Source organism: Oryctolagus cuniculus, chromosome 5, assembly GCF_964237555.1.
Source record: "Oryctolagus cuniculus chromosome 5, mOryCun1.1, whole genome shotgun sequence".
NCBI classification, from domain to species: domain Eukaryota; kingdom Metazoa; phylum Chordata; class Mammalia; order Lagomorpha; family Leporidae; genus Oryctolagus; species Oryctolagus cuniculus.
Genome location: NC_091436.1, coordinates 133,719,709 through 134,001,795, shown reverse-complemented (window position 1 = coordinate 134,001,795; position 282,087 = coordinate 133,719,709). Strand labels below are relative to the sequence as shown.

Below are 282,087 nucleotides of genomic sequence, written 5' to 3'. Positions count from 1 at the left end.
TCCCGGGTGCATTAGCAGGGAGCTGGATAGGAAGCAGAGCAGGTAGCCGTCACACCAGCGCTCATGTGGGATGCTAGCATCGCAAGTGGCGGCTTAACCAGCTGCCTTTGGAGGCGACCCTGGTACCAGAATTTGAACCCAGAATTCTGACTCTAGAACCCTGGAGGAAGTCATCACTGTGCCTAACCGAGCGCCTGGGAGGAGCGGACGTGGCTGCTTCCTGTCTAAGGGAGGAAACCAAGCATCAGACGAGTTACTCACGCAGGTTCCCCAGGGCCAAGTCGGGAGCCTGCTTCCTCTCACTGATCACACAAGCTGTCTCTCGAGAGAACACAAAGGCAGGAACTGAAACAGGGCTCCGAATGACCCAGACACTGTCTTGGCCACTTGGTCTTCGGGGCCCGCCAGCGGGCTATTGAGCCGCCACTTTGCCACCGGGGATCTTCCCCGAGTCCCTTCTCCCCGCTCGGCTCCGAGTCCCAGGTGAGCTGGCTCTGAGCCCTGTGCCTCACTCTCCTCTTTCCCCTGCCACTATCAACATCCATGGCCTGGAGGCCCCCTGCGGTGGGACCACCTGTCACCCTGCAAGGGCCCCAGTTGGAACTGACCTCCACCCAGGGTCTTGGGCTTCTGAAACACGGCCACAGAGGCACGGAGAGTCTCTCTCCTCTGGGAATCTGCAGGAGGTAGCAGGTGGAAGGGACAGACACCCTGCTCAGAGGCCCTGCAGGAACCCTGGTCTTGCAGCCCGCTGCTGCCCACCCCCGGTGCTCGTGCCCGTGCCCATGATGCAGACAGGGACAGCCAGGAACGGCCGCCAACCTCCTTGCTGGCCAGCACCACCAGGCCAGGCTCCAGGCCCCGGCAAGGCCCCTACCCTCCCTCTTTGATGCTATGGCTAAAGTTGAGTCGAGGGCAGACATTTGGCGGTGTTTAAGATACCTCTTGGGGACACATACACACATTCTGGAGTGCCCAGGTTAGAATCCTGGCTCCACTTTTATTTTTTTAAAACATTTATTAATTTATTTGAAAGTCAGGGTTAACAACAGCCAGGGCTGGCTAAGATGAAGCCAGGAGCCAGGAACTTCTTCTGGGTCTCCCATGTGTGTGCGGGGGCTCAAGGACTTGGGCCATCTTCCAGTGCTTTCCTAGGTCATTAGCAAGGAGCTGGATCAGAAGAAGAGCAACTGGAACATGGACCAGAGCCTATATGGGATACCGGTGCTGCAGCCAGAGGTTTTACCTGCTACGCCACAATGCTGGCCCCTTGGCTCCACTTCTGATTCCAGCTTCCTGCTAAGGTGCACTTTTGGAGCTATCAGGTGATGGTAGACCTGGACTGAATTTCTGGCTCCTGGCTTTGGCCTGGCCCAGCCCTGTGGGCATTGGGGAGCAAACCTGATCGTTCTCTGTTTATATATCTCTCTGTCTTTCAAATAAAATGAAAAATTTTTTTTATTTTTTTTATTTTTGACAGGCAGAGTGGACAGTGAGAGAGAGAGACAGAGAGAGAAAGGTCTTCCTTTGCCGTTGGTTCACCCTCCAATGGCCGCCGCTGCAGCCGGCGCACAGCGCTGATCCGATGGCAGGAGCCAGGATCCAGGTGCTTTTCCTGGTCTCCCATGGGGTGCAGGGCCCAAGCACCTGGGCCATCCTCCACTGCACTCCCTGGCCATAGCAGAGAGCTGGCCTGGAAGAGGGGCAACCGGGACAGAATCCGGCGCCCCAACCGGGACTAGAACCCGGTGTGCCGGCGCCACAAGGTGGAGGATTAGCCTATTGAGCCACGGCGCTGGCCCAAATAAAATGAAAATTAACACAAAATTTTTTTTAATTAGTTAAAAAGAGGAAAAGAGGTCCCCTGGACCACTGCTGGCCCATATGGAGACTGCAAGAATTGTAGCAGGGTTTCCTTAAGACACTTTACTGCCATCTGCTGGAAGACAGTGGAAACAAACGGGGCATCTACACTGTGAGGCTAGCGGCGCCTGCCTAGATACGGTGCACTGGTGCTATGTGCAACCTGCCCTGCCTTATGTGTGAGCCTCAGGTGCTCCTCGTTCCCGGGGAAACCAGGCTTTTAGGAGTGGTCTCCTCTTCCGCGCTCTCACAGCCGGATCTGCTGTGGGTTCTTCACGCAGAGGAGCGGCTGTGCCCCTCAAATCTGACTGCATCCGCCTGCGCCTGCATCCTGTTAAGGCCCTGACCTCTGGTCCTCCCCAGCCTGGGAGAACACAGCTGGCCTCTGGGAGCGAGGGGTCACAGCAGGGACATGGGGCAGAGGAGGCCGCGGGCCACAGCTTCTAATAAATGTCTGTGACAAACGTGACCCCTGTGTCTGGTGTCTGTGACGTCAGCAGTGTGTGTGTAGCTGCAGCACCTCTGTGTTAGCTGCAGCCGCCCGCCTGGTGTGCGAGCCCTCAGTTCCCCTGCTCCTGGGCAGCTGGGGTTGCGGCCGATGGGCTTCCACTGCTTCCCCTCCCCCTCCCAGGTGCAGGGCTCAGCGTCTTCCCCAGGGAGCACCCAGAGGCCCGTGTGTTCTTTGGGGACTACGCCCTGAGCAGGACCTTCTGGGGCTCAGAACTCAGCAGGATGCTGTGGCAGCCAAGATCAAGGTGAGGAAGAGGGGCTGGGGGTGTATGTGATAGATCTTTCTCTTCAGGGGCTTGACGGGGACAAGAGTACAAGTCCTCCACCCCCGGGAAGTGCCCCAGGGACACAGCGGGGGACACAGGTGGGATGGAGGACTCCCAGGAAGGAAATGTTCCTGCCCTCTTGCCAGGGCCTTGTTTTTTTTTTTTTTAATATTTATTTAGTTATTGAAAAGTAGAATTACAGACAGAGCGGGAGGGGGAGGGGGAGAGAGAGATCTTCCATCTGCTGGTTCATTTTCCATATGTCCACAACAGTCAGGGGTGGGCCAAGCCAAAGCCAGGAGCTTCTTCTGGGTTTCCCACATGGGTGGCAGCGGCCCAGAGCTTCGGTCATCTGCTGCTACTTTCCCAGGTGCACTGGCAGGGAGTTGGGCTGAAGTGGAGCAGCTGAGACTCCAAAAGGCGCCATTATGGGATGTTGGCACTGCAGACTGCAGTTTAACCTGCTATGCCACAGCACCAGCCCCAGGTGTTTTTTTTTTTTTTTTTGAGATTTATTTACTTATTTATTTGAAAGACAGTTATAGAGAGAGGAGAGACACAGACAGACAGACAGACACACACACACACACATACACTGATCTTCCATTTGCTTGTTTACTCCCCAAATGGCTGCAATGACAGGGGCTGGACCAGGCTGAAGCCAGGAGCCAGGCACTTCTTCCGAGTTCCCACGTGAGTGCAGGGTCCCAAAAACTTGGGCCATCTTCCACTGCTTTCCCAGTCCCGTTAGCAGGGAGCAGGATCGGAAGTGGAACAGCCAATACAGGAACCTGTGCCCATATGGGATGCTGGCATTGCAGGCGGCAGCTTTACCTGCTATGCCCCGACACCAGCCCCTCAAATTATTTTTAATTAAATGGCTTCGGTTATACCGATGGCATTGACTTTTACTGCAACCCCATTCTCAGGGATATGTGGACATCCAATAATATTTCTGGTGAGGATGGAAACTCAAACGATGACGGTCTTTGGCCTATGGAAAAGGTGAAGCTAAGTGGGCTGTTAAGTTGTGGTCAAGCCTTATCGCAAAGCCTATGATTTACAAGCAACACGGGCATCAGCTAAAAGATAGGACATTTTTGACCCCTGGCATCCATTCTGTCCACTACTTCGGAAGTGATGGAGGTGGCGGCTTTGGGTCAGTTCCCGAGGACCCGCCCCTCCACGAAGCCCCGCCCCACTCAGGGCTAACCCCGCCCAGGGAACGCCCATCCTGGCCCCGCCCCACTTTCTGCCCGGGACCGTTCTCGACCCCGCCCTTTCCGGCCTCGCACCCCGCCTCCCACTCCGAACCCGCTCCCCGCTTCCACTCTTCCCCTCAGGACCGCGCGCCGGGGGCTTCAGCCGGGTGTGGCGGGCGCTAGAGGGGTTCACCGCGGGGTCCTCGGTTTTCCCAACCCAGAGCGGAGGCGGCGCGGCGCCCGAGCCTGGGCATGGCGGCCCCAGACGCGGCGGCCGCTGCGGCGGCTGAGGGCGCGGGGTCGGCCCCCTGGGCGCGGCTGGAGGCCCCCGCCCGCCTGCTGCTGCAGGCGCTGCAGGCGGGGCCCGAGGGCGCGCGGCGCGGCCTCGGGGTGCTGCGGGCGCTGCGCCGCCGCGGCGGGGAGCCCTTCTGCTGGGGCGGCTTCCTCGAGGCGCTGTGCCGGGAGGAGCCGGTCGTGCAGGGGCCTGACGGCCGCCTGGAACTGTAAGTCCCCCACGGTCACGGGAGGCGGGGACCGTGTAGGTATGCTTATGTATAAAAGGTACACGTGTGTTAACATATGCACATCATAGGGGCTGGCGCTGTGGCGCAGCGGGTTAAAGCACTGGCCTGAAGCGCAGGCATTCCATATGGGTTCCAGTTCTGGTCCGGCTGCTCCACTTCTGATCCAGCTCCCTGCTATGGCCTGGGAAAGCAGTGAAAGATGGCCCAAGCCCTTGGACCCCTGCACCCGCGTGGGAGACCCGGAAGAAGCTCCTGGCTCCTGGCTTTGAATCGGCCCAGTTTCGGTCATTGTGGCCATCTGGGGAGTGAACCAGCGGATGGAAGACCTGTCTCTGCCTCTCTCTGTGGCTCCGTCTTTCAAGTAAATGGAATAAATCTTTAAAAAAAATGTACATCATATAATGCACAAAAATGGTTAGAACATTTAAAAGGTGGGATAAACCGCTAAGCCTGGTGGCTTCATCCAGTTCCTTTTTGAAACATAAGAACTTTAAGGCAAGATCACTTTTTTTATTTTTAAGATTTATTATATTACTTGAAAGGTAGAAAGAGAGCCAGCAGGAAAGACACAGGTCTTTCGTCCACTGGCTCACTCCCCAGATGGCTGCAGTGGCAAAGCCAGGAGCTTCATCCGGTCTCCCACCTGCGTGTTGGGGCCCAGGTACTTGGGCCGTCTTCTGCTGTTTTCCCAGGCGCATTAGTAGGGAGCTAATTGGAAGTGGAACAGCCAGGAGCAGCCAGACTGGAATCCACAGCCATAAGGGATGCAGTGGGCACAGGCGGGGGCTTAACCTTTTCTGCCACAACACTGGCACGACACGTCAGTTTCCTTAATACTCACGGGATTGTTGACTGTGAGACTGTATGTCAGCGTTCTTTATAATTTAGTTTTCTGAATGACTTTGAGTTTATTCATTTGTTTTTAAAGATTTACTTATTTCTTTGAGAGGCAGAGTTACAGAGAGAGAGGGAGAGTTAGAGAGAGAGAGAGAGAGAGAGATCTTCCATCGGCTGGTTCACTCCCCAGATGGCCACAACCACCAGGGTGAGCCAGGTGGAAGCCAGGAGCTTCATCCAGTCTCCCACACGGATAACAGGGCTCCAAATTCTCGGGCCATCTCCTCTGCTTTTTGAGTTTGGTGTTTTAAATACCTCTGCAGGCAGACAGCGTCTGCCAGGAGCAGAAGTGCTATTGGGTTGTGCTCCCATTACTAGTGTTATCTTCAGTTTTTTTGCAGGCTCCTTTGAAGTGACACGTCCACTTCGTTAGAACAGATGACGGGGCATCCATACATGCCCTTGGCTAGCATAGCTGATCTAAATACACAGAAAGTGGCCAAGGAGCGAGGGAGGTGCGCCTGCAGCCCCTCGTGGTGCAGGCCTTCCTGCTCTTTTTGGATACCCCTCCCCAAGCACTGAGCTGGAGACTGGTGTAGGAAGGCCAGTCTGTACGGGAAACATTAGTAATGCTTAATTTCTCAGCTTTTAGACAAATAAGTGGAAGTAGATGTTCTGTTATGTTCTTCACATACTGTATTTTGAATTTCTTTCTTTCAGCAGATGGGTCAGGAGAACATGTCCAAATCCCCAAATTGAAGGCTTTGGAAATGTTTGTTTAGGGGACTGGCTTCGTGGTGTAGTGGTTTAAGCCACCACTTGTGATGCCAGCATCCCATATGGGTGCTGGTTTGAGTCCCAGTTGCTCCACTTCCCATCCAGCTCCCTGCTAATGTGCCTGGGAAAGCAGTGAAAGTCCTTGGGCCCCTGCGACCCATGTGGGAGACCAGGATGAAGCTCCTGGTGCCTGGCTTCCACCTGGCTCAGCCCTGACTGTTGGGGCCATTTGAGGAGTGAACCAGTGGACGAAAGATCTCTCTCTCTCTGTAACTCTTTCAAATAAATAAGTCTTTAAAAAAAATGTTTATCCAGTTGTCTGCTTTATCTAAATAGAGTAAGGGTAAGAAGGGTTGCTTAAACTGGGGCCCTTGAATAGAACATGGATTTCCTTTGTAATCCTAGGTATTTTATTTAATTCACTTGCTGTGATTAGGGGCCCTAAAAAAGGTTAAGAACCCTTGTTGCAGGGTGGGTCTTCCCTTTCAGCCATCAAATACCCTCCCATCTCCCTCACATAGTATCTGTTTTGCATAAAGAAGTAGAGTTTGTGTGTTTCTCTCACATCCCAAGTGTCTGGGTGATGCACAGTCACGTTGGCAGGAGCTGAGGCATGATGGGTGCTGGGCTTGATGGCGCCATGACTTGCTGCGCACGGAACCTCAGGTCACACAGGCTCTGGGTTCTTGCTAGCAAAATTCCGGACGGCCATGTGTTGCATCGTGGGCCTCTGCAGCACCAGGAGGTAGTGCTGAGTAGAGAATGCTGGGTGCTTGTAGGAGGGTGTCTTCATTCTCTTCTTACTTCTGAGGCTCCGAAACAGCCTCTGTCCCCTCTGCCTCCCCCTTGGCTGCTGGGAAGCCGGAAGTGACAGTGAAAGGTTATTCTCTGGTCTCCTGCTTCCAGCTCCACTGCCTCTGGGAGGCTTGCTCACAGGGAGTTCATTCACTGAGGGTGTGCCCTGGGCCTCTGCTGAGTACTGGGACGCAGAGGAAGGAGACACTGCCTCTGCCTTCCGGGAGCCCATGGTTCAGTGAAAGGATCCTCAGAGCTGACCAGATGAGGAACCCTGAGAATTCTGGGGCATTGACTGCTAAGGGGTGGCCGCAGGGCCACCTGCTAAACATTACTACTCAGTATCCTGGGTATTATTTTTACTTAAAATCTGGAAATAACTTTTACATAAAATAACTTGAAAAGGGGCCAGCATTGTGGTGTACAGTGCCAGCATCCCTTATGGGCACTGGTTCAAGTCCCGGCTGCTCCACTTCTGATCCAGCTCTCTGCTATGGCCTGGGAAAGCAGTAAAAGATAGCCCAGGTCCTTGGACCCCTGCACCCATGTGGGAGACCCGGAAGAAGCTCCTGGCTCCTGGCTTCGGATTGGTGCAGCTCCAGCCATTGTGGCCAACTGGGGAGTGAACCAGCAGATGGAATACCTCTCTCTCTGCCTCTGCCTCTCTGTGACTCTGCCTTTCAAGTAAATAAATGTCTTTAAAAAAAGATGAAAAGAGCCGGCGCCGTGGCTCAATAGGCTAATCCTCCACCTTGCGGCGCCGGCACACCGGGTTCTAGACCCGGTGGGGGCGCCGGATTCTGTCCCGGTCGCCCCTCTTCCAGGCCAGCTCTCTGCTATGGCCAGGGAGTGCAGTGGAGGATGGCCCAGGTGCTTGGGCCCTGCACCCCATGGGAGACCAGGAAAAGCACCTGGCTCCTGGCTCCTGCCAGGATCAGCGCGGTGCGCCGGCTGCAGCGGCGGCCATTGGAGGGTGAACCAACGGCAAAGGAAGACCTTTCTCTCTCTGTCTCTCTCTCACTGTCCACTCTGCCTGTCAAAAAAAAAAAAAAAAAAAAAAAAAAAAAAAAAGATGAAAAAGCATAGATTTATTATACAGTAGGTTCCAATATGAATTCTTTTATATATATATATATATATATTTGAAAGAATGACAGAGAGAGACAGAAAGATAGCTTCCATCCACTGGTTCACTTAGCAGATGGCTGTCACGGCTGGGGCTGTATTGGGAGCTCAGCAGCCAGGATTTGAACTATTGCTCTGAAATGAGATGCTGTCATTGCAAGCGGGAGCTTAACCCACCCGTGGCACAGCACGACACCGGGCCACCTAACAGGAATTCTGGAGCTAAATTGCGTCAGAGAGGTCAAAGAGCAGGGCCTGGTGTTTAATAGATGCTCAGTACTCTCTCGTGCTGGCCCCAGCTCCATCCACACTGACTCTCGCGGGTCCTGCCTCCCGGCTCTACCCAGTCTGGTCTGATACGAAGTTGTTCTCCCTCTGCTACCCAGGAAACCGCTGTTGCTACGATTGCCTCAGTTATGCCAGAGGAACCTGATGACCCTGCTGATGGCTGTCCGGCCGTCGCTGCCCGAAAGCGGGCTCCTCTCTGTGCTGCAGATTGCCCGGCAGGACTGTGTCTCGGACCCTGACGCCTGGCTCCAGGCCCTGGGAGAACTGCTGCGGAGGGATGTGGGGGTCGGGGCCTCTGGCCAGGCACCCTCCCCACTGTCTGACAGTTGCCAGAAACAGCTCCAAGGCCTGTGTGGGCGGCTGGGACACGGGGGCAGGAGGTTGACATTGCCCCAGGCACCAGACCCCAAGGAGAAAGAGGAGGAAGAGGACAGGGACTCCCAGCAGCGTGGGAAACGCAGGAAGGAGCCCGAGGAAGAGCCTGCCACTTCTGATGGGGAGAAGGCCCCCAAAAGGTTGCGGTATTCAGAAAGGGAAGAAGAGGAAGACAAGGAAGAAGAGGAGGAGGAGGGGGGATCTGAGCACGAGTCACTGGAATCCCTGGCAGATGGAGGAGTCGTGGCACTGGTGGAGAGCCACCCTGTTGTGGGAGCGGAGAGCGGTGAGGCTGGCCGGAGCACGGAAGACGCGCGGGGCCCTGCTCTGAGTTTGGAGTTGCCCAAAGCTGTCCAGGTACTGTGGTGGGGAGGCTAGAGTGATCCTGCAGGACTGGGGAAGACTGGTTGGGGTGCTGTTTCCCAGTGGGGTGATTCGTCCGTGGAGCTGGGGGATGGGTGGAGGGTGTTCAGCTTCTACTCCACACGCTAGGGGTAGGGAGGGAGCCGTTAGAGGTGGAAATGCTCTAGTGTGGGCTCAGAGGGTAAAGTGTAAGGGGAGAGGCCCTGGAACTGCCCCCGACCACCCCTCCTGTGGGAGGAGAATCATGGCAGCATCTGCCTGCCCTCCCAGCCCAAAGCCTGGCTCTACCCCATTAGGCTTGGATACACAGAAGACAGCTTCAGACAGCTGGTCGCACATGGTCTTGCCTACTTTGGATTCTTAGATGCTTTTTAACACACAGGCTTCATGTTCTTGCTCTTTGCCCACCCCCTCCCACTGATCAGGGGCCAGGGGAGGGTTGCATCTCAGGAGAAGGAGCCAGGCCAGGGCTGGGGGCGTCATGGCTGGGGTGAGGACTTGGCATTGACTGGGCTCTCCCCAACAGGACCAGGTTCCCAGGCTGCAGCAGCTGCTGAAGACTTCTGGGAAGGTGCCTGGCCCTACCCTGCTCACCACAGCTTCCTTTTGCTTCTGCCCAGCCCTCAGCCATGCCCAGGGAGGCCCAGTGCAGTGAGCATGGGCAGGTGGGGGAGGCAGGGTTGGAGTGATGGCATGCTTGCGTGAGCATCCCAGAGCGTACCTCACAAATGGAGACGGCTCCAGCTTCCGCAGGCCCAGGCCGCGCGTGATGCCTTGAGCCCGCTGTCACACACGTGGCCCATCGCTGAAGCTGCCTTACGTGGTACATGCCTGTGCAGACCCCTCTCCTCCAATGGCCCCTTCCAGGATCTCTGCCACTGCCCTTGCCAATGGAAGGGTGGCCTCGGTGACTTGTCACTAAGCCCCCTGCCAGCCCTGACGTAGGATTTGCCTCCCTAGGGATTGGAGGGGTTCGAGGACGCCCCCCCAGTGGAGCTGCAGCTACTCCACGAATGTAGTCCTGACCAGGTGAGTCCAGAAAGGGATCCTGGCCTCGAGGTTACCACTGCGCTTCCCTGCGTTTTCTCGTTTAAGTTAGTTTCCATACCTCGTGGGAGTTTTCTGGGGTCAGGGTGGTTTCTTTCAGCTCCCAGTCCCCTCTCCCAGGGCAGCTGTCGGCCTTTGCCTTGGAACGTCGGTGCCCTGCCCCTTCTGTTGCCCAGCTGGCTAGTGACAGCCTGGCCGGGACAGACTGAGCGTCCCTGCGCCTTCCTGCTGCTGTTGCAGGTGGACCTGCTGTGTGCCCAGCTGCAGCTCCCCCAGCTCTCCGACACGGGCGTCCTGCAGCTCTGCACCTGGCTGCTGGCCCTCTCCCCAGATCTTAGCCTCAGCAATGCGACTGTGCTGACCAGGAGCCTCTTTCTTGGACGGGTAGGTACATCGCAAGGCACTGGGAGCACCAGGGACCCTGGGGAGAGCGTCTGAAGAGCCCTCTGCAGGGGGTGCCTGGGAGAAGGGCTTCCTGAGCAGTCTAGGGTAAAGGATGCTCAGGGCTGGCATTGTGGCGTAACGGGTAAGCCGTCGCCTGCAATGCCGGTAATCCATGTGGGTGCTGGTTCAAGTCCTGGCTGTTCCATTTCCAATCCAGCTCCCTGCTGATGCACCTGGGAGGGCAATAGAAGATAGCCCAAGTCCCCAACTGGGAGACCTGGATGAACCTTCTGTCCTGGCTTCGGCCTGGCCCTGTCCTAGCCATTGAGGCCATTTGGAGATCTCTCTCTTTCTATGTAACTCTGCCTTTCAAAAAAAAAAAAAAAAAAAAAAAGGATCCTGTCTCCAGCAGCAGGTCACGGTCCCCTGGACATCTGTCCACCCACGTGGCATCTGACCTTTCCCCAGGACCCTCCCAACAGCTGACCCAGGAGCCTTCTGGAGTTGGAAGCTGGGGAGGGTGGTGCATGTCTTTCCCACTGGGTGGGTCCACGTGCGTCCTGCAGGGAGAGCCTGGGCATTTCCCCTTCCCTGTCGGCTGCAGATCCTCTCCCTGACCTCCTCGGCCTCCCGCCTGCTCACGGCTGCCCTGACCGCCTTCTGTGCCAAGTATACCTACCCGTTCTGCAGAGCCCTCCTCGGCCCCGTGCTCCAGGCCTCAGGCACAGGTAATTCTGGAACTCTGCGGCCTTCACCCCAGGGCAGCCCTGGGAGGAGTTCGGTGGTAAAGGTGCCCGAGGCTTCCCTGCTGATGCCCCTACACCAGGCTGGTGTTCTGCCCCCAACCTCATCTTTTCCTGCCATATCTCCCCCAGACTTATCCCCTCTGCCCTCCCCCACCAGGTCTAGCTCAAACCGAGTTGCTGTGTTGCCTTGTGAAGGACAAGTCCCTGGAGCCGGCCACACGGGTTCTAATGCTAGAGTGAGTGTGCAGCCCCCATGCTGCCCCCATTGCCACCTTCTCCACTGGCCAGGCCTGCTCCTGGCACTCTGAGGTTGGAGATGGGCACCAGACCCCATGCCTCAAAGACAGGCCACGGCACGGCCCGTGTCCCCCTCCCTGTCACCAGAACCCAGCCCGTGCCTTCCACCTGTGGGCCGTGCAGTTGCCATCCCATGCTCCTTCCAGAGCCCAGGGCCCCATTCTTCCTAGCTCTGGCTCTGCAGAGTGTGGGACTCGTCCCGGGCTGGGTGCCTTGAGGACTACAAGGCAGGGGCCAATGGGCCCTGCTGTGGGCTGCCACAGCACAGCTGTTGACTGACATGGTCTCAGATCCCAGCCTTGCTGTCCATTTCAATGTATGAGCTCAGACAGTGGACTCGATTCCCTGGGCCTCAGTTTTCTCATGGCAAAGGAGGGTGATACTCACTTAATAGGGTTCTGTCAGACATTAAGTTTGATAATACGTGTAACGTAGGCACACTCTTTGGCATCCAGTAAGTGCTCAGAATCAGTATGAAATTGGTGTTAAACTGTTAAAATTGGGGAGTCAAGGCACAGACATGTGAGACAATCAACTCTGTTGAACACAGACGTGCAATGCATCATGGGAAGTGTGAGCGGGGGACAGCCCCCGAATCATGCCAGCCCCCAGTGGTCAAGCACTTCCTCTGCTTTGGATTCTCAGTCTTCATGCGGGGTTGTGATGCAGGTGGAAAAACCCCTCAGAGAGGTGCAGGGACTTGGCCAAGGGTCACACAGCCAGCCAGTGGTATCACACCTGGCGTCAAACCCAGGCCTGCGCACCCAAGGAGCGTGACTGGGCACACTGTCATTTCCGCCAAGGGGAGGGCCGTGCAGCTGAGCGGCAGGTGGGGTCCTGCAGGGAAGGCTCCCCTTGCCTCACCTGCTCTCCTGAGTCGCCTTTGCCGTTGCCCGTCAGGATGCACTCTCGCCTCCTGGTTGTGTTTAGGGACCTTTGTACCTCTCACTACCAAATCCTTCCTTGTCAGCCCCTGGGGATCTTGGGGTTGCCATCTTCCTCGCACACCCTTGGGCTCTGCAGCCAGAGCCCCTGCTGCTGGGGGTGGGCTTCCCAGGGAATGGGAGCAGTAGATCCCCAGGCTTGGGTGCGAGTCCAGGCCTCACTCAGCCTGCCTCTGCTTTGCAGGCAAATCTTGGATCTGCCCTGGAAGGAGGAGACTTTCTTGGTGTTGCAGTCACTCTTGGAGCAACAGGTGAGCCGGCTGCCTTGGGGTAGAGTGGACCAAGAACGGCTGCAGGGCTGTGGAGGGCCGCAGGGCTCCTGGGTTGAGTCCCTCAGGGATGGAGGGGCAGGCTGGACAGCTGCCCTGCAGCGGGCACCCTGTAGCAGTGGCAAGGCAGGTAGCCGGGGCTTGACTGTAGGGTCCATCCGGTTCCACCTCCCCCATCTGTAGGGCTTGGACATGGGTGTTTTGGTGTGTGTCAGCTTTCTTTTTGAATAGGTAATCATGTGTTCACAACTTTGTGTTTTAAGTTTATTTATTTATGGTCATCTACTTGAAAGGCAGAGAGACAGAGAGAGATGTCTTCCATCCACTGGTTCACTCCTCAAATGACTGCAAGAGCCAGGGTCAGGCCAGACTGAAGCCAAGAGCTCAGAACTCCATTCAGGTCTCCCATGTGGGTGGCAGGGGCCTAAGCACTTGAGCTGTCCTCTACTGACTCCCAGGATGCACTAGCAGGAAACTGGATCGGAAGCAGAGTACCAGGGCCTGAACTAGTGCTCTTCTAGGGGATGTGGTGTCCTAAGCGATGGTGTAACCCACTGCACCACCATGCCCACCCCCATGTGTTCATAATATTTATTTATTTATTTTAAAGATTTATTTTAAAGAGAGAGAGAGAGAGAAGGACAGACAGAAAGGTCTTCCATCTGCTGGTTCACTCTCCAAATGGCCACAGTGACTGGGGCTGGGTCAGACCAAAGCCATAAGCCAGGAGCTTCTTCCCAGTCTCCCACATGGATGGCAGGGGCCCAAGGACTCAGGCCATCTCCTGCTGCTCTCCCAGGCCATTAGCAGGGAGCTGGATTAGAAGTGGAGCAGCCGGGACTTGAACCAGGATGCTGGTGCTGTAGGTGGCAGCTTAACCTGCTGCACCACAGCACCGGCCCTGTGTGTTCATAATTTTAAAAGCTCAAAAGGAGGCCGGCGCCACGGCTCACTAGGCTAATCCTCCGCCTTGTGGCGCCGGCACACCGGGTTCTAGTCCCAGTCGGGGTGCCGGATTCTGTCCCGGTTGCCCCTCTTCCAGGCCAGCTCTCTGCTGTGGCCCGGGAGTGCAGTGGAGGATGGCCCAGGTGCTTGGGCCCTGCACCCCATGGGAGACCAGGATAAGTACCTGGCTCCTGCGGTGCGCTGGCCACAGCGGCCATTGGAGGGTGAACCAACGGCAAAGGAAGACCTTTCTCTCTGTCTCTCTCTCTCAACTGTCCACTCTGCCAGTCAAAAAAATAAAAAATAAATAAATAAAATTAAAAAAAAAAGCTCAAAAGGATGCAGTGAGGAAGAGTCCCCGTTTCTCCCCAGCCGTGCAGGTTCCCTTCCCCGGGCTAGCCAGTGCCAGAGCTGCAGAGGAGCCCTCTCGGAGCTGCTGTGTCCACCGGGGTTGGGGTGCCCCAGGGCCAGGGCTCTGCACCCCACTGCTCTTGCTTAGCAAGGGATTTGCCTCCCTTGTGTCTGTCTTAGGTGAGCGGCCTCACTGCTCTACGTCTCAGTTTTCTCACCCAAACAAGGGGGGGTTCTGCCAGCACCTCCCCCAGACACCAGGCAAAGCCTAAGTGAGCTCGTTGGTGTAAAGTGCCCGGGGTGCCTGCTGCGCCGTGGTTACACACTGCTGTTAGGAGGGTGCAGGTGATCACACAGGCCCCTCGCTCCTGTGTGTCTCTAACCACGGTTTCCTCTGGGTCCTGGTCTGAGCCTGAGCAACAGTAGCCGCCGTCCCCTGAGGCCCGCGTGTCAGCTCCTATGTGCGTGACCTCAACCTTTTTGCAGGGTTAGGTATCACGAGTCCCACTTTACCCATGTGGAAGCCGGGGCTCAGTCTGGAAGTGGGGGAGTTGGGAATTGAGTCCGGGGTCGGCAGGATGCGGAGCCAGGGCCTTCTCCTAACAATGCTCCACCTCCCAATGCTGCAGGTGGCGATGACCCCCGAAAAGTTCAGTGTCCTGATGGAGAAGCTCTGTAAAGAGGGGCTGGCGGCCCCTGCCTCCATGGCCTGCGCCAAACTCATGCTGACGGTGATGACCAAGTACCAGGCCAGCGTGAGTGCTGACAGGGGCTGCTCTGGGCCTGCCCCGAGGGGCTGCAAATACATTTGCCAGGGAGAAAACCCCGAGCTGTTAATCTGGGAAGACACACGCTCAGACGCAGGACTGGGGAAAGAGCGTGCTTGTGAGTTCCTTCATGCAGCCAACACCTCTTTGAGCCCCGTGCTGTGCAGGCTGTCGGGAAATCAACAGTGACCATAATACAGTCCACTGCCCTTGAGACAACCCTGTCCCTCAACCCGCGGCCAGTGAGAGGGGAAAGGGGTGGTAAGCAGATTTCTGTGATGTGTGCAAGAGCCAGGTAAGAGGTGTGCATGCGTGTTTCTGGCAAAGGAGGACGGGCTTCTTGTTTCTGGGTGGGAATTGGGACAGGCTTCCTGATGCTTATAGGGCGCGTGGTCGCCAAGGGTCCTATAATTATAGGGTGCATGGTTGCCAAGGGTCAGAGGTGGTGGAAGGGGCATTCCAGGGAAAGCGTCCCTGTGAGCAGTGGGTGACCTGCAAGGCGTTACTGCGGGAGGGGAGGGCCTAAAACAGAGAGTGGAGGGGTAAGGTCAGACCTCCACAGTTCTCATAGCTCGTGCTTCCGTAGCTCCTGCTGGGGCTCAGGCTTGCTTCCAAACCCCTCACGTACATGAACTGGCAGGCTTATTCTGTGTGTCAGCGCTAGGAGAGATGCTGTTATTAGCTCCGTTTGATGGATTAGGAAATTGGGATTCAGAGAGGTAAAAGCAACTTCCTTGGCACCCCAGGGCTGGGACTGGGAGCACTTTACGGAGGGCTCTGTAGGCTGTGTGTTGGCGCTTTACCTTGAAGTCCAGGTGATCTTACCTGTTGGCTTCTTACCCTTTTATGTATTTATTTATTTTTAAGATTTATTTATTTAGTTGAAAGGCAGAGTTACAGAGAGGTAGAGAGAGAGAGGTCTTCCATCTGGCTGGAAGCCCCTCTGGGTCTCTCACACGGATGCAGGGCCCAAGGACTTGGGTCATCTTCCACTGCTTTCCCAGGCCACAGCAGAGAGCTGGATCACAAGTGGAGCAGCTGAGAGCCGGCGCCGTGGCTCAATAGGCTAATCCTCCACCATGCGGCGCCGGCACACCAGGTTCTAGTCCCGGTTGGGGCGCCGGATTCTGTCCCGGTTGCCCCTCTTCCAGGCCAGCCCTCTGCTGTGGCCAGGGAGTGCAGTGGAGGATGGCCCAGGTGCTTGGGCCCTGCACCCCATGGGAGACCAGGAAAAGCACCTGGCTCCTGGCTCCTGCCATTGGATCAGCGCGGTGCGCCGGCTGCAGCGGCGGCCATTGGAGGGTGATCCAACGGCAAAGGAAGACCTTTCTCTCTCTGTCTCTCTCTCACTGTCCACTCTGCCTGTCAAAAAAAAAAAAAAAAAAAAACACAAGTGGAGCAGCTGAGACTCCAACCAGTGCTCAAATGGGATGCTAGTACTTCAGGTGGCAACTTTACCTGCTATGCCATGGTGCTGGCCCCATTTTCTTTTCTTTTTTAAAAAGATTTATTCGTTTATCTGAAAGGTGTAGATACAGAGAGAAGGAGATATCTTCCATCTGCTTGTTCACTCCCCAGATGGCTGCAATGGCTGAGGATGGGCCAGGCCAAAGCCAGGAGCTGGGAACTTCTGGATCTCCCATGTGGGTGCAGGGGCCCAAAGACTTGGGCCATCTTCTACTACTTTCCTAGGCCATAGCAGAGAGATAGATTGGAAGTGGAGCAGCTGGGACTTGAACTGTTTGCACCATCTTCTGCTGCTTTCCCAGGCGCATTAGCAGGGAGCTGGATTGGAAGTGGAGCAGCAGGGACCCAGCTAGTGCACATAGGGGATGTCAGCACTGCAGGTGGAGGCTTAACCTTCTCCACCACAGTGCCAAACCCTTGCCATTTTCTCTTAAAATTGTTCTTTAAGCTGGCGCTGTGGCTCACTTGGCTAATCCTCTGCCTGCGGTGCCGGCACCCCGGGTTCTAGTCCTGGTTGGGGCGCCGGATTCTGTCCCGGTTGCTCCTCTTCCAGTCCAGCTCTCTGCTGTGGCCTGGGAAGGCAGTGGAGGATGGCCCAAGTGCTTGGGCCCTGCACCCGCATGGGAGACCAGGAGGAAGCACCTGGCTCCTGGCTTCGGATCGGCGCAGCGTGCCGGCCACAGCACACCAACCATAGCAGCCATTTTTGGGGGGGTGTACCAACAGAAAAAGGAAGACCTTCCTCTCTGACTCTCTCTCACTATCTAACTCTGCCTGTCAAAAAAAAAAAATTGTTCTTTATAAATAGATTTGAGGGGCCAGTGCCATGGTGCAGTAGGTTAATCCTCTGCCTGTGGTGCCAGCATCCCATATGGGTGCCAGTTCTAGTCCCGGCTGCTCTTCTTCCAATCCAGCTCTTTGCTATGGTCTGGAAAGCAGTAAAAGATGGCCCAAGTGCTTGGACCCCTGCACCTGCATGGGAGACTGGGAAGCAGCTCCTGGTTCCTGGCTTTGGATCGGCCCAGCTCTAGGCTGTTGTGGCCATTTGGGGAGTGAACCAGCAGATAGAAGACCTCCCTCTCTGCCTCTCCCCTTCACTCTCTGTAACTCTACCTGTCAAATAAACAAACCTTCTAAAAAAATATATTTGAAAAGTAGACAGAAATCTTCCATCTGGTGGTTCACCATCTCAAGTGTCCACGGCAGCTAAGGCTGGACTGGGCCTAAGCCAGGAGTCGGGGCTCTTCTGTGTCTCCCATGTGGGCGGTGGGGACCCAGAGTAGTTGAGGCTCCACCTGCTGCTTCCAAGGATGCGTAGCAGCGGAAAGATGGAGTTGGAAGTGGAGCTGGGACTTGAGCCCAGGAACTGTGATGCGAGACGTAGAGCCTTAACCACTGCACCAACGGCTCACCCCCTGTACTCCCCCTGGAGGCCGGGAGGAATCCCAGGCCCGTGTGATGTTTTGGATCCAGAAAAGTCGACGTGTGAACATGCATCTGGTGCGTAGTTTCAGGGGACTCCTGGACCCCTGGAGACCCTCTGGAGGCCCTAGAAGAAAGACGTCTGATGTGAGAGGCATCAGAAGTGGCCTTAGATCCTCAGCCTGCCTGGTGACCGGCACATTTGCATTAAAAGAGGCCTTGAGCTCTGTCAGAAGGCAGCCTGTACAGTGTGGCTTTGAACCTATTTTCTCGTCTGTAGAATGGGAGCCTTGTAAGGTTTACATGAATTAATGCACATACGAGTGAGGTGTGTGTGTGTGTATATGTGTGTGTGGTGCTGTCTCACAGGGAGCGCCCGGGAATTGTTGACCCTGATTGGTGCGGCTGGCTTAGTGGGCCGTGTGCCTTCTGTTCGACTCCTGGTCTGTGGTTGGTTCATTGTGGTGAAGCGATGAGGTTGGATGGCCCGGAGCTTCCTCTTCCTTTTGTCCCAAGCAGAGCCCTCGGGGTAGTGGGAGAGGGGAAGGAGTTCTGACATTCTTCTCCCTCCTCAGATCACAGAGACCCAGAAGCTGGGCCTGGCCACGGCCCTGGAATCCAACACCACCTTCCTGAGGAAGTCCCTGCAGGCTGCCCTGCGACATCTGGCCTCCTGACCGCCCACCAGGGGACCCCTGGCCTGGAGCCCCTCACCTGACTCCTGCAGGACGTGGCTGCGCTGCCCCTAGCCTTGGAAGAGGGCTGAGCCCAGCTGTCCTGGGGACCAGCTGCCTCCCTGCTGCAGGCTGCAGAGAGGCTGCCGGGAGAGCAGGGCCCTCCTCCTGGGCTGGGGCCGGATGAGCACTGTTTGCAAAGGCTGCTGGCTCGCTTCTCATCACTTCTTGCTATGGCCACAGAGACCGGGCCGCTGGCTTAGGTCGGCCCAAAGCAGACCCAGGGTGGACACAAGGCGCTCCAGGAGATCAGCGTCCTGTGTGACAGCACACGTCTCCTGCTCAGGTGTGTGTCTGACCATCAGTGTTTCATGTGACTTGATAATAATTTATCGATGGTATTTAATAAAAAGGATGGTATTTAATAAAATGTCTTATTAGAAGCTGTGCTGCCTTCCCATTATCCCTGGGTGTGTACTGAACCTCCTGCCGCCCACCCTCACCCCCTGCCCAGTGACATGGGGCATCTTCTTGGTGGAAGCGACAGTTGTCGAGTTTCCTGAGTTCACCCAGATAGGGTGTGTCGGCCAGACTGTGTGTGATGTCGCCCACCCCAGCTGCCTGTGGATGGGGTGGGAGAGGTTCTGGAGTTGGGGGAGGCTGAGGGCTCTCTGGGCTCTTGAGGTTTCCTGCGGGCTGAGAAGAGAAAGGGGGACCCACTTGGCAGATGACACTTCATGAGTGTGCAGCACTGGGGGTTTCTTTCACATCTGTTTACTTATTTTTTAAAGATTTATTTATTTGAAAGAATTAGAGAGGTAGAGAGAGAGAGGCCTTCCATCCACTGGTTCACTCCCCAGATGACGGCAATGGCCAGAGCTGAGCTGATCAGGAGCCAGGAGCTTCTTCTGGGTCTCCCACGTGGGTGCAGGGGCCCAAGGCCTTGGACCATCTTTCTGGGCTCTTTCCAGGCCATTAGCGGGGATCTGGATCAGTAGTGGAGCAGCTGGGACTCGAGCTGGCCCCGCATGGACTGGCGGCGGCTTGACCGCGACGCCACAGCTCGGGCCCGTCTTTATTTTCGTAGACTCAACCCGTAGATGTTATTGTAGCAACCAAAAATTGAAAGCGCTCAGCCCTGACCCCCTGCAGGCGCTGAGGGATGAGGAACAGACAGCTTCCTTGGAAGCCATGAATCCCCGTGGGAGCAAGTTGACGGGGGAGGGAGGGCAGTGTGCGGAGAGCGCCGGGACCGCACGCCGTCCGCGGCCAGCACCGGGCTGTGCCCAGCCAATGTGACTGCTGAAGTTGGCCCCTGGACGCAGCGGCTGCGGATACTGCCGGGGTAGCAGATCTGCAGCCCCGCGGGTCCTAGCGCGGGTCCGGCGGCGAAGAGCGCGGCTGCGCCCTCCCGTGGCCGCAGGCGGCAGCGCTCCGCCGGGCTCGGGCTCTGGGGGGAGTAGGCTGTGGCACAAGGCAGTTCTCGCGAGAGCGGGAGCACTATTTGAGCGCATGCGCGAAGCCGGCTACTCTCTTTTCCGGTTACCGCGGCGCGAGGAGCCATGAGGTAAGCGGGGATGGGGGATATCCGTAGCCATCTGCGTTATTCGGGTAACCCCGCTGGGGGTACTCGCGCCGCCTCTCCCGGCGTTGCGTCTCTTGTTGGGCGCCGGCCTGCGGTCTCCTCTGCTCCCGGGTGCGGTGCCCAGGGAAGGACGGATTCCTCTAGGCCCTAGGAACCCGGCTCGGCGACCGGAACCCCGGAGGTGTCCCGGCGCTGAGCGCGCTCTGGCTTGTGTCCCGCAGCAGCAAAGTCTCTCGCGACACCCTGTACGAGGCGGTGCGGGAAGTCCTGCACGGGAACCAGCGCAAGCGCCGGAAGTAAGCGCGGCCCCGGGAAGGGCGGGCCGGGCCCCGGGAGGGGGTCAGGGCCGCCGCTGCTGACCTCGCGTCCTCTCTGCCCAAGGTTTCTGGAGACGGTGGAGCTGCAGATCAGCTTGAAGAATTATGACCCCCAGAAAGACAAACGCTTCTCGGGCACCGTCAGGTTGGCACCATCTCGCCCCACCCAGCCCTCAGGGCCCGCGCGCCCGCCTCCTCCCTTTGAGGCTCGCGCCGAGCCGAGGCGGGCGCGTGCGCGGCTGATGCGCTCGGGTAGTTCAGACCCCCTGCTCCGGGCAGGCGGGGCTGGACGGACCCCCACCCTGGGTCTTAAAACATGAGGGGAGGCGTGGGGAGGCCTCGGCCGAGCCCGCCGGCTAGTCTGAGAAGACAGGCTAGCTGCTGGTGACTGCACGCTCTGGGTAAGGCTCGGTGTCCGCTCTGGCCCCAGACCTCCCCTCCCCCGCTTCACCTGCCTTTGGGAGTCCCGGGCAGGGCATGACCTGGCTGTCCCCGGAAACACAGGCTGAAGTCCACCCCCCGCCCCAAGTTCTCCGTGTGTGTCCTGGGCGACCAGCAGCACTGCGACGAGGCCAAGGCTGTGGACATCCCCCACATGGACATCGAGGCGCTCAAGAAGCTCAACAAGAACAAGAAGCTAGTCAAGAAGCTGGGTGAGGGTGCCGCGGGGGCTGATGGGAACGTGTTCCTTGGGGTGCGAGGTCCGGCAAAGCAGGCGGGAGTTAGATAGGAGAGGGGCTGTCGTGGCTGGCAGGCTAGCCTGAGGGTGGGTTTTCTTAGTTTGCTGAGGCTTAAATTTTAAAAAGAGATGGACCAGGCATTGGTTTTCGTGTCAAGTCGAGGACCCAGGTGCTGGGGTGAGCCGTGAATTCAAGTTGGACCAACGTTGTGTTTCTTCCCTGGTCTTGAGCCCGTGTCGGGCAGGCAGTGATGTCAGACTTGTACAGATAGGAAATGTACCCTTGGTTGTAAAATGCCCAAACCCCACAGCCAGGACTACTGCAGCCCTCAGCCTAGAGTGGGGGCCACAGCACCCATCGCGCCTGCAGCATGTGGATCTGGGTCAGATCTCGGAGCAGTAAAAGTGCCGACGTTGCAGTTTACCCCGGGGACTGAGCCCACAGGTGTGGGGCGGTGCATGAGAACACCTGGTCTGGATGGGGCGCAGAGGCTCGGAGTGGATTTCTGTGATCTCTGTCCTGACTGGTTAGGAGGTCTGCCTCAGTGGACAGGCCCTAATCATCCAATGGCTTCTCGTTACCAGCCAAGAAGTATGACGCCTTTTTGGCCTCAGAGTCTCTGATTAAGCAGATCCCACGAATCCTGGGCCCAGGCCTAAATAAGGCTGGCAAGTTCCCCTCCCTGCTGACACACAATGAGAACATGGTGGCCAAAGTCGATGAGGTGAAGTCCACAATCAAGTTCCAGATGAAGAAGGTAAGAACTGTCGGGTGAAGGTGCAGAGGGTTCAGGTTTTACCCAGTCGCTCAGTGTGGCAGCCGTTAGGTTCCCTGGCCTGTACTTCAGTGGATGCATTGACAAGGTCTGGAATAACCTTGGTCAGCTCTCTCCCTGGGCCCAAGCACAGCTGGTCACCGAGGGTGGGGTGGGCTGGCCTGGCCGGCTGCCATGTGGACCAATCCTCCCCTCTCCCCCAGGTGCTGTGTCTGGCCGTGGCAGTTGGCCACGTGAAGATGACAGACGATGAGCTTGTGTACAACATCCACCTGGCTGTCAACTTCCTGGTGTCACTGCTGAAGAAGAATTGGCAGAATGTCCGGGCTTTGTACATCAAGAGCACCATGGGCAAGCCCCAGCGCCTGTACTAAAGCACACCCTAATAAACCCTGGTGCCACCGTCCCGTCTGCCTGTGATTGGGGCTGAAGGGCCTCGTGAGCTCACGGGGTGTCAGGGCTTTCTGTTCCTTGGTGAGGGGTGGTCGGGCACTGCTAGTGGTGGGTGAACCCTGTCCCGCTGCCATCAGTGTGGAGTCCTGTTCCATCTGTAGGGTGTGTGGCTCTCAAGCTAAGCCCTGAAACTCCTCATACACACCATCCATCAGTCATGGGTCCTTGGGTGGGTTTGTGGGCCCTCTGTTGAATGTTGCAAATCTTGTTCTGGTTTGGTCAGTAGCAGCAGGTAAATTATTCAGGAACATGGGCAACAGAGCTCAGAATTGGGGTTGATGGGACCCAGCATCAGAACAGCCCTGTCCCAGGCAAACCCAGGACTGGAAAGGTGGCTTATGGTGTGGAAAATGCCCATTAACTGGTCTTGCAAACTAACAGGTTAATCCAGGATTGATGCTTTCAGATGCATCAGCTTTGTGAATACTGAAGTCAAGGTCAGATCATTGTAGCTTTTAGATTGGAACTTGGCTTTAAGTAAGAGCTGCAGGCTGGGCCCAGTCCCGTGGCATAGGTGATTAAGCCTCCACCTTCAGTACGGGGTCCAGCTCATGCACTTGGGAGAGCCCACGTGTTTGGGAGACCAGGATGAGCCATTTGGGGAGTGAACCAGCCCATGAGAGATTCCGCTTTCTGCCTTAAAAAGCTGCAATCTGCAGGGAGGAGCTGTGAATTTCAGTAGCTAAGGAGGGCAAGTGGGGCTAAAAGATGTGTATTTGCTGCACTTTAAAGGACCCTTGTGCAGCTGCAAGTTTACATACTGAAGCTAAAATTGGGTGTAGGTGATTCCCCTCCCCTTGGACTAAACACTGATATTTGCACTCCAGATGGTTACTGGGTGCTGTCTGCTAATGCACCCCCGCACAGTACAGACTGAGTACAGACTGACTAGCCCTGGGCCTAGTGGGTCCTCCAGGACTCAGACCCTGGGCAGTTGGAACTTGAGACCTGGACTTGATGAGCACATTTTATCTCAATGTGATGGTTGGGTCAGCAGTCTCCTGGGAAAACTAGGTCGTGAGACTTCTCAACCCCTTATAGGTGGCTCAGCTATCCACTGAGGGAGAGCCATCACCCCTCAGGGCCAGGATGACCAGCAGTAGCCATGGCACCCATGAAGTGGACTGCTTCAGGAGGCTAGCGCAGGTCACCACCTGGAGGCGCTCAGGCCAGTGCTGGGAGAAACGTGAGGAAACGGGGCTGAGATTCCTTAGGAAGGAGCATGGTGGGGGTGACACCAGGGCCTCGAGGGGCACCGTGGCCACCTAAGGTGTTCTAACCAAGGATCTGGTGCGTAACCGGTCACGTGGCAGACCCACAAACATAACTTTAATTCTGTTTTTGAGCAGGAGCTGGGCCTTGAGGACCAGTGCCCTAGCCCAGAGCCACATTTATGACAACCCATCACAGCTGGATTTAAAAAATACACAAAAATATATATAATATACATTATAAAACCTAGGTGGGGGTTGGGGGTGGCCTGAGCGGTATGCAAACTGTGAGGACCTTCAGGAAGCTCGGGCGGGGTGGGGCAAGGAAGGAAGGGGCACAGTACTTCATATGAAACTCATAAATACCCAGAGGGCTGGTGGGCAGGCAAAGGGTTGACCCTCAGCCCCAGAACAAGGTCTGGGCAGCTGCTGGCCCAGGGCAGGGGGACTGAGGTGGGAAAGACCAGAAGGCAGCAGGACCCTTCCAGGGTTTGGCGACCCCAGGTCTCAGGCAAGGGGGAATATCCAGGCCTCCTGCTACCTCTCCTGGGGCCTGTGCGGAGGCTGGGACTCCGCCTTCCTCTACCAGGTCCTGGACAGTGGAGGGGAGGGGCTGCTTGGAGGCTCCTGGGACCCTGGCGGCTTTCGGGCAGAGAGGGTGCCTAACAGGCCTAGTAGCTGTTGCAGAGCCCTCTGGCCCTTCTGCCTGGGGTGCTCTGTCCAGGCCCCCAGAGAGGCCCCCTCACTCCCTGGGCAGACACTGCCCCACTCTCCCCATGCGGCCAGCCCTGCTCCAGGGAGGTAGTGTAAGCCTGGGCTCCAGGATGAGCAGCCCTGGCGAGAACTCGCTCATCCTGGGGCCCTACGTTGGCACCTCGCCTGAAACTGAGTTCATGCCCGCTTTGCAGGCTCTGTGGACAGTATAAGGCATGCAAGGGGCCTGACACCCAGCGGATGTGAGGAAGTGGGAGCCCTTTCCAACCCAACCCCAACTTGCCACTCCTCTCCTAGGGCCTCTGCGCCCACCACACGCCCCTGAGGGGACAGCCAGTGGCCACACCTGCTGGAGCCCGAAGGTGTCCTGCAGCCCCAGCTCTCTGAGGTCACTCAAGCCACACAGCTGCGCGAGAGTGGGTCACCGCTGCAGCCTGGCTGCCCCACAACCCAGCCCTCCTCTCTTCTCCCACATTTAAAGCGCAGAACAGTGGCAGGGAGTGTGTGTGCTGGGGGTGGGCGGGGTGGCCTCCTGGGTCCCGGGCCAGATGCCTGGTGGGTGGATGAGTCCTTGATCCTGGACCCCCCAGAGGCGCCAGTTCTGCAGCCTTGTGGCGGCTCCGAGGGCCCCTAGTCTTTGACAAGCTTGTAGACGTGGTGCTGGGCCCCGTGCTCGCTCGTGGAGACTTCGAAGACAAAAGCAATGACCAGCAGGGTCTCCTGCGAGTCTCGGCTGGTGACCACCTGGGGGCGGGCAGGAGAGTCACAGGGTCAGGCAGGCAGGGGCAGGGGCCCAGTCTCCGCTCACCTGAGGCCGCTGGCCCTCGCCGGGCTCCGCCCCAGCCCTGCCGCCCGCGCACCTGCAGGATGGTGAAGTTCTCCAGCACGCTGTTCATCATGTACTTCTCGGGCAGGTGCTTCAGCTTGTGGATGAAGTTGATCATGTACTCGCACATGGGCGAGCGGTGGATGCGGTACACGAAGCGCCCGTTCTCCAGCCTGGCGTACTCGGTCTGCGCAGAGCGGCCGAGAAGCCGTCATCAGCCTGCCTGCTCCCGGCCCCGCCACGCCCCTCCCCCCCATCCCGGCCCCCACTCACCTCCACCTTCTCCACCACCTGCTTGCCAAAGGAGCACACCTTGGTGGAGACGCTGATGGTCATGCTGTCGGCAGAGCTGTACTGGGAGCTGACCCCATAGAAGGCGCCCGGGCCCTCCTGGATGGTGCTGTTCAGGTCCGCCTGTGGGCGGGGCGGGCGCATGAGGGGCTGGCAGAGGCTGAGGGAGGCCTGCGCCACAGCACTTGGGCACCCTGCCCAGGGCCCATATCCAGCACACTCCACAGTCCACGGGCAGGAGGCAGGGCGGGGTGGCACGGGTGCTGGGGGTGCTGCCCATGTTGGATGGGGGAGGGGCTGGCAGCAGAGAGGGGGTAGCGGGTAGCTCACCCAGAACTTGACGAGGAAGAAGGCGTTGGGGGGCCCCTTCTCATAGAGCTCCTTCAGGCCTCCCTTTTTCTCGGGGAACTTGTCGTAAATCTGCCGCACGTCCACGGCCTCCAGGGGCGGGTCTGAGAAGGCGGGGTTCGTCTGGCCGATGTGCACAAACAGGTGTTTGCTGTACTGTGGGGGGGGCCCAGACAGGGTCAGGGGAGCAGGCCAGACTCCCGCCCCACGGTGGCAGGGTCTCCAGGCTGGCAGGGAGCCTCACCCCCACCCGCACACGTTACCGTGTCAGGGTCTCGCTGCACCTCCATGAAGGCCGAGTACTCCAGGAGCCGCAGCCGGGAGGAGGCGATGGTGCGGTCCTGCCACACGGGCACGGAGGCAGCGGCTGGGGGCAGCGGGGCCAGGGGCTCGTAGCCTGGGAGGGAGACGGAGCCGCGTCTGCACATGCACGGTTATGTATGAAGCTGCCCCTGCCCCGCCCACAGCCCCTGTGCAAACTGGAAAACGGTGCCCTTTGGGAAGGAACCTGGTTGGCTTTTGACTCCCCTACAGGTGTCCTAGTACAGTCTACAACCTGCACTACTGAATGTGGTAGCCCCAAGGGCTTCCATCAAGGACATTTTCCCAGGGTGAGCGCTGTGGTGCAGCTGGTTAAGCCACTGCCTGGGACATCCATAACCATACTGGAGTCCCTGGTATCTAGTCCCAGCTCCTCTGTGCTGCTGCTTCCTGCTAATATGCCCGGGAAGCAGTGGGTGATGGCCCAAGTACTCGGGCTCCTGGCTCCTGGCTTCAGCTTGGCCTGGCTGTTCTGGACGTTTAGGGAGTGAATCAGCAGATGGGGGTTCTCTTGCTGTCTGTCTCTCTATAGGCTCTGCCTTTCAAATAAATAATAAATAAATAAATAAATAAATAAATCTTAAAAAAAATACATTTTCCCTGTGTCACACGCATTAATAGAAACACAAAACACAAGAAGTAAAAAGGGAAAATAACAATTTTCAGAATCCCGCCACCCAGAGAGAGTACAGCCCTGTGAAGACTTCAGAGCACTTTCCTAGACCAAGGGACTTTGTGACTCACAGAGCAATCACTATAAATGTGCTACTTCTGACGGTGGGCGCCCACAGCTGCACGTCGGCCATGCAGTGGTGTGCCAGGGTTCCGGAAGCCACGTCGTACAAGGCAGAGGCAATTCCTGGCCAGTCCCACCCCCCTACAGATGCCACACCCCTTCCCTCCCTGTACACACACATACACACACACACACACACAGCTGGGCCCTGGCTCTCCCAGACGGAGGCGCAGGCGCCAGACAGAGGACAGCCTCCCGTGGGGCACTTACTGCTGAGTGTCGGTGGCAGGGGCGGCTGGATGGGGTAGGCTGGTTGTGCAAAGGGCTTAATGCTGCGAACAGGAGCAGAGGGTGGTCAGAGGGGACCCCTCTTCCTTCCCTCCCACCTGCCCCAGCCTCATCCAGGACCCCCCTGGGGGCCCCTCCCAGACACAAGCTGACAGCCTTCTGCCGTCTGCTCATCTTAACTTCTGTGAATGCCTGCATCTCACAACAGGTGCACCTGCAATGCCATTTCAACCCCTCCCCACGCCCTCACTGCACAGAGGCTGTGCCTTGTCTTGGAGCCAAAGAAACCCAGCATCCTGGACCGCCTGACCTGTCAACTGAGAGACTGGCTCAGAGCTGAACTGAGAGAGAAATGACAGGATGAGCGGCTGGTGAACAAGTGCACAGATAGATGCATTATCGCTCCCGGCTGCTCCCCCTGTCTCTCTACCTCTGAAGGGCAACCTGGCTCAGCTGTTGCTAGAACCCAGCTGGGCGGGCAGGCCACGGGCGTGGCGAGAATGAGCGCCATACTCACTCCTGAGAGGGTCCAGGCTGCTGTCCCAGGAGAGGGGGGCTGCTCCAGAACTGCAAGACGGGACAAGCCAAGGGAGCTCAGTGTCCAGGGGCCCCGGGAGCCCACGCTTCAGGGCACGCCCCCGCCAGTGCTCCCCCTCCCGGGACCCCGGGGACCCCGTACCCGTGAGGAAGTGGAGAAGACGGCCTGGGGCAGAGGGGAGGGCGGGCTGAACTTGTTCTGCAGGACACTGGCGGAGACGATCTGGGCAGAGGACATGGACGCCATGCTCTGGAGGGCTTTGTCCTTGGACACCTGGTCCTGGGGAGGGAGGGCTCGCATGAGGCCTGGGCTCTGGGAGTCCCAGTCTGGTCTCCAGCCCCAGCTCTGCACTTCCGGAAGTCTTTATCCTTCCCTGGGTGTCAGCCTCCGAAGGGGGCATCGCCCCACTGACCATGGCCACAGTGAGAGGGAACATGAACTGGGACACATCAAAACAGCAATCCTTATCAGGGCCCCTACACAGTCCTGTTTTCTGTTCTGTTCTATTTCTATTCTGTTCATTGGTGGTTCTCAAAGCAGGGGCCCTGGACCAGCTGCTCCAGCATCCCCTGGGAGCCTGGTAGACAGGTACATCCGAAGCCCCAGCCCAGACTCCTGGACCAGGCTGAGGGTGAGGCCCAGGCATTTGCTCTGGCAAAGCCCCCCAGGTGATTCGATGCACACTCAAGTGTGAGCGCTGCTGATTTTCCTTTATTAACAAAACACTGGGTGGCGGCAGGGCTGTGGCACAGCGGACTAAGCCGCCCCTTGTGATGCCAGTACCCCATATCAGAGCGCCGGTTCAGGTCTCTGAATTTCTCCCGCTGATCCAGCTCCCTGCTCATACATCTGGGAGGCACGGGATGACGGCTCAAGTGCTTGGGTTCCTTGCACCGCCATGGGAGACCTGGAGTTTCTGGCTCCTGGTTTCAGCTATCTTTCTCTGGGCATTTGAGGAGTGAATCAGTGGATGGAGGCTCTGTCCCTGTCTCTTCCTCTCTCTGTCACTCTGCCTTTCAAATAAATAAAGACGGTTTTAAAATAAATAAAATTAAAAACGGTGCTTGCAAACCCGTTACGCTGATCTCACAATCCCCGATTTGCAAGCCCGTGTGATGTGCCGAGGCCCTCCCCACCGCCTCCGCTCCCGAGGGGCAGTGCCACTCACCAGGTTCATGGCCTGTGAAAGAGAGGGGGGAAGGATGCGTCAGTGTAGTGGGGGACATGGCTTCCGGCCTCCCGCCACCCAGCACCCACCTGCTTTCAGCTCCCAGGGAACCCAAGCAAGCTGAGAGGCAGCCATGAGCCACCCCCTGCCCCACCGAGGACTGCCTGCCAGCTGGGGGGTACCCTGGGAAGGGGGCAGCAAGCTGGAGACCTGGAGGGTGGGCCACGCTGGCGCCCCGGGGTCTGTGTCCTCTGGCCCTGTGCCCTAGGCATAGGGGAGCAGGGGCAGGGGGATGGCACTCAGCCAATGTGGGCCCAGAGAAGGGTGTGGGCTGTAAACCCTGAACCTAGGTCCTCGGCTGCACAGCTGGCAGGGGACAGGGAGCTGCTGCGCCGGCTCTGCAGCCCGTCGCCCTGTGCACCCGAAGTCCCTGTGCAACCGGCAAGCAGCACTCAGGAGAAGAAAAAGGAAAATGAAGACAAGGAGAGGCGGGCCCGAGAGGCTCCCAGACGTCCACCGTCTGCCCCACTGCAGGGCTGGCTGTCCCCTCGGGCTCCCGCTCAGTCTCCCTGGACTGTGGCCCTCTGCCGGCTTCCTGCCGCTGCCTGTGTTTCTGAGACCCCCTCGCATTTTTGTGGGCCCCTGCCCTGCCCCAGGCCTCGGTCCGGGAGGGGGGCTGGCCTAGGACCAGGCTAAGTGGCAGGAGGCCCCCTACCTTCAGCTTGGACTGAATCTCCCGAGATTTCCGCCTGGCTAGAACCTGCAAGTGGCTAGAGACCTGCAGAGAAAGAGAGAGAGAGAAAGAGAGAACAGAAAGAGTGGAAGGAGAGGCCAGGACAGAGCTTCAGCCGGAGAAGAGGCAGAGGCCGGGCCGTGCAGAGACAGCAGCAGGGGCGCCGTGGGGAAGGGCCCGAGGCAGGGGCTGCAGGCCCCGGGCGGGCGCCCAACGTACCTTGATGCCAACCTGGTACTCCCGCACCTTCTTCCGAGCTAGAACCTGTATGTGGCTGGACACCTAGGGGCCGCCCCGCGCCCGCCAGAGAGGAAAACACAGACAGTGAGGAGGCGGGGCGCGGGCGCCACAGGCGAGGAGCACCCCAGCCCCCATCTGCACACAGGACCTGGCCAGGAGGGCACCTGTGAGAGCTGAAACCGGCCAAGCTGCGCGCCCTGGCACGGGGCTGCCCCCTCTCCCCCCCCAGCAAAACAGGGCCACTTTTTCCTCCTGGCGACTTCAGGGGAGCTGATTCTAACTGGTCAGTGGCAGCCACAACGCTCCTGTTGCCCATTGGATCACCGACCAAGGAAGGCCATACCCTCCAGCGAGGATGCCCCCCACAACACACTGCCTAAGTCCCACCCAACAGCCTCCTGCTCCTCCTGCTTCGGGGCTCACAGCATCTCCCCCCACGCCACAAGCACGCGTGCCCTCTCCCTGTACTGACGTGAGTGCTCACGGACGGACACGGGAGCTGCTTTCCCAGAAGGCTTCTCCCCAAGCGGCTACTGGCAGACCTGGGCTAATCCCGGTCTTCACAGGCACCCCTGGGCTGGCGCACCGGCTCACACATGGACACATGGGCTTGCACACAGACCTTTGCCACTGAGGGCCCGGACGCTGAGCCTTGGAGAGAGACCCAGGGGCACCTGCTTTCCCCAGCAGCCCAGGCACCCCCGTCACACTGGCTTCCCTCGGAAGCTGCTTGCATCCACACAAGGAAGAGTTTTTTTCTTTTTCATCGCAGCCTGAAAACCACCAGGTGCATGACCCCGGGGGCTTAGGGAGACCCCTGGTTGGGACGCAGGCAGGCGCTCCACACACAGGAGTGAGCCTCAGGTCCCACGAAATGACTGACAGTTTCACGCAATGACAACGCAGATGCTTCTGAGCATGCGTGCTGCACACGTAAGGGCTCAAGCGATCTCTACAGCAACATTAAGAAGGTTCTACTACTACGTCCATTATCCCTGACTTGCAGATGATGAAACCCAAGCACAGAGAGGTAAGGCAACTTGCCCCAGGTCACACAGCTGGGTGCCGGAGCTGGGATGGGCACCCAGGCAGTCCGACCCCAGGGACCCCCGTTGCTTCACCACCAGCTACACTAGCGGGAAGCGTCAGACCCGAGCCCAGAGGGTGGATTCTGTGACACCGGTGGCCATTTATTGAGCTGCTCTGTCAGTACAGAGGCACGGTACTTGCTCTGCACTGCGGCAGGGGTCTGAAGACAGCCACACTGTGTTTCTTTGCAAGAGTAAAATAAAAACAACCCCAAACCTGGGCTGTTGGCTGCTCTCTCTAACACATGATGACGCGCCTTTCCTCACAGCCACAGTATGGAGCGCATTTGAACTGGGTATTAGAAAACCCAGAGTTTGAGGGAAGAATAAAGTCAGGGGCTGGCACCATGGCGTAGTGGGCTAAGCCTCCGCCTGCAGTGCCGGCATCCCATATGGGTGCCAGTTCGAGTCCCGGCTGCTCCTCTTCCCATCTGCTCTCTGCTATGGCCTGGGAAAGAGGTAGAAGATGGCCCGAGTGCTTGGGCCCCTGCACCCATGTGGGAGACCTGGAAGAAGCGTCAGGTTCCTGGCTTTGGATTTGCTCAGCTCTGGCCACTGCAACCATTTGGGGAGCTGGGAGACTTTTCTCTCTGTCTGTCCCTCTCTCTGCAACTCTACCTCTCAAAAAAGAAATTAAAAAATCTTAAAAAAAAACAAGTTTAAAAACAAAACCAAAAAGAATAAGTCAGGAGGACCCTACACTGGCAACATGGTTAAGACCAGTAGTTTTTAAAATTCTAAGCCTGCCGACAGCTGGCCTGGAAAACCCCATCGTAAGGGATGCCTGTACAGTGAGTTATAATGCTGCACCCAGAATTAAGAGGCTGGCAAGGGCTGGCACTGCGGCACACTGGCATCTAGTGTCAGAGTCAGTGCCAGTCCTGGCTGCTCTACTTACAATCCAGCGTCCTGCTAATGCTCCTGGGAAGGCAGTGGAAGCCAGCCAAAGTCCTTGGGCCCTCACCACCCATGTGGGAGACCTGGATGGAGTTCCTGGCTCCTGGCTTCAGCCTAGCCCAGCCCCAGCCATTGCGGCATTTTGGGGAGTGAACCAGCAGGTGGAAGATCTTCCCAGCCTCCTCTCTCTCTCTTATTCTTCCTTTGAAATAAATGCATAAATAAATCTTTAAAAAAAAAAAAAAGGGAAAAGGGGCTAGTGCTGTGGCACAGTAACCTAAGCCTCTGTCTGAGGCATGGGCATCCCACATGGGCACTGGTTCGAATCCTGGCTGCTTCTCTTCTGATCCAGCTCTCTGCTGTGGCCTGGGAAAGCAGTAGAAGATGGCCCGAGTCTTTGGGCCCCTGCACCCACATGGAAGACCCAGAAGAAGCTCCTGGCTCCTGGCTTCATATTGGCCCAGCTCCGGTCGTTGCGGCCATTTGGGGAGTGAACCAGTGGATGGAAGACCTCTCTCTCTGTCTCTCCCTGTCTCTGTCTGTAACTCTGCCTCTCAAATAAAGAAATACAATCTTTAAAAAAAAGAAGAAGAAAAAAAGGTTGGGTGTGTGCCCTAGGCTCTGCCGCTGCGCTGGGCCTCGGTTCAGGGTGACTGAGTTTCTGATCACTTTGACAATCAGGGTCCCTGTGACCACGTGGACAGCGCTCTGTCTACAGGAACAGCAGTGACAGGAACAGCAGCGGCGGCCTCTCTGTCCTGAGTGTCTTCACGCATTAATTCACGGGGTGGGGGTGGGGGTGGGGGTGGGAGGGGCATGGAATCAAGGCTGGAAGGCAAATGGTACAGAGTCTTCAAAAAGTTCACGGAAGATGTGTATCATGAAAAAACTCTGCATGGATCTGTCGCACTGGAATAAGCTTATTGTCTCGCTCCACTTCTCCAGACTTTCTGAAGTCCCCTCCTGTGAGAGCCCAAAGGTCTGATGTCTGAGCCACCAAGGTCCAGGGAACGGAACGGGGGCCCTTGCTGCTGCCGCCCCCTGCCGTATCCCTGGTGCTAGGACGTAGCGGTAGCTGAGCCATTTACCGAGTGTGGGCTACAAGCACAGACAGCAGCCAGGGAGGGAGGGGCTTCAGAGAAGGGGACATGGGGCAGGCCACCTTTGTCCTGTGCGCACCCGGATGGGGAGGCTGCGAGGGCGGAGGGCGAGCGCTGACCGCCATTCCTCCAGCCTGGCCGCCCTCCCAGGAACCCTAAGGCCCGATGGACGCCCCTTTGGGCTTCGCGTGACCACACGGCCACCTTCCCTGCACAGGAGCCATCATCACTCTCCCCACCCACACCGTCCCCACTCTGCCGAGTGAGGCTCAGCCTCCGTCCACCTGGCCCTCTCCAGTCCCCCGCCCAGCTGCTCTGTTACTCCCAGGGACCCTGATGCCCTGGGGGGAGCCAGTCCCCCAGGCCTCCCCAGCCCTGCCCCATCTCCTGGATATCAGGGCTCCTTCCTGCCCTGTGGGTTGAATCCTGGATCACCACCTGCCAGCGTCTCTTTCCTCATCTGGAAAACGGAAACAATTGCTCTATCTACCTCCCGACTCCCTCCCCTCTGCCTGGCTGACTCCCAATTCCTTCTTAAAGATGTCACCTCCTCTGAGAAGCCTTCCCAGCCTCCCTGCCTGGTCTGGATGAGGCTCTGGTCCCTTCTGGCCACGCCCTGCAGATAGCCCCTCAGCCACGCCCCCCTACTCTGTACTTGTCCTCTGTCTTGCTGACTGGCAGGTGAGCCACCCGGGGTGGGATGAGGCAGCTGCCCTGGGGCTTATCTGGTCCCTGAAGCAAAGGCTGAGGGGGGCGGGTGGGGGGTCTCCATGAGAAGTGGGGAAAGTGGATGGAGCTGCCTGGGCGAGGGAGGGGGCTGGGATGAGAAAGGGGGCAGGTGTCGAGCTGGGCACGGGCGGCTCTGAGGAGGGGAGCAGGACGGAGCCGGCCATGGAGGCTGGGTGGGCTAGGGGCTGCTCCACGAACCGTCTCCCTACCTGCTTTCTCGTCCGTGTCTTCCCTGTCCGCAGCTTAATGTAGCGCGCGATCAGCTCGTTTCGACCTAGATTGGGGTGAGAGAAAAAAAATGAGGAGTGGGCAAAGGGAGGCGCTGGGGCTGAAGATGCCCCATCCCCGCAGGAAACCCCACGGGGGACCTCCCCAAGCGCTGCTCTTCTGCCCTCCCTGCCCGAGGCCCCAGACCAAGCCGCACGAGCATGCGGGAGGCCAGAGAGTCTGGGACCATAGCGGGGCTGCTCACGATGGGAGGGGTCGGGGGGCCACCGAGGAGGGGGAGGAAGGGGCTGCACCCGTTACGTAGCCCTGACAGGCTGACCCTGCAGACACACTGGGCAGGTGGACACAGGGCAGCAGCACCCCCGGCACTCCCAGTCCCCACACCGCTTCCTCCCGAGCCAGCAGCCACGGAAAAGGGGCAGGGGTGCCCATGTGTGAGAATGCGCCACGCCACGGGCATGTGTCCCCCATGCACGAATGAGACATCCGGACTGGGTTCCTGCCAAGTGGGCAAGACCCTGGACCGGTCCCTTCCCTTCCGTGGAGAAGGACAACCAGGAAGGAAGGAGTGGGTGGCCTCCCACAAGCCCCCTCCGACACTGACAGCCTGTGCAGGACGTCTCACTGTGACCTTGTGCCCGGCCCCCTGTGTCACGGATGCCAGTGTCTCTCCCGCCCTGTGCGCGCGTGCCCAGCTGCCTGCGAGCCCCAGCACCACAGATGTCTGCTGGCCCCTGGCTGAGCTGATGCCAGCATCCGCACCCCAAATTCAGGTTCCCTGTCCCCGCACCCCATGGGCTCCCCCAGAACAGCCACATTCCCCTAATTCCTCTCTGCTGATAGAACCAGCCCCGCTGCTCCTCCCTCCCCAGCTGGGCCCCTCTCCACCCCACTCCCTCCACCCTGTCTAAAAATACTCTGTGGGGCTGCCCCAGCCATCTGTGATGTAGCAATGGGGGCAGGCGCCCCTGCCCTACAGAAGGCGCCCAGAACATCTGCCTGCCCCATGAGTGGGCTCTGGTGCACAGGGGCTGTCGGGCCAGCACCCCCCACCCCGCCCCTCGGGGCCAAGCCTCCACACCCACCTGGCACTGTTGGGGAGGCCTCGGAGGGGTCAAGTTAGCCTACAATGGCAGCCCTGGGTCAGCCTGTCTGGAGGCGGGGCGCCTCCTCTGTGCGGCTCCTGGCTCCCCTCCCCACACAGGCGTCTGTGACAGCCTCACCCCAGGTTGCCCTCCCCCCACCCCTCCCAGGGCAGGGACCCTCTCCCAGGTCTGGGGCAGACCAGACTGACCCAGTTTCCTGGGCCCACTGAGTCACCGAACACTCCAGGCCCAGGCCAGCAGGGGGAGGAGCAGCGGGCGGGCGGGGGCGGGGGTGCGGGCCGCGCTGTGGGGGCTGCCTTGTTTATGAGGAGGATCCGGACACACAGGCTCGCACGCCCAGACTCGCCCCGTGGCGGGCTGGCGGCCTCCAGGACTTTGCCAAACCGGTTGGGTGAGGGGCCAGAGAGCAGGGGGAGGGGCCGGGGAGTCCAGTCCAGTGTCCCCGGGCCGCCCGCACGCACCGTACATCTTGCCCTCATCCGACAGGATGATCTTGCGCCTGCCGCAGGGCGGGTAGATGGCCAGGGCCTCCTGGAAGCTCTGCTCGATGTCAGGGCTCCACACGCCCTCCGCATCGTTGTCCAGGCCCTTGTCCAGGCCTTCGGGCCCATCCTCCCGGGCCTCGCCGGGGCTGCTGCTGGCGTTCCAGCTGTTGGACGCTATTGTGCTGGTTGCTCCGGGCTCTGGGCCTGAGCCCACGGGGCTGCCTGAGCCTGGGGGAAGACAAGGAGGGGTTAGGGCGGGGTGGGGGTCCCCCTGAGCACAGCCATTCCCCTCCCACCCCCAGCCACTGGTCCCCGGGGCAGGTGCTTCAGGTGGGGGTGGAGGGAACCAGAGCGTGTCAAATTGAGAATCGTGTCACCTTGGATGAGCTCCTACCCCTCCCAGGGTCCCCGCTCTGTAAAATAAGGAGGGGGGCTCCTTGAGGTTGCCAGGGCCGAGATTTAAATGACCCGAGCCTCAGTGCCTGGCTCAGAGCCGGAGGTGATGACAAGCATGACAGAGCGCCTCTGTGGGGAGCTCTTCCCCACATAGGCAGGGAGCTGGAGCGGCACCCACTACCCAGTGAGCCAGGAAGGGATGAACAGCAGTGGCAGGGGCTCTCCATCCCTGGCTGTGGGCTTCTCCTTCCTGCCGTCTGGATCCCCAGCGGGAAACCACCCCCACCCCCCAACACACACCTCCAGCCTCAATGCAGCATGGAGGACCCTTGTGGGAGGAAGAGGGTTTCCTGATCCAGGAAGGGCGAGGCCTCACCCTCCCGGGATAAACCACTGCAGGGAACCCTGGCTGGCGGGGCAGGAGTCGCAAGAAGGGTGATGGCAGCTGAGCAAGTGCCCAGCCAACAGCCTCAACCCACCGGCTCCTCCATCCCACTTCCTGTCCCTGCACCTCCAGGCCCCACAGCAGCCCATAAACCACCCACACACCCGCCCCTACCCTGGCCCACATCGCAGACAGCCCTGGTTCTGTAAACTGGAGTTCCCCCGCACTCGCTGAGCAGGGTTATCAATCTAGACCACACCCAGACGGTGCCCCCAACACACACCACCTCCCTGCAGCCCCCAAACCCACCTTCTCAGAGTATGTCAGGGCTCTGGGGATAGTGGGGGGCAGGGGGACAGGCAGGGCCTGTCAGCAGCCCGGTAGGGGAACATGAACCCCAGGTGCTGCTGAGTGGGAGGGGGTGGGCTTCTTCCCGTGGATGGGCAAGGGCCTGGGAGGCGGGAGTGTCAGCTAGGTGTGGAGTGTGGACCTCACATCACCGCCAGCAACACCTGTCCCATGGCACGCAGTGTTCTGAGAGTCCACCTGCACTGCCTCATTTAGCCTTACAAGAACCCTATGGGCAGACACCCATTACGTCTACTCGATGAACAGAGTTGTTACACAACTTGCCAAGGACACACAGCACGTAAGGCTAGAGCTGAATCCTGGAGCCAGGGAATCTGGCTTCAGTCTGTGAACTAAGCGGGATGAGGGGAGGGGCAGAAACCCTCCACCGTGGGGTGGGCCAGGAGGCCTGGCTGTCCCAGCAACTGCCTCCAGTCTGCAGTGGGGTCCAGGCGTGCCAGCCCTGCTCGGACCCCACGCTGCGAGGCCCCCGGAGTCCCGGAGGGTCCCTGCTCTCCCCGGCCAGTCCCTCAGCCTTGGGCAGAACGCTGGGCCTGGGAAGCACAAGGGGCAGAGGCTGAGGGGCAGACCAAGGGCAGACCAGCAGCTGTGAAGAGCTGAGACCTCTCCCAGCCTGCTCCTCAGCCCGCTCCCCTCCAGCTCCAGCCCTGCGGCTTCCCTCAGAGCAGCGCGGGGCGCATGGGGGGCCTGGCAGCTCTGAAAGCAACTTGCCCGCCTCCCCCTAAGCAGCGCCCCCCCTCCGGGTGATGTCAGCCCCGCCCCGCCCCCCGCGGGAGCACTGTGGCCAAATATGGCTAACGCAGCGCTTGGGAGCTGGGACAGCCTGGGGGGGCGGGGCGGGCAGCCCCAGGCTGGGACGGCTGGCAGCTGCTGAGGGGGAGGGGAGGCGGGGGCGGCCCACAGGTCGGGTCAGTAGACTAGCGGGACCACCACCGTGCCTGCCCCGAGACACACCCAGGATCCACTTTCTAGGAACGCTCTGGGGCAAAGGCAGTCGCCAGGGGCAGCAGGCAGGTGGTGCCCCAGTACACAGCCACGCATGGGCACACACGTGGGCATGGGTCACACTTGCACCCTCAAGTGAGGCACACAGGTGGGCATTGGCAGGCAGAGGCCGAACGGGGGTCTCATGTGAAGCCTCCACTCAGGAGCGGTGGGAGGAAGTCTGCTTGGGCAAGGAAGTTGGGGCTGCTGTGCTGGGGGTGAGAGCAGAGGCAAAGCATGTGCCCACCCCCACCCCCCACCCCCGCTAAACCCCAGCACCACGGGGATCCAGCCTGCCAGCATGGGCTCCCTGACAGACGTGGGCTCATGACAGGCAGAAGGCGAGACATCCTGCTGGGGGCAGGAGGGCAGCCCCACAGGCAGAGAGGGGCAGGTGTCCAGAGCCTGGGAGAGGAGTGCGGACAGAGGCCTGCAGGGCCAGGGGCAGAGAGAGCAGGGCCCACCAGGACTGGCAGGGGAGTCACCAGGAGGCCTGCAGGGTGAACTGTGCAGAGAGGCAGAGGCAGAACAGGCTGGAGGGGCAGTGAGACCCACAGACAGACAGCTGGCCAGAGAGGGACACGAAAGGGAGCAGAGTCCGTGATCGCCCCCACGAAGACCCAGAGAGAGATCAGAGCGGGAGTCGGGGGCGTGAAGGGAAAGGCCAATGCACTCCCATGGACAGGTGCTAGCAAGGGAGGCACAAGACAGAAAGCCAGAGGGAGGGAGTGATGGGGGGTGCATTGCTGGGGCTGCAGTCAGGACATCTCCAGCCCTGTCCCTCCCCACACAGCCAGCCCGCATCTCCCCCTGCAGAAGGCAGCTCACTCCACCTTCACCCTCCACCGGACCAGCCACGCCCCGCTGTCCCTGGCCCGTGGCCCTCAGCCTTCCGGGGTCAGAAGGTGCCTCTGGGTGGTGGCAGGGATGGGGGCTAGGAGGCTGGGCGAGCAGGCTTTGGGGCCCCCAGGGAGATAAGGGGCACACTGCTGCCCACTCCCCACCCTGGGGCCAGACCTGCTGGAAGAACTGGCTGGACAGCTCCAGGGAGGAGGCCAGAGCCAGGGCAGCTACAGAGGCCCTGGACCCCCACCCCCATCAGCCCTGCAGCGTGCAGACCACCTAGCCTCTCTCTAGGGGGAAGGAGGGACAGGTCTGAAGTGTGGGCTCAGAGCGCTGCCCTGGTAGAGGGGCAGACCAGGCAAGTTGGGGCAGGTGGGCTCCTCTGCACCCCGCCCCCACCCCCACATGCATCCCGCAGGGAGGACAGACTGAGCCATGGCCTTGCTGGGTCTAGCAGACAGCAGCTCTCCGCCCTGGCAGGGACCCCAGCCCCCAAATGCTCTCCCCCTGGGTGATGCCCTCGCTCAGAGTGTGGGAAGATCAGCAAAATCAGCAGTTTCCTCCCGGAGCCCCTGCCCTCAACTCCGGGTGGGCCAGGCTGCCCAGCCGGGGGCTGGGGACACGGAAGGGCAGCTGAGGAAGGCTCCAGGAGCTCCCCACCCCCTCTGCCTCCCCACCCCGCCCCCACGGCAGGCCAGCTGTTCTCCAGCTGCCAGAGGCTTCCACCCCAGAAGTGGCTGTGCTCTGCTTGGGACCAGGCTGGGGTAGCGGAGGGGGAGGGACAGCGTTTGCCTCCCCCACCTCCAGCCCAAGGACCCCAGAGAGACCCTGCCAAGTGGCCACACCCTGCCAGGCTGGGGAGGGAGGACCCTCCTCCCTGGAGCAGGGGCTTGATTTCTCCAGGAGGAAGCAATTTGCAGAGGCCACGAGGAACGAGTGGGGGCCTCCTCCCCCCACCCCTGCTTATTAATATGCTTCTAATTTGGGAATCCAGACTCCGCACCCCTCCTCCCCCAGAACATGGGGCAGGGGCTCTCTGGGGGCGGTGGACCCCTGGGCTCCCTTCTCATCCATGGGCAGGCTCCCTGCCCAGAGAGGAGGGGCTCGGTTCCCCGACTTCCCCTAGCCCCTCCCGGGGACTGCCCTGTCCCCTCATCTGGCCCCCCTTCCAGGGAGGGGATCCTCCCAGGTGTCCAGTGGGGGACAGACTGCAGGGAGGGGGGTGGCTCCAGGCTTCACAGTTTTCAGTCACCTCCTGAGTGAGTGTCCCTGCCTCCCAGCCCTGACCCTGGTCATCCAGTGAGCTGCCACCAGACACCGGGTCAGCTCCCCACCAGAAGAGCCGCTTCTGCGAAGACCAGCTTCTTAGAGCCCTTGCTTTCCCTCTCACAGTCTGCCTGCAGCCAGCCACATTCTCCTACCTGCACTCTGCTCTTTACTGGCTTAAAAACATTTTTTTTAAATTTTGGTAAAAACACTTAAGATGTACCATTTCAGCCACGTCATCCCTTCTTCCAGTCTTAGCACCTTTTCCAGAATTTTCCACATAGTCACACGTATGGGCGTCCCACAGGGTGCCCAGGCCCTGCCTGGCACAGCCACCGAGGACGTCACCCACACACGCTCTGTGACCACCCACACGGCTGTCTCAGTCCCACCCCCCATGGCGCCCGCACACGAGTTCATGCTGCACCCCGCTTCACACACGGGGATGTGGCCTGCCCGCGGGTCGTGCCGTGGCGGACTGGTCACACAGAGACAAACCGGAGCCCTCTCACGCACAGGCCTGCAGCACCCAGGTCCCAGGCAGTGACACCACAGGACTAAGTCTGTGCTTCCCACACACACACACACACCTGTGTCACCGGCAGTCACATGCAGCGGCACACCCAGACCCACCGGTCTTCTGGTGCACACCACCAGTCACACACTCGGTGTGGCACAGCGGCTCGCACCCAGTCTCAGCCCACCACACACGCAGCCCCGCACGCAGCCTTCCCCGCTCCCAGCTCCTCTCACACTCTCGGCGTCACACACAGTTGCACTCCCATTTCCCTCTATCACTTCCTGTCCTCTCGGGCCTGGCAGGGAGCACAGGAAACAATCGGGCAGTCGAGGAAACACCAAGGCCAGGCTCTGGGGATGTGCAGGGGGGCCCGGCTGCAGCCACGCGGGCAGGTAGGGTCCGTGCTCCTCTGCCATCCTCCCCAGAGCGGACAGCAGCTTCTCCTGCACACAGATGCTCCTCAGCTGGCCCAGCACCAGGAGGGGTGGGAGGGGCGGGCAAGGCCATGGGGCCAGGGTCTGGTGGGACCCACGAATCTTCCCAGCTTTGGCTGGGGAAGCGGCCGCTCAAAGGCCTGGATTCTCCGGGCCGCCCCTGAGACCCAGTTTCTGCCATCTCATGTGGGAAAAGGAGGCTGGGACCTCCCCGCTACCTCCACACAGGAAGCTGGCCCCCCCCTCCCTGGGGCCTGGCACCACCAGCTCCCTTCACTCTGCTCACCGTGTGCTGACCCCTCTGCTCCTCCCCCTCCTGAGCCAGGAGGTGGGCAGCTGGACTGCTTCTCCTCTGGGCCTGCAGCTACACTGAACCTCCAGGGGGTCCCAGAGGGGGCTGGGAGTGGGAGAGAGGGGCAGATCCCACTGCCTCTTGAACAGATGAGCTCCCCCAACTCCCCCAGGCCTGCCTGTCCCTGGCCTCTTCAGCTGGGCCCACCTGCTCCGGCCCCTCCTCAGCGGCCCCCTGGCTGGTTCCTGCCTCCTTCCTTGGGTCACTTTCTGGCTGCTTCACCCACTCACCTCTCTGGAACCCACAGGGTTCAGGCGGAGGAAGAAGGCAGATGGAGAAAGAGTCTCTGGGAGGAGATCAGAGATCAGGGACCTGAGAAGTTACGTATTCCAAGCAGGGAGACCGAGGCCCAAAGGGCCTGCTAAGGTGACCCGGCCTGTTGGAGGTCCAGCTGGGACCACAGTCCTGGTTCTCGACCTTCTCTGTCGACAGCAGGATGCACCAGGGTCTGCACACCCGAGGGCGAGGGTGGGAGCAGGACTCAGCGTGCAAAGTGCGCGCGCACACAGCTCCCTCCTGCTAACCACTGACCACTCTGCTCAGCCTTTCCCCAGCCCAAGTGCGCTAATTAGCATTAATTACGGTTCCCTCCCTAGGAGAGCTGAGGAAGGCTCCAGCCCCTCCCTGAGGAAGGCACCCCTGAAGATAACCTAGTCCTGAAAGACACATCTGCCCCGTCCTGGCTGGGCAGGCAGGGGCCCAGAAGAACACATGACCACGTCCTCCGGGGGGGTGCCTCTAGGGGAGGGGTCTTGGGACAGGAGGGGCACATAGTAGCCCCAGACGGGCAGTTTCTGGGGAGCTCTGCCGTCCCTCTTTGCCCCAGGCTGCCCCCAGTGTCCTGGGCCGGCAATGAGGTGGAACATGTGTTCACGGAGCCGGAGGCAGCAGGCCCTACAGGCGGCAGCCCCGGGCACCAGCCCCTCTGTGCTGTGTCCGGCCCCCACCCTCATCCCCTGTTCTCCTGGGCTGCAAGTCCAGGCCTGAGCAGACTCTGCCCTTACCTGGAGAGAGGTGAGACCCTGAGAAGCCCTTCCCCAAGGCCTCTTTTCTCCAGACCCTGAAACAATCTCAGCCGGGCATCAGACTCGTCTCCAGGAAAGGTGGCAGAGTGGGGTCTCCACGACCCTGCCCCAGGGCCTGGCTGGGAAGGCCCAGCACCAGGCAGGAATACACCAGGCCCGGTAGGGCAGACGATGTAGGGGACTCGCCTCCCTCTAACCCTCTGAAGTCTATAAACAAGGGCCCTCAGGACGTGCGGGCGAAAAGGCCCCACTGCGGGCCTCTCCACAGCCAGGCGCACTGAGCTCCGAGCTCGGAGCCCCCACGCCGACGCAGACGGTGGAGCTGGAGGGTAGCTGAGCCTCTGCCTCTCGGGGTTGGGGAGGCACACGCCCAGAGCGCGCAACTTCGCTCCCTGGCAAACCCAGCGCAGCCGCGGACACCGCGCGCAGGAACCGGCCTGGGCGCCAGGAGCCGGGCCCGAGGCCTGCGCGGAGCTGGGGCCCGGCGGGCTCCAGGAGAGCGCGGGCCGGGAGTCCAAAGGGCGGCGGGGCCCGGGATTGGGCGCCCCGGATGCCAGCTCCCGGGTGGCAGGCCCGGCAAGCCGTAAGGCCCCCAGTCCCGCAGCCCGCACTCCCAGCGCGGCCGGCGGCGCCGCGGACCGCACGGGGGACACAATCGCCCGGCTTCCCCACCTCCCCCGACCAACTCGCCCCGGGCGCGGGGGGGTGGCGGGGGGGCGGGGCTTCCCGGAGAGAGATCGTCTCCCCCTTCCCTCTAAACTTCCCGGCACCCACATCTGGGGCTCCGGCTCCGGCTGGACAATAGCTTGGGGACCCAGCCCCTCTCAAGGGCCCCCCATCCAAACCAACCAACCAACTCCTTCTCCCGAGCGAGGCCTCCTGCCGGCGTCCGCCCGGCTTACCTGGTCCGAGCTCGGGGGGGCGCTCCGGCCGGGCCGCTCCGCCGGGCCCGAGGGGGCCGAGAGGGGGGCCGGGGAAGGGGGGTCGTGGGGAGGGGGCTGGCCGGAATGTGCGGAATGAGCCGGGCTGGAGCGGGAGGCGCCGGGAGCGGAGGAGGGAGCGAGCGGGACGGAAAGTTTGTGTTGAGAAGCCGGGGCGGGGGGTGGGGGCTGCGGCAGAGGGGGCGGGGCGCGCGGGGGGCGGACCCTGGCTGGGGGCGGGGCCGCTCGGGGCCGCCCCCCGTCGGCGCTCCGGCCGCCCAGCCGGCGACCGCGGGACCCCGGGTCCCAGTGGCCAGCCCGCCGGGCTTGGGCGCCCCTGGGCCGCCCGCCGGAGCGACGCGCCCCACCTGCCTCGGTGCGCTGGGCCTTACCACTCCCTAGCACTCTGCAGAATTTGGGGCTCCGGCCTGGGGCGGGGCGGAGGGCGGAGCTCCCGCCTCGCAGGCCGGGCTCCCCTCGGTGAGGGGGCCTTGGGTGCCGCGTCACGAGCAGCCCTGTGGAGCCGCAGCACACGGGCCTAGGGGCTGCCTATCCCCCCCGCCCCCGGCCCCCAACCCCCGGCCCGAGCCGCCCGGGCAGGGCGCCCCCTCCCGCCCGCGAGCTGCCCCCCCCCCCCCCCCCCCGCTCCCGGGGCCCCAAGCCCAGCTCCGCCCTGACGGCTGCGCCCGCCCTGCCCGGACCCGGTTTGTCTGGTTCTCCCCGAGAGGCTTGTTTCTCGAATTTCTCCCTTTCTCCCTCTTCCCGGACCTCCGGGGCCCTCCCTCTCAGCCCAGCTTCCCCGGGCCCCCAGTGCGCGGGGGGTGGGGGGGTGGGGGGGAACGTCTGGACGCCGCTCGCCCTCCGAGTCTCGGTAGGACCCGCGACGGGCACGCCCGGGCCTGGGCAGGAGGCGGCGCGGAGCCGCTCTCGGATCTCCGCGCGCCGGCGCCCCGGTCTCCATGCGCGCCAAGGAACCCCCGATGCCCTTAGCCAGGAACAAGGCTTTATTGGAGATGTGGGCGTCTGGTCCTAGTCCCCGTCACCCACGCGCCCCGGCTCCCCGGCCTCGCGCTGCCCCAGTGTAGGGGGAGGAGGTTAAGACAACACCAACTACTGCTCCCGACAGGAAGTGACTGGGGCGCGGGGCGGGCGCGGCGCGGGCCGACTCCGCTGCAGATGTGCCGCTCCGAACCCAGATGTTCTTCCTCTTGGTCCACCGGCCGCCGGAGCCCCTCCTGCCGGGGCTGTGCCAGATTGGGGAGAGGACGGAAGTCACCGAGAGGCAGTGAGGAGTCAGCCTCCAACTGGGTGTGTGTGTGGGGAAGGGGGGAGTCGCCCGCTGGGGCTTCCGTGGAGGGACCCTGCGGGAGTCTCTGGCCGCCGGCTGGGGGTCACTCGCAAGCCAGCTTGCCGTCGAAACTGGAGAGGGCGATGGCGAAGGCCTGCAGGGCGCACAGTGGGTACCGGTAGTCTAAGGTGAAGGCGTCCTCCGCCACGCGGCCGAACTGCAGCACGATGTAGTCGGCTGAAGACAACAAGCGGAGAGCGACTGAGACTCCCTTGACCGGGATCCTGGCAGACAGCGCCCTCAAGGTGTGTGTGTGGGGGGGGAGATCTCCCCTCTTTGCATTGGACCCCCAAGCCTCAGTCTCCATCTCCCTACTGCCCCTCCACCCATCCCCCCTTCTTATCTCACCCAACCAGCCCCACCTGTAGCTTTAGGGCTTGTTACGCTGTACACCCCCAAGGGCAGGGACCTTATCGGTGACGGCCCAGGGCCATGTCTCTAGCAGCCACTTCATCGAGTACTGAAGTACCTTGTCAAGCTCAGCCAAGCCCAGAACCCTGCCTTTCCAACCTTTTTCCATCCCAGCCCCCAAGCCCCACTTGAGATGCTGGGCTCACCCCCTGCCCCCTTCCTGACCTCGGCCAGTGACCCCACTCACCCTCATCCTTTCTCGGGGCCAGGCCAGGTTCCCAGCCCCAATCTCAACACCTCCCCCAGCTTCCATCAGGTTCAGAAGCTGCTGACAATACAACAACCCCAAACCGGAAAAGTGATCTAGAGCGGTCAGCCCCCAGCTCACTGGGCAGGTGACAGTAGGGGCACGTCCCTGGGGTGCAGTGGCGGAGGGGCTGTGTGGGCCCAACCCTGAGAAGGTGGAGTCCCAAACTCTCACCCCAGAGGGGACCTCTCCTCTAGAATTGCAACAGGGACATTTTTACTTAGCGGTGTTCCCAGTACATCTTGTTTTCCAAACTCCTTGAGGGTAGGCCTTTGACCTCATTTGGGAAAAGACTTAGAGTAAACCCTCAGAAATGCTGGATTAATATTCTTTGTTACAGGGCCAGCCTTGTGGTACAGCGGGTTAAGCTGCAGCTTGGGACACCCCTTTCCCACGTCAGAGTGCAGGTTTGAGTCCCGGCCACTCCACTTTGGGTCCAGCTTCCTGCCAATGCAGCTGGCAAGGCAGAGATGATGACCCAAGTATCTGAGTGCCTGTCACCCACGTGGGAGACCCAGATGGGGTTCCAGACTCCCGGCTTCAGCCCGGCCCAGTGATGCCCATTGTGGTCATTTGGGGCATGAACCAGCAGATGGAAGATTTCTCTGTCTCTCTCTCCTCTCTCATTGTGTCACGCTTCCTTTCAAATAAATAAGTCTTTTTTTTTTTTTAAAGACTTATTTATTTATTTGAAAATCAGAGTTACAGAGAGGAGGAGAGACAGAGATCTTCCATCAGCTGGTTCACTTTCCAAATAGCCACAATGGCCAGTGCTGGGCCAGCCTGAAGCCAGGAGCTTTGTCCAGGTCTCCCATGTGGGTGCAAGGGCCCAAGTACTCGGGCCATCTTCTGCTGCTTTTCCCAGACCGTTATTAGGGATCTGGAAAGCAGTGGAGCAGCCAGGCATCCATAGGGGACGCCAGCATTGCAGGCAGCAGCTTTACCTGCTACACCACAACACCAATCCCTCGGATAAATACATCTTTTAAAAAAAATTCCTGCTACAGCCATTTAAAAAAAAAAAAAAAAGATTTATTTATTTATTTATTTGAAAACCAGAGTTACAGAGAGAAAAGGAGAGGGAAAGAGATCTTCCATCCACTGGTTCACTCTATAAGAGGCCACAACGGCCAGGGCTGGGCCAGGCCAAAGCCAGGAGCTAAGCAGAGGGCAGGATGGAAGTGAAGTAATAGTAACCTCTCACAGAGTTGTTGAATTAAGATTCAGTATCTGTGAAATCCTGAGAACAGTGCCTGGCATGCCGAAAGCACTCTGCGTGTTCAGTAAATGACATTTTGAGGGCCAGGGTAAGTGCCTGGGGGAGCTGAGATTTTGGGCATAGGGTACCCCCTGGGAGCCTCAGCTCCTTCTATGACCACAAAGGGCCTGGGCTCTCTGGCTTGCAAACTCCAGCCGCTCAACACATTTCGACACAGTCTCACCCAGAGTGTTCCAGTGTGCAGCCACGGCTCTGACCAGTGGCAGAACCAGAACCTGGAACCATGAGTCCCAGGACGTCTGCTTGGGATATCTGAGGCTCCTGGGAGCAGTGTCACAGCCAGGGAGGAGGAAGTGACCCGGAGGCTAGGGCCAAGCTATGGGACGTGAAAGAGAAAGGAGGTAGGCAGCATTGTGGCTTAGGCTAAGCCTCCACCTGCGGTGCCGCATGGGCGCCGGTTCGAGACCCAGCTGTTCCTCCTCCCATCCAACTCTCTGGGATGGCCTGGGAAAGCAATGGAGGGTAGCCCAAGTGCTTGGGCCCCTGCACCCACGTGGGAAACCTGAAGGAAGCTTCTGGCTCCTGGCTTCGGATCAGTTCAGCTCTGGCCATTGTGGCCATTCTGGGGAGTGAACCAGCAGATGGAAGACCTTTCTCTCTGTCTCCCTCTGTCTATAACTCTACTTCTCAAATAAATAAATAAAAATCTTTTAAAAAAAATAATAAGGGGAAAGAAAGAACGGGGAAAGGCCTGGGCTGGGCCCTCAGGTACTTACGGTCATCGGCGTGGACAATTTGGAAGTTCTTGACCGAGGCCTGGGTGACCCGGCCTTGGAAGTTGAGGGTATAGGAGCCACTGTCTTCATTCCAGATAGGTGGCTTGTTGTGGAGCTCAATGAGGCTCTCCAATGTCTTGTTCTGCCAACGCACCAGCAGCCCATCACTGGCCTGCAGCCCCCGGAGATAAAGAGGGAGAAGACAGTTAGAAGTGGCCTGGATGGCTCAGGACTGAACACAGAAGAGGACTGGGCACCCGTGCACACCCTGGCATGTGTAAGCAGCCATACAGCCTGGGTCTGGATGTCCATCAAGGGTACCCTGAGAGCAGGCTTGGGCATTGGCAGGAGGCAGGGCGCACGTCTATGAGAAGGGGGCTTTGTGGGATGCCAAGGTGGAAGGCTGGAAAATGGAAAGGGGCATCGGACACAATCTCTCTACTATCTCTTCCACTAAAATGCCAGCTTCCGGAGGCCAAACCTTCGGGGCTGGTGTCATGCTGCAGCGGGTTAAGCTGCTGCCTGCAACACCAGCATCCCATATCGGAGCTATGGCTCAGCTCCCTGCTAATGTACCTGGGAAGGCAGCAGCAGATGGGCCAAGTCCTTGACACCCTGCCACCCACATGGGGGACCCGGATAGAGTTCCTGACTCCTGGCTCAGTCTGGCCCAGCCCTGGCTGTTGCTGGCATTTGGGAAATGAGCCAGCAGATGGAAAATCTGTCTCTGTTTCTCCACCTTTCAAATCAATAAATACACCTTTAAATTTTTTTTAAGAAGAGGGCAGATCTTTGTTTTGTTCACTGATATCTTCCAGGTGCTAGAGTAATACTTGGTGCTTAATATTTATCTGTTCAAACCCATTGCGCCATAGGTACCCATGAGTACAGGAAGCAGCCACTGGCTGGCGTCTGGTTTCAAGAATGTGCCAGGCATTCTAGAGCTAGGAGGCACTCACAGGTGAGCTTGGGGAGACGGACAGGTAAGCAATCATTAAAAGAAAATGTCCACGGGGAAGAGCTTCTAAAAGACAGGGGCCGCGTCTGGAGCTATTTCCCTGCCGACTTTCCTGTTCCCTGTTCACATTCATGGCTGAGCGGGAAGCTCTCAAGGTCACCTCCTCCAAGGCTTCCTGACCCATCAGCCTTGAGCTTCCAGAAGGCTCGGGCTTCCCACTCCTCCCACTGCACTGCAATGGACAGGATGAGACACTCTGAGAGCAGGAATGGTATTTTACTCATGTATCTATGCCTCAGTTTCCCTCACAGTGGAGTGTTGTGAGGACCGTGTAAGTGAACAGCGTGTGGCGTGTTTTTTGGACCAGTTCCTGGTGCGTGGTGCCTATCAGACATTATTTTGCTAACTGCTCTGTTGCTCTCCGGTGCCTGACACAGAGTCCGTGGAATGAACGCACCACAGGCTGATGACAAGACCCAAAGCAGCACTGCACACTTCTTACCGTGCCCAAATAGGCAGGCAGCACTGGGTCCAGGAGGGTTGTGTGTTTATTTCAGGCGTGGAAGGAGCAACTGAGGGACCCACAGGCTAAGTAAACCCTCCCAGGGCCGGCGCCCCACAGGTCAGCCTGGCCTCTGACTGCCGATGGTGTGACTTTCCAGTGGGAAAGATGTGCAGTCAGCTGACAGGCGTATTATTTTTCATTTTAAATGAGTAAAGTGACATCAGTCTCCTGTGAGCACGTTACCCCACTCTGAACTCCTGGGCCTGCTGGAGAGCAGGGTGCAGGACTGGCATTGGGGGAGGCCACGGCACGGTGGGGCCACTCCCCGTCTCCCCCTGCACCTGACACGCGCAACCTTTGCCTTTACAAACACTTCACGCCACTCCCTCACTCAAAATCCTGCTCCCATTGCTCTGCAAGTGACAGCCAGTTGGGCACGAGGCCGTGTCTGCCCCCGGCCTCCCCTGTCCACGTGTACCTCCCTCCAGCCGCCCTGGCCACCTAGTTCCTCAAGCCCACCAGCCACTCTGTCTCAGGGCCTTTGCAGTGGCTGGACCCTGTCTGAACGCTCAGCCCCCAGATACCTCCAGGCTCACTCCCTCCCCTCCAAGACCCTGTGCAACCCCCGCCTTGTCTGCGAGACCCACCCGACCGCCCTGTTTGATACTGGGCACACACCTGCCACTGTCCTCCTGTTCACCTTTTTCTTCCTTTCTAACCTGCTCCCTACCTGCCTCAGTCATCGCGGTATCTGCCTGCTCTGTCATCTGCTACTAGAATTCCAGCTGCAATGGGGCAGGTCTCAGGTGCCTGGCATAATACTTGCAGGGGGTGGGGGTGCTGGGGGTGGGACGGGGGTGAGCGAAGCCCCCATCCTTCTGCCTCCCCGCTCCCCCACCAGTGGGTCTCACAGCAGACAGGGCCCTCGGGTGCGGGGCTCACATTTCGGGGCCGGATGGGGACCCTCTCGTTGTCCGCGCTCATGCCTGGAATGATGACGGTCATGCGCCGGGGACCGCGGAATCCCAGCACGTTGGTTTCCTGGAAGGGAGGTGTGTGTTAGGTCAGCCCTCCCCTCCCAGTGTGGGGAGCAGCGTGGTGGGGGTGGGAGCAGGCAGGGTTCTCACATAGATCACGGCCGCCAGCTCCTGCCGAAGGCTGCCCACGTCCGTGCCGCTGCCTCCACGCTGCGGGTTCTGCCCGTTGTCAAAGACGGTAAAGCGGTTCCCCAGGAGGTTGGACCTGCAAGCAGAGGCAGGGAGCTGGGGGCCCCAAGACCCTGCAAGCTAGGCAGCTCTGACAGCTCCTGTGTCCACGGTGTCTTAGACCTGAGCGATTAATGTCTCCTACCCCAGGCTGCCCGCTATGGGGAGGTCTGTTTAGAAGCTACAGCTGCCAGACCAGGCAGCATTCACATCCCAGCTCCATCTTTTACTAGCTGTGTAACCTTCAACAGGTCACTCAAACTCCAAGCCTCGACTGCCCCATCCGTAAATTGGGCGCAGCAACAGTATTTCCCTCATTCGGCTGCTAAGAGGATTGCGTGGGCTAACATTTGGAAGTAGGGGTGGGCATTGTGGTGCAGCGGTTAAGCCGCTGCTTCGGGGCGCCCACATGCCACATCAGAGTGCCAGTAAGAATCCCAGCCACTCCGTTTCTGATCCAGCTCCCTGCTAATGTGCACCCTGGGAGACAGCAGCAGATGGCCCAAGTGCTTGGCCCCTGTCGGCCATGTGGGAGACCAGATGCAGTTCTTGGGCTCCTGGCTTCAGCCTGGCCCAGCCCCCAGCTGTTTCGGGCATTTGAGAAGTGCACCAGCAGATGGAAGATATCTGTCTCTCTCCCTCTGTCTGTCTCTCTCTTTCTCTGGGCCACTCAGCCTTTCAAACTAAAAAAAAGTTGTTCTGCAAGTTCCCTGACACAGTCATGCCCCGACTTTTGTTAAACACAAGCGTGAAATAAGGACCTGGCTGGGAGCCAGCTCTGTCTGCACCTCTGAGGCCTGGGTGACAAGCAGAGCAGACACAGCACAATCGTGCCTCATTTACTGAGTACCTACTGTGTGCTAGGTGCTAGGAATTCAACCACAAAGGAGACAGGTGTGGCCCCTGCCCTCATGGATGGAGCTTAAGCCCCGCCCCACAGCAGGTGAGCCTCCCGGAGGTGCTCACTAGAGACGAAAGCCCTCAGGCCGCCCCAGACCCACTGAGCCATTTGCATATCAAAGCGTGAGAACCCTGGACCTGGGACAGGTGCAGGGCATCCCATGAGGTGGGCGGGCTTGGCGGCACAGAGCACGCGAGGCGGCGAGTCATGGCCCCCTTGCTGACGCGCGCCCCATGCCCGGCCCCACCTCAGCTTCCCGATGAAATTCTCCCCTCCTCGAGACAGATTGGTGGGGTCGCTGGAGATGAGGTAGTTAGCCGTCTTGCTCCGTTTCCGCTTCCGGCCAGCCAAGAGGAACACCTGGAGAGAGGGGAGGCAGGTGGGAGACGGGGTGGGGGGAGGGGCCAGGCAATGGGGCAGAGGGCAGGGTGGCCCTCGCTCAGCCTGGCCTGGCAGCCGCACTGCCCTGTTTGCCTCTCTGCCTACCTTCTTCTCGGCGTCCAGGTGCAGGAAGTAGGAGGGGTACATGCCCCGGTCCATGCCCTTCTTGTCTCGGGTCAGCCGGCAGCGCACCGTCCGGCCCTGGGGGGCAGGCCGCAGCACGAACTCCTGGGGGTCGTCCACCTCCACGGGGGGAGACGGGGCCCTCTCCTCCTTCTGCGTGGGACAGAGGGTGCCTCAGCCTGCAGCTCCGCCCCCAACCCCAACCCCAGCAGGCCTTGGGCAAGCGCGAGGGGTGTGTGTGCATGTGTGTGTGTGTGTGTGTGTGTGTGCAGGGGTGGGGAAGTGGGATGGGCCCAAGTTGGGCCAGACCACCAGCTGCTTTATGTACGCAGGGAAACACATTTACAGCAGGGCCCCCTGCCCCCTACTTTTCCCAGCAGCCCAGCAGGCCCGCTCCTGGGGGCTCCCTGAAACTTTGCTTTGTTATTTTGTTTAGCTCATGGGCAAGGGTCCAAGCTCTGGAGCCAGTCTGGATTCCAGTCCAGGGCCCGCCACAGAGGGTCCTGTTTCTGTCTTAACCATGCTGTGACTCGCTTTTCTCATCTGAGAAGTGGATATGGGGAGGGTGGACACCTGGGACAGGCCCCCGTGGATTTCCGCGCCCCGTAAACGCCAGCAGTGCGCCGTATAGTTCTAAGCCCTTTCCAAATCCGAACTCATTTCATCCTCTCAAGAACCCACAGGGGCGGTTGTCTCCACTGCTCAGACGGGGAAGCTGAGGTTCAGAGAAGTGAAGCAGCTTGGGGAGAGGTGCAGCCCAGCCTGAGACTGCCTCCCTCCCGAGGACACGGCTGTGTCCCAGCGCAGGGCAAGCCCATGCAAGTATCGCCTACTAGGATTCTTGACACAGCACGCCCTCCTGAACGTGGTGGCCAGCCTCCCTCCCAGATGGCCCCAGTGGCCCCTGAGAGGCGCCCGCCTGCACAGGCTATCAGGGTTGGAAGAAGCAGTGTGGGGGAGGGTCACTTCCAAGGCTGGGTGGCAAAAGATACTTCGGCTCCTCTGGCTCTGTCTCTTGGGTTCCAGGAGACGTTGGCTGTCATGCCCAGCGGTGGGAGGGAGTCATAGCCAGCAACCGAGACAGCGAAGCGCCCCCTTCATTTCCAGTCATGCCCAGAGCCACTGTAGCCCTGCTGACCCCTCTGCCACCACCTCCCGGGACCACTGGGGCCGAGCTGCCCTGCTAAGCTGCTGAGTCTGGGGGTGCTTTGTTATACAGCAGTGCCTGGCCGATACATGGCTGAGTAAAGAGACTTGGCTCAGAAAGAGACTTCCGGCTAACCACATTTATGCCCCATGGATTCTCAGCCTAGCTCTCCCCACAGGGGACGGCACGCACTGCAACCTGGGCTGGGTCTTTTGAGAATCAGATGCTATTTGCGAAACACAGACAGCCCTGGGGTGCGGGCAGGAGCCCTGGGGGCGAGTGACCATCTATTCTCCACCCCGGCCTGTTCCAGAAGAAACTTGGGAAACACACAGATATGTTTGGAATGTGACCTGAAGACAGCCGGGACTTATCCCAGAGCTCCGGCAGCTGTGAGTTTCAGGGCCTGTGGGTCTGGAGGCGGCCCTGCAGTCACATTCTCCCTCTGGGGAGGTCATAAACTGGACTTTCCTTTTATACATCGGCACCTGGTGATCTTGGTTACTGTGAATCAGTCCCCGAAGACCTGGCCACTCCTGCACAGACTAATAAACCCATGGAGCCGAGACCTGGGCCCTGCACCTTGGAGACGTGTGGATATCTCTTCTCAGATGGGCCTCCCTTTCCTGCACAGCTTCTGTGGGCTGGGGCCATATTCCCAAGCTTTAAGTCTCCTCTGACCCTCGGGATTGCCCAGTGGGCTCTCAGGTGGAGGCTGGAGGGCCCTGACAGTCCTTGTTGGATTGTTTGGTTGCTGGGTGGGTGGGCGGTCTTGGGTGGGGAGCTCAGGGCAGTAGCATAGAAAGGTTTTCCTGGGCAGAGCTGACCACCAGTCATTGTGTCCAGAGCTGTGCACACCTGTGCCACCACCTGCCTGTGCCACTGCCCTATCTCTTCACGTGGGACTGGTAGGGACCTCTCCGGCTATGTCTGATGGTTATGCCGCAGAGGGGAGACCTCAGATACCAGATGAGCGGGCCAGACCTAGCCTGGTGATCCCACCAGTGCCTCTCCTGTTCTCCTAAGGCTGGGGCTTTGTCCTTGTAACCTGCTGCAGAGGGGAGCTAAGGTGACCCCAGGCCCCTGCCACTGCTCCCTGCGGGACCTCAGGCCTTGCCCTGGGACCTAACCTTTTTGCCCTTTCCCTTCGCTTTGCCCTTCTGGTTGCTGTTCTTGGTTGCTACAGCTGCCGCCGCCTCCTCCTCACTGTCTTCCTCCTTCTTCTCCTCTTCTGGGCCCTTGGGTGTACCTGGGCATGGAGGGGAAACAAGGCCGTGAGCCCCAAATCTCACGTAGACCCTTGCTGTACCCTCCGTTACTCCGGTCAGGGCCTTAGGACGGCTGCACACCTGCCAGGGTCACACAGCTGTCGACGTGGGGGTCAGGAGGCCCTGTGCATCTCCTGTAGGGCACCCCAGGGTGGAGGCAGGGGTGCCCAGCACCCCAGGATCCCAGCCCCCTCTCCGGATGCCACAGCACTCACCTTTCTTCTTTGAAGCTTTCTCGGCGGGGCTGCCTTCCCCAACGAGAAACAAGGCCGCCGGGCTCTTCTTCCTCACTGCGGACGGGCTCTCGGGGGGGTCCTGCTCGGCCTCACTGGGCCCTGCAGGTGTAGGCGAGAAAGGTCACAGTCCCCGCCACGTCCCAGGGCCCTGCTCCTCCAGGCGCAGCTCACCTTTCTTCTTTGCCTTCCTCACCCTGGTCCCCTCCCCAGCTGCGGCCTCCTTCTTCTTAGTGCGGAGAGGTTTCTTCTTTGTTGCCAGCTCTGGGCTGCCCAGGTCCCCTGGACATGGAAGATGGGGTGGGGGGAGACAAGAAGCCTATGCAGGCTGTTTTCCAATGCACCCCCACCCCCACCCCAAGGGAGCCAGAATGCCTGACAAGGGCCCGCGGCCTTCTTTCTGCTCATGTCCACTTTTTCCCAAGGAAAAAAAAAAAAAAAAGCACTGGGCCAACCAGGAGCTTAACCAGGAGCAACTGAATGAGCAAATGAGGATGAAAGAATGCCAGGCCTACCTCTGGGTCCTGCTTCCCACCCTACCTCCTACAAGATGCCTGCTACAGACTGCTCTCCCTCCACCAGAGGCCCAAGGTTCTGGGGGTCTGTGCACATTCAGACCAGACTGGGGGGGCCTGGCGGGTGAAGTGCTGGCTGGGGGAAGCCTCATTGTAGTTATCCACTGATTTCTTTTTACTGTAATCACTTTGATACTTTTATTAAAATCATAACCATCATTCACATTGAGTTAACCAGGGACAGGCACTGTAGCACGGTTGGGTGGGCTGCTGCTTGGGGCGTCCTCATCCCATTTTGGAGTGCCTGGGATTCAGTCCTGCCTCTCTTCCCATCCAGCTCCCTGAAAACGCACCTGGGAGACAGTGGATGGCGGCCCAAGCACGTGGGTCCCTGCCGCTCCATGTAGGAGCTCTGGACGGAGTTTGTGCTTACAGAGCACAAGGGCAGGGATGGGATAGAGCACACACTGGCCTTTGTCTTCAAGGACTGCCAGGGGTTAGGGACCTCCTGGTTGGGGGCCGGTATTTGGCATGGTGGTTAAGCCACCGCTTGGGGGTGCCTGCATCCCAAATCAGAGCGCCTGCTTGAATCTGGGATACTCCACCTCCTGGGAGGCAGCAGGTGGCGGCGGCTCAAGTACTTGGGTCCCTACCACCCATGTGGGAGACCAGGATACAGTTCTGGGTTCCTGGCTTTGGCCTGCCCCTGCCCCAGCTGTTGTGGGCATCTGGGGAGTGAAAAAGTGGATGGAGGGTAGAACTCAGTCTCTCTGCCTCTGTCCCTGTCTCTCCACCTTTCAAAATCAGCACGTCCCCTGCTGGAGGCCCTCAGGAGGCCACAGCTCCCGTGCATCCATGATGCACCAAAGTCAGGGGCTGCGTCCCCACCGTGCCGCACCCACACCCAGCCCGCCTACCCTGGGCCTTGGCTCTCCTCTCCTTGGTGGCCGCAGAAGGCTTCTCTTTCGGAGGCTTCTTGGGAGGCCCAAGGATTTGCTCTTTCTCCTCCTCATCCTCATCCTCCTCCTCCTTATCTTCCTCCTCCTCCTCTTCTGTAGGTAGAAACCTCTCACAGCAGGCGCTAGGGTGGTCCCCTTCTCCGGGGAGCCCAGTCCCTGCAGATTGCTACCGGGGAAGGAGCCTGCCTGCTGGAGCCAGGTGGGGGAATACTGGAACCTTCCTGGAACCACACGGTTAGGGGCTGGGCTTGTGGGGAGAGGGGGTCGCAGCCGAGGAAACCTGTTATCTAGTCCCCACCCCTCTACCTGCCGCGTCCCCCCTTACACTCTGCACCTCTCGCTGCCCCCACTCCCGTTTCCCCTGCCCTCCTCCGTCCCGAACGCTCCGTGCCTCAGTTTCCCTATCTGTAAAACGGAGGAAAGTGGACATCTTAGAGCATCGATCTCCTAACCGTGGTGCTTAGCACAGGCCCTGGCTCCAAGGCTAGGCCGGAGGCTGGCAGTTCGCGTAGGGGTCCGCCTCTCTGCCAGCCCTGAGCCCCTCCTCTCCACTCAGCCCCTTTCCCCGGTGGCGGCGCTGCGTCTCTCACCATCGGCGGCGGCGCCTGGGGCGCGGGCTACCAGGAAGGTTTCCCGGGGGTCCGGCTTCTTGGCCTCAGGGTCCCGGAGGAACTTGGCGTAGACGCTCGGCTGCGGCGCGCTGGCCTGGGCCGGGTCGGGGGCGCTCTCCTCCCGTGGCCGCCCCCTCCGCCCCGCTGAGCCGAAACGTGGGGTTCAGGAGGGCCCCCCAGCTTCCCGGGGCCCGGGACGCAGCGCCCCGCCCCTCCCGCAGCCTCGGGGCGCGCCCTAGGCTCCTCCCTCGGGGTCCCCATCCCACTCTGGGCACCCTCGCTCCCGCCCACCTCCGAGTCGACGGGGCTTGGATCCCGGGGCGCTGGGGGACCCGGGCACCTCGGTCCTCTTCTTCCTCAACTTCTGCCCCGGGGCGGGTCGCTGCGGAGTGGAGGGGGCGGTCAAGGAGGAAAGCGGGGGCGGCTCCGAGGGCGGCCGGACACCCTCTAATCCCTTGAGCCGCCAGAAATAACCGTGGATTATCCGGAGGGGACCTGCAGCCCCTTCTCGGGGAGGGGAAGGATGACGCCTCCCAGGCACCGCCGCTCCCCCCACCGTGTCCCAACGCCCCCAGACCCCATGCCTCCGAACACAGCCTCCCCCCAGAACCTTCCGACGTGCAACTCCCGCTCCACCTGGGACCTCCGCCCTGCGCGACCCGACAGCGGCGGGGACTCCTTCTGCCCCTCCCAAAGGGTGGCGAACCTGCTGGGGACGCCGCTCAGCCTCGGGACCGGGACCTTCCTCCTCGTGCCCGCTGCGGGGAGAAAGGAAGCGGCCTGTCTTGCTCCCGGCTCCCCCCACCCCAGCCCCGCACCCGTGCTCCGCGGGGCCGGGGGTCGGGGGGCTCCTACCTGTCCGAGGCCCACACCTCCCGCAGGGTCTCGTCCTGCAGCGGCATCGTGCCCGCCTGTGGCACCGCGGCTCTAGCCACTCCGCGGCACCGAGCTAATCCCGGCTCAGCGCCTGCCCCCCACCCCCCACCTCCGCTCTGCCCCTGCGGGGCGAGGCTGAACTGCCGCGTACTCAGACCCTGGCAGCCGATGGGAGGGTGGGACCAGCTCCAGCCGCCTTCCAAAGCCTGGGGTCGCACGCAAGGGCCCACTCCTAATCCATCAGCGGTCAACGAGGCCTGGGAGAAAAAAAATAGGAGACCGGATCTTTTATTTATTTCTCACAAAATAAATAAATAAATAAATAAATAAGGAGGATAGACTAATACCGCGGGAGACTTAAAAGAGTTCGAGGAAGTGCATCTAACGGACAACCTATGCTTCAGTTATTCTAATTCCACAATCTTTTTGAAGTTCCCTGGTGTTTGTGATTGGCAGGTGCCTGTGCATATGGCCTATTTAGAGTGTCTGCTTAAATGTGTTTCGCTGCAGGGGCACTCACTTTTGCAAAGGCTTGGAGCCCAGCGAGAGCATCCTGGTGCCATAGGGGTTGTGGGGAGCAGGGGCTCAATCAGGGATCCTGGGAGCTTCCCGAAGCCTGAGCTGGAATTAGAGCTGAGCGAGAGCTCCCAGGGCAGGACACCAGGGACAGGCCACCAGGAAAAGGAGCTACCAGACGAAGGACGGGTGGGAGCTGTCAGCCTTGAGCCCTGGGGAGCTGAATGGCGGTGGGTGAGGTGCCTAGCCTCTGCTCTCATGTTAAAAACAGGTCTGGCCAGCGCCGCGGCTCACTAGGCTAATCCTCCACCTTGCGGCGCCAGCACACCGGGTTCTAGTCCCGGTCGGGGCGCCGGATTTTGTACCGGTTGCCCCTCTTCTAGGCCAGCTCTCTGCTGTGGCCAGGGAGTGCAGTGGAGGATGGCCCAAGTGCTTGGGCCCTGCACCCCATGGGAGACCAGGAGAAGTACCTGGCTCCTGCCATCGGATCAGTGTGGTGTGCCAGCCGCGGCGGCCATTGGAGGGTGAACCAACGGCAAAAAGGAAGACCTTTCTCTGTCTCTCTCTCTCTCACTGTCCACTCTGCCTGTCCAAAAAAAAAAAAAAAAAAAAAGTCTGATACTAGGTCCGAGCTGGCAATGGTGTGCTGCGGACTGAATTCAATGACAGGTGGAAAGAGCTTGTCTACAGTAAGCTCTCAATAACTGGTCACCACGTGTCCCCTTTCCGGACACTTGTGCTGCATGTCTGTCTCCCCAGCATCAAGAACTTGACACTTGGTTGGTGCTCAGTTTGTGCATGAGTGCGTTCTTTATTTCTTCTGATTCTCACAGGCGTCTGATGAGGTAGGCTGGGTAGAGATCCGCTCATCTCCATTCCACGGGGGCAGAAGCTGAGGCTCAGAGAGCCGGAGGGACCTGCTCAGTGACAGTGGGAAGCTGCTGGGCCCAGGCTCAGATCCAGATCTCTCTCCTGTCTTGCTGCTAATCTCCTTGCACACAGGATCAGAGAGATAGAAGCTGAATGAAATGGTCATACTTAAAATATATATATTTTTATTTTGTTTGAAAGGTAGACAAATACAGAGACAGAAAGATCTTCCATCTGCTGGTTCACTCCCCAAACTCCTAAAACAGCTGGAGCTGGGCCAGGCTGATGCCAGGAGCCTGGAACGCATCCAGGTCTCCTACGGTGTGGCAAGGACCCAGGCACTGGAGCCGTCTGCTTCCTCTCCTTTACCCCTTGGTCTATCTGATATATATTGTGGGGAGCAACCCGGACTAGACTAAGTTACTGGAATTAAGACTTATTCTATGCATCTGCTCTCCCACAATATGGCGCTGGGAAGGGAGAAACAGCTTCTACGCAGCTGCCTCCAGTTCAACCAATAAACTGTAGGACCTGCTCCTGATTGGAGGAGAGCAGCGTACTCGGCGTGTGGGTAGCAGAGTTGGGATTGGTGGAAGAGGACTATAAAGGAGGAGAGAGACAACATGCACCAGGAACATCTAAGGGGAACATCTATCTGAGGGAACACCTGTGCAGCCCCCGAGAGAGCCGGCCGGCGGTGTGCCGCTCCCCCGCGGAAGTGGGGAATGTGGCAGGGGGAACCGCCCTTCCACGGAGGTGGAAGGGACGGTAGCCAACCCGGGAAGAACCAGCAGCAAACCCGGGGAGGGCCGAGCAGACGAAAGAACAACACAGGGTCCTGTGTTGTTCCTCCACGAAGAGGGGGAGCGACATATATATATATATATATATATATATATATAGAGAGAGAGAGAGAGAGAGAGAGAGAGAGATTTTCCTTCGGCTGATTCTCTCCCCAGAAGGCTAAAACAGCCAACACTGGGCCAGGCAGAAGTCAGGAGCCAAGAGCTTTTCCCAGGTATCCCACATGGGTTCAGGGCCCCAAGCACTTGGACCATCCTCTGCTGCTTTCCCAGGCACATTAGCAAGGAGCTGAATCAAAAGTGGAGCAGCCAGGACACAAACCAGCAACCGTTTGGGATGTCAGCACTGCAGGTGGTGGCTTTACCTGCTACGCCACAGCTCCGGCCTCCATAATCAATCTTTCCAAAACACTACTGCAGGTGCCTTCTTTGCTCAAAAACATTCATTAGCTCTCTACACTGCCTAAGGGTCAAATTTAAATAGGTTAGGTTGAAATTCAAGGCCGTCTCTGAGTTGGCCCCAATCTTCCTCTGTTTAATTCTTTATTACATTAAATTTATTAATGTATGAGAAAGAGACAGACAGACAGACAGACAGAGACAGAGAGAGAGATCTCCTACCCACCTTGATGGCTGGGGCTGAATTGGGCATAAGGAAGGATCCAGAAGCCCAGCGGCCTCCTAGAGCCCACGTCAGCAGGAAGCTGGGGTCAGGAGCCAGTGCAAGTATGGAGCCCAGGCACTCGGATGAGGGGCGTGGGCATCCCACCCGTGTCCTCACCCCTGAGCTATAGGCCCGCCTTCCCGCCCCTACTCTTCACCCAGTCACACAGGTTTCCCCACCGCCTTTACACGATGCCTGCTCCACGCCTCTGCTCAAGCTGGTTCCTCCCGGCCGGCGCTCCGGGTTCCAGGACACCTGCTCCACTCTGAGCTGCCCCGCAGTCCCTGCCTCCAGCAGGCCTCGGTCCTCACCTGCTCTGCATGTATAACCACAGCAGCATCCATTCCTTTTCTGTTTGTTTATTATCTCCATCTCCTTGAAAGGTGGAGCAACAGAGAGAGAGAGAGAGAGAGAGAGAGAGAGAGAGATCTTCCATCCAGTGCTCACACCCTGGATTTCCGTAACAGCTAAAGCTGGGCCAGGTGAAGTCAGGAGCCAGGACTCCCACCAGGTGTCCCACGTAGGTGACAGGGCCATCACTTGAGCCATCACCTGCTGCCGCCTGGATGCATTCGCAGGATGTGCAGTAGCCAGGACTCGAGCTGGCTCTCTGGCACGGGACGTGGGTGTCCACCCGCTGCTCCACAATGCTTGCTCCAGTAATAGCATTTGTTGACCACTTGCTGCATCTCAGACCCCTTGCTCCTGGACGGCAATGCCCCAGTGTGAAAGGTAAGGGAACTGGCAGCCGAGAGCAGTCAGTGGGTACTTCTGAACACCTGCCATGTGCTAAGCACTAGGGCAATCTGAGGAGGGAAGATTTAATTGGAGCTTGTAGGGAAAACAGTTAAAGACACCCTTGCAGGCACAGCAGAGAGCTCCCGAGGACCCGGAACTGCAAACGCCCAGGCCACCCGATGTCCCCTCTTGTCTTCTGCTTCACTTTCCATAGTTTCCATCACCCGCAGGCAGGAACGTTCCAGGAGCAAGCAACTTCCAGGCTTTAAATTGCACATCTGTCTGCGTTTTTTTTTTTAACATCTATGATCTTTTTTATTTATTTATTTTTTTTATTTTTTGACAGGCAGAGTGGACAGTGAGAGAGAGAGACAGAGAGAAAGGTCTTCCTTTGCCATTGGTTCACCCTCCAATGGCCGCCGCGGCCGGCGCGCTGCGGCCGGCGCACCGCGCTGATCCGATGGCAGGAGCCAGGAGCCAGGTGCTTCTCCTGGTCTCCCATGGGGTGCAGGGCCCAAGCACCTGGGCCATCCTCCACTGCACTCCCGGGCCACAGCAGAGAGCTGGCCTGGAAGAGGGGCAACCGGGACAGAATCCGGCGCCCCAACCGGGACTAGAACCCGGTGTGCTGGCGCTGCTAGGCGGAGGATTAGCCTAGTGAGCCGCGGCGCCGGCAACCTGTCTGCATTGTGTGATGAGATCTTGTGCCATCCAGCCTGCGATGTGAACCACCTCTGTGTCCGGTGTGCCATGCCTTGTCCCCTCCCTGTCTACTGCTCGCCGAGGAATCTGGAACTCCGTCTGCATCTTCCACGTGAATGGCAGGGACTCAGGTACTTGAGCTGTGTCTGGTGCCTCCCAGGGGGCGCATAAGCAGGCAGCAGGAGTTGGAGGCAGAGTAGGACTTGAACTCAGGCACTCAGTATGGGGTGGGAGGGTCCCTAGGAGCATCCTCCTGCCTTTTAATTTTAATACAGAATTTGGAAGAAATTTGAAGAAAGTCACTTTTGACAGCATAGGTGAAAAAAAATTCTATCAAATCTATTTATATCACTTTTTGAAGAGAACGTGTGCAAATTTTGCACTTGGAATGCAATCACATTTGTTTTCGTCCCTTGGGGGTTAATACAGGTCCAGATCTTGATAGATGGAGAAAGTATCAAAGTGGAACTCAGAAAAAAGTAAGAAGGAACTCCATGAGTTTTTGGTTTTGGTGAGGCTGCAGCGCCGAATCCAGGGGGCAGTACACAAGTTCAGATTTGGGTCAGGAGTTAGGACTGCACGTCAAGATTTCAGCTAAAATGAGGGGCAGGCCTTTGGCCTGGAGGTGAAGTTGCTGATTGTGATGCCCGCATCTGATATCAGAGTGCCTGGGGTCATGCTCCGATCGAGTCCCGTGCACCCCTGGTGAAGGCAGCAGGTGATGGGTGCGTAGCTGGGTCCCTGCCAGCTACGTGGGAGGCTTGGCCTGAGTTCCTGGCTTCTGACCTTGGCCTGGGCCAGCCCTTGCAGACCTCTGGGGAGTGAAGCAGGGAATGGGAACCCTCACCGTCTGCCTGGTTGTCTGTTCACCCAGGGCAGAGTGGAAGCGACTCAGGCTGCGGACAGACAAGTCCTGTGACTTTTAGTGAGTCTTGGGCGGTATCCCGCAGGCATCCCACTGCAGTCCTAATCCGTGGGCCCCGGCACAGTCAGTTTCCACTTGCACGGTGAACATACCCTGGCGTGGCCCCACGAGGCGCGCTGTAGGTAAGTGGGGGTTGGAGATGGCTACTTCCTTTAGAACATGATTGGTTAAAGACACTGTCTCTGAAAAGAGGCCACCAAAAAGCAGGCTCCAGGTGAGTGTTGAGAAGGACATTTCTGGGAACAGATAAGGGATGTGCAGATAAAGAACAAAGGATTGCGCAGTCTCTCCGGAGGCTGAGATGAAACTGACCCTGCCTGCGCAGGGCTCCTGCCGCGCTCACCTGCGGGTGCGGGCTTTCTCTCCAAGGCTTTGCAGGCTGTGGGGGCAGTTTGCTCCCAGTCTCCCACATGAATAACAACAGCATCCCAAGGATTGTGCTAGTTCAGTTTAGGGAGCCTCTGTGGTCCTCTGTGAGGGGGGTGTCCTCCAGGACTGGAGGTTTTGTTTTTTTGTTTTTTGTTTTTTGTTTTTTTTTTTTTTTTTTTTTTTTTTTTTGACAGGCAGAGTGGACAGTGAGAGAGAGAGACAGAGAGAAAGGTCTTCCTTTGCCGTTGGTTCACCCTCCAATGGCCGCCACGGCTGGCATGCTGCGGCCGGCGCACCGCGCTGATCCGAAGCCAGGAGCCAGGTGCTTCTCCTGGTCTCCCATGTGGGTGCAAGGCCCAAGCACTTGGGCCATCCTCCACTGCACTCCCTGGCCACAGCAGAGAGCTGGCCTGGAAGAGGGGCAACCGGGACAGAATCCGGCGCCCCGACCGGGACTAGAACCCGGTGTTCTAGTGAGCTGCAGCGCCAGCCGATGGACTGGAGTTCTAGAAGCACACCGGTTCCGGTCTACAGACGACATTTCTCATCTTGATCCCTGGCGTTGGTGACCACACTCAGTGCCACATGTGTGTCAGCTGTTCTCTCAAATGTGCCTGTGGCCTGCGTTGTGGCGTAGCAGGTTGAGCCGCCTCCCGTGATGCCCAAGAACTCGGATCCCTGCCTCCCACATGGGAGACCCGGAAGGAGTTGCAGGTTCCTGGCTTCTGCCCGGAACTTCCTGGCCCAGTCCTGGCTGTTTTGGCCACTTGGAGAGTGAACCAGCTGATGGAAGAATTTTTTTCCTCTGTCCCTCTGCTTTTCAAATAAAAAGAAATGAAAAAAAATTCAAATGTACTTTCAGAAGAGAAAGACTCGCCGCCATCAACAGTGGTGCTTGTAAACTATGAAGCTCAGAGGCGTTCGGTAACTTGCTCAGACTGGGGAGGGGTGGCCTTCTGGTGGCCGAGCACCTGCTGCGTGCCTGGGGTTTTCTTGTGCTAACTGCAGACTCTGCAAGGCAAGCGGGCACGTGGCTTCATCTCTGCGGGCCGGCCTCGGTTCCTCCAGCTGGTGAAGTGGTGACAGTAACTGCACGAAGCTCCCGGAAGTCATCCTGACAGTCAGGCAGCGGGAGCCTCTTCCGCGCTCTCTGGTTCAGCTCCTGCGGCTTGCAGGTGAGAGGAGGGGCTCTAGGGAACGTGGGCGTGGAAAACTGCTGGTTCTGCCCTAGAAGCTGCCGGCCAGGCCCCTGCCAGGGCGCCTGAGACGGCTGCCTTCATACTGCCCAGAGTCCAGCTCTCCATCTGGCCCTGGCCAAGGGCACTTGGGTCTCCAAAGGACCTATTTGGGGGAGGCTCCTGCAGAAGAGAGAGCGGGTCTGGGGTCCGCTCGGGCTTTACCTGGTGGTGCACGTGGGGCCACATCACACCCCTTTGGCAGATGGGGCTCACAGGAAGCCTCTCTTGGTGAACCCCAGGCCTTGGCCTTGCCACCCAGAGAGCAGCTGGGCAGGGAGGGAGTGGGATTCAGAGCTGGGGCAGAGCCCCACAGAGGCCCACAGAGGAGAGAGCTGGCAGGTGAGAGCCAGTTGTGGCGGCTGGAGGAGGGGACAGGGAATGAGGTGTGACACTCACATTGGGAAAGGTACATGGGAGTGGGCATTTGGCACAGTGGGTAACACCCTGCTTGGGACGCCCCCATCCCGTGTTGGAGTTCCTGGGGTTGGATCCTGGCTCTGTTTTTGTGATCCCAGCTTCCTGCTAATGTAGAGGGTGGCAGATGGTGGCCCAAGTATTTGGATCCCTGCACCCACGTGGGATGGAGACCTGGATGGAGTTGCCAGCTCCTGGGCTTGGCCCGGCCCAGCCCTGGCCTTGGCTGTTGCAGGAGTTTAGGGAGTGAGGTAGATGGGAGATCTCTCTCTCTCTCTCTATCTCTCTCTCTATTTATTTACTTGAAAGTTGGAGTTATATATAGGATATACATATACATATATATATATATATATATATATATATATATATAAAGGGGGAGAGGGAGAGAGGGAGAGAGAGAATGAGAGGGAAAGAGATACTTTTTTTTTCTTTGACAGGCAGAGTGGACAGTGAGAGAGAGAGACAGAGAGAGAGAAAGGTCTTTCTTTGCCGTTGGTTCACCCTCCAATGGCCACCGCGGCCGGCACACCGCGCTGATCCGATGGCAGGAGCCAGGAGCTAGGTGCTTTTCCTGGTCTCCCATGGGGTGCAGGGCCCAAGCACTTGGGCCATCCTCCACTGCACTCCCTGGCCACAGCAGAGAGCTGGCCTGGAAGAGGGGCAACCGGGACAGAATCCGGCGCCCCGACCGGGACTAGAACCCGGTGTGCCAGCGCTGCTAGGCGGAGGATTAGCCTAGTGAGCCGCGGCGCCGGCCAAGAGATACTTTCATTAACTGTTTCATTCCCCCAAATGGTTACAGTGGCCAGAGCTGAGCCAGGCTGAAGTCAGGAGCCAGGCGTTTCATCTGGGTCTCCCACATGGATGGCAGGGGCCCAAGCACTTGGGCATCTTCCACTGCTCTCTCTCTATTAAAGATTTATTTTGGCTGGTGCCGTGGCTTACTAGGCTAATCCTCTGCCTGCGGCGCCTGTACTCCAGGTTCTAGTTCCGGTTGGGGTGCCAATTCTGTCCCTGTTGCTCCTCTTCCAGGCCAGCTCTTTGCTGTGGCCCGGGAGTACAGTGGAGGATGGCCCAAGTGCTTGGGCCCTGCACCCGCATGGGAGACCAGGAGGAAGCACCTGGCTCCTGGCTTCTGATCAGCGCAGTGCGTCGGCCATAGCAGCCATTTGGGGGGTGAACCAACAGAAGGAAGACCTTTCTCTCTGCCTCTGTCTCTCACTTTCTAACTCTGCCTGTCAAAAAAAAAAAAAGATTTATTTTATTTATTTAAAAGGCAGAGCTAAACACACACACACACACACACACACACACACGCATGCACACAGACGGAGAGAAAGAAAGGTCTTCCATCTGCTGGTTCACTCCCCAAATGGTGCAATGGCTAAGGCTGCAAAGGCCAAAGCCAAGAGCCAAGAACTTCTTCTGGGTCTCCCATATGGGTGCAGGGGCCCAAGCACTTGGTCCATCCTCTGGTGCTTTCTCAGGCACATTAGCAGGGAATGAGATCAGAAATGGAGCAGCTGGGACTCGAACTCACACCCATACGGGATGCTGACGGTGGCGGCTTTTCCCGCTATGCCACAACGCCAGCACGTCTTTCTCTGCATGCTTCTCTTTCAAGTAAAATGAATAAATACACAAATCAATGCAAGTTAAATGTGACAGATGACACTACTGGGAGATTTCATGGCTTTTCACAGAAGTCAGTGGATGGGGCTGAGCCGGCCTGCTGCAGGGTCAGGAGTCCCCGTGCAAGCTTGTGCACACACACGCACACACACATTCCCCTATGCTCACGCCTCCCAGAGCCCTCACGCCGGGCCAGGCATGGTTGGGAGAACTCCTGGTGGGCTGAGCCCCCCCAGAGAAGGGCTTCCACCTCTCAAGGTCCCAGGGACCCAGGCTGCAAAGAGAGCATCAGCCACTGGCCACCAGCTTCGGAGCCCACGTGAGTGGGGACCATTCCTGTTGCTGGGGTGGGGGCAGGGGCGAGGCGGAGGAGCTGCAGGGAAGGGCAGGCTGCCCCCGCACAGAACGAGGCTCCCTGTGGGCCAGGCACTTCCAGGCGGGCAGCACTCCGCAGGCCCTGCCCCCGCCCCGCCCTTGTTCTGAGTGACTGCGTGGTGTGTCGGGCGACACCGGAAAAGGAGAAGCAGTAAGGGTGTGGGGGTGCACTGAGAAGGAGACCCCTGAAGCAGTCGGGATGAGCTGCCTCAGAATCCTGGCAGCTGGGCCAGCAAGGGCAAAGGCCCTGAGGCAGGCACCGGCTTGGCCACAGTGGAGGAAGAGCAAGGACCAGTGGGGCTGGAGCAGAGTGAGGGGGCACAGAGCGGGAGACAAGGTCGGAGGGGTAGCGGGGAGGAGAGGGCACTGGGCAGCAAGGCTGAGGGTCCTGGAGGAAGGCAGATGTGGGGGAGGGGGCAGGGAGGGGGCTCTTGCTGATTGGCAGGTTGTGCCCTGGTGAGGAGGGGTGGAGGAAGCGGCCTATGCTGGCCCACAGGGAAGCCAGGGGTGACCCTGAGGCTTGGGCCCAAGCAGCTCTGAGGACTGAGAGTCCCTTAACTGGGACGAGGAGGGCTGTGGGGAGTTGGGGAGGGACATGGTCAGTTTTTAAAATTTATTTGGGCCGGCGCCGCGGCTCACTAGGCTAATCCTCTGCCTTGCGGCGCAGGCACACCGGGTTCTAGTCCCGGTAGGGGTGCCGGATTCTGTCCTGGTTGCCCCTCTTCCAGGCCAGCTCTCTGCTGTGGCCCGGGAGTGCAGTGGAGGATGGCCCAAGTGCTTGGGCCCTGCACCCCATGGGAGACCAGGAGAAGTACCTGGCTCCTGCCATCGGATCAGTGCGGTGCGCCAGCCGCAGCATGCCAGCTGCGGTGGCCATTGGAGGGTGAACCAACGGCAAAAGGAAGACCTTTCTCTCTGTCTCTCTCACTGTCCACTCCGCCTGTCAAAAAAAAAAATTTATTTGAGGGACAGTGCTGTGGCATAGCGGGTGAAGCCACCGCCTGCAGTGCCGGCATCCCATATGGACACCGGTTCGAGACCCGGCTGCTCCACTTCCAATCCAGCTCTCTGCTATGGCTTGGGAAAGCAGTGGAAGATGGCCCAAGTCCTTGGGCCCTGCTTCCCAGGTGCAGGATCAGGGAGCTGGATCCAAAGTGGAGGAGGCAGGACTCGAACCAGGTGCTCTGATGCGGGATGCAGGCCTTGCAGGCGGCTGCTCAACCCTCTGTGCCGGAACACCTGCTCCGGCTGCAGGAGTCTCAGCCAGAGCTGTACTGTGGGGCCACATGGCCACGTAGGACATGGGGCCAGTTTGGTGAGCCACGGGGCATCCATGTGGAGGTGCCACACAAGCAGTTAGACACAAGGAGAGAGGAAGTTGGGCATTGCCAGCCAAGTCCCTGCTGGGATGGCCGAGGGAAGGCAGAGGTGGGGGTGGGGAAGAGGACCCAGGGCTGAGGCTGCACTGCAGAGTGTGGAGGTCCTGGGGGGGGGGGGGCGCAGGGGGAGCTGCAAAGGATTCTGGGAAGGAGCTCGGGGGAGGAAGGGGCAGACCCTGGCAGGTGGGAGGAGGCGAGCCACTGTGTCAGATGCTGCTGAGGGGGACTGCGGCCGTGTGGCTTCCTGTCCTGGCCACTTGAAAGAGCAAGAGGGGTACTATTTGTCATCAGGGGAGCTACAGCCACGCTTCAGGGCCGGCCCGGGGCCCTACGCATGCATACCTCGGAGTGCCCTGAACCCTGCAGACGGCCCAGCACGGGGCTGGCCGAGGGGTGGGCGAGCAGGTGGGATGACCTTGGAGCTCGGGCCAGGAGAAGAACCACCCAGGGGAAGCTGGAGTTCAGTCTGATGCTGAGCTGGTTTAGGGCAGTGGTGCCAGCCGTGGTGGTTCATGGGATGTGGTGGGCCAGGTACAGGGAGCTTGGCAAGCCCTTGGAGCAACGAGGGCCTTCTGGGTCTGCAACTCTCACTTTTCATTCTTAATTTTTATTTTTTATTTTTTGACAGGCAGAGTGGACAGTGTGAGAGAGAGAGAGACAGAGAGAAAGGTCTTCCTTTTTGCCGTTGGTTCACCCTCCAATGGCCGCCGCGGCCGGCATGCTGCGGCCGGCATGCTGCGGCTGGCGCACCGCGCTGATCCGATGGCAGGAGCCAGGAGCCAGGTGCTTTTCCTGGTCTCCCATGGGGTGCAGGGCCCAAGTACTTGGGCCATCCTCCACTGCACTCCCTGGCCACAGCAGAGAGCTGGCCTGGAAGAGGGGCAACCGGGACAGAATCCGGTGCCCCGACCGGGACTAGAACCCGGTGTGCCGGCGCCGCAAGGCAGAGGATTAGCCTAATGAGCCGCCGGCCCATTCTTAATTTTTAAAAATAATTTATTTGAGTGAGAGAAACAGAAAGAGGCAGAGAGAACTGCCATCTGCTTGGTCCCTCCCCCAAATGGGCCAGGCCAATGCAATCCGGGTCTCCCATGTGAGTGGCATTGACCCAACTACAAGAGCCATCAGTGCTGCTTCCCAGGGGGCCCAACAGCAGACAGGGAGTCTTGGAAGCTGGAACATGAACTTGACCGAACACAGGTGCTCCAAGAGGGATGTGGATGTCTCAACCAGGTCTAAACGCCCGCCCCGCTCACTCTTTAAGTGACTCTGCTTAGTAAAGCAGTGGTTCTCGGAGTGAGGTCCCGGGACCAGCAGCACGGGGGGCATGGAAGGGGCTGCCCAACCTCGAGGAGCCCGGGTGGGCCCAGCCACCCCATTTAGCCCAGCAGGGTGGGACACACTAGAAGCGCAGCCACAGGGGCCCTCCAGGGAAGGCTGGACCAGCTCTGAGAAGCCCTGGGGGGACTTTGTTCACACGGCTCACAGCTGCAGCGGGGCTATGTGGAGTGACGGGGCAGGGGAGAGAGCGTGGCACGCTGGAGGACCCCGACTCTACCCTCGCAGCGGGAGGCAAGGGGCGGGCTCCGCCAGGCCCTGTCCAGAGAGTGCACCTCCCTGGACAGCCTTAGGTGGGTCCCAGGGGATGGGAAACAGGGTGGGTGCATTTAACGCTCATCCTGGCTGCCCGTCAGATCCGGACGGAGCCTGGGTCGTCAGACCCTCCGGGGTGCGGCCCAGGCATTGGCATTCTTCGATGTCCAGCCAAAGTGCAGGCTACTGGTTTAGAGCTCTTGTGGCTTCATGGGCACAGCTGTGGGCTGAGAGCCACCTGGTCTGACACTCGCCTCCATCAGTACAGGCTGTGTGCCTGTGCCACTCGCTTAACGTCTGTGAACCCACGTCCTCCTGTGGAAAAGGCACAGCTGTCTCTACCTTATGACGGGGCTGGGAGGGCCGCTGAGCTCATGTTTGTGGCCCCTAGCACAGAGCTGGCTCACAGTCCCTTCCTCACTGATGAGGGGCCTGGCGGCGGGGTCAGGGCTGGGCAGAGCCACCCCGGGGGGACAGAGAAGCGCCCAGCGCCAACCGCTCATAGACACTGCAATGGGGCTGCGTCTGCAATTCTTGGGCTGTTGGGTCCCCTGAGCTCTGAGCCTCCCACCCTGGGCTTCTACCTTCACCCAGGGGTCGCAGTCTGCGGTGTGGCTGGGAAGGGGTGAGGGCGGGAAGGCTGTGTGAGTGCAGTGACCCATCCTCGCCACCAGGTGGCGACACAAACCCGCCCTCGGGGAGGACGGCCGCGGCGAAACCGAGGGCTGCTGGGAGCGAGGCTCGGGAGGTGGAGGTTTGTGGAGGGCTGGGTGTGTGCTAGGGCCTGAGTTTTCTTTCCTTTCCATTTACTCCGGGCAGCCGCCCTGCAGCAACATCATCACCCTCCAGGAGGGGCTGAGGAAGCTGCCGTGTGGGGGCACCCCAGGTCCTGCTCAACCTGAGGTTGCAGGGGCCTTGGGGCTGGGACAGGTTCTGTGGTCCCTGAGTCTAAGAATCACCTGGTGCTCTTTTGGGAAAAAGCTGTGTTAATTAATCAATTAATGTGAGAGGCAGAGTGACAAAGAGAGCGAGCGAGAGTTCTCCCATCGCTTGTTCACTGCCCCAATGGCTGCAACAGCCTAGGCTGGGCCAGGCTGAAACCAGGAGCCTGGAACTCCATCCGAGTCTCCCACGTGGGTGGCAGGGGACCATGACTTGGGCCATCTTCCTTTGCTTTTCCAGGTGCCTTAGCAGGGAGCTGGATGGGAAGTGGAACCGCCAGGACTCAAATTGGTGCTCCGATATGCGATGCCGGCGTTGCAAGCAGCTGCTTAACCCATTGCACCACAACGCCAGCCCCAGGAGGCATTTAAAAAAAAATATCCCGGGCCAGGCACTGCATTAGAATCTCCCAGGAAAGTGGATCTGGGGATGTGAGTGGTTAACAGGAGTCGCCACCCCACCCCACTCCACCTGGAGCCAAAACCGTGCATGAGTGCCCACAGGGGAACGCTCTGCCCAAGGTCATGGCTCCAGGTGCCTAAAGCCCTCGGAGCCGGAAGCCAGGCTGCCCTTCCTGTCTGCCCTACGTGCGTTGGGTACAGCGCTTCTGCTGCTGGAGGTAGATCCACGAGAGCTGGAGACAGGGGCTTGGAGAGACCAGGGCACCCACACGGGTAGCCGCCTTAGAGACGCGAAGCAGCCCAGACAGGTGAGTGCACGAGCCAAATGGGGCACCCGTAGACAGTGGGTGATGGTTTGGTTGTACAGAGGAAGTTCTGGCACGCCCTGCCGTGTAGACGAGCTGGGGACAGTGTGCCATGTGCAGGAGGCTGCCTGCGTCCACTTGTACGAGGAGCCCCGGGGAGTCACGCTCACAGGGAGACAAGGGGAGCGGGGGCTTCGGGGCAGGGGCTGCTATTTAATGGCTGCAAGATGAGCAGACAGGCTGCGTGGTGAGCAGGACAGTGCCACGGAGCTGGAGGCTGAGAAATGGCTGGGGGCGGGGGTGGGGCATCATGGGTAGGACGCCAGCCTCCCACATCAGAGTGCCTGAGTTCAAGTCCCAGCTCGGCTCCCAATTCCAGCTTCCGGCTAACGTGTACCCTGAGACGCAACAAGGTGATGGCTCAAGTACTTGGGTCCCTGCCAGCACGCGGGAGCTCTGGAGGGAGTTCCTGGCTCCTAGCTTCAACCTGGCCCTGCGGGATGAACCAGTGGATGGAAGATCTCTCTTGTCTGTCTCTCTGCTTCTCTGCCTTTCAAATTAAAAAGAAGAAGAAGAAGAAGAAGAAGAAGAAGAAGAAGAAGAAGAAGAAGAAGAAGCAGCAGCAGCAGAAGCAAAGAATGAAATGGGTTTTTGGTTACTTTAGTCCGCCATCGCTCTTGACTCGGATGCTATTCTGAGCGGAGACTTGGAGCAGAGCCGCGCCCTTGCTCTGGAAGACGTGGGCACGTGGCTCTCAGGCCGGCAGTGCCTTCGCGTCTTGGCTCCTTGACAGCCCGGCCACACACTGCCGTGGCCACACCTGGGCCCTGTCATCAGCTGAAACTGCCCCACCTCTCCAATTATGGAGTGAGCACCCCACTCTCCAGCACCTGCCCCTCCCTCCCTGCCACACCTCACCTTTGACCCCATTGGGACTTGGATCTCCGGACTTCTGCCCAGGCGTCTTTTCCCTTTCCCCTTGGGAATGGCGCCCAGCCTTTCCTCTGAGGGAGACTCCTATGCCCCCACAGGAATAATAGAATTCCTCTGCGGGCTGCCTCTGCCCTCCACAGCTCCAGGGCAGTCCCTGGCCACACCCGGGCAAACGCTCGTCAGGGATAGGGCTGGGACAGCAGTCGGTCCAGGAAGTGCCAACCCCAGAACTCCAGCATCTGCTGGGAGGACAGCTGGGCCCTGCGGGGGCCGTCCTGGGCAGACAGCCTACAGGAGGAGATTCTCCATCATCCTGGGGTATCTGGAGCCAGCCATTCCTGAAACTGCCTTGGCTTTTCAGATGTGTGAATCAGTGTTGCAGATCCATGAGTCATTTGAGACAGATCTGTTACCGTGTCCCTCCTGTAAATAATCATGAAATCGGCCGGCGCCGCGGCTCACTAGGCTAATCCTCCGCCTTGCAGCGCCGGCACACCGGGTTCTAGTCCCGGTTGGGGCGCCGGATTCTGTCCCGGTTGCCCCTCTTCCAGGCCAGCCCTCTGCTGTGGCCCGGGAGTGCAGTGGAGGATGGCCCAGGTGCTTGGGCCCTGCACCCCATGGGAGACCAGGAAAAGCACCTGGCTCCTGGCTCCTGCCATCGGATCAGCACGGTGCGCCGGCCGCAGCGCGCCGGCCGCGGCGGCCATTGGAGGGTGAACCAACGGCAAAGGAAGACCTTTCTCTCTGTCTCTCTCTCTCACTGTCCACTCTGCCTGTAAAAAAAAAAAAATAAAAATAAAAAAAAAAATAAAAAAAAAATAATCATGAAATCACAATCATAATCACGTGTGAACTCTGTGAACACCTCTCTGTAGGGGTAAGGTTGTGCTGCAGTGGGTTAAGCTGCTGCTTGGGGTGCCCGTGTCCCCTACTGGGGTGCCTGGGAACAGGTTCTGCCTCTGCTTCCCATCTGGCTTCCTGCTGATGAGCACCTAGGAGGAGGCAGCAGGTGACGGCTCAAACACTTGAGTCCGTGGCACCCACGTGGGAGTTCCGGACCCTTGGCTTCAGCCTGCCCCAGCCCTGGCTGTTGTGGGCATTTGGGGAGTAAACCAGCAGATGGAGGATCTCTCTCTCCTCTCTCTCTCTCTCTCTGCCTTCCAAATAAATATAAATAAATAAACTAACTTAAAAAGAGGGCCAGCATTGTGGTTCAGCAGGTTGCGCCCTCACCTGTGATGTGGGCATCCCATGTGGGTGTCAGTTCAAGCCCCAGACGCTCCACTTCCGATGCAACTTCCTGCTAACACACCTGGGAGAGCAACACATGATGGCCCAAGCACCTGGGTCCCTACCACTCATGTGGGAGACCCGGATGGAGTTCCTGATTGCTGATTTCAGCTTGGCCCAACCCTAGATGTTGTGGGCATTTGGGGAGAGAACCAGCTGGTAGAAGATCTCTGTCATTCAGCCTTCCAAATAAATAAATCTTAAAAGCCAAAAACCACGCTGGTGCCACGGCTCACTAGGCTAATCCTCTGCCTGCGGCACCGGCACTTCGGGTTCTAGTCCCGGTTGGGGTGCTGGTTCTGTCCCGGTTGCCCCTCTTCCAGGCCAGCTCTCTGCTGTGGCCCGGGAGGGCAGTGGAGGATGGCCCAGGTGCTTGGGCCCTGCACCCGCATGGGAGACCAGGAGAAGCACCTGGCTTCGGATCAGCGCATCGTGCCGGCTGTGGCAGCCATTTGGGGGGTGATCCAATGGAAAGAAGACCTTTCTCTCTGTCTCTTTCTCTCACTGTCTAACTCTGCCTGTCAAAAACAAAAGCAAAAAAACAAAACAGACCAACCCAGGGCTGGCGCTGTGGCACAATGGGTTAAAGTCCTGGCCTGCAGCACCAGCATCCCATGTGGGCGCCAGTTCAAGACCCGGCTGCTCCTCTTCCAATCCAGCTCTCTGCTATGGCCTGGGAAAACAGTGGAAGATGGCCCAAGCCCTTGGGTCCCTGCACCCATGTGGGAGATCTGGAGGAAGCTCCTGGCTCTTGGCTTCGGATTGGCTTTGCTCAGGCCATTGTGGCCATTTGGGGAGTGAACCAGTAGATGGAAGACCTCTCTCTCTCTCTGTCTACCTCTCTCTTTCAAATAAATAAAATATATTTAAAAAAAGAAACTAGAAAAAGAATAGCAATTAAAAAAGCTTTTATGTGAAATGTACGGAAAGGGAATAAAACACCAGCATGCAGGGCCAGCTCCGTGGCATGGTAGGCTGAGCCTCCGCCTGCAGCACCGGCATCCCATATGGGCACCAGTTTGAGTCCTGGCTGCTCCATTTCCAGTCCAGCTCCCTGCTAATGGCCTGGCAAGGCAGCAGAAGATGGTCCAAGTGTTTGGGTCCCTGCACCCATGTGGGAGACCTGGAAGAAGCTCCTGGCTTCAGATTGCCCCAGCTCTGGCTATTGTGGCCATTTGGGGAGTGAACCATGGATGGAAGATCCCTCCTCTGCCTCTTCTTCTCTCTGTAACTCTGGCTTTCAAATAAATAAATCTTTTTAAAAATTCAAATGCAAATGAATCCAATATGATAAAGCCAACTCACTTTTTTTTTTTTTTTTTTTTGACAGGCAGAGTTAGACAGTGAGAGAGAGAGACAGAGAAAGGTCTTCCTTCCGTTGGTTCACCCCGCAAATGGCCACTATGGCCAGCGCGCTGCGCCAATCCGAAGCCAGGCGCTTCTCCTGGTCTCCCATGCAGGTGCAGGGCCCAAGCACTTGGGCCATCCTCCACTGCCTTCCTGGGCCACAGCAGAGAGCTGGCCTGGAAGAGAAGCAACCGGGACAGAATCTGTTGCCCCAACCGGGACTAGAACCTGGGGTGCCGGCGCCACAGGCGGAGGATTAGCCTAGTGAGCTGCGGAGCCGGCCTGCCAACTCACATTTACCTTGTCAAATTATCAAGGAACAGAACATCGTCAGGCCCCCAGAAGCTCAGCCACGCCCCTAGGGCCTTGGTCACGCCCCTCCAGAGGCAGCCATGGCCCTGACTCTGATGGCTGTCACTTCCTTGCTTCCTGCCATAACTGTCAGTCTGAATGTGCGTCCCTAAGCACCAGGCTCAGTTTTGCCTGCTTTAGGATGTGACGTCAATGGGGGTTATGTGTTCATCTTACTGAAGCCAAATTGGCCAGACTTTTCGTTTAAGGTCAGTTCTTCTGAGTCATGAGAAATCTTTCGCCATACTGTGGCTTTCATCCTAGATTTTCTCTGCACTCTCTATTTTTAGAAAAAGTTTTATTTATTTATTATCTGAAAGGCAGAGTGACAGAGAGGGAAAGGGGGAGAGAGAGAGAGTGAGAACTTCCATCAGGTGGTTCACTCCCCAAGTACCCACAACAGCTGGGGCTGGGCCAGGCCAGGGGCCAGGAACTCCATCCAGGCCTCCTACGTGGGTGACAGGAATCCAAGCATCTGCAGCTTCCCAGGGTGTGCATTAGCCGGAAGCTGGGGGAGAGGCGGGACTTAATCCCATGCGCTCTGATCCGGGAGGCAGGTGTCCCAAGAAGCAGCTTAGCTGGCCGCGCCCTAACACCTGCCCCTGTGAGCTTTATTGTTCTGCTCTCCATATTTAGGACTTCCAGCCACTTGGAGTTTATTTGTTTGTGATGTGGGGTAGGCTCAGGTCTCATCTTTCCCCCGTGGGTCCTCAAGCCATGAGACTCTGTCCCTTCTGGGCTCCTGGTGGATCCCAAGCTGTGGGCAAAGCCACGTCCATCCATCTGCTCCGCACACTCCCGCCCGCGCCTCTGCCTTCGCCCGTACAGATGTCACGGAGCCCTCGCCCTCCGCGGTCTCCCTCCCTGTCTCAGCTTTCTCAGGGCCAGCCCGCCCGTCCCTGTAAGCCAAGCCTCCTGTCCTGGCCGTGGTCCAGGCCCCTCAACCTGGCCATTGCCTTTCCTCCCGTTCTTAGCCCCATCTGCAAGGGGTCGTCTCCACCTGTGATTTCAAAGCTCTCTGCTTGCAAACTCCTTAAACTCAGTGAAAAGCCACGGCGCTCCTCACACAGTGCAAAAACATTTTTAGTTTGAGAGACAGGGAGACTGAGAGGGAGCTTCCACCCACTGGTTCACTCCCCAAATGTCCCCAGCTGCTGAGGCTGGGCCAGGCCAATGGCGGGAGCCAAGAACTCTATCCAGGTCTCCCATGTGGGTGGGCTTCACACACAACGCCCCCACTGGACCTGCATTTGTATTTTCCATTTTGTTCATCTGTGGGTATTTGGTGATCCCACACCTGGGTCCCCTGACCCCTGCCAGACCTGCGGGCGTGCGCCTCTGGGCACATGTTTCCACAATTCTTTTCTGTAGGAGCACTTTGTATAACGCATGAGCTCTCGGAAGTTCACTCCTTGTCTGTCGCACTGATTGCTTGCTTGCTTTCTCTCTCTCTCTTTCTTTCTTTCAAGATTTATTTATTTATTTGAAAGAGTTACAGAGAGAGAGAGAGGTCTTCCAATCTGCTGGTTCACTCCCCAGTTGGCCACAATGGCTGGAGCTGTGCCGATCCAAAGCCAGGAGCCAGGAGCTTCTTCCAGGTCTCCCACGCGAGTGCAGGGACCCAAGCAGGTGGGCCATCTTCCACTTCAGAGAGCTGGATTGGAAGTAGAGCAGCTGGGACTTGAACTGGTGCCCATATAGGATGCCGGCACTGCAGGTGGCGATTTTGCCCGCTATGCCACAGCGCCGGCCCCTGTTGCACTGATTTCAAGTGGCTTCTGTTCTGTTCTCTTGACTTGGATTGAGATATCATTTGCCGTATACACTTTAAAAAATATTCATTTTATTTATTTGAAAGGCATAGTGTCAGAAGGAGAGAGAGAGAGAGAGAATCTTGTTCCACCCTCTGGTTCATTCCCCAAATGGCCTCAATGGCCAGAACTGGGCCAGACTGAAGCCAGAAGACAAGAACTCCATCTGGGTCTCCCATGTGGGCCATCTTCTGCTGCTTTTCCCAGGCCATCAGCAGGGAGTTGGGTCAGAAGTGGAGCAGCTGGGACTTGGACGAGTGCCTCTTCCCCTCAAGTGCCGGCATCCTATATGGGTGCTGGTTCGAGTCCCAGCTGTCCCATTTCTAATCCAGCTCCCTGCCAATGCACCTGGGAGAGCAGTGGAAGATGGCCCAAGTGCTTGGGGCCCTGCACCCATGTAGGAGACCCAGAAGAAACTCCTGGCTTGGACTTGGCCCAGCCCTGGTTGTTGGGACCATTTGGAGAGTGAACTAACAAAGGATGACCTCTTTCTCTGTGTAACTCTTTCAAATAAATAAATTTTAAGAAAGGATATGCATAGTTGATAAATTCTGGCTACTGTTTGCATGTGTGTGCTTGAGCCACCTGAAATGTATTTTATGGGGTTATGGGGTGAGGCAGGGGCTGGGCCCCGTCGTCTCCCTGTGGGCCTGGCTCTCCCATCAATAGCACTTAGCACCCAGCAGGTGCCATCCTCTCCCACCAAGCGATGTCCCACAGCTGGCAGCTGGCGTGTGCCACCTCAAATCTGCGTGCTGACGTTCCCACAGTCTCTTCTCTGCACCGACTTCATCATTTTCTTAACCGTTCTTGGACAGGCACTGGCTGGAGTCAGAGTTCTGGAAAAGACCATCTTTTTTTTTTTTTTTTTTTTTTTTTTTGACAGGCAGAGTTAGACAGTGAGAGAGAGAGAGAGAGAAAGAGAAAGGTCTTCCTTCCATTGGTTCACCCTGCAAATGGCCGCTACGGCCGGTGTGCTGCGGCCGGTGTGCTGCACCGACCCGAAGCCAGGAGCCAGGTGCTTCCTTCTCCTGGTCTCCCATGCAGGTGCAGGGCCCAAGCACTTGGGCCATCCTCCACTGCACTCCCGGGCCACAGCAGAGAGCTGGACTGGAAGAGGAACAACCGGGACAGAATCCGTTGCCCCAACTGGGACTAGAACCTGGGGTGCCGGCACCACAGGCGGAGGATTAGCCTATTGAGCCGCAGCACCAGCCTAGAAAAGTCCATCTCTGTCCACACCATTGACCAGGCTTGAAGGGTGGTGGTCCCTCCCCAACACACGGGCTCCCTGCGTGCCTCTGCACCTGCTTGCTTCCCGCCAGCCCAGGGCTAATCCCATCAGCTCATTATCTGTTCACAGCTGAGGCTGAGGCCACGGACTCCCTAGCTGGCTGCCCTCCCTGTGCCTAATCCCCACCTGGCCCTGCATCCCCTTCTCTTACCCCAGCTCCCATCCCCACCCCGCCTACGCCCCACGGCCTCCGCGGAGCCCCCAGGCAGGCACAGGGCACCCTAGCGCTCATCTCGCCTGCGCATCCCCAGCTCTGCCGCACCCTGGCTCCCCCCAGCTCACCCCATCCCGGCGCCGCTGCCACTGCTGGGCAGGGAGGTGGGGCTGGCTCCCGCGTCCACTTTCAGAAGTGTCCTCTCTCCCCTCCAAGTCCTCAGCTTGAGATCTTGTGTGTTCTGGCAAACCCCCCACTGCAGCCCTTCAGTGGCCCTGGGCGAGTCCTGGTTCTTAGGAGCGTTTAACACCATGCTCCCCACCCTCATGACACCTGTCCACCCACGGCCATCCCCAGCCGGTGCCCGTGCCAGGGACAAGCCTCTCACCTGAAGGTCCGACTTTTTGGTGACAGGGCTCTGGGCACCACCTTTGCCCTTTTTGGGGCTCGAGTGGGCTCCTGGTTCCATCAGGTGCACCTGCACCTGATTCACTGATGGACACAGCTGTGCCAGGGGCTTTGGAGAGGATGAGTGGCCCCACCATGACCGTGCCAAACTAAACAACCACCTTTTCAAAATATAGCTTTAGGTGCTGGCTCTGTGGTGTAGCAGGTAAAGCCACTGCCTGCAGTGCCGGCATTCCATATATGTGCTAGTTCGAGTCCTGGGTGGCTGCTCCACTTCTGATCCAGCTCCCTGCTAATGTGCCTGAGAAGGCACCAGAGGATGACCCAAGTGCTTGGGCCCCTGCACCTGTGTGGGAGACCCAGAAGAAGCTCCTGGCTCCTGGCTTCGGATTGGCCTAGTTCTAGCTGTTGCGGTCATTTAGGGAGTGAACCAGAAGATGGAAGACTTTCTCTCTCTGCCTCTCTGTAACTCTGCCTTTCAAATAAATAAAAAAATATTTAAAAAATATAGCTTTAAAAAGTTTATGTGATGGGCAGAGTGACACAGAGAGCTCTTCCATCCACTGGTCCACTCACCAAATGCCCACAATAGTCAGAGCTGGGCCAGGCTGAAGAACTCCACCTGAGTCTCCCGTGTCTGGGGCAGGGATCCAAGTACTTAAACCATCACTTGCTGCCTCCCAGCATGCGCATTAGCCGGGAGCTGCATTGGAAGTGGAACAGCTAAGACTTGAACTGGCGCCCATGTGGGATGCTGGCACTGGGCAGTGGCTTAACCTTCTATGCCACGGTGCCGGCCCCAGCTGCAGAGTTTTTTTTTTTTTTAATTAAAGATTTATTTATTTTACTTGAAAGTCACAGTTGCACAGAGAGAGAAGGAAAGGCAGAGAGAGAGAGAAAGGGAGAGGTCTTCCATCCACTGGTTCACTCCCCAAATGGCCACAATGGCTGGAGCTGAGCTGATCCAAAGCCAGGAGCCAGGGGCTTCTTCTGGGTCTCTCACATGGGTGCAGGGGCCCAAGGACCTGGGCCATCTTCTACTGCTTTCCCAGGCCACAGCAGAGAGCTGGATCGGAAGTGGAGCAGCCAGGTCTTGAACCGGTGCCCATATGGGATGCTGGCGCTGCAGATGGCGGCTTTACCTGCTATGTCACAGCACTGGCTCTAGCTGCAGAGCTTTTAAAATCACCTGGAGCAGGCAGCACCTTGAGGCCCTCTGGGGGTGGGCTCAGCATCAGTTTTTATGGCCCCCAGGTGTTGCCCACATGGCCAGTGAGGAGGGCTGGCTTGTCCTCTGCTCACCTTTGGCTCGTCCACCTACGGCCTTGGCCTGCCTTCTCTGGCGGTGCCTCCGTTAGGATCGCCCTAGTTCCATCATCTTCTGTGCCCGGTTGCTCGCTGCACACAGATCTGCCAAGATAGCTTCCCCTGGGCCTCAGCCCCTCCCCCACCTGGCCACCCAGCACAGGACTAGGGCAGGAGGCTGGAGGGGCCGGGGGCAGGAGGGGGACCTGGGGCAGGGGCCTGAGACCACCTTGAAGGCCTGAAGAGGGGCTGAAGTGAGAGAGGAAGGAATGCTGAGGACCCCCTGCTTCTCCCAGGCTGGGCTCTGTGACAGGTTGCAGCTACCAGACAGGGCTTCCCAGCCGGCTCCCTGCTCCCTCCACCTCCAGCAGTCAGGCCCAGCTTTTTTTTTTTTTTAATTTAGATTTATTTATTTATTTTTTAATTTATTTGACAGGTAGAGTTATAGACAGTGAGACAGACAGACAGAGAAAGGTCTTCCTTCCGTTGGTTCTCCCCCCAAAATGGCCGCTACAGCCGGCACTGCGTTGATCCAAAACCAGGAGCCAGGTGCTTATCCTGGTCTCCCATGCGGGTGCAGGGCCCAAGCACTTGGGCCATCCTCCACTGCCTTCCCGGGCCACAGCAGAGAGCTGGACTGGAAGAGGAGCAACCGGGACTAGAACCCGGCACTCATATGGGATGCCAGTGCCGCAGGCAGAGGATTAGCCAAGTGAGCCACGGCGCTGGCCCCTATTTATTTATTTAAATATCAGTTTATTTTATTTGAAGATTTTAGTTTCTTATTTGAGAGGTAGAGTTACAGAGGGAGAAACAGAGAGAGAGAGGTCTTTCATCCACTGGTTCACTCCCCAAATGGCTGCAATGGCCAGAGCTGGGCCAATCCGAAGCCAGGAGCCAGGAGCTTCTTCCGGGTCTCCCACGTGGGTGCAGGGGCCTAGGCACTTGGGCCATCCTTCATTGCTTTCCCCAGGCCATAGCAGAGAGCTGGATTGGAAGTGGGGCAGCCAGGACTAGAACCATAAGGGATGCTGGTGCCACAGGCGGAGGCTTAGCCCACAATGCCACAGCACAAGCCCCCCTGAAGATTTATTTATTTATTTGGAAGTCAGAATTACAGAGAGAGGTCTTCCAGCTATTGGTTCACTCCTCAAAATGCTGCAATGGCTGGGGCTAAGCCAGGCCGAAGCCAAGAGCTTCTTCCAGGTCTCCCATGTGGGTTCAGGGTCCCAAGCATTTCGGCCATCTTCTGCTGCTTTCCTGGGCACATCAACATGGAGCTGGAACAGAAGTGGAGCACCTGGGATTCGAACCAGCACTCATATGAATGCTGGCATCTCAAGCAACAGCTTAACTTGCTAAGCCACACTGCTGGCCCCAGGACCAGCCTTATAATGCCATCTGTCCTGCTCCAGAGTGGGCAAGGGGCATCCAGGCCAGAGGACACTAGTCCGCTCCCCGTCAACCAGTCCCTGTCCCCTGCCCGTCCCCATTCCACTCTACCCCTTCCCCGGTCCTCATGCCGTAGCTGGCTTCCTAAGGTCTCAGTGGCCATCTGAGTCTTCCTGGCCTGTAGGGGAGGGGTGCTGAGGGCATGGCGGTGGCCACATGAGCCCCAGGTGCTGGCCGTAAGGAGGTCCATGGGCTGTAGAGAATTTTAAACAAAGCTGATAGGCTTTTTTGCTTTATTATTGCAGCCCCTGGTACTGTCAATCCTAAAAATGGCAGTAATAAGCTGTTCCTCTTCTCAGGACTTTCGTTAGGATCTAAGTTCTATATGATTGGGGCAGGTGTTGTGGCACAGTGGGTCAAGTCACAGCCTCTAATGCTGACATCTCATATGAGTGCTGCTTCAAACCCCAGCTGCTCTGCTTCTAATCCAGCTCCCTGCTAATGCACCTGGGAGAGCAGCGGACGATGGTCTTAGTCCTTGGGCCCCTGCCACCCACATAGGAAACATGGAGTTCCTGGTTCCTGACTGGCCTGGCCCAGGTCCTACCATTTTGGCCATTTGGGGAGTAAACCAGCAGATGGAAGATCTCTCTCTCCCTCTCTCTCTGTAACTCTGCCTTTCAAATAAACAATAATTTTTTTTAAGGATGTTTCCCCTCTCTTTCAAAAAAATTCTCTCTGATTGCTTTGGCCATGGTTGAATTTAAACAAACACGCTCTGTCTGTGTGCTTCAAATCAGCCACTTTGGTCCCTCACCCTTTGCATGCTGCATGGAAGCTGACTCAGGCTCCCAGCGAATGCAGCAGACCCCTCACCCAAACACCTGCCTCAGCTCTCTGAGGGCTGCACCTGCTGCTCACCTCACCCCCAACCCCTGAGTCACACACAGTCCTGCATTTCCAAACTAAATGATGACACAGTGATTGTGCACAGTGTAAAAATGATGACACAGGGGGCTGGCATTGTGGCGTAGAGGGTTAAACCACCATCTGCACACCAGCATCCCATCAGGGCACTGGTTCAAGTCCTGGCTGCTACATTTCCAATCCAGCTCCCTGCTAATGTGCCTGGGAAAGCAGTGGAAGATGGCCCAAGTGCTTGGGCCCTTGCACCTGCATGGGAGACCTGGAAGAAGCTCCTGGCTCCTACTTTAGATTGGCCCAGCTCTGGCCATAGTGGACGTTTGGAGAGTGAACTAGTGGATGGAGGAACTCTTTCTCTCTCTCTCTGTAAACTCTGACTTTCAAATAAATAAGTATTTTTAAAAGAATTGTGATACAGAACTTGGGTCATTTCCATTCAGTTATGTGGTTACTTGGAGTTTCAATTTTTGTTCTTGAAATTTAAAGCAGCAAAATAGTGTAGAGCACAAATGTGTGATTTTTTTTCCCTTTTGGTCCGTGTAAATTTTAATTGGTACACGGCAGGCGCCGCAGTGGCTAATCCTCCACCTAGCGGCACCGGCACACCGGGTTCTAGTCCTGGTCGGGGCACCGGATTCTGTCCCGGTTGCCCCTCTTCCAGGCCAGCTCTCTGTTGTGGCCAGGGAGTGCAGTGGAGGATGGCCCAAGTGCTTGGGCCCTGCACCCCATGAGAGACCAGGAGAAGCACTTGGCTCCTGGCTTCGGATCAGCGCGATGCGCCGGCCGCAGTGCGCCAGCCGCGGCAGCCATTGGAGGGTGAACCAACGGCAAAAAGGAAGACCTTTCTCTCTGTCTCTCTCTCTCTCACTATCCACTCTGCCTGTAAAAAAAAAATTTTTTTTAAATTGGTACATGAAATATTTTACACGATTGAGCAATATTTAAAAAATTTGAACTCATTTTTTGTTGTCTTAAAAAAAGGATTAAGAAGGGGCTAGTGCTGTGGCATAGCAGATAAAGCCACCGCCTGCAGTGCCAGCATCCCATATGGGTGCCAGTTCGAATCCTGCCTGCTCCATTTCTGATCCAGCTCCCTGCTGATGTGCCTGGGAAATCAGCAGAAGATGGCCCAAGTCCTTGGGCCCCTGCACCTGCGTGGGAGACCAGGAAGAAGCTCCTGGCTCCTGGATTCAGTGTGGGCCAACTGTGGCCATTGCAGCCATTTGGGGAGTGAACCAGTGGATGCAAGACTCTCCCCGCCCGCCCCCGTCTGTCTCTCTGTCTCTCTCTGCCCCTACCTCTGCCTCTTGTAACTGTGCCTTTCAAATAAATAAATAAATCTTAAAAAAAGAAGAAGAAGACACACTGTTGCTGATTGGGACAGGATTCTCACTGTTGGGCTAGGGGTGTTGGGGTGACCCACCTGGGCTGGCACAGGTGCCAGCTCTGCCGTCAGCACAGGCACGGGCACCCTTGCACCCTTGCACCCTTGCGTCGGTCAGCCCAGGAGTTCTCCCTGCTGCACCTGCTGCCAAGGCCGCCCCGCCTGGGGTCTGTGTTTCACCTTCTAGCGTTTTCCTCAGGAAGAGCTTGGGAGAAAGTATTCCAGAGTCGGGCATGTTCGTGTTTGGGATGCGTGTAAACGTCTCGGGCAACCGCGGCTTCTTTCAGGATTCTTTTATTTATTTATTTACTTAATTCGAGAGGTAGAGTTACAGACAGAGAGAGGGAGGGACACAGAGAGAGAGAGGTCTTCCCTCCGCTGGTTCACTCCCCAAATGGCCACAACAGCTGGAGCTGAGCTGATCCAAAGCCAGGAGCCAGGAGCTTCCTCTGGGTCTCCCACATGGGTGCAGGGGCCCAAGGACTTGGGCCATCTTCTACTGCTTTCCCAGGCCACAGCAGAGAGCTGGGTTGGAAGTGGAGCAGCTGTGACTCGAACCAGTGCCCTTATGGGATGCCAGCACTGCAGGTGGAGGCTTTACCCCCTACGCCACAGCGCTGGCCCCTTCTTTCAGGATTCTGAGGCCTCTCGTGCTCACTGTCCTGCAATGCTGGATGGGGTGTGAGACGTCACTGCCCAGCTGTGGTCTTTTCTTCCTAAATGAAGGGTCTCCAACAAGTCCATGGAAAATGCGTATTATGAAAAAGCTGCATGAATTTCATTTTTTTTTGCACCACAACAAACCTATCATTTAATTCCATTTTTTCATTGACTTAAAAATATTTTTTTCGGTTAAAAGAAGATTTATTTATTTATTTGAAAGGCAAAGTTACAGAGAGAGAAGGAGAGGGAGATGGGGAAGGGAAAGGGAGGGGGAGGGGAGAGGGAGAGGGAGAGGTCTCTTACACACACAGCAAGGGCCCCAGCACCTGAGTCATTACCTGCTGCCTCCCAGGACACGTCAGCCAGGAGCTGCACCGGAAGTGACGCAGCTGGGAAGTGGCCCTGATAGGGGATGCGAATGTCCCAAGCCCTGGCTTGGCTCCTGCACCACCTGCCCACCCCTCATGAACTTCCTGAAGTCTACTCATAGGAGATGGGATCTGTTTGCCTGTTGCAGGGGAGCAGTCCTCCCACCTGCTGGCTCACTCCCTGGGTGGGGCTGGGCTGGATGAAGCCAGGAGCCAGGCCCTCCATCCGGGTCTCCCACAGGAGTGGCAGGGACTGTGTGCTCCTTCGCAGGGAGCTGGACCAGAAGCACAGGGCAGCCAGGACAAACCAGGCACTCTGCCATGCGTCCAAGGTGGTGGCTTAACCCGCTGCCCCTCAACACCCACCCCACATGTTTACACTATTAAATACAAAATAAGGAAGTAAGGGAGGAATAGCAGAACAAAAAGGACAAAACATTTAGCTACATAGAAAAATTGCAGATGAATATCCTGTGTTATTAGCGATGACATTAAATGTAAATGGACTAAACACTCTAATTAAAAGACAAAGATTGGGGCCGGCGCCGCGGCTCACTAGGCTAATCCTCCGCCTAGCGGCGCCGGCACACCGGGTTCTAGTCCCTGTCGGGGCACCAGATTCTGTCCCGGTTGCCGCTCTTCCAGTCCAGCTCTCTGCTGTGGCCAGGGAGTGCAGTGGAGGATGGCCCAGGTGCTTGGGCCCTGCACCCCATGGGAGACCAGGAAAAGCACCTGGCTCCTGGCTCCTGCCATCGGATCAGCGCGGTGCGCCGGCCGCAGCGCGCCGGCCGCGGCGGCCATTGGAGGGTGAACCAACGGCAAAGGAAGACCTTTCTCTCTGTCTCTCTCTCTCACTGTCCACTCTGCCTGTCAAAAAAAAAAAAAAAAAAAAAAGACAAAGATTGGCAGAGTGAGTTTAGAAATACGTTCTATCTATATATTGTCTATAGGAGACACTCATTAGAGTCAAAAACAAAGTTGGAGAAAAGATAAGTTATGCAAATGGTAACCACTAGAGCTTGAGGGCTAAATGAAAAGCATGAGAAAGAGACGTTAAGATAAACAGTGTTATTTGAAACAAAGAACATTTTATAAAGACAGAAACAACAAAGAAACGGATTTGGGGAGTGAATGTTTTGCCCAGAGGTTAAGAAGCCCACCTTCCAAATCAAAGAGCCTGGATTTGATTCCCAGCCCCAGCTTCTGAGCCCAGCTTCTGGCTACAACGCAGGCCCTGGGAGGCGGTGATAACAGCCTAAGAAACTGGATTTCTGCTACCTTCGTAGGAAACCTGGATTGTGTGCCGGGCTCCCTCCCTGGCCCTAGCCCAACCCTGGACGTTGTGTGCATTTGGGGAGTGAACCACTGGATGCGATTTCTCTCTCTCTCTCTCTCAAATAAATAAATAAATAAATAATAAAATAGAAGACTTGAGCAACACAGTGAGCCAGTAGACCTAGGAGACATTTGTCAGACCATCTGCGCAACGTGACAAGTGCAGGTTCGTCTCATTCTCCAAGAGAGATCTTATGTTAGGCCACAAGACAAGTCTCACATAGATTCACAAAGAATCACAGGAAGTACCTTCTCTAACCACAAAGGAATGAAACTAGAAATTAACAATGAGGAAATTTGGAAAATTCGCAAATATGTGGAAATTAAACAACATGTTCCTAAGTAACCTATGATTCAAAGAAGAAGTCACAAGGGAAATTAGAGAGTACTTTGAGGTGAATGAAAACAAAAGAGCAACTTGCCAGGGAGTGTGGGAGGCAGTGACAGCAGCCCGGAGAGGAGACGCAGAGCTGTGGGGGCCTGTGTTCACAGTGGAGAAAATCTCAAATCAATAACCTGGAGGGGCTGGAAAGGGAAGCTCGAACCAAGCCCAAAGAAGCAGAAGGAACGAAATAATAAAGACTAGAGAGGAAATAAATAAAATAAAGGTCATAAAACAGTAGAGAAAATCAATAAAACCAAAATTGGGTTTGAGTGTGTGTGTGTTTTAATTAATTAATTTTGAAAGAGAGGGGAGAGAGAGAGAGAGAGAGAGAGAGAGATCCCATCCACTGGTTCACTTCTCAGATGTGTGCAGTAGCCAGGGCTGGGTCAAGCTGGAGCCAGGAGCTGGGAACTCAGTCTGGGTGTCTGACCTGGGTGGCAGGGACCCAAGTACTTGAGTTATGGCTACTGTCTCCCAGGGTGCGCATTAGCAGGAGGAAGCTGTAGTTGGAAGCAGAGCTGGAACGCGAACCCCAGGCACTCCAGTATGGGATGTGTGCGTCCTAAGTGACGTCTTACCTACTAAGACACATGCCTGTCCCAAAGTTGGGTTTTAAAATGATCAACAAACTAGACAGTGCAAAGCTACTTTTTCTCTCACCAGAGTCTGATTTCTGTTAATAGTGTTTCAATTGTCTATTGTTGCATGACAATTCACTCCAAAACTTAGTGAACTTAAAATAGCAGCGACCATTTACGCACTCAAAATTCCTGTTTTTCAGGCAAAGTGTAGAAGGCGTGATGCAACTCAATTCTGCCCTCATGTGGTGGAGTCTGGGATTGCAGGAGCTCGGAGGCTCCCCTAGTGGAACTTCCACTCCCAGGGGTGCAGTTGGTGTAGTCAGCTGGGACTGCAGTTCTCCCAGACGAGGGTCTTTCCTTGTGCCATCCTGGGCTTCCTTACAGCATGGCAGCAGGTTCCTGCAAGGAGTGTTTCGGTGGTGACAGTGGAAGCTTCCAATTTCTTAAGCCCTGAAAGTCACAGAGCGTCTCTCAGATGCAGCCTACTGATTGGAACACGTCACAGAGCCGGTCGCGATGCAAAGGAAGGGAAACAACCTCCACTTCTTCATGAGAGGAGAGGGGGCAAACTGTGGCCACCTTTAACCCGTCACCACCGGCCCCGGATGGCTTGGCCCGTGACCCTCCGCCAGCCCCCACTTTGTCCTTGGGACAAAGTGGATCCAGGCGTGTCGCAGCCCGCAGCACAGATCTGCTGCAACGGCTGCCCAACAGAGATTTTGCTTCCATACACTGGGGTGTGCCTCTCACCCTCAAGGCATGCACTTTGCCACTTTTCCCATGTGTGTGCACATGTGCCCGTGTGTGTAGAGGGGATGCAAGCGAGGCAGCATGAGACAGAGAGGTCAAGGCCAGATGGCCCGGGCTTGACTCTGCCTCTGCCACCTGCTAGCTGTGTGCATGGGCAGTCCCTTGTCTTTCCTGTGAATGCTGTGTGGGTGTTGCCATGGCCACCGCTGAGGTCCCTGTGCCCCGCCGCGGCCGTCCCTCACCCCTACTGCCTGGTCGCGGCTGCCGTGGGACGTCCAGCTGTTTTGTAGCTCGGGCTTTGAGGTGCGCCTGGGTTCCCTGGAGATGGACCTCAGGTGACTGTATCTTATTTTCCACCTTCCTTCGGAGGGATTTTTCGAAGGAGGGAGCAAAAGGCTGATTTTATTCAACTACATTCAAACCGAGAGCCCGATTAGATAATTTGGAAGCTAAAATAGGAACAGGTTTTCTCTGCCAGCTCGCAGCAGGGTAACTATGGCTGACAGCAGTTTTTGTAAAAGTTTTGATAGATTTCTGTATATATACCTTATGTTTGTACGTATATTTAGAGAGCGGGCACTCACTCCCATCTTCCCATCTGCTAGTTCACTGACTACGGCTCTGGGCCGGGCCAGGGGCTGAAGCCAGGAGCTGGGAACCCAATCCAGTTGCTCTCATGTGTGGCCAGCACCTGGCTACTTGAACCAACCTCTGCAGCCTTCCCAGGGTGCCGTCAGCAGGAAGCCAGACGTGGGAGTGGAGGAGCTGGGACTTGACCCAAGCACTAAGCAGTGCCCAACCACCGAGCCAGTCGCCTGCCCTGGGAGCCCAGTTTGTTGAACTATCACCATGGCCTCCTGGGGCGCACATTAGCAAGAAGCTGGGGGCTGGCGCTGTGGCGCAGCAGGTAAAGCCGCCGCCTACAGTGCCGGCATCCCATATGGGCACCAGTTTGAGTCCCGGATGCTCCACTTCCAACCCAGCTCCCTGATATGGCCTGAGAAAGCAGTGGAAGATGGCCCACGTGGGAGACCCGGAGAAGCTCCTGGCTCCTGGCTTCCACCTGGCCCAGCCTCAGATGTCGTGGGCGTTTGGGGAGTGAACCTATGAATGGAAGAACTCTCTGTTGCTCTTTGCCTTTCCAATAACATACATTTTACAAATTTAGAAAGTGATCCTATTTTTTTGAAGATTTATTTATTTTTATTTGGAAGTCAGAGTTACAGAGAGAGAGAAGGAAAGGCAGAGAGAGAGAGAGAGAGAGAGAGAGAGAGAGAGAGGTCTTCCATCCACTGGTTCACTCCCCAGATGGTTGCAACGGCCGGAGCTGTGCCGATTTGAAGCTGGGAGCCAGGAGCTTCTTCCGGGTCTCCCACGCGGGTGCAGGGGCCCAAGCACTTAAGCCATCTTCTACTGCTTTCCCAGGCCATAGCAGGGAGCTGGATTGGAAGTGGAGCAGCTGGGACTCGAACCAGTGCCCATATGGGATGCCGGCACTGCAGACGGCAGCTTTACCCACTATGACACAGTGCCGGCCCCGAAAGTGATCCTATTTTTAAAAATATATATAAATAAATGAATGAATCAATGTGGTGGCCCCTGTAGAGGAGAGAGAAGGATCCGAGAAGGCATAGACCCGGGAGAGTAAGGAGTATGAGCAGGAGAAGAGAGAGCTGTATGCAAGAGGTGAGAATGTTCTGGAAGCCAGATGGCCACTCAGGTAGCAGCAGCAAAAGGGTGGCACCTAAACAGACCGAGGGCTGAGCCAAGGACAGGGACGCTTTGCAACATGGACCCTGGCGGGGGAGCAGGTGCCGTGAGGGGTGGTTTGGGATGGGGCTGCAGCTGCTGCTCAGCTCAGAGCGGGGCACCTGTGCCCTCTCCATCCTGGGTGCGGTGACTCAGCCGAGGAGGGGGTCACAGCCTGGAAGAGCCCTTCCTCCCCTCAGCCGGGAGACTGGGGAGAGCCGGGCTCCCACACTCCAGGCAGGCAGCCGGAAAGTCCCAGCTGCTGGGAGGGAAAGAGCCCAGGGAGACTGCAGAGGGCGTCCCCATAGGCTTTCTTCTGTTTCTTTTCTTTCTTTTTTAAAGAGATGTATTTACTTATTTGAAAGGCAGAGTTACAGAGAGAGATGGAGACATAGACACACACACACACACACACACACACACACACAGAGCTTTCGTCTGCTGGTTCACTCCCCCAATGGCTGCAACAGCCAGGGCTGGACCAAGCTGAAGCCAGGAGCCAGGAGCTTCATCTGGGTGCAGAGGCCCGAGAAGTTGGGCTGTCCTCTGCTGCTTTCCCAGGATGCATTAGCAGGGAGCTGGCTCGGAAGTGGAGCAGCCGAGACTCGAACTGGCATCCGCATGGATGCCAGTGTTGTAGGCAGTGGCTTTACCCACTGTGCCACAGCGCCGGCTTCCCCAGTAATCTTTCATATGAGATGATGCATAGCTTCACTCACAATCAAGAAATTGCAGATCAAAATACCAAGGAGATACAATGTCCCACAAGACTGAAGAAAATTAACAAATAGTTTTGCTGAAACCAGATGTTGGTAGTTGGGCAGGAAACCCGACCATGTACACACACAGATGGGCGGGCAAACAGATACGATGCCCTGGCAGAGGTCAGCACCAGGCAAAGCTGCAAACGTGCGTACCCCAGCTGCGCCTCCCTGCACCAGCCCAGGGCAGGGCCCGTGCGCAAGAGCAGACGCCTGGACAGAGCCCAGCCTGAGCCCAGCAATGGAATGGGTGCCGTTTACGCCAGGGGCCAGTGTGGGCAGTGACCGTACGTGAACCACACGTAACGTACTACGTAGCTCAGTTGTCTCAACGGCTCAGCAGAACTTCTGGCTCTTAACTCAGCTGCAGGAAAGGCTTCTGGATTAAGCAGAAATCGGGTTCGCTGACGGGGTTTTGGGAAATTCACAGAATCACAGGAGAGCTCACCAGGCCTGACCGTCACCCGCCGGCTGTGGCAGCGGCTGCGCTGTCCCTGGAGCTGCTGCGGCCCGGGAGCCTCCTTTTCCAGGCGCCCGTCTCAGGCCGCCCCTGCCGCTCCTCAGCGCCACACGCGGGCTAGCGCCTGGGTTGAGCGCCCATCGCTTGCGGCCAGGGCAGGCGGGCAGCTGGCTGCACTCATGCCTCCTACACAGCAAGGGCTGAGCAGCCCTAAAGCGACAAATGCAGCAGAGGCAGCGTTCACAGAAGACTTACAAATCCCCAGGCAGGGAGGAGACAGGAGGGAGTCACACAGTCACTCAAGGGGGTGACGCCCCCAGCCCCGCAGTCGTTCCTGGGGGTGACGCCCCCAGCCCCGCAGTCGCTCATGGGGGTGACGCCCCCAGCCCCGCAGTCGCTCATGGGGGTGACGCCCCCAGCCCCGCAGTCGCTCATGGGGGTGACGCCCCCAGCCCCGCAGTCGCTCATGGGGGTGACGCCCCCAGCCCCGCAGTCGCTCATGGGGGTGACGCCCCCAGCCCCGCAGTCGCTCATGGGGGTGACGCCCCCAGCCCCGCAGTCGCTCATGGGGGTGACGCCCCCAGCCCCGCAGTCGCTCATGGGGGTGACGCCCCCAGCCCCGCAGTCGCTCATGGGGGTGACGCCCCCAGCCCCGCAGTCACTCCTGGGGGTGGAGCCTACCAGCCCCGTGAGTGCAGGTTCCAATGAGGGAGGCAGGGAGAAGAGGAGAGAGTTGAGTTGAATCTGTAACATTTCTTTCTCAAGAAGGAAATATCGGAAGCAAGGATGGTACAATTTTTTTTTTAAGATTTGTTTATTTATTTGAAAGAGTTCCACAGAGAGAGAAGGAGAGACAGAGAGAAAGAGAGAATGAGGTCTACTCTCTGCTGGTTCACTCACAAGTGGCTGCAATGGCTGAAGCTGCAGAGTTATGAGAGAGAGAGAGAGAGAGAGAGAGAGAGAGAGGTCTTCCATCCACTGGTTCACTCCCCAGTGGCTGTAATGGCCACAGTTGGCCCATGCTGAATCAGGAGCTTCTTCCTGGTCTCCCACATGGGTGCAGGGGCCCAAGGACTTGGGCCATCTTCTACTGCTTTCTCAGGCCTTAGCAGAGAGCTGGATCAGAAGTGGAGCAGCTGGGACTCAATCCAGCGCCCATATGGGATGCCAGCACTGCAGGCAGTGGCTTTACCCGCTATGCCACAGCGCCAGCCCCGGCACAAATGTTAACATCTGTTTAGATAGGTATGTGGATACCTATTTCTCTGACTTTTAGAAACAGGTGCCTGGGGCTGGCGTTGTGGCTCAGTGGGTTACATTAAGCTGTTGCCTGTGACACTGGCACCCATATCAGAGCACAGGTTCCAGTCTCAGTCGCACTGCTTCTGATTCAGCTCCTTGCTAAGGATGCACCTGAAAAAGTAGCGGAGGATGGTCTGAGTGCTTGGGCCCCTGCCACCCACTTGGGAGACCTGCATGGAGTTCCAGGCTCCTGGCTTCGGCCTGGTGCAGCCACTAGGGGGAGCAAACCAGTGGATGGAAGATCTCTCTGTGTCTTCTCCTATCACTTTGCCTTTCAAATAAAATAAGTAAGTAACTCGTTTATTTCAAATGTAGTTCCTAATTTCAAATGCAAGAAGGGAATCATTTCAGCAAGTCAGAAGTTGGTGCCCCGGAGCTCAGGTCTCTGCTGGAAGGCGAGCTACCCCAGGCCCAGGAGAGAAGTGGAAGGCTTTGCTGGCTGGAACCCACCGCTCTTCTCAGTACCATGAAAAACGTACCGTGAAAAACAACACGAGTGCAGTCTCCCTCTGCATCCGCTGACCCTGGGGCACTGAGCCATGCTCTGCGAGACTCCCCAAGAGGGAGCGATCATTGCAGGATCCACAGGCACAGCCCCTCGCCCTGCCTCCCAAGACCGTCTCTGGTTTAGAAAACCAGAGTCAAACCGGCGCCATGGCTCACTAGGCTAATCCTCCACCTGTGGCGCCAGCACCCCGGGGTTCTAGTCCCGGTCGGGGCACCGGGTTCTAGTCCCAGTTGCCCCTCTTCCAGTCCAGCTCTCTGCTGTGGCCTGGGAGTGCAGTGGAGGATGGCCCAAGTGCTTGGGCCCTGCACCCCATGGGAGACAAGGAGGAAGCACCTGGCTCCTGGCTTTGGATCGGCGCAGCACGCCGGCCGTGGCAGCCATTTGGGGGGTGAACCAACAGAAGGAAGACTTTTCTCTCTGTCTCTCTCTCACTGTCTAACTCTGCCTGTCAAAAACAAACAAACAAACAAACAACAAAGAAAAACCGGAGTCAAAAACTGAAGCCAGAACAAGAATCCCAGAGAAGGGAAGGTTTTTGTAGAAAAATCTGTGGGCAGCAGAAATGAATTGCCGAGTCTGTTTCTATATATAATATGTTTCTTTTTGTTTTTAAAGATTTATTTATTTATTTGAGGCAGAAGGGGGGAGAGAGAGAGAGAGAGAGATCTTTCATCTGCTGGTCCACCCCCCAGATGGCTGCAAAGGCTGGAGCTGGGTCTATCTGAAGCCAACAGCCAGGAGCTTCTTCTGGGTGTCCCACGGGGGTGCAGGGGCCCAAGCACTTAGAACATCCTCTGCTGCTTTTCTAGGTGCATTAGCAGGGAGCTGGATTGGAAGTGGAGCAGCAGGGACTCAAACTGGCACCCATACGGGATGCTGGCACTGCAGGAGACAGCCCTACCCTCAGTGCCACAGCAGGTAGGCCATGCCGAAGCCAGTTGCCAGGAACCTGATCCAAGTCTCCCACACACAAAATTTGCCCAATACCACTCATCATCAGGGGAAAGCAAATCAAAACCACAAGGAGACAGACCTACGACCTTGCACCCAACAGAACGTGGAACAGCAATAGGAGCGGGCGTTTGGTCACACCCTACGTCCGGGTTCCTTAGCTGAGTGCCGGCTCTGAGTCTGGTTCTAGCTTCTTGCTGATGTTCACCCTGGGAGGTAGCAGGCAATGCTCAAGTGGGCAGGTCCCTGCCACGCACATGGGAGACCTGGGTGGAGTTCTCGGCGCTGGTTTCCAGCTGCAATCTGGCCTGGCCTCAGCTGCTGTGGGAATTTGGGGAGCAAGCCATGAATGTCTGTCCCCCTGACTTTCAAATAAAAAGAAATATATAAAATGAATAAAAAGCACAAAACCTCAGCAACAGAAAATATCAAGTGTCCCCGACATCTCAGCGACATCGGAGCCCTTGGAGGGGCAGGGGCTGGGAGGCCGTAGGTGCTGTTACGCCAAATGTTGGCGACTAGTGACAAGGGGCCCTGGAGTCCCCTGGGGACCCACGTGTGTGCCAGACCTGGAAGCAGGGCTCATGGAGCTGCGTGCACAGTACATCGGCGGCCACAGCCGTACTCTTCCCAGTAGCCAAGGGGTGGAAGCCCCCCACGTGTCCCTCAACAGACAGGCAAGTTAGCCTGTGTGCCAGTCAGATGATGGCGGGGGAGACAGAGGAGGGTGGCAGGGAGCCTGCTCCCAGCCGTCGCTTCTCTGAGCCCGGCTGGCAGCCTGAAGGTGGCGTGGTTGGTTTGCTTTCTGTCATGTTGGAGCCCAGCCAAAGCGTGCACACTTCACGCCCTTGCCAAGCTGGCAGCTCTGGGTTCAGAGAAACAAATCTGTGCAGAAACCGCTGTGTGTGTGAGAGTGAGTGAGTGAGCGAGCGAGCGAGCGAGCACCAATCCGCCCCCAGGCAGCTTTCTCTGCTGCCGGCAGGGCTGGGCTCCTCTGCACAGCTGCCGTCCAGGGGGCAGAGAACTGAGAGAGGACCTCGGGACACAGCTCCCTGCTCCCCAGACCTGTGCCTGGAGGCCTGGGAAGGGGAGGCACTGCTCCAAGGAGGACAGCGAGACTCTGGCAACTGGGAGAGGCCACCCAGACTGAGCCCAGGGCCAGAGCACCTGCGAGGCTCAGGGCCGAGCTGGGGGCCGTTGTCCACGAGGGTACCTTGTGCCGCCAAGTGCAGAGGGCGGGCTGCAGAAGGCCCTCCGGGTGGAGCCGTCTGGACCAGCAGCGGGTGACCCTGGCTGGACAGCAGAGAGGCAGGACTGAGTTTCCTGGGACGCGTAGGTTTCCGTAGCAGACGGCTGTTGCTCTGCCATGGTGCAGCCATCTGCAGGCCTCATTTTAAAAAAGATTGCTGCTTTATTTCTTTGAAAGGTGTTGGGTGAGAGGCAGAGAGATCGATCTTCTTTTTTTTTTTTTTTAAAGATTTATTTATTGATTTGAAAGGCAGAGTTACACAGAGAGAGGAGAGGCAGAGAGAGAGAGAGAGGTCTTCCATCTGCTGGTTCACTCCCCATATGGCCACAACAGCCGGAGCTGCACCAATCCGAAGCCAGGAGCCAGGAGCCAGGAGCCTCCTCCAGGTCTCCCACACGGGTCAGGGGCCCAAGCACTTGGGCCATCCTCCACTGCTTTCCCAGGCCACAGCAGAGAGCTGGATCGGAAGAGGAGCAGTTGGGACTAGAACTGGCGCCCATATGGGATGCCGACGCTTCAGGCCAGGGCATTAACCCACTGCACCACAGCGCTGGCCCCAGAGAGATCGATCTTCCATCCACTGGTTCATGCCTCACATACCTGCAACAGCCAGGGCTGGGCCAGGCTGAAGTCAGGAGCCTGGAACATCATCCGGGTCTCCCAGGTGGGTGGCACTAGGGCAAGCAGTTGGCCAACTCTAATGAGCAGGCTCCCAGGCTCATTAGCAGAAAGATGGATAGGAAGTGTGGAATGGCAGGGACTTAGCCTAGCATTTCCACATGGGCCATTGGCATCACAAGTGGTGGTCTGCCCTTGGGCCAGTGCTGTGGTACAGTAGGTTAAAGGCCTGGCCTGTGGTCTTGGCATCCCATATGGGCACCAGTCCGAGTCCTGGCTGCTCAACTTCTGATCCAGCTCCCTGTTGTGGCCTGGGAAAGCAGTAGAAGATGGCCCAAGTGCTTGGGCCCCTGCACCCACATGGAAGACCCAGAAGAAGCTCCTGGCTCCTGGCTTCAGACCAGCTCAGCTCCAACCGTTGCGGCCATCTGGGGAATGAACCAGCGGGTAGAAGACACTCTGCCTCTGCCTCTCTGTAACTCTGCCTTTAAAAAAAAAAAAAAAAAGTGGTGGCCTGCTTCATTCTTGGGGCAACTTTGGTATCTGCAGGGGGCAGTAGTGCACACGTGGGTTTATGTTTTTAAACCGAAAACAACAGGAGTCGCCAATGTGGAAGCATGTTTGTGAGCGGATAAAATATGAAGTCTTCGATTCATTTAATGGGAGTAGAGGAATGTAAATTGTACTCCAAAGTAGCCTCAGAAATATTTAACACATTAAGAAGGGCTTAGGGGCAGGCATTTGGTCCAGTGGTTAGGACACCGCTTGCAGCATCTGTAACCCACATGGGAAGGCCTGGGTCTGGGTCCCAGCTCCACTCCTGACTCCAGCTTCCTGCTAATGTGTACCCTGAGAGACAGCCGGTGAGGGCTCAATAAGTTGTGTTCCTGCACCTCCACTTCTGATCCAGCCCTCTGCTGATGTGCCTGGGAAAGCAGTGGAAGATGACCCAAGTGCTTGGGACCCTGAACCAGCATGGGAGACCTGGAAGAAGATCCTGGCTCCTGGCTTCAGCCTGGTCTAAAGTAGGCCATTCTAGCCAGGCCATCTGGGGAGTGAACCAGTGGATGGAAGATGTCTCTCTCCCTCCCTCTCTCTCTCTAACTCTGACTCAAAAATCAATGAGTATAAAATAAGTCTTTTTTTCATCATCATTTAAAAAATCATCTATTATTTTTCACTTTATGTTTCTGTGTGGGAGCAAACTGTTGAAATCTTTACTTAATGTATGCTAAACTGATCTTCTGTATATAAAGAGAATCGAAAATGAATCTTGATGTGAATGGAAGGGGAGAGGGAGTGGGAAAGGGGAGGGTTGCGGGTGGGAGGGACGTTATGGGGGGGAAGCCATTGTAATCCATAAGCCGTACTTTGGAAATTTATATTCATTAAATAAAAGCTAAAAAAATAAGTCTTTTTTTAAAAGATTATTTATTTATTTATTTGAGAGGCAAAGTTAGAGAAAGAGAGAGAGAGAGAGAGGTCTTCCATCCACTGATTCACTCCCCAAATGGCCACAACAGCTGGAGCTGTACTGCTTTGAAGCCAGGAGCCAGGAGCTTCCTCCAGATCTCCCACATGAGTGCAGGGGCCCAAGCACTTGGGCCATCTTCTGCTTTCCTAGGACATAGCAGAGAGCTGGATCTGAAAGAGGGGCAGCCAAGACTCAAACTGGCATGCATGTGGGATACTGACGCTGCAGGCAGAAGCTTAGCCTACAACAGCACAGCACTGGCCCCTAAAATAAACCTTTAAAAAATTCTTAAAAAAAAAAAAGAATAAAGTGGTCCCTTTGAGCATGAATATTTAAGTGGCTGCTCAAGATGAGCAGAGCATGGAGGGAAACTGCATTTTCTTGCTCCGACCGGGTTCCGAGGAGGTAAATGGTGGACATCTAGTCCCTGGAGAAAAGAAGGGCAAAGACAGTGCCCCAACACGCGCCTGGCGCACACCTCGGAAGCGGGACTGCTGCTCTGTGCACCATCCGGTGAGCCCCCACCAGCTAACTGTTTAAAAGTTTGTATATTTGAAAGAGTTATGGAGAGAGAAGGGGAGAGAGAGAGCGAGAGAGAGATCCTCCATCCAGTGATTCATTCCCTAAATGGCCATAATGGCCGAGGCTGAGCCAGGCTGAAGCCAGGAGTCAGGAGCTTCATCCAGGTCTCCCATGTGGGTGCAGGGCCCCAAGCTCTTGGGCAATCTTCTGCTGCCTTTCCCAGGATATTATCAGGGAGCTGGGTTGGAAGTGGAGCAGCCGGGACTTGAACCAGTGCCCATGTGGGATGCTGAACTGCCGTGCCACAGTGCTGGCCCCGCACTCTTGATTCTCTGAGGTTCCTCCATCCCTGGAAGATAAAGGACCTCTTCCTGCACTGTTTGTCCCACGTGACAGCGCCCTGGGAGTCCCAGCTACCGGCAGTAGTTACTTTTAACAGGATGCTGTCAAAGATCTAAGGGGCCAGGCCTTTGGCACAGCAGCCAAGATATCGTGCCACAGTGTCCGAGTTCAAGTCTTGGCTCCGTTTCCAACTCCAGCTGTCTGCTAGTGCACATCTTGGGAGGCAGCAGACGATGGCTCAAGTGGTCGGGTCTCTGCTACCCACATGGGAGACGTAGATGGAGTTCCAGGCTCTGGAATTCAGCCTGGCCTAGCCCTGTCGTAAGAATTTTGGGAGTGATAGCGGATAGAAGACCTCTCTGTGTATCTCAGCCTTTCAAATAAAATGAAAAAAAAAAAAAAAAAAAAAAAAACAACCTTCAGAGTTACATAGAGCAATGTCCCTTTCTTGCAATGTATTAAGTAGATTATGGGCAGGTGTAGATCCTCAGGGAGACAGCACGGGTCTTCCTACCCCTCCCTAACCTCCCGGAGAAATGTGTCAGACACACAGGAGAGCGAAGCATGAGGAGTGGCGCCAGGGGTCTCCCCAGACTTCCCCAGGGCCTTGGAGAATGTCCTTTCACGTCAGCCATCGCCACTCAAATGCACAAGCAGCCAGCTGATGGAAAAAATACGCAGCTACCTGGGGAATTCTGGGTTTTGGAACTTGGAAAAGTTCCGATTCAATGCATCTTGTCACCAGTGTGGGTGACTGAGAACACAAGATTCTCATGCACTAACAATGCTGAAATTACTTAAATATTTATTTGTAAGGAAGTTAGACACACACATACACACAATCTTCTATCTGCTGGTTTACTTCCCAAATGGCTGCTACAGCCAGGGCTGGGAGCCAGGAACCTGGAACTCCATCTGGGTTTCCCATGTGACTGGCAGGGTCATCTTCTACTACTTTCCCAGGTGTTATTAGCAGGGAGCTGGATCTGAAGTGGAGCAGCTGGGACTGGAACCGGTGCTCGTATTCGATACCGGCATCACAGACTTCGGCTTAACCTGCCGTGCCACAACGCCGGCCTGTAGCAGCTCTGAAGAGAAGGCCACGTAAGTATGGTCCAAGCCCTCACCGAGTCTCCTCATGCTTCGGAGGGTGTGCAGCTGCCTCCGGGGCTCTGAGAGCCCCAGGTTTACAGCCGGGAACCCTTCTCCCGCTCATCCTCAAGACCCCTCGTGTGGTTGTCACTTGCTCAGAAGTGTTGGGCTGGCATTTGGCTTAGATGTTAAGATGCCCGTATCTCACATCAGAGTGCCTGGCTCCCGACTCCCCGTTGCTGCCGATGCACCCCTGGGAGGCAGCAGGTAATGGCTTGAGTAGTTGCGTGCCTGTCACCTGTGGGGGAGGCCCAGAATGAGTTTTAGGCTCCCAGCTTTGGCCCCCTGGCCGTTGGGGGTGTCTGGGGAGAGTGAACCAGTGCTGAGAACCCTGACTCTCGAATAAATAAAAATCACACAAAAAGGTGGTGTCTTTAAAATGAAAATATGCAAATAAAGGAAATTACTTCCTTAGCAAATAGTGTAACAGCAGAGGAAGCAGAATTCAGCCCCAGAGATGAGGCAAAGAATTCGGAGGGAATTCGGGGTGCTCAGAACCTGGGCGGACGCCTGCAGGCCTCAGCACTGCTGCTGGACAGAGCTGCACGGCTGCCCCAGCACGGGCCCCCTCCAGGGCGGCGTGAAATGCATGTGACATCATCCCCTTGGCCTTCAGTGTATCAGTCAGGGACGGGGAACCTTTCTGGAGGGTCACGCGTGGGCCAAAGCCAGCAACTTCAAAATTAGCCTGCTGTCGATGTAGCCAGTTGTGAGTCCTGTCTGTGGTTGCCTCGGGGGGGGGGGGGCCAGGCCAGCTGATGTCCTGGGCCTCATGGGGCCCGTGGCCCAGCCTTCTCCTCCCCTGCCAGGACGCAGAGCCGCCCGTTAAGGACGGAGACGCCTACACGACAAGGGTGCGCTTGCTTACGCTTGCTGTATTTATTAAAGGGCACGGTTAGATTTTATTTCCCAGACGGAACTCATCTTAAGATGTTAAAACGGTGGGCTGTCCAGTGTTTAATGACAAACCAAAGGCCTCGGTTTCCCGATGATGTGGTTCACCCTCCCAGAGCGGCCGGCCGCTGGGGACGTCAGCAGGACAGCAAGTGCCCGACACAGCCCCGGCCAGTTGTCTGATGCCGTAGTTCTTCAGGCCGGCCCGACCCTGGTTTCACCACCCCCAAACCACTTTCCTTGAAGACCATTTAAGCAAAACCAGGGACAATGAGGATCACGTTTTGCTGTTCTGGATTTATTTAAGGAGAACACACACAAAAATGCATCTAAATGATTTTTTAAAAAATAACTTGTTTTTAAGTCGTCATATGCTGATTCACCACCCGCAGGCAGTCTGGAAGGTGGTCCAGAAACGTCCGGCGGCCGCCGCACACTGTTCCCAGCCTCTGACTCTGCCCCAGGACCACGTGGTGTTCCCTCCCATGGGCGGTGAGACCCCTCGTCCTCCTCCACTCCCCGCTGGGCACACACTCCTGGGAGACAGTGGGCTGGGACCCGATTTTTGGAATTGGTTTCTAATTACCTGCAAAATGCTAACTGGCTGCGGAGGATCCAGGTCCCACCTTGGCCTCACTGGAGTCCGGACCCGGTCAACAGAGCTGCAAACCCTGACCAGGAAGCAAAACCAACTTTTGCCCTTCATATGTCTTAGGTGACACTGGGGCTTTTTAAAGAAATACTGCATGAAGAAAAGAAAAAAAAAGCGCAGATAGGAAATTAGAAGTTTCAGTTATTGTTAAAGACAAAAGCTCACAATTTAATTGGATGTGTTCCATGGAGAAGAGAATTGTTTGTATAAAATGAAACGACTTGATTTTAGGTGTTAAGATTGGTCCTAACCTAACAATGAGTGCTTTGTTAAAACCACCACGAAAGCGAGCACTGCTTTAAAACACACCTGTCAGTGTTCTTTAGGACTGAACGGAGCCACGTTCCGGGTCGAGCACATGCTCTCCCGGCCCAATGCATCCCCACGAGTGCTTCTTAGCCTACAGGCGCCGAGAGCCGTGCAGGATCTCATTCGCCTGTGAGGCCTGAGGCTCAGCCGCTTGCACCTGCTGATTTCGGACCAGAGACTTGGACGAGGCTGAGATTCACCTGTGTGGGAAGCTCGCCAGTGCAGAGGTGCCATAGCGCGGAGGTGCCGCCAGCACGGGGACAGACTGTGTTTCCAAGCTGCAGGGAAAACCCTTCACGTGGAGAGCCACTGCTGGTCTGTTCACCCGCAGACTTTGCTCTTAAAAATTAGGCTACTTGGTAGTGAAAACTCAGGATCTTTTTGGCAGGAGGGAGGAGTGTGAGGTTCCACAGAGCAGAACACAGCCGCGTATGGGCCAGGGAGTGAAGACGGACAAAAAGGGCCGCATCTGTCCTGACCAGACGTGGAAATCTGTGCACGCCAGGTCCAAGACGGTGCAAGAACAGGTCTGGCACTCCCAACAGCAAGGGTGGGAACGGAAAGAGAAGCCGTGCGGCCGGCAATGCCCGCAGGAAGTGCTGTGGACTCCGCGTTGGCGCCCAGAGGGCACGGAGGAGGGAGCAAAAGCATGGTTCTGATGGCCTCTTGGCCTGCCAGAACCCCGCCCCAACAGGGCAGGCTGCTCCCGAAACTCCTCGTCGTGGCTGAAGGGTGGCTTGGAAGGACAGAATTAACCCCGGAGGACAGGCGGCTGAGGAGCAGGTGGGGCAGGTGGCTAAGCCTGCAGCAAGCGAGCGGCCTCCACCCTGGCTTTCAAGTCTGTGGCGCACTGTGGGCGGTGGGGAGCTGGGGACCTGCGGGGTGCACGTGCGACAGCCGTGTCCAGGGCACTTCAGTCATTTAGGAAACCAGACCCCCTCCCCCGACGGGGAGGAAGGGAGAAATTCAGTGAGTGAGTGTTTTTAAAAGGTCTCCGCAGTGCTAGTAGAGTTCAGATGTAAAACCGAACAGACAGCTCCAAATGGTTAGGATTATCACAAGGGGACCTTACGTGGGGTACGCAGAACTGACATCCACTGAAATGAACTGGACTTAAGCTGCTGGCTCAGTCTCCGCCCCAGTGGGCACTGCTGTTCTGTCCACCTGGAGTGGTCCCACACCACCCTCTCCAGGGGCCCACTGGGCAGCAGCAGGGTGGCTGTTTCTTGGGAAGCTACCGGTTTTCCATACGCTTCCGAATCACAAAGACTAGAGCAAAAGTTTACATTAAACACTGTTTAGTCCTGAGTTGGGTGAAAGCCCACGAGGAGGGGCCGAGTTCGGGGGGACTCTGGTCCCTCCGTGGCGTGGCGTCATACGTGGCCTGCAGGCTTCTCTTCTTCCATCGCTTGGCTTTCGGTGCGTTTTTCGCCGGGGACCCCTTGCGACGTCTTCTTGCCCATTGCTTTACTGGCCTCTTCCTGAGGAAGAAGTCAGAGGTCAAGAGGGTTAGAGCCAAAGGAAGGGAGATGGGCTCTCACCAGGCCCAAGGCCAGAGTGCACAGCGCTGACCTGACAGGGCCGCCCCGTAGGGAGGTCAGGGCTGTGCTCCCCACGGCTACCCGGGGGCGGGGGGCGTGCTCTTCTTGGGCTAGCCCGCAGCCCACCCTGGACGGGCTCGGTTCAATATCCGCCTGGAGCTCCCGACTCCAGCTTCCTGCGAATGCAGAACCTGGGAGGCAGCGGTGATGAGTCAAGGGATTGGGTCCCTGCTGCCCAGCTGGGAGACCCTGAACTGAGTTCCCAGCCCTGGCCCTTGTGGACAGCTGGGGAGTGAACTAGCAGATGGACGGGCGTGTGCACTAAGATGACAGAAATGTAAAAAGTAAGCTTATTGACGTGACTAGCCTGCCAACTGGGACCACTGCTGGGCACTTAAGTCCATGAGCCAGTGGGGGTTCCAGAGTGGAGGACGCACTCAGGGGAAGGGGCCCGAGGCCCCTGCAGACACCCGTCTCCTGTCACGCTCGCCCACCAGGGAAGAGGCATGGCAAGGCTCCTGTAACCCTTCCCCAAGTCTCAACAAGGAAGCAGTATCATTTGAGGGAAAAAAAAAAACCTGATGGGTTAATGACTTTGTAAACAGCATATGCTTTAGTGCATCTCCAGGGAAGGTGTGTCCTCTGCGTGCTGTGTGGACGGGGCAGGGCCTCCCAACCGATGTGGCGCCACCTCAGCCTCCGGCTGCAAACCAGTTTTGGGTCACCACGATGGAAGTGATCTTCCCTACTCCTGGGCCTCTCGCGCCGCTGTCTACCTGTCTCTGTCTCCTACCCTTAACCTTCCAGGGGCACCAATCGAGGGGGCGAGGCCTGTCCTGCATGTGCCCTGAGGCAGGCAGCGGGGCCTGCACGCACCTTGGCATCCTGCTCGGCAAACTTGGTGAACATGTTGGCGTAGATCCTGCGGTCCCGCTCGTTGTGCTCCTTGGCCTTGCGCTGGCAGGTGGAGATCTGCAGTCGTGCGGCCTTGTTCTGGGGGTTGACTTCCAGCACTTTCTCAAAGTCCCCCTTGGCTGACTCAAACTCATTCATGAGTAGCTGGGCCTCACCCCTCCTGTACAGGCCTTTCTCATTGGCACTGTCCAGTCCCAGGGCCTAGGAACAAAAACAAAACAAAACAAAACAAAACAAACAAACAAACAAAACAAACAAAGCTGAAGGTAATCCTTCTCATTTGTAGGAATTTCAACAAGGAATTCTGTAGTTAAACAGCGTACTGAAGCTCTCTGGCCGAGGGAATTGGGAAAAGCAATTGGAAAAATGGGCTCAAGGGACCGGCGTTTTGGTGCAGTGGGTTAAAGCCCCAGCCTGCAGTGTCAGCATCCCACATGGGCACTGGTTTGAGTCTCAGCTGCTGGACTGCCTGCTTGGGAAAGCAATGGAGGATGGCCCAAGTCTTTGGGCCCCTGCACCCACATGGGAGACTTGGAAGAAGCTCCTGGCTTCGAATCAGCTCAGCTCTGGCTATTGTGGCCATTTGGGGAATGAGCCAGTGAATGGAAGATCTGTCTCTACCTCTCTCTGTAACTTTGTTTTCCAGTAAACAAAATAAATATCTATATTAAAAAAAGAAAAAATGGGCGCAAGATAACTGTATACTACTGATCAAAAAATACTACTGTAGTTACTTTCTGCATTGAATGCAATTTTTAGAAAATTCCCAAGCATATTTGGGGAAAAAAAGAAAACGAAAATAATATGAGAGGCCAGCGCTATGGCGTAGCAGGTAAAGCTGCCGCCTGCAGTGCCGGCCTCTCATGCCACAGGTGCCAGTTTGAGTCCTGGCTGCTCCTCTTCCGATCCAGCTCCCTGCTATGGGCTGAGATAGCAGTGGAAGATGCCCAGGTCCTTGGGCCCCTGCACCCGCGTAGGAGACCTGGAAGAAGCTCCTGGCTTCAGATCGGTGCAGCTCCGGCTGTGGCAGCCATTTGGGGAGTGAACCAGAGGATGGAAGAACTCTCTCTCTCTCTCTCTGCCTCTCTGTAACTCTTTCAAATAAATAAATAAATAAATAAATCTTCAAACAAACAAAACACGAGGGAGTTCTCCTCCCAGAGGAAAGAAACAGAGTGGAAGGACTGAAACTGAAACCGCGGGATGCGGATGTGAACAGAAACCCTGAGGTGGGGACTGCGGATGGTGTGAACCCCGGGGAGAGGCTGAGCTCTGTGCAGAGCGGGGCCAGGCAGTGGCTGCCAGGGCAGGAAGTCATAGTTAAAATTCTGACCGCACATCATAAACAAGAATTAATTCTAGACCAACTATATTAACTTGTTCAAAAATAAAACTATAGAAATATAGCAGAGTTAATTTTTTAAATTTAAATTTAAATTTTATTTGAAAGAGAGACATAGAGAGCAACAGAGACAAAGAGATTATCAACCTCCTGGTTCACTCCCCAAACACCCACAACAGCCAGGGCTAGGTCAGACAAAGCCAGGAGCTGGGAACTCAGTCCGGGTCTTCTATGTCGGAGGCAGGAACCCAAGTACTTGGGCCACCACCTGCTGCCTCCCAGGAGACTAGATTAGACGCAGAGTTGCCAGGGTTCACACCAGGCACCCTGACAGGGGATGTGGGTGTCCCAAGCGGTGACTTAACTACTGTGCCAAATGCCCATAGCAAGGTCATTTTTATAAATTAGAGTAGGGAAGACCTTTCCAACTAGAAAGGAAAAGGTAGATTTACTATGTAAATACTGAAACGTTCTCCGTGGAAAAGGTGTCATCCAGAAGGATAAACAAGGGAGAACGGGCTTCCTCTTGCGGGTGGAGGGCTGAAAGTGCTAGCAGAGCTGCTTCACACACTGGGAGGGGCAGGTAACCTGGTCATTTCAGAGGAGAAACACAACTACAACAGGAAGAAAAGATGTGGGGCTGGGACCTGGCCCAGGGATTAAGGAGCTCTGGCTCTGCTTCCAATTCAGCTTCCCGCTAATGCACATCCCGGCAGGCAGGAGATGATGGCTGAAGTGCCTGGGTCACTACCACCCGTGCCTCAGTTCCTGGTTCCCAGCTACAGCCTGGCCCAGCCCCGGTTGTTGTGGGCATGTGAGTGAACCAAGAAGAAAAGATCTCTCTCTCTCTCACTCTCTCACGTTTTCAAATAAATAACAAAAAATATTTTTTAAGAAAGAAAAGATGTGCAACTTTAATAGCAACTAAAAAATAAAAATGAATAAGAAGTTTTTGTTGCCATTAATATTGACAAAAAAGAAAAACTGAAATATTCAATGATAATATATATTAAAATTTTAAATGCTCATGTCTTTTGACCCAGCACTTCTACTTGGAGGAATTTATCCTATGAAAACAATACTATGGGGCTGGCTTTGTAGTGGGTAAAGCCATGGCCTGCAGTGCTGGCATCCCATGTGGGCGCCAGTTCGAGGTCTGGCTGCTCCACTTCCCATCCAGCTCTCTGCTATGGGCTGGGAAGGCAGTGGAAGATGGCCCAAGTCCTTGGGCCCCTGCACCCACGTGGGAAACCAAGAAGAGGCTCTTGGCTCCTGGCTTCGGATTGGCACAGCTCCAGCCATTGCAGCCAATTGGGGAATGAACCAGTGGATGGAAGACCTCTCTTTCTCTCTCTCTGCCTCTCCTCTCTCTGTGTAACTCTGACCTTCAAATAAATAAATAAATCTTTAAATAAAAGAGAGAAAATAAAACCAATACCACGAGTATGCAGAGAGGATGCTGTATGACTTTAGTGTCAGAAACCTGGCAATCTACCAAAGGGGAGTGGCTAAGTAAACCATGAAAAATGCATACAATCCGTCAGACCTAGACAACGAGGGACAGCTGTCTGATGGACCGGTCAGATGCAGACAGATATTCTTCTTCTTTTTGCTTTTAATAAAACTGTATCGAAATCTATATATACTGGAACCAGTGCTGTGGCGTAGTGGGCTAAGCCTCTGCCTGTGGTGCCAGCATCCCATATGGGATGTTATGAAGCACCTCGTAAAAGTCCTCCAAGGCCAGAGGCACCCTTAACACTGCAAACGTAAAAACGGAGGACGCTGATGTTCTGCGTCTTCCACATTGTGGGGAGCAGCTCGGACTAGACTGTTACTGGAATTGGGACTTATTCTGTGCATCTGCTCTCCTACAGTATGGCGCTGGGAGAGGAGAAAACAGCTTCCGCACAGCTGCCTCCAGTTCAACCAATTAACTGTAGGACTTGCTCCTGATTGGAGAGCAGCGTACTCGGCGTGGGGGCGGCCGAGTTGGGATTGGCGGAGGAGGACCATAAAGGAGGAGAGAGACGGCATGCACCAGAAACATCTATGGGGAACATCTAGCTGAAAGAACACCCGTGCAGCCCCCGAGACGAGCCGGCCGGCGGTGTGCCGCTCCCCTGCGGAAGTGGGGAATGCGGCCAGGGGGAACTGCCCTTCCACGGAGGTGGAAGGGATAGTAGCCAACCCGGGAAGAACCAGCAGCAAACCCGGGGAGGGCCGAGCAGACGAAAGAACAGCGCAGGGTCCTGTGTCGTTCCTCCACGAAGAGGGGGAGCGACATAATGGTGCCGTGACTCGGATAGGAAACCTGACTCGGATAGGAAACCTAGGACGGATATGAAACTTAGGAGGGAAGAAACGGGAAGAGCTGGGAAAATACCGGAGAGAGAGACTAGCAAACAGCCTAGGGAAAAGCCGGACGAAAAAGGTGCCGGAAGAAGCTATTGAAAGCCTAGGCATAGACTCGGATACAGACTACGGGGGGAAGCTGGGAGAAATCTCTAAGGTCAAAAGCGAAAGTGAAAGCTAGAACAAACAGACTCGGATGCGGACTGTGGGGAGGGGCCAGGAGAAATGAGGGAGGAATATTGTTGGAGGAAAGCTTGGGGAAACATACCGGGTAGAGAAAAATGTTAGGGAAATTGAAGCCGTGGGGGGCAGGCCGAGGCGGAAACGGAAGCCACTTTGGGGTTCTCAAGTTAGCCCGGGAATAGGGGGCGAAAAGTTGAAACCAGAAGCTGAGACGTAAGCCAGATTGGGATCCGTCTGATTAGCCCGGGGAGCAAAGGACGGGAAGCCAAATCGTGGGGCGGAGACGTACGCTGGGTTGAATTCGCCAGGCTAGCCCGGGGAACTTAGATTGAATGCTAGTGGTGGAGACGCAAGCTACGCTGTGTCACTCGCGGAAGCCGCCGCGTGCAGAGAGCACGGGGCGTGAATAGATAGGGAACGGGGCTGGCGTAGGCCGTGGTGCGGACGCGAAGGGCGTGGAGACCGCGGAGCGCGGAGCCAAGCCGCGCAAAGCCGGGAAGCCGCGCAAAGCCGGGAAGCCGCGCAGATGAGGCGCGGGCTGAAGCGGCTCAGAGCCGGCGAGGCGCGGAGAAGCAGCCTCGGGGCGGAGCCCGCTGGCGGGGCGAGGCGCCGGGAAGCTGCGCGGAGCCGTGAAGCTGCCGGCAGGGCGAGGCGCCGGGAAGCCGCGGGGATAAGAGAAACAGAAGTTTTAGAAGTAAAGTGAGAAAAATGGGAATGCTGGAAGATAGAAGTGAAATGGGAGAGGTAGGAATGCCCGGAGATAGAGAAATAGAGAAAAATAAGGCCTCCCCTCAACATGCCAATTAGAAGGCTTGGATTCGGTCTGCCTAATCAAGTGAGGCGATGAGCACCTGCGGCGGCTAGCAGCTTATGCGCCGCAGGTCACCGAAGACAGGCACGAATTAACATCAGTAAAGCTTCCCCACAATGCAACAATTAGGAGGCTTGGATTCGGTCTGCCTGATTTAAGGCGGTAAGCGCCAGCAAAGCTCGACCAGAGTATGAGCTGCAGGTCACCGAAGATAGGCACGAACCAACACTAATAAGTCTCCCCCACAATAAGGCAATGAGAAGGCTTGGATTCGGTTTGCCTGATAGGTCTTGTAAGTCCCCTGCAGGCAGAGCAGAGCATGCGCTGCAGGGCACCGAACACAGGCACGCATCAGCGCCTAAAAACCTCCTCACAACGTGGCGAAGAGAGGACCCGGATTCAGTTTGCCTGATAGGACTTGTAAGAGCCTGTGGCAACTCTAGCAAGTAGAGCAGAGTGTGTGCCACGGGACACCGAAGACAGGCGCGTATCAACGCCAAAAAAATAAAAAGAAAGGGGGATCTGTGGGGAGCAGCTCGGACTAGACTGTTACTGGAATTGGGACTTATTCTGTGCATCTGCTCTCCTACAGTATGGCGCTGGGAGAGGAGAAAACAGCTTCCGCACAGCTGCCTCCAGTTCAACCAATTAACTGTAGGACTTGCTCCTGATTGGAGAGCAGCGTACTCGGCGTGGGGGCGGCCGAGTTGGGATTGGCGGAGGAGGACCATAAAGGAGGAGAGAGACGGCATGCACCAGAAACATCTATGGGGAACATCTAGCTGAAAGAACACCCGTGCAGCCCCCGAGACGAGCCGGCCGGCGGTGTGCCGCTCCCCTGCGGAAGTGGGGAATGCGGCCAGGGGGAACTGCCCTTCCACGGAGGTGGAAGGGATAGTAGCCAACCCGGGAAGAACCAGCAGCAAACCCGGGGAGGGCCGAGCAGACGAAAGAACAGCGCAGGGTCCTGTGTCGTTCCTCCACGAAGAGGGGGAGCGACACACATGACTTATGTGCATTCTTAATCAGTGGATAAGCAGGATTATGCTAGAAACTAGCTTGTATATATTCTGTACAGGAGAGCTGCAGCTGGTATGTGAAAGAGGCAGGCACCTGGCCCAGCGGCTAAGACACTGGTTGAGATGCCCCTGTCCCACACCGCAGTGCCTGGGCTTGCTACCCAGCTCTGGTTCCTGACGTCAGCTTCCTGCTAATGTAGAGCCCAGGAGGCAATGTGATGGCTCAAGCACTTGGGTCCTGCCACCCACATGGAAGACCTGGGTTCCTGCCTCCCAGCTTCACCTCTGGCCCAGCCCTGGCTGATGCGGCATTTGAGGAGTGAACAACAGATACGAGTTCTTTCTCACTGGGTCTCAAAAAACAAAACAAGGCCGGCGCCGCGGCTCACTAGGCTAATCCTCCGCCTTGCGGTGCCGGCACACCGGGTTCTAGTCCCGGTCGGGGCGCCGGATTCTGTCCCGGTTGCCCCTCTTCCAGGCCAGCTCTCTGCTGTGGCCAGGGAGTGCAGTGGAGGATGGCCCAGGTGCTTGGGCCCTGCACGCCATGGGAGACCAGGAAAAGCACCTGGCTCCTGGCTCCTGCCATCGGATCAGCGCGGTGCGCCGGCCGCAGCGTGCCGGCCGCGGCGGCCATTGGAGGGTGAACCAACGGCAAAGGAAGACCTTTCTCTCTGTCTCTCTCTCTCACTGTCCACTCTGCCTGTCAAACAAAACAAAACAAAACAAAACAAAAGTCCTGAAAAAAAAATTTTTTTTGACAGGCAGAGTGGACAGTGAGAGAGAGAGAGAGAGAGAGAGAGGTCTTCCTTTGCGTTGGTTCACCCTCCAATGGCCACCACGGCCGGCGCGCTGAGGCCGGCGCATCACGCTGATCCAAAGCCAGGAGCCAGGTGCTTTTCCTGGTCTCCCATGGGGTGCAGGGCCCAAGCACTTGGGCCATCCTCCATTGCACTCCCAGGCCATAGCAAAGAACTGGCCTGGAAGAGGGGCAACCAGGAAAGAACCCGGCGCCCCGACTGGGACTAGAACCTGGTGTGCCGGCGCCGGAAGGCGGAGGATTAGCCTAGTGAGCCACGGCGCCGGCCAAGTCCTGAAAATTTTAAGTTAAATCTGCTCTTCTTAAACTGAAACTTGTCGCTCCCCCTCTTCGTGGAGGAACGACACAGGACCCTGCACTGTTCTTTTGTCTGCTCGGCCCTCCCCGGGTTTGCTGCTGGTTCTTCCCGGGTTGGAAGGGCGGTTCCCCCTGCCACTTTCCCCACTTCCGCCGGCCGGCTCTCAGGTGTTTCTTCAGATAGATGTTCCTCTTAGATGTTCCTGGTGCATGTTGTCTCTCTCGTCCTTTATAGTCCTCTTCCACCAATCCCAACTCTGCTACCCACACACCGAGTACGCTGCTCTTCTCCAATCAGGAGCAGGTCCTACAGTTTATTGGTTGAACTGGAGGCAGCTGTGTAGAAGCTGTTTCCTCCTCTCCCAGCGCCATATTGTGGGAGAGCAGATGCATAGAATAAGTCTTAATTCCAGTAACTTAGTCTAGTCTGAGTTGCTCCCCACAGAAACTGAGGTGTTATATGTTTAATTTGATAAATATTTATTTGTTTGAAAGGCAGAGAGATAGAGATTTTCTATTAGCTAGTTTACTCCCTAAATGCCTGCAACAGCTGGGGCTGGGCAAGGCTGAAGCCTGAAGTTAGGAACTCCATCTGGGTCTCCCACGCGGGTGGTGGTGACCCAAGCACTTGGACCATCATCTGCTGCTTTCCCAGGTCCATTAACAGGAAGCTGGACCAGAAGCAGAGCACCTGGGACCCAAAGTGGCACTCGACATGGGATGTTGGTGTCCCACATCTGCACCTTTATCAAAACTTTTATTCATAATGAATTATGATAATTTAGGTACCAGCAAAGTCTGTGCTAAGAATCTTTCTGAATTTCCCAATTGATACGGAGAAATAAACAATCCCAAACAAACAAACGAAGCAAAATGAGAAACTTTCCAACCTTTGGCTGAGAAGTGGGGTGACACTCCTGAAAGACGCTCGAGGTCTAAAGTGCACCTCTCCTCTGCTTCTTACCTTATCGCAACATTCAACAGCTTTGGCGTACTCTCGGAGCTTCAGGTAGCACATGGCCAGATTCAGAAAGGCGGCGAGCAGAAACGACTCCGAAGCTTTCGATTCCTTTTCTGATAAGCCATACTCCATCTCTAGCCAGGACACTATCTTCCCATACTGAATCACCGCCTGCATGTACTTGCCTCCCTAGGAGAGAGAAGCTGTTCAGTACTTGCTGCGCTTACACGCTGAACAGAAGTCGCATAAGCACAGTCCTGCCTTGGAAAACCAAGGCCTCCGATCAAAACCACCCCTTGTGTGGACCTGGAATGCGCATTTCTTCCTGCCCTTTCCCACCCCCTTGGAAGGCCCAATAGCCCAGGAGCCGGTGCAGGACTTGCTCAGGCACTGCCCAGCGCCGGTCCTCAGTGGCCGGCAGGTGGGCACCAGGCTCTGGGCTCCCAGCTTTGGTGCTAATGTGCATTAGCCTTTGCAGAGGAGAGCGAGCACTTTGGAGCGGAGGTCACTTCTCTGTCTTCACCTGACTTTAAGCATTGCATAGTGAACACCAGATTCTGACACGTTCCCATCCCAAACACAGCAACTCTCAGTTCTCAAAATCGTTGTCAGGTGCAAATACTCAGCTCTGTCATTTGTAGAGCAGAAGCGTCTCCAGACAGTACACATACAGGGGGTGTGGCTGGGCCTGCAAGCACTTCACTTCCGGAAACAGGCCGTGGAGGTTCTAAACAAGAAACTCAGGAGGCAGAGCCGATGTGTTTACTTTCATCGTGAGATGAATCAAAGTGGCCGTTGATAAACACACAAACTGGGAGGACAGGCGAGGGCTCCCGTTTCAGGAGGTGGCTGTCAGCTCTCAAACACAGATGACACACCTGCCCGGATGGCAGGAGAGCAGCCCCACCCGTCACGTCAGGACGTTAACGCCTGTGTTTAGGTGATGAACACTGAACCAGCACGGCTTCCAGTACAGCCAAGCAGAGAACGCACCTAACCACGCGGCCGTCTCCCCACACAAGGCAGTCCTCACCCAGGGACGGACAGGAAATGCACAGAGCGGGTCTAGAATACTCCTGTCGCAAAGGACACGAGCTGTGCCTGCAGAAAGGAAACCCTGATGCTGCTTTCTGGTGATGAGACGGGCAGACCTGTTCCAAGCAGAGGGCCTGGGTCTGAGCGGTCACTTGGTTAGGAGGGTAAGAGTCTCGCAGCTCATCAGCTTTGCTGCAGGAAGACAAGAGGAGGGCAGGCACGCCATCCGTCGATGATCCTGTCTCAGAAATTCGTGACGTAGATCATCTGTAAGAACGTGAAACCGAGGGCTGCCGTGGTGGTGCCGCAGGTGAAGCTGCCACATGCAGTGCCGGCACCCCACACTGGAGCGCTGGTTCGAGTCCTGGCTGCTCCATTTCCAATCCAGTTTCCTACTAACGCACCTGGGAATGCAGTGGGTGATGGCCCAAGTGCTTGGTCCCCTGCCACCTACATGGAACACCAGGACAGAGCTCCTGGCTTTGGGCTGGCCCAGACCTGGTATTGAGGCCATGTGGGGAGTGATCCAGCAGACAAAAGATCTCTCTCTTTCCCTCCCCCTGTCTGCCTTTCAATAAACCAATTTTAAATAAAATATATAAAACCAGACCCTTTCATTATAAATGCTGAAGTTCTTGAGGAAAGTTTATTTACTATGGATGAACTGTATCTGCCACTCCAAGTTCACATGTTGAAGCTCTAACTCACAGTGTGATGGAATTTGGAGGTGGGGCTTTTGGGTAGTAATTAAGTTATTTTAAATTTTTATTTACTTATTTGAAAAGCAGAGAGAGAGAGAGAGACAGACAGACAGATATCTCCTATCCAATGGCTCACTCCCCAAGTGCCTGCAACAACTGGTGCTGGGCCAGAGGTGAATCTGGGATCCAGGAACTCAGTCCCGGTCGCCCACGTGAGTGACATGTACCCAAGTCCTTCAGCCATCACCTGCCGCCTCCCAGGGTGCTCATTAGCAGGGAGCTAGATTAGGAGCAGAGATGGGACTGGAAACCAGGCAATCTGATACAGGATGAGGGTGTCTGAAGCAGCATCTCCACTGCCATGCTAAACACTGGCTCCAGTGATTAGGTTTAGATGAGCACCCCCCTCAGAGGGATTAAGGTGTTTTTTTGGATTAATGTTCTTATAAGAAGAGACAACAGAGAACTTACTTCTTGTCTTTTCACCTACAAGTACCCAAAGACAGGCCACGTTAAGGACAGAGCAGAAGGGGGCCCTCACCAGATACTGACTGTGCTGGCTCATTTTTTTCCCCCTAAAGTTTTTTTTTTTTTTTTTTTTTTTTTTTGGGACAGGCAGAGTTAGACAGTGAGAGAGAGAGAGAAAGGTCTTCCTTTTGCCGTTCGTTCACCCTCCAATGGCCACCACGGCCAGTGCATCATGCTGATCTGAAGCCAGGAGCCAGGTGCTTCTCCTGGTCTCCCATGTGGGTGCAAGGCCCAAGGACCTGGGCCATCCTCCACTGCCATCCCGGGCCACAGCAGAGAGCTGGCCTGGAAGAGGGGCAACCGGGACAGCATCCGGCGCCCTGACCGGCACTAGAACCCTGGGGTGCCGGAGCCACAGGCAGAGGATTAGCCTATTGAGCTGTGGCACCGGTCCCCCTAAAGGTTTTACTAATTTACTTGAAAGGCAGAGCTATAGACAGAGGGAGACAGAGAGAGAGTTCTTCCATTCGTTGGTTCACTCCCCAAATGGCTGCAATGGCTGGAGCTGAGCTGATCGGAAGGCAGGACCCAGGAGTTTCTTCCAGGATTCCCACACGGGCGACAGGGTCCCAAGCACTTGGACCATCTTCCGCTGCTTTCCCCAGGCCAGTATCAGGGAGCTGGATCAGAAGTGGAGCAGCTGGGACTCAAACCGGCTTTACCCGCTACAGCACAACACTAGCCCCTAAGCTGGCTCCTTGATCTTGGACTTCCAGTCTGAAGAACTGTGAGGAGTAGATTCCTGATATTTAAGCCACCCTGTCTATGGCATTTGGTTATAGTAGCTGAACACATTGAGCTAATACTTGTGTTTTGTCATAGCCTTAGACCTACCTCTCATTCTTTTTATAGTGCCCAAAACAGAAGAATAAAATCCTCCCCAGCTTCAGGGGCTAGCATTTTCTTCTTGCCACTCCCTCTTCTCTCCCTGGATCATAAGCTCTCTGAAGCTGAGCAATATGTCTCTCCTTTCTGCTATAGGCATGACTCAGCACAAAGAATGAGTAAACTAAAGCCCCAGGACCACAGCTATGGGATTAAAACTTCTGTCGCTGAGAATAAAAATGTAGGGGCAGGTAGAAATGAAAGGTGCTGGCTGGCATGTCGCCTGCCAGGTCTTGTGTCTTGCTCTCGCCCTCAATGGGCTTTTCTGAGCCTCTCTCAATATAGTGTTCCAGGGACGGGAAACCAGCGCTAGTGAGGAAAGAGGCCGAGGGCTCACCACTTACCTCTTCTGGGGGAGCTGGCAAAGAAACTGTAACAGATTTAACAGTGCCTCTGCATTTAGAGAGCATTTGGGTTTTTAAAGAGCTCTTTCACTTATCAAAAATTTACCTGCTATTAAGGGGGTTTTTCAGTATCCTTCCCGAGTTACAGAGAGCACAGTGCTCAGCTGCGGGTGAGTTTGCACTCCCCGAAGGGCAGTCGTCACACCTGGGTGGTGGGCAAGGCTGCTGGCATCCAGCGGGTCGAGACCAGCGCGGCTGCCAAACAGCCTAAGCATCCGGGACAGCCCCACGACAGAGGGTTACCTGGCCCTAAAGGTCAGTAATGTCAAGGTTGAACATCCTGCACTGAAAGAAAGAAGAAAAAACTAGAGGGAGTGAGTTCTGTTTATGAGTTTTTCTTAACCCCAGTTCCTAGAGTCATAGATGACTTGTTTCTAAACTGCATTACTGCTAGCCTGGATCAAACCAGGACAACTGGTTTGTCTGAAAACGGTTGGCTGGCAGAATCAACACGGTTAAGCAGCTTGCTTTAGAAACGCTTTCTTCCGAGAGGAGCACAAGGGGGCGCACCAACCCCACATCACCAGAGTCCTCAGGCTCCTCAACCTCCAGCCAAGTCAGAGAAGCCCAGCACTAACCAGGTGTGACAGCTAATGCTTTTTCTCGTCCTGCAGATCCTGTCAGCTCCAAGGGCAAAAATCAATGTCTGTTTAACCGGCTTGCACAATGCCTGGCATGGTATCATGCTGTTACTTGCACTTAATTATTCTCCGAATAATTCTCCGAATAATTAAATGGAAGAGAGTCCTCTAGTATTTTTCTTTGCAGTGTTCAGAGGTTGACAAGAAGACTTTGCAGGCTGTACAGCACAAGCATTCCCATTTAAAAGCTGAGCACCTTCAGTCTTACCAGAGAGAGAGACTTGCCCGTTAGATATAAACCAAGGTGACAGGTCAGGGGAGAGGGAACTCCGCTGTGCAAATGGCATGAACTATAGATTTTTCAGTCTGGCCCATCTCTGTTCTCACCCACACATCTGGACTCTGTGCGTGTATACAACGTGCCAGGTCAAATACCCTGGAAAGATGAGGCCCAGGAGGGCAGTGTGGCAGATTTGAACCTGCCTTGAGGTTGAAGAGAGAAGGGAATGTGCACAGGAAGCTATCTACCAACCAACTTGAAGTCTTACAGTAAAGGCTAGGATCTTTTACCTATAATTAGGAAGGTGCCTCCAGGGAAGTTTTCAGTGGTACAAAATGTTCAGAGACATTCTGGGAGAAAAGTCTTAGGTCAGTGGTTTTGAACCTTTCATTAATTTTTCCCCAGTGGACTAATGTTTTGAAAGACTTCGTCTATCAAATTGCATGTTAAAAATAATTTGTTCCATATGTGTGCATGCCGATCCAGCGGTAACTTTAGGAAGGCTCACGACGTTAAGAAATGCACAAACCACGGTTGCAGTTGTGACGCTATTAAGCACCAACGTTAAGTCACGTACAGACACCTAAGCACTGCTTTCTGCTGTGGACTGCTCCCTGGGGCTCCCAGGACACAGCCACACAGCTTTAGGACACATGGGCTGGTGATACTACTTTGTTACCAGTAATATTCTCTGGACCATCAGCAGCCAATTAGAGCTTCTGGTTAGATGAGTTGTTTTATTATCCTGAGCTGATAAAATTTTAGTCAAATGCCGATAACCTCAAACCTCCCAAACAGATACAGTTCCATCTAGAAGTTTTGGGAAACATAAATTATGGTTATGCATCACTTATTGGTGAGGAGGTGCTTTGAGAAATGTGCTGTTGGTTAATTTTATCCTGTGCGAATTCTTCCAGGAACCTGCATGGTAGAGCCTATCACACATCCAGATGATATGGTGTGTCCACGCAGCTCCTAGGCTGCAAACCTGACAGCCAGTTTCTGCACTCCTGGGAACTGTAACACAATGTAAGTCTTTGTGCTTCTATGTATATCTAAGCATAGAAAAACCACGGTGAAAATACTGCCTACAAGGTAAACGGTGCACCTGCCCAGGGCAGTTTACAGGACTGGAAGTGGCTCAGGGGAGTGAGTGAGCGATTGTGAAGGCCAAGGACATTGCTGTTCACAGAGGCAGACGTTACACACATTGGACACTCATGCTGCACTAAACTTGTAAGAATATTTTTCTTTCTTCAATAATAAATTAACCTTAGCTGACTGTAGCTTTTTTACTTTATAAACTTGAAAAAATTTAAAAATATTTTGACTCTTTTGTAATAACATTTTGGTTAAAATCCAAACACACAGGGTAGCAGTATGAAAATATTTTTTCTTTATATCCTTACTCTATAAGCTTTTTCGATTTTTTTGCTATAACCTGACACAGACACACACAGTAGTGTAGGCCTGCACAGGGTCAGGACTGTAACTTCCTCATCTTGTATCATCAACTTCCACGTGGAGCTGCCGTCTCTTCCTGAGAGACCTGCTGAGGCTGTTCTATGGTAAACTTTTATTTTTTTTATAAGTTGAAGGTGTATATGCTAAAACAATGATAAAAGTATAGCACAGTAGATACATGAGCCAGCAACACAATTATTTATTTTCACTAAAAGCACTCTCCCATGGCAGTAGCACAGTGGGCTGGCATCACAGTATGGGAAAAGTATTGCACTGTAACTTTAAAATGGTCACAGTCACTAGGAATTGTTCGGCTGCATTAGAACTGCTGGCACCAGGGCTGTGTATGGGGCCCTTCACCAATGGTAACTGCTATACGGTACACGGCTCCAGAAACACAGGAGACAGTCGGGACCTAAGGTCTTACGGAATTTGATGGAAACTTTCTTTTTTATTGTAATGTATTGTGCATTTGAGTATACAAATAACCCATCTGGAATGTTACTTGAATAGTTTAGAAGTATCTATTTCTTTTAGAATTTTTTTTTAAAAAAAAAACAAGTCTTGCTCTCATGAGTTTTGAAATTTAAGAGAAATTTAGAGCTGGAAAGAAACTTGGGGATCATCTAGTCTAATTCTTTCACTTTTGACATGAAAATAAAACCTCTTGGGACCCTTTTAACTGACCTTAAATCATCTAAATAGCAATAGAGCCAGTTTTCCAAAATTCCCCACGGTTTCTGGTAATCCATGCATTATTTCAGCATATTTAACAATTATATAGAAGCAAATATGAATATATAAATAATTCTATATTCTTTAAACCTATAGGTTTAATTAAATTAAAATGTCTGACTACAACCCACAGTAAGAAACGTTTTAAACTGCAGCCCAGTACCCACTCATACTCAATAAATGAAAGTTTTATGAAACAAAATTTATTACACATTTCACCAAATTGATTTTATGTCCTGATAGGGGGGTTCAGCTCAAAGCATGAAAAACAGAACCACACACTTTGCTCTGTCCATGCCGATTTCGCACTGATTGTACATTTCACCTACTTCTCTCTCCTTTGGCTTCACACTGCCTCCACGCCCTACAGGACAAGGTTGTGAACTGTACAGCGTCTTTCAGAGCGGAAGTTCCACAAAGACACCCTGAGGTCTATTTGTGCATCACTGCCTTGCATGGCTGAAAACCGGCATCTCATTGCTGTTCATGGCTCTCAGGGGCAAGAATAGAAAGAAGCCTTGACAAAATTCCCATTCACTGCCTGATCCTCATCACTCAGTCCACTCTGCTGGACAGGGAGAACGTATAAAAGCATACATTTTGGCCGGCGCCGAGGCTCAATAGGCTGATCTTCCGCCTGTGGCGCCGGCACACAGGGTTCTAGTCCCGGTCGGGGTGCCGGATTCTGTCCCGGTTGCCCCTCTTTCCAGTCCAGCTCTCTGCTGTGGCCCGGGATGGCAGTGGAGGATGGCCCAAGTGCTTGGGCCCTGCACCCACATGGGAGACCAGGAGAAGCACCTGGCTCCTGGCTTTGGATCAGCGTGGTGCGCCGGCCGTGGCGGCCATTGGAGGGTGAACCAACGGCAAAAGGAAGACCTTTCTGTCTCTCTCTCTCACTGTCCACTCTGCCTGTCAACAAAACAAAACAAAACAAAACAAAACAAAAAACAAACAAACAAAAGTATACATTTCGGGGTGGAGAAGCACTGGGTAGGGCACTCTAGTCAGAATCACATAAAACAATCTTTCCTTTTCCTCGTATGTAGGGGTTTAAGATCTATGTGACAAAGCATCACATTCCTACACACTGCAAGAATGTGCTGCAGGGTGGGCCTATAACACATTGCTTGCGCCATCCACAACCTGTCCTGGGGCGCCTGGCTTGAGTCCTGACTACTCTACACCCTGGGAGGCAACAGGTGATAGCGCAAGTACTTGTGTCCCTGTCACTCACAGGGGAAACTGAGATCAAGCTCCTTACTCCTAGCTTCAGTCTGACCCAGCCCTGGTGGTTGTGGGCATTTGGGGAATGAACCAGCAGACTCACTGTCTGTCTTTTAAATAAAATGATAATAAAGACAAAAGAAACACCTTTTAAAATATATTCATTTGAGAAGGAGAGCGAAACAGAGAAAGTGAGTGAGTGCTCCCCCATCCACTGGTTCCTTCCCCAAATGCCTACCATGGCTGGGGCTGGGCCAGGCTTGGAGCCAGGAACAGGAAACACAACCCAGGTCCCCCACAGGGGTGGCAGGAACCCAGTCACTTGAGCCATCACTACTGCCCCCCAGCATCTGCATTAGGGGGAAGTCAGGAGTCAGGAACTGGAGCTAGGACTTAAATCCAGGCACGCCCATGTGTGACACAGGCGTCTTAACTGTTTAGGCTAAACATCCACTCTGAGAAAGGGCTCGTGAGAAGAACTGATGATGAGTATCGTTCAGGAACCTCTGAAGATGCCTTAGATGCATGGACTGTCTTGGCCGTTAGAGTCAAGTCGGCTTCTTTGGAAATCTGTGCATGTTCTCTGGCTTTTGTTACGTGCCCTAGTATCACTGAGACAACGGAAAGGACAATGATGTGAAACTTACCTACGGGTGAGTTCTATTTCTTGATAACAATTACCCTATCATTCTTCTTTCATTCCACACACACTTGTTGAGTGAAATCTATGTTCCCAACCATGATGCTCTAGGCCTTGAGCCATGCAGTGGAAGGTGGGAGGTTAGAATCTAGCGGAGAGCGTGTAAAACCGTGTTTGTATTCTCCTTTTCACATTAATTCTTTTTAATTTTTTGTAATAGTGAAAATGACAGACTTGTAAAACCTCAGGCTTCCTGTTAAAAGAAGGGTGCTGATAGAATTCAGAGCAGGGAATTATCAGCACAATTACTGACACTTCAGGGGACTTCTTTGCGATGGACGGGGTTATACAAGGGCTCACACACCTTGAAGTACACAGTTCCCTTCTCTTTGACAATGGCAGCCTGCTCCAACTTTTCTTTGGTATCCATCTCCCAGGATTCTTTGGCCTGCGTGTAAATTCGGGACAATGGTTAGATGAACACAGAAGGAAAAGCATCACGTGATGCCAACAGAACAAACAGCAGCGACTTCTAGAGGGTTGGCTGAGACTCCCAGGGCCGCTGCCAGGTGCTGCTCTGCCCGTGCAGGACGCACTTTGCTGACCCATGTCGCCCCGGGGGTGGAGCAGGCAGAATCACAGTGAGGAACATGAACTGCTGAGCACAGCTGAAGAGTGTGTCTTTAGAACTACAGTGAGGCCACCCCGGGAAAGCCGGGGTCCCCTGTGGCAGACCTGCAGGCCTCGCCTCGAAGCTGCTCTCACTCCACAAAGCTGTTTCTCTCAAGCTTCAGTTTTCAACTCTAATATGAGAACACTACGATAGTCGGTCATGATGGTTTAGTCCTGTAGGGGATTCCAAATTCTAGGTCGTGTCACCGTCTCCTCACTGAGACCACCAGGTATACTAAAGCCTTGAAGCTGTAGTGACTTGTGGGTGTGTACTTGGGGGATTTCAAGGAAACACCACCGGGAGGGAAAAGCTCATGCAAAAATATCACTTCAGGGTTGTGGATAAGTGACGTCATCATCTGCTCGTGTATATCATGTGTATTATTATTCGCCACCATCACAGATACAGTCCAGAAACAACCGCACTGCCCACGTGAACGGCTGCATTTAAAGGATCATAAAAGCCAACAGAGCAATCTGGAGTCCTTAGGAAAAGTGACAAGGGGCATGGTTGGTGCTAGCTACAGCACACACATCACCAAGTTTAAGACGGTAGCTGTGAAATTTTCTCTATTCCATAATCAGCATGTGTTCTTGGTGTCACAGCTCTCCCACTCCAGCTTTTCCTGGATGAATAATGGGAAGGATACTAGCCTAGATCCATGTTGCTTCCTAACAATTTAGCTTAATTATTTAAAAACCTAGTGAGCAGGGGCCCTTTGCAGTTTTTATAGTGGCTTCAACCTTTACAGAGTATAAATGTATTCTTAGTCCTACAAGGCAGAGAATTCAATCACACTGCCCCAAACACTATCCCACCCTTCGCTTGGTTTCACACACCCCATCAAGTGGTGGTGACTGAGCACAGCTCGCTGGAGCAATCCCCAGGGAGAATCTGCCAAATAAGCGGTGCCCACTGGGCCACGGGAGGGAAGGGGTTACTCTGTGCACTGTGCAGAGCTCGGGTCTGAGCGACTGCACACTACAGGGCCTTCAGCACAGGGCAGACAGCAGGACGGCTGGGTGTGGCAGGAGCATGTGTTTATTTGGGGGAACAGGAAGCAGGGGGGTACAGTGAGGAACATCCCTGGGGGAGGGAATCCCAAAGTGTCCTCCCCTCACTTTCTTAGCCCTGGTGTTATGGCCCCAGGACAAGAGTTTCCTTTCTAATAAAACATACAAGGCCACAGCTGCAGTGACAGCTTAATGTCCAGAACACGGAGGCAGCGCCGTGCAGGAATAAACAAGGAACCCAAAAGGCTGCCCTCGAGTGCAGCTATGGTGTGCTGGCGGCGGCAGCTGGGACGGCCGCGAGGCTCGCTCTGGCACATGCTACGTGTCTGTCCAGGCAATCTGCGGTTGGCAGCCTCCGGCAGGGGGGTGGGGTGGGGGGAGATGGAAATATGTTCAAGGGGGTTTCTGGAGCCCAGGGCAGTGGACAAATTCTCTCTCTTCTCCACTTGGACAGGTATAAAAAGAGCCATGACTAACAGGCTTCTTTCCTAAGTCCCTGGTCACACAGCCTGGTGGCCCTGAGGCCCTGCAACTGGGATTGTAACTGGGAGTTGCAGTGCAGGCCTCTTCGTGACTCCTGTGAAGGTACAGTCCGTTCAGCGCTGGAGAGCTGCGCCCCACTCCCCCAAGGAACTGCTTGGCAGAACGTGAACCTTTTTGTCCTCAACCCAGGAAAAAAGTACAAAAAGAACAAGTCTAGGAACAAATAAGGGAACAAGTCTTGGATTCTACCCAAAAAACGTTAAGAAAAAAAAAAAAAAGGCTGACACATAGGAACAAAATAACAACACTGAGCTCCCTGGGTTGTATATCAGCTGTGCTATGTCAGCTGGCCCGGACTCCAGTGGCAGCATTGGAGCCAAGGCACAAACTGGATCATGAAAAGTACAATACAGAAACGAACACCGTCTATCTACACCACCCGTAAGATACTGATTAGAGGAAGTGGGTGGATGGAGAAGGAATCTACCACAATTGCAGAGAAGTTGGTATTTTCTCACCTTTTCGAAGCTCTTAAGTGTAACTTCATATATAAGCTCAGCATTAGGTTCAATGCCAAATTTAGGCTTCCCTGCCTCTCCAAAACCATATCTGAAATGGAGAGTAAAAAATAAAACTTTAAAAGAATTGGTGTATTTCCAGGCACTTCCTTCGGTATTTTGAGGCATCATATTAGCATATAGCTATCGTTTGCAAGCTACACACATGAGAGACCCTGAAGACGAACCAGATGTTGATCAGGAGATCCGGTGCCAAGGATTGCTGCGGCGGTTTTCTCAGAAACCAGGCTTGATTTAGTTCCTTCTCTCCTGCAGTCACGTGTCATGCAACACCTGTCCTCTGCCAGACAGCTCACTTAATGTGATTTTAAATGTCTCTGTCCTCTTCCCGGCTCCATTTTATATCTAGTTCTTTTTATAAAACGGCTATCATTTGGCTATTAGCAGTGTGCCCCTAAGCTTTATCAGCAGGAAGGACAGAGAAGACACAGCCATTGTAATTTTTGTGGGATTTGTCAGAGGTGTTTTTAATAAGCTTTTACCTGTAGCGTGCTATCATTTTCTGATAGCATCGCTTCTGGTCACAAAAACGGGGGAAAGGCTAACACATCAGGAAAGAAATACATCCTCAGAGTATATCTTTAAGATTTGCAAAAAGCACATTGGAAATCACCAAGAATATAAGAAATATCAAATCACAAATAGCCCAAGCAAGCTCCAACCCCTCATCAACAGAACAACTCTTACAGCTTTGTAGCTCTCATGTTGTACAATGCGAAAACTTACTGGGAACCTGTGTGGCTAAGGATCACTGGAGATCTTCAACAAATTAAAACACACATCTACTAGGCTGGAAGCTCCAGCGGAGCTGCCGGTCTGGTTCAGTGGATTCCCAGCACTCAGAACAATGCCCACCGCACTAGTCAAGTGTTCCCTGGGAAACACTTTCTTAGAGCTGCTGCAAGCCACGCCACCCCCTGACTTGTGAAATGGTGTCACAGAAAACTTCGGAGGCCTAGACTTCCGGGTTCTGTGGTGGAAGATGTCAGCCCCAGGTCCATGCTCACACCGCACATCTTCTCTGGGGCAAGGGGCCCAGGGTAGCTTGCATTGCTTTCTTTCTTCACCCTTTGCCTGGATTTTCAGGAAACAATGCTTACTCACTCACCTCCACTGTTACACAAGAACATGGAAGTTGTAGCCAGAGGGAGGCATAGAGATACAGTGAGGGCTGGTAGGACTGGGGTGCGGTGGTTTTAACAGCAGGGCAAAGGGTATCTTCAGCAAAGAAACAAAAAGCATAACTACCAGTGGCTAGATTTGGGAAGTGGTGCCTGGTTTGCTACTTTGAGCTCTTAGATCTGTGTGTCTCTTATTTCATTTCTGCCATCTGGGAGATAAACAGAAGCCCTTACCTGCTGGAAACCAGGCAGGGAGGTGAGTCCTTACCAAGCCCGTGTTTACTGAAAGTGTGTTTCACCTGGAGTCCGAGCGGGCAGGCACAAACGCAACCCACGGTCTGGCACTTGCTGTGCACCAGAGCTTTCAACTGGGGTTGACATCCGGCAGTGTTCAGAGACATTTCAGGAGGGTGCTACTGTTATCTAGTGGACAGAGGCCAGGAACACGGCTGAACACCCTACAATGCCCAAGACACCCCTACAACCGAGATTTATCTGGCCCCAAATAGCAATAATGCCGAAGATGTGAAACCCTGCTTCTGAGGAACTCCCAGATAGAGTCTCCATGGCCAGGGGTGGCGTGTGCGTGTCGGGGAGAAAGTGTGCATGTCGGGGAGCGGGGGACACCAAGGCTCCCTGTGTGTTATCACTGACAGTGCAGAAGACTAAGGTGTCACTCCCACAACCCCTCCTGGGCCACGGTGAGGCGATGCTGTCAGGACAAGCGTGCAGCACACCATTCTGCGGAGGCATGTGCTCACCCCAGACTGTTCTGGGAGAATCCATGCTGGCTTCCGTCCTATACAGAAAGTCGTCTGACTCATTCTGGATGAGCCTGGACAAAGACAGAGCCATGGCAGACAGTGCATCAGACTGGAAAATAAAACACCACAAACGGAATTCAAAGACTTAACCAGAAGACAAGCTGAGCTACAGTGAGAGAAGGAGTTCAGTATTCATGCCCTTGAATTAACAGCTGTCTCTTGAGAGTAGAGATACAAGTAACCACTACTAATGACTAGTAAGCTTTTATGTACATAAAGAAGCACTTGTACTATAAGTTCTTAACCAACTGCCCCCATTTTACAGATGAAGAAACTGAGGCTCAGAGAGAAGAGCTTTCTGAGAAAACAAAAAGGCAGTGGCAGAACCAGGATTTAAATTCAGACTCCATGTGTCTCAAGAAAACTGTTTAGTTTTTTGACCCACACAGGCTCATAATTAGACACTATGGCTCTTGGAAGCCTGTGTTTTTTGCCTGGGGTTGGTGCAGGACAGAAACATAAGGAAAGGGAGGCAAACGAAGAAAGGAAGAACTATCTGCATTTTACCTAAAATGAAAAAAAAAAATAATCAATCCACAGTATTCAAAACAACAATAAAAAAGGAAGCTACTGTCCCAATAAGCAGAGAGAAAAATTTATGGATTTCTTATTATGAGAACATTCTGCCAAGAAGTCTATCAGAGTCAAAGAGAAGGAATGCTTTGGAAATTCTGTGGAGAATGAAATGCAGATGATGCTAAGAACATATGTTTCCAACAGCCGTGTTTATAGCAACATGCAGATGCAATGTTCTGTGGTACGGGGGAATCTGAGTAGAACAAGTAAATTCATAGCATGCACTCAAAACACACTTGTTTTGTAGGGATTTTGTACGTACACCCAGAGTGTTGTGCAATGCATGTGCAGTCTCATATTGCCCAGAACACACTTTACGTGACTCTTCAACACAGAGATACCTTGCACAGAAAATAACATGTTCCTTTCTAACTACGCTAAATTGTATCCCTACAGCATATGAAAAAATTTTACACCTAGGAATTTATGAAAACTCATCGGCTATTTTTATTCCTGAAAAGATCTGAAAAACTACCATATGTTAACACAGAATTTGCTTTTTCTTGTGGCCAGAGGGTGAAACGGAAGAGAAAGCCAGACAACAGCAACGACGGCTGATGTTCTGAGGGCCCGTGTGTGCCAGGCACTTTGCTAAGTGCTTCCTGGGCATGATTTCATTTAGTCTCCCACGGCTTTGTGAGGTGGACACTGCTATTCCAGCTAGAGGGGAAGCGCAGGCACAGGGGAACCACAGGGCTTGCTCGAAAGCACACAGCTGGTAAGCTGCAGAGCAGCGCTGACCACTACCAAGAGTCTAACAGTGAACGGTTTAAACTCACCAGCAACTATTTGCATTAATACATGTGAAGATAATTTGTGTTTCTCTCTGACATTAAACTTGAGACATCTGCCCCCACAACTGCCATCTCAGGTTAAAAAAAAAAAATCTAATGAACGGGGGCTGGTGCTGTGGCACAGTGGGTTAACGCCAGCATCCCATATGGGCGCCGGTTCAAGACCCAGCGGCTCCACTTTCCATCCAGCTCTCTGCTATGGCCTGGGAAAGCAGTAGATGATGGCCCAAGTCCTTGGGCCCCTGCACCCACATGGGAGACCCGGAAGAAGCTCCTGGCTCCTGACTTCAGATTGGCGCAGCTCTAGTTGTTCTGGCCAATTGGGGAGTGAACCAGTGGATGGAAGACCTCTCTCTCTCTCTCTCTCTCTCTCTCTCTCTCTCTCTCTGCCATTCCTCTCTCTGTGAATTCTGACTTTCAAATAAATAAGTCTTTAACAAAAATACACCAAAGTGGGTCTACGGTAGCAGAAAGGGGAATAAAGTATAAAAAAGGTAGTAAATAAAAAATGCCTTAGTGAAAGCTAAAGACTTAAAGGTAGAGAACACTTAGGACAGATTTCCAAGCGGGCAGTGGCATGGCTGAAGCGTTAGCTGAGAAATGTGGTCAAGCATCAAGGCCTAGGGCGAGGGCCTGACACCTCCGGATGACTACAGAGGCTACACAAAGGCAAACGATTACGCGAAAGGCACAGCAGTACCTACTGGAAAGTGTAGGTGACCAAGATTCTCAGTAACTCAAAATCCTACCATCTGAAATACATGGAACCAAAGAGAGGATAAACTAAATAAACTAAATTCATGCAAACAGAATCAAAACATGCTGGCTTCTCTCAGAGGTCCACTTCTCAAGATGGAAGGGTTGGAGTCATGGTATAATTTTAGATCTAAAAATAACACCAATCATGTTTTCACAAGACAGACTATCAGTGTCTGATAGTTCTAAGCATGGAAGTGCTAACGGGTATCCCTACTATGGAAAAAATTTAGGCAAAAATGAGTCACATCCCCTGTCTTTAGATCCAGGAAGAACACTTTTTTTTTTTTTAATTCAGGGAATTTGGATAAAAACAAGTGGCACAAATTCAAGTGGTGCTATATTATCCAAATGCTTCTTCTGCCTCCCAACACCCACATGTTTCGCTGCCTCCTGCGCCTAATTCAGAGAAAAGGGAAGACTGCAGGAGAACCACATGAGAGAAGAACTAACAGGTGCCTCTTGTGGCAATATGGCAGACAAAACAAGAAAAAAAATTTGTTTGTGGGTCCTATCCTTAACTCACATCAATCAAGTAAACATGCTTACAAGCCATTTTGATATTAAAAGGCCCATTAATTTGCTTGATGACTAACTGTAATTTGATTTAACAAACCGTTTCCAGTTCTGTATTAACTTCACTAAAAGCCAAAACACTGAGTGAAAAGGCGAGACTTTCCCTGTTCTTTAGACAACCTTCCTGTGTACTGAACTGGCATGCTCCTTACCGTGGTCCGAGGTATAAAATGCACTGTTCTTCCCGCTGCATTTTCTCCAGCGCTTTGTCGATTCCAATCGGAATGTCGTGGTCTTCTCCTTCGCCCACAACGAAGACCACGTCTCTGCAGTCAAACATCCTTCCACCGCAGCAGCCTTCCAGGTGGACTGCAGGACGGAGGACAGGGTGATCAGCCAAGGGGCTTCTTCAGCCTGGTTAACTTAGGGAAGTGCCCACTGCGGCTACGTGTGGCCAGCAGCATGGCTCTTTCCTCCTGTCCTGGAGGACCCTGTGGTGTATCTTGTTGAAGCTTAGTTCACCCGGTCTGAAAGTTTAAGAGCAACCATATTTCCTTCTGTTTTGTGTTAAACTTGTAATTACTGGTAACTGGATCAGTAAGATAGCTCAGTGGGCAATAAAGCAAACTAGGAACACAGGTTGAGTCTAAGCCTCCTGCAGGTTGAGCACTTCTTATCCTAAAAGCTAAGCACTGGAAGTGTGGCAGATTTTGAAGGTTTTTGGATTTTGGAATATTTACATAGACTTCACCAGCTCAGGACCCCTAATCTGAAATCTGACACTTTTTGGACACTACATTTTGGAGACTTTGGGATTTCTGGAGTAGGGATAATTGACCTGTATGGATATGAGGGCACTTCAAAAAGTTCCTAGAAAAATGGAATTAAAATAAATTTATTTGGGAGCAATTTTTTAAATCCGTGCATTTTTTCATAATATGCATTTTCTGTAATCTTTTTGAAGATCCTCTATATGACAAAGATTTCTTTACCTATAACACAGGGTCAAGAAATTCTAGATTATTTAATAGACAGTTATCAAAATATCACAACTTTAAAGTCCATTCCATAATGGTTTATACATCTGTAACTGCATCGTGGCTTCAATGTCTGGGCAAAATAAACAATTGAGAGACTAGTTCCCCCACGACACAGGAGACCAAAGGTTAACCAAATACAGAGACTCCTAATCTTATTTACATACAGCGAATAAAAATGGAAAATCCAAAGGCAACAGCATCAACAAACTGTGTCCCTTAGTGAAAGTGTGAAGTGTGAGGAAATCAAGTCTACTGTAACTTCGCAGGCCAAATGATTCATCATGTTCCCTGCACTGGTCTGTGCAAAGGCCAGTTTCCTGGGTCCTAATTCCCAGTTCCATCTCACCTCACTCAGCTCATCCCCAGTGTAAGTTCATATTAGATAAGAGGCTTTTATCTTATTAAGACAAAGTAGAAGAAATGCATACTACGGACATTTTTCTTATCAGGTAGACTCCTTTTTTCTAGGAATAACAATTTCTTGAAACTTTTCAGCTTCAATGTTAAGGATATTTATGTGTCTTTTCATTTAAGTATTTGATGCAGTAAGAAAAATGGATGGCTTTTATGGGAGCATAACAGCCATCAAGCAGCACAATAATTTGTCTTTCATAAGAAAATTCTTTTTTGGGGGCTGGCGCTGTGGAGTAGTGGGTAAAACCGCCACCTGCGGCGCCGGCATCCCATACAGGTGCTGGTTCGATTTCCAGATGCTCCACTTCCGATCCAGCTCTCAACTATGGCCTGGGAAAGCAGTAGAAGATGGTCCAAGTCCTTGGGCCTCTGCACTCACGTAGGAGACCTGGAGGAGACTCCTGGCTCCTGGCTTCAGATGGGTGCAGCTCCGGCTGTTGTGGCCAATTGGGGAGTGAACCAGCGGAAGGAGGACCTCTCTCTCTCTCTGCCTCTGCCTCTCTGTAACTTCATCTTTAAGTAAACAAATTAAAAAAAATTCTTTGTTTCTAGTTCTCTAACATGTATAATGGCCTACACTAAACTAGCAATTTCCTAAAGCACTTTTCTAATACTACTTTGTCTAGTTTAAATCAATAACCTGCTTTAGAGAGATTAAAAAGCATTCACTTGGCTATAGTTACTCCATGTTCTGTAAGATAATTATTATTTTCCAAACACAAATTCAATCCCAATGTATTCTACTTTTGAACTACATGATCTCAAATATCCCTTGAAGCTCTAAAACTCCATGACTCAGGAATATAACGAGTTTCAAAGCTAATTCCTGCTGTTAGTCATTTTGTTGGATTACCTGTTGCCCCGGCCTGAGAAGTGAAACTCTAAGAGTACACGGCAATGGTGCCAACATTGGGGCCAAAATGTCACATGGACGTTTATGCTCTGAAGTTCTCTATCTCTTTCACTTTTCACTCTATCTAGTTCACTAGGATTAATACCATCCTGACTGAACACAGAATGGGACTGAGTCTAGGAAGTTGGGGCCAGACTGAAGAGGGCCTGACTCTCCAGTGAGCTCCTCCAAATAAGGGCTGGAGCTGGACTGGCTCTCAGGGTGGGGCTGGCACATGGCATTTTCATATTCCACACCCACAAGTGCAGATGATGCCCTCTATATTATGTACACTGTTGGAATGCTCTTGATTAAACAAAACTGAATTAACTTTCAGCAAATTGAGACTTCTGCATTGGAAAATATTTTTTTCAGTTTTTCTTTTATGGGAGAGTTAAGGGGGATTATATTTATATCTATACCTATCTATCAAGAGAAAGAGAGAGAAACAGAATTCCCATTCCCTAATTCAGTCCCCAAATGCCTAGGGGTGGGGCAGAGCAGCCAGGAGCTGGGAACTCAATCCAGATTTCCCACATGAGTGGCGGGAACCCAACTACTTGAGTCATCACCACTGCCTCTCAGGGTCTGCACCAGCAGGAAGCTGGAGTTGAGAAGCAGATCCAGAATTGAATCCAGGTACTCCAATACGGGACGTGGGTGTCTTAACCACTTTGGCTAAATGCCCACTCGTAGAAAATATTTTTAAAACAAATTCAATTTTATTATTTTCAAATACATGCATACTAGAGAGGTTCTGTAGGAAGTGTAGGTTTGGAGATATTTTTAGTAGAGTAAAATATGATGTTTCAAAAAAAGTGGAGAGTTCCCTTAGAAATTGTGGGGAGCAACTCGGATTAGACTAAGTTACTGGAATTAAGACTTATTCTATGCATCTGCTCTCCCACAATATGGCGCTGGGAGAGGAGGAAACAGCTTCTACACAGCTGCCTCCAGTTCAACCAATAAACAGCAGGACCTGCTCCTGATTGGAGGAGAGCAGCGTACTCGGCGTGTGGGTAGCAGAGTTGGGATTGGTGGAAGAGGACTATAAAGGAGGAGAGAGACAACATGCACCAGGAACACCTGGAGGAACATCTGAGCAGCCCCCGAGAGAGAGCTGGCCGGCGGTGTGCCGCTCCCCCGCGGAAGTGGGGAAAGTGGCAGGGGGAACCGCCCTTCCACGGAGGTGGAAGGGTCGGTAGCCAACCCGGGAAGAACCAGCAGCAAACCCGGGGAGGGCCGAGCAGACCAAAGAACAGCGCAGGGTCCTGTGTCGTTCCTCCACGAAGACGGGGAGCGACAAGAAATATGTGTTTCTAAATATTTTAAAATCTGCCCAAGAAGCTTAATTAAGACTAATGGGGGTGGGGTGCTGTGGCATAGTGGTTTAAAGCCCGGCCTGCAGCAGCTGCTCCACTTCCGAACCAGTTCCCTGCTGATGGGCCTGGGAAAGTCCTTGGGGCCCTGCACCCACGTGAGAGACCTAGAAGAAGCTCCTGGCTTTGGCCCAGCCCAGCTCCGGCGTTGCAGCCATTTGGGGAGTGAACCTGCAGATGGAAGACCTCTTTCTCTTTGTCTCTACCTCTCTGTAACCCTTTCAAATAAAATAAATCTTAAAAAAAAAAAAAAAGGACCAATGGGTGCCACTTTTCATGAAAACGATTTGCTGAGCAAAGTGAGTTTCAGCCCACAAGTTGTGGATTGTCTCAAGTATTGAGATTCATTATCCTTAGTAGCTCACAACCTAGTCAACAGATCTTTTTGTTGGAGGTTTATTGTTGGAAGTATCATCTTCCTCCCTAAAGGAGAGTACGTTTAGTGGGGAGGAAATTATCAGTACAATTGTTGTGTCTTTTGGTTGAACAAGTTTGAATGTGTTTCCAAAACAGGAAATCCAGACTCTGCAAAGGATTCCTGCCTGTGTGTCAGTTTCCTCAGTTGGTTTTCAGCTTGTATGTACTTGAAATTATACAAATAATTTCAGAATGTCTTTTTAGACATGATAACTCACTACTAGGAGAGTGAGAGAGAAAAAGATGGCTACAGATAAACATGTTGGGAAGCAACGAAGTCAGTAAGCCAGACAAAGTGTGATGAAGGCATAATTAAGAAAGGAACACGTCCATTGCAGTTAGTTTCTCTTAGATAATTAGCGACGGCATCAATGTTTGGGACTGGCGCTAGGGTGTAGTAGGCTAAGCCTCGGCCTACATCGCCAGCATCCCGTTTGGGCGCGGGTTTGAGTTCTGGCTGCTGCACTTTGGATCCAGCTCTCTGCTAATGGCCTGGGAAAGCAGTGGAAGATGGCCCAAGTGCTTGAATCCCTGCACCCATGTGGGAGACCCAGAAGAAACTCCTGGCTCCTGCCTTCAGACTGGCCCAGCTCCAGCCACTGCAACTATCTGGGGAGTGAACCAGCAGATGTAGGACCTTTCTGTCTCTCCTTCTCTCTATCTGTAACTCTGCCTCTCAAATAAATAAAATCTTTAAAAAAATAATCAATTTTTGTGGCTATCTAGTAATAAAGAAAGATTTGCAATAGCTCTTATACTTACTACTTTATATACGGATTAATCCTTTTTTCCAGTAAATCTAACCCTTCAAGATTGAACCTGAATAAGCACTACCGACAGTATCATAAAATCTTTATAGTGACAGGTGCATGTGTGTGTATGCGTGCGCGCGCACACACACACACACACACACACACTGTAGTTGGCAAGTATATATAAAGCCACAACCTTGTAATACTGACCATATCTGGAACGTTAGAGCAAGAGGAGGTATCACAGCCTCAGGCTATATACAGGCCATAGCTCTTTACATCCACAAGTAGTAAATGCTATCACTTGCTGAGTTAACTGGTTTCTAAAGTTGGAACACTGGTGAGACAAGTTCTGCAAGACTGCTGACAAGAACTCACACACCACTTGGAACCACAGAAAGACTGCTGACTGCCATAGCAGGGGCCTGGTTCTTGGTGCCTAGCTCCTATACAGCCAGTTACTCTTTTCTTCTTCTTCTTCTTCTTCTTTTTTTTTTTTTTTTTTTTTTGACAGGCAGAGTGGATAGTGAGAGAGAGAGACAGAGAGAAAGTTCTTCCTTTTGCCGTTGGTTCACCCTCCAATGGCCGCCACGGCTGGCGTGCTGCGGCCGGTGCACCGCGCTGATCCGAAGGCAGGAGCCAGGTGCTTCTCCTGGTCTCCCCTGGGGTGCAGGGCCCAAGCACTTGGGCCATCCTCCACTACCACAGCAGAGAGCTGGCCTGGAAGAGGGGCAACCGGCAACCGGGAAAGAATCCGGTGCCCCGACCAGGCCTAGAACCTGGTGTGCCGGCGCCGCTAGGTGGAGGATTAGCCTATTGAGCCGCGGCGCCAGCCTCTTTTTTTTTTTTTTTAATATCAATTTTAACAATTGCTACCAAAGAGAACTTTAGTAGCTCTGGCTGTGGAAGACCTGTGGTTGCTTTTGACCTTGGTTTTTTTTTTTTTTTAGTGCAAATACTAACTTAATAAATATTTAATAATAACCGTCATGACTCACTTGGGACCTCAGCCTCTCGGGCTCAGACGGTCGGCTGCTAATCCCAACCAGCATGATTTACGGGAAGCAAATGATCTATGACGTGCCAGAGAGAATAAAAGGACATACAGGATGCTTCTACTTAGGGCTTTCTTGGTAGAGAAAGAAATAAACAAGTTAAAAAGAGACATCTTCTCTTGACTTGAAGTCTATGTATCTTAAAGGGGGGAGGTCCACCAAACCCCACAAAGTCAAACCAAACCAAATTACCCAAGCTTAGCTGCGCAATCCGAGTGTAACCACATCAAGTGAGCCTGGTCCGATGCAAAACATCATTTAAACTGGAGCTCTGACTTATTGTTCTCTTACTGCCCTGGAGCAATTTTGTTTTGAAGAGCACAGAACACCCTGTTCTGAATGTGGCTGGCACATGAACTCGATGTGCTGACAGCAATTTGTACTCCGATTAAAATAGGGGGGGAGAAAAAGGAAAGAGAGCACACAGCAGTAACAAAAACTGGAATGCAAGAACCCAAAAACTGTACAGTTTGTATTTCAGGAAGCAAAACTGAGAAAGAGGCTCCATAACTTAAAAAAAAAAAGTGCTGTAAACGCTCCAGCCTAAAGACGTTAGCTCTGGTAAGTGTCTGTTTTTCCCTTTTCTAATTATAGTAGTTGGTGTCTGATAGCTTTGCACTCATTCCCAAAACAATTACTGGGTCATGGGGATCTGAATGGGGATGTTGTAACTGCATCACTACTAGACAAGACTGGCATTTGGCCCGAGAAAGCCAGGTTGTGACAGGTTACTCTCACTGGGCAAGGATTTTCTCTGCTGCCTGATTCATGCCAATTGAGCTTTCTGTCTGCCTGTGGCTCTTGCTCAATAGAACAGGGTATCTAAGAGCGAATGGGGTCCTGATAACCTCAGGAAAAGGCCGGCAGAGGTGGATTTCTAAAAGCAAGGGGCATATTAATCACTGACCATGAAAATATGGTTCTATCAGGCATGGTGGTCAAACTTCCCCCAACTGTCTCTGTACTGGTCTGTGCCACTGGAGATGAACAAGTGCCACTGCCGAGCTCTCTGGGGACTGAGAGGCAGATGCTGACTGAGGGCAGGGGTGGAAGCTGGCTCTTGCAGCAGAATGACATTTATGTAAATGACTCGGATTTCTTAGTCTAAACAGGAAGCATACACCCAGCAATACCTTCTCTACCAACACAAACCATATCACTCTTCCTTTTATACCATATAGCACTTGAGCTAGACCTGGATTCTAGTCTCATTTTGCCACTCAACAATCGTGGCTTCGGCTAAGCTCAGTGACGGTCTGGAGTTCAGGTTCTTCATGCACAGAAGAGGGATGGATGAGCAGCTGAATTAAAGCTTTTAGATCAGCACCTGACACTCACTCACTCATATCTGGGGGTGCCTGCTGTGTGAGAACATGGTGTGAAATGTTCAGAGATGAGCTCAATGAATGTTAGCTACGATCATGTTGCTGAATTTGTGGTGTGTTCACAAGATGGAAATGTTTTAGAACTCTAAGAAAACATTTAATGGTTCCACACAGAGTTCTGTCGATGTAGGAACAAAATTCCTAGGAGGAAAGGCAATGTCTTATACTTCTTTTGTACCTCATAGTGATCCACACACAGTTCAGGCCAGAAAGCAAATATTTACTTAATGACTAATCTGAAAACAGGGCATGAAGGGTGGTAATTGCCACTAATTTATAGGAATTTTTCTTCTTCAATCCATGAGTCACCACTCTTATTTTGGTAAATTCCAGGAGGTTATTCACATTTTTACTGATATGGAGCTTTTTTAAAAAATACTATTCTAAAATAAATGATCCATTGTTTTTTTTTTTTTTTAATAAAAAATAAAAACTGGGGCAGGCATTTAGTGCAGAAGTAAAGATGCCTGCATTTCTTATCAGAGTGGTTGGTTCGAGTCCCAGTTCCTTCACTTCTGCTCCAGTTTCCTGTTAAATGTGCACCATGGGAGGCAGCAGGTGATGGCTCAAATGGTTGTGTCTTTGCCACCCATGTGGGAGACCTGGATTAAGTTCTGAGCTCCTGACTTCAGCGTGGCTTAGCCCTGTTATGGGCATTCAGGAAGTGAACCAGCGGATGGAAGATCTCTGTCTGTCTTTGTCAAATAAAATGAAAATAAATAAAACATTTAAAACACCCAACTGTTTTCTACTATGATTTTACTCCATGTGGAGACTTCTGAAAGAAAGGATCTAAATAAATTCAAAATATTTGAGAGAATAAACATCATCTATTTTAGACCAACTATCATAATACACTATTTTGTGAAAACATATAATAAAAGGGTTTCAGGAATTTGCTTTCTCTTCCTGGACTTCCTTGTGTGAAAAACAAACAAAACCCTCACAGTTCTGTCAGATCTCAACATGGACATACATAGAATCTTTACTCTATTTTCAATTTTTAGTATTGTTTTGTTTTTAGTGTTTCATTTATAAAGAAAATATAGCTATATTTTTCTGTTGTGATAATTTCACTTTATGAAACCTTTTGTCTTTAATAAGAGACTTTATCTCATGCATAATTTTTGCAATTACTGACTTGAGTGGTTTTATCTTTGTATTAGGTTTCTTATACAGTGTTTTATTTTTGTTTTTATTATTTTTGCTGGATTGATGAAGCTTTCTTTGTTCTTCTTATTCTCAACTCCATACTGAGTGATTTGCAAGTTTTACATGCTGGTCTTTAAATTTAATTAATTATTTGAAAGTCAGAGAGAAAGAGAGACACAGAGAGATCTGCCTTCTATTGGTTCACTCCCCAAAATACTGCAACATTCAGGGCGGGGCCAGGCTCAACCCAGGAGTCAATCACGGTCTCCCTGGGGGGCTGGGACCCAACCATGTGAGCCATCACCATTGCCTCCCAAGGTGCACATTCGCAGAAAGCCAGAGTCGAAAGTGGAGCTGAGATTTGAACGCAGGCACACTGACATGAGACATGGGCAGGCGGCATCTCAAGCAGGGTCCCAACTGCTATGCCAGACATCTGTTTTTTTTTTTTTTTTCAATCATTTTTGAGAGGCAGAAAGGGAGAGACACACACACAGACATGTAGACAGACAGAGTTCTCAAATGCCCCCAACAGCAGAGGCTGAGCTAAGGCCCTCACCAGAAGCCAGGAACTCAATCCAGGTCTCCCCGACTGGTGACAGGAACCCAACTATTTATTTTATTTTATTTTTTTTTAAAGATTTACATATTTGAAAGACAGAGTGATAAAGAGAGATCTTTCATCTGCTGGTTCACTCTTTAAATGCCTGCAAAAGCTGGGGCTGAGCCAGGCTGGAGCCAGGAGCTCAGAACTCCCTTCCAGACTCCCACATGGGTGGCAGAGGCTCAAGAACTTGGGCCATCATTTACTGTCTTCCCAGGTGCATTAGCAGGAAGCTGGATCAGAAGCAGAGTAGCCAGGACTCACACTGGCACTCTGACATGGAATGCAAGTGTCCCAATTGGCAGCTTAACCCTCTGTGCCGCAACGTCTGCTCCAGGAACCCAACTACTTGGGCCACCACTGCTGCCTCCAGGCTCTGCTTTAGCAACAAGCTGGAAATCAAATCCAACCCAGGCATTCTCATATGGGACACAGGCATCTCAGCTGGGGTCTTAACCACCAGGCCAAACACTTGTCCCTATCTATACGCTATTTATTTTTTAAAAGATTTTATTTCTTTAAGATTTTATTTATTTATTTGAGAGGTAGAGTTACAGACAGAGAGGGAGAGATAGAGAGAAAGGTCCTCCATCTGCCGGTTCACTCCCCAGATGACTGCAACGGCCAGAGCTGGGCCAATCTGAAACAAGGAACCAGAAGCCTCTTCTGGGCCTCCCTATGTTGATGAAGGGGCCCAAGCACGTGGGCCAAAAGATTTTATTTATTTATTTTTTGAAAGAGTTACAGAGAGGGGAGAGGAGAGAGAAAAATCTTCCACTGGCTGGTTCACTTCCTGAAGACTGTTAGCAGTCAGGGCTGGGCCAGGACAAAGCCAGGAGCCAGGAGCTTCACTGAGTCTCCCACATGGGTGTCAGGGGCCTAAGCAGTTGGGTCACCTTCTGTGGCTTTTCCCAGATCCAGCAGGGAGCTGGATCTGAAGTGGAGCAGCGGTTATGGAATGCAGTTGGCTGCTTAACCTGCTATGCCACAACACCAGCCCCCTACAGGTTATTCTTAACAATACCAGCCTCCTACAGGTTATTCTTAACAAAACATTCCATTAAACGTTTAATGAATCATTTAAAGGTATATGCAGGTTCTTATTGTTCTTATTGGTTGTTGTTGTTGTTTTATCAACATTAAGCATTAATCTGCAGCAATTATCCTGGAAAAAGAAAATAAATTCATCCAATTATGCCTCCCCTTTCCATTTCCTATCCCTATCCATTGATACAATGACCCAGAAACCTAGGTCTAGAATGCGAAATTATTAATATCACCTCTAACATTACAGCTCTACCATTTCAGGGCCTCTCTGGTAAATGCATCCAATAGAGAAATTATTTTTTGCTCATCACTATTCTTTTTCTATTTAAGAATTATTTATTTATTTGAAAATCAGAGTTACACACAGAGAGAAGGAGAGGCAGAGAAGAGAGGTCTTCCATCCAATGGTTCACTCCCCAGTTGGCCGCAATGGTCAGAGCTGGGCCAATCCAAAGCCAGGAGACAGGAGCTCCCTCCAGGTCTCCCATGTGGGTGCAAGGGCCCAAGGACTTGGGCCATCCTCTACAGCTTTACAAGGCCATAGCAGAGAGCTGGATCGGAAGTGGAGCAGCCGGGACTCAAACTGGCACCCAAATAGGATGCCAGCATGCAGATGGTGGCTTTACCAGCTATGCCACAGCCCTGGCCCCAGACTTTATTTCTTATTTTTTTGTATATCCTACAATATTTTTTCAAAAAGAGAAACAGAAATAGTCTGCATATTCCAAAGAGTTAATTTTGTTCTTATATTTATGTAATTTGGCTGAGTACAGGATTCTAGGTTCCAAAAACTCATAGCTATAGACAATGCTTTATGTGCTATCTTTGGTATTTACTTCTTTTATAAGCTCATCCTTTATAAATTAATTAACTCATTTATTTGAGATGCAGAGAGATAGAGAACTCCCATCTGCTGGTTCACTCCCCTGATGCTCACAATGGCTGAAGACCAACGCCAGGAGCCAGGAACTCAGTCCGTGTGGCCCATGTGGGTGGCAGGAATCTAACTACTTGAGCCCTCACTGCTATCTCCCAGGGTTCGCATCAGCCGGAAGCTGCAGTCAGAAGCCAGAGCCAAGAATCGACCCCAGGTACTCAGATACGGGGACACAGCATTGTTAACCACTAGGTCAAACACCTAAACAGCCTTGATATCTACCTCATGAGTGAGATTTTTATTCCTCTGACATAACTTGTTTCCCCCTGGAAGAGTTTACAGTTTTCTTCTAAAGCTGTGGGCTCAAATTTCACTAGGATGTTTTGAGGTGAAAAATCACTCATTATTCTTGTTTGCCATTATCATTTGGCCCATTCAATTTTAAAACTCTTCTATATTCTCTAGGAAATTTTCTTTTACACGTTTGGTTAGACATGCATTGTCTCTCTGGGATTTATCAGCATGTCTTTGAATTTATCTTTAACCTTGCATCTGTCTTTCCCTTTTCCCTTTGTGTTTGAAGATATCCTTGACCATACTTCAGATCAGCAATTCAGACTTCGGGAACTTCCCATTTTGCTCTTCAGCCCTTCCTCTGAGTTATTTATTTAAAAGACAGAGTGACAGAGAGAAAGGAGAGACAGAATCTTCTATCTACTGGTCCACACCCCAAATGTTCGCAATGACTAGTTGTGGAGGGGGGCAGGTCAAAACCAGGAGCCAGGAACTTCTTTCAGATCTCCCATGTGGTTTCTGGGGCCCAAGGACTTGGGCTGTCCTCCACTGCTTTCCCAGGTGCATTAGCAGGGAGTTGGATGGGAAGTGGAGCAGCCGAGACTCAAGCGGCATACAGAACGCTGGTGCTGCAGGTCATGGCTTAACCCACTGCATCACAGCACTGGCCCTTCCTCTGGGTTTTAATTTGGATAAACATTATTGATTTCCAGACACTTTCTCATCCTCCCTTTCCTTTTTCAAGAGAATTTGGTTTTCTGCCTTAGGGGTTTAATACATGGTTAACTATCTCTAAAGACAGTAGTCAGTCTTGTTAACATTGTCTTCTATTATTTGTTAGTCCACCTTACTGCTTCTTTCTCATGATATTTGCTTATGAGTCTTTGTTGTCTGGAAGAATTCTGGGTGACCAAGTGACTGTGGTTACCTGGTACATTTTCTCTAAGCAGTAGAATGTGTTTTCATGGTGGGCTTTATCCCAAAAGGGTGGGCTTCCTGTGGGGATCCATGAGAATATCCCATAAATATTTACTGAGCAAGGCTGGGGACACCCTTCCCCACTGCTGATGTGTGGAGCAGTTTTACTTCAGGAGTAAAGCACTTCAGCATTACTCACTTGTCACCCCTTCTCCCCAGATCTGTTTTAAACGTTCAAAGAAACTTTATATTATCCTTCCGCACTCCAAGTCCTAACGCTTGAAGTCTTCTAGGCAGATCCCTATTTTATTTGAAAACCTGGTCTGAATGGCTTTGGCTTGGGGGCGAAACTCACATCCAGATGGACCCTAGAGTAGTTTCAGGCCTTGACTGCAAACCAGAATCACCGAGTAGTTTTAAAACAGTACTTGTGCCTGGAATTCCATCCTTTGAGATTTTAGATTCTTATACAACTGGTCTGAGGCCTGGGCGAAAGGATTTAAAATTTTTTTAAGTTTTAATTTCATTTTTATTTGAATGGCACAGAGACAGAGAACGATCTTTCAACTACTGGTTCACTCCCCAAATGCCCATTAAGGGCTGCAGCTGGGCCAAGACTAAGTAGGAGTCCAGAGCTCCATCGGGGTCCCCCGTGCAGGTCTTAGGGACCCAAGTACTTGAGCTACCATCTACTGCATTAGCAGGAAGCTGGGTTAGAAGTGCAGGCACCAGGACTTGAACCTGGTGAGATGTAGGAGTTCCAAGCCGTGTCTTAATCTCTGTGCCAAATGCCCATTCCAGCATCGGGATTTTTAAAAACTCCCCAGACAATTCTAAACTTGGCCAAGGCTGAGCACTGCTGTAGTGGAGGGTCACTGGCCCAGTTCTTCTGTACTGTTTTATTGCAGTCCTGATGATTACCCCATAGCCTGCCTTGGCTCCTTGCATATCAGATGATTGGGAGCTTGGCGTTCTGCTTGAATTTGTTGAGAACAGTGTGTGCCTCGGCAGAGGTCTGCTATACACCTGTTTTGGGTTGGGTTTGCTGAAGTTTGTTTCCATCAGCCCAATTTAAACTATTTTACAGAGCCCAGAAGTTTTTCATAATTTATGACTCACTTTTTATATTCTCCCATTTCCTAGCATCTATTATTGATTTTTCCCCTCTTTTTTTGAAAGTCTTTGTCCCCTCACTTTTTTTTTTTTATTTGACAGGTAGAGTTATAGACAGTGAGAGAGAGACAGAGAGAAAAGTCTTCCTCCCATTGGTTCACTCCCCAAATGGCTGCTATGGCCGGCGCTGTGCCGATCCAAAACCAGGAGCCAGGTGCTTCCTCCTGGTCTCCCATGCGGGTGCAGGGGCCCAAGCACTTGGGCCATCCTCCACTGCCCTCCCGGGCCACAGAGGAGAGCTGGAGTGGAAGAGGAGCAACCAGGACTAGAACCCGGTACCCATATGGGATGCCTGCGCCGCAGGTGGAGGATTAACCAAACGAGCCATGGCACCGGCCCCTGTCCCCTCACTTATAATTTTAATGGGTTAGGAGGTGAGTGGGAAAGAAGGCACTCCAAAAACGAATCTGCAGATCACTCTGCTGAAATCTTCACATTAAAAAATATTGCATGGGGGGCAGGTGTTGTGGTGCAGCAGGTTAGGCTGCTGCTTGGAACATCTGCATCCTACACCAGACTGCCTGAGATCAAGTCTTACCTCTGCTTCTGATCTAGCTTCCTGCTCATATGCCTGCGAGGTAGCAGATGATGGCTCAAGTATTTGGGTTCCTGACACCCACATTGGAATCCTGAATGGAGATCTGGATCCTGGCTTCAGCCTGGCCCAGCACTGGCTGTTGTAGGCATTTGAAGAGTGAATAATAGATGGAAGATCTCTCTCTCTCCCTCTCTTTCTGTTTCTCTGCCTTATAATAAATAAATAATGCCGACTGCCCGCATTCTCTGAATTTAAATGTGGGTAGAAGCATTGGGGCAAGAGGTGAGAGCCTGTTCCAACCGAGGTTGATAGATCAGCAGACGTGAGAGGCTGAGAGCTGAGGGAAGAGAACGGGTAGCTATTTAGAGGATTATGTCAATCAGACTGGATTTTCTAAGAAAGTAAAGCTTATAAGTACTGGTGCGGCCATTACTGGCAATTAAAGTAAAGTGTGATGACTAAAGTATCAGTCATCATAGCCATGTCAGTCAGAGTACCTTGGAACACTGTGACTTTTTCATTACTTTAAATGGAAAATAACAATGCTGAATAAAAATCACAAAACGGTCATCTTACCTGACAGGAGAAAAAGCACAAGGGACAGAGTGTGAGGACTGATTTGTTAGCAGTAGGATACTGATACACAGTAAAAAAAATTTTTTTTTAGAGAAAGAACAAATTCTGTCAAACAAATGTAAGTTCTTTCTTCCACATAGAAAAGGAAGCCCAGGATCACAATTAAGTAAAAGCCTTGGTTCAGTCCCTTAAGTAGACACAAAAGTAGTTTGAAGAGCAAAATTAGAGACGCATTAACCACGAGCTCTGGGTCAACCCTGTTACAGCCTCAAGGACTTACTGATGGGTTAGACACAGGAGATAGGAGAGGTGTTAGGGATTTCTTTCCTCAAGTCCATTTAAAGGAAGCAAAAAAAAAAAAAAAAAAAAAAAAAAAAAGAAAGAAAAGAAACATGACATTAGGTTTAGGAAAAAAGAAATTAAATGTTTGCCACGTGCTAGGCATTTTTCTTCAAAACTGTTATGACAACCTGTGGGAGTAAAAGATTATTATTCTCATTTCATAGATGAGAAAACTGGATGTGAAGGTAGTTAAATAAATTGTCTAAATTCACAGAAATATCAGGTAGTAATTCTAGGATTGAAAACTCCAAAGCTCATCACTTCCAAAGCCCACGTCCCCTCCCCACACTGCTCCATGGCCACCCTCACACAGGAATGACAAGCTCATTAAACTGTCGTGTCTGTGGTGACACTGTCAGGGATGGGCCCTGTCTTTGTGCTTTCATTCTAGAGCCAGCCCTGGTTCCAGTTGTACACCTGGTTTTGACTCTAAGAGTATGGATGATGCTACAAAGAGAAGGGCAAACCTAACTACGAAGGCTTCAGGAGGAACTAGGTGATCTTGGCTTTGAACAGGAACCACTTTTAAGGCTACCTCCTTCCCTCTCCCCCACACAGTAGCTAACCTGTTTAAGAGGGAAGGCAGGACACCTCAACCTTGGTAAATAAAAATTCACTACACTAAATTTCTATAAAATTGATTTGTTCCAGAAAACCAAAAAGGCTTCTGGGAGAAAAAGTAAAACATTTACTCTACAATTTCCTGGGAAAGTACATTCTAACAAGATGAGAGACAGAAGAATACTTATTACCCCTTCTTAATATATTTGGAAACAGGAAAATATAAAGTTACATAAAGGATTATTTAAATATATTTTAAAAGTTTCATCCACATTATGCTATCCTTTATGGAAAAAAACAGGGATTATAAGAAAAAAACCAATCATGTATCTACTCATTTCTGAAAAAGAAAGACAGGAAGAAAAACTAGGAATTAGTGAGATTGTTACCTACAGGGGTAGGGGGAACAGCATTCAAATAATGTGAACAGGTTAGTAGGGATGAAGGGGGAATAACATTTCCAAGTGCATGCCTTTTGTACAGGTTAGAACTGTACTATGTCACAAGCCCAAAACACAAACAATCAAAATCAGCTTGAGTGTGAGGAGAACCCACACTGGAACACCTAGGAACAAATAAAATGTACTGCAAACGAAATGTAGCCACGCTGAAGGGAGAGGGGAAGTAGCAACTTGGAAACATAGTCTTGAACTGTATGCTATAAGGCTAACAAAAGAAATGATATACAAACAGTTCCTAGTTAGGGTATTTATTTTCTACAGCGGTACAGGTTAGCAATTCTGAAACTACTTTACGGATCTACTAGGACTGTGTAAATAGGTAGGTGTATGGCAGATGATGAGAGCAAGGTGTCTCACTCCTGGAAGAAGCTGTCAGTGAGCTAAGGAGGAAGAAGCCTGTCGGGCTGAAAGCGGCAGTCAGATGGTCTCCTGGCTTTCAGACGCAGACTGACAGATATGTGTGTGCTTGTGTGCTGAGGCACATGTATTTCCTAGCTCTGTGGGAAACAGATTCTAGAAGCAGTGTCGGGCAGGGCACACCTAGCACCTAGATACTAATTTCCAAATACAAACAGCCAATAAAAAGAATCAGGGTTCCTTGGAGAACTGGTTGATTCCAGGCCTGGGAGAAGCAAATTTTAATTAAGGTGAATCCAGAGCATTTTGTGGTGCTAGCAAGTAAGGAAGTGCAAACAAATAAACAAACAAAACTAGGATGGTGGTATACAGCCAACTTGAAGGAGTTTGCAATGGTCAACTTGACAACTGAAGCCACAAAATAAACCAGAATAGTAAGGAGTAATAACTTATGGAATAAAATAAGTATCCATTGGTCAACACAGATACAAATAAACAACTAAATAAATATACAAGGTAGGGGGACACGGCGTTGTGGCACAGCAGGTTAAGCCTGTTTGCTGGCATCCCGTATCAGTGTGTTGGTTTGAGCCTGGCAGCTCTGCTTCCAATCAAGCTCTCTGCTAATGCTTTGGGAAAGGCAGCAGGAGATGGCTTAAAAACTTGGGCCCCTGTCACCCATGAGGGAGACCCTGATAGGGTTCCTGGCTCCTGGCTTTGGCCCGGCCCGGCTCTGGCTGTTGTGCCATTTGGGGAGTGAATCAGCAGATGGAAGATCCCTCTCTTTGTCTGTATCTCCCTTTCTCTCTATCACTCTGCCTTTCAAATAAATGAATCACACATTTTAAAAAAGAGAGAAAGAGAAGTCCTTCATTACAGAATAATTCCAACTAATATATATAGAAGGAATAATGGAAACACAAAAATCACCTTTAGTCAAATAACAAAGTAACAACCGTAGCATATAAAAATCATTAATGGATGCTAACATGAGTATGCAAATACATGACCTGAAACAAGACATTTACAGAGTCTCCTCCTATTTCCCTCTCATGAGGTATTTAGTAATGATAGAGGAAAACAGAAGAGAAACAGGGCAGAATCCACCTTCATGGAGTGGCCTGTAATAGCACCAGTAATGAGACATCACGCACCTCCTGATAATGATGAACTGAGAAAGGCCTGACATCAGTTACATGGCATGTTCCCCAATCTAATCCTTGAAAACATCAAACTCAAACTGAAGAATATTCTACGGTTGTCTTCAAAAGTGTCAGAGTCACGATAAGCAAAGGCTGAATGAAGATCTATCATGGGCTGAAGGAGAAGACATGACAACTAAATACAGTGCTGGGGCCTGAATTTGACTCTGGACCAGAAAAGGAGAGTGAAATTCAAACGATATCTGCAGAACAGTTAATGAGGCATCAAAATGTTCATGGAAAATATGGATTTAAATTTTTTGTGGCAAAATAAGCTTATATTTTAATTCCATGTTTTGTGAACTTTTTAAAATTCCTTTTACATTGTATCAATGTTAATTTCTGGATTGTGGTTATGTATACTGTGGTTAGGTAAGATCTTAACATTAGGGAAAGCTGTCAAGCACAAAATGGAATTTTCTATATTAGTTTTACAGCTTTTCTGTAAATCCAAAATTACTTCAAAACAAAGGATTAAAATTGACTCCCATTAAAAATATTACTATAAACAAGATTTTATGTAATTTGACTTGCTCCAAAGTCATCTCCTCAGTAATAGTTTTGTGGCATTGTCCATAATTGGGGAAGTTTTTCCTTTTAATTTCATTGTCAAAAGCTTCTAGTTCAAAAATACCTGTTGGGGCTGGTGCTATGTCTGGTGGGTAATGCCACTGCCTGTGGCGTCAGCATCCCAAGAGTGCCTGTTTGAGTCCCAGCTGCTCCACTTCCAATCCAGTTCCCTGCTAATGCACCTGAGGAAGCAGCTGAAGATGGCCCAGTGCTTGGGCCCCTGCACCCATGTGGGAAACTGGAAGAAGCTCCTGACTTCAGATCAGCCCAGCTCTGGCCATTATAGCCATTTGAGCAGTGAACCAGCAGATGGAAGATACCTCTCTCTCTAGCTCTGCCTTTAACATAAATAAAATAAAAATTAAGAAAAAAAAAGTGGCTCAGCCCCCAAGAGGCTTTAAAAATACTGAATCTGGGGAGCTCCTATATCATAGGAAGAAAAAAAATCCATTTTGTATATATGAGTATGTTTGGAAATTTTCATAATAAAAATTTAAACTATATATTATGGACAAGCTTTGTAAGTGTTTATTAACACAGTAAAGATAACTTTCTATTATTCCCGACTTTCGTAAATATTTAGAATTCTGTCATGGATTTTTAGGGCTAGTAGAACCTTAGAAATCCACATGTCCAGTCATGCTACATTAGGAAGGAAGCTAACGGTCAGAGGGGAGGCCTAGTTAGGAACAGTGAAGCTGGAGCTACACTTGGAACTCCATCTCCTGACTCCGTCTGGGGCTGTTTCTCTCACAGGATACATATGAACTCTTTTCTACCTATTCTAAAACTTAGTATAAGTGACAATGATCTAAACACTTCTACTGAAATAATATGGTAGTAATACTTGTAAATGCTTTCAATTTTAAAAAAAAACACTAAATTTGAATGAATTTGTTAGACTTGCAGAAATGAAAGATGGGTTCATGTCCCCATTCCTGTTTAGTAATTTGATTTTTCCCTCCATGTTTTCTCACAACTTCCTTTTCAACTACTTCAGACCAGTAATGTTACCTTTCAAGCAGACATCCACCCACAAAGCTCTTACTGAACACTAACTATAGTGTCAGGCATTGTAAATGATGCTGAAAACAAAAAGTAGAAGAAATATTCTGGTCCTCAAGCACTCACTGTATGCTAAGGATGATGGGCAAATGCTGATTACAATATAAAGTGACAAGAGATATGCACAGTTGTACACACACGTGGAAGGAAGAATAATCAGCTACCCTAGTCCTCAGAAGTCCTTATTCCTGCTTAGCAAATGAAGAAATGGAATAGCTTTAGGTTGCTAGTAATCCACAACGAAGGACCTGGACCCAGTGAAATGTCCACTAGTATCCAAATTTGACTTGCTGAGAACTATTTTTTATCTTGATGACAGCTAGTAAAATGTTTGAGGGTCTTGAGAGGATTACAATGTACTGCTCTGTCTAGTAACTTTATAATCTTGGACGACATATGTAACCTCTCTGAACTCACTATTCTCACCCAGGGATAATACATCTTATCTCATAAGGTTACTTCATGAAATAAATATGTGAAGCAATTAATAAACTTTTTGACACATCAAATAGTCCATAGATTAAAAATTCTTCAATGGATGGGATTTTTTAAATAATAGTAGATGCTGTCATCTTTTTTTTTTTTTTTTTTAGATTTATTTATTTATTTGAAAGTCAGAGTTACAGAGAGACAGGGGCAGGGAGAGAGAGAGAGAGAGATATCTTCCATTCTCTGGCTCACTCCCCAAATGGATGCAATGGCTGGGGCTGGGCCAGGCCAAAGCAGGAGTTTCATCTAGGTCTCCTATTTGGGTGGCAGGGGCTTAAGCACTTGGTCCAGGCCATTAGCAGGGAGCTGGATCAGAAGTGGAGCAGCAAGGGCAGGAACCAGCACCCATATGAGACGCCAGTATTGTAAGTGGCAGCTTTACCTGCTATGCCACCATGCTAGCCCTATTCAATATGTTTATTTCAGAATGTTGAATTTTAAAAAAAGTTCTGCTTCATCCATGTATATGGAACCTAACTTTTAAGGTTTAGTTCTCTCACAGCAATACTTACTTTCCACTGTTGCTCCTTCGTTTGGGTTTGAATATCCCTCTCCCTTTCGTTTGATTCTGCGAATGATACCTGCATCTTCAAATAAATCCTCTCCTTTGAAATCAAGGAGCTCAATCTAGAAAGGAAAAAAAAAAGGGATCTGGTTGAGCAAAGACCAAACGAAGTCCATTTAGTCTTTTGCTTTACAAAATAAAACTCTGCTTTTACAAAAATGTACTTATCCCTGCATCTTAGAGTTATTGGAAAAGTAGGAGGAAAAGGACACTGCTCTTTTTACAAATGCGTAGATGGAACTTCATGTAATGATAATGTTTAGCACTACTCCTGAGAGGCTGCAGTGCAGAGACAGACAGGAAATACTAGGAACACTGCCTTGTGGGCAAAAGGCCAGAACTACAAGGACTGGCGCAGAACTATTTTGTTTGACTTTGAGGCCACCACTTTCCCACCCAATTTATGAAGTTGCCTTAGTAAAATTGAGCAACAAATCCCATGTGTCTGGCTGACAACTGATTGAAGGTGTATTTTATCTAGTTAGGGTAGCTTTTTAAATTAGGTTTTGCTAAATATGTGCAATTCAACACAAGATGAATAAAAACTCCACCTACTGCTTCTATTGAAGGGGTAAGATCTGTGACATTTATAAACCTTGATAGCATGAAAATACCTACCAACTCAGGATAGGCATATTTCCACACTTGTCTCCAGCATTTCCACCCTATCTTCAGGTCACCTTTGAGCATGCTGTACTCACACCACTAACCACAGCCTTTATTTCTAAGTCAAATGTCTTTTGTTTATTTGGATATGACCTTTCTGTGCCAGAGATACGTTTCTAAGAAAGCACTGGCACACACCCCTTCAGTTTGTGGGAAACAATTCAAGAAGCTGGGCTCCAAAATAAATAAGTTGGATTTGATTCTCCTCTCCAAACTTCACTCCTTGTTCCACTGCCTGTTGCTACAAAGAGAGCCCTATAGCACAGCAGATGCTGACAAGGCAACCTCACACACATACTTGCCTCAAAAAAGAGCGTTGCATTGGAGGGAATTTTGGGGAGACTGCCAGCAGAGCCATATGCATATTCTGGCTTGCACAGCAAGTGGCAGATCTCTCCTTTCTTCATGGTGGCCACCCCAATGTCCCATGCCTTGATAACTTGACCTGAGAAAGGAAAATGCAATTAAAATCTATCAGCCATATTTTAAAAGATTTAACTTTCATAAAACAAGAGTTCAGAAAAATTTCCAATTCTTTATGTACTCAGCTAACAAACATGAGCTAAAAGATGACAAAACTCAGCAGAAACTACACACAAAGAAATAAATTACGATTTTTTTTGGAAGGCTATCAGAGAAGATTCTCTGCTGAGTAGGATAAATGTAGCATCAATTCCTAAATTAAGATCAAGTTTTTCAAAAGTAGCAGTAACATAATCCACAAAATGTGGCTGTGTTGCAATTGTGGTTTAATTTATCATTTCAGCCTTAATACTAAATGCATGTTTTCTAGGCAAAGATGGGACAAAAATAGTATAGAAACTGGAGTTTGTTCTAAAGAAGCTGTAATTTAGTTTGGTAGACAAAAATAAGACCTTTCTGTGAAGTATACATTGTATAAAAGGAAAGTATAAATTGTATAAAAGGGTCCATGAAACAAATTTAATCTTAACATTTAGAATCAGAAAAATGTTTCTTCAAACAAATGCCTTTGTCCTTTTACCAAATCACAGTGATAGAACTCAGAATATTTAATTTTTTCCAGTTCCAGGTAACTAAAAAAGTCACATTTATTGCTTAACTGTAGAACTGTTTTTGGCTATGTAATCACAATGCCAATATTCACAGCTTTTATCATGTCCAGCATTATTCACTTTATCCTACTGCACAGTCTCTAATCCTCTAGAAAACCACAGAAAAGGGAGGCCTTTAAAACTTGAGGGGCTAAGTTAACCAAAATCTTAGGTATTCAAAGTGGGGTCAAATCAGCACCAAAGCCCTGAGGAAGTCCTTTTTTTTTTTTTTTTTTTTTTTTTTTTAAGATTTACCTAGTTATATTTGAAAAGCAGAGTTACAGAGAGAGAAAGAGAGAGAGAAATCTTCCCATTCATTGGTTCACTCCCCAAATGGCCACAATAGAAAGCTGGGCTGATCTGAAGCCAGGAACCTGGAGCTTCTTCCATGTCTCCCACATGGGTGCAGGGGCCCAAGGACTTGGATCACCTTCTACTCCTTTCCCAGACCATAGCAGAGAGCTGGATCGGAAGTGAAGCAGCCGGCACTCAAACCAGTGCCCACATGGGATTCCAGCACTGCAAGTGACGGCCTCACCTGCCAAGCCACAGTGCCGGCCCCCAAGGGAGTCAATTTTGAAGTGAGCTGTTTGCTCCCTTGGGCTGAGAGAGAGCTGACAGTCGGAGGTGTTTTACTAGGGGTAGAGCAAGCATTTGTTACTCAAGACTTCAGCTTAGTCTTTGTTAAATACTATAACTTTTAAAACTATCAGCTCCATTTATTTGAGTGAAAAATCTATGTAAATGCATGCCTCTACATGTCTATTATTAAAAGACACAGGGAAGATGCAAAGCAAAAAGTGGAAGGTCATTTGCGCCCTCCTTGTAGGAAGCCACTGTCATGCTTCTCTTTCATCTTCCTAGTGTGTGCGGTCACTTCTTTAAAAATGCAAAGCATGGAACCGGCGCTGTGGCAGCAGGTAAAGCTGCAGCCTGCAGTGCCGGCATCCCATATGGGCGCCAGTTCTAGTCCCGGCTGCTCCACTTCCAATCCAGCTCTCTGCTGTGGCCTGGGAAAGCAGTGGAAAATGGCACAATTCCCTGGACCCCTACACCAGCATGGGAGACCCAGGGGAAACTCCTGGCTTCTGACTTCAGATCAGCATAGCTCCAGCCATTGCGGCCATCTAGGGAGTAAACCAGCGGACAGAAGACTCTCTCTCTCTCTGCCTCTCTGTAACTCTGCCTTTCAAATAAATAAATAAATCTTAAAACAAACAAACAAAAATGAGTGCCAAAGCATATACTACACATGTTAAAAAAATGTAAAACACAAATAACAGCATCTCACATTTTCGAGTTTGAATTGCTTTTTCATTTAATAGGCATCTTGGACTTCTTTCTTCATCAGTAGAAATGAGGCTATGCATTTTAGAAGTTAAAAGTCAGCCTGTTCTAATTCCCAGGTCACCTGGACTTGAGTCTCAGGTCTGTACTTTACTGGCTGAGTGGCCTTGTGCAAGCTATTTAACCCCTGTGTCTCAGTTTCCTCATTTGCAAAATGTAGGTGGTTACCAGTAACCTGCCATAGTTGTGATAAGAATTAGTAAGTAAAATGTCAAATGCATCGTGTAGAACATATATTTAATCAAAAAAGCCATCACCATCATTAACACAAATAGATTGACCTCATTCTTTCTTTTTTTAATAAAGTTTTATTTATTTGAAAGGCAGAGAGACAGGGAGAGGAAGAGACAGCTTCATTCATCGGTTCACTCTGCAGATGGCTGTAACATCCATGGCTGAGCCAAGCAGAAGCTAGGAGCAAGGAACTCCATCTAGGTCTCCCAAGTGGGTAGCAGGAACCCAAGTACTTGTGCCATCATCTGCAGCCTCCCAGGCACATTGAAAGGAAGCTGGAAGGGCAGGCACCATCTGCAGCTCCAGCATTCCATATGGGTGCTGGTTCAAGTCCCAGCTGCTCCACTTCCCATCCAGCTCCCTACTAATGTGCCTGGGAAAGCAGCAGAGGAAGGCCAAAGTGATTGGGCCCCTGCACCCACAGGGGAAACCCGTAAGAAGTTCCTGGCTCCTGGCTTTGGATAGGCCCAGCTCTGGCTGCTGTGGCCATTTGGAGTGCAAACCAGCAGATAGAAGCACTCTCTCTCTCTCTAACTCTACCTTTTAAATAAATAAATAAATCTTAAAAGAAGAAAGCTGGATTGAAAAGTGGAGGCAGCACTTGATCCCAGGCACTCTGATATAGGATGTGGGTGTCCCAAGTGGTGGGTTGACTGGCTGTGTCACAACACCCACCACTCAGTCCACAACATTCTTAATGGCTGCATAGTACGATAGTCTCCTATTGAGAAACATACTATTAACAGTGAGAATCGTGACCACATGTTTGCCTACTCTACTAAACTCCCTGAAGTGCAAGGATGATAATGCATTCTATATTTAGTATCTATTGCTCATTTGCCTTTTCAAAATAGCTACATCAGTGTATGCCCATCACACAGGCTCTCCTGTGAACAGTCCAGATTCATCAGAAAAAATATCCCAGATTTCCTATTGACAGGCTGCTTTCCTGTCACTGATGTTCTTCAAAGAGCCACTGAGAGTTCTGGCATTTTATTATCAACTTGAATATCGTAAGACAAATACCTTACACACCCCTTCAGGAAAGCTGTACCGTGAGGGAGTGCTATTGCAACAGTGCTCAAGACACTCAATTACGGAGGAGCAAAGGTCTCTACTGGGTGCTAGGAATAAGAGGGCAGGCCATTCCCTTCTTCCTTCCCAGGGACATGCAACACGGTGTCTACGGGAGGAGAAAGATACACACTTCTCTTTCTTGTTTTCACCAGGAGTGGTAAGCACTAAAATAGAGTCCACACCAGGAGCACAGAGGAGGAGGTGAGGGTAGGGGCAGTCAGCAAAAGCTTAATGCACAGATGGTATCTAGGCCAGGCCTTGGGAGCTGGACGCACAGCCCTGTCAATTAAATCCGAAGGAGCCCAGGCTAAATAAATCATGCGTGTGCCTCTGCTTTTCTTCTTTGGAACTTGGAAGAACACTGGGAACACAGAGGGCTCTTTCACACAAAGCTTCAGACACTGAATCAAATACACTGAGCAGGGAGCCAGACTGATAGGAACACAAGGGTGTTTCTCAAATTGCTGGCCTTGGTTGGGACTCTTTCTCAAAATATAGCATATCCCCTGATTTTTAAAAAATCATACATACTCAGAACATCTGGAAGGCATAGAGAGGCACAGAGAATACATTTTTTAAAACCTCTGAAATCTTAGCATGTGGCTACTACTGATTTGTTTCATTTCCTTCCAATTATATATGTACACTTTGTATATTAAATTTTCACATACTCAGTCATACGTGTTGGCGTTGTAGTGCAGCAAGTTAAGCCACTGCTGGTGACAACTGCATCCTGTGTCAGAGCACTGGCTAGCGTATCAGCTGCTCTGCTTTGGATCCGGCTTCCTGCTTGTGCTCTTGGTAAGGCAGCAGATGATGGCCCCTGCCACCCATGTGGGAGACCCAGATGGAGTTCCTGACTCCTGGCTTTGGCCTGGCTCAGACCTGGCTATCACAAGCATTTGGGAAGTAAACCAACAGAAGATCTCTCCCTCTCTTGTGATTCTTACTTTCGAATCAATCAATCATGAAAAAGAAAAAAGCACTTCTTGTATAGGATTGTTGTGTAGATCATTCTCTTAGAAGGCCAAGGCCCAGGGCTGGTGTTGTGGCAGGTAGAAGTGCTGCCTGCAATGCCTGCATCCCATTTGGGTGCCTCAAGTCCCGGCTGCTCCACTTCCCATCCAGCTCCTTGCTAATGGCCTGGCAAAAACAATGGAAGATGGCCCAAATGCTTGTGCCCTTCTACCACGCGGAAGGCCTGGAAGAAGGTCTTGGCTCCTGGCTTTGGCCTGGCTCAGCCCTGGATGTTGTGGTCATCTGGGGAGTAAAACAGTGGATGGAAAATCTCTCAGTCTCTTTCTGTCTCTCCCTCTCTCTCTGTAACTTTGACTTTCAAATAAATAAGTAAATGTTAAACACACACACACAAACACACACACACACACACAGGCCAACGCCTTGTTTTTGAGCGTGGCTGCAATGAGTTTTTTTTTTTTTTTTTTTTTTTGACAGGCAGAGTGGACAGTGAGAGAGAGAGAGAGACAGAGAGAAAGGTCTTCCTTTGCCGTTGGTTCACCCTCCAATGGCCGCCGCGGTCGGCGCGCTGCGGCCGGCGCACCGCGCTGATCCGATGGCAGGAGCCAGGAGCCAGGTGCTTTTCCTGGTCTCCCATGGGGTGCAGGGCCCAAGCACCTGGGCCATCCTCCACTGCACTCCCTGGCCACAGCAGAGGGCTGGCCTGGAAGAGGGGCAACCGGGACAGAATCCGGCGCCCCGACCGGGACTAGAACCCGGTGTGCCGGCGCCGCTAGGCGGAGGATTAGCCTAGTGAGCCACGGCGCCGGCCTGCAATGAGTTCTTTAAACCACACTCATGACAGAGCATTTACAATGTGGGTTTCTTTAAGTTGGAGCAAGTACCAGGAGACAAGACACTTACAAAGCAATCTGTATGCAGACTCCTTCCAGTAAAAATGTTCTGAATAACTTACTTATTTCACCTGCATTTCACTCACCCCTAAATCAATAGCCATCTTTAAAACTGCTTTTAGCATTTCACTTTAATTCTTTCCAGAGAATTCAACTTGGTTTTCATGGAAATAATTTTTTTATTTTACACTAACTGTACTGTTTTACATAACATCTAGTGAAATTCCAACTGATAACTCAGGAAAAGTCTGAGAAAGAACAAAGTGACACTGGAACTGCATGGACATTGGCCACCAGGCCTCAGTGTTGCTCAAAGCTGGCCGGGGGTTCGCAGGGAAGGCATGTAATTCTCCTTTGGACAAAAACATCAACATCAAACAAGGCCTCTCTGAGATAATGATTAAGTGAGACAAAACAAGAATAGGTCAAATCTTGTCTAAACTAGGACCAAAAAAATAAAAACAGAACCAAAAACCCAGTGGTTGTGTACCTTACAAAATACCAAATGTCCCCTTTTCCTGGCTAATATGAGTGACTGCTGGTTTTCTACCAGTTTCAGCTTTATTGTTTGATTGTAGCAAAATGCACATTAAAATTTACCACTGTAACCATCTAGAAGTATAAAGTTCAGTATTAAGCATATTCACTGTTGTGTAACCAATCCACAACCTTTTCATCTTGCAAAACTGAAACTTGTACCCACTAAACAGCTTAATTTCTTCCTCCGCCCAGCCCCTGGTGGCTACCATCCCACTTTCTGTTTTTATGAGTTTGAGTGCTCTAGATAGCTCACATAAAAGTGAGATCATACAGTACTTATTTTTCTGTGACTAGATCACTTTGCATAACATAGTACCGTCAAGGTTTGTCAATGCTGTAGCAAGTGTCAGAATTTCCTTCTTGTTTAAGACTGAATAATATTCCATGGCATGTTACACCACTTTTTGGTTATCTATTCCTGTTGAGGAACACTTAGATTGCTTCTACCTTTTGGTTACTGTGAATACCACCACTAGGAACGTGAATGTACAAATATCTCTTGGAGAACCTGCATTCAGCTCTTTTGGACAGACACTCAGAAAAATCGCTAGATCATATGGAAATTCTATTTATACTTTTTGAGGAACTGCCATTCTGCTTTTCACAGTGTCTGCCTCATTTTGCAATCTGATTAACTGCGCACAAAGTTTCCAATTTCTCTATATTCTCAACAACTTTTTAAAAATTTTTTCTACTTTTTAATTTTTATTTATTTATTTTAGTATCCATCATAACAGATGTGAGGTGATAAAACACTGTGGTTTTGATTTGCATTCCCCTAATGATTAGTGTTGCTGACCACATTTACATGTGCTATTGGCCATTTGTGTATGTTCTTTGGAGAAATGTCTATTCAGGTCCTTTCCCTACTTTTAGATCAGGTTATTTTGTTGTTTTCATTGAGTTTTAAGAGTTCTTTGTATCTTCTGGATACTAACCTCTTATCACAAATATGATTTATAAATCTCTCTCTCCTATTCTTTAGATTGCTTTTCATTCTGTTGTTGTGTCCTTTGGTGTACAAAAGTTTTGAATTCTGGTTTAGTCCAATGTATCTACTTTTACTTCTGCTATCTGTGCTTTGATGGGTCATATTTAAGAAATTACTGCCAAATTCAATGTCATGAAGTTTTGTTTTCTTCTGTGTTATTTACAGTTTTAGGCCTTATGTTTTGACCTTTGATCCATTTTGAGCTATTTTTTGCATATGGTGAAAGGTAAGGGTCAAATTCAACCGTTTACGTGTTGCATAATCCAGTTTTCCCAACACCATGTATTGAAAAGATTGTTCTTTTTTAGAGCTGGTACTGTGGCATAGTGAGCTAAACTTCCATCTGCAGCGCTGGCATCCCATATGAGTGCTGGTTTGTGTCCCAGCTGCTCCTCTTCCAGCTCTCTGCTCTGGCCTGAGAAATCAGTAGAAGATGGCCCAAGTCCTTGAGCCCCTGCACCCATGTGGGAGACCTGGAGGAAGCTCCTGGCTCCTGGCTTTGGATTGGCTCGGCTCATTTCCAGCCATTGTGGCCATCTGGGGAGTGAACCATGGATGGAGGACCTTTCTCTCTGTCTCTCCCTCTCTCTGTCTGTGACTATACCTTTCAAATTGAGAGAGAGAGAGCGAGCGAGCTTGTTCTTTCTCTACTGAGGAATAGGGATTAGGCCCATACTATCAATAATTTCACTTTTGATATATCATTTGCTATGACATTCCATTCCTGTAAGAAAAACATCTGGTGTATGGCAGGAACTCAGTAAATACTGCTGATCGGAACCTCCTTTGTTTTTATACATGGTTTGGGCTATGCTTAAAATCTAAGATCTGATGTACCTGGAAAGAGGCTGCTTGGGATTGAATATTGGCTTTACCACTTATTGTGCATCGTTGGGCAAATCACTTAACCTCTCTATACCTTAGTCTCCTCATATATGGACAAAGTCAAAACCACACCAAAATAAAAACAGTTAATTACAGCAGATACCAAAGCACAAAAGAAAAAGGTGGGAGCAGGATTTTAGTCTAGCAGTTAAGACGCCATTTTGGATGCCCACATCCCATATCTAAGTTCCTGGGTTCAGGGCCAGGTCCACTCCCGATTCTAGCTTCTTGCTAATGAGCATCCTGAGAAGCAACAGGTGATGGCTCAAGTGGTTGTATTCCTGCCACCCATATGGGTGAATAAAGTTAAACACCAAAGATGACACATGATTCCATTTATAAGAAATCCTCAAAAAGTCAGAACTATAGTAATAGAAACTAGATTAGTGATTGCCTGGACCCTAGATCCCAGGAAGGAAAGTGACTGCAAAAGGATCTAGGATAATTTTTAGGGGAGGAAAGTGACTGTGTATGCTTGAAATGATGACTTTTGGGGGCCAGTGTTGTGGCGTAGAAGGTTAAGCCACCTCCTGCAATGCTGGCACCAAACATGGGCACTGGTTCCAGTTCCAGCTGCTCCACTTCTGATCCAGCTCCCAGCTAACATGCCTGGGAAAGCTGGGGCTGGCGCTGTGGCACAGAGTGTTAAAAGCCCCAGCCTGCAACGCCAGCATCCCATGTGGGCGCAGGTTCCAGTCCCGGCTGCTCCACTTCCTATCCAGCTCTGCTATAGCCTGGGAAAGCAGTGGAAGATGGTCCAAGACCTTGGGTCCCTGCGCCCACGTGGGAAACCTGGAGGAAGGTCCTGGTTCCTGGATTTGGATCGACTCAGTTCTGGCCGTTGTGGTCATCTGGGGAGTGAACCAGCAGATAGAAGACCTCTCTTTCTCTCTGGCTCTACCTCTCTCTGAAACTCTGTCTTTCAAATAAAATAAATCTTAAGAAAAATAAAAAATAAAACTATCATATTAGTCCTTTAACACATATTTCCCCACCCCAGTACCCTCTATCCCATGATATTGATGGCTGAATAAATAAACAGATATTTTTACTAACAGTTGTAGATCACAATGCAGTAAGTAAGATTATTTAAAGACAGATCACTAATATTTACTTCAAGATGGTTTAATTTTAATAAGAGTGGGAAAGTACAGTTATGTCAAGAATCCAAAGTTATTAGTTTATTGCTCCCCTCAAGTTTGGAGGAGAGGAATATAATAGACAGGATGTTTATCTTTGTCATTCTCAGCTATGTTAGTCACATGCCAAGAGCATCAGCAGCAACGTCAATAACGCAGCCCTCTGTCAGAGTAGTGTCTATCTTCACCACGGCTTCATGTAAGTGTGGAAGGGGTGAGGTTTTAGTGCTCTTGGATTTTCTGACAACAGGGGTAGAAGTAATTCTTTTTATCCCCAAATCTATCTCCCCATTCCATCTTGGTGATTATGAATTTCTTGGGCACAGAGCAAAGGAAAACAAAAAGAAATCCTACTATTGAAATATATATAAAAACCCCAAGTCATTCTTACTTCAACTTTTTTAACGGGTTATGAACACTGTTCTAGGAATTCAGAAATTGTAATGCTGAGTGAGGGAAACCATCACCTTCTCATTCTCATTTCTGTTACATACTCTGTAGTGGTGGTAATGAGTTCTCTTGGATTGACTCAGTTTTGTCTTTCCCAACTTCCTGGGGGATGAAAAGATGTTTAAGCACCCTTTAAAAAGGTCTGTGTGCATGCATGGCAAACACTTGTAGATGGTGTTAGGACTCAAACTGTTATAACACAGTTATTACCATTCGACTATAAAGCTGATTAATAATCCTGACACTGTAACAGCACTAATAAACACTGCGTGTCACTGTGTGTTGGGCCGAATGCTAAGCAATGGGTGCATTATTTACTTAATCCTCAACATTACAGATAGTGATACACATATATAATAGCATATAATAAATATGTATCTGTATATACCAGATACATAAGATAAAGAAAAGTAAAGCACAGAGTTCAATAGATGGTACAGAAAAAGCAGTGGATACACACAATGTACAGGTGTAGCTCAAATTTGTACATCTCCCTTATCCAATTTTTAATCCAATTTTTAAAAAGATTTATTTATTTATTTATTTGGAAGGCAGAGTTGGAGTGGGAGAGGCTGAGGGAGAGAGATCTTCCATCCACTGGTTCACTCTCCAAATGGCTACAACGCCCAGAGCTGGGCTGGTCTGAAGCCAGGAGCCAGGAGCCTCCTCTGGGTCCCCCATGTGGGTACAGGGGCCCAAGTACTTGGACCATATTCCACTGCTTTCCTAGGCACATTAGTAGGGAGCTGGATCAGACTTGAACCAGCACCCATGTAGGATGCTGGGCATCTTCACCTGCTATGCCACAGCACTGGCCCCTCCATGCAATTTTTATGGTTAGGCTCTTAAAATCCTATTCTAAATATTGAAGTCATACTAGAATCTCAACATTACCATGACCTTTCATTGAAATATTTCTATTTATTCTCTTGGGAGAGGTATAGTACAAGGGGTCAGGAGAGTTTAATGGACAATCTTTATGCTAACTATATTTTTTTGACAGGCAGAGTGGACAGTGAGAGAGAGAGCGCACGGCGCTGATCCGAAGCTAGGAGCCAGGTGCTTCCTCCTGGTCTCCCATACAGGTGCAGGGCCCAAGTTCTTAGGCCATCCTCCACTGCCTTCCCGGGCCACAGCAGAGAGCTGGACTGGAAGAGGAGCAACCGGGACAGAATCCGGTGCCCCAACCAGGACTAGAACCCAGAGTGCCAGCGCTGCAGGCGGAGGATTAGCCTAGTGAGTTGCGGCGCTGGCCTATGCTAACTATTGAAATTATTTTTCTTCATTTTGGTGGTAGCTACTATAAAATATAAGCATGAAACTATACACTACCTAACCAGTGTTTCTTGTTTTATAGGCAACTGAGTACATTATGTAATAGAAGTTTCACCAGAAGTATGGTACTCTATTCTAATATTCCTTTTAAAAAAGAGATTTATTTATTTATTTGAAAGGCACAGTTACAAAAAAGAGAGATAGAGAGAGGGAATCTTCCATCTTCTGATTCACTCTCCAAAAGGCCATTATGTCCAGGTCTAGGCCAGGCTGAAGCCAGGAGCTTGGAACTTCATCCAAGTCTCCTATGCGGGTGGCAGGGGCCAGGTACCTGGGCTCTCTTCTGCTGCTGTCCTAGGTGCATTAGCATGGAGCTGGAATTGAAGGGGAGCAGCCAGGACTTGAACCAGTTCTCATATGTATGGAATGTTGGGGCCAAAGGTGACGGCTTTACCTGCTATGCCACAGTGCTGGCCCCCACCCCGTATCCTAATATTTCTAATTAGCATCTCAAGAAGGGTTCAAAGGTCTCTGTCATTATGTTTGCATTAGCCTTTTATGGTTTTGTGCCTGCATTCTTTATAGAAGGCACAAGAATGGACTAAAAACTAACCTTAAAGCTCTTTATGGACGCCTGCTTGATAAAGAAGGACACACCAAGTGGCTTCCTCATGTCAATGTACTACAAGGAATAATGAAAATAGCAACTCTGGCGTCCCGACACCCTGCGAGATGCTCTTCCCATGACACCACACTGTCTTTAAATAGTTATGTCTAGGTATGAAATCAACTGGAAGTTGTCTCTTTTCTCTTCCAACTTGTATTTTAAAAAAAGAACTCAGGAAATGTTTTTACTTAGTTCAAAATTCTAGGAAACATGACACACTCATTCACCACACTGTTTTACTGAGAAAGTCTGGGTAGACAAAATAGCAGTGTAAATTCTCAGCAACTCTTAATTCTACTTGCCAAGATAACTGCTGAGAGAGGACCTGTTATCTTAAATCAATCAGCTTTTTCAGGACAGAAATTATAAGGGTTGAATAAAAATATGGGGGACAAAGGAAATAAGGTGGTCTGATTAGGCACTCACTCTGAAGTCTTTTTTTTTTTAATTATTTTTATTTTTTGACAGGCAGAGTGGACAGTGAGAGAGAGAGAGAGAGAGACAGAGAGAAAGGTCTTCCTTTGCCGTTGGTTCACCCTCCAATGGCAGCCGCGGCCGGCGTGCTGTGGCCGGCGCACTGCGCTGATCCAATGGCAGGAGCCAGGTACTTATCCTGGTCTCCCATGGGGTGCAGGGCCCAAGCACTTGGGCCATCCTCCACTGCACTCCTGGGCCACAGCAGAGAGCTGGCCTGGAAGAGGGGCAACCGGGACAGAATCTGGTGCCCCGACCGGGACTAGAACCCGGTGTGCCGGCGCCGCAAGGCAGAGGATTAGCCTAGTGAGCCGTGGCGCCGGCCTGAAGTCTTTTTTTTTTTTTTAAGATTTATTTATTTTACTTGAAAGTTAGAATTACACAGAGAGAGAAGGAGAGGCACAGAGAGAGAGAGAGAGAGAGAGAGAGGTCTCCCATCCACTGGTTCACTCCAATTGGCCACAATGGCCGGAGCTGCGCCTATCCGAAGCCAGGAGCCAGGAGCTCCCTCAGGGTCTCCCACACGGTGCAGAGGCCCAAGGACTCAGGCCATCTTCTACTGCTTTCCTAGGCCACAGCAGAGAGCTGGATTGGAAGTGGATCAGCCGGGACTTGAACTGGTGCCCATATGGGATGCCAGCACTGAAAGTGGTGGCTTTATGTGTACGCTACAGCACCGGTCCCACTCTGAAATAATTTAAATTAAATAAGGTACCCTACTCATTTTGGTAGCCCTAAAGGTTCATATCCCTAAGTCAACAAAAACAAAATCTAAAGTAACTGTCATAATTATCTGCTACCCTGAGAGAGACTGCTTGTCTGATTTTGATTGCTGTCTTATTCAAACACAAAATTAATATCACATGAGCCATTAACTCACTAAAGACCCAACGGAGAAGGGAAGAGTAACACAGCCAGGACTAGAACTTGAAAAAAGCACAGCTGGGCAGGAAAGCACAGACAGATGTCACACAACACACACATGACTGTGGGTACTAGGGAAGGCCCAGAGGCAGCAAGAGTTGAACTCTGGCTCATCACTCGCTGTTTCCTCTCCCAGATCTATGTTTAGCTAACAATTCAACCAGGTATACAGTCGGAATGAAGAGGGACTTAGAAGCAAACGTGAGCTGTAGTGATGGACAGGGGGATGACTCTTTTTTGCCCATACTTAATCTAGGGATTAATTAGAACTGCTTTTTGTATCTGTGGCAGACAAGAATTTAAAAAATTATAACTCAGCTCTTAACTTCCAATAACCCACATGGTCCAGCAAGTTCAACTTGAAGTATTGGCTATAATTTTTAAAATTTTTTAAAAAATAAGAATACCATGGGGCCAGTGTTCTAGTGTAGTCGTTTAAGCTGCCACCTGCAACACTGGCATTTCACATGAGCTCTAGTTCGAGTTCCAGATGCTCCACTTCGATTCCAGCTCCCTGCTAATGCACCTGGGGCAGCAGCAGAGGACGGCCCAAGTGCTTAGGCCCCTCCACTCACATGGGAGACCCAGATGAAGCTCCTGGCTCCTGGCTTCGGCCTAGCCCATCCCTCACCGTTGTGGTCATCTTTGGAGTGAATAAGTGGATGGAAGAAATCTCTCTCTGTCTCTCCTTCTCTCTCTGCCTTTTAAATAAATAAATAATTTCTAAAAAGTAAGAATACTAAATTAACTAAAAATACTTAAAAACACTGAAAAGAAATGAGCAAAAAAAATCACACTGAATTCTTGGAAACAGTAGTTCTTCATCATATTTTTCAGGACCTCTTTCTATACTAAAAATTGAAGGCTGGGGGCAGATATTTGAGGAGTGACACAGCAGATGGAATCTTTCCCTGTCTGTCTCTGTCTTTCTTCCTCCGACTTTCAAATAAAAAACAAAAATCAAATGGCGAGCTTTTAAAACAGTTAATAGTTATTTAAATAATAAAATATTTAAATAATAAAAATAGCTGTAGCTTCCAAAACATAAAATAGGATTAGTGAGGAGAGTGGCATTTGTAAAATGTTTCTCTTTATTTTTTTAAAAATTTATTTAACTTATTTGAAAGGCAGAGTTAGAAAGAGAGAAAGAGAGAGAGATAGAGAGAGGATCTTCCATCTGCTGGTTCACTCCCCAAATGGCCACCCATCTGAAGCCAAGATCCAGGAGCTTCCTCCAGGTCTCCTACATGGGTGCAGGGGCCCAGTGATTTGGGATGTCTTCTGCTGCTTTCTCAGGCACATTAGCACGGAGCTGGACTGGAAGTGGAGAAGCCAGGACTCGAAACAGTACCCGCACAGATGCCAGACAGCAGGCAGTGGCCCTATCCTCTACGCCATAGGGCCAGCACCTGTGAAATGTTTCTCACTTAAGATTAGACAACTGAATTCTCATCTAATTCTGCATTCATCTGTTGCAACTCTGGGTGAAACATATGAAAAATTTTCAAGCCCACCAACATAGAGTTGAAAAGTTTGGAGCACTTTAGTGGCCCTTTCAGATAATTATGAATAAAATCATCTGACACTACCTCAAAACTGGACAAGCTGTGGTTTTACAAGCTTTGTTGCAACGTGGAATTTGAAAGCACATCAACGAACTTTTCATATTGTGTTACATTAAAATCTATTGGTTTGGCATATTTTGGATAGATTTTTACCCACACACAATCTTATAACATCCTGGGGAAAATACTGGTCCAATGAGTTACTGAGATCTTCCAAATGTTGACAATTTCATTGTATAATATTAAAGAATCACATTCATTAACAGCCACTGATCCATCAGAAAAATCTCCTAAGTTCTTAGAGGCTGTCAAGCTCATAGTGGCAGAGATATATTTTCCAAAATTATGATTTTCATTTGAAAGCTCAATGGCGGCAAACATCGTTGGCTGTTTTCCTTGAAGTGACAGCTCCCTTCATTCACGTTCAGGAAAATGCCTGCCAGGTACTGAAGAATCATGTCTAAATAACCAGAGTCTGTCCTTTCAAGCAAAAATGGAAACAAGGCAGCAGGTTCAGCTCCCTGCTGAAACAAGTGCCAAGTGCTCTGCTCGAGACAACCATCATACTGCGGCATGCACAGGTGTTCTCTGCCAGCTTCCCTTTCCCTCCCAGAATATCAGAACGACGGGAAACTCAATGACTGCATTTTATTTTATTTTATTTTATTTATTTTTTTGACAGGCAGAGTGGACAGTGAGAGAGAGAGACAGAGAGAAAGGTCTTCCTTTTGCCGTTGGTTCACCCTCCAATGGCCGCCACGGCCAGCGCGCTGCGGCCGGCGCACCGCGATGATCCGATGGCAGGAGCCAGGTGCTTTTCCTGGTCTCTCATGGGGTGCAGGGCCCAAGCACCTGGGCCATCCTCCACTGCACTCCCTGGCCACAGCAGAGAGCTGGCCTGGAAGAGGGGCAACCGGGACAGAATCCGGCGCCCCGACCAGGACTAGAACCCGGTGTGCCGGCGCCGCTAGGTGGAGGATTAGCCTAGTGAGCCGCGGCGCCGGCCCAATGACTGCATTTTAATAAGATGAGAGTTCTTACTGTTTTATCAAGGACATTCTTAAATGAAACAAACTAGTCCTCCCCACCCCCAACACACACACACTTATATAAACTGTGAGCGAGTGGCAGTGAAAAACACCCTAACCACTGAGATAGGTGTATATCACTCTCCTGATTCTTGTTAAGGAACCAGGAGTTTAAAAAAAAAAAAAAAACCCACTGCAACTTTCATGCCATCAATGCAAATGCCAACATAGTAAAAAACCAAATAAATCTTAGCATTGTTATGAAAATAACTGGCAATGTGGACCCCCTAGAAGGATCTCAGAGACCCCCCAAAGGATCCGAGGACTTCAGTTTGAGTATCGCTGCTCTACAATAGCTTTATTTCAAGGACAGGATCTACTGCTCCTATGTAACACAAACAGTAATACATTTAGGCAAAACACAGCTCAAAAAAATACCCTCTTACCTTTGCCAAGACTGAAAACAAACGGTTCATTTCTATCATGACTGGAATCAAATTTCTTTCCATTTGACAATTTTCCTTTGTAATGGACATAAACTTTGTCTCCAATCATTGGTGTTTCCTCACTATTCCCCACTCTTTTGACAATCTAGAAAAGGCAAACATCAAGAAAAAGGAGTGGAACTTTTTACTCATAATCAGAGAGTGAAGTCACACAGTCCATTCCAAGTTATCCAGGCAGATTTTCAAATACACTAGTGTCTGTGCTTTCTAAGGCTTCCATCATAGTTCTTTCAATAACCCTCACTGTCAGAAAACTACCTTACTAATCTGTCGCTTATGTTTTATTTAGTTTTATTGCTAGTCACACTATTTATTCTCTCAAAATGATTAACCAATACATTTTGTATCACTGATTTAATGCCTCATATTTTGACACTAAAATCTCTCCAATCACAGACTTGTAAGTTAGTCTATATACAATTAGATAGAAAAGAATAATAGGCTTTAGCAAAGATTCAAAAGGGAAGTCTAAAGCCGTTTCAAGGTGTGATTTTATTTGCTTTGCTCCTTTGCTAAGAACATTAGTTTCTGACTAGGTTCTGTTTGTTTCGTTTAATTTCAGAAAGCCAAATATCCTGGTATAAAGGTTATACTTTCTGTAATTTAAAAATATTCAATCTGTAAAAGACATTAGTATCACAGCACAATTTGATTCACTACTGAATATCTTGTTTTCTAGTAAAGAAAATGCCAAAAAAAAAAAAAAAAAAGCTCCAAGCTGAAAAGTATTTAGCTATTGTAAAATCCAGTGTATTTATTTTGTTCTTGGCACAGCAAACCACTAATGCAGTTGGTCAGTTCTTGGAAAAAGAAATCAAATCCAGGCGTGTGGTACTGTAATTTATTCTGTCAATCATCTATGCCAAATTAATCATTTTTAGTAGGTAACATCCAGTGTATATCTTTTTGGGGGACAGGTTTGAGTTTTTATTTAAAGAATTCAACTATTTGAAATTTTTTTTGGTAATTTAAAAGGCAGAGAGAGAGAGGTAGGGAGAGAAAAAGAGAGAGAGAAAAACTTCCATCCACTGGTTCATTCTCCAAATGGCTGCAAAAGCAGACCAAAGTCAAAAGCCAGGAACTCCATTCGGGCCTCCCACATGGGAGGCTAGGACTCAAGTCCTTCAGCCATCATCTGCTGCCCCCCAGGATGCACATTATCTTTGGGATAATGGGACGTGGGCATCCCAAGTGGCTGCTTAACTCACTGCACCAAAACGCTTGTCCCTGAATCTAATCTGTGAGATGTGCCCCTATCCCTATACGTATGCAGTCACATAGTTTTCACAACTTTCTTAACTTAAAAACTCACATGATCTTTTAAGGAAAAGAAATATTCCTGTCTTTTTAAGACATCCAAAGGAAAAAACAGTTTCAAAGCATAAATCTAAACAAAATCACATGATGGGCCAGGTGTTTAGCCTAGCAGTTAAGTCCTTTGTTGCCCACACTCTACACTGAAGCACCTGATGCAATGCCAGGCTCTGGCTCCTGACTTCAGTTCTTTGCTGATGAAGACCCCGGGAGGCAACAGTGATGGTTCAAGCAGTTGGGTTCCTGCCACCCATGTGGGAGACTTACACTGAGTTCCTAGTCCCCAGCCACCAGCCCCAGCCCCCGCCCCCCACTGCTGCACGCATTTGGGTAGTGAGTCAGGAGTTGGGGGTTCTGTCTCTCAGATAGTAAATATGACTAAAAATAATTTAAAAACCTGCTCTATAATTCTAAAATGTAAACCTAGATTTTATCTGCCTGAGAGAAGAACTGACTTTCCAAACTGCCTTGGTTTTTTTTTTTTTTTCTTCTTTATATATGAAGATACTTCAAAAAGTTTATGGAAAATGAAACTAAAAGATAAGTTTATTTTGGTGCAAAATAGTTTTGAAACTCATGTATTCAAAGGGTCTTCAAAATCACTTCTTGGCTAAGATCAAGTGCAAAGAGTCTAAAAAAGTTCATAAAAATGGGTATTACGAAAAAGCTATGCATGAACTTCAACAAATGAACTTTTAATTTCATTTTCCACAAACTTACCTTTATTTTATTTTATCTTTTTTTAAAGATTTATTTATTTATTTTAAAGGCAGAGTTATAGACAGAGAGAGACCCTCCAGCCACTGGTTCACTCCCCATATGGCTGAAACAGCCGGAGCTGGGCTGGCTTTAGACAAGTCAGGAGCTGGGAGTTTCTCCTGGGTCTCCCATGTGGTTGCAGGGGTCCAAGCACTCAGGCCATCTTCCACTGCTTTCCCCGGTCATTAGTAGAGAGCTGGATCAGAAGTGGAGTAGCCAGGATTAGAACCAGTATCCACATGGGATGTTGGTGTGGCAAGCGGCAGTTTATCCCACTATGCCAATGCCAGACCCAAAACTTAGCTTTTAATTTCATTTTCACATAAAAGTTAATCAGAGAAATTACTATAGGAAGGCACTATGCTTTATCTGATTCTGATAACTCTACAAGAGTGATGGTGTTGTTCTAATTTTTTTTTAACTTATTTTTTTTATTTTTTGACAGGCAGAGTGGACAGTGAGAGAGAGAGAGACAGAGAGAAAGGTCTTCCTTTGCTGTTGGTTCACCCTCCAATGGCCGCTGCAGCCGGCGCACCGCGCTGATCCGATGGTAGGAGCCAGGAGGTTCTCCTGGTCTCCCATGGGGTGCAGGGCCCAAGCACCTGGGCCATCCTCCACTGCACTCCCTGGCTACAGCAGAGAGCTGGCCTGGAAGAGGGGCACCGGGACAGAATCCGGCCCCCGGCCGGGACTAGAACCCAGTGTGCCAGCGCCGCAAGGCGGAGGATTAGCCTAGTGAGCCGCGGCGCCGGCCGGGTGTTGTTCTAATTTTACAAACAGGAAACTTAACCACAGAGAGGTTAATACTTTGTCGCAGGACTCAGGTACTAGACCTATGTAATCAACCAACAGCCGGCTGTGCTGACACCTGAGTTTCCAGGCAGAGAAACGACATGATTTAAAGGGCTTCCAACCTCAAGTATTTCTACAAACCTGTAAGTCTTGTTATCAGATTTGCTCTCTAGGGCAATGCAAGGTGCTAAGGTTATTACAGTTTGTCCCCTCTGAAACTTGAGTTGAAATGTATTGCTTTGTGGCTGTGTTGGAATTTAGGACTTGCACGAGGTGATTGGTTCATTAAGAGGCCTTTCTCGTGGGGGTGCTCACTCTTGAGGGACTGGATCAACCGTCACTGGGGAAGGGCTTTACAAAGCCGGTCCACTTCTCAAGTTGTGCCTTTCTCACCCTCCTGCTTGCCAGTCTGCTTTCATGAGTTGAAGCAGCACAGGGCCCTCTCCAGAAGCTGAAGAGATGCCGGAGCCTTGCTCTTGCTCTCCCCAGCTCTGGAACCAGGGGCCAAAATGAGCCAGTTGTTTATTAAGTCAGCCAGTCTCAGATACTCTAGTATAGCAACAGGACACTGACTAAAACCTGGGTCTGAAATATGTTGGGGACCATGCTCTCTGGGTGTGGACACTAAAGAGATGGAAGAGAAACTCTCCAACACAAGTGGTGAGATTCAAGGACAGCTTGCAGTCTCCAGTGTCTCTGGGAGCACGGTGGAGTTTGGGATGAGCAAATACAGCTACAAGGTTGAGAAGCCCTTTCTTGATAGCTGTAAGTTTTCAAAATTTGGCTTCGCACAGAGCAAGCTAACAGGAACACACATGCATTCAGAAGAAGTCAGGGCACAGAAGAAAGGCTTCACGTAAGTGAGATTACATAAAACAAACTCAAAAATTCTCATCCACTGCTGCTGACATGGGAGATGTTAAGATTCTGTGTAGGGGCGGGTGCTGTGGTGTAGTAGGCTAAGCCTGCACCTATGGCACCAGCATTCCATATGGGTGCCAGTTCCTGTACCGGTTGCTCCCCTTCTGATCCAGCTCCCTGCTATGGCCTAGGAAAGCAGCAGAAGATGATGCAGGTCCTTGGGCTCCTGCACCCACATGGGAGACCTGGAAGAAGCTCCTGGATCCTGGCTCCTGGCTTCAAATCAGCCCCCTCCAGCTGTTGTAGCCATTTGGGGAGTGAACCAGTGGATGGAAGACCTTTCTTTTTGTCTCTGTATTTGAAAGGCTGTCTGTAACTCTACCTCTCAAATAAATAAAATCTTAAAAAAAGAAACCACTGTATAGTATTATAATGTGTTAAGATAATCTTTGCGGAAAAAACAAAACTTAACTGTACAAAACTTGTATGCATAATGGCATAGGACAGACAACTACTTAAAGCAACCAAAGCCATTTAACCTCTCTCAGCTTTAGTTTATTTACTTATATGCATAAAATCAAGACATACTCTGATTATCCGTGTTGTGACATATGGAATTTTTTTAATTAAAAATCATTAACGGGGCCAGCGCTGTGACCTAGCTGGTAAAGCTGCCGCCTGCAGTGCCAGCATCCCATATGGGCACCGGTTCAAGTCCCAGCTGCTCTACTTCCAATCCAGCTCTCTGCTATGGCCTGGGAAAGCAGTGCAAGATGGCCCAAGTCCTTGGTCTCTGCACACACATGAAAGATTTGGAGGAAGCTCCTGGCTCCTGGTTTTGGATCAGCGCAGCTCTGGCCACTGTAGCCTTATGGGGAGTGAACCAGCGGATGGAAGACCTCTCTCTCTGACTCTCCTCTCTCTGTGTAACTCTGACTTTCAAATAAATAAATAAATCTTTTTAAAAAATCATTAACTACAGAGTGAAATAATACAGTATTTTAGGAAAGCTAATTCAAAAGTAAGATATGGTCTTTGATGAAATCCCAATAGTATGTGCACTGTACACAGGAACACTATTTGTATGTAAAACAAACAAACAAACAAAAAACTCTTTTGAACTTGAAAAGCAAGTTAACTTTAAAAAAAAAAGTCTTTAAATTTGTCATTAGCTATCTCTAATACAGTAAAATGATATATTAAAATAATATCCTGTGTGGCCAGCACTGTGGCGTAGAAGGTTAAGTCTCTGCCTGCAGTGCCGCAGTCCCATATGGACACTGATTCAAGTCCTGGCTGCTCCAGTTCTGATTCAGCTCCCTGGTAATGTGCCAAGTACTTGGGTCCCTGAACCCAAGTGGGAGACCCAGAAAAAGCTCCTGGCTCATGGCTTCTGGCTCCTGGCTTTGGCCTGGCCCAGCTCTGGCCAATGCAATCATTTGGGGAGCGAATCAGCAGATCTCTCTCTGTCTCTCTCTCTGTGCCTCCCCTTCTCTCTCTGTATCTCTGCTTTTCAAATAAATAAATACATATTTAAAAACAATAACCCATTTGTATACTCTGAGAATAGGGAGCCATACCTCTCGGAGTCAGACATAACTTTAACCTGAACCCCCAATCTGAGTTTATCAAGATATACAATACTGGGCCAGTTAATTTACCTAGCTCAGCCTCCACTTCACCAATCATAATCTGGGATTAAAAATTAAAATGTCTCAATTATAAAGATGAAATAAGCCTTTGATTGTAAAATAAAAGAAACATTAGGCCGGCGCCGTGGCTCACTTGGCTAATCCTCCACCTGCGGTGCCGGCACCCCGGGTTCTAGTCCCGGTTGCTCCTCTTCCAGTCCAGCTCTCTGCTGTGGCCCGGAAGGGCAGTGGAGGATGGCCCAGGTGCTTGGGTCCCTGCACCCGCGTGGGAGACTGGGAGGAGGCACCCGGCTCCTGGCTTCAGATCAGCGCAGTGCTGGCCATAGCGGCCATTAGGGGAGTGAGCCAACGGAAGGAAGACCTTTCTCTCTGTCTCTCTCCTCTCACTGTCTATAACTCTACCTGTCAAATTAAAAAAAAAAAATGAACCATTTGTTATCTCAAAACTAAAAAAAGAAAAACAGAAAGAAAGGAACAGGGAAGGTAGGAAGAAGTGAGGAGGGAGTGAGGAAGATAGGAGCATTGTTATATTCTTAGAATTGTATCTATGAACTATATTGAAAATATATTTTAATATATATAATATATAAACTATATTAAAATAAATTTTAAAATTTTCAAAAAATTAAATAAAATTAAAAAAGGAATTTAGCTGCAGAGTTTATACTCGGTAACCTCAGTAAACATTATCTGCCCCACCCCCTGTATAAAACAGTTTTTATAAGGGATCTCTGTGGACAGCAGTTTTCCCTGTATGTCACTCATCTTTGCATACGCACCTTTAACACGCCCCTGTCTTGTTTGGAGGTAATATCCTCTCCCTGTTCAGCAACAGTGGCTGCTGGGCTTTCTCCATTGTTCTTGGCACCTTCATCAGTAGTCATTGTCTTTTATAAGTAGAAGACCTGCCAAGAAGAAACATAGTCAACTATGAAAGCCATCATTTTATTCATCTTTTATATCCCCTGGAAACTGAGACTTACTTGGAGGCAGTACGGTCAGACTCTGAAAACGGGACAGGCTTCTGCTGTGAGCATGCGCCGGTGTCACCGGCAATGCAAATAACACAGCGTCAATTCTTTAATTTCCCTCTAGCTCTGGCACCAAACTAGAGACTTGGTAGTAATATATCCTTTAATATGACTACACAGGAAGAAGCAGTCCTGTCAGAATTCTGAAAATGTCCTTTTCTTTCTTTTTTAAAAAATTTTTCATTTATTTAGTTGAGAGGTAAAAACGTCTTCCTGGTTCACACCCCAGATGGCCACAGTGGCCAGAGCTGGGTATATCCGAAGCCAGAAGCCAGCAGGCTCCTCGGGATCTCCCACATGGGTACAGGGGCCCAAGCACTTGGGTCATCTTCTGCTGCTTTCCCAGGCCACAAGCAGAGAGCTGGATTGGAAGAGGAGCAGCCAGGACATGAATCGGCACCCTAATGGGATGCCGGCGCCACAGGTGGAGGCTTAGCCTACTAACACCACAGACTGGCCCCCTAAAATGTCCTTTTCTTATAGCCACATTCTTAATAGAGAATTAAGAATTCATTAGGTGATCTGATAAAAAAAAATGTGACATGGGGCTGGCGTTGTGGCATAGCAGGTAAAACTGCTTCCTGTGACACCAGGATCCCATACGGGCATGGATCTGTGTCCTGGCTGCTCCACTTCCTATCCAGCTCCCTGCTAAGGGCCTGGGGAAAACAGCTGAAAGATGGCTCTAAGTGTTTGCACCCTTGTCACCCATGTGGGAGACCCGGATGAAGCTCCTGGCTTTGGCCTGCCCCAGCTCTGGCCACTGTGGCTATCTGGAAGTGAACCAGAGGACCGAAGATCTCTCTCTCTCTCTATCTCTATCTCTGTAACTCTTTCAAATAAAAATAAACAGCAAATCTTAAACAAACAAATAAGTGACAATATATCACAGTAGGAAACGAAATAGGCTTTAGAAAATCTGAAAGGCTCAAGTTTAAGTTCTAGTTCCTTCTCTTGACATTTTCAATTTACTTACTTTCACTAAGCCTTAGTTTCTCATCTGTGAAACAGACAGAACACACTGTTCAAAGGGTTACAGTAGTACATTAATGAGATAACCTATGTTAGGGGATTACTACTCACATCTTAAAAATATAAGCACTTATCATCACTATTGGGAGTCATTTTTCTTTTCTTTTTTTTTTTTTTTAAGATTTTATTTATTTACTTGAGAGGTAGAGTTACAGACAGAAGGAGAGACAGAGAGAAAGCTCTTTTATCTGCTGGTTCACTCCCCAAATGGCCACAATGGCTGCAGCTAAGCAGATCTGAAACCAGGAGCTTCTTCCAGGTCTCCCACATGGGTGCAGAGGCTCAAGTACTTGGGTCACTTTCTACTGCTTTCCCAGGCCATAGCAGAGAGCTGGATTCGAAGAGGAGCAGCCGGGACCCGAATTGGTGCCCATATGGATGCTGGCACCGCAAATGGAGGATTAACTTACAATGCCAGACCCTGGAACACATTTTTCATCTCCTACTCAAAACACCTACAGCATAAGTTCTTCCCTATGGCATTTAAGGCCCCTCACAATCTGACCCTAATCTATCTTTCGGGTCTAGCTTGTACTAATTTCTTTTACACAGCTCATGCTCCAGCCACAATAGACAAACTCCTCTCCCTTAACAAGCCTGTGCTTCTTTATATCCACACTGTTGATCACACATTCTTCTTCCCAAAACATTATTTTCCCACAAGTGCTACCTCTATCATGCCCTGACCCTAGATTTGCAGGTCATTCTGACCTTTTCTGTACCCCCAATTTTTCATCAATAATATATTTATTGTGTAGGGTTGGTGCTATAGTACAATGGTTAAGCAGTGACTTTCTTTTTTTTCTTTCTTTCTTTCTTTTTTTTTTTTTTTTTTTTGACAGGCAGAGTGGACAGTGAGAGAGAGAGAGAGACAGAAAGGTCTTCCTTTTGCAGTTGGTTCACCCTCCAATGGCCGCCGCGGCTGGTGCGCTGCGGCCTGCGCACCACACTGATCCGATGGCAGGAGCCAGGTACTTATCCTGGTCTCGCTTGGGTGCAGGGCCCAAGCACTTGGGCCATCCTCCACTGCACTCCCTGGCCACAGCAGAGAGCTGGCCTGGAAGAGGGGCAACCGGGACAGAATCCAGTGCCCCGACCAGGACTAGAACCCGCTGTGCTGGCGCCGCAAGGTGGAGGATTAGCCTAGTGAGCCGCGGCGCTGGCCAGCAGTGACTTTCAATGCCTGCATCCCACATGGGAGTCCTGGCTACTCTGGTCCCAATCCAGCATCCTGCTAATGGGCCCGAGAAGGCAGGGAGTGATAGTTCAAGTATTTGGGCCCCTGGCCACTCACGTGGGAGACCAGTTTGGAATTCCTGGCTCCTGGCTTTGGCCGGGACCAGACCTGGCTGTTGTGGCCATTTGGGAAATGACTCGGCAAATGGAAGATCTTTCTCTCTTTTTGCTGGTCGGCATTTCTAAGTAATCAACTAATATTTTTTTAAATATATTTGTGTTACATTTTAAAAGTCCTCGAGAGCAAGAGCCATGCTTTGTGCACATTTAGATTCCCTAGGGGCCTCAACCTTTTAGAACAGCAAGATGGAAAGAAAGAAGAATTTGGAATAGAACGTGGGGATTCTTCCAGGCCTCACAAGTTGTTTGAGAACTGGCTATTTTAACTTCTTTAAGCCTTTTCCTCTACCTGTGTATTTAGAATAAAAATATCTGCTTTCATAGAGTGATCTCCTAGATTAAGTGGTATAATATATAAAGTGTATTTAGAGGGTTCTTGAAAAGTTCAAGGAATATGAAATTTATAAAGTGTATTTTAGAGCAAAGCTTTTTGAAATCCATGTATAATTTTTTCATTACCGCATTTTCCATGAACCTACTGAAGACTTTTATATTCAAATGTTAGCTTTTATTGTCATTGTCAGTTGTCTGACAGTTTTTATTCTGGGCCAACCAATTTACCAATAGGTTAATCAATAGGCTAAACAAAACACACCTTGCCACTGCTATGATTAACCCCACATCACTCCCTGGTTCAGCCTGGAGAAAGAATTAACCACTTGCAAAGACATTCTTATTGGGCTAATAGTAGATTTAAGGCTAAAGTTACCTCCCGAGCGCTCTTCTCTACATAGTCAAAAGGAGCCATTCTGCACTGGTGAAAAGTATCTTAATGATACAACTAATAATTAGAAAACTAAGACATATATTGTTGTGTTTTTGTTTCCAAATGACTAAAGTTCACTTCATTGTCAACAGAGGCACAAAGCAAATTGCTGTGCCCAAAAATCTTCAAGGAGAACACAAAAACCAGGGGCTAAGCCCCTTCGCTTTATTTTCTAGTACAGTTTATACCAAACATAAAAGATCCAAATGTTTGGCTCAGGATAAGTGAAAGGCCAGAACAAATCGTTCTCAGACAAATAACAAAAACTAAGTGCCTAGTTCTACATGACACTGGGCTAGAAAATCAGGAAAATAAGATGAACAGGATTGCTTGCCAGCTCCTAAAAACCCACTACTTACAACACATACTCCTGTTTAGGTGCAGAAGGCACCTCAACAACATAGGGAAAAGATCCTTAAATATTTTAGGGATCATGGACTGTATCCTTGGAAAGCTACCTGGGGCTTCATAGGTACAGATACCCATCAACAGACCTCTGGGAAACCCTGGCTTAAAGCATCAAACAAATTAAAACCAACAGGTAATAGGGTATTGGAAAAGGACACCACACCATAGGTTACAGAAGTACCCCTCCCCCAGAGGGTTACATTCTAAGACCCCCAGTGGATACCTGAAATGACAAATAGTACCAAACCCTATATATTTTATGTTTTTTCCTAGATGCACATATATAATAAAGTTTAATTTACAGATTAGATTCAGCAAGAGATTAACAATAACAAATATTTAGTAAAATAGAACACTTATAACAATATGGTATAATAGCAGTTAAGTGATCTTTCAAATTTTTTTTTCTTTTTCTTTTTTTTTCCTTTTTTGACAGGCAGAGTGGACAGTGAGAGAGAGAAACAGAGAGAAAGGTCTTCCTTTGCCATTGGTTCACTCTCCAATGGCCGCCGCGGCCAGCGCACCGCGATGATCCGATGGCAGGAGCCAGGTGCTTATCCTGGTCTCCCATGTGGGTGCAGGGCCCAAGCATTTGGGCCATCCTCCACTGCACTCCCTGGCCACAGCAGAGAGCTGGCCTGGAAGAGGGGCAACCGGGACAGAATCCGGTGCCCTGACCGGGACTAGAACCCGGTGTGCCAGTGCTGCAAGGCGGAGGATTAGCCTATTGAGCCACAGCGCCGGCCTCAAATTTTTTCCTAATAATTTCAAAAAAGCTTTATTTTTTTTTATTAGAAAGGCAGAGCAACAGAGAGAGAAGGAGAGACAGAGAAAGAGAGAGAGAGAGAGAGAGAGAGAGAGCAAGCTTCCATATGCTGGTTGTACTCTCCCAATGGCTGCAACAGCTAGGTTTGGGCCAGGCCAAAGCCAGGAGTCAGGAACCCCATCCTGGTCTCACATATGGGTGACAGGAACTCAAGTACTTGAGCCATCACTGCTGCCTCCCAGGAACATTAGCAGGAAGCTGGATCAGAAGTGGAGCATCAGGGACTCAAACAGGTACTCCAGGAAGGGGTACCTACACCACAAATAATTGTTTAACCTGCTGTACCACAACAGAAGCCTCTCTCTCAAAATCTTCTGTTGTACTGTGGCCAGCACTCTCATGCGGTGGGTTAAGGTGCCACTTGAGATGTGGGCATCCCGTACTGGAGTGCCAGTTAAGAGTCCCAGCTGCTCTAGTTCCCATCCAACTAACTGCTTATGTGCCTGGGAAGGCAGCAGAAGACAGCCCAAGTGCTTGGGTCCCTGCCACTTATGTGGGAGACCCAGGTGGAATTCCTGACTCCTGGTTTCAGCCTTGCCCAGCCCTGGTTGTTGTGGCCATTTGGGGAGTGAACCTGAAGACAGAAGCGTGCAATCTCTCTCTCTTGCTTTGCCTTTTAAATAAATAGATAAATAAATCTTTAAAAAGTATTTAATTGCACTTTCATCTTTTCACTTAAAGGAAGCACGTTAGGACTGTCTGTGGCATATCCAATTGCTAGCATCACTACTTTTGCACTTTGGGTCCATTATTGCATCAAGTAGGGGTTCCTTGAAAACAAGCACAGGGATATTATGACGGTTGACATAACCAAGACAGTTACTAAGTGACTAATAGCAGGCAGCACAAATGGCATGAAAACACTGGACAAAGGAATGATTCACATTTGGGGCTGTGAGACACAGGGCAGTGAGAAATTTCATCTCACTACTCAGAATGGAGTACAATTTAAAATATTAATTGTGTATTTCTGGCATTTTCCATTTAATGATTTTGGATCCCAGCTGACTGTGGCTAACTGAAATACAGAAAGTGTGCTTGCAGATAAGAGGGCACTACCGTAATTATTATTAAAAGCAAAAGAAGGACCTTTCCAATGAACTGATGACAGGTACCCCTTGAACAACGATCTGCGTCATAACCGAACTCAGCACCACCAGTAGGGAGGCAAATTGACTATTGGGCAGCATTCCTATCAAAAACGCATAGCAGACTGTGGGGCATTCTATAAGACAACTGGCCTAGACTACTCAAAATTACCATTGACAGAAAGGATCCAGAAAAAATAAGAGAAGAGACAGACAGACAGACAGACAGGAAGCCTGTTCTAGACTAGAGACATGATAATCCAACCTAATGAGTAATCTTCAGCTGGATTCTAAATGGAGGTAGTGGGAGACAAAATGATACAAAAGGACATTTTTTGGGAAAATGACAAAAATTTAGAAAGCCAAGCTGCATGCTGTTAGCTTTCTAGGATATGACATACTATTGTGGTCTTGCATGGAATAACATTTTTGTTCTCAGAGCACACACAGTGAAGTATTTAGAGGTGAGAGGTCAGGACGTCTGCCACTTTCAGATCACTAGGATGGAGTGAGTGATCACATGCACAAACCTCAGGAGAAATCAAAAGCAGAGGGCTGAGCAAACATGACCATGGGAAGGCAACACAGTCTTCTGAATGCTCACTGAAAGTTCAGCTACATTTCCAAATGAAAATACCACCAAGAGATACATTTTCATTTGGTTTCAACCTTGCTGATTTGGCAACAGGATTACTTAAAGTCAAATAAACAGGGGATGTTTACATGTAAGTTGACCTGTTAAGTCTGTGATTTCCATAGGAGAAAGGACTTCTTCATTTTTGGTACTAACATTTCAAGGGATGCAAGTAACTCTGGTGACCTCAGAGGATCTTGTGGCTATCTCAAGGCTGCATGAAGAGAAGTTCCGTGAAGAATTAAAATGCAATGACAGAAATAAGAAAATGAACTTTTCTGAATTTTCAAAGCAGATAAATGTGGTAGAATAAAGAAATAAACTGAATTTTCCAAGTTTTTTTCCCTTAATTACAATTAAACCGCTAAGAGCATAGATTTTTGTAAGCAAACAAAATACATTTTAAAAACTGTTTTCTTTATTGAGGGCTATTTGAAAAAGACAGTAAAAACAGACAATTTGTAAAAACTTTGAAGACGCACTGAGAAAGTTTCACTGTTTTCATCAGAGACTTTCCTTCTTTACCCCAGGTTTACTCTGCATTTAAAGACCACAGTGTAGCTATGGATATTAATCTGTGATAAAGCTCACTGTGCTGAACTGCCCACAGAGGGACCTGCTATCCAACACACCCGAGAGGGAACACACAGTTCGTTCTGTGTGGATGTGCCAGATAAGCAGGCACCCTCAGCCAGCACCTGAGACGCAACAGAAACATGAGAATCCGTGTACTGTTTCACCCATGGTGTGCTGAAAACTTCAGCTCCCATAAGCAAATTAATTGATCCCCCAAATGATAAATGTATAAAGCCTTACTCACTAATCCTCCACGGTTATTATGTACTACTTTGGTGTTCTCTTTGTCAGACAACAGATCATGTAACAGGAGAGGAGGTAAGAGCAGGGGACCTGGCTATCTGTGAGCACAGCAGCTTGCTCCCCAACACCACCGACACGGGGCCGTCTGGGGGTGCAGGCGTTCCAGCCTCCTAGAACTGAAACACAAGAAAGATGGCGCACACAAGGGAGGAGGCCCACTTGGGGCACGTCATGGAGTGCAACATAAATGGAACCTAACCGTGTACGTGCAAGGGTGGGCTGGAAAGGCCTCACGGAAACCTCAGCCCCAGGCCTTTCTCAAGTACTGAAGTTCAGTGACAAAGGAGAACCAGGAGGCTTATCTAATTGTAAACAGGACAAAATAAGAGATAAATACGCAGGAGAGGAAACAAGATTATATCCATCATACATCTGTGTGAAACTGTGGACTGCATTTATTCAATTACCTGTCCCGGGAAATTTCTTTCCTCTACACTGCAGCAGGAATGGGAAAATGAAGAACAATGCTCCTATACACACTCCCACTTATGTTTTCACTTTTTTTTTTTTTTTGACAGGCAGAGTGGACAGTGAGAGAGAGAGACAGAGAGAAAGGTCTTCCTTTGCCGTTGGTTCACCCTCCAATGGCCGCCTCGGCTGGCGCACTGCGCTGATCCGATGGCAGGAGCCAGGTGCTTATCCTGGTCTCCCATGTGGGTGCAGGGCCCAAGCACTTGGGCCATCCTCCACTGCACTCCCTGGCCACAGCAGAGAGCTGGCCTGGAAGAGGGGCAACCGGGACAGAATCTGGCGCTCTGACTGGGACTAGAACCAGTGTGCCGGTGCTGCAAGGCGGAAGATTAGCCTAGTAAGCCGCGGCGCCGGCCTTGTTTTCACTTTTAAAAGAAGCATACGGTGGGTATTTGGTGCAGAAGTTATGGCTGTATCTCATATTGGAGTGCCTAGTTTTTCTGGCTACTCCACTTCTGATCCAGCTTCCAGCTAATGTGCATGCTGGGAGCCAACAGATGATGGCTCAAATACTTAGGTCCAGATGGGAGTGTTCCAGGCTCCTACTTTTGGCCTGGCCCAGCTCTGGCTGTTGCAGGCATTTACGGAGTGAATCAGTAGATGGAATATCTGTTTTCCTTTGTCTCTTTCTCTGCTTTTCAAATAAAATGAAAATAATTAAATAATTTTTTAAAAAAGAAATTCATAAGAAGATATTTTATTTTAAACTATTTATTTATTTGAAAGGCAGAGTTTTGAGAGAGAGGGACAGAAAAAGAGATCTTCCACCTGCTGGTTCCCTCCCCAAATGGCCACAATGGTCGGAGCAGGGCTTGTCTGAAGCCAGGAGCCAGGAGCTTCTTCCAGGTCTTCCTTAAGGGTGCAGGGGCCCAAGTACTTGGGCCATTCTCCACTGCTTTTCCCAGGCCATTAGCAGAAAGCTGGATCAGAAGTGGAGCAGCCAGGACATGACCTGGCGCCCACATGGGATGCCACCATTGCAGGTGACAACTTTATCCACTGTGCCACAATGCTGGCCCCATAAGAAGATATTTTAATAAAATTCCAAGAAAAGATGCTCAATGTTATTAAATATTAGAAAAATGCAAAGTAAAACTATGATGAGATATAATTTCAAACCCATTAGAATGACTATTATCAAGAAAAAGGGGGAAATATCAAGTTTGGTTGAGGATGCAGGAAAATTAGCACCCTCATGCATAGCTGGTGGGGATGTAAAATGGTGCAGACTTTGCAGGAAGTGGTGTGGTGGTTCCTCCAAATGCTTAATGTAGTTTCCACATGATCCAGCTGTTCCACTCTCAGGTATACACTCAAAAGGACTGAAGGCAGGAACTGAAACAGACAGATACTTGCGCACTGGTGCTCACGGCAGCATTTCGCAACAGTCAAATGTGGAAACCATCCAAGTGTCCTTCATTAGATGGCTGCATAAACAAAATGTGCTATGTATGCATGTATGTACTATATAATGAATACTTCAAAAAGTTTGTGGAAAATTAAAAGACAAGTTTATTTTGGTACAAAATGTTGAAATCCACACAGTTTTTTTTCATAACTTGCATTTTCCATGAACTTCGTGAAGATCCCTCATTATCAAACCATAAAAAGAAATGAAATTCTGATACATGCTACAGTATAGTTGAACTGTGAAAAAAAATTAGCCTAGAAGTGAAATAAGCCAGACATAGAAGAACAACTATTGTGTGTGATTCTGCTTATGTTGAATACCTAGAAAAGGCAAATTCACAGAGACAAAAAGTAGAATAGAGGTTACAGGAGCTGGAGGGAAAGCGGCGAAGCGGAGTTGCTGTTTAATGGAACAGACTTTCTGTTAGGGATGATGACAAGCTCTGGTGACAGCTACACAACATTATGAATGTACTCAATGCCACTAAACTGTACACTTAAAATGATTAAAATGACACATTTTATGTTGTGTATATTTTAGCACAAATAGAAAACAACCCTACGGCTAGAACAGATGGGTCAGCCAGACTCAACTTCTCTCTTCCTCTCCCCTCAATCCCTCCCACCTCCCTTTCACGTCTCCTCCCGTCTGTTCCCAAAGTTCCGGCCTGAGCTTCTGGCTCCGCTGACATTGGTTCTTCATGGACCAAAGCTCATGATGACAGGAAGAAAAGAGAGAATCCTAATTGGAACTGACGCCTTTTAGCTACAGATTCTTTCTTCATTTATTGTACCTCTTAAATACATAAAATGCTTTGGGAAACTCACTTTTCTTCTCAGTACACATAATTACTAAAGAAAGTAAAGCAAAACAGACCAAATTTGCTTTGTCTCTGACTGCTTAGCCAGACAAATTTTGCTTTTAAAGAAGGAAAAAATGGTTATATTAATACTAAGACTAAAGAAGTCTAGAAAATATTATACTATCCAACTATTAACATTATATAATAAAGAATGAACCTGAAAACGGCATCCTCCCTGCCCTCCAACATGATTTTATACTATTAGGACTCAAAAAGGTTGAGACATGGTGTTAAGTCATCAACTGCCTCCCAGGTGGCACTGGAAGGACAACAAAACGTTTTTTGTATCTGTAAAACTCTGAGCTGGAAAACAAGAAAAGGTGTGTGTCATTGAACTAGAACCTTGGGGGAGTTCCTGGAAGCTGGAAAACAATGAGCTCGGACTGAAGAGGAGAACAAGCAAGAGCAAACTGCCCTTCAAACACCAACCCCAAGCACAGCTCTTCCCAAGGGAGCCTTGAGATGCCCCAGAGAGGGGCGAGGGGGTTTGGAGAACCACACCTGGGGAAAGGAGCAATTACGCCAGTGTGTTTCTTTCCACCCAGAATGTACAGGTTTGCTCCGATCTCATCCTCTCTGGAAAACACAAGAATGCAGATCAATCACAAGGATACATGGGAGGATCTGCCTTAATCCCCTCCCCATGGGGGCTCACATCCCGACCTTTAACTGCTGAAGATGAGGCTTTGCGAATGTGCAGGACATTTCCTACAATTATTTCTTTTCCTTCAAAGTCTCTGTGCTCTGTTTCTGAAGTTTTATTAGGTAGTCTTTGAATGTTTTGATTTCATCCTTCAGGTTTCTTAAACACTTTTCTAAACCTGGGCTAAATATCAGAATCACTTTTGGAGCCTTAAAAAGCTACTGATAGGCCGGCGCCACGGCTCACTAGGCTAATCCTCTGCCTAGCGGCGCCGGCACACCGGGTTCTAGTCCCGGTTGGGGCGCCGGATTCTGTCCCGGTTGCCCCTCTTCCAGGCCAGCTCTCTGCTGTGGCCAGGGAGTGCAGTGGAGGATGGCCCAGGTGCTTGGGCCCTGCACCCCATGAGAGACCAGGAAAAGCACCTGGCTCCTGCCATCGGATCATCGCGGTGCGCCGGCCGCAGCGCGCTGGCCGCGGCGGCCATTGGAGGGTGAACCAACGGCAAAGGAAGACCTTTCTCTTTGTCTCTCTCTCTCACTGTCCACTCTGCCTGTCCAAAAAAAAAAAAAAAAAAAAAAACTACTGATACTGCACACCCACACCCCACAAACCTGGATTTAACTGGTGTGTGGAAGAGGCAGGACATCCGTGCTTTAAAAGGCACACAGGGTGATTCTAATGTACAGTCAGACACATCTCTCTGCTGTGTATTCTATGAGAGATTCAACAGAACTTTCAGATCATTTGGCAGTCAGCTATGTTCAATGTATTATTTAGTCTGTTCAAGAGATTTTAAAAAATTGGGGGGCGGGGGGGCTTGTGGCATGTGGGCAAAGCCGCTGCCTGCCACGCTGGCATCCCATATGGGTGCCGATTACTGTCCTGGCTGCTCCACTTCTGATCCAGCTCCCTGCCAATGGCCAGGAAAAAGCAGCAGAAGATGGCCCAAGTGTTTGGAACACTGCCAACCACGTGGGAGACCAGGATGAAACTCCTGGCTTTGGCATGCTTCAACCCAGGCCTTTACAGCCACCTAGGGGGTGAACTAGGGGATGGAAGATCTGTCTCTCCCTCTGTCTGTGTAACTCTGACTTTCCAATAAATACATCTGTAAATAAATAATTTTTTTAAAAAAAGATGCTGGCCGGCGCCACGGCTCACTAGGTTAATCCTCTGCCTGCAGCACCGGCACACTGGTTCTAATTCCAGTCAGGGCACCGGATTCTGTCCCGGTTGCTCCTCTTCCAGTCCAGCTCTCTGCTGTGGCCCAGGAGTGCAATGGAGGACGGCCCAAGTGCTTAGGCCCTGTACCTGCATGGGAGACCAGGAGGAAGCACTTGGTTCCTGGTGCAGCGCACTGGCCGTAACAGCCACTTTGGGGGGTGAACCAACGGAAGGAAGACCTTTCTCTCTGTCTCTCTCTCTCTCTCACTGTCTAACTCTGCCTGTCCAAAAAAAAAAAAAAAAAAAAGATGCTAGCACCCGCACATTGGAGTGCAGGGTTCAATTCCGGACCCTAACTCCAGATTCCTGCTAATGCAGACCCTGGGAAGAAACAGTGATGGCTAAGATAAGTGGGCTTCTGCAACTCAGCTCTTGACTTTGGCAGAACCCAACTCTGATCATTGCAGCATCTGGGGAGTGGACCAGCAGATGGGAGCTCTGTCTGTTTTACTCTCCTACTTGCTCTCAAATTAAAATAAGTAAGCAAATAAAAATAAAGGAGAAAGCAGCAGCTCTTTTTTTTTTTTTTTTAAATACTGACTTACTTATTTGAAAGGTGGAGTTACAGAGGCAGAGGCATAGAGACAGAGAGGGAGAAAGAGGTCTTCCATCCGCTGGCCCACTCCCCAGATGGCCTCAATGACCAGAGCTGGGCCAATTCAAAGCCAGGTGCCTATAGCTTCCACCAAGTCTCCCATGTGGGTGCAGGGCCCAAGAACATGGGTCATCTTCCACTGCTTTCCCAGGCCATAGCAGAGAGCTGGACCGCAAGTGGAGCAGCCGGGACTCAAACCAGTGCCCATATGGGATGCTGGCACCACAGGCAGTGCTTTACCTGCTACTCCACAGCGCTAACCCTGCAGCAGCAAATCTTTTAAAAAAGAAGTCTGTTGACGATATTATAATGAGTAGGTAGTACATGTAATACTAACAGGGTGGTATAATTAGCTGCAGCACCAAACATCCTCCCAGATGTTTAAAACTTTTGGTGGGTGCAAACATTTTAGAGCACTGTATTGCAAATATACAAATATTACATATTATAGATCGAAATATCTTTTTCATCATTGTTGTCCCTCAGGACAGCTAACCTCTGAAAATATTGTTAATATGGAACAGGTAAGATCTTAGCTATTCCAAATAAACAATCTTTTAATACTGACATGAAAAGATGGCAAGATGTACAAGATGTACTTATTAGGTGAGTGGGAGGAATGAAAAGTTGCATAACAACTTATAATATGATCCTGATTCTATTAAGAAAAAAAGTACATATATCTGTATGTATTTGCTTACATAGAGCACAAGAAGTTTGCTAAACTGATACCCACTGTTAAAAAAGTGCTACCTCGCCGGCGCCGCGGCTCACTAGGCTAATCCTCCGCCTAGCGGCGCCGGCACACTGGGTTCTAGTCCCGGTCGGGGCGCCGGATTCTGTCCCGGTTGCCCCTCTTCCAGGCCAGCCCTCTGCTGTGGCCAGGGAGTGCAGTGGAGGATGGCCCAGGTGCTTGGGCCCTGCACCCCATGGGAGACCAGGAAAAGCACCTGGCTCCTGGCTCCTGCCATCGGATCAGCGCGGTGCGCCGGCCGCATCGCGCTGGCCGCGGCGGCCATTGGAGGGTGAACCAACGGCAAAAGGAAGACCTTTCTCTCTGTCTCTCTCACTGTCCACTCTGCCTGTCAAAAAAAAAAAAAAAAAAAGTGCTACCTCTTGGGGCCAACTCTGTGGCCTAGCAAGTAAAGCCACTGTCTGAGACACTGGTATCCCAGTGCCAGTTTGTGTCCCAACTGCTCCACTTCCAGTGCAGCTTCCTGCTAATGGCCTGGGAAAGGCAACAAAATATGGCCCAAGTGCTTGGGATCCGGCCCCTACGTGGGAGACCCAGATGAAGCTCCGGACTGCTGGCTTTGGCTGGCCCAGCCCTGGCCACTGCAGCCATCTAGGGAGTAAGCCAGTGGATAGAAGATATCTCTCTCTCTCTCTCTCTCTCTCTGCCTTTCAAATAAAATAAATAAATCTTTAAAAAAAAAAAAAAGTGCTACCTGTGAAGAATAAGATTTGAGAGAGGGGATAACATGGAATTTTCATGTCCTAAATTTTATTTTCACATTATTTAAATAGTATAACCCTGTTATAACATTTTCATGATCTTTTAAAATTTATGAAACAAAGACAAAATGCTTCATGGTCCCACTCATCAGGACTTTTTATCATTCCTCTTCAGTTCAGTTCAAACATTTGGACTGCCTTCCTTGGAGAGAGCAAGAGAACTCTGGCTGGGGCGAGCAAGGGGTACTTGTGAGCTCTTCAGAAGGCAATCAGGGGCAGAGCCTGCACCCAGGAGAGACGTGTGGGCGACAGTTACATGCAGGCAAGCCACCAGATTCTGGGTGGTAATGACAATGAAAGGATTGCTGCAATCCTAAGTAAATAACACAGTGTTCTCCAGTTTTTAATGTCCAAGTCTCAGGTCTTTGGCGGCACAGTTAAACAATTTTGAAAACTCAAAATCACTGAAGAAATCAGCAACTTCCTACGATAAAAGATCTGCAGCCCTTAGAAAGCATCTGAAGTTGCCGCACCATTCCTCTTACTGTCCTTCAGTAGCGCAGCATCCTTGGAATAAAACCCCCTACTGTTCTTTAACCTCCTGAGCAAGATCTGGATGGGTCTCTGGTACTTTCTTGACTTGATATGTTGCCTCTTTTCTCTCTCAAGCAGTATCCAGTTCTACATCAGGCCCTGAGGCTGCAGAACTCAAAGGTATGTCTGAAAGACATCACTGTTCAAGCTGTGTCAGAGACTGCTACCCTTGTCCTCAATGCTTCCTTCCTTCCTTTTTTTTTTTTTTTTTTTTTTTGAAAGGCAGAGTGGACAGTGAGAGAGAGAGAGAGACAGAGAGAAAGGTCTTCCTTTTGCGTTGGTTCACCCCCCAATGGCCGCTGATCTGAAGCCAGGAGCCAGGTGCTTCTCCTGGTCTCCCATGTAGGTACAGGGCCCAAGCACTTGGGCCATCCTCCACTGCAGAGAGCTGAACTGGAAGAGGGGCAACCGGGACAGAATCCGGCACCCCGACTGAGACTAGAACCCGGTATGCTGGCACCGCAAGCGGAACATTAGCCTATTGAGCCACGGCGCCGGCCCAATGCTTCCTTCCTAATAAAAACCTTTGCTTTTAAACTGTACACAAAGATCCCCACAACAAAGTCCTCTCTTGCAGAAAAGTGTGGCCATGTGACTAAGTTCTGGCCAATGAAATGGAAGCCAAAAATGCCCTTAAAGCCAGAGAGGGTTGGTCTAGGGGAAAGAACACTTTGAGCTGAAAGCCGAAAGATCAGTAGTGGAAGCCATCTACCTACTCACTCTGCAAATATCTCCTGAGTACCTACTATGTGCCAGATCCCGTTCTAGCGGAGATGGAGCAGTAAAGCATAGACCACGGTTTCTGTCTCCCTGGAACTCACATTTTGGTACTGAAGACAGTAGCAGTGAGCCTCTGTTACTTGTTCATGTTTTTGGTAGAAAAATCACATTTCTACCTGTGCCACAGTGGCAGATTATTACCCTGAGTTGAATCACGAGGGCCAGTTTGGTTCAAGTCTGCTGATGACTTCTAAGAACAGTCAGTGAGGCCACATGTGACAAAAGTCTGTCAACACTGCAGCGTGGAGAACGTCCTGCTCATTTTTGTACTTCTATCACTTGTACAATGGCATTTCAGTAGCACTCAAAAACTGGTGAGATGAATTGTGATTTTCAAAAACAGTCAATACAAATATCAAACCCTGTGATCAGTGCTGAAATACCATTACAAGTTGACTCTATTCTTCTCTAAATTTAATCTGAAACATCTAATTTGAAGAATTACACTGTACCTGAAGGGCCAGCTATAAAAGCAAAAATAACACTCAGTTCTACTCAGGAGTGATAACTCAGAAAACCTAAGCACAGTGAAAACCTATCTCTGGATTACATTATAAATATAAGAATATGTTTATTTATCTTATTAGTTATATTAATTTGGTTTAAATATGGGCAGTCAAGAACAAGGGACCACACTGGCTGTCAGTTTGTGAGTATATAATAACCAGCAACTAGAGGAAGGGATGGTTCAGGGGATGGAGACGCAGAGGGAGGAAACCTACGATGAAAGTTTTGTAGAGTACCGCATCCTCTTACAATGCAGTAGTCTCATTAAAACATCATAAAATACGTTCAGCAGATTTAAAACATGGCTTCACCACATGTTTTCTAAATCTATTATATATTTAAGAGAAAAACCATACGAGAATAGTGTTTGGTATCAAGAAAGAGTGTTGAAGATACAAACTAATGATTTCCTTACAGCATTTGAAAATTATTAAAGAATAAAATTTGAATTATCTCTAAAAATAAATTTCCTGTACTTCAAAGAGAAACGATAGTAAAATTTCATGTAAAACATCTGTTTGTATACCTTTATAATTTCTGGAGCTATTCAAAGGTTTTGAACACATGGACTTAATCAATAAAAATAAGGAAAAAAATTAGCATCCTGAGTCTGTGAACAAAACCTATGTGAAAAGAACAAAAACTCTGGCTACCTTAAATCTCCACAAGAATGTAAGGAGGGAAGACAGGGCCAGGACACTCAGATCTGCCAGTAAGGAGCTGTTTAACATTTGGCCCTCACTCAGCTTTTCCATCTGTAAATTTCAGGAGGTAAGCCCAGAATGACATCTAAGGTTTATTCCAACTCTAATATACTTAGAATTATCTTTTAATAAATAAATATGTTGTTCTTTATGAGAAAACAAGGTCTGATATGTGCAAGGGAAAATAATTCCCAAGGAATGGAGAATGTTATTTTAGTATTCCAGAGTTCACTTTCTATTGCAACTCACTGGCAAAACATTGATTCTAAGTTTTAACCCCTTCTCTGAGCTTTAGCTTAGTTTTCTAGAGCTGCCATAACAAATTGTCACAAACCTGGTGGCAGAAACAATACAGATTTATTTATTAATTCGCAGTTCTAGAGGTTGGAAGCCCAGAATGCGTCTGTTGGGCTAAACTCAAGGTGCTAGCAGGGCTGTGTTCCTTCTAGTGGCCCGAGGCAGAATCCATTTCCTGGCTTTTTCCAAATTCTAGAGGCTGGTGGTCCTCTTCCTCTGTCTTCAAATGTCACAGAGCTGCTTCCTTTCTGTGGCCACATTTCCCTCTGACTACAGCTGGATCAGGTTCTCCATTTTAAAAATCCACATGCTGTCCGGCGCCGCGGCTCACTAGGCTAACCGGTGGTGCCAGCACTCTGGGTTCTAGTCCCAGTTGCAGTGCCAGTTCGGTCCTGGTTGCTCCTCTTCCAGTCCAGCTCTCTGCTGTGGCCCGGGAGTGCAGTGGAGGATGGCCCAAGTGCTTGGGCCCTGCACCCGCATGGGAGACCAGGAGGAAGCACCTGGCTCCTGGCTTCGGATCGGCGCAGCACCAGCCATAGCAGCCATTTGGGGGGTGAACCAACGGAAGCAAGACCTTTCTGTCTCTCTCTCTCTCGCTCGCTCGCTGTCTAACTCTTCCTGTCAAAAAAAAAAATTTTTTTTAATTTAAAGAACCCACATGATCGTATACAGCCCACCTGGGGAATGCAGGACAATGACCCCACTTCCACGTCTTTAATCTTACCCACCTCTGCAAGGGTCCTTCTGCCCTATAAAGAAACACACACACACAAGTTCTGGGGATCTGGATATGCACATCTTTGGAGGGGTTATTATTCCACCTCCCATAGACTACGATCACAAGAATTTCTCCCACGCCTAGAATTCTGTTCACTGCCTCCATTTTGCACTTAGGACTCTTACCAGTCTTTCCTATCATTCCCTTTACCATCCATTTACCATCGTTTACCATCCATTTGGATAATGATGTTCTACCCTGACAGTAAAATAAATCCAACATTTATATATAAATATTACATATCAATATATATCAATCTCAATATATATCAATCTCAATCTATATCAATTTCAAGTTCCTTCAGAATTTGAAAATACAGTTGATTTCTGAGTTTTGTAGAAAGTTAAAAGTATAAGTTGATATGCGTAGATGTATATTTTACTACTTCATGAAATTTACTCACTCACTGAAAAACTATTTTACAAACTAATCTGAGACCCTTGTGTGATTCTGAAATAACATCAGCGTGCTTATATTGAACACACAAGTATCTTTTCTTCTTTAAAGAGTTTTTTTTTATTCAAAAGGCAGAATGACAGAGAGAGAGGGAGAGGCACACAGGGAGATCTTCTATCTGTTGGTTCACTCCCCAAATGGCTACAACAGCCAGGGCTGGGCCAGACCAATGTCAGGGGGATTCTATCCAGGTCTCTCACGTGGGTGGCAGAGCCCCAGGTAGTTGGGTCATCATCCCTTGCCTCCAGGCACATTAACAGGGAACTGATTCAGAAATGGAGCAATCAGGACCCGAACCAGTGCTCCAGTACGGAGTGCAGAACTCACAAGTGGTGGCTTAATATGTTGTACCACAAAGCCTGCCTGTTTTTTTTTATTTTAATTTTTAATTCTAATTTGTAAATTTAAATTTAATTATTTTATAACTAATCTACAATAAATTGTACATGTTTAAGTATACAACTTTGTAAGTCCCAACATAGTATGTACAAAGGTACTTCAAAAATTTTAAATTAAACTTAAATTGTACAATTAAAGGTAAATTTATTTTAGTGCAAGAAATTTTGAAATCCATGCATGCATAGTCATATACCCATGAAGCCATCACCACACTCAAGATAATGAACATCTCATATCTATAACTAACAAACATTTCCTTGTGTCTCTTAATATACATCTCTTCAGCTCCAGGCAATCTATGACCTGCTTTCTGAATAGTTTGTATTTTTATAGAATTTCACATGGAATCATGTATGTCCTTTTTTCTACTGAGAATCAAATATGGTGTAGGTGTCAACATATTTGTTGCTGAGCACTATTCAGTATGTGGATATTCCACAAATTTGCCTATTGTTGCACATCTGGGTTCTTTTCAATTTTGGTCTGTTACAAATATCTGTGTACATGGCCGGCGCCGCGATTCACTAGGCTAATCCTCCGCCTGCGGCGCTGGCACTCCGGGTTCTAGTCCCCGTGGGGCGTCGGATTCTGTCCCGGTTGCTCCTCTTCCAGTCCAGCTCTCTGCTGTGGCCTGGGAGTGCAGTGGAGGATGGCCCAAGTGCTTGGGCCCTGCACCCGCATGGGAGACCAGTAGGAAGCACCTGGCTCCTGGCTTCGGATCGGTGCAGCACCAGCCATAGCAGCCATTTGGGGGGTGAACCAACGGAAGGAAGACCTTTCTCTCTGTTCTCTCTCTCTCTCTCACTGTCTAACTCTGCCTGTCCAAAAACAAAACAAAACAAAACAAAACAAAACAAAAAAAACTGTGTACAGATCTCCATGTGATCATATACGTATTTCTCATGTATAAATGCCTGGAAGTGGAAATGGTGGGTCAGTGGTAGGTGTCTATTTTAAGTCCTTAAGAAAGTGTCAAATTTATTTCAAAACTGGCTATGTGATTTTACATCCCCACCTTCAATGTACAAAAGTTTCACATATTTCACTTTCTCACCAACACTTAGTACTACCAGTATCTTTTTTTTTTTTTTTAAGATTTATTTTTATTTCTTTTAAAGGCAAAGTTACAGAGAGAGGGAGAGACAGAGATTGATCTTCCATCCACTGGTTCACTCCCCAAATGACTGCAACCATCAGGGCTGTGCCATGCGGAAGCCAGGAGCTAGAAGCTTTTTCTGGGTCTCTAATGTGGGGTCAGGAGCCTAAGCATCGGGCCATCTGCTGCTTTCCCAGGAGCATTAGCAGAAAGCTGGATCACAAGGAGAGCAGCCAGGACTTGAACCAGCCCCCATATGGGACGCTGGGGTTGCAGGTGGTGGTTTAACCCACGCCACAACACGGGTATCTCTATCAGCCTCTTTGACTGAAGACATTCTAAAATGTAGCTGTCTTCACTGGGTTTTAACCTACACGTCCTCAGTGAGTAAAGCTGCTGGTCACCATCCCATGTGTTTATTTTGCCAGTCACATGTCTTCTTAGATGAAGTATCTGTTCACATTTTTGCCTACTTTTGTTTAGGTTGTTTGTGTTAATGAGCTAGCAGAGATCCTTAGATATTCTAAATACAAGTCTTTTATCAATGCATGATTTGAAAATATTTTCTCTAAGCCTATGACTTGTCCTTTTACTCTCTTAACAGTGGCTTTGAAAAGATATTAAAAAAAAAAAAGACTAATTTATTTATCTGAGAGATAGAGTTACAGAGAGAGGGAGAGACAGAAAGCTCTTCCACCCGCTGGTTCACTCCCCAAATGGCCGCAACAGCCAGAGCTGGGCAAATCCGAAGACAGGAGCCTGGAGCTTCTTCTGGGTCTCCCACGTGGGTGCAGGAGCAGAGAGCTGGATCAGAAGAGGAGCAGCCAGGATAGGAATCAGCGCCCATAAGGGATACTGGTGCTGCAGGCAGAGACTTAGCCTACTACACCACAACGCTGGCCCCTTGAAAAGATAATATTGATGAAGTGGTGTACCTAAGAATCTTTACCAAACCTAACATCACAAAATTTTTTTTCCAGAAATGTTATAGATTTGGGCATTACATTTAGGTTTATGGTCAATTTTGGGTTAACATTTACATATGATGAAAGATATGGATCAAGGTTCTTTTAAAAAAGATTAATTAATGTATTTGAAAGGTAGAGTTACAGAGAGGAGTGATAGAGAGAGAAAGAGATCTTCCATCTGCTGTTCAGTCCCTTAGGAGCCTCAGTGGCCAGGGTTGAGCCAGGCCAAAGCCAGGAGCCTGAAACGCCATCTGGGTCTCCTGTGTGGGTGCAGGCGCCCAAGCACTTGGACCATCTTCTGCTGCTTTCCCAGGCACATTAGCAAGGAGCTGGATCAGAAGTGGAACAGCCAGGGCTTAAACTGGTGCCCACATCGGACGCCAGCATTGCAGACAACGGCTTTACTCACTGGGCCACAACACCAGCCCCAAGGCTCATTTTTAAAATATGAAGGTGAAGATGCATTAAAACTTTTTGTTTTGGGGGCCGGCGCTGTGGCGCAGCAGGTTAACGCCCTGGCCTGAAGCACTCGCATCCCATATGGACGCTGGTTTGAGACCTGGCTGCTCCACTTCTTATCCAGCTCTCTGCTATGGGCTGGGAAAGCAGAAGATGGCCCAAGTCCTTGGGCCCCTGCACCCACATAAGACCTGGAAGAAGCTCCTGGATCCTGGCTTCGGATTGGCGCAGCTTCAGCCATAGCGGCCAACTGGGGAGTGAACCAGCGATGGAAGACCTCTCTCTCTCTCTCTGCCTCTCCTCTCTCTGTGTAACTCTGACTTTCAAATAAGTAAATAAATCTTTTTTAAAAAAGCTTTTTGGTTTTGGAAAGATTATCCATTTTCTAATTATCATTTTTCCCTGGACTCTGTTTCACAGATCTACTTGTTTATTATTACAGCAATTATCACAAATGTCATATATTTGTTAAATGATTTATTTATTTTAAAGGCAGAGTAATAGAGACAGAAGGGAAGACAGAGAAGAGAGATATCTTCCATCTGATGGCTGACTTCCCAAGTGCCTGCAACAGCCAGGGGTGGGTCAGGCCAAAGCCAGGAATCAGGAACTTCATCCGAGTCTCCGATGAGGGTGGCAGGGCCTCATGTACTTGGGCCATCATCTGCTGCCTCCCAGGAACATTATCAAGTAGCTGCTTCAGAAGTAGAATAGCCAACACATGAGCCAGAAATTCTGATATGTGATGTGGGCATCCCAAGCAATAGCAGTGCCACAACACCTACCTCAACACCATAGTTTGATTCCTGTAACTACAATAAGTTTTGGAAATCAGTCCTCCATCTCTGTTTTCTTTTTTTAAGTGTTTTGGCTATTCTAAGTTCTTTGTATTTTGATATACCTTTTAGAAGCAGCTTATTTATTTCTATAAATTGTCACTTTTTTTAAGCAATGAGTCTATATGTTGGGGGAAAACAGCAATATTGAGTCTCCCAACCCATTTATTTAGGTTTTCTTTAATTCCTCTCAGCAGTGTTTTACAGCTTTCAGTGTATGGGTCTTGCACATTAGGGAACAAATTTTTTTTTTATTTTATCAGGGTGAAGAACCTGCTTTCTGCCCAGGGCCATTTGGATATTTATAACGTCATTCACAGGCCATACAAAGTCATCAACTTAAAAATTAGCTTGCTATAGATTTACTGATCTCAAGTGCCACCTGGGGTTGCTGTGGCAAGGCCAAAGCAAATGATTTCATGGGCCTTAAATAGCCCAGGGGTCAAACATTCCCATGGCTTCAAATGTAAATGGTATTCTTTTTAAATTTCAATATCTGTTTGTTACTATATAAAAATACAAGTGACTTTTCCACATTGATCTTGTATCCCACTTTGCTAAGTGCACTGATTGTCCTGATAGCATTTCTGTAGAAATCACAGGCAATCGTGTCATCTGTGAAGAAGGAGTTGCACTTCTTCCCTTTTGTCTGTCTTGTCTTACTCCACTGGTTTTTCATAGATGTATTTTATTTATCAGATTGAGGGAATTCTCTTCTTTTCCTAATTTGCTAAGTTATTATCAACAAGGTATGCTGAGTTTTACCTACTTTTCCTGTATTTACTGAGATGATCATAGTTTCTTTTTCATTTTGTGAATGGGGTACATGACACTGGTTCTCAGATATTAAACCAACATTGCATCCCTGGGATAAATCCTCTTTGGTCATTGCCTTTTATTGATTTTATATGCTGTTGGATTCAACTTGCTAAAGTTATGTTAAGAATTTTACAAGTATGTCCATGAGGGATATTAATCTATAATTTTCTCTTCTGGTTTTGGTATCAGGGTATCACAGAATGAGCTAAGAAATTAATTTTATGGAAGAGTTTATGTAAAACTGGTACTATGACTGCCTGAAATGTTTGCTAGAATTCATCAGTGAAGCCATGTATGCTGAAAACTTTTCTTTGTGGGAATTTAGTTTCTTTGTTATTTGTTTCTTCTCAAGTGAGCTTTGGGGTACTTTGTGTCTTACAAGAAATTTCCATTTCACCTATGTGTCTAATGTGTTGGCAGGCATAATTCATGTCACTCTCTCATTTGTATGTACCTTTATCTCTTTCATTCCTGATATTGGTAATTTGCGTCTTTTCTCTCTTCTGGCCAGGCTCAAGGTTTAGCAATTTTACTGGTCTTCTCAAATAGTCAGTGTTTTATTTCATCGACTTTCTCTGCTATTTTTCCACTTTCTACTTCATTGACTTTAACTTTTTCTTTTATTAACTTTAGTTTTAACTTTCTTTTTTTAAAGTTTTTTTTTTTATTTATTTGAAAGGCACAGTTACAGAGGGAGAAAGAAAGAGGCAGAGAGAGAGAGACAGAGACAGAGACAGAGACAGAGAGATCTTCTATCCACTAGTTCACTCCCCAGATGGCTGCAATGGCCAGGTCTGGGCCAGGATCAAGTCAGGAGCCAGGAGTTTCTTCAGGAATCTCCCATATGGGTGCAGGGGCCCAAGCACTTGGACTATCTTCTGCTACTTTCCTCAGGCCATTAGTAGGGTGCTGGATCAGAAGTAGAGCAGTCGGGGCATAAACAGTGCCCACATGGGATGCTGGCATCACAGGTGGTGGCTTTACCTGCTACGCCACAATGCTGGCTGGCAACAGGTTTAATTTTCTCTTCCTTTCCTAGTTTCCTAAGGCAGAAGCTGAGAATACTGATTTGTGATTTTACTTCTTCAATATAGACAGCCATGAATTTTCCTCTGAGCATTTCTGTTAAGTGAAGCCCACACATTTTGATTTATTTTAGTCAGTACAAAATACTTTCTTTTAAAAAAAAAAAAAAAGGTTATTTATTTGAAAGTCAGAGTTACAGAGAGGGACAGAGGCAAAAGAGTCTTCCATCCACTGGTTCACTCCCCAAGTGGCCACAACAGCAAGAGCTGTACCAAGCCAAAACCAGGAGTCAAGACCTTCATCTGGGTCTCCCACATGGGTTGCAAGGTCCCAAGCACTTAGGCTATCCTCTGCTACTTTCCCAGGCACATTAGCAGGGAGCTGGATCAGAATTGGATCTGCCGGGACATGAACTGGCACCCAAATGGGATGCCAGTATCACAGGCAGTGACTTTGCTATGCCACAATGTCGGCCTCTTGCCTAAGCTTTTATAATATTTATATATACATAGGATGCAGGCATCCCAGGAGGCTTTACCCACTACACCACAATGCTGGCCCCATATAAAACACTTTCCAATTTCACCTTTTTACTTCCTTTGACCACGGGCTTCTTAGAAATTTGTTAGTTTTTAAATGTTTAGGAATGTTCCAGAAATATTTTTTATGTTTACTTATTCCTTTTTATTTATTTGAAGTGGGGGAAGGGAGAGAGAGAATCTGGCTCATTCCTCAAATGCTCACAACAGCAAGCGCTCCAGGCTGAAGCCAGGAGCCAGGAATTATACCCAGGTCTCCCGCTTATATGGCAGGGACTCAAGTACTTGAGCCATCATCTGTAGCCTCCCAGGCACATTAGCAGAAAGTGGAGAAAGAACTCATCCCCAGGCACTCCGAGAGGGGATGTGAATGTCCCAAGCAGCGGTTTAATCCACAGAACCACAACACCTGCCCCCCAGCTATCTTTTTAACGTTGATTTTTAATGTAATTCCCTTTTGGTCAGAATATATACTTTATGATTTTGGTCAATTTCAAAACTATTTCCACTGCTTTATGAATCAAAGTGTTGTCTTGGTAAAATGTCCTGCATGCAACTGAAAAATAATGTGTATTCTCCTATATTGAGTAGAATATGACACAAATTCCAATTGGGTCTGTTGGCTGATAGTGTTATTCAAGTCTTCTAAACTGCTGTTTTTCTGCCAACTTGTTCTATTGAGAGAGGCAAGGTACTGAAGTCTCCAACTCTAATTGCAGATCTAGTTCTCCTTTCAGTTCTATCAGTTTCTGATTCATGTACTTTAAGGCAATATCATTAGGGACATAAATATTTAGAGCTATTGATTTCATTTGATAAACTGACCCTTTTATCTTATTAAAAGATTTATTCCTGATAATATGCTTTGCTGCAAAATCTAATTTGCTGAAATTAGTAGAGCTATTCCAGCTTTCTTTTGATTAGCATTAGAATAGATTATTCTTTTTTTAAAGTAGACTTAGACAACAGTACTTGGGTTTTATTTATTTATTTATTTATTTATTTATTTATTTTAATTTGAAAGGCAGAATTACAGAAAGAGGCAGAGAAAGAGAGAGATTCTTCTATCCGCTGGTTCACTCCCCAAATGGCTGCACCCGTCAGAGCTGTGCCAATGTGAAGCCAGAAGCCAGGAGCTTTTTCTGGGTCTTCCACATGGGTGCATGGGCCCAAGGACCTGGGCCATCTTCTACTGCTTTCCCAGGCCATAGCAGAGAGCTGGATTGGAAGAGGAGCAGCCGGGACTAGAACCAGCACCCATATGGGATGCCAGCACTGCAGGCTGAGACTTTAATCTGCTGTGCCACAGCCCAGCCCCAGAAATAGTCTTTTTACAATCTTTTACTTATAGTCTATCTGTACCTTTTTTTTTACAAAAAAGATTTTTAAAATTTATTTTATTTGAGAGTTAGTGTTACAGACAGTGAGATGGAGAGACAGAGAAAGGTCTTCCATCCGTTGGTTCACTCTCCAAATGGCCACAATGGCTGGAGCTGCACCGATTGGAAGCGAGAAGCCAGGCGCTTCCTCCTGGTCTCCCACGTGGGTGTAGGGGCCTGAGGCCATAGCAGAGAGCTGGAATGGAAGTCGAGCAGCCGGGACTAGAACCAGTGCCCGTATGGGATGCTGGTGCCGCAGGCAGAGGACTAACCCACTGTGCCATGATGCCAGCCCCTCTTTGTACTTACACATGTAAAAGTTTCTCATAGGCAGCATATGGTGGGTTTTGCTTTTTTATCCAATCTACTAATCCTGCCTATTCATTGTGTTGTTTATGCCATATATAAATACACACACACACACACACATATATATATATATATGATTTATTTATTTAAAAGTCAGAGAGAGAATCTTCCATCTGCTGGTTCACTCCCTAATTGGCCACAATGGCCATGTCTGAGCTAGACCAAAGCCATGATCCAGGAACTTCTTCCAGTTATCAAAGAGGGGTACAGGGTCCCAAACACTTGGGCCATCTTCCACTGCTTCCCCGGGTGCGTTAGCAGGGAGGTGGATGGGAAATGGAGCAGCCAGGACTTGAACCAGCACCAACACGCGATGCCGGTGTCACAGGTGGAGGCTTCGCTGCTAGCCCTACAGTTTATATGCAATGTGATTACTGACTTGGGTTGGTAAAAGCCTGCCATCTTATGTTTTCTACTCATCACATCTGTTCTTTGTTTCTTTTCTCCTTTTTCTTTGATCTCTGGACTTAAAGTTTTCAAATTTAGAACACTTTTGGCTACTGCTCCTTCCGTCTCCTCTTCATTACTGAAAACTGCATGTATTAAGCCACTTGAAGTTGCTGCATAGTTGACTGATATTTATCCATTTATTTTCCCAGTCTTCCCCCAACCTCGAGTATACTTTAGGTAGTTTATATTGCTATGGCTTCGAGTTTTCTAATCTTTTCTCTTGCACTAATTTGCTGTATGTTTTTCATTTCTAGACAGTCAATTTGGGTTATATGCTTTATACCTGTATTTAATATTCTCGACCTAATTTCTTAAATGTATGAAGTATAGTTATAATAACTTTATTTTTTTAAAGAGAGTTTAATTATTTTTTAAAAAGATTTATTTTATTTATTTGAAAGACAGAGTTACAGAGAGAGAGGTCTTCCACCCGCTGGTTCACTCCTCAAACGGCCACAATTGCCAGAGCTGAACCGATCTGAAGCCAGGAGCCAGGAACTTCCTCCCAGTCTCCCACATGAATGCAGGGACCCAAGGCCCTGGGCCATCCTCCACTGCCCTCCCAGGCACATCAGCAGGGAGCTGGACTGGAAGTGGAGCAGCCAGGATTCAAACCGGCGCTCATATGACATGCCAGCACTGCAGGCCGAGGCTTTAACCCACTGTGCCACAGTGCCAGGTCCCTGAATATTTTTTAAGATTTATTTAGTTATAATAAATTTAAATATCTATGTGTAATATTCCATCACCTATGTCATTGCTGGGTCTGTTTCTATTGATTGATTTTCCCTGTCGGTTTTATTTTTCCCACTTCTTCACAAGTCTGGTAATTTTTGACTGGCACCCAAATCTGAATTTTATCTTGGTGAGTGCCAGATATTTTTGTATTCTTGTAAATACTGAATTTTGTCCTGGGACTCGGTTATTTGGAAACAATTTGAACCTTTCAAGACCTGCTTTTAAGCTTTGTTAGGGGCAGAGCACTCTTCAGTCCAGGGCCACATTTGCCTCAGTACCAAAGCAAACCCTTCTGAGTACTGTACCAGATGTCCTGTGACTTACGAGGTTTTTCTGGTCTGGTTGATGGGAACACAAACTATTCTTGAGCCTGAGAAAGAATCAGGGATTGTTCCCTGTAGTCCTTGTGGGAATTTTTCTCTGGGTTTGGAGAGATTCCACACATTTAGTGAGCAATAATCATCTAAAGACTTCAGGGGAACCTTCTGCAGACCTCTGGAACTCTCTCCTTGTACAGCTTTCTCATCTCCAAACTCCAGCTGCCTTGGCCTTCAACTCCAGGAGAGCGTGGAGCTTTGTCTGAGGTTCCCCTGCAGACTGAATTTTCCAGTATCATTGCAGGCTTCTCCTTGTTTGTTTCTGCTTTTCCAGAATCACTGTTGTGTTCTGCAGGTTGTTTGATGTTTGAAACTTGCTTCATATATTTTGTCTGGGGTTTTTGTGTGTTTACTTGTTTTCTGATCACAGCCGGGAAAGCAAATCTAATCTCTGTTACTCTATCTTGGCCAGAAAACAAGTTCATAAGTACATTTTTAAACTAGAAAAAGAGAGACACAGGTATTCTAAGTGGACTTTCAATAGGGGGAAAAAATGCCTAATAAAATAAACAAATTTGAACAAATAAAGAGTACTTAAAAGTTTCATGGAAAATAAAATTTAGATTTTTATTTTGATGCAAAAATTTTTTAAAAAATAAATCCATACACATATAAAAATGTGTATCATGAAAAAACTATATGCAATATATGCATGGATTTCAAAATATTTTGTAACAAAATTACCTTTTTTTTTTAATTTAAAAAATTTTACTTTTGCACAGGGCTAGGCTGGGGCCAAAGCTACATCTCCCATATGGTGGCAGGGACCCAATTACTTGGGACATCCACCTGTTAACTCATGTCCCATCTGCTTGGCTAAATGCCTGCCACAAAGTTACCTTTGAATTCACCTTCTACAAACTTCTTGAAGTCTCCTAGCATATATTTTAAAATGCTACTGTTGTTCTCATAACCACAATTTTAAATGGCCATATTATATTCTACTGAGTGCCCCCTTCCCCTGAAAACACACACACACACACACACACACACACACACACACACAGATGAGTAATGAAATATCTGCCAAAGTCTGGACTGCCTCTATTGCAGAAATTAAGTTTGTCCTAAAATTCATATGGAAAAGTAAGAGATCCAAAGTAGCGGAAACAACATTGAAAAGAACAAACTTGTAGGATTTACTGTTCATGGTTTCAAAACTTACTACAAAACTACAGCAAACAAAACCAGGTGCTACAGACATAGGGACAGACACATAGATCAATGGGATATAAATGACAGTCAAGAAATATACTGTTTTTTGTTTTTTGTTTTTTTTTGACAGGCAGAGTGGACAGTAAGAGAGAGAGACAGAGAGAAAGGTTCTCCTTTGCCGTTGGTTCACCTTCCAATGGCCATCGCGGCCGGCGCGCTGCGGCTGGGGCACTGCGCTGATCCGAAGGCAGGAGCCAGGTGCTTCTCCTGGTCTCCCATGGGGTGCAGGGCCCAAGCACCTGGGCCATCCTCCACTGCACTCCCGGGCCACAGCAGAGTGCTGGCCTGGAAGAGGGGCAACTGGGACAGAATCCGGCGCCCCGACCAGGACTAGAACCCGGTGTGCCAGCGCCACAGGCGGAGGATTAGCCTAGTGAGCTGCAGCGCCGGCCAAGAAATATACTCTTATATTTATATTTATTTGTTTCCAAAAAGAGTGCCACAACAATTCAAGGGAGGAAAAAGTCTTTTCAACAAACAGTACAGGGAACAACTGGATCTGCATATGGAAAAGATTATAAAGTTAAACACTCACCTCATATCATAAAAAATTAACTCAAAATGGATAAAAAACCTAAATGTAAGCTATAAAAGTATAAAACTCTAAAGATTACACAGGGATCAGGCTGTGGTGTAGTAGGTTAAGCCTGCATCTGTGGCTCCCGCATCCCATATGGTCACCAGTTTGTGTCCCGGCTGCTCCTCTTCCAATCCAGCTCTCTGCTGATGGCCTGGGAAAACAGAGGAAAATGGCCCAAGTGCTTGGGCCCCTGCAACTGCATGGAAGACATGGAAGAAGCTCCTGGCTTCGAATTGGCACAGCTCTGGTCGTTGCGACCATTTGGGGAGTGAACCAGCAGATGGAAGACCTTTCTCTCTCTGTAACTCTAATCTCTCAAATAAATAAATAAAATCTTAAAAAAAAAATACATACACAATGAGAAACAGCTTCATACTTACCAGTATGACTACTATCAAAAAGACAGAAGGATAGGTATTTAGCATAGCGGTTAAGACGCCCGTGTCCCATATCAGAATCCTTGGGTTTGACATCCGGCTCCAGCTCCTGACTCCAGCTTCCTGCTAACACAGACCCTGGGAGGCAGTTATGATGGTTAAAGTGACTGGGATCCTGCCACTCACTTGGATTGAGTTCCCGGCTCTAGGTTTCAGCCTGGCCCAATCCCAGCCATTGAGGGCATCTGGGGAGTGTACAAGCAGATGGAAGTGCTCTCTGCCTCTCTCTGTGTCTCTTTGCCTCCCAGGCAAATAAATAATTTAAAAAACACAGAGAATGCAAGGAATGACAAAAATGGAAAAAGTAGAACCCTCATTCATGGCTAGTGAGAATGTAAAACTGCATGGCTGCTTTGGAAAACAGTCTGGCATTTCTTCAAAAAGTTAAACAGTTGCCATCTGACCCAACACAATTCCACTCCTAGGTATACACACAATGAAAATGAAAACACATGTCCACACAGAAACGTACAGATAAATGTTTGTAACAGCTGTATTTATGATAAAGAGTGGAAACAACCCAAATGTCCATTAACTGATGAATGGATAAACCTAATGTGGTATATCCACACAATAGAATACTATTCAGCAATGATGTACTGGTAACACACTACAACACAGATGAACCCTGAAAATATTATGCTAAGTGAAAAAAGCCAGTCACAAAAGGTCGTCTATTTTGATCTCATTTCTATGAAATATCCAGGATAGGCAAATCTGTTAAAACAAAAAGTAGACTGGTGGTTGCCTAGGAATACAGGGGAAAGAGATAGGGGTGGGCCCAGGGAGTGTCTGCTATATAGGTATGGATTTCTTTTAGGTTTGGATGTGGTTTCTCCCCACCAAAACTTATGTTGAAATTTGGTTGCCAATGTACTAGTGTTGGGAGGTGGTACCTTTAAGAGAGATTAAAGTGTTTCCAACAAGACTGGATCAGTTCTCGTCAGTTCTCGTCATGTCCGCAGATTGTTCTGCAGCAGGCCAGCCCTCTGCCACCTCCTCTCTTCTGCACATGCCCACTTGCCCCCCTCCCGTAGCTTCCTGCTGGGTCACGCCATCCAGTAGGTTATGATGCAGGATGAGGCTCTCAGCACAGGTGACCACCTGACGAACTTCCCTGCCTCCAAAAGTGTAAGTTAAATAAATCTCTTTTCTTTATAAATAACATAGTCTCAGTGTTCTATCAACAGAAAATGGGCTAAGACAGGCTGATAAAATGTTCTGAGGTGGGACAGTGATAACAGGTACACAGTTCTGTTACTATACTAGACCACTGCATTAGAAAAGGGTGAATATTACGAGAATTTTACCAGAGCCAAGCTGTTCTAAAAGTTATTCTATTATGATGGGGATTATGACACTGTGGGTGAAGCTGCTACTTGGGATACCTGCAGCCCATCTACTCCGCTTCCGATCCAGCTTCCTGTGAATGCATCCTGGGAGGCAGCAGATAATGGCTCAGATGCTTGGCCCATGTCACCCACGGAGAGACCTGGATGGAGTCCAGGGCTCCTTGCTTTAGCCTGGCCCAGCCCTTGGCTGTCGTGGGTATCTGGGGAGTGAAGCAGTGGATGGAAGATCTCTCCCTCTCTCTGTTTTGCTATTTGTCACTCTGCCTTTTGAGGAGGTGAAAAGTAAACAAAAATATAAAAAAATTATTCTGTTAAATGGATGGAACATGCTTCATGATATATAGCACTGCCATTTTATTTATGCTATGTAATACTACTGTGAAAATTTTTGTGACTAAGATATTTCTTAGATATTTTTCTTAAAGATTATTTATCAATTTTGAAAGGCAGAGTTACAGAGAGAGAGAGAGAGAGAGAATCTTCCATCTGCTGGTTCACTTCATTCCCCAAACAGCTACAACAGCCGGGACTGGGTCATGTTGAAGCCAGGAGCCAGGAGTTTCTTCCAGGTCTCCCACATGGGTGCAGGGGCCCAAGCACTTGAGCCATCTTCTGCTGCTTTTCCCAGGCCATTAGTAGGGAGCTGGATTGAAAGTAGAATAACTGGGACTTGAACCAGTGCCCACATGAGATGCTGGAGGTGTTGCAAGTGGCGGCTTTGTCTACTACGCCACCACACTGGCCCCTTGCCTAAGCTTTTATAATCATATATACTTTAGAGTAAGAGTTCTTGAAGCAGTCTGCTTGAGTGAGAATCTTGTCATGAAAACAAATCAGCTATATGATCTTAGGCAAGTCACTTAATTTCTTTGTACCTCGGTTTCCCCACCTAAAACATAAGGTTAAGAATATTAACACTCTTGGTATTCTGATGATTAAATTAAGTGATGCTAATATACACTGAGGTCTTTGTGTCATGTCTGCCATTAGGAGTAGTAACTGCTACAATTGTCATTCTAGTTTGCATTATTTTCTTAAGATGATTTCCAGAAGTAGCATGACTGGGTCAAAAACCATAAACTTTCATGTTTTAATACCAAACTACATCTCAAAATAGATACTCTAATTTTTGGTGCCAGTAGAAGTATATTACCATGCCATCATCAATATTATATTATATTTTTACATTTAATTGCCATGCCTTTTTAATTATTTATTCATTTTTACTGCTTGAAAGTCAATTGTTTTCTTTTGTAATATTTATTTTTTATTTATTTGAAAGAATTACAGAGAGAGAGAGAGAAAGACACAGAGAGAGAGAGAGGTCCTCTATCTGCTGGTTCACTCCCCAATGGCTGCAACCACTGGAGCTGAGCCTATCCGAAGTCAGGAGCCAGGAGCTTCTTCTGGGTCTTCCACGTGGGTGCAGGAGCCCAAGCACTTGTGCCATCTTCTACTGCTTTCCCAGGCCATAGCAGAGAGCTGGATTGGAAGAGGAACAGCCTGGAGTAGAATCAGTGCACATACAGAATGCCGGCGTTTCAGGGCAGGGCTTTAAGCTGCTGCACCACAGCGCCAGCCCCAATCATTTTCTAATTATCCTATTAATCCTGCACATTATGTGTACCTTCTGAATATGAAGCATGTCTAAGATCCCATACTAGGGGCTACAAAGGAAACAAGTCAGGTCAAGGATTTTTTGTGAAGTATGACAAAGAAACACTTTAATTGAAGAAAATTATAATTGGATAGAAGAGAGCTATGAAGCATTTATAAAAGTCCAAAGGAGGGGGAAAATAGCAGTGTTTGAGCTGGTTCTTAAAAAATGTGCATACTTTCTTTTTAAAATTTTTTAAATTTTAAATATTTGAAGTAGCACACAGAAGTATAAAGAAGAGTTCAATGAGCACACAGAGATTTAACATTTTGTCATATTCACTTCATATGTGAAAATTATATACATACACATATGTAGTATTTTTCTTGAAAGCAGGGATGGATATATGAACACCCCATAATGAGGGATTCATGACAAAGATCATAAGGTGAGAAAAGAAGGCTTTATAATTTAAGGGAGATAATTCAGTAAATTCAACATTTATAATTATCTATATATCAAATAATACGGCATCCACACATTTTTCTACATGCTAGCTTCTACATGTGGTACGTGTCTTCTTATGTTTGGCTCATTTCACTTAGTATAGTGATCTCCAATTCCATCCATTTTGTTGCAACAAATGGGCATATATTCAACTGGCAAGGGTGCAGTCAAAGTGCAAATCAAGGTTGGTATAAGAACACAACCCAGGCCAGTGCTGTGGGTGTAGCAGGTTAAGTTGCTCTCTGCAGTGCTGGCATCCCATGTGGGTGCCAGTTCAAGCCCCAGCTGCACCACTTATGATCCAACTCTCTGCTAATGCTCCTGGGAAAGCAGTGGAGTATGGCCCAAATGCTTGTGCCCCTGCACCCACGTGGAGGATCCAGAGGAAGCTCCTGGTTCTCTGCTTCGGTCTGACCCAGCCCTGGCCATTTGGAGAGTGAACCAGCAGATGGAAGACTTCCTCTCTCTCTCTGACTCTGTTTCTCCCTCTCTGTAATTCCACCTTTCAAATAAATAAATAAATAAATCTTTTTTTTTTTTTTAAGCCCATTCTAAGACTATGTGGCTTCAGGACAGAATGACTGGGGAGGGAATGGTGAGAATGCAAGGACAGAGAGGATCCTCCACAACAAAGCCAGCAACCTCATGAGCTGAAGGGAAGCTTTTTCACCACAGGAGAACAGTGTGCAGTAAGACATGACGACACAAGTCATCATGACCCATCCAGGGAACTACATGTGATCCAATTCAGCTGAAGTGGGAAAGAGGCCGATGATGCTAAATAAATAGGCAGAGGCCTGATTGTGAGGGCCTTTGTGTGCCAGAATAAAGAATCTGAACTTTATGCCAAAGGAAATGGAAACCAAAGCATTCTTAAGAAAAAGAAGTGACAATCAGACTGGCTTTGAAAAAAATTCCTCTGGCAACACTCCAATGGCTGCTCATCTCACACAGAACCAAATCTAAAGTCTTCCTGTCACTTAAAACCCTACATACTAATGACTGATTTTCTCTGAAATTACTTATTACTCTCCCCTCACCCCCTGCTTTAGCTACACTTTGCACCTTCTTCTCCGTCTCCCTGACCTTCTTCCCCCAGAGAGCTCCGCAGCCCATGCCCTCACTTCCCTCAGGTCTCTGTTGATTTTCTTATCAGAGAGGGTTTCCTATTATCTGATGTAAAGGAACAAGAAATTATTGCAAACAGTTCCATTGTATTTTTTCCTCCACTCACCACCTGGCACATATATTTATTGTACATTGACCTTTCCTCCTTACGAGAATGTAAGCTGCATGATAAACTCTCTCAGTAACTCTATGATACTGTAATTAGCATTTCTGTCATTTCCTGACAGTGAAACTCAAAGTCAGAGAGGCTAAGTAATTCATATATATTGGATATATTGCTAGTGGACAGAGGAACCAGCTAAACTACTAGTGAGCCTGCAGTCTAACCATTTCACACACTGACTGCCTCCTAGTGCCACAAGTCTCTGATTCAGATTCTGGATAATTACCTCTGACCAGGCTCCATGTTGATAAGCACTAAGATAACAAGAAGTCTGAATTCACCTATGTCCTTGGAAAAAGATGCAGACTTGTAATTTGTTATTAGCCCAGTTTTTTTTTAAGATTGATTTTATTTAAAAGGCAGGAGGAGGATGGGTGGGAGAGACAGAGAGAGAGAATGAATCTATCTTCCATTTACTAGTGCATTCCCCAAATAGCCAGAGCTGGGCCAGACTAAAGCCAGAAGCCAGGAGCTTCTTCTAAGTTTCCCATGAGGGCACAGAGGCCCAAGGGATTGGGCCACCTTCTGCTGCTTTCCCAGGCACATTAGCAGGGAGTTGGATCAGAAGTGGAGCAGTTGGGAATCGAACTGGCACCCATATGGGATGCCAGCACTGCAGGTAGCAGCTTAACATGCTATGCCACAGCGCCAGCCCCCTAGCTAGTGTTTTAAAAGCCAGGAAACTTTTTTTTAAATAATGAATTAATATGCAAAAGGTAGCTGAATTTTATCCAACAATTATCATATTTTTTGTTTTAAACTCACAAATACTCAAACAAGATATAAGATTTTATGAAACTAGAAGGAATGTAGCATTTTACACAGAACTACTCTTCTAAGGTCTTCTTCCAAGTATCATATTCAACTTCAGGAATAAAATTTAACTGTATCTTTAAGATAACCATCAAGGGGCTGGCATTGTGGTGCAGCAAGTTAAGCTGCCACTTACATCCTGATCATCCTATATCAAACTGCTGATTTGAGTTCCAGCTGCTCCACTTCCAATCCAGCTCCCTGCTAATGCACTTGGGAAAGGAGCTAATGATGGCCCAACTACTTGGGCCCATACCACCCACATGGGAAACCCAGATGGAGTTCCAAGCTCCTAGCTTTGGCCTGGTCCAGACCCAGGTTTTTGTAGCCATTTGGGGAGTGAATCAGGGGATGGGTGTAGCCATTTGGGGAGTGAATCAGGGGATGGGAGATCTCTCCCTATCACTCTGACTTTCACTAAAATAAAATCATTAAACTGTTCTGATATGTCACTCCTAAGTTAGAACATGACATCTACCAGGAAAGCATGCAGGAAATAGAGTACCATGCATAGAGTGAAAGGGTGAAGGTGAGGACTCAGTAACATTTCTTCTCTTTCTTTTCTTATTTCTAAGATTATGCATCTCTTCTTATTGTTTTTTTAAAGGTCTTATTTATTTATTTGAGAAGCAGATACTGAGACAGACAGACACACACACACACACACATGCAGAGAGAGAGAGAGAGAGAGAGAGAGAGAGAAACATCACGCTCAAAATGCTCACAATAGCTAGAGCTGGGCCAAGGCAAAGCCAGGAGCCTGGAGCCATAAACTCAATCCAAGTCTCCCATGCAGATGGCAGCAACCCAATTAACTGAGCCATCACTACTGCCTCCCAAGGTGTACATTAGCAGGAATCTGCAATCAGGAACTGAAGCTGGAAATCAAACCCAAGCATTTCAACTTGGGACAGAGGTAATGGAGCAGCATTTTAACCACTAGGCCAATGCTTACCCTTCCCCTGTTGGGGGGAGTTATTCCTTCTTTTATTTTTTTATTTTTTATTTTTATTTTTTGACAGGCAGAGTGGACAGTGAGAGAGAGACAGAGAGAAAGGTCTTCCTTTGCCGCTGGTTCACCCTCCAATGGCCGCCGAGGCCAGCGTGCTGCGGCCGGTGTGCTGCGCTGATCCGATGGCAGGAGCCAGGCACTTATCCTGGTCTCCCCTGGGGTGCAGGGCCCAAGCACCTGGGCCATCCTCCACTGCACTCCCTGGCCATAGCAGAGAGCTGGCCTGGAAGAGGGGCAATCGGGACAGAATCCGGCGCCCCGACCGGGACTAGAACCCGGTGTGCCGGCGCCGCTAGGTGGAGGATTAGCCTAGTGAGCCGTGGCGCCGGCCTCCTTCTTTTATTTTTAATTAATTTACTGAAAAGCAGAGTGACAGGGAGAGGAAGAGACAGGAAGAGGAAAATGGAGAGTTGGAGGAAAAGAAAGAGAGAGAATCTTCTACCTGCTGGTTCACTCCCCAAATGCCTGCAACAGCCAAACTCCATCCAGGTCTCCCAAGTGGGTGGCAGGAATCCAAGTACGTGGGCCAGTACTAGCTGTCTCCCAGGTGTATTAGCAGGAAACTGGATTGGCAGCAGAGGCAAGATTTGATCCCAGGCACTCCACTTAGTGATGCAGGCATCCCAAGTAGCAGCTTAAGCCGCTGCACCACTGTGCCTGCCCTTCTTGGTCATCCTTTCATCCCATCTCCCACAGCTGCTATCACCTTTTCAAAATGTGGTTCTCAGTCCACAACCTTCCCCACTACTGCTTCATACCAGAATTAATCCACTCAGTTTCAACCACCACCTCTGTTGGGATAACTTCCGAATCTAGTCATCACTTCTCTCTCTCCAGCCTTCGATCACCCTCTGCCTCAGAACCCTTTTATGTTCCTATATTTAGGAAGAAAGTTTTTTGTCAAAAAGGGCCCCTTCTCTATTTGCTTCACTATCTTTTATCTGTCCATTCTCCTAGGTTACAACTTTGATACAATTTTTCTACATTTAATCAACAGAACCTGTCAATTATTCACTGTGTTTCCTACTGTCTTGCTTTTCAACTCCAACTCCATAGCTGTTACCTTACTCTGAGCTTTCTCATTTCTTTTGTTTCATTACCGCAGTTCTGCAGTGGGCCTTCCTGCCTGCAGCCCACGCACTCACGTCTGCTCATTCTGCACAGCCTGCCAGGGAAGCCTCTCTCATGCAATAAAATACACTGCCCACATTCGAGAACTTGACATAGTGCCCCAGAAGAAAACAAACCTCAATTTCTCACACCAGCATTCAGGGCCTTCTACATCTGCAGCATGTTACCAATACATGTTTATCTTAAACCTTCCAAGAAGATAAAATTCTAGAAAACAAACATTGTGATCCCTCACATCTAAATAAATACAACACACACCTCAGGTTTGTAAAGGACAGAGTAAACCATTTTCACTTAACTCCAACCTATTACATCAGGCAATGGAAATATATTACTTAACCTATCATCTTCTGTCATCTCAAATTACCAAGAATTCAAAGTTTAATCATTCTCATCTAAAACAATGAAAATGTATACAGTTAATCCAAAAATAAAATTTATCTTTTTTTAAAGATTTATTTATTTATTTGAAAGTCAGAGTTACACAGAGAGAAGAGAGACAGAGATAGAGAGAGGTCTTCCATCCGCTGGTTCACTCCCCAGTTGACCACAACGGCCTGAGCTATGCCAATTAGAAGCCAGGAGCCAGGAGTTTTTTCCAGGGCTCCCACGTGGGTTCAGGGGCCCAAGGACTTGGGCCATCTTCCACTGCTTTCCCAGGCCACAGCAGAGAGCTGGATTGGAAGTGGAGCAGCCAGGACTCGAACCGCTGCCCATATGGGATGCCGGCACTGCAGGCAGCGGCCATACCTGCTAAGCCACAGTACTGGCCCCTTCTTATGTTTAGTGAGTGTGTACATAGGTATTTTAATGGCAAATTTAACAATATCCATAAAAAGTTTAAGTGCAGGGGCCCATGCTGTGGCGTGGTGAGTTAAGCTACTGCCCGCGACAATGGCATCACATATGGCCTCAGGTTAGAGATCTGGCTGCTACACTTCTGATCCCGCTACCTGTTAATGTGCCTTGGAGCACAGCAGAAGATGGCCCAGATGCTTGGGTCCCTGAACCCATGTTGGAGACCTGGAAGAAGCTCCAGTCTCCTGGCTTCGGCCTGGCACAGCCCTGGCCATTGTGGCCATTCGCGGGGTGAACCAGCAGATTAGAGATCTCTCTTTCTCTCTCTCTCTCTTCATCCCCCTCTCCCTCTCTCTGTCTCTCTCCCCCTCTCTATCTATCTATCTCTGTAATAACTAAAAACAAACTTTTTAAAAAATCTTAAAAATACAGTTTAAGTGCAAATATCTTTTAGCCCAGCAGCATAACATCCGGGAAATTAGAATCTACCTGAGGATATTCTTATACAAGGGAGCAAAAATACATGCAAAACAAAACCCTGCTGCAATAGTTAAAAAAAAAAAAAAAAAGAAAGAAAGAAAGAAAAAGGAAATTTCCCTAATGGGCTGTTATTATCTATATCTATAATGGAAAGTTACAGAACAATTAAAAATAAAGAAGCAGCTATACAAGAACTGACATGAAATATGTTAAGAATTGGGCATATATTGTGGCAGAGTAGGTTAAACTGCCCGTTGGGATGCCCACATCCCATACCAGAGTGCCTGGTTCAAGTAATAGCTACACTGTGCTTCCATCCAGCTTCTGGGTGGTGAAAGACGGCCTAGGTATTGGGTTCTTGCAACCCATATAGTATATTTGGATAGAGTTCCTGGCTCCTGGCTTCAGCTTGCCCTGGCCCTGGCTGTCGCAAGTATTTGAGGAATGAACTGGCAGATGGAAATCCCTCTCTGTCTGTCCCACTCTGTTGGTCACTCTGTCTTTCAAATAAATAAATAAATACATCTCTTAAAAAAGAATGGCCCAAAGGGGAGAAATGCAATGTACATAATAGGATGTAAATATTCTGTTTGTATAAAGAAAATGCATATGCACTTGTAAATACAGGAAAAATATCTAGAAATACTTGTATGCTAAACCATTAATAGTAGCTAATTCTGGAGAATGGGATTCAAGGGAAGAAAGAAATTTTAACTTTCTGTTTCGTGTGTCTGTGTAGATAGGAACATATATTTGTACTTTCTAAAAATAATCAGTTAAATTTTTTATTAATAAAGAAAGAGGAGACTAAATACAGCAAAGGCTTTTAACCTTAGATGAACATGACTGATCTTGACTATACACAGTGCAGGAAACACAGGAACAGTGCTTCATGGGAAACGCTTCCATTCATTCAGCTACTTATGGAATACCCACTATGTGTCCAGCACTGTGCCCGGTGACACTGACCACATGGTTAGCAAAAAAGATCTGCTCTCTGCTCCCCTAGACTTCACAGAAAGGCCTGTTAAGTCTCCATTTTTCCTATTTCCCCTGTAAAAACCACTCTGACATACAGGTTTGTGCTCTCATTATACACAGTATGCCCTCCCATAAAATAGATATTAATTAATTGAATCTTTATATCAAACAAAGACAAACGCTTTGGGGGCATTTAGCCTTGCAGTTAAGACACACCCATCATGGTGAGCATCCCTGACTCTTCTTCTCCATGTCTTCTCACAATACCTTCAAGATCGAGAGATTCCTGGGGGCCAGAGTTGTGGTGCCTCAGGTAAAGCCACCACCTGCAACACCGGCATCCCATATGAGCACCAGTTTGAGACCTGGCTGCTCCATTTCGTATCCAGCACTCCTTGCTATTATGCCTGGGAAAGCAGCAGAAGATAGTCCAACTGCTTGGGTCCCTGCGCTGACTTGGGAGATCTGCAAGAAGCTCCTTATTCCTGGTTTTGGCCTGGCTCAGCCCCAGCCTTTGTGGCCATTTGGGGAGTGAACCAGCAGATGGAAGAGCTCTTTCTGTCTCTTCCTCTGTGTAACTCGGGTTTTCAAATAAATAAATAAATCAAAAAAAAATTCCTGGCCATAAACAAAAACAAAATTATCCCATTCCCCAGTGGATTCAGATAAAAACTATTAATAAAACCAGGTACAACTCCAAAAGCAGACACTGGAGAAGAACAAAGGTGGGTCTATAAGGAATTGTATGAGATGGCATGTACATTTATGTATTACAAAGGTTACCACCATCTTAGTCACATCAAACTGAAGATGTCACCATTGTCTGGACAGTTGGATATGTTTAATTGGGAATGTGACTTTCCATTTGTTTCTATGCCTTGTACTAGTGGGTTGGTTCAGTAATAAATATACGAAATATTTGGGGGGAAAACAAGGACACAGGTTAAGAAGCCTGCATCCCACATAGAATTAACTGGTTCAGTTTTCAGCTCCAGTTCCTGTTGACACTGACCACAGGAGGTGATAGTGACGGCTCAAGTAACTGAGTTCCTGCCATCCCTGGGAGACATGGATTAAGTTCAGTAGGGGCTTTAGCACCTGCAGGGGCCACTGTGGGCACTTGGGAATGAGCCAGTGGATGGGAGTGCTCTCTCCCATCTCTCACACACAAATAAATAAGTAAATGCTTGAAATTTTTAAAGCTTTAAAAATTATGAATCCCAGGGCCAGTTCTGTGGTATAGCAGATAAAGCTGCTGCCTGTGATTCCAGCATCCCATATGGGTACCAGTTCGAGTTCTGGCTGCTCCAGAATTCAGTTCTCTGCTAAGGTGCCTGAGAAAGCAGTGGAAGATGGCCCAAGTCCTTGGGGGCCTGCACCCGCATAGGAGACCCGGATGAAGGTCCTGGCTCCTGGTTTTGGACCAGCCCAGCTCCAGCTGTTGTGACCATTTTGGGAGTGGACCAGCAGATGGAAGCACGCGCTCTCTCTCTCTCTCTTTCTGCCTCCTCTCTCGGTAAACCCTGCCTTTCAACTAAATAAGTCCTTAAAAAATTATGAATCCCTGTTTCCTTAATGTTTTAAATTATTAGAAGTACCACTTGTAGAAAGAACAATTCAACAAGCACTTTTGCAGATTAATAGGAAAAAAAAAAAAAGTAGCCTAGGAGGCGTGGATGTTTGGTACAGAATTTAAGAAGCTGCTCGGGATGCCCATATCCCATGCCGAAAGTGCCTGGCTGGAGTCCCAACTCCTCAGCTTCCAATCCAGCTTCCTGGAAGGGGCATCCTGGAAGGCAGTGGATGATGGTTCAAGTATTTGGATCTCTGTCACCCATGTAGGAGACCTGGATTGAGTTCCATGTTCCTAGCTTCAGCCTGGTCCAGCCCCCCAGCTATTAGAGGCATCTGGGGAGTGAACCAGTGGCTGGAAGGTCTGTCTGTCTCTACCTTTGAAATAAAATGAAAAACAAGGAGCCAGCACCCTGGAGTAGCAGGTAAAGCTGCTTTCTGCGGTCCTGGCATACTCTATGGGCTCCAGTTCATGTCCTGGCTGTTCTACTTCCAATGCAGCTCTCTGCTGTGGCCTGGGAACGCAGTGGAAGGTGGCCCACGTCCTTGGACCCCTGCACCTGTGTTGGGGACCAGGAAGAAACTCCTGGCTCCTGGCTTCCAATCGGCCAGATAGAAGACCTTTCTCTCTCTGTCTGCCCCTGCCTCTCTGTAACTTTGCCCTTCAAATAAATAAATACATCTTTAAAAATAATAAAAAACAAAAATATTTTTAAAAAATTTTAAAGAAACCTAGATGATAAGTGAAATTTAAGGGAATTAGCTAAGAACATTTAAAAAGAAAAAAAAGGTTATTTTCTTTATTGATTTATGTTCACTACATTTTTCTATAATCAATGTGTAATGTAACAAGAAGAAAAAGTGGGGGCCGGTGCTATGGAGCAATGGGTTAAAGCGGTGGCCTGTGGCACAGTATCCCATATGGGCGCCAGTTTGAGTCTCAGCTGCTCCACTTCTGATCCAGCTCCCTGCTATTTCACCTGGGAAAGCAGCAGAGGATGGTCCAAGTGCTTGGGCCCCTGCACCCGTGTGGGAGACCCAGAAGAAGCTCTTAGCCCTTGGCTTCAGCCTGGCCCAGCCCAGGTCATTGCAGCCACATGAGGAGTAAACCAGCAGATGGAAGACCTTTCTCTCCATCTCTACCTCTCTAACTCTGCCCTTCAAACAAATAATATAAATCTTTAAAAAAAAAAAAAATAGGAAGAAAGTAAACATTATCCTTGAAAAGAACCTTTTACAACAACAGGTAGCTACTGCATAAAGCTCAGCTCCTTTTCCTTGTATACCCGGCCCTTTACGTACTGGGTTTGTTGAGACTCCTTGTTTTTGTCACTCCAATGCCTTTCTGCTGAAAACAATATTCTGGGACATTCCTCTGTGAAACCACTGCTCCTCACTTCCTGGCCTGGGCCTACCCTCCAGTCTATACCAGTCAGTAGACTCCTGAACTATCAAAAGAGTTCACAGGTGAACACACAACCCAACAGATTCAAACAAAAATCAACCCTGAAAAGAGACCAGTTTTAATGAAATTATTAAAATTATTATGTGGCTAAAATAATTAAAAACAACTTTGTAACAAACAGAATTTTCACTTAATATAACCCCTAAGTGTTCCACGTGACAATAATTTCAACTCATAAAACTGGCAATGAAACAGTCATGTTACTTCTTTTGTTAAAAAGTATACAGTAACGAAATAGCAACAGAAATATATTATAAAATTTCCATTTCTAAGAAACTTTCTAAACTTCATACTCATCTCAAACAACAAGAATTTTAACACCATAAGATCACATCCTGTTAAAACAGCTAAGTGTAGAAATCTAAGAAAATACAGGTCTAGTAGGCATATACATCAATTACATCTCCTCTGATAGAAATTTTTTTATAACTCAAAAAGTAAACACTCCTATGGGTTATGTTTTATAAGACACCCAAAATACCACAATATCTAAGAAAAAAATTTAATATATTTAACTTTTAAATAATTTTGATCAATTAATCATTTTCTTCTTAACACCAAGAAAACTATAGAACATATTAGTAAATTACAGGAAAACAAAGTTCAATGTTAAGAAAACGCTCTTAAGAGTGAAATGGCTATCTTGTAAAACAGGGATCTCTTTGTCCTTGGAACCAAACTAGAATTTAAACTGTAATTCTCTGAAAATAAAACATTCCTGAAGAATTCAACTGATGTGCCAGATGTTTTATTTCTTGAAAGAATATAGCTGAACACATAGAATAATCTGCTGCATTTTTCCCCTAGCATTGCACAATGTTCCTGGCCCACAATGCACACACTGTAGCTATTATCATATTTAAGGATCTGACAGCATTGTTACACAAATCCTTAATATTCATCCCTAAGTAACTACATTAACAAAATTTCCAGTTTTCAAATAGTCTTGGATTTCAGTAGTTAAGTATCATATATATTTTTCCACAGTCTAAATACAATCCATTTCCTGAACTTTTAGCTTTCAGTTTCCTGTTCGTCAATGGCAATACATAAACACACCCCAGCACAGTATTTCCACTTTTGACAACAGTGGACGTGAACTTAATGTGATCAAAATAGTTATAGTGTATACAATAATACATAGCAGCTACAACAGCAAAAGGTAGAAACTTAATAATTTACAAAAATGCAACTATAAATTATGTTCCTTATATAAGAATTCATATAACAAACTTCCTTTATAACTTTTAAAACTCAGGAAAAGTTTCTTTCTTCTGAAAAACTGATAAGCGTTATCAGACAATAATTATAAAACCCATCCTGTTTCCTTTTTTCTCTTGCTTGCCAGGATGCTCAGAGCTAAATTTAATGTTCAAGAAACTACCATGCCTCAGATTATTGGTGTAAAGATTACTTCTCCCTCTCTTATCCTGCTCATGATTTCCGACGTGATTTATGTGCATTTTCCAACTTTGCTTTTAATGCTCCTTGTCCTTTTTGTTTTAATTATAAACTGTCAAATCTTTTTCAATGAATAGGCTAACATAAATTATAAATTAAAATTGGCTTAAAAGTTCATTTTAAGTTCATATTTTTCCTCACTGCATAATACAATTTATATAAAATGTAGGTTTTCATATATTTTCCACTTTAATTATTTCAATTAACTCATGATTCGTTTTTAGAAAACCTAATGGCTTAAAAAAGGATAAGATTGACACAAGCACAAAGCTTAAGTTATTTAATTAGAGACACTTGATTAGGAGGATTTGAAATGTTTAAATGTCTTTAATTTATGAACAAACTTCATTTAGCAAATTGTAAAAAAAATTAACTCATAATTTTAAAACATTACATAAAATATTAAGCACATAAGGTAATAAATTCTCACATACTAAAGCACACATAATATTTTAACTTATCATATACCATTATCAGCATCCTTAGATATAAAATAGACAATAGATATAAAAATGTTAAAATAGTCTGGGAGTCGAGCCGGCGCCGTGGCTCAATAGGCTAATCCTCCACCTTGCGGCGCCGGCACACCGGGTTCTAGTCCCGGTTGGGGCGCCGGATTCTGTCCCGGTTGCCCCTCTTCCAGGCCAGCTCTCTGCTATGGCCAGGGAGTGCAGTGGAGGATGGCCCAGGTGCTTGGGCCCTGCACCCCATGGGAGACCAGGAAAAGCACATGGATCCTGGCTCCTGCCATCGGATCAGCGCGGTGCGCCGGCTGCAGCGGCGGCCATTGGAGGGTGAACCAACGGCAAAAGGAAGACCTTTCCCTCTCTGTCTCTCTCTCTCACTGTCCACTCTGCCTGTCAAAAAAAAAAAAAAAAAAAAATAGTCTGGGAGTCTAAGAAAAAGTAGAAAAGCTGAGTTACACCTGTTTAGGAATTACAGACACACACAAAGACATGAAAATGTTCAGTATATGGTAATACCAAAAGGTCTGTTAAATGGAGATAAAAGTGACGTGTTATTTAAATGAACAAACACAAAATGAAAAAGAAAAAAACCACAAACTAAAATGACAAATGTAGTCAAAAACTAAAATAAAAATACAATGAATTAGACAAAGAAAATCTACAATGTAGTCATATTAAAAACAGAAAACAGAAATGAACAAATTTTATTATTACAGACAACAATCTGTAAGAATGTATAAAGTAATATTAAAGCTTCCTATTTTTAGGAGACACAAATATAAACTAGAAAATGATAATAAATCAAAGAGCTAGATAATATATGTAAAATTAAAGTGACCCAAAAAAATCTCCTGTCCCTTTCTCAAAGTATGAGAACTACAGGATTATTACTGAAAGAAGCTGAATTACAATAAAATTAATATTCTAAAAATCAAGGCAACAGCAAAATTTATTACTATTATAATTTAGAAGAAAAAGCTAGCAATCACTCCCCAGATATGTGGTTCAACAAATTTTTTTCAAACAACAATAAGATAACTAAACATAAGAAAACATTTTAAAGATGGAACATGGAGGGTCTTAGAAAAACCTACACACATACACACAAATTCAGCCCTGCAAAAAACCCAAATCTAATTTTGAAGCATTTCTCCTTGCTTTTAATAGCATAATTAGAAGATAAAATGTATTCTAAAAGGTAACCACCCAAATACAAGTCACAGATCTGAAACAGGGGGAATAATCCCCTTCTCCCTTCAGAAAACCGAAGATAGGAAAAAGAAACCAAACCATGGGAAACAGAAATAACTGCACTGATACAGGCATTGAAGATATGGCAAAAAATATTTTATCGTACAAACATTTGTGGATTATGCAATTCAACCTTGCAGTGTTTAAAAATGATAAAGAAAAATCAGTGTTTCAGTGAAAATGAATCTAGTTCAGAGCCTGGTGTTTTTGGGTTTTTGGAAAGAATGTCCCAGAATTTGCGGAGGTCTTGGGCACCCTTTTGTAACCCAGGCCACTTTTCCTTTTTTAATCATGGTAAACACAGAACACAAAAATATTACCCATTTCAGAATGATCTCATGATACAATTATGTCTATAGCAGCAACAAAATATTTGTACACTCTAAAGATTTTCAAAGTGCAGAGAGGGCATTTCCCACTTAACAACATTTCAAGGGAAGAAGCAGAAGTGATACGATAGTAACTGGTATTTGACAAGACATTATTCATGTATGAGAAAAAATTACCTGTTCTGTCAAAAGGGAAGGGAACATTTATTACTGAACAACTGCTGTAGCCTAACTCTAAGCTTTATATATATTTATTCTCACACTGCATCCAGGCAGGAAATCAGTATAAAAGAAAACAATGCTTAAATAAGGTTCCCAGAGTTATGAGTGGCATATATTAAAATGTAAGAGGCTAAAGACAGCTGATGTAAGCTTAGGGACTATGCAATAGAAGTGCAGGATCAGGCCTGTCAGGTGAAAAGTACGAGGAGTCCCAACTTTTCCTGCCAATATTACTGCTCTACCAATAGCTCTGTAAAAGAACCTAGGTTTCAACATGATAGGAAAAAAAAAAAGTCCACATTTTTAGAGAAGGATATTTATGTTTACAATAGTATTATAATTACAACTCTAGAAACAAGAGAAATAAATCCTTTTCTTGTCACAGCGGATTTTGGAATCTTGGTTTTAAGCATATTAATAGTGACGCTCATTCAAGAAATGCAATCATGGGTTTAAATCACACTATGACACCGCAAGAAACAGTCTGAGGCTAGCCCTGAAGGGGCAGGCCTGCTCACTATTTTAGCTGTACATCTTGAGCACGTGACTTTATTTCCTGGGCACCTCAATTTCCTTGTCTAGAAAACAAGACAGCTGGACTAGAGGATATCCCCCCACACACCTTCTTCCTTTCTCCCTCTCTGTTCCTTTCTACTTTCGGCTTTGTGATTTAGGTTCTAGCCTGGGGTTTTGAGGACAGAGAGGAAAACAGCAGCAGATACCACTTGTACTTTGGAGAGAAGGAATAAGGATTATGTAAACAATTATAAGATGGAGAAAAAGTCAAAAACATGCTTACAAGAAAAATGGACCAAGAGGCATAATGGTTCAGGACAGATGATCATGAACTTCACTGCACTTAGAGAAGAAATTTCAGTTACTTTGCAATCAAGAAAGATAGTGAGAAATGCTAGATGCAGACTTAGAAATGTGATCTGCAACACACAAGAGCCTTGACAATCAAGAAGACTTTCCAAGTTCCCCCAGCACATATGGAAAAGATGTCCTGCTCCCTGGCTTAATCATTCATCATTCTCCCCCTGCACAATCACCACTGACTCTCCAGCAGGTTACTATTGGCCAATCTGGTTTAATCATTTCAAACAAACCTTGGCTATCTCCCCTTCATTATCACTCAATGTTCTATCATAAATGCATTCTCCCTTCTCTCAACTTATTAACAATAATTTATCAAGCTCTAACAATGTATGAGGCACTATTCTAAATGTTTCACTTATCAGCTTCTCTAGTTGTCTCAACAGTCCTAGCAGGAGGTTAAAGAACTGGCTTACGAAAATTACACAGTAGCAGAGCTAGGATTCCAACACTGGTAGTATGGCTCCAAGGAGTCTGTCAACTTGCTAACTAGTCCTTCAGAGCTCAGGTCAAGTTCCTTCACCTTCCTGATGTTCTTATCTGCTTAGCAATTATTCCTGCCTCTTGATCCCTGGAGTAAACCACTCCTTTGCTGCTCACCAGGGGATGTAGTTTGTTATTAATCCTTTGAACACATGTTCTATCTTTTCTCAGAGCAGGACAGCGTCTTTCTTATTTTATAACACTACTTAGAACCCAACACAACTTAATAAACATCTACAACACAGCAATGTTTATCAATGAAACTATGAAAGCATTTATTATTTACTGAAGAGATATAACAAGTGTTGAGCTAAGTGCTCTACATGGTTCATTTAAGCCTCACAACAAACCTGAGGTAGTATTAATTTTAACTCTCCTCCACATTACAAATAAAGAAACGGAGGCTTAAAGAAATTATGTATCTTGTGAGTGATAAGACTCAAACCCCACAGTCTCACTTAAGAGTGTATACCACCCTCTTAATCCCCAGCCCACTACAAAACGCCTTGAAATGAAGCAATCAGTCCTAACAATCCAACTTGCCCTTACTCAGCAGCATACTGGGCATTACTGCACCTGAAGATTCAGAATTAGAGGCACAGCCACTGCCTTCGAGAAACTTACACCCCATTAAGAATCCAGGACCAGACTTTGCTATCATGGCACAGCCACCACCGTGAAAACTTAGACTCCTTGGAAATCATCTTCCACATCATCCTTTCCCCTCCAGGTTTGCCCACAGCCTTTCTGTAGGACTCAAGTTGCAGGATTAGAGAGCAGAATGGCCCCCCATTAATCCTAACAATTATTGGGGCATCTGAATTGAAATTAGAAATAGCTTGGATATTTTAATTCCATACCTATAGTCAAACATGTATTGAAGGGCAGCTGGAAAAAAGCAGCAGCAAAACAGCAAAGAGATTTGAAAGTCACATTGTAAAGATAAGAAAAAGGAAGAGAAGCAGGGAGTAGATACAAACAGAAGGTGAAAGTAAATGTTCATAGTAAATTCAGTGGACAGATGTAGATAAAACACTATTTTATGAATGCCTGCTCCTTTAATTATTCCTTTTCCTAATCTCTAATGGAAACAAAAATTTATGAAACTGCCACTGAAAAATCATTAACTAGGAACAACATATAAATTAGGAGGTTTTTTTTTTTTCCTGAGAAACCAGTCACCCTGGGATTTCAGAGCTGCATTCTAAAATTTTAATGTTTTTACAACTAAAGCTAGAAAGGTTAAAAAACCTTAATGTGCTGAAGAACATGGAGCTACTTAGTAGCAACACTGCTGAACTTCATTCCGCTGTCTGTTTCTATCACAGCGGGCATTCCAGACACGGTGTATTTTTCTCCTTTTTCCACCTTTAATAACCATTAAATTAATTTCTGCATATATATTTCAAGAATCCCCATAGTTATTCATAGTTCCCTTAGAAGAAAGCAATCAGCTATTCTAGGGTATCTAGCATAATACAGTATTAATTCTCTTAACCCCAAAGTCAGTAATCTTAAATTAGGTCTTGGTTGCTACATGGAAAAAATTTTAATGTCTCCTAGAAGAGTAGACCAAGAAAGGTCTCCATGAGCCGATTAAAAAGAAGCCAAGTTGATAAACTACAACTTATCTAGAAAGGAATGGGCCCAAAGCCCCTGAGACCACACAACTGCTAGTGGAAAGTACAATGGCTAATAACTTAGTTTTCCCTTTACATGTTATATGCTCCCAACTAACCTCAGGCTCCTATCCGTCAGAAAAACTTCAATTCCAGGAGCCTGTAAAGAAAAGGCAAAGTAATGAAATAGAGTATCCTGTCACTTTCAGGAAAGGTAGTTTTCTTTTTCAAGATTTCATTTTATTTATTTGAAAGGCAAAGTTGGCCGGCGCTGCGGCTCACTAGGCTAATCCTCCGCCTTGCAGCGCTGGCACACCGGGTTCTAGTCCCGGTCGGGACACCGGATTCTGTCCCGGTTGCCCCTCTTCCAGGCCAGCTCTCTGCTGTGGCCAGGGAGTGCAGTGGAGGATGGCCCAAGTACTTGGGCCCTGCACCCCATGGGAAACCAGGATAAGTACCTGGCTCCTGGCTTCGGATCAGCGCTGTGCCCTGGCCGCAGCGCGCCGGGCGCGGTGGCCAATGGAGGGTGAACCAACAGCAAAGGAGGACCTTTCTCTCTGTCTCTCTCTCTTACTGTCCACTCTGCCTGTCAAAAAAAAAAAAAAAAAAGAAAAGAAAAGAAAAAGAAAGAAAGGCAAAGTTGAGAGAGAAACACACACACACACACACACACACACACAGAGAGAGAGAGAGAGAGAGAGAATCTTCCATCCATTGGTTCACTTCCAAAAGACAGCAATGGCCAGGGATGGGCTAGTCCAAAGTCAGGAGCCAGAAGCTTCCTCCAGGTCTCACACGTGGGTACAGAGGCCCAAGCACCTGGTCTGTCTTCTACTGCCTTCCCAGGTGCATTAGAAGGGAGCTGGATCAGAAGTGGAGCAGCCCTGAATGGTAGCTTTTTTTAAAAAAAGATTTATTTATTTACTTGAAAGTCAGAGTTACAGAGAGAGAGAAGAGAGGCAGAGAGAGAGAGAGAAGTCTTCCATCTGCTGGTTCATTCCCCTAATTGGCCATAACCACCGGAGCTGTGCAGATCTGAAGCCAGGAGTCAGGAGCTTCTCTCCAGGTCTCCCACGTGGGTGCAGGGGCCCAAGGACTTGGCCCATCTTCTACAGCTTTCCCAGGCCATAGCAGAGAGTGAGATCAAAAGAGGAGCAGTCGGGGCTCGAACCAGAGCCCATATGGGATTCTGGCACTGCAGGCGGCGGCTTTACCCACTATGCCACAGCTGGCCCCACTGAACGGTAGTTTTTTAACAGGAACTATCTCAACCAAGAAATACAGAACAAGGGATAGGAGAGTTCATGTAAAGCAGGAATGGGGAACGTCAGGCCCCCAGGCTCTGTGCAGCCTGCAAAATCATCAGGTCTGGCCCTACCAAGGCAACTACAGGTGGGACTTGAAATTCAATAACTCTATAGCAGGATAATGTTTAAGTTGATAATTCTGTATGGCCCACAAATGATGCTATAAATATCTAAATGGCCATTGGAAGAAAAAAGGTTCCCTATCCCTGAACCCACAGACCTGCACTTTAGTCATAAAAATACTAAAAAGTCCTGATATGTTATGTACACTCAGTTCACTGCCTTACTGCAAAGCACGTGTAGATATTCTGAACCTGGAGGAAGTTCTCCTCCATCACATCTAAGTCCGCTGCCCAAACCTCCGGATAAAGTGTAGGCCCCAGCAGCCACCAGCATATTCGAGCTGAGAGACTTGGCAATCTTCTATCACCTTGGTTCAAATATAATTACTATCTTGGCCTCAAAAAGTATGTGTTCGTCCTGCATGTCTGACTGAACCCTTCTCTGGAAGGAAGGAAACGTCCTGTTTTATTTAGGGAACGTACCTTAATTTTGGTATGTATGAACTTCATTACAGATTAGGGATAACTTCCTGTTTTAACATGCTAACAAAATTGGGCCAAGAGTAGTGGAAATGAAAGGTACAAAAAGATCAAATGTGGTATTATAAAGTTAGAAACAAAGGGGGTTAGTGGCTCACTGAGCTTAAGAAGTCAAAAACGACCAGTAAGGATAATTGGGTCATTAACAGCTGAAGAGGGAAGTCAGCAGGAGAAGTGTTTTGGCTGGAGGAGAGGGCAGATCAGATGTGGGTTGGTATACAGCTACCACAGAGAGTACAAATATTGTTTTCAGTTACAGACCTCAAGTTGAGAAAGTGATATAGATCTGGAGATCTAAAAGGGGGTGGCAGTTAAAGTATAACAATGGGGGCTGGTGCTGTGGCATAGTGGGTAATGCCGCCACCTGCAGTGCCGGTATCCCATATGGGCTCTGGTTCGAGTCCCGGCTGCTCCACTTCTGATCCAGCTCTCTGATATGGCCTAGGAAAGCAGTAGAAGATGGCCCAAGTCCTTGGGCCCCTGCACCCACGTGGGAGAACTGGAAGAAACTCCTGGCTCCTGGCTTCCAGCAGATGGAAGACCTCTCTCTCTTGTCTCTCTCTCTCTCTCTAACTCTGCCTTTCAAATAAATAAATAAATCTTTAAAAAAAAAAAAAACCTGCAAACTAAATCTAAAAAAAAAAAAAAAGTATGACAATGATTGAGTTTTCAGAGAAAAACAAGGTAACACAAGAACATTTTGACAGCTGCATACCTCAGATACTACACTTTGGAGATAAACCTAATTTTCTAGATGAACAGCAACTTATTCTACAGATATGCAGTACCTAAAACAATTTATTCTAATTAAGAACTTAAAAATTAATTTTTATTTTTCAGGCTATGAACTAACTAAAAGAAACTACAGAGAAAAACAGTTTCTCAACTACCATTTTCCAAAGTCAAATTTCTGAGTTAAAACACACTGCTTGTTTTATTTATTATACAACTTTTGAAAGAAATGAGAAGAAAACTTGGTACACCAATACTACCACTATTTTATATTATTCTTGGGAATTTAAGTTTTCAAAGCACATTTTGAGGGGCTGTCACTATGGCACAGCGGGTTAAAGCCTTGGCCTGCAGCCCTGGCATCCCATATGGGCTCCGGTTTGAGTCCCGGCTGCTCCACTTTCAATCTGCCATGGCCTGGAAAGCAGTGGAAGATGGCCCAAGACCTCAGGCCCCTGCACTCATGTGGGAAACCTGGAAGAAACTCCTGGCTCCCGCTTCGGATCAACTTAGCTCTGACCATTGTGGTCATTTGGGGAGTGAACCAGCAGATGAAGACCTCTCTCTGTCTCTGGCTTTTCCTCTCTTTGTAACTCTGTCTTTCAAATAAGTAAAATAAATCTTAAAAAAAAAAAAAAAAAGTACATTAACTTGGACCGGCATTGTGGCATAGAGGGTAAAGTCATCTTGTGCGATGCTGGTATCCTGGTTGCTCCACTTCCAACCCAGCTCCCTGTTAAAGGCCTGGGAAAAGCAGTGGAATATGGCTCAAGTGTTTAGGTTCCTGCCACCCCCATGGGAAACCCAGATGAAGCTTCTGGCTCCTGGCTTCAGCCATCTGGAGAGTGAACCAGTGGATGGAAGATCTCTTTCTCTGTTAACTCTGATTTTCATATAAATAAACCTAAACTCACACACACACACACACACACACACACACACTAGCCAAAATGTTAAGGATTAATGAATCCGAGGAATAATCACATTAATGAATCTGGAGAGTGGGTACACGGATATTCATTATACTGTTCTCTTCGGTTCTGTGAATGTGTGAAACTTGCATAATAAAAAAGTCTAAAAAGGGCTACTTACAAATTTTTTGTTAAAGATTTATTTATTTACTTGAAAGTCACAGTTACAGAGAAGCAGAGGCAGAGAGAGAGAAATCTTCCATTCCCTGGTTCACTCCCCAAATAGCCACAATGGCCAGAACTGAGCCCATCCAAAGCCAGGAGCCAGGAGCTTCTTCCAGGTCTCCCACGCAGGTGCAGGGGCCCAAGGAGTTGGGCCATCTTCTACTGCTTTCCCAGGCCACAGCAGAATCAGATAGGAAATGGAGCCGCCCACAGGGGATGCCAGCACTGCAGGAGGCAGCTTTACCCTCTATGCCACAGCGCCAGCCCCCCTACAGATATTTTTAAAATACATCTTCAGTTAAGGCTAGCAACTCAAAAAAGATAAATACTTTTCTAATAATGCACTTTTCATCTCAATAGACCAATGAAATTAAGTGTATATAAAAGAGAGAAAAGGCCTCTCCTTTCATTTCAGAGAAACATGAATACATTACATTCATTAAATGGAAACAGTCTTATCCATGGTGGTTGATATTAGACATCTGTGATTTTTATCCTCAATGAACTCATGGTTTTGTTGAAAAATACATGACATATAAATGTATGGTTTTGATAAGTAAAGGCAAAATGAGTGCTTTTCTTTAGTATCAATGGTTAATTTGTTGAGCATCTGGTTAGCCCTTCAGTTACTTCTAAAATCTTCTACACTAGTAAAGTAGCCAAATAGACAAGATACTGGAGTAGATACAAAAAAGATATTTTTAAAAAATGAACCAATATTAATAAATTATACATAATTCTGTTATAAAATATTTAAAAGTATATAAAACAATAAGAAAGTTGAATATTTCTTAACAATTATCATTGCTTAAGCTATGATTTAAATAGAGTTAATTTAAATCAAATCACACTATTGAGGCTATGGACACTAAAATCAGTAGAGTAGCTGACTGACCATTTCCCACTTCCTGATGACATGAACAGTTCATCTGATCTGCAAGCACTCACCCCTCCTCACCACCCCAAAACACCAACCAGATGTTTGACTTCTCTGGTAAAATCCAGGATAGAGAAGCCTGCACACGTCTGCAAGAAACTTGGCCCACTGCAGGTGTGCAATTCTGTCAACAGGAATAATAACCACCTTCACCTCCCAGAAAGCTACTGCTACACATCAGTCTCACTCCCTAGGTGATACGCATAGGATAACAAAATGAAGCAGGTTTACTTGCTGGTAGTTCTACCTTGAGTCGTTTTCAGGTTCCTGTTTCTTCTAACAAAAACATGTTGTCATGAAACTTCAGTGAAAAGCAGAATACACACAACGGTGTATTCAGAAAGTCCATGAAAAAATGGAATTAAAAGACAAGTTTATTTCGGTGCAAGAAAAACACCCTGACATCCAGGCAGTCTTTTCATAATACACATTTTCCATGAACTCTTTGAAGACCCTTTGTATAAGTACAAAGACAGCCAATGACTCTTTTTTCCATCATTATTAAATTACTGATTAATTCATAATTGAAGTATTTCACTTTTTCCAGATAACAAGATCATCTCATTTGAAACACTTTTAGGGTTTTCTCCTTTGGTAAAACTTATATACTATAAAATGTGCAGATTTCAAGTATCCAGCTCAGTAAGGCTGAACAAATGTATACGACAGTTGGTGAATCTGGATGAAGTTACAAAGAAGTTCCTTGTACTGGACTTGCAACTTTTCTGCAGTTGAAAATTACAGGGCCGGCGCCGCGGCTCACTAGGCTAATCCTCCACCTAGCGGCGCCGGCACACCGGGTTCTAGTCTCAGTCGGGGCGCTGGATTCTGTCCCGGTTGCCCCTCTTCCAGGCCAGCTCTCTGCTATGGCCCGGGAGTGCAGTGGAGGATGGCCCAAGTGCTTGGGCCCTGCACCCCATGGGAGACCAGGAGAAGCACCTGGCTCCTGCCTTCGGATCAGCGTGGTGCGCCGGCCGCAGTGCACCAGCCGTGGCAGCCATTGGAGGGTGAACCAACAGCAAAAGGAAGACCTTTCTCTCTGTCTCTCTCTCTCACTATCCACTCTGTCCACTCTGCCTGTCAAAAAAAAAAAAAAAAGAAAGAAAGAAAAAGAAAATTACATGAGGCCGGTGCCATGGCTCACTAGGCTAATCCTCCACCTAGCGGCGCCAGCACCCCGGGTTCTAGTCCCAGTCGGGGCGCCGGATTCTGTCTCTGTTGCTCCTCTTCCAGTCCAGCTCTCTGCTGTGGCCCAGGAAGGCAGTGGAGGATGGCCCAAGTGCTTGAACCCTGCACCCACATGGGAGACCAGGAGAAGCACCTGTCTCCCGGCTTCGGATTGGCGCAGCAACCGGCTGCAGCGTGCCGGCTGCAGCGGCCACTTGGGGGGTGAACCAACGGAAAGGAAGACCTTTCTCTCTGTCTCTCTCTCACTGTCTAACTCTGCCTGTCAAAAGAAAAAAAAAAAGAAAGAAAGAAAGAAAGAAAGAAAGAAAGAAAGAAAGAAAGAAAGAAAGAAAGAAAGAAAGAGAAAATTACATGAAAATAAGTGGCCAGTATTTGGTGCAATGAAAATACTGCTTGGGTTGCCCACATCCCGTATCACAGCCCCTGGGTTTGAATCCCAGCTCTGCTTCCAACTCCAGCGTCTTGCTAAACTACATCGTGGAGGCAGCAACTGATGGTTCAAAGACTTGAATCTCTGCCACCTGCACAGGAGACCCACAGTGAGTTTTTGGCTCCTGGCTTCGGCCTGGCCAGGTACAAGTCCCAGGTGTTGCAGGCATCTGGGGAGTAAACCAGCAGGTAGAAGATTTCTGTCTGACTGCCTGTCTCTGTCTCTACCTTTCAAGTAAATTAAAATAAATAAAAATTATTTTTAAAAGATTTATTTATTCATTTATTTGAACAGAAAGGCAGAGACAGAGACAGATGTAGAAAGGTTTTCCATCCACAGGTCCACTCCCCAAGTGGCCACCACATCCGCAGCTGGGCCAATCCAAAACCAGGAGCCAGAAGCTCCCAGGAGGGTGCAGGGGTCCAAGGACCTGGTCCATCTTCCACTGTCTTCCCAGGCCAAAGTAGAGAGCTGGATTGGAAGTGGAGCAGCCGGGACTCGAACTGGCACCCATATGTGATGCCAGCACTGCAGGCAGCGACTTTACTCATTACGCCACAGAGCCAGCCCCAGATAAAAATTATTTTTACAAAATTATATGAAAATACAGTTATTTAAAAAGTGTATACTTCCATTTTCATCCCCTGAGTCAAAATACAGAATATTTCCATCACCCCAGAAGGTTCTTTTGTGCTCTTTTCCAGTCAACCACAGTCCATATCCAGAGGCAATAACTGTCCTGATTTTTATCACCATCCCTTAGTTTTGCCTGTTCTTGTATTTTTCATTAGGGCATCATATAATGCATGCACCACCCCTCCCCCGCCTCTATTGCTCTGAATATTTTCTGAGATTCATCTATATTGTTGTGTGAATCAGTAACTCAATCATTCTGTGGAAAAAGCAGCAACAAATATTTTGTACCAAATTTTTTGTGGACATCTATTTCACTCCTCTTGGTGCAGCAAGATTTCATTTGGAGAAAAAAAAGGGTTTCACAGACAAATAAGCCTGGAAAATAAGAGTAGATGGGGCTATACACACACATATACATATAAGAGCTAAGTGTATATAGTTACATGTAATACAAAAATAGGTATTTTATATTTACATATATGTATGTATCTTATATATGCTTAAATAATTCTGAGACGTACACCTAGGACCAAAAAAGATATTTTCAAATAACTTAAAAAGGTAAGTTCATAATGAAAGTAAACCTAAAATGAGAAAGATGACATATGAATTTTTCTTAATAAATTTATTTACATAAGTTATTTAACCTAAGAATAAGTCAAAAGAAAAAAAATTCTCTCCATGTAATCTATCCTGTTATGGGTCAATTAAATACTTTCTTATATCAAATATCTCCTCCAAAACTGGAATTTCAAAACGTTAGGTGCTACCATCTACTACATAGTAGTTTTTCACCATATGGACGATACCCAAAATATGTGCTAAGATTACAAGACTGTTTTATTGTCTTGCTTTTCTTAAAAGTTAGACATGGAAATTATTTTACTGATTAATATTTAACATTATCAAAGGACATTCCATGGTCATTCAGGATATATTCTGATAAAGACTCCATCTTTAGGATGTGTTCTCCATTCCAAAAAGTAACCTCCTGCAGCTTTAAGCACCCAATACATTTTTACTTTCAAATTCTACTATGTAACATTCAGCTGATAATACAGGAGACCTTTAATTTCCAGAGAAAGGAACATTAGGAAACAAGCAAATGTGATTTTTTTTTAAAAGATCGATTTGAAATTGCCAAGCATGCGTTTGATAATCATTTTCAGGAGACTCCTCATTTAGCATCTGTAAATTTCTAAGATCGGGCACCAGTGTTGTGGCACAGCGGGATAAGACGCTGGCTGTGATCCCAGCATCCCGTACGAGCACTGGTTCGGGTCTTAGCTGCTCCATTTCTGATCCAGTCCCATGCTAATGTTCTGGGAAAAGCAACAGAAGATAACCCAAATCCTTGGGCCGCTGCCTCCCACGTGGTAGACCAGGAAAGAGTTCCAGGCTCCTGGCTTCGGCCTGGCACAGACACCGCCATTGTGGCCATTTGGGGGAGTGAACCAGCAGATGGAAGACCGCTCTCTCTGTCTCTTCCTCTCTCTTTCTATAACTCTGCCCTTCAAATTAGTAAACAAATTTTTTTTTTTAAATTGCCACAACTGAAGCAGTGTTCTACAAATGATTCTAGAAATTTACTGTTACCTCCCTTAAGAGGCGTTTGCAACTACAAGAGGGAAAAACAACCCTCTTCCAGTCTTTGATCTTTCTTCATCTTTTATTCCTCCTTCCAAAAAATAAGTAAGTTCAAAAACATAAAATTCAAATGTAGTACATTTTTATCTTAAAAAACATTCATGGCATTTGGATGTTCCCTAACTTTCACAGATGTATGACTGTTTACTTTAAAAAATTATTTTACTCTGAAAATACATATTTTCATTTTTCTAATAACTGTACCTTTCACTAAAAAATAGCCTTGAATAAGCCTTAATTTTTTATTACAAAAATGACAGCAACTCCAAACAGCTACAGTAACCAGCTTCCAATAGCCTTTGCCTGATTGTTTTAAAGAACTACAGTAAAATTTTATTCTTATTTTAAAAATGTTTTGCTTCTAGGTCAAGAGCACAAAACCAGTGCATCAGATATGTAGACCCCACACTTGCTCTGGTGGTCCTGCATTCTCAATAATCACATTTTCCAAAATGCTAGACATAAATATTAAATCAAACATAAAAGGCAGGTTAGTTCTCATAAACTCTAAGAGGTACACGTTAAGGCAGGTGTTATAGAGTGGTGGGATGCCATCTGCTTGGGATGCCCACATCCCACATTCAAGTGCATGGTTCAAGTCCTGGCACTCCATGCTTCAGATCCAGCTTCCTGCTAATGCAGCAGGCAACAGCCCAAGTACTTGGATTCTTGCCACTCACAGTGGGAAACCTGAATGGGGCTCCTGGCTCTTAGCTTCCGTCTGGCCTAACTCCAGCCATTGCGGCCATTTGGGGAGTGATCCAGCGAATGGAAGACCTCTCTCTCTCTCTCCTTTTCTCTCAGTAAACTCTGCCTTTTTTTTTTTTTTTTAAGATTTATTTTATTTATTTGAAAGAGTTACAGAGAGAGGCAGAGATAGAAAGAGAAATCTTCCATCCACTGGTTCACTCTCCAGGTGGCCACAATGGCTGGAGCTGGGCCAGACGGAAGCTAGAAGCCAGGAGCTTCAATCTGCTGGTACACTCCCCAAATGGCTGCCATAGCCAGGGCTGCGCCAGGCTGGAGCCAGGAGCTAGGAGCTTCTTCTGCGTCTCCCATGGTGGTGCAGGGACCTAAGCACTTGGGTCATCTTCTACTGCTTTCCCAGGTGCATTAGCAGGGAGCTGGATTGGAAGTGGAACAGTCGAGACTCAAACCTGCACCTGAATGGGATGTTGGTGTTGCAGCCCACAGCTTTACCCACTGTACCACAATGCTGGCCCCAGATCCTTATGTCTTAACTGCTAGGTCAAATACCTACCCCCTGTTGTACATATTGTGAGACACAATTCTGCAATTAATTTATGGTAAGCAATTAAGTATCTATATTTTATAATTCTGAAACTATCTGGACTTTCTAGCCTACTGATTAGTACTTAATTTTGTTTTTTCAATATTTTATACTTATGAATTGTTCTTTAGTACATTATAGTGTTTTAAAATTCTGAAATTACATCCTTAAAAGTATAAAGAAAATTCTACCTACCTATACCAGAGACTGGGTGGATGATAGTATATAAATCATATAATTATTGAGCCGGCGCCGTGGCTCAATAGGCTAATCCTCCACCTTGCGGCGCCGGCACACCGGGTTCTAGTCCCGGTCGGGGCGCCGGATTCTGTCCCGGTTGCCCCTCTTCCAGGCCAGCTCTCTGCTATGGCCAGGGAGTGCAGTGGAGGATGGCCCAGGTTCTTGGGCCCTGCACCCCATGGGAGACCAGGAAAAGCACCTGGATCCTGGCTCCTGCCATCGGATCAGCGCGGTGCGCCGGCTGCAGCGGCGGCCATTGGAGGGTGAACCAACGGCAAAGGAAGATCTTTCTCTCTCTGTCTCTCTCTCTCACTGTCCACTCTGCCTATCAAAAAAATAAAAAAATAAAAAAAAATAAAAAAATAAATCATATAATTATTGATTTAAAACAGTAGTGACCTAAGTGTGATTTAATTTGCAAATGAAACTTTTATTTACCTTGTAAAAAATCAGCCAAATGAGGCAGGTTAAAAGAATTTATAGTAGGACTATATGTATTAACAAGTTACTGTGGCCAGCGCTTTTGGGCAGTAGGTTAACACCCGGGCCTGAAGCGCCAGCATCCCATATGGGCGGTGGTTCAAGACCCGGCTGCTCCACTTCCCATCCAGCTCTCTGCTATGGCCTGGGAAAGCAGTGGAAGATGGCCCAAGGACTTGCACCCTCATGGGAGACCCAGAGGAAGCTCCTGGCTCCTGGCTTTGGATCGGCGCAGCTCTGGCCATTGCGGCCAATTGGGGGTGAACCAGTGGATGGAAGACCTCCCTCTCTCTCTGTGCCTCTCCTCTCTCTGTGTAACTCTGACTTTCAAATAAATAAATAAATAAATCTTTTTTAAAAAAGTTACTAACAGGTTGTAATTATCAGCACTTAAAATAATTGTGTGTGTATGTGTGTGTAACTCTGCCTTTCAAATAAATAAAGTAAATCTTAAAAAATAAAAATGACATCAGGGGCACCTGGGTTCAGTATCTAGTCCTGACTTCTGGCTGCACCTTCCTGATAATGAAGATCCTAAGAGGCAGCATTTCTGGCTCAAGTGATTGGGTTTCTGACACCCAAATGAGAGACCTGGACTGAGCTCTGGGCTCCCTGCTTCACTAAGGTCTGGTCCGGCCTGGCCCAGCCCAGGCCGTTGTGGGCATTTGGAGAGTGAGCCAGCAAACGGAAACTCTCATTCTCTCTCAAATAAATATACTAACATTTTTAATGTGTTAAAATTGTTTCAGATGAAAATGTGATTTTAAAAAATAAGTACAATATAGATTCTTCCTTAGGAATTGTGAAAAAGTATATTAAAAGCTTATGGAGGACATTCCTAATAGCAGGTACAAAATGCATGTTTCTATTAAATAAAGCAGTATTGATGTTTGTAACAGTGTTTTTCAATCTGTCTTTTGGATTTAGCTAAAGTCCTTGTTTTTTTGTGAAGTTATTCACTTAAAAATATTTACCACTCGCACCACCAGCCCCCAATCAAAAGGAGCCGTACCTGAGGGTAACTGCTTAAAAAAAAAAAAAAAACCTGCCAGTGTTTATTGTGAGAATTCAGCTTGTGCTTAATTTTGAAGATAAAATGTGCTTGATAAATTAAAGTGAACAAAATTCAGTAGTTAAAATATGCAAAAACTGAATTTTAAAATAGGTTTTAATTTTAAGGTACGTTCATAATTAAAGTACCTAAAATATACTTTTGTGGAAACAAACTTACGAGACATAACTTGACGATATTTGGCATATTAAAGCACCATCACAGGATAAGGACAATCAACGCTCTAACAGCACAGCACTTAAATGTATTCCTTTACACTAAAGAGCAATTAAATAAATAACGAGAGACAATGAAAGCCCAAGTGTCATAAAGTCCTTTATAACTTTGTAAAGGCAAAACCCATTCTATGTGAGGACAAGCCACTGTTCTTTCTACCCTTCCTAAGCATCCGAAAGCCAGCTCAGCTTGTACAGCAATAACTTCTGCGGGTGTACAAAGAGGATGTTCTTCTCCGGACTAATCCATTCTAAGTAGAGAAGCCTGCAGGAAACTAAAAAGCCTGAAACATGGATTCTTTTTCCAATTCAAGAGTAAACAGAAAATTAAAGACTTAATTAGTTGCCTAATTCATTAAGTTTTTCATGTTGAACTGATAACAATTGTTTTAAAAAAAAGAAATGCACTCAAATTTCCCATAAATAAAAAAAGTTAAAGATTCCAAAAAACATACCTGTTTTACAAAATGCTGGAAAGACAAAGCCCTTACAACATACGTGGGAAGTTCAAAAAGTTCACGGAAAAGTGGAATTAAAAGATGAATTTATTTCAGTACAAAACATTCTGAAATCCAGACACAGTTTCTTCATAATATGCATTTCTGTGAACTTTTAAAGACCCCCGTTATCTAAGTTTATTGCTTCAGAGAAATAAAACAATTTATAAAGATCATCTTTATTTTTTTTTTACACTGAAGTAGTCACAACTTTGGCTGAAGAGTTCTGACCTCTTATTAACTGTTACATAATTCTAATTAGCAAGGTAAATAAGCAAATTAAATCAAAGTTAATAACGCTGCTCCTAGGCAGTCAAACATATCCACTATGTGCATCAAACAAGACGCTTTAAAACATAAAAACCGAGCACACCAGATCCCGTGTGTCTCACAAGTGACCTAATTTTAGAAATACAATTGTATAGCATGCCCAGGTTGGTCAGGGCTAAGTGTGGCGGGTTAGGCAGGGGTCGGGAGGCAGACACACAAACGGAAACGCTAAGGGAAAGTACGACAGGACAAAAAGCTCCCACCAGGGTAAGGCCTTTTTTCAGGTCGACCCTTGGAGTTTGACTCCCATCCCGAGAGAGGCAGCTCCTCTGACTCTCTAAAGCAAAGACCCCCAACGCGGGGGCAGGGGGGCTGCAAACCCCTACCCCGAATCCGCCCTAACTCTTCCCGGGTCCCCCATCGAACAAGGCGGGGAGACAATGAAAGCAAACAGTCCAGGTCAGAGAGCGAAGAAAGCTCCCATTCAGAGCTACGCCTCACTCCCCTGGAAAGCACAGCCCAGAAAGCGAATCCAAAACCACGGACTGCACGGCGGCCCGCGGAGGGCAGCGGGGCTCTGCGCGCTCCCCTTCCAGGCTGTACCTGCCCGAGCCGTCGCCGCCGCCGCCGAAGCCGCCCCGCACAGGGCGGCTGCGCCCGGAGCAGGCAGCCTGCAGCGCCCGGGTCCTGCACGCGGCTTCTGCAAGCCGTCCGGGGCGCACGCCTCCCGGGACGGCCGGCAAGGCGGGCGGACGGAGCCGCAAGCGTCCCAGGACCCACCCCGGCCGCAACTCTCGGCCCGCACCGCAGAGTGCGGGTCACCTGTGAGCGCGGCGCGGCGCCCGCACCCCGCCGAGGGGCCGTGCGGCTCCCAGGCACGAGCGCCAGGGCGGCAGGTGACGGCGGGGCACGCCCGCGTCCACACCCAGCGGGCGGCCACCCCGCGCGCGGCCGGGGCGCTCCGTTATCCTCGCCCTCCGCGGGCCCGCCAGGTGAGCGAGTCTCCATCGCGCCCGCGGCGTCCTGGCGCTCGTCTCAGCCCCGGGCTCCAGGCCTCCGGCCGCCCCGGTCCCGGAAGGCCAAGTTGCGCTCCGGCCCGCGGCTGCGGCTGCTCGGGCGCCGCCCGGCTTCTCCGAGGGTCCCGCAGCGCCGGGCCTCGGGCGAGTCCGGGTCCGCCGACGACAGCCGGAGCCGGGACCTGTCACCCCGGGCGGGAAACAAAAGCCGAGTGAGGGCGAGCGGGCGCGACCGGGAGGGGGAGCGCGGCGCGGGCGGAGAGCGGCTCCCGCGGCCCCCCGGAGGGAGCCTCGGCCCGGCGGCCCCCGCAGTCGGGCTGGGAGCCCCCCGGGCGCTCACCTCGTGGACTTGCAGCCCCTCGCGCCACTCCCTCCCGGGCTGGGGAGCCGCGTGAGGGGCAGCGGCAGAACCTGAAAAGAGAGAATTGGGCTCTCGGGACCCCGCGGCCGCCCCACCTCATCCCTGCGGCCATGGCGCCGGTACCTGTCTCCACAGTGCCTGGCCAGCTCCTGCTCTCTCCGCCTCGCCCGCGCGCCGCTCGCCCCTCAGCCCGCCCAGCAGGCAGCCCGCGCGCCGGACACCGCAGTCCGAGACTGGCAGCGCCCGCGAGCCGGCCCGAATCCCCAGGGCAGCGCCCGGCATGGTCCCGCCCCCGCCGGCCGCAGGACCCCCCTTCCATAGGGCCCCGGGGCTGTCAGTCCGCCCCCAAAAGGCGCGCGGGCTGTCGCTCCGCGTGTCCGGATTGGTGGCCGCGCGCGGTCCATGCAAATAAGGCCCCGCCCACGTTTATTTGCATCTCCGCCCCCCCACACTAGCCCACGTGTCTGGCCCTTGCCCTTTGTGGGGGCTGGAGAAAATGGATGGAGGAAGCTGACCGACACCCCCTCACATCAGCCCTTCCCTCCACAGAAACTAACGCCCAAGCAAGATCGTTGACCCCACTGCCGTACCGTGTCTGTCTGTCCTGCGGGCCTGGTCTGTGGCGGGAGAGGGGTCAGGTCGGGCTGTTTGCGTTAGATTAGCAGTCCAGGTTAGCTCCAGGACACTAACTCGGGAAGCTAGAGATGCTAGGTCGGACCCGAGAACATCCCGCCTCAAGAACCAGGTGAGCACGCGGCACCTCCCTTGGATACCCAGGGACCGTGAGAACCCTGCGGCCCCCACGCTGTCCCCCCCCGGGGGGGGGGGTGCAGGGGCGGCGGGGGGCCTTAGGGAATCTTTAGCTCAGCCCCATCATTTTTGAAGAAACAGAAACCTGAAGTCTCAAACTGGGGACCTATGGGACATGATAGTTGCCTATGGTAATCTGATGTCCCCTAATCAGATTAGAACCCGTGTCTCCTGGCTTTGCACACTGTCACACTGAAGTCTTTGTAAAAGGCCCTTCCCATAAACCAGTCACCATGCTGCCTGGTGCTTCAAGATTTGGAGGTGGGTAGAAAGTTGGTGGCATTTGGCGGAGAGGTTAAGGCACCAGGTCCCCCAGGAGTGGTAGGATCCATACCTGGCAAGGGCTTCCCTCCCAATTCCAGCTTCCTGCTAATACAGACCTTGGGAGGCAGCAGCAATGATGGCTTAAGGGGTTGGGTCCTCGACACTCACCTGGAAGACCTACTTTCAGTTCCTGGTCCAGGAATGTACTGGCTTGCTCTCTCTTTCTCTCCCTGCCTCCCTCCCTCTCCAATAAATAGAAATAAAAAGTGATATCTGTAGAAAAGGCAAATAGAGTCAACCCTGAGACCTCCTCAAGGATCCTTATCTCAGTCATTGGTCCTCAGTGTCTAGAAGCGTCTCTTTTTTGCCAGGGAGAGTCACTGAAACCATTTATTCATGCATTAATTCAGATAGTGTCGATCAAAACTACTCTGCATATTAACACTGATTCAGCAGGCATCTACCATGCTTAAAAAACAGCAAGTATTCAGCACCATGCTATGTGCTGGCTATGCAGCAGTGAGGAGGAATTGCCTCAGCTCCAAGAACTTCACTTTAGGACACAGGGACATCACGTTGAACATCTGAGTGTTCTTCACCCGGCAGGGGCTGAGATGGGATCTGCACAGGGCAGCGTGGAGGGCTCCCGGGAAGGAGGGGTCCCAGGATTCTTTTCCTGGGAGAGGCAGAGGATTCATTGAAGGGGTGACACAAAACCTGGCTCTTGCCAAAGAGAGGGGTGTAGACAGGGAAGGAAAGGGAGTCCCAGCAGGGAGCATGTGTGTGTTGAGGGGGCAGGGGTAGCATGAGCAAAAAAGCGCACAGACCTGGGAAAGCCCAGTGGGCAAAGGCAGGGCGAGGAGCAGTGGGCAGGTCTGCAGGGCCGTGTGGACAGGTCACATGCTCCGGGACCGGGCTCTTCCAGGAGGAAGACAGAAAGGCCGGTGAGGCTGCCAGGCTATGTTGTAACACACCGCGGCAAATAACAACAGGCCCTGTAGATACAGCTGCAGCCTTTTTTTTTTTCCCTCTAGGCCAGAGTCTGTGGGGAACACTCAGTTCCATAGTTCAGATAGCAGCCTGGGTGGCTGCACCCACTCCCCCAGAAAACCACTCTGGTCACCAGGCTTGCCCAGGATCCTTTGCATTTGGAAACATGTTGCTTGCCTTTCAACTAAACCTCGCTCCCCTTCAGAACTCAAGGCCGCAGACACCTGGCGGGTGTGGGTGGGGGGTGGGGGAGGAGGTGGTGTAGCCCTTTCCTAATGCATGGAGCCAATCTGTGCAGGGCCTGTCACTGAGGCTTGGTGTCATGGGTGTGTCACAAGGGCCCAAAATTTAGAAAGGACCTGTGCTCGGATTAATGCTGTTATTGATCTCTAGAAATTCTTAGTAATTTTTTTAACCAAGGGCCTTGCATTTTCATTTTGCACTGAGTCCTGCAAATTTTGTACCTGGTTGTGCCTGTCACCATCAGTGTGCCTGGGCCTGCTTGTCCTGCTGCTCAAACCACATCTCATTTTTAAAGCACTTGGCATGCACTAGGCCGGTTCGCCTGCCTGTGTCGCTGGATTCTCACAGTGGCAACGCGGGGAAGGTCAGTATGCCTTTCTGTTCTCATTATTCGAGAACACTGAAGTTTGGCAACTGTTTCCAGGTGGCACTAGAAAAGGGCAGCACTTGGACCTGAACTCAGCCCACAGAGCCCCATTGCATTGCTGTGGAGCTGTCTCCACTTTGGTTTCTGGTCCTTTCAAAGGCAGCTTTGTACATGCAGGATTCGCTAAGATCAGAACAGGTGGTGGGGTGGACATCTGTCCTTTCATGGCCACCTAGCACCTTTTGAGTAGCTTTTCATCAGTTTTGAACCATTTTCAGCCATTACGTATTCAAATACTACTTCTGTCCCTTTTCGTCTTCCTGAGCTCCACTGAAACACGTGTTAGAACACGTCCTTCCTTTCTTTTGTGTCTTCCTTCGTTTGTCCTTCCATGCTTTGTTCTAATGAGTTTCTTCTGTTTTTTTCAGTTCACTAGAATTCTCTTTTCAGCTTAAAAAAATCTTTTGAACTCATCCATTGAGTTCCATTTGGTTAGTCTGGTTTTTAGTTCTAGAATTTCCATGTGTCTTTCTTAGATCTGTGATGCTGCTTCCTGTGTCTCTGTACCCTGCCCTAGCTTCCAAGCTTGCTCTTCTCTTCTTAGACACAGTCACTATACTTGCTTTACGGTCTGTTTCTGATCATCCCAATCTGGGGTTGGCTTCCATTGTTGGTTTTACCACTGGTTCTTCCTCATGTCTTGGCTCATTTATCTGATTATGCTTTGGACGCTGTATTTGAAAAAGTCATTGGAGCTGCTCAAATCATTTGAGATTGTGTTTTGGAGATCGTATTTGAAAAATCATTGGATGATAATGTCTTCCTCTGTAAAAAACTCCATTTGCTTCCGCCAGACATCTGGAGGCGTTACCAGCCTGGGATCACCTTAACTCAGTTTTAGGGCTCCAGATTTTCTGATCCACCCAGACGACTTGAAGCCGGCTATCGTCTGCGGGATGGTTTATTTCTTCATGTTTCCCCTTTACTCAATGGTGTACTCTTTGAGGTCCCAAAGATTGAGTTCTTTCAGTAATATATTGTTCCATGGCAAACTATCCCAAAATCTAGTGGCTTAAAATAGATGCCAGCAGACTTGTTCTTAAAGGGTCAGGCAGTATTTTTAGGCTTATAAGGCAAAGCAGCCATAGACAGTACATAAACAAGTGGCATGGCTGTGTTCCAATAAAACTTTATTTACAAAAACAAGCAGCCATCCCAACCTGATAAAGTGCATCTACAAGAAACCCACAGCTAACGTCACACTTAATGGTAAAAGACTGAACGTTCTCACTAGGAAACAAGACAAAGACAAGATAAAGACGTTCTCTCTAGCTGCTTCTACTTGATATTGTACTGGCAGTTCTAGCCAGGGCAATTAGGCAAGAAGTACAAATAAAATGAATCCAGGTTGGAAAGGAAGTAGTAAAACCATGTTTTCACAGATACATGATCTTGTTTATTGAGGATCGCAAGGACTCCATTAGAAATCTCTGAGAACTGATAAATTCAACAGGCAGCATACAAGATCAACAACAAAAATTCTGTATTTATACATTTGCAATCTGAAAATTAAATTTTTAAAATCCACTTGTGATAGCATTAAAAAGAATAAAATACTTAGGAGTACATTAAACAGAAAAGATGCAAAACTTACACCCTGAAAGCTACAAAACACTCTCAAAATTAAAGAAAATCTAAGTAATTAGAAATTAGTAATTAGAAATCATGGATTCCAAGACTTTGCATTGATAAGATAATAATCTCCCCAAAGTAGTCTTCTGATTCAGTGCAATCTCCATTGGAATCTGTGATGACGATCTAACTGTAGTGTTCATGCAGAATCGCAAGGTACCCAGTGTAGCCCGTAACAAGCTTTTGAAAGGAAAACAAAGCAATGGAACTCAAACTTTCTTCTTTCAAAACTTACAGCAAAGCCACAGTAATCAACATGGTGTAGTATTGGCATAAGTATAGACATGGATCCACAAGATAGAAGTGAGGAGCCAGAAATAATCCCACACAGCTATTGGCAGCTGATTTTCGACAAGGGTGCCAAGTGTTGGTACATTCATGGAGAAACTGGAATTCTCATGTGTTACTGGCAAAATGATGTAGCCCCTGTGGAAAATAGTTTGGCAGTTCCTAAAATGTTAAATATGGAATTACCATATGTTCCAGCAATTCCACACCTGCTTATATACCCACATGAATTTAAATTGGAGCTCAAACATATATGTGTACTAACGCACCAATCATATATGTCAGCATCATTCATAATAACCAAAAGGTGGACATGTTCTTAAAGGGTCAGGCAATGTCCATCAACTGATGAGCAGATAAACAAAACATAGCATATCCACAAAGCAGAATATTATTTGGCCATAAAAAAAGTACCAGGGCTGATGATGGGGTATAGCAGGTTAAGCTGCTTCCTGTGGTGCCGGCATCCCATGTGGGTGCCGGTTCTAGTCCCGGTTGCTCCTCTTCTGATCTAGCTCTCTACTATGGCCTGGGAAAGCAGTAGAGGATGGTCCAAGTCCTTGGGCCCCTGCACCTGCATGAGAGACCTGGAAGAAGCTCCTGGCTCCTGGCTTCAGACCAGCCCAGCTCCAGCTGTTGCAGCCTTTTGGGGAGTGAACCAGTGGGTGGAAGATCTCACTCTCTCTGTCTCTCCCTCTCCCTCCCTCTCTCTCTCTGTGACTCTGCCTTTCAAATAAATAATAAAACTTTTTTAAAAAATGAAGTACTGGCCGGCGCCGCGGCTCAATAGGCTAATCCTCTGCCTGCGGCGCCGGCACACCGGGTTCTAGTCCCAGTCGGGGTGCCGGATTCTGTCCCGGTTGCTCCTCTTCCAGTCTAGTTCTCTGCTGTGGCCAGGGAGTGCAGTGGAGGATGGTTCAAGTCCTTGGGCCCTGCACCCACATGGGAGACCAGGAGAAGCACCTGGCTCCTGCTTGGGATCAACGTGGTGTGCTGGCTGCAGCACGCCGGCTGCAGCAGCCATTGGAGGGTGAATCAACAACGGTAAAGGAAGACCATTCTCTCTGTCTCTCTCTGTCTCTCTCACTGCCCACTCTGCCTGTAAAAAAATAAAATAAAATAAAATAGGAAGTACTAATTGATGCTACAACATGGATAAATCTTGAAAACCTTATACTTGGTTCTGGCACTGTGGTATAACAGGTAAAGCCACTGCCTGTAGTGCCAGCATCCCATATGGGCACTGATTTGAGTCCCACCTGCTCCACTTCCAATCCAGCTCTCTGCTATGACCTGGGAAAGCAGTGGAAGATGGCTCAAGTCCTTAGGCTCCTGCACCCAAGTGGGAGATCCGGAAGAAGCTCCTGGCTCCTGGCTCTTGGCTTCAGATTGGCCCAGTTCCGGCTGTAGCAGCAGTTTGGGGAGTGAACTAGCAGATGGAAGACTTCTCTCTCTGTCTCTGCCTCTCTGTAACTCTGCCTTTCAAATGAATAAATAAATAAATAAATATATATATAATAAATATAAATATATTTTTCTATATTTAAATAAATTTATATATAAATATAAATAAATTTTATATAAATTTATTTATTCATTTGAAAGGCAGAGTTACACAGAGAGAGAAGGAGAGGCAGAGAGAGAGAGGTCTTCCATCCTCTGGTTTACTCCCCAGTTGGCCGCAAAGGTCAGAGCTGTGCCTGTCTGAAGCCAGGAGCCAGGAGCTTCTTCCAGGGCTCCCACATGGGTGCAGGGGCCCAAGGACTTGGGCCATCTTCTACTGCTTTCCCAGGCCATAGCAGAGAGCTGGATCAGAAGTAGAGCAGTCGGGATTCGAACCAGCACCTGTATGGAATGTCAGCACTGCAGGCAGGAGCTTTGCCTGCTATGCCACAGCGCTGGCCCCAATAAATAAATCTTTTAAAAAAAACAACTTATACTCAGTGATTACATGCATATGAAATGTCCAGAACAGGGAAGAAGGGAAGATGCTAAGTAGGTTACAGTGTTAACAGGGAGATGGTAAGTAGGTTAGCAACGCTAACTACTGGGGAGAGGGGGAGGGGAGGGTAAGAAGAAAACAAGGAACGGAATTTCATTTTGAGATGTTAGAAGTGTATTAATGTTGACCGTGGTAATGGTTGCCCATACCAGTGAATATGCTGAAAACAATTAAGTGGTATAATGTAAATGAGTGAATTGTATGGCATGTGAATTATATCTCAATAAAACTGTTAAAAAATAAAGTAATAAGCAGCCAGCCAGGGGCTATGGTTGACTTTCTCCTGACTTAAAGCAACAATTATTGTGTTTGTTTGCTTACAATTCTGCAATCTGAACATAATTCAGCAGGGCAGCTGGTCTCTCGTCTGTGTGGCATTAGTGGGACAGCTTGACCAGGGCTAGACAGTCCACTTCCACAATGGCTTTACTCACAATGAAGGAAAGCTGACGTCATCTGTAAGGGTGGCCAGTTCTTCTCCACATGGTCTCCCCAGGGGACTAGCTGGGTTTCTCACAGCATTGTGTCCCCAAGGTAGCTGGACTTGTGAACATGGTGGCTGGCTTCCCCCAGAGGGTAAATATGGAAACTTCCAGTCCTTTATAAGGTTTAGGCTTGTACTTGACATAACATCTCTTCTCTTGGGTTCTATTGATTCAAACAGACCAGAGCAGGGCCCAGGTTCAATGGTGTAGTTACTGAGCCCCCAGTTACTGGGGGCCACCAAATGATCACAGTCTACCCCTGTATCCTAATGACTCCCTTGCTCTTGCATGGAAAATATACTCTCTGTCCCCTGAAGACTCCCAAAATCTCACCTCATTTCTATACCAGGATGGAGCCCACGCTCTGTAACTTCCTCATCTAAGTCAGGTATGAACAAGGCATCTCCATGTGGCTCTTGATCTAATGGCAGGCACGCAGCAGCCATGGGCCCCTAGCCATCCTGAAACACAGCTGGGTCCATGTCCCCAACACCCTAATTAGATCCCAGTCCTCAGGGTACACGGACTTCTTACTTCTACATGGCACTTGCTTTCCCCAGAGCCAACACGTGTGCTCACACCAGAACCCACACACCATTTCCTCTATCTTCTGTTGATTAAAGCAAGTCATAGGCACATCCCAGAGTCAAGAGGCGTACACAAGCATGAGTCCCCTTTCGGGGCCATCAAAGAAACCATTTATCACTGGGCTGTGTATCAGTCTCTCCACCCTGGGTACCTTGAACTCTAATGTAACCTCAATTCCAGGAAGCTTTGAAAAGTACAGCTCAGCCTCTCCAATGGTTTCTTCAGATTGGCAAACAAATGTTCTTGGATAAAAGCGGCCCCAGGGCTCACCTCTCTGGTGGAGTTGCCAGATTTAATAAAATTCAAGACTTCCAGTTGCATTTGAATTTCAGATTAGCAGCAAATACTTTTTTAGTACTGTATAAAGATGTCCCAAATATTGCACACTTATGCTAAAAAAATTTATTGTTTGTCTGAAATTCAACTTTAACTAGAATATACACTAAACAATTATGCATTGACTATCTGAAATTCAGATAAGAATTTAGCTGGGAGCACTGTATAACTGGTAACTCCAACTTCTCTGGGCACCTACATTTTCTTCTCTGTTAGTTTAGCAAATCCTCACTATTTCATGAGATTTTTGGCGCTTTTAAGATTCAAAAATATTTGTCTTACATATGTAGTTTCCTTAGGCAGGAAGATTGGTCCAAATTCTAAATGATCTTTCTATACTTGGGGAAATTTTCCTGTTAGGAATTTTGCCCCTCAACCTAAAAATCAGAATTCAAATTCCCAGCCTCCCTTGCAACAAGAACATAGAAACAGGTTGTAACTCTACCAGCTACACACCTGAGGGAGATGTGGGAGGCTTGGTGGTCACAATGGCAAATGAGGGGGCTGCTCGGAGGTTGTAAGGGCCAGTTTGCCAGTTTCTGAAGCAAAATGTGGCAGCAGTAGCCATGGTCAAGTTCTCGGCATCAGTGTTCAGCAATATTGGCAGCAGCCTTTCTCTACAATGTGGTTTTAGGCACTGCCCCTGGAAACTTAGTCTGTTTTTGGTTTTTTTTTTTTTTTTCACTTCTCCCAATGATTCTGCAAGTTACCTAATAACCTGAAATAAGCCTCTTTTCTGCTCAATCTAGTCAGAAAGGATTATGTTGTTTGCAACCAAGACACACTAGTAAGTACCTACTACACTCTGATCTTTCACTACCTACCTGTGAAAACTTGAGAAATTCCTCCCCCTTCTTTGTGCCTGTTCCCACCTCTGCAGAGTGTGTGTGGTGGGGTACATGGGCAGGGAGGCATCTAGAAGGGTCTTCCAGGGTGACAGTCTCCAGCCCTAGAGGCAGTGACTGTGACTTCCCAGGTGACCAGTGGGAACCTGAAGGAGCTTCTTTCTCTTCTTCCTGAGGAACTCAGCTCTAATGTAGCACCTGTGGCCTCCAGTTGATTGGGCTATCTCTGAGGATGCAATGATGCCTAAAGGGGGAAAGAAGGATTTCCCACACTTATCAAGGAGAAAACTGAGAACAGATCTATGTGGCTGGATTTAGCTCCTAAGACAGCTTCACTATTCCAGGAGCTGCTTGGAAATACCAAGATCCTGCCGGCGCCGCGGCTCACAAGGCTAATCCTCCGCCTTGCGGCACCGGCACACCGGGTTCTAGTCCTGGTCGGGGCACTGGATTCTGTCCCGGTTGCCCCTCTTCCAGGCCAGCTCTCTGCTGTGGCCAGGGAGTGCAGTGGAGGATGGCCCAGGTGCTTGGGCCCTGCACCCCATGGGAGACCAGGAAAAGCACCTGGCTCCTGGCTCCTGCCATCGGATCAGCATGGTGTGCTGGACGCAGTGCACCGGCAGCAGCAGTCGTTGGAGGATGAACCAACGGCAAAGGAGGACCTTTCTCTCTGTCTCTCTCTCTCACTGTCCACTCTGCCTCTCAAAAAAAAGGAAAAAAAGAAAAAAAAAAAGAAATACCAAGATCTTTTGGAGCCTTAGGAAAAGAACTGATAACTTTCCAACATTTGTGGGGGCTTTATAGATACCTATCATTTATAGGCCCTTGTTTACGAACTGTCTTTTTTAAAAAGTTGTTTATGTATTTATTTGAAAGACAGAGAGAGAGAGAGAGAGAGAGAGAGAGAGAGAAAGGTCTTTCATTCACTGGTTTACTCCCCAAATGGCCACAACAGCCGAGGCTGGGTCACGCTGAAGTGAGGAGTCAGAAACTCCATCTGGGTCTCACATGGATGTCACGGAGCAGCTGGGACCCAAACCAGCGCTCTAATATGGGATGCCAGTATCACAGCAGCAGCCTAACCCACTGAACTACAATTGCAGCCCCAGGAACTGTGTGGTTTTGTAGACTGAGGAACACAAATATTTACTGTTTGCAAATCCAATGGCAATATGATTTATTTTTTGTTTTAACGAATTGATTCTAAAATCCATTTGGAAAACTTGGCTTGTACTGATTACAGGGAAAATTCTGAAAAAGAAGAGTGATGCAGCTCTACCAGATATTAAAACATACTATGAAACTACATTCTCTGAATCAATTTGATTCTGGCATGTGAAATAATAACAATTTTAACAAAATCATATAAAGAATATCAAGTACTTGTGTAGAAACAGTCCTAACTACCCACGGACACTTTAGAGTAAGGGAAACATCTGAACATTCAATAAATAACATTGGGAAAACTAACTAGCTATTTGTGTGAGAAGGAACAAGGGCAAGATCGTTCTTCATTTTTTTATACCAAAGTTACTCCAAATGGATCAGAGATAAAAAGGTAAAAGATGAAATTATAAAGATAATATAAGAAAACATAAGGGCTGGCACTGTGGTGTAGCCAGTAATGCTGCTGCCTGCAGTGCCGGCATCCCATATGTGCACCGGTTAAAGTCCCAGCTGCTCCACTTCCGACCCAGCTCTCTGCTGTGGTCTGGGAAAGCAAGGAAGATGACCCAAGTGCTTAGACCCCTGCACCCACATGAAGACCTGGAAGAAGCTGGAAGAAGCTCCTAGCTCCTGGCTTCAGATCAGCCCAGCTCCAACCGTTGCAACTATTTGGGAAGTTAACTAGCGGATGGAAGACTCTCTTTCTCTCTCTCTCTCTCTCTCTCTCTCTCTTTCTCTCTCTTTCTCTCTCTCTCTCACTCTGCCTTTCAAATAAGTAAAACTGAAAAAAAAAAAAAAAAAAAGAAAAGAAAACATGAAGGGTGGGTGTTTGGCTCAGCCATTAAGACACAGCTTGGGACACTTGCATTCCATTTCAGAGTCTTAGATTCAACTACCAGATCCACTCTCCACTCCAGCTTCCTACTGATGGACACCTTGGGAGGGACAGGTAATGGCTCAAGTACTTGGGTCCCTGCCACCCGTGTGGGAGACCTCAACTGAGTTCGTGGCTCCTGGCTTCTTTTTTTTTTTTCCTAAGGATTGATTTATTTGGGGGCCAGCACTGTGGCATAGTGGGTAAAGCCACCACTTGTGTGCCAGCATCCCATGTGGGCACCAGTTCCAATCCTGGCTGCTCCACTTCCGATCCAGCTCTATGCTATGGCCTGGGAAAGCAGTAGAAGATGGCCCAAGTCCTTGGGCCCCTGACCCCACGTGGGAGACCCAGAGGAAGCTCCTGGTTCCTGGCTTTGGATCAGCGCAGCTCCGACCGTTGCAGCCATTTGAGGAGTGAACCAGCAGGTGGAAGACCTCTCTCCCTCTCTGCTTCTGCCTCTCTGTAACTCTGTCTTTCAAATAAATAAATAAAATTTTAAAATATGTGGATTGATTTATTTATTTGAAAGAGTTACATAGGGAGAGGAAGAGTTAGAGAGAGGGAGATCTGTCTGCTGATTCACTCCCCAGATGTCAGAAATGGCCAGGGCTGGGCCAGGCCAAAGCCACGAGCTTCATCCCGGTCTCCTAGGTGGGTGGCAGGGGCCATCTTCCACTGCTTTTCCCAGGCTATTAGCTGGCAGCTGGATAGGAAGTGGAGCAGTAGGGACTTGAACCGGTGTTTGTATGGGAGGCTGTGTGGTGGCTTAACACACTGTGCCATAACGTCAGCCCCTTTACTCCTGGATTTGACCTGGCCCAGCCCTGGCTTTTCATCTGGGCAATGTTTTTAACTACACTCTTTTAGGGGCCAACACAGTGGCCTCGTAGGTTAAGCCCTGTGGGTTGGGTCAGGCGGAAGCCAGGAGCCCAGAACTCCACCCGGGTCTCCTGAGTGGCAGGAACTCAAGTACTTGAGCCATCATCTGCTGCCTCCCAGGCACATCAGCAGGGATCTCAATTGAAAGGGGAGCAGTCAGGACTCAACCCAGCATTCTGATATGGGACGTGGGCATCCCAAGCAATGTTTTAACCTGCTGTGCCATAGCACATGCTCCATAAAGCAGACATATTTAAAACACAAATTATTTTTTATTGTCTGGGTCTGTTCTATTTTGCATGCATGTATCTTAAAATTGAAAAATATAGAACACAGAAAAGAAGAGGAAAATCAACGACACTTTTATCAAATTATTATAGTTTAAAATATAAATTGTTTCTGGGGCCAGTGTTGTAGCACAGCAGGTTGGGCCATGGCTTACAACGCCAGCTATTCTGTTTCAGATCCAGCTGCCTGCTGATGCACCTAGGAAAGCAGCAGCAGATGGCCCAAATACTTGTGCCCACACCACCCACTTAAAAGAACTAGAGGGAGCCCAGACTCCTGTCTTTGGCCTGGCTGCTGTGACCATTTAAAAAAAAAATGATTTACTTGTTTATTTGAGAGGCAGAGTTACAGAGAGAGGGAGAGACAGAGAGAGAAGTCTTCATCTATTGGTTCACTCCCCAAAAAGCTAGAGCTGGGCCAATCTGAAGCCAGGAGCCAGGAGCTTCTTCTGGGTCTCCCATATGCATGCAGGGGCTCAAGGACTTGGACATCCTCCGCTGCTTTCCTAGGCCATTAGCAAGGAGCTGGATTGGAAGTGGAACAGATTCGACTCAAACCAGCACCCATATGGGATGTCAATGACACAGGAGGAGGCCTAACCTACTATGCCACAATGCAGGTCCCTGTTGTGATCATTTGGGGAGTGAACCAGTGGATGGAAGATCTCTCTTTCTTTCTGTCACCCTCTCTTTCTGTCACTCTTTCAAATAAATAAAAATAAATTTTTAAAACCAGAAGTTACTTTTACTATGTTATAATTTTTAATATTTTTAGGTTAGCTTTGTACATGACAAAAAATTCGGACAGTATATTCTTCTAGAAAAGGCTGCCCACACAAAAATATAGATATATGCATCTGCATTTCTCCCCCTAAACTAGTGCTGTACTGTATGCATTGTTCTGCACCTTGGGTTTTCGCTTAATAATTTATCTTAGATACCATTGCCCCAGCATACAAATCAGCTGGGGCCAGTGTTGTGGCATAGCGGGTAAAGCTTGTCTGCGTTTTTGCCGTCTGCAATGCCTACATTTCAAAGGGGCACTGCTTTGAGTACTTTCCTGATGTGCCTGGGAAAGCAGCAGAGAATGGCCCCAGTGCTTGGACCCCTTGTACCCTGGCTTTGGCCTGGCCCAGTCCTAGCTGTTACAACCATTTGGAGAGTGAACCAATGCATGGAAGATTTTTCTCCCCGCCCCTCTCTGTAGCTCTGCCTTTCAAAGAAATAAAATAAATCTTTAAAATAAATAAATCAGTCTTTTTTAAAAAACAAAAACAAAAAAACAGAGTCAGCAAGTAACAGAAAATTCAAAATACCAACGCCTTGCAAAATTAGGCATTGATTTCTCTCTCTAATGAAGTCCAGAGGTAAGCAGCTAGGTGTATTTTAGTCAGCTGTTTATCACTCTAATGAAATGCCTAGGCTACCTAGGAAGGAAAGGGAAGGGGTCTATTTAGCTCACAGTTTTGGAGGTTCAAGGCCATGGCCCTGGTTTTGGCTCAGGTTTGCTGAGGGCCCTTAGGCTAGACCACTTTATGGTGGACGGCAGGGCTGGCAGGCACATGTGTGGGAGCAGTGACCACGTCTCAGCAGCGGAAGCCGGAGGGGCACTGAGTGGCACCAGGCTTAGGCTTTTTTTTCCCCCCTTAAGATTTATTTATTTATTTATTTATTTGAAATGCAGAGTTATAGAGAGGCAGAGAGAGAGAGAGGGAAAAAAGAAGAACCATCCACTGGTTCACTCCTCAAACGGCTGCAACAGCTGGCGCTGGGCTGATTCAAAGCAAGGAGCCAGGAGCTTCTTCCAGGTCTCTCATGTAGGTGCAGGGGCCCAAGCACTTGTACCATCGTCTGCTGTTTTCCCACTGTCCTAGGCTTTTACAACAGCCCTCTGGAGAGAGAACTACTGAGGCATCACACAAGAGCCACTGTGACCCCTTCCAAGGGGTCCATGTCCCCCAATAACCCAAGGGTCCCCCATGGGGACCCATCCTAAGGGCCCCACCATCTTAACACCATCACACTGAGAGCCAAGCCTCCAACACACGGGCCTTCAGGGGTCACTGGAGCCCAATCCAAACCACAGCACCTGGCAATACAAGGGGTCCTCTCGTTTGTTACGCCTCTGCCAACAGAGCGCTTCTGCCATAAGGCCCAACACGGCTGCCTGAGCTACCACGGCTGCACCTGGCCAGCAGAAATAAGGTAGGAAAGAGAGGGTCAAGAGCTTCCTTCCCTTAAGGACAATCCCTATTTCATTTCTGCTCACCTCCCATTGGCTAGAACACAGAATCATACCTAGCTGCAAGGGAGTCTGGGAAAGTTATTCTTTCTTCCAGACAGCCATGGAACCAGCTCAAAAATCAGAGGGTAAGAGGAGAATGGATATTGGGGCATGACTGACTATTTCTGCTATAAAGCTAGATTTTCCTCACTTTAAAAAATGCTACATTTGAGCCGGCGCCGTGGCTCAATAGGCTAATCCTCCACCTTGCGGCGCCGGCACACCGGGTTCTAGTCCCGGTCGGGGCGCCGGATTCTGTCCCGGTTGCCCCTCTTCCAGGCCAGCTCTCTGCTATGGCCAGGGAGTGCAGTGGAGGATGGCCCAAGTGCTTGGGCCCTGCACCCCATGGGAGACCAGGAAAAGCACCTGGCTCCTGGCTCCTGCCATCGGATCAGCGCGGTGCACCGGCTGCAGCGGCGGCCATTGGAGGGTGAACCAACGGCAAAAAGGAAGACCTTTCTCTCTGTTCTCTCTCTCTCTCACTGTCCACTCTGCCTGTCAAAAAAAAAAAAAAATGCTACATAGAATTGCACAGTACAAATGCACCATAACTCATTTAGTCCATTCACAAACCTTCAGTTGCTTATATTCGTTACACGATGCTACAATGAACTCTATCTTTACACCTTCCTATTTCCTTGGCATGCGTGGTGGTATTTCTGTGAGATAAATTCTCAGAAGTGGAATGGCTGGGTCAAAGACTGTGCTAGTCATTGCTAAATTTCCTTCTGAAGAGATTTCATCAATTTGTGCTCTTACCAATATAATGTTTCTCACACCTTGGCAACCTCTTGTATTATAAAACTACAGCAGTCTTTTAGGGAGAAAGTGATACCACTTTCTCATAAACGTAAATGGTTTTCACTTATGGTTCTGTCATTACATGGTAAGTCAAGTGTCTTTTCATACTCACCAGTGACTTAAAGTATGAAAGTTATTCAAATGAATCATGCAAACGATATAAAGAGGAATACCTTTTACTCCTTCTTCCTAACTGAGATTCCCTCATCCATCTTGTTACAGAGTAATGAGCATTAGGAGTTTTGTATATCTTTTCATAAATTTGCACTAAAACATATATAATTTAAACATGTATTTAAAAATCCATATTTTTACAAGGAGAAGTGAGAACATCCATTATACTATGTTCTACATTTTGCTTTTCCATCTAATATATTTTGAAGGTCTTCTTATGTCAGTATATAGAAATATGAATGTATTTTAGCATTTTAAGTTGTACATGTTATGTGGCAAAGCCATCATTTATTAAGACCATCTATTGCTACTGATGATGGAATTGCCCTCAGTGTCTTGCTGTTTCAAACACTATATTCTTGTATGTATATATTTGCCAATGTGTAGGAATATAGCCAAGGAATAAATTCCTAGAAGTAGAATATTAGGTTATTGAGTACATAAGTTTTAAAATTTGATAAACATTGTTAAATTGCCTAAGAGTTTACACCATCTGCTCTCACAATTGAAAATGGTTGTGTTCTATTTCCCACATCCTTATCTAAATTGTATATTCTAATTTTTAACCCATTAAATAGGTTATAAAGGGGTTATCACCATACTAAATTGCATTATTTTATTTTATTTTTAAAGATTTATTTATTTACATGGAAGGTAGAGTTACAGACAGTTAGAGGCAGAGAAAGAGAGAGGTCTTCCATCCGCTGGTTCACTCCCCAAATGGGTGCAACGGTCGGAGCTGAGCTGATCCAAAGCCAGGAGCCAGGAGCTTCTTCCAGGTCTCCCACATGGGTACAGGGGCCTAAGGGTTTGGGCCATCCTACTGCTTTCCCAGGCCATAGCAGAGAGCTGGATCAGAAGTGGAACAGCCGAGGTTTGAACAGGTACCCATATGGAATGCCAGTGCTGCAGGCGGCAGCTTTACCCACTACGCCACAGTGCCAGCCCTCCACGTTGACCCCAAATTGCATTATTTTATTATGACTAAGGTTACGGATCCTTTTATGCATTTTTAAACCATCTTTTTTTTTCCCTTTCTGGAAACTACCTATTTGTATTCCCTGCCTGTTTATTTTGACTTGTTGGTTTTTTCCTCCTGATTTTCCAGAGCCCTTTTTCATAATAAGAAACTTTATCACCTGTGTTATTTATACATACTCTCCAGGGCTGAAATTTGTCTTTTGGCTTTGTTTATGGTGTGTTGCATTTTTAGGAAGACATATTTATCAATCTTTTTCTCTGTGGGCTCTTGTATCTTGCTTATGAAAGCCTTCCTTTCTACAAGATTTTAGAATTAAGCTCACCCGTGTTTTCCCTTTTTTTTTTTTTTTTAAGATTTATTTATTTATTTATTTATTTGAAAGGCCGGCGCCTGCGGCTCAATAGGCTAATCCTCCGCCTGCAGTGCTGGCACACCAGGTTCTAGTCCCGGTCGGGGCGCCGGATTCTGTCTCGGTTGCTCCTCTTCCAGTCCAGCTCTCTGCTGTGGCCCGGGAGTGCAGTGGAGGATGGCCCAAGTGCTTGGGCCCTGCACCCACATGGGAGACCAGGAGAAGCACCTGGCTCCTGGCTTCGGATCAACGCAGTGCACCAGCCGCAGCGGCCATTAGAGGATGAACCAATGGTAAAGGAAGACCTTTCTCTCTCTCTCTCTCTCTCTCACTGTCCACTCTGCCTGTCAAAAAAAAAAAAAAAAAAAAAAAGTCAGAGTTATACAGAGAGAAGCAGAGAGACAGAGAAAGAGGTCTTCATCTGTAGGTTCACTCCCCAAATGGCTGCAACGGCTGGAGCTGCGCTGATCCGAAGCCAGGAGCCAGGAGCTTCTTCTGGGTCTCCCACATGGGTGCAGGGGCCCAAGGATTTGGGCCATCCTCCACTGCCTTCCCAGGCCATAGCAGAGAGCTGGATAGGAAGTGGAGCATCCAGGACTCGAACCGGTGCCCATATGGGATGCCGGCACTGCAGGCAGCAGCTTTACCCGCTACGCCACCATGCTGGCCCTTCCCTTTTTCTTTTCTAAACTAAAATAATGGTTGTTTGTTTGTTTGTTTGTTTTAAACAGGGTTCCCTGGGAAATACTTCATCCCTTTCAAGGACAGTTCCCCAGTTAACTAAGTGCCTCCTACTGGGCCCCATCTCTCTCTCTCTCTCTCCCCCCCCCTTTTAAAAAAGATTCATTTATTTATTTGAAAGGCAGAGTTATAGAGAGGCAGAGGCAGAGAGAGAGAGAGGTCTTCCATCCACTGGTTCACTCCCCAAATAGCCACAATGGCTGGAGCTGCGCTGATCCAAAGCCAGGAGCCAGGAGCTTCATCCAGGTCCACCGCATAGGTGCAGGGGACTAAGGACTTGAGTCATCTTCTAGTGCTTTCCCAGGCCATAGCAGAGAGCTGGATTGGAAGTGGAGCAGCCGGGACTTGAACCAGTGCCCATTTGGGATGCCAGCACTGCAAACAGCAGCTTTACCTGCTACGCCACAGTGCCAGCCCCCACCTGCTTCTCTTAGGGTGTATGTTAGCAGGGAGCTGAATCAGAAGCAGAGCTGGGACTATGACCAGGCACTCCAATAGGGCATGTGGGCATCCCTAGCAGCATCTTAACCACTGCGACAAACGCCTGCCCCGATAACGCACACCACCTGATTTCCAGACCTCAGAGATGACCACACTGAACGTACACTTGGACTTGCAAGTCCAGCAGCAGTATGTCCTGAGCCCCTCTGCTCCAGGAAAACAGGGACAAGATGCTGATGCTGATGGAGCTGACATTCTCATGGGGCAGGTAGGACGATGGGATAAAACGCGTTGAGGACACCGTTAGAGAGGGTGAGGGGGAACAGCCTCTGGGCAGGGAACGCTTGCGCTGAGACCCAAGTGATGAGAATTCCAGGGCGTGATCCTACAGCGTGAAGAAACAGGGAAGACCAGCAAGGCCACTCGCTGGGGAGAACCTGGGGGTGGAGGCCAGAGCAGAGGTGGGCACCTGTGTACTTCACCAAGAGATCACCATGGGCCTAACCAGAGAACAAAAAGAAAAGGAGCAACAATACCAGGAGCTGGCTAAGGCGTGGGACAACTGGAACGCCCCTGCCCTGCTGGTGGGAACATGAAAGCATTTGGAGCACAGCTTGGCAGTTTTATCTTTCTTTTTAAGTGTACTTGAATGGCAGTGAGAGGGAGAGGGAGAGGGAGAGGGAGAGGGAGAGGGAGAGGGAGAGGGAGAGGGAGAGAGAGAGAGAGAGATCTTCCATCTGCTGGTTCACTCCCCAAATAGGTGCAAAGGCCAGGGCTGAGTCAGGCCAAAGCCGGGAGCCTAGAATTCCATCTGGGTCTCCTACATGGGTAACAGGAGACCCCAGCACTTAGGCCATCTCCTGCTGCTTCCCCAAGTGCATTAGCAGGGAGCTGGATCAGAAGTGGAGCAGCTGGGACTCTTAACAGCAGGTGCTGCTTGGCCACGGCTCAATAGGCTAATCCTCTGCCTGCGGCACCAGCATCCTGGGTTCTAGTCCCGGTTGGGGCGCCGGATTCTGTCCTGGCTGCTCCTCTTCCAGTCCAGCTCTCTGCTGTGGCCTGGGAGTGCAGTGGAGGATGGCCCAGGTCCTTGGGCCCTGCACCCGCATGGGAGACCAGGAGAGGCACCTGGCTCCTGGCTTCGGATCAGTGCGGTGTGCTGGCTGCAGCGGCCATTGGGCAGTGAACCAACAGAAAAAGGAAGACCTTTCTCTCTGTCTCTGTCTCTCTCTCTCTCACTGTCCACTCTGCCTGTCAAAAAAAAAAAAAAAAAAAAAAAAAAAAAAAAAAAAAAACAGCAGGTGCTGCTATGGAACCTGGTGCAGCACAGTACCGCCCCCTGACCATTTCTTTAGAAGGGAAGCACGTGCACTTAACATACAGCTCAACAATCAGCAATTCTTCTTCCAAGAGAAATAAAAAACATGTACCCACAAAAAGAGCTGTACAGAGCATTCACGGCGACTGTCTCAGAATAGCCCTAAAGGCCGAGTGGCCATAACGACCATCGGCAAAGAGCACGGAGACACTGTGGAGTCACTGCCATACAGTGGTGTGCAGTGCAGCAGGAAGAGGGATCAAACTGCTAACACGGGCAGAATCACAGACCAGCTTCAGATGCCTTATGCTGAGCAAAAGAAGCAATACACAAGAGTACGCGCTGCGTGATCCCACGGACCTGAGATTCCAGGAGCTGCAAATCTACATTCACCATGCCAGAGAGCAATTACCGCCAAGTGGGGACTTCATTAATTAGTTAATTGATTTTTAATTTAAGAGGCAGAGAGACAAAGAGATCCCATCCACTGACCCACTCCCCAAATGCCTGCAATAATCAGGGCTGGGCCACGTAAATGGGGAGTCAGGAATTTAACCAAGATCTACCTGGGAGGCAGGACCCCAGTCACTTGAGCCATCACCACTGCCTCCTGAGGCTTGCACTGGTGGGAAGCTGGGGTCAGGAGCTGCAGCTGGGACTAGAACCCAAGCACTGCAGTGTGGGACGTGGGACTCGTGACTGGTAGGCTAAATACCTCTCCCCAGGAAGGGATTGATTGGGAAACAGAATAAGGAAACTTACAGAACTGATTTGTAGTGCGATAGGGACAACACAAGCACATTTGTCAAAGCTCATCAAACCACAAACTTAAATGGGTTCATTGTATTGTACATAAATTACACCTATTTAAAGTTGATCAAGAGTCTGGCACTGTGTCATAGTGGGTAAAGCCGCCACCTATAGTGCTGGCATCCCATATGGGCGCTGGTTCTAGTCCTGGCTGCTCCACTTCCAATCCAGCTCTCTGCTATGGCCTGGGAAAGCAGTAGAAGATGGCCCAAGTGCTTGGGCCCCTGCACCCGTGTGGGAGACCTGGAAGAAGCTCCTGGCTCCTGGCTTCAGCCTGGTTCCTCCCTGACCATTGTGGTCACTTGGGGAGAGAACCAGTGGATGGAATATCTCTCTCTCTCTCTCTCTCTCCTCTCCCTGTGTAACTCTTTCAAGTAAATAAATAAATCTTTAAAAAAAAAAAAAAAACTGAGTAACATATCAAGAAAAGAGGTTTGTTTGGCTCACAGTTCTGGTGGCAGAAAGTTCAAACATCCTGACACCTGCATCCTGGCAAGGACCTCCTGGCTGTGTCACAACATGGTGGAGAAACAGAAATGAAGAGCGTTCGTGGGAGGGGCCAGGGCGGGGGTTGGTCTCGTCTTGTAATGCCCTGCTCCTGTTAAGTTACTCCCTCCTAATACACAGCAGACTCATAGAATGGCAGATGTCCTAAACAGCACTCTGGCCTCAGAATCAGCCCTTAGAGGCATTCGGATCTGGCTAAAAAGCCCATGAGCGTATTTCAGGCATGGAAAGCAAAGACACTCTGGCAAAATAAATAGATAGATAGATAGATAGATAAAAGATCTCTGTGAGTGAGATCTGAGCAGAAAGAACAGGCCATCAAAGAAGGAGATACCTTTCTCTGAAGGGAGGAGAGAACTTCCACTTTGACTATGACCTTGTCTAAATAAGATTGGAGTTGGTGAACTCAAAAGGCTTCCATAGCCTTGGATACTCATCACAAAAGCCTCGGGTGATTACTAATGCCATAAACAAGAGTGTCAACAACAGGAGTCACTGTGTACTTACTCCATGGGGATCTCTGTCCTTAATGTGTTGTACTATGTGAATTAATGGTATAACTAGTACTTAAACAATACTTTACACTTTATGTTTCTGTGTGGGTGTAAACTGTTGAAATCTTTATACTAAATCAATATACTAAATCAATATACTAAATCAATCTTCTGTATATAAAGATAATTGAAAATGAATCTTGAGGTGAATGGGATGGGAGAGGGAGCGGGAGATGGGAGGGTTACGGGTGGGAGGGAGGTTATGGGGGGGGGAAGCCACTGTAATCCAAAAGCTGTACTTTGGAAATTTATATTTATTAAATAAAAGTTAAAAAAAGACACAGCAGTACAAAAAATAGAAAAACATCATGTTTTATAAAATAATTTTATTTTGAAATATTAAAAAAAAAGTTACTCCCTCCTGAAGGTGAAGCCCCTGTGACGTAACCACCTCCTGCCAGACCCACCTCTCACAGGTTCCACAACTTCAACGCAGCCACGCAGAGGACCAAGCCTCCCCTGCACGGACTGCTGGGGAACCCAGCGGTGTGCTCACTTGCCAGGCTGCTGCATGAATTAAGCTGTCTCCCAGAATTCCTTACTTTGGAAGCTCATCCCATCTTCCCAGCCCCTGGTCAAGAGATGTTTTTGTCTGTGTTACAGGGGGTGGGAGAGACGCTTCTGCAGGGTAGAGGGTGTGCCTGCATTACAGTGCTGGGCGGGCATCTGTAGAAAGGCTGGCTTTTAAGTCACTCTTGTAAAACGTGCCCTATTGGAGACTGAGAAGGACTCCCCCAGCCTGGAAAGACGGCAACGTCCTTGCAAGGCCTTGGAGGGAAGGGCGTTCTGGGCACCAGGATCAACACGCATGAAAGCTCTGAGGTGTCCCCCACTGGGGCCTCCATCCTTAAGGCAACAGGGGGCCAGGGAAGGGTTCTAAGTGACAGGTGAGCAGTGTGCTCCAGGCAGTCATCTGAATGGCATAAGCCTGCAGGTGGGAGGCCCTTCCTCCTTCCTTTACAACCCCTGGGAGGGAGTTGGTGAGAGAGGCCAAGGCACTGGCAGTATGGACTGCAGGGATGGGGCAAGAGTGTCCTTAGAGCACAAGGAGGACTGATTGGAGAGGGACAGAGAGGGCAGGACCTGGGGTGGCCCTCAGGCTGCCACGTGGCATTAGTAACCAAACAGGAAGGTCTGGCAGCGTGGTGGAGGTGAGGAGGGGTGGGCGGAGTGAGGGCTGCATGCCTAGCTGACGGTGTGTGAGCTCCACTTGGGGGTTCCACTGCCCGGGTGACATTCCCTAGGCCCCATCCAAGACGCACACACTCTGGGGAGACAGGTGCTGTGTCTTCCTCATTTCTGTACCACCCCTCCCCCTCGCGGCCCACCCCAGCAGCACACCGGGCCCATGCTCTGTGCTCACTGACCACTGGGGTGCATGGGAGGATCTGAGTGAAGCCGCGCTTCCATCTGAGGGATGTCGCCTGCCTGGGCCCCTGCGAATGCCCCAGAGCTGCCACATCACCCTGAGGACAGGGCCCTCCGCTGAGCCTTCCCTCGGCTGGCCCGCAGGGGAGAGCAGCCATGGGAAGACGGGAAGACTGAGTGAGGAGTGTGGCAGGGAGAGCAAAGAGAAGCTCGACCCTATGTTTACCAGCCCACAAAACCACGGCTCCGTGGACACATTTGTGCACAGAATCCCTGCCCCCACTCCTGCCAGCCACCAAAGCAGGGGTGCTGCCCCGGGGTGAACCCACAGCTCTGTAATTCTCACAAGGCCATCGCAGAGGAAAAGCCAGAGAATAGAGCTGGGGGCAGCCGCAGGCTGGCACCGAGTGTGAGCAGGGGCTCAGGAAGAGCCATGAGGGGGCTGTGTTTGTGAGTGTGCGAGTGTGCACTGTGTGTGCATGCAGGATTCCACGTCTGTGCACGGTGCCTGGGCCTGCACCGCTGCATTTGCTATGTTGCAGGCACTGTATGCTTGTCCATGTGCCCACATATGCACAATAACAGGAGGGGTGGGGAGCAGTGGGGTACATGTTTGCACACTTCCTGTCCATTTGTGGGTAGGTAGATGGGAGTGGGTTTGGACATGATGATGGGAGCCAGAGCCGTGTGTTTGTGGCGAGGGGGGTTTCTGGCCGGGTGTTTGTGAATGAGGAGGACAGGGCAGGTGACGCGGGACAGCCACCTGGCTGGCTGGGGCCCCGCTGGTCCTCATCCTTCTGGGATCCCCTTTTCCCAAAAATGCCCATGCTCTGGCTTAGATGCTCCAACTGGGGCCGGGCTGCCCAGTAGGGAGTTCTGGAAGGCAGGAACACATCAGTCTCAGAGTGAGAAAGGAGCCCGTGGAAAGAGGGAGCAAGCTGCTCCTCCGCTGAGCAGACAAGACAGACACCTCTGCAGGTGAAGGCCCTGCCCTGTCCTGGAAAACAGGAGAGGCTCCATCTGTGCCGTCTGGTGGGGGGGCGGGACTGGGTGACACCACTTGCAGGACCCCTCAAAGACTGAGGGCCAGCCTCCGTATTAGGTCATGCGTGAGTAGGAGAATGTCAGAGGCAGGGAGTGGGAGGGAAGGGGCATTCCAGCGGCAGAAAGGACTGAGCAAGGGCACTGAGGCAGAAACCGCAGGGCACGCCAGACAGAGTTAGCACTAATGGGTCCCTTAAAGGGCCTACGCTTTCATGTTCGTGGGAGAAAACTCAGGACCAGAGAGAGGAAGTGCCTCTGAGAAAGACCTAGGCTGGCATGATGCCACTGCCAGCAACTGGCATCCCATACAAGCACTATGGCTGCTCCACTTCTGATCCAGATTCCTGCTAAGGCACCGGGAGAGCAGTGGATGATGGCCCAAGTGCTTCGAAGAAAATGGCCCATGGATGTGGGCCCCTGCCCCCCACATGGGTGATCCAGATAAGAGTTCCAGGCTCCTGACTTTGGCCTGGCCCAGCCCAGCCCTGGCCAGTGTGGCCATCTGGGGTGGGGGTGGGGTGGACCAGTAGAAGGAAGATCTCTCTCTGTCTCTCTCTCTTCCTCTCTATAATGCTGCCTTTCAAATAAAGAGGAGGAGGAGGGAATGAAGGAGGAGGGAGAGGAGGAGGAGGAGATGTAGACAGAGAGGGTTTGGGACTCTAGGACAAGAAGAGGAGGAGGAGGAGAAGGGGAGGGGAGAGGAGAGGAGATCTAGACAGAGGGAGGAGGGTGTGGCGCTCTTTCTGCTGCCCCTGAGACATACAAGGGAGAACGGCGTGGAGCTGGGCTCTTGACTTAACTCCACACCATCGGCGTTCAGCTACAGCTGAGTTCTTTGCCTCACTCTCCCTGCGGCTGGCTGCGCATCACCTCTCTGGGCGCCTCATCTCCAACACACAGGATGGATAAGACCCTGCCTCGTCTGGGGCTGCAAACTCTGGCTCCATAAGGAGCCTCAGCACCTGGCAGGAGCTCCCACACAGTGTCCGTGCTCAAGTAAGGGTTTTGGAAGGGAGGAGGGAAGGAGGGAGGGATGCAAGGAAGGAAGCAGAGGGAGAGGGAGGGAGAGAGGGGGAGCTCCTTGAGGTTTCTCCACCGGTCTACCAGGAAGCCCCAGCCTTTCCCCTCCCCAGGCAGGACAAAGGGTGAAGGAGGCCCGGAATCGCAAAGACCTTGAAGGGGAAGGCAGGAAAGACAAATAACCCTGTGTGTGTGTGTGTTGAGGGGGGCAGCCCTGACTTCTTCCAGTCTCTGGGCGGATGTCCTTGAGAGAGCCCTTCCCTGCAGCTTTGGCCTGGCTGAAAACTGTGCAGTGGGCGAGGGGCTGGAGGAGGGGCACCCAACTTCAGCAGAAAGCAGGGTGGTCGGCCCTGCCCCCCCCACTCCCACTCCCCGCCTTCTGCTCCAAGAAGCATCCCAACCCCGTCCACCCGCGAGGAAACCGCCGGTCCCCACGGCTGGGTTTCTTGGCGTCTCGGGAACCCTGCTTCTCGGAGGCCCCCTCTTCACTCTCGAGATTTTATTGCTCACTTCCCTCTGCCATGACAGCAGCTGCAGCTCTTTTAACTTTGTGAAGGGCACACACACACGTGAGAAACCAACCTGTGGTGACCGAAATCAGAATAGTGCTGCCCGCTGGGAGGAGGCACAGGGTTGCAGGGGTGAGGAAAACTTAGGGAATCTTGGTCCCGCTGATGGCCACACAAGCACCTACAGCTGCCAAAACCCATCAAGCCGTACTCTGAAGACGTGGTGTTCTCCCGCGTGTAGAATGTCCGCAGATGGCACCTCTATCAAGCAATGCCAGCATCTAAAAGCCACGCAGAAAAACACACAGAAAGGACGTGCTGAGTTTAACAAACACAAAGCCAGCACCGTGTCAGCTCTACCCGCCACTCCTGGTTCCTGGCGTGGTCCCCAGGGCCCAGGCACCCCCATGCGATGTCCCTGACACCTAACACCCACAGATCGGTCACCTCCATGCCAGACACCACGTGCCTCTCGCTCCCGAGATCCTTGGGGATACAAAGACCCAGAATGGGGCCTGGACCCCTAGACTTTTCCATCAGTACAGCTCCAGGCGTGCCTGCAACTCCTGGGGAGTTGAAGGAACAGAAAACACACCAGTTTCCCCTTTCTGGGAGGGGCTTTCCGTACCCTGCGCGCCTTCGCGGGGAGTGGGGGGAGGGGGATGCGGTCGTCCCCAGCGAAAGTCGAGAACTGAGCCTTCTCTGCATCCCTGCTAAAAATAAGCCCAGGCCATCCTGCTGCCCCCTCCCCGAGCAGCAGGAAGGACACAGCGGGGCTTGCTTTAAATCTGGAAACGGCTCGGCAGCTGGGGGCGAGGGAGGGCTGGGATCTGAGAATCCTGGCCGGGCTCCCTGTGCCCCCCACCCCCGGCCGCTGCGGGTCCTCCAGGGGTGCCTGGGAGGGCTCTGTGCGCCTGCGCTCGAGTGTGGCCACAGGGACTCCCAGCAGCAAAGCAGGAAGCAGGGGCAGTCTGGGGACGGTGGGGAGGGGGTCTCTGTCCTGCTAACTGCAGGGTGCAGTCACGTACTCCACGGGGTCGTCACCGCCTCCGAGGCGCGCGCGCTGTCCCGCTTGCCGCCCAGGCTAGGCCCCCCCACCCCGGGGGCGGGGAGGGGCTGCCATCCTGCAGCAGGATCGCCTGCTCCCGGGAGGGCTCCTGGCACACACAAGGTTGAGGATTTCAGAGTCATAGTCCCCATCTCAGTGTGGCTTCCGCTGCGCTCTGAGAGATCGGGAGGTCCTCAAGGGTGGGTGCGGTCCGGCGGTGAGGAATTTCCCTGGAAACGGGAAGTACAAGATGTGTCCGCGGGCGCGGGCTCCCAGCAGAGAGCCAGGCTGAGCAAGGGGAAGGGAAGAGACCCTGGTGGCTGCCGGGCTCCTGCATCACTGAGCTCTCTCTCTCTCTCTCTCTCTCTCTCTCTGTGCATGTCTTGGGCCTTTAACTCCTTGGGGTCAGAGGCAGCCCACAGCTGGCCTGCTTTCCAAGGTCACGATAAAGAAGAACCAGTGTTAATGGAGAGTGCACCACGTTCCAGGCCCTGTGCAAGCCCATGGCAATGGACTCTAACTCCCCTCCCTTTCTGCAGACAAGGAAGCTGAGGTTTACCGTGGTGGACTGCTAGACGAGGATCCTGTTGGTGGCACACGACAAAGACCGGGCTTGGAGTCATGCTCAGGACCATGGAGAATGTCCAAGGTGACCTTCCAGAGGACAATGAGATAGAGTGGAGAAATCGGACTTCCAGGACGATTCGGGACACAGGGTTGCTCTACCCCTGATGCTTTGATAGGAAGCACAGCAGTGGCTTTAGACCCAAAATAGGAGTGTTTACCAGGTTTGATTTGGCTAAGGAATTGAACACTTTCAAGCCTCAGTCTCCATCTCTATAAAATGTATATAATAATCCTTGAATTGATTTAAAAAAAAAAAGATTTATCTATTTGAAAGGCAGGATTACCGAGAGCAAGACAGAGAGAAGTCTTCCATCCCTTGGTTCATTCCCCACAAATAGCCACAAAGGGCAAGCACTGGGCCAGGCCAAAGCCAAGAGCCAAGAACTTCATCCAGGTCTCCCACGTGGGTGCAGGAGCCCAAGTACTTGGACATCTTCTGCCGCTTTCCCTGACACACTAGCGGGGAGCTGAATAGGAAGTGGAACAGCCAGGACACAAACCAACGCCCATATGGGATGGCAGGCGGTGGCTTAACACTCTGTGCCAAAGCGCTGGCCCCAGAATAAAGTTTTTGACCCAGCCTTTTTTCTAGACCTGGAAAACACCTTCACATTCTGGGGCCTTGCAAGAGCTGTTTCCTGTGTCTGGAATCCTCAGGCTGCACATGTCAACATTATTACCCCACTGCTGCCTTCCAGGGTTCAGCCCATCTCAGAGCGAGCCTCCCTGACCGCCCAGCACACCCTGTCCCTCTCCGTTCTATCACTGTTCTCTCTTCTTGTGTGTACTTCTCACAATGCAAAATCACCTTGCTAATATACTTGTCTCAGTTCTTTGTAGCCTGTCTGCCTCCCTACCTGCCACGGGTGTGAGTTTCCTGAGTGCTGGGACCTCTGAGATGCTGAGTAGAATTCCAACATCAGAGCCTGCGAAGCATTAAGAATGAATGAATGAATGAGTGTGCTTGGGAAACAGCCTGATATTTAAGTGTCTGACTCTCCCCCAAGCCTTGCTGAGCCAAAGGGCAGTTAAATGTGTGTTAATGGAGGCTCAGAGGACAGTGCCTTGGGTCTGATCCAGGCCCATCCCCGAAGCTCCCAGGCTGCCTGGGCTTCCGGCTGCTCCGGGATAAAGGTCAGCCCTTTCGCTGGAACATGAGGTCCTGCACCATCTGGACCTGCCTGCCTCTGGACCTCGTCTCCCTGGGCTCCCCAACCTGCACTCCTTGTCCAGCCAGACCAAACAACTCCAAGTGCTGGCCAGAGAACATGGGGCTGCTTCACGCCTGTGTGCCTTTTTTATACACACCGTTCCTCCTACCTGGAACATCCTGAACCCTCGCTCTGCCTGGCTGGCTCCTCTCAGATTTGAATGCTTGCCGTTAACACCTCCTCCTCCTCCTGGGAGCCCTCTGCCGGGGCTACGTCCCATGGTATTACAAAGATCTGACTTTGTGCCTTTCTCCAAGTAGCCCAGGGGTCTGGAGGGAGGGTGGCAGCAGCTTTTGTGTCCCCAGGATTCAGCATTTGGGCTTTGGGTCCCAGGAAACTAACACAGTTCCTCAGGCACCCAGTGGGTGCTAGGTGCAGAAGCCCAGGGCCAAAGAGGAGGGGTGGGGGTAGGAAGGGAAGGGGCATCCTTGGAAACAAGATGGTGTCAGGGAGGAAGGCAGAGGGGACCCTGGGAGAACTTCCCAGGTGACCAGAAATATAAAAAGTAAAAGGGTTGACACGGACACACGGAGACAGAGAAACAGGACCCAGCAGAGAGAGCGAGAGGAGGAAGAGAGAGAGGACAGAGGAAGAAGCCGAGCGGGAACACGATGTGCCCACCACAGCCATAAAGGACAGGAAGCCAAAGACCAGGTGGAGCTGACGAAACACAGGATGTCTGGTGCCCTTGCCTCACGCCCTGGGGCGGAGAAGGGTTTCAGGGCTGCGATGCCGCGGTCCCCTCCTAGGGTGACAAGCTGGGTAAAAAGCCACACGTTCAAGACATCTTGGGAAATCATTTCTGCCTAGTTCACGAGAGGCCCTGTGATAGGCGGCACCTGCAGCCCTGGCTTCTCGCCCTTGGACGAGCACCTTCGCTGCGCTTGCCTCAGTTTTTCCAGCAGGAAAGTGGGTACTAGACCTCTTACTGTAAGATAATTCTGAGTTAGGACAGGTGAGTGTGAAATCGGCACAGTCTGAGACAAACATCCCGGATTGACACAATGGTGTGATATCTCCCAAGCCCTCTGTGAACTGGGAGCCACTGGCAGACCGGACTTCAGACTTTGGGAACCTAGGCTCAGCTCCCAGTTTTCAGATCCCAGCTGCAAATCATTACAATGAAGCAGTGTATTCCTGGTAGAAGGTGAGGGGCAGCAGGCATGCCAGCCGGCTAGGAGACAAGCTGAGCCCACAGCCCGCAGGCCTGCCCACCCAACTCCACTGCTCCTCTGGGGCATCGCTAGCCTCCAGGTTTCAGCCTGTGAAATGAGCTACCTGTGAAATGGGCTGTCTGGCTGTCAGGTGTGGGCTTCAAGGAGGCAGAGTTCCTGGAGTCATTTGAAGGGAGAAGAGGGAGGGAGAGAGGCTTGAGAAATGCAGGATTTGTTTCAGGTATGGGATCTAGGCACTCTGGCCAACCACTTGAAGTGCTGGCTTTGATGTCAGATGAACCCTGTGTCAGTTCGCTGTGCCTCAGTTTCCTGAATTGTTAAGGGAAGCCCCTTGAGTTGCTGCAGAGAGCAAATGAGCTCCTTTATAGAAAGCCCTGAGCCCCTAATTTGTTCCCCCTCACCTTGGGTTCTAAACACCAGTGGAGGCCGGGAGATGGGGTACAGAGAGCACCTCCCAGGTAAGCCATCAATATCACCTATTATTATGATTAATAATATCACATGCTCCTGGGAGAGGGAGGCCAGGTCCCAATAAATGTCTTCATCTCTGAATATCAAAGCCACTTGGAAAGGAAACTGATCACCACTCTGAAACTCATCAGGAAATCACCAAGTGTCAAATTCCATTTTGCAGCTGCTATGGGTTGTGTGGCTCCTGAGGCTGAGCAATGGGGAGGTCCCTGTCTCCCCCAGGCGCCCTGCCTCTGTCTTCTCTGTGGCTGCTGGGGTCTGGGAGGAGCGGCGGAAATCACCGATTCTCGAGCCTGCTAAGCTGCTAGCGACAACCTGCACAGGCCCTCACTTGTCCAGCTGGGCTCAAGAGTATTGATGAAGTCCCCTGGGGACATGAGGGTGGCGGGGGGGGGGGGGGCTCAATCCCAAAGGCCCGGAGAAGCTTCAGATCCAATCTGGAGACTCCCCAGTTTGGAGGCAGCCTCAGGGCCGGCTGATGGGAGAGAGAGCAGGGGCTGGGGGCTTCGCCCTTCTAGAATCCAACCTCCCCGCTCCTGGGCAGTCTGTATCCCAGCCTTCCACCCACGCAAGCACGGGGGGGGGGGGGCAGGAAACTCCCTTCTTGACCCATGGGGGCACAAGGGACCCAGGGGCAGATGGGCAGATGAGAGCAGGGGTGACCGACAGCAGGATGCCCCGGCTGGAGAAGGAAGTATAAATATAAAGCGGCCAGTGTAGGACTGGACAGAGGCCACACGAAACACACGGAACATTCCGGCCCAGCGTAACAAACTGTACCAGCTTTTTTGAAAGCTGGGAGCACTGAGGAGGAGGGGAGGGAAGGGAGCAGAGGTTCCTTGGAGGTTGGCCGGGCCCCACCTCCCCCACTTCTCCCACAGCTCGGGCACCGCAGGGAAAGTCCCCGTGTTCCTTTTGCAACCACAGGAAGCCTGCATCCCTGCTCACTCTCTGTACCCAGTGTTCTCAGCAGCTCCAGACTGGGGGAGGGGGGGCAGGGTGTAGGCAGCCAGGCAGCCCAGGTAACACGGGGGAGGTGGCAAGCATCGGTCGGACACTGACTCAGAGCGCCAGGGCCTGCGGGGGATTTGGGGGGGCAAGATGATGGAAGGAAGTGCCTACAGCCAGTGGTTCACCAGGGTGGGACCAGAGTGCACCCAGCACGGGGCAGCGCTGGGCAGCTCTCTTGGGCGTAGTATGTAGGAGTGGCAGGCCAGGGAACAGGCAGTGCCCAGGACGGAGGGTGGGGAGCTGAGATCCAAGGCTGCCTCTGTGTTCTGGTTGGCTCAGGGGCACGCCTGACTTGGGCAGTGTCCCTTCCAGCCCTCCCAAACCCCTGCATACTGGAGATAACGCATGTGAAGTCCACCCGCCCGTGAAGGCCGCTTTGTGGCGATGTCGACTAAGACGAGTCACCTCCACACTCCCCTGTCCTCCTCCACACACACACACACAGCTCCAAGACTGCAACCTCCGGGGAGCTTCCTCCCGCATCACCACTTTCTTCTCTCTGAGGGCCTGCAGCTGTGCCACGCGGCTGGTACTCACCACCTGCAGGCCTGGGTTACTGTTTAACCTCCCAGGCCAGCCACAGGAAATCACTTCCATACACTTCAATGTATTGGCCATCAACTCCATTCCTCGCTTGGCCTGGCGGCATGAGTTCAGGGACTGGGGTGGGGGCGGGGCCCTCAAGGAAGGGGCAGACTTTGTTTCTGCCTCAAGGACTTTTTAATCTGGTGAGAAGAACAGGATTAGTCAACAGATCGCTAGAATATGAGACAGGCCACACGCTGTGCCGTGAGAAAGGTACAAGCCCGGAGGAGGGGCGGGCAGCTTCTGCCGGCTCCGTGCCAAGGCAGCTTTCTGAGCTGGAACACGAGGGGAAGACGGGCACTGCTGGCCCAGGAGATGGCACAGCCAGCTGCGGAGGTGGTAAGGGCGGAGAATAAAGGGTTTTAGGAATCGTGTCTTAAACTTTTCATGACATCCTGAGCAGGACCCAACCCAGGGCCTTCCGCAGGGTGGGTGCTCAGCGTAGGCGCCCTGTCCCCTCCCCGGTTTGGAGAGGGTGCGGCCATCAGGACAGAGGGTGAGGAGAAAACGTGGCTCTGCCCAAACCCAGGGCTTCAGGCCGGACAAAGCGCAGGGTCGGGCGCCAGGGGCAGCGTGGGGCGTCTGCGTTCGCTCTGCCCTTGGTCTACGCTGCCGCCCACCGCCGCCCACAGGGTCCGACTCGCCCTACTGCCAGCAGCCTGCCAGGGGTTTCCCAAGCTGCCCCAAAGGGCTGGCCTCCGGGAATCCCGGGAGTCTCCGTGCTCCAGGCTTGTGTGAAGCATCCGGGACCAGGGCGGGGGTAGGGGAGACGAGGAAAAGGGAGCCTCCTCCTGGGGATCGCTTGACCGGGGTCCCCCTCGATACAGGACCCAGTGGTCACGTGACTGCAGTCCGGGTCTGGCATGCGCCTGGACCGCGCGCGTGGAGGGGGGGCACGGACGGACCGCGGGGGGGTGGCCCTTCTCTCTCGTGGGCCGCCCCACTCCCGCCCTCCAGCTGTACTCAGCAAGCCCCACGCGAGCCGGGGCTCAGCCCGAGCGGGTAGGTGTGGGGGCGCCTGCGAGTGGGCAGGGCCGCGGCGCGCGTCCCCGCGATGGCGCGCTCAGCCATGGGGCCGGGGCGGCGGCGGCGGCGGCGGCGGGGAGGCTGCGCGCCGAGCGCAAGCCGCGAGCACAAACAGGGCGAGGAGGCTGGTGTGAGCGCCTGGGCCCGCTGCCAGCGCGCCGGGGCTGGAACACAATGTCCCGAGCGGGCGGCGGGCGAGCGCGAGCAGAACAGCCTGACTCAGCAGCTGGGTAAGTGGGTGTGCTCGCTCACCAGATCAACCGCTCTCTCAGCCTGCGGTCGCCGCCGACCCGACACCCGGCCCGCGCGCGCCGCTCCACGTGGCCCGCCGCGCGGCCCGCTGCCTTCTCCTGCTCTCGGCAAGCGCCTCCCAGTTGCCTGGGCGCCCAGGGCCCCGCCGGCTTTGCCCACCTGGGAGGGGCGCGCCCCTCACCCTGCCTGACAGGTGCGGCCTTGCACACAGCTGTGTGGCCCTGTCCCCCTAACCGCACCACTCTGGGCCGCCTCCAGAGGGCCTTGTGTTTTAGTAGTAGTCGGGCGGGGGTCGGCCGCCGAGGATTAGGGTCCCAGGAGAACTGGGTTAAGGGGCAAGAACTCCCATATCCTTGTCCTCAGCTGACCCAGAGTTCAGAGTCTCTTCCTGTCCCCTCCCCTCAAAACCACTGGGGCCCCTGAAGATTTCCTCCCGAGAGGGAGAGAGAAGCAGGTGGTGTGCAGCTCTGAGGCCGGAGGAGCTGCGGCTCCCCTGCCCCCCAAGCCACAGCAAACACACACAGTGCCTTGCCACCCCCACCCGGCCACAGGTTCCTCCTTCCTGCTGGGGGCCTGCTGGGGCCAGCGCGGGGATGACAGCAGCTCGGCCTCCTGCGGTGTCTGCAAGGTGCCCCGAGGGACACGCTGTGCCTGGAGAGTGCCAGGGCAGGCAGGGAGGGGCTTTGCCGTCTGCCGGATTCCAGGAAAGGCCCTGGCAGACAGCACAGGCCTGGGCTCCAGGGCCCTCAAGGGTGGAGCTGGGGGAGGGGCCCCAGGCCCCCAGGGCTGTGTGATTGTGTCTCTGCACCCTCTGCAGCTAGAAGTGGGCGGATGGATGCCAACACGGGCCTGGGCCACGGACACCTGCCCACACGCAAGGCACACGCCCCACACGTGTTTTCCCCCTCAGCCAGCAGTCACCGAGTCTCCCGGGGGGAGGCACTTTGCTGTCATCTGTGCCAACCTTCTACGTGACACATGCCAGCCATCCCTGATATTCCAGATCTGCAGCTGTGACAGGGGCACTGCCTTCCTGGGCTTCGCCACATGCAGTCCCACACGGGCCGCTACACACACAGCCTGACCGCATCCTCCTGCCGCTCATACCAGCTCTTCCCCGTTGCCCACTGCAGTCTCTCCCGGACCCCCAAACTTACCAGGGGGATAGATTAATTTAACTATTTAACTCCTTCACCATCCTTTATGTGATTGGTTACCAAACTCGGAAGATTCTTCCCTTTTTTTCTTTTTTAAAGATTTATTTAGTATTTATTCAAAAGGCAGAGTGACAGAGAGGGAGAGACAGAGAGAGAGAGAGAGAGAGGTCTTCCATTTGCTGCTTCATCCCCCAAATGCCTGCAGCAGCCAGGGCTTGGTCAGATCAGTCAGAAGCCCAGAACTCCATCCAGGTCTCCCAAGTGGCGCCTCCCAGGGTGTATACTAGTGAAAACTGGACTGGAAGCAGAGTAGGTGGGAGTCCCAATGGCAGCTTTGCTGGCTGCAACCCCCCCCACCCCACACACACACCCCTGTTGCTTTTATTTCAATGTATTGTTTGCGCATTGCTTTTCTCACTTGCCCCTTCTCCTCTGGCACCAGAGATGCCACCTTTGGCCCAAATTCCCACACCGTCCCTGCTGACCCAGGCTCTTCCTTCCTCCCACACGCCCGCCCCGCTGGAACAGTGTTTCTCAAACACCATTTATTGTGTCTGTTATCAACTTCAGAGTCCTCAGTAGGGCGCACCAGGCACACCAGCTGTAGCCACGCGTTCCAGGCGAAGGCACCTGGTGTCCCATTTGCAGGAGGACAGCGTGTGTTCCTTAGATGACCAACTCCTCTGGGCCTGCTCCTTTCTCCTTCCACTTCCCTCTGCAGACTTGGTCCCCCCTGCCCACCCAGCCTGTGGCCTCCTCCATGCTTGCTCACTTGGGCCCTTGGGTTTGGGCATCCACGGTTTTCCATTTCCTCAAAATCTACAGAGGGGTGTGGTGAAGAGAGAAGCTCACATCCAAGTGAACGCCAGGAAGTCTGTGCCAAATACCAACTGGAAAGAGCTTGTGTGCAGAGTGGAGGGAGGGCAGCTGCCTCCTGGGGGCCTCTTCTCCAGTAAGAGACAAATCCACAGAGGGAGGCAGACAGGAGAGAGGCGTGGGCTGTGCAGAGGGACCCTCTCACCCGTGGAGAGATTCCTGCCTGGTCTGATGCCCCTGCACTGTGCTCTCTTTTTTGGCACCAGCTGGCATCCAGACATACACCCCCAGGGATCCTGACCCCATCGCCACCCCACGGCCTGGCTAGAAAGCTCCCTCCCACAGGAAGGTTCTGACGGGCCCCACCCACAGCCGGCCATTCGTCACCAGCTTCCCTGTGGGCTCTGTGCGCTGCCTTCAGTGTGCTGCTGTTTTATTGCCTGCACATGCCCCGCTGTATCTGCGACCCCTCCTCCCACATAGGTTACAGGCTTCTTCATGGCCGGGACAGTCACTTTATTTTATATCACATATTTATATGTGGAGAAGGAAACACGAGGCAGGGCCCTCAAACTTGGGTCTGTACCCTGGTTGCAAGAGTTGGCTGCTTGGCCGTGGGTAAGTCTCTCCATTTTTCTGAGCCAGTTTCGTCATCAGGAAAAGACACCGGTGATACCTGTCTTGTAGAATGAGAGCCAACAGTGACAGGCGGCCGAGAGCACTCCTTACCTGGTGGCATACAGCGGCTTGGCCGTCCCTGAGACAGGAGACAAGCACCTCCCTAACTACAGCCCGGACCGGGACACCATCAGTAGTAACTGTTACTTAACCACACTGCAGGGCGTAAGCCGGGGCGCATGGCCACCCCAGCTTAGCCAACAGTAACAAGGAGGGCAGCTCCCAGTGCCTAACCCTGGAGCAAGTGTAGTTAAAGCGCCATGAACGTTTGCGGAATGAACTCGGGAACAGAAGCTGCCCCTCCCTCAATTTCTTGGACATCAACGAGGGAGAAGGAAAGATTAAAAAGCCCGCCCCCGCCGGCTTCCACAGCATCCGGCAGCCGGGGCTCCCCAGGGTCGGTCCCCTAGCCCTCCCTCGGCCCCTCCCTCGGTTGCCTTGGAAATAGTGACGTGAGCGGGGGGCGTGGCCGCCCCCATCCTCGGCCGCAGCCCGTGGCCCCTCTTTATCCCAAGCTGGGGGTAGGATGAGGCAGGAGCCCCTCGGCCCCGTTCGCTCCCTGCGGCTCGGACGCCAGCTACGCCCACCTGGTCACCCAGGCACCTCACCCGGCCCCGGTGAGCTGGCGGGGGCGGGGGGGTCCGCGAGTGCCGGCCTCTGTCCCAGCGAGCCCTCGCCACCCCTCCGGCCCCGACCGGCCTCAGCATCCCGAGAACCTGGGCCCAGCGCGCTCGGCCCGGCCTGGCCCTTGCCAGACAGCCCTCGGGCTCGCTCAGTGTCCCGGGCGCGGCGGCGAAGGAGTTAAGCAAGGTGCCGGCGCCGGGCGCGGCGGGGGAGGGGCGCGGAGAGAAAGTGAGAGCGGGGGCGGGGGGGCCGCGAGGAAAGAACATCCTGTGCCCGCCGCCGGATGCGCGCGCGGGGCGGGGGAGGCCCGGCGGGGAGGGGTGCGGCTCTGCCCGCCCCCGCGCGCCGCCCTTGCGCTCGCCCGCCCGCCCCTGCGCTCCGCGTGCTTTCGCCCGGTTTCTCCCAGCTCCACGCCTTGGCTAACCGGAGGCTCCCGGATCTGGTTCCTCGGTCGGGGTCCGCTGGTGGCTCTCGGCTCTGTGTGGACGAACCGCGCGTGCTTTGAGCATCCCCTGTGCATCCGGAGAAGCCGCACGCGTCCTCCGGTTCGGTCCTGCAGCAGCACCTCCGCGTAGCAGAGATAGGTGTTGTAGGCGCTGATTGTGGAGTCTGCAACCCCGCGCTGCTGGGATTGGAACCCCAGCCGGGTGGACTCCAGAGGGCTTTTCATTGGAGTACAGAGCAGGCGAAGCTCCCCCTGGCTTCTGTGCGCACCAGTGCCGGCCACTGCACTGCTCTCACGGTGGACCCCAATAGCGCCTGGAGCTTTAAATAGACTGAAACCCCTCCGCCCCGGGGGCACCGGTGAAGAAGACGAGGAAGGGGCCTTAGGGTCTGACAGGTGGCAGGATGGCTTGGGGGAATGCTGTTCCTGGCTTTGGTATCTGTGGGAGCTTCATGGAAGGCCCCAGAGTCAGTGCGGGTAGTTAAATGGGTTCCAGGAGTTGGGATTGGTTAGCCAGCAGATCATCGGGGTGAGGGCTGCTGGGTGAGTCTAAGGGGCTGAGTGATGTGCCTTTCCCGGTGGGGTGCGCTCAGGCTCTGGCTTTCTGTGCCTTCCCGTACAGCAGTCCTGCCGAGGTGGGCCCTGCGAGCGGTGATGACGGTCCGCCGCGTTCCTTGAGCTCTGCTTGCAGGGCGCTGGTCCAAGTACTTTACTCAATCCACCCCCCCCATACACACACACACAACCCCATGAATTAGGTCTTTTTAGTATTCCCGTCTTATAGGTGGGGGAATGGGGCACAAAGATTCCTAGCACAGAGCTAACTCTCAATGGCTGAACTGGTTCTGAACCCTGGCAGCCTGTGCCCTTGGCGACACGTAACATCAATCAGGCTTGAAGGTGAGGGCTGGCAGGGGGACCGGGGGCAGAGCTGGTGGCCGTAGCCTCTTCTGTGCTGTTTGCATTTTGGTTCTGGTCAGTTGTTGCAGATTCTGGATCTGATAGAAAAGCAACAAACAAGGAAATAGAGAAAAGCCAGGCTCTGTAAAGAGTCCCAGCTGTGAATTTATCTTCCAGAATAACATTCAGAGCACACCTGCTGTCTGTTTATCACCAATGTTTAATCAAAGAAAACACAGTTTTTAAAAAGTTTTTTATTTCATTTATATGAGAGGTGAAAGTGCAGAGACAGAGGTCTTCCATCTGCTGGTTCACTCCCCAAGTGGCTACAGTGGTCAGAGCTGGGCTGATCCAAAGCCAGGAGCCAGGAGCTTCCTCTGGGTCTCCCATGCAGATGCAGGGGCCCAAGCACTTGGGCCGTCTTCTACAGCTTTCCCAGGCCATAACAGAGAGCTGGATCAGAAGTGGAGCAGCTGGGACTTGAACCGGCACCCTAGTGGGCACCTCAGGTGGAGGCTTAGCCTACTACACCACAGCGTGGGCCCCAGAAAACACATGGTAATTCTCAAAATAGGGACGGCTGTGTCTGAATGGAAACTGGGCATTCCCGAGGGAGGGTTGTCGTTGACTTTACGCTGACAGGTAGGTGTTCCTCTGTCTTATTTTTCACCGGACTGCGGCCCGTGGAGAATGCTGCCCTGGGGTGACTGCCTCTGAGCCCTCTGCATCAGTGGAGGCAGATCAGGGAGATGATCTGGCGAGAGAAGGCTGGTGCAGGCCAGAACCCACGCTGCTTGGTGATTTTTTTTTTGAACAAGAAAATCCTTAGTCATGAAGACCCAAGCCCACGTCATCAGACTCCTCAGAGTCTTGTTTCTCTGCTTCTGCTTTCGTCTCAGCAGCAGTGGTGGCGGGGCCTCCTGCTGGGGCGGCACCAGCTGCTGGAGCAGGTGCCCCAGCCCCTACGCTGAGCTGAGGCTCCCAGTGTTGACCCTGGCCAGGGCCTTTGTGAACAAGGCGGGCCAAAAGGGCTCGGCACTGACCGCGGCTGCTTTAATGAGGGCATTGAGCTCGTCCTCAGTGACGGTCACTTCGTCCTTGTGCAGGATGAGGGTGGAGTAGATGCAGGCGAGCTCAGAGACAGAGCCATGGTGCGCACGAGTGCGGGGCTGGCGGCGCTGGCGCTGCCCGGCGGAGTGCTAGTCGCCGGATGAAGTGAGGGCCTCACCCCAGCACAGCCTTAGTTTCCTCGGAGGAGCCGAGCACCCTGGCGGCAGCTGATCTTTAAGCACAAGTGAGCCGCCCATCGTCCTGGCGACCCATGGTTAAGCCACTGGTTGCCGTGCTGGTATCCATATCAGTGCACCGGCTTGAGTAGTTGCTTCTGGGCTTCTGATCCAGCTCCCTGCTAGCCTGCTGGGTTCCCTGCTGACCTGGCCCAGACCTAGCTGCTGTGAGAATTTGGGGAAGTGGACCAGCAGATGAGAGATCTCTCCTCCCGTCCCCACTGTCACTCTGCCTTGCAAATATATATATTTTTTAAAATTTATATATATTTATTTTAGAGAGAGGAAGAGACAGAGAGAAAGGTCTTCCACCTGCTGGTTCACTCCCCAAATAGTCCCAACAGCCAGAACTGGGCCGATTTGAAGCCAGGAGCTGGGAGCCAGGAGCTTCTTCCAGGTTTCCCCTGTGGCTGCAGGGGCCCAAGCACTTTGGTCATTCTTTGCTGCTTTCACAGGCCATTAGCAGGGAGCTGGATGGGAAGAGGAGCAGCTGGGACTCGAACCAGTGCCTATGTGGGATGCTGGCACTGCAGGCAAAGTCTTAACCTACTACCCCACAGCACTGGCCCCATAAAATCAATCTTTGAAAAAAACCGGAACAAGTGAGTATCATGTTTGTTTTGCTTCAGATGTGAAGGTTGCAGAATCCACTCCATGGAATGGAGGAAGCAGTAATTCTGGGTTCTATCATGGAGGGAGTTTGTCCTGAGGACTCTGTCCTCAGATCTAGGTGGCCTGGAAACCAAAACATGACAGTCGCTATCAGGCACCCATTTCCTGTATGGAGTTCTTGAGCCGTGCTGTGTGGGTCCCATGGTGGTCGGGAGGCTTCTGCAGGCCTCTGCTCTCCCCTGGAGACAGGGAGCCGCCCCCCCACCCCACCCCCAGGGCTGGGCAGAGGGTCAGGATGGCAGAGAGGACAGAAAGAGACTGGCGACCCAGGAGCTCCCGCTATCCCCTGTCTGAAGCCTAGGATATGGTGATGATGGCTTTGAGCAGGCAGACCTGGCTGGCTGCAGCACCTGTGGGGTGCTGCCTCTCCACCTCGCTGCAGCCCAGGTGCAGCCCAGGACACCGAGCAGCCATGTTCAGCAAAGGCTACAGGCCTGACCCTAGCTGGGGGCTGGTCACCTCGCTGTTCTGTGCCAGAGGGTGTGGGGGACTGCTGGGGTCAGGATGGGCGTATCTGGTCTCCCCTGCCACATCCTGGTGGGAAAGATCAAAGCCGGCGCAGCTGGGCTCCCACCCTCTGGGTAGAGGCATTTTCTGAGTCCAGCCCCTTCCCACCAGTGTGGAGGCTGGGAGGTGGGATTCCCAGTTCTAGGCCCCAGTGACCAAAAGGTCCAGACCCACCACACTTTCATCTTGGACCTTTAGGAGGCAGAAAGCAAGACCCCTACAAGGGCAGCCCCTTCCTCCTTCCCGGTTAGGGTTAAGTGGGCCTGGAGCCCCATTTTCCAGACTCATTGTTCTGTCCCCAAGTCCTCAGGGTACGGCAGGATGCCACTTGAGCCCAGCTAGGTGCAGGAGTCCACGCTGGCTTCTGCTCAGACCTCACGCAAATGCTGTCAATGGACAGACTGGCCACGAGACCGAAGCACTCCGTAAGGCGCCCCTCTCCTTTGCACCCTCCGGCAGGTGGTGGAGGCCCAGGAGTAGTTGCAGAGTGGGAAGATCAAGACAGACAGGGCCAGAGAGCCAAGGGAGCCAGCCACCCAGACACCCGGCCCAGAAATGCCCAGTGGCCTCAAGCACAGAAATGGGCCTCTGCTGCCCTCTACTGGAAGGAGGCAGGTGCTGATCCTGCCTCCCCGGGCCCCACCAACCTGGCTTCCCTAAAGACAGGCTGAGTGTTGTATTGTCCCCGAAGTCTCCGGCAGCCTCAAAAGGGAGCCTCAGAAGGACCTTGTGTCCTTTCAAGCACCTCTGGCCGCGCCATTTCCTGACTGCCGCCCTCCACGTCATCATCTCCTCAGTTGCCTTTGTTGCCTGGGTTCCAGATTCTGGTACCGTGGTTCCTGACCCTGTCAGAGTTCTGGTTCCGGAAGCTGCCTCCCAGGTGCCTTGGGCTTAGCTCTCACCCAGGCACAAAGCAACGCTGAGGACATGGGCAAGAGCATCCCCCGGTGCCTGGCGCAGCTGGACATCCGCAAAAGTGTAGTGAGCCTGGCCACGGGCGCCGGGGCCATCTACCTGCTCTACAAGGCCATCAAGGCCGGCATAAAATGCCAACCACCCCTCTGCACCAACTCACCCATCTGCATCGCCCGTGAGTGTCCGGGCCCTGGGGAGAGGGCTCTGCCCCAGGAGGCACCTGCTCCCGAGGCCTCCCCTGTGGGAATGCCCGAAGGTGACTCGTCCAAGTTCTTCTCTCCTCCCTCTCTCTCTTCTCTATCTTCCTCAGGCCCACCCTCCCGTACCCCAGGCAAGGCCCCACCAGAGGTGCTAGCTCAGGGTCCCTGCTTGCACACCCCCTCGCCACATGCAAATGCTAGATTCACCCTCTGAGAGTTCCACTTCTCAGAAATGCAGCTGCTGTCTCCCTCCCTTTCCTGGTCCCGGGAGCTCAGGACTTGAATAAAAGGGGAAATCGGGGCACCTAGATGCCCAGGGCTTCCTCTAACCCATGTGGCACTGTTGTGCACAGCAGGAAAAAGTGTCCCTTCTGCCACACTCGCTGCTGCTTTTGGCAGTGGAGTGGTTACAATAAACGGCTTGCGTTCCTGCAGACAGATCTATGATGTGATGATATGGACAGTACAACACCAGATAGGGCGCCCTTGCCCAGCACACACTAGGGTGCTTCCTCAGGAAAGACAAGGCAGCCGTGTCCCCAGATGGCTCTCTCCCACTTCCCAAACCCACTCCGTCACCTGCTGTGAGTCCGCAGCCTGAACTGGGCTGGGGTGGCTGTCTAGGCCTGGCCATCGAGCGAGAGCGGCACGGGCGGGACTCGGGCGAGCTCCGGAGGCTGCTCAGGTCTTTGGAGTACAAGCAGGACGAGTACGCCAAGAGCATGATCCTGCACAGCATCACGCGCTGTGTGTACCTGCTGGAGGCGGAGGTGAGGGCCCTCCGAGCCAGCCTGTTCCCCGGGGCGCCCGCTCATCCCTGCCCCTTGATTGCATCGAGTCCCGGGAACTGGCCCTCTGGGGCCAGTGGTGGGAGGGGCGTGCCAAGGGTTCTTGGTGACACGGAGGGCAGTGGGCCTGGGACTTGTAGTCTCATGCCCCTTCCATCTCTCCTCACATACCCCAGGCTGCCTCTTGTACTACTGATGACATCAGGTTGGTGGGTGACATGCTGGACGACGAGGACAACAGTGTCAAAATCCAAGCTCTGAACACACTTAAAGCTTTCTCTGGCATCAGAAAATTCAGGCTGAAAATCCAGGTGCGCCCGGAGGCTGGTGGCAGTGGGGCGGGACACACAGGTGCTGTCCTAGTCGTTGGGTTTGTTGATTGACACAGAATCAATGGTCATGTTCCAGAATTTTCTTTGGCCTGAGTTTGGAATCCCAAAAATGAGTGCGGAAACGGTGGTGAGGGTCCCGGCAGGGTTGTGAAAGCCTTTGAATCGCAGGGCGAAGCCGAGCCAGGCCCCCAGTGGCATCTCTGAACCCAAAAAGCAGGAAGCCCAGACACCAGCTGCATGTCCCACAGTTCAGCTCTGTTCAGGCGTGGAGTGCGGATGTCACTCGTTAAGAGCTCAAGCCCCCCAAGACTGCCCCGTCCGGAGATGCTAGGCACACGTGTGGCCTCTGCCCACCCAGCTAGACGCTCAGGAGTTCCCACAACTCTTTTCAGGTTTGAAAATTCTCTAACGTGACCCACGGGAAAACACCTCTGCTTCCCAGTTTATTACAAATGGCACTGCTCTGGACAGTGCCAGGTGGGGGTGGGGCTCCCCTGCCCTCCCCCAGGCCCTCCATGCAGGCAGCAACCCACAAGCTCTCTGACCCCCACTCGTCTTGTATTTGAGATGTGGAGAGAGAGACAGAGAGAGAGAGAGCATTTCCACGCACTGCTTCACTCCCCAGATGCCCACAGTAGCTGGGGCTGTGCTGGACAGGCGGAAGCGGAAGCCAGGAAGACAACCCAGATCTCTAATGTGGGAGGAAGGAACCAGCACTGGCAGGAGGCTGGAATCGAAGGCCGGAGCCAGCAGTTGAATCCTATAGGCTGATGTGGGATGCGGGCATCTTAGTCCCTAGGCTAAATGCCCACCAAGAGTCACCTCATCAGCATAAACCCTGGTGTGATCTAAAGGGGACCATTAAGTAAATCCAATTGTGATGTTTGACCTGAGATTGATTTATTTGAAAGAGCATGAGAAAGAAAGAGAGAGAGAGATCTTCTATCTGCTAGTTCAGTCTCCAGTGACCCCTTCAGCCAGGCTAGGCCAGGCTGAAGCCAGGAGCCTGGCACTCCATCCAGGTCTCCCACATGAGTGGCACCCATGTGGGTGGCAGAGGCCCAAGGACTCGGGCCATCTTCTGCCACTTTTCCAGGTGCATTAGTAAGGAGCTGGATCAGAAGCCGGGATTCAAATGGGTTGCGGGCAGGATGCAGGCATTCCAAGCAGTGGCTTCACAGGCGGTGCCGCCTTCCTGCGGTCATCTCCCAGGGAGAGCGTCAGTAGGGTGTGCATGAACTTGGCCAGAAGACTCGCATCAGTTTACACACCCACCCGCCCTGCAGGATGTGCCTGTCTCCTGCCCTCACCAGCACTGGATGACGGCAAACCTTTATATTTCTGCAGCAAACGTTTTTGGGGGAAAAAGAAGTCTCAGTGTCACTGCCTGCTGCTGTGCCTGTCCCCTGCCTCATGCCTTGGTCTCCCCAGCTTCCCTAAGGCTGGGGTCGCACCCCCTCCCTCCCTCCCTTCGTGCTATTCAACAAGGAGCTGCGTTTCTCACACCCCCCCCCGCCCCGCCCCGGAGATTCTGATGCCAGCGGGCTGGGCCCTGCTGCTGCTCTTTGCCCACTGTGCCTGGGGCTGCTGCTCCATCCCCAAGTGCAAGTAGCTCCTCCCCGTCTCAGTTTTCACCCCATGGGCTCGCCTGGGTCTCTGCAGCCTGGGACTCCGCTGACTTCTTCCCCAGGGCCAGCTGCTGCACCCGGTACGGAGCTCATCCCCAATCCCCTAGGTTAGACCCCTTTTTCCTCAGGGGGCCCTGTCCCCATCCGTCCCACGTTCCGTCTTCTCGAGGCCCTGGGCGTGAAACTCAGGCTTTAATCCAAGCGGGTCACGCTGTACGCTTCCTGCTGGCCGGCGCTGTGGCCCTCGCACCTGTGGTGCCTTCTCCCCGAAACCCTGCCGCAGACCGCCCACTCCTCCGTGCCTCTCCAGTGCTCCGCAGACAGCGAGGGACGCGGGCAGGGAAGAGCAGGGCGCCCGTGGGCTGCTTGCCAGCATTCCCGCTTCCCTCTTACGTGGCTCACAGGAGCACAGCCTGTGACCTTCCCCGTCTTCTTCCGTAAACCCCTCCCGTCCAAGCATTGTGCAGCCCTGAACCCAGGATCCCTTTTTTCAGTCAACAAACATGTATTGAGCACTTTGTCCCAAGGCATGGTTCTAAGGCACCGGAGAGAAAGGATCCCTGTCCTTGTAGAATGTGTGTTCTAACAGGGCGAGGCAAACAACACACAAGAGTGAAATATGTGGTATCTGCCATGGGGTGAGGGTCACACAGGGAAATAAGGAGAGGGAGGGGCGGGGAAGGCCAGCTCGGGGTGGGGGTGGGGGTGGGGTGCGGCAAATCTCTTGGGACTTCAGGCTCGGTGTAGAGTTTTGGCACCAAAAGCATAGTCTATAAGGGAAGAAATTAATAAATTGCGCTTCCTTAAAGTTTAAAATATTTGGGGCTGGCATTGTGGCACAGTGGGTTAAGCCACGACTTGCAATACCGGCATCCTGTATCTCCACTGGTTGGAGTCCTGGCTGCTGTGCTTCTGGTCTGGCTCCCTGCTAATGCACCTGGGAAGCCACGGATGCTGGCCCAAGTACTTGGACCCTGCCACTCACGTGGGAGACCCGGATGGAGTTCCTGGCTCCTGGTTTTGGCCTGGCCCAGCCCTGGCTGTTACGTCCATTTGGGGAATGAACAAGTAGATGGAAGATCTCTTTCGCTAGGTTCCCCACCCCCTGCCTCTGTAACTTTGCCTTTCAAATAAATAAATCTTTAAAACAAAGAACTGAGTCAGAGGTATCACAGATGTGTGGCCTGAGCAGCTGGTTGTTCTGTTAGACATTCAGGGAGAAAAGTGGAATTGGCAGCTGTATCTATGTGTCTGGAGTCTGGGGAGAGGCCTGAGCAGGAGACGCGAACTGGAGAGTTATCGGCGTTTGGGTAGCATTTAATATTGTGGGTTAGGTGGCGGCTGCGAGGGCAGGCTGCAGCCCCTTGTCCCTCCACGCCCACGCCAGGAACATGCCATCAAGGTGCTGGAGCTCATCTCTACCATCTGGGACATAGAGCTGCACGTTGCTGGCCTGCGGCTCCTCAACAACCTCCCGCTGCCTGACTACGTGCACCCGCAGCTGCGACGCGTGATGCCCGCCCTGATGGAGATCCTGCAGTCGGACTGCATCTTGTCCCAGGTGCCTGGGGCTCACAGCCAAGGCCTTGCCCTCCTGCCCAGCCCTGACACAGCCCGGAGAGGGACGTCCCTAAGGCCCGGGCTCCCCCGGCTTCTCCTGCTTTCCCCCTTCCTTTCTTCAGGTGCAAGTCATTCGGCTGCTGAGCTACATGGCGCAGAAGAATGACCTCCTTTATGACATTCTCAACTGCCAGGTGAGAAAGGGACTGCAGAGGGGCTCAGGTGCCGGCAAGGCAAGAATCCCGGCTTCTTCCAGCACGCCTGCCCCTGACGACTGGTCTCTCTCTTCCTCCTTTCTCTGCCCTCAGTGCCTGGAAAGCCCCATCCCTCCTCCATTCCCCCAACAGAAGGGGAGTCCGTTTTCCTGGGAAGAATGCTCTTTGGGGGGCTTTCTGAACTCTGAGAGTTAGGAACACTGGTGATCAAGCATAAGTTAATGGAAGCATGTTAGTATTAGGGGGAAAATGATATGGCAAAAAGCATTATTAGGGATAGGAAGTGTTACTATTCACTAATCAGCAGTTTAGTTCACCAGAAGCAACCGAAAACCTGTATGCACCTAATAACAATTTCAAAAATACACATGGCAAGGCTTGATAAAATTATAAGGAGAAATTAACAATTCTACCCCCACAGTGGGATATTTGGAAGATTTTAATTACTTGCTCAGCAATTGATGGATAAAAAACTAAAATGAGTAGTGGCATACTTGCTGTGCATGATACAAACAAATTGGAGGCATTAGGCATACTTATAGCACTCTACAGTTATCAGGTGTGCATTCCTCTCAAGCATACACACAATATTTATGAAAATTAACCACACACTAAGCCTTAAAGTTTGTCTCAACAAACTTCCGAGAACCAATATCATTGTATCACTCATGTTTAATGATCACGATGCAATTAATTAGAGAACAAGCGTGAAAGAAAAACTAAAAAAATTCAGTTGAGTCTGAAACTTGGGTGTTTCGGGGAGCTGAGGCCACAGGCAAATGGAAGGAGGAGAGTTTGAGAAGTTGCCTGGGATTTCATTCCCCTCTCTCCATGCCCATCACAGGTGCACTGTGACTTCCTGAAGCTGTTCCAGTCCTCGCAGCCGGGGAGTCTGCTGTTCGAGGTGCTGGTGTTTGCCGAGCGGCTGAGTGAGGGCCGGAACTCCCCCCACTACCGCGCTGTGAAGTGGCATTACAACGAGCAGTCCCTGCACGAAGCCCTGTTTGGGGAGGAGTCTCGCCTGGCAGACCGGCTGCTCGCCCTGGTCATCCACCCTGACGAGGAGGTCCAGATCCAGGCCTGCAAGGTCATAGTCAGCCTGCAATGCCCCCAGGACTTGGGAGTCCGGCCCTCCTCCTGCCCTCCGACCCGTTCCTACTTTAAAAGCGCGGAATAGCATTAAGGAGAACCATTAAATGACTATGAGAGAGAGAAGGTTGATGCTCCCTACAGCTTTAGTGTCTGTGGCCTTCAGGGCTGGGTGCGGATTTCATTCAGTGTTACCCCGGCCCCACAGCATCTTCTAAGACACATCCCCACTTCTTGGGGGGGGGCATTGACCCCCTTCCTCTCCTGCTGCGTTGCAAGCCAGTGCTGCCAGGGAGATGGGAGAAGGCAGGTGTGGGCACTGAGACCCAATATAACCAGCAGAGGCAGGAGCAGATTGGACCGGTCAGCACAGGCTGGGCTATGGCACAGTAACTGGCCCCTAGCCTCAATGGCTGGAAAATGACAGAGGTTACCCCCACTCACGCTGCATGCCCTTGCGGCTCGGCTGGAAGGCTGGAAGGGCGGATGCCTGCATCACAGCATCCTTTCCCAGGGTCCCACACTCAGGGAGGCTCCTTTCCCATGTTTCTGTCACTTTTAGAGCAGAAAAAGCAAATGTGGTGGTGGGTAGTGGCTCTTAAAAGTTTCACTGGGGGCTGGCGCTGTAGCGGAGCCAGGAAAGCTGCCGCCTGCAACACCAGTTCGAGTCCCAGCTGCTCCACTTCTGATCCAGCTTCCTGCTAATGCACCTGGGAAAGCAACAGAAGATGGCTCAAGTCCTTGGGCTCCTGCACCCACATGAGAGACCTGGATGAAGCTCCTGGCTCCTGGCTCCAGCCTGACCCAGCCCTGACCATCATGGCCATTTGGGGAGTGAACAAGCAGATAGAAGATCTCTTTCTCTCTTTCCCTCTCTCTGACGCCCTGCCTTTCAAATAAAAATAAATATTTAATTTAAAAAACTGGAGCTACATGGAGTAGCCCCATGGTTACTGGGGTTGGGGAGCAGAGCATGTCGGCCCAGCTGCGGAGCCCTGTGCTCTGTGGAGGCAGGATTTGAAAGGCTAGGTCTAGTCCAGGAGGAGTCCTGGCACTTACAGGAAGGACAACAGCCCCGAAGAGGACAAGCCACTGGCTCAAGGTCACAAGAGTGGCCTGGGGCAGAAGGAGGTGAGAACCTCCTAGTCTCCGGCTTTTGTTCTCTCACATTTTTTTGGCCTGAGCCCCATGAAAATGGACACGGGCTCCAACTCACAGGCTGTGCAAGCTGATCTCTGCTCCAGCCAAACTGGAACAAACTAGTCCTGGCTGCCCTAAGCATGCCTTGTGCGGTTTGGCCTCCACACTTTTGGCACCACCACCCCTGCTCAGAGCGGCCTCCGGCTCCTCGCCACAGAGGGCATCTTCCGGTGTGGACCACATGCCCCTGAAACCCAGCTCTTTTTGACAGTGAGAAGAAGAGGTCTTCCTTCTGCTGGTTCACTCCCCAGATGCCTGCGATGGCTGGAGCTGTGCCTATCCGAAGCCGGAAGCCAGGAGCTTCTTCAGGGTCTCCCATGCGGGTGCAGGGGCCCAAGGACTTGGGCCATCCTCCGTTGCCCTCCTGGGCCACAGCAGAGAGCTGGACTGGAAGAGGAGCAGCCGGGACTAGAACCGGCACCCACGTAGGACGCCAGTGCCACAGGCGGAGGATTAACCTACTGCACCACGGCGACGGCCCCAGCCAAGCTCTTCCTTCAGCTACGCCAGCTTCTGGTGCTTCCTACAGCACCTCTGAGCCCAACCTCTCATTTGGCAAAGTAAAGCCTGTACTTGTAAACCTGGTTCTCTTTGGCAGAAGGACACATCTGACTGCTAACCAAGGCCTTGAAGGAAGAGCCTACTCCCAGGAGCACAGGCTAGCCCCGGGCTGATGGCAATGGAAGGGGGGGCCACGTATTAGTTACCTGTTGCTAGGTAACAAATGTCCTTCTCTCTCTCTCTTTCTTTCCCTCTCTCTCTCTCTGTACCTCTGCCTTTCAAATGAGTGAATCTTTTAAAAAATATTTTTTAGAGCTTTTATTTAATGAATACAAATTTCATATGTACAACTTCAGGAATATAGCGATTCTTCCCCCCATACCCACCCTCCCACCCCCACTCCCGTCCCACCTCCTACTCCCTCTCCATCCCATTCTTCATTAAGATTCATTTTTAATTAACTTTATATACAGAAGACCAACTCTATACTAAGTAAAGATTTCAACAGTTTGCACCCACACACATACACAACACATAAAGTACTGTTTGAGAACAAGTTTTGCAGTTAATTCTCATAGTACAATTCAATAAGGACAGAGGTCCTACATGGGGAGCAAGTGCACAGTGATTCCTGTTGTTCATTTAACAATTGACACTCTTATTTATGACGTCAGTGATCACTCCAGGCTCTTGCCATGAACTGCCAAGGCTATGGAAGGTGAATCTTTTTTTTTTTTTTTTTTTTTTTTTAAGATTGGTTTATTTGAAAGGCAGAGAGAGAGAAGGAAAGACAGACAGCTCCCATCCTGTGGTTCACTCCCCAGATGGCCGCTACAGCCAAGGCTGGCCCAGGCCAAAGCCAGGAGTCAGGAGCTTCTTGTGGGTCTCCCACGTGGATAGAGGGATCCAAGCACCTGGACCATCTTTACTGCTTTCCCAGGTGCATTAGCAGGGAGCTGGATCAGAAGTGGAGCAGCTGGGACCCACACTAGTGCCCATATGGGATGCCGGCCCAGCCCCAAATAAATAAACCTTTAAAAAAAATGAAGGAAGTGTAAAGCCACAAAACCTTGGGGCAGTCCATATGCAGGGAGGGTCACCAAGTCACAAATGTGTGACCCAGGGTTCAGGTGAGTTCCCCTCCCCCACTCAAGGATGAGAAGACCACAACACCACGGCCAAGACCTGTGTCCCTCATTTCACCATCGGCTGCATGCAGCTGCCCTCAACTCCTGCCCCTCCATTAGCCACCCCCCCCCCCGCTTCTCCTAGGATTCACAGCGCCCCAGACCATGCAGGGAGCCATTTCAGTGGGAAGGCTCTAGGCTGGAGAAGTCACCTTGGCCCCTGCCCCCTGCCCCCTGCCCCATGCAGAGGGGGGCTCTGGGTTTACCAAAGACAGCTGGGCGACTTGGTGCTGGAACAGCAGGAGGGTAGCTCTTCTGAGGTCAGCATGTGGTGTGATTGTTAGACACAGTTTTACTGTGTTTGGAAGCCACACATCCATGTGAAATCCTGCTCCAGGCCTTTGCTCATCCCATGCCTGCCCCTCCCACAGCTGCTGAGGCTCAGCCGGGCAGGGCACTCTGTGACCATTACCTGTCGCCCTCCCCCGCCCTCTCCACACGAGCGGCCCGGGCGCCAGGTCACGAGGTGGGGGAGGGGGTTAAAGCGGCAGCCAGGCTCCCAGCGGCCACCCAAGCCCATGGCCACAGCCTTGGTGCTGCTGATGAACATCCTGCTACTTTGCTGCGGAGAGCTCTCCAAGTCAAAAAAGGTGAGACGAGAGCGTGCGCCCTCTGCTGGACAGAGAGGGCGGTGGTCTGTGCTCCAGTTCGGGGAGGCCCACCGAGCCAGGGAGAGAGGTGGGGG

At 50.5% G+C, this 282,087-nt stretch overlaps 7 protein-coding genes, 2 long non-coding RNA genes and 1 pseudogene across 16 annotated transcripts in view; 5 read left to right on the top strand and 5 right to left on the bottom strand.

Annotated features, from left to right (window-relative positions):
* The first annotated feature begins 2,461 nt into the window (after nucleotides 1-2,461).
* FANCE (FA complementation group E) lies at nucleotides 2,462-18,668 on the top strand. Of its 3 annotated transcripts, none has more exons than XM_051854807.2 (10): nucleotides 2,462-2,618; nucleotides 8,286-8,919; nucleotides 9,452-9,496; nucleotides 9,886-9,954; nucleotides 10,213-10,356; nucleotides 10,961-11,084; nucleotides 11,260-11,338; nucleotides 12,528-12,594; nucleotides 14,538-14,663; nucleotides 18,140-18,668. In XM_051854807.2, exons 1-10 carry the CDS (start codon nucleotides 2,596-2,598, stop codon nucleotides 18,239-18,241), a joined length of 1,413 nt encoding a protein of 470 aa, XP_051710767.1. In that variant the 5' UTR covers nucleotides 2,462-2,595; the 3' UTR covers nucleotides 18,242-18,668. The 3 variants fall into 3 exon arrangements, with proteins under 3 accessions (XP_051710767.1, XP_008261041.1, XP_002714679.1); XM_002714633.5 differs by lacking the exon at nucleotides 2,462-2,618 and adding an exon at nucleotides 3,924-4,344; XM_008262819.4 differs by lacking the exons at nucleotides 2,462-2,618; nucleotides 9,452-9,496 and adding an exon at nucleotides 3,923-4,344.
* Nucleotides 18,669-19,470: 802 nt separating this feature from the next.
* On the top strand, nucleotides 19,471-22,001 carry RPL10A (ribosomal protein L10a). 2 transcript variants are annotated; one of them, XM_002714629.5, is made up of 6 exons: nucleotides 19,471-19,805; nucleotides 20,045-20,119; nucleotides 20,205-20,285; nucleotides 20,645-20,793; nucleotides 21,405-21,577; nucleotides 21,799-22,001. In XM_002714629.5, exons 1-6 carry the CDS (start codon nucleotides 19,801-19,803, stop codon nucleotides 21,967-21,969), a joined length of 654 nt encoding a protein of 217 aa, XP_002714675.1. In that variant the 5' UTR covers nucleotides 19,471-19,800; the 3' UTR covers nucleotides 21,970-22,001. The 2 variants fall into 2 exon arrangements, with proteins under 2 accessions (XP_002714675.1, XP_069930258.1); XM_070074157.1 differs by having other exon boundaries at nucleotides 19,751-19,805; nucleotides 19,968-20,119.
* Nucleotides 22,002-23,350: 1,349 nt separating this feature from the next.
* TEAD3 (TEA domain transcription factor 3) lies at nucleotides 23,351-42,964 on the bottom strand. Its single transcript, XM_070074156.1, has 14 exons — nucleotides 42,572-42,964; nucleotides 35,072-35,323; nucleotides 33,486-33,550; nucleotides 29,442-29,504; nucleotides 29,205-29,267; nucleotides 28,490-28,501; nucleotides 27,463-27,600; nucleotides 27,301-27,350; nucleotides 26,766-26,827; nucleotides 25,702-25,835; nucleotides 25,421-25,594; nucleotides 25,073-25,213; nucleotides 24,834-24,986; nucleotides 23,351-24,717 (listed from the first exon to the last, which is right to left on the bottom strand). The coding sequence occupies exons 2-14, from the start codon at nucleotides 35,076-35,078 to the stop codon at nucleotides 24,604-24,606; spliced, it is 1,176 nt and encodes a 391-aa protein (XP_069930257.1). The 5' UTR covers nucleotides 35,079-35,323; nucleotides 42,572-42,964; the 3' UTR covers nucleotides 23,351-24,603.
* A 611-nt stretch (nucleotides 42,965-43,575) lies between these two features.
* On the bottom strand, nucleotides 43,576-56,357 carry TULP1 (TUB like protein 1). Its single transcript, XM_070074155.1, has 14 exons — nucleotides 56,252-56,357; nucleotides 56,103-56,154; nucleotides 55,688-55,778; nucleotides 55,376-55,540; nucleotides 54,744-54,878; nucleotides 53,486-53,593; nucleotides 53,294-53,413; nucleotides 52,941-53,059; nucleotides 50,646-50,816; nucleotides 50,407-50,519; nucleotides 49,181-49,295; nucleotides 48,996-49,094; nucleotides 46,591-46,762; nucleotides 43,576-44,114 (listed from the first exon to the last, which is right to left on the bottom strand). Exons 1-14 carry the CDS (start codon nucleotides 56,296-56,298, stop codon nucleotides 43,981-43,983), a joined length of 1,641 nt encoding a protein of 546 aa, XP_069930256.1. The 5' UTR covers nucleotides 56,299-56,357; the 3' UTR covers nucleotides 43,576-43,980.
* LOC138849672 (uncharacterized) lies at nucleotides 44,045-52,391 on the top strand. Its single transcript, XR_011388697.1, has 3 exons — nucleotides 44,045-44,182; nucleotides 47,466-47,551; nucleotides 51,690-52,391. It is a non-coding gene; the product is annotated as an uncharacterized lncRNA (long non-coding RNA).
* A 42,718-nt stretch (nucleotides 56,358-99,075) lies between the features above and the next one.
* Nucleotides 99,076-232,562, bottom strand: FKBP5 (FKBP prolyl isomerase 5). 4 transcript variants are annotated; one of them, XM_008262824.4, is made up of 12 exons: nucleotides 232,398-232,562; nucleotides 218,337-218,377; nucleotides 168,806-168,931; nucleotides 162,589-162,733; nucleotides 146,905-147,047; nucleotides 145,884-145,998; nucleotides 126,024-126,180; nucleotides 121,165-121,255; nucleotides 118,842-118,925; nucleotides 110,004-110,189; nucleotides 102,177-102,416; nucleotides 99,076-101,240 (listed from the first exon to the last, which is right to left on the bottom strand). In XM_008262824.4, the coding sequence occupies exons 3-12, from the start codon at nucleotides 168,908-168,910 to the stop codon at nucleotides 101,133-101,135; spliced, it is 1,374 nt and encodes a 457-aa protein (XP_008261046.1). In that variant the 5' UTR covers nucleotides 168,911-168,931; nucleotides 218,337-218,377; nucleotides 232,398-232,562; the 3' UTR covers nucleotides 99,076-101,132. The 4 variants fall into 4 exon arrangements, 3 of the variants coding, with proteins under 3 accessions (XP_008261046.1, XP_069930255.1, XP_002714685.1); XM_070074154.1 differs by lacking the exon at nucleotides 218,337-218,377 and adding an exon at nucleotides 225,474-225,560 and having other exon boundaries at nucleotides 232,398-232,509; XM_002714639.5 differs by lacking the exon at nucleotides 218,337-218,377 and having other exon boundaries at nucleotides 232,398-232,541.
* On the bottom strand, nucleotides 148,482-154,189 carry LOC138849671 (uncharacterized). Its single transcript, XR_011388696.1, has 2 exons — nucleotides 152,122-154,189; nucleotides 148,482-151,750 (listed from the first exon to the last, which is right to left on the bottom strand). It is a non-coding gene; the product is annotated as an uncharacterized lncRNA (long non-coding RNA).
* A 34,608-nt stretch (nucleotides 232,563-267,170) lies between the features above and the next one.
* LOC138849876 (large ribosomal subunit protein P1 pseudogene) lies at nucleotides 267,171-271,694 on the bottom strand (annotated as a pseudogene).
* Nucleotides 271,236-278,640, top strand: ARMC12 (armadillo repeat containing 12). Of its 2 annotated transcripts, none has more exons than XM_002714636.5 (6): nucleotides 271,236-272,958; nucleotides 273,527-273,672; nucleotides 273,867-274,001; nucleotides 277,038-277,211; nucleotides 277,333-277,404; nucleotides 278,270-278,640. In XM_002714636.5, the coding sequence occupies exons 1-6, from the start codon at nucleotides 272,715-272,717 to the stop codon at nucleotides 278,600-278,602; spliced, it is 1,104 nt and encodes a 367-aa protein (XP_002714682.1). In that variant the 5' UTR covers nucleotides 271,236-272,714; the 3' UTR covers nucleotides 278,603-278,640. The 2 variants fall into 2 exon arrangements, with proteins under 2 accessions (XP_002714682.1, XP_008261047.1); XM_008262825.4 differs by having other exon boundaries at nucleotides 271,239-272,877.
* A 2,935-nt stretch (nucleotides 278,641-281,575) lies between these two features.
* CLPSL2 (colipase like 2) overlaps nucleotides 281,576-282,087 on the top strand; it is a 2,845-nt gene continuing 2,333 nt past the window's right edge. The window contains exon 1 of the mRNA XM_051855931.2: nucleotides 281,576-281,992. Coding sequence (XP_051711891.2) covers nucleotides 281,921-281,992 — 72 coding nt within the window. The 5' untranslated portion in view covers nucleotides 281,576-281,920. The remainder of the gene's footprint in view (nucleotides 281,993-282,087) is intronic.

What these genes read in the sequence shown, in the direction of transcription:
- FANCE (XM_002714633.5), top strand. Translation starts at nt 4,094, where the DNA reads ATGGCGGCCCCAGACGCGGCGGCCGCTGCGGCGGCTGAGGGCGCGGGG. An exon ending in TGCTGAAGACTTCTGGGAAG is followed by an intron (nt 9,497 to 9,885) that starts GTGCCTGGCCCT and finishes TTGCCTCCCTAG; the next exon opens with GGATTGGAGGGGTTCGAGGA. An exon ending in ACACGGGTTCTAATGCTAGA is followed by an intron (nt 11,339 to 12,527) that starts GTGAGTGTGCAG and finishes TCTGCTTTGCAG; the next exon opens with GCAAATCTTGGATCTGCCCT.
- RPL10A (XM_002714629.5), top strand. An exon ending in CGCTTCTCGGGCACCGTCAG is followed by an intron (nt 20,286 to 20,644) that starts GTTGGCACCATC and finishes CCGGAAACACAG; the next exon opens with GCTGAAGTCCACCCCCCGCC. An exon ending in GAAGCTAGTCAAGAAGCTGG is followed by an intron (nt 20,794 to 21,404) that starts GTGAGGGTGCCG and finishes TCTCGTTACCAG; the next exon opens with CCAAGAAGTATGACGCCTTT.
- TEAD3 (XM_070074156.1), bottom strand. An exon ending in CCTGCCACCGACACTCAGCA is followed by an intron (nt 25,836 to 26,765) that starts GTAAGTGCCCCA and finishes TCTCCCTCCCAG; the next exon opens with GCTACGAGCCCCTGGCCCCG. An exon ending in TCTTCCTCGTCAAGTTCTGG is followed by an intron (nt 25,214 to 25,420) that starts GTGAGCTACCCG and finishes CCCCGCCCACAG; the next exon opens with GCGGACCTGAACAGCACCAT.
- TULP1 (XM_070074155.1), bottom strand. Translation starts at nt 56,298, where the DNA reads ATGCCGCTGCAGGACGAGACCCTGCGGGAGGTGTGGGCCTCGGACAG. An exon ending in CCCAGGCGCCGCCGCCGATG is followed by an intron (nt 54,879 to 55,375) that starts GTGAGAGACGCA and finishes TTCTACCTACAG; the next exon opens with AAGAGGAGGAGGAGGAAGAT. An exon ending in GAAAGCTTCAAAGAAGAAAG is followed by an intron (nt 53,060 to 53,293) that starts GTGAGTGCTGTG and finishes CTCCATGCCCAG; the next exon opens with GTACACCCAAGGGCCCAGAA.
- FKBP5 (XM_008262824.4), bottom strand. Translation starts at nt 168,910, where the DNA reads ATGACTACTGATGAAGGTGCCAAGAACAATGGAGAAAGCCCAGCAGCC. An exon ending in ATGCAACGCTCTTTTTTGAG is followed by an intron (nt 145,999 to 146,904) that starts GCAAGTATGTGT and finishes TTTCCTTTCTAG; the next exon opens with ATTGAGCTCCTTGATTTCAA. An exon ending in AGGGAACTGTGTACTTCAAG is followed by an intron (nt 110,190 to 118,841) that starts GTGTGTGAGCCC and finishes TCTCTCTCCTAG; the next exon opens with GGAGGCAAGTACATGCAGGC.
- ARMC12 (XM_002714636.5), top strand. Translation starts at nt 272,715, where the DNA reads ATGGGCAAGAGCATCCCCCGGTGCCTGGCGCAGCTGGACATCCGCAAA. An exon ending in CCCTGTGGGAATGCCCGAAG is followed by an intron (nt 272,959 to 273,526) that starts GTGACTCGTCCA and finishes GTGGCTGTCTAG; the next exon opens with GCCTGGCCATCGAGCGAGAG. An exon ending in CGGACTGCATCTTGTCCCAG is followed by an intron (nt 277,212 to 277,332) that starts GTGCCTGGGGCT and finishes TCCTTTCTTCAG; the next exon opens with GTGCAAGTCATTCGGCTGCT.